The sequence below is a fragment of the Cetorhinus maximus genome, chromosome 14 (genome assembly GCF_964194155.1).
Source record: "Cetorhinus maximus chromosome 14, sCetMax3.hap1.1, whole genome shotgun sequence".
NCBI classification, from domain to species: Eukaryota; Metazoa; Chordata; class Chondrichthyes; order Lamniformes; family Cetorhinidae; genus Cetorhinus; species Cetorhinus maximus.
The window spans coordinates 44,593,756-44,882,113 of record NC_135892.1 but is presented as its reverse complement, the minus strand read 5'-3'; the positions used below and the strand labels follow the sequence as shown (position 1 = coordinate 44,882,113).

Here is a 288,358-nt window from a genome sequence, read left to right as displayed (position 1 = left end):
TTCTATCCAACTATTGATTGATTGTAGTCTGAAGGGACCTTTATTTTTAAAGAGTTTAAGATATCCTAAACTGTTGAGTAATTTGTGAATGCCAGTTGAATTCCATATGAATATATATATATGTATGGAGATATATATGTATATATATATTTTCAATATTTATTCAATATATATATTGACTTTATATTTCAATATATTCATATTGAAAATAAATATAATGTTCATATAATACAATAATTTTGTGATTCTGTCTTAAGTCTATCTATTTGACCAGCATATATTCTTGACTTAATATTTATTTTAAGATGATCAAGTACCTTGATTATTTTCTGTCTAGAAAAGAGAGCATAAGGGAAATGCAGCCACATGTTTCACTTTTCCCACAGAGAGCATGGTAACTGTGATAGGCTGAATTCGCTTATTTTTGCGCCTGTTGCACTGACATCAAGACTGGCAGGAAAGGCAGATGATCAATAATTTAACAAAGACTATTATATAAGCATATAAATTTATTTTGGTGTATGCTGTTTCATTTATTATAGAAAGGTTTTTTTTTGTAAATTGGGTGCACCTTCTATCCTGATCTGATTTTCCTTTTTTGCAGTTTTTTATTATCTATCTCCAGAGGGATTTGGTTTTATTCTGTAACTTAAATTTCTCAATTGCATTTTAGGTCACAGAGCTTTCAATGGGAGAGCTTTTACTGTACTCTTCAGTTACTTGGTTAAACCCTTTCCCGTCTCTAAGTCGAATGAGAAAGGATCCTGAACTCACCGTCTTTGGTAAGTGTTGAACATGGGGGATGATAGAGGGCTTTCTTTGATTTCATCCAGCTTTACTAGACGAAGGAATAAACAACAAGGTTCTTATTTAATGATGAGAAAAATACAGATTCCCATTCCAGCAGGGAATTTAGTCCATGGGGCGTGTTTCTCAGCTCTCTAAGCTGAGGATTTAGGAGTTGGCATTGCAGTGCAATTGAAGATTTCTTCGTTATCCCCGACCTCTCTTGTCTTAAGGTAATAAAAATTATAAGGTGTCAACAGCTGTTTGGCACAATAAGCTGCCATTCTTCATGTATAAACCTGGACAGAGGATACCAATGGGCTATTTGACTGTAGAAAGTCATCACAGCCAAGTCCAGCCATGTCCTCTCACAACATGCACACTTCCAGAATGAATCACTGGATAATGATAAGAGTGCAAACCTACATTTATTTGTCACTCCTTAGCCTGGAAAGATCAGGCCACTTGTAGTAGCATCTTCCCCTGATGCTGCTGTTCAATCAAGATCACCAAATTTACTACAGACCAGGGATTGGACCTTGAATCTTCCTTGTCTGGATGCCTGAGTTCCACAATACATTTATCCAAAGCATCAGGAGGGACCAAGCTGAGGATCTCTTCTATTTTTTTTTGAACTGTGTACTGGCAGCTTACCACCACCTTTTCAAAGGCAATTAGGGATGGGCAATAAATGCTGGCCTAGTTAGAGAAGCCCATTTCCTTTGAATGAATTTTTTTTAAAATGGAGATTTGAGGGAGAACGGTAAAAGAGTACTTTTGCTGCTGTACAGCATCAACCTTCAAAAAGAAACATAGAAAATAGGAGGAATAGGCCATTTGGCCCTTCAAGCCTGCTCTGCCATTCATTATGATCATGGCTGATCATCCAACTCAAGAGCCTGCTCCCGCATTCTCTCCATATCCTTTGATCACTTTCGCCCCCAAGAGTTATATCTAACTCCTTCTTGAAAACATACAATGTTTTGGCCTCAACTACTTTCTGTGGTAGCGAATTCCACAGGCTCACCATTCTCTGGGTGAAGAAATTTCTTATCTCAGTCCTAGATCTACCCCGTATGCTCAGAATGTGACCCCTGGTTCTGGACTCCCCCACCGTCGGGAACATCCTTCCTGCATCTACCATGTCTAGTCCTGTTAGAAATTTATAGGTTTCTATGAGATCCCCCCTCATTCTTCTGAACTCCAGCGAATATAATCCTAACCGACTCAATCTCTCCTCATATGTCAGTCCTGCCATCCCAGGAATCAGCCTGCTAAACCTTCGCTGCACCCCCTCTACAGCAAGAACATCCTTCCTCAGATAAGAAGACCAAAACTGCACACAATGTTCCAGGTGTGGTCTCACCAAGGCCCTGTATAATTGCAGCAAGACATCCCTGTTCCTGTACTTGAATCCTCTGGCTATGAAGGCCAACATACCATTTGCCTTCTTTACCGCCTGCTGCATGCTTACCATCAGCGACTGATGTATGAGGACACCCAGGTCTCGTTGCACATTCCCCTCTCTCAATTTATAGCCATTCAGATAATAACCTGCCTTCCTGTTTTTGCTACCAAAGTGGATAACCTCACATTTATCCACACTATACTGCAAGAGTCTATAGAATCTCGGAAGATGACCACCAATGCATCCACTATTTCTAAGGCCACTTCATTAAGTACTCTGGGATGTAGATTATCAGGCCCTGGGGATTTATCAGCCTTCAATCCCATCAATTTCCCCAACACCATTTCCCTACTAATACTGATTTCTTTCAGTTCCTCCCTCTCACTAAACCCTGTGTTCCCGAATATTTCTGGTATGTTATTTGTGTCCTCCTTTGTGAAGACAGAACCAAAGTATGTATTTAGTTGGTCAGCCATTTCTTTGTTCCCCATTATAAATTCCCCTGTTTCTGACTGTAAGGGACCTACATTTGTCTTCACCAATCTTTTTCTCTTCACATACCTATAGAAAGTTTTACAGTCAGTTTTTATGTTCCCCGCAAGCTTACTCTCATACTCTATTTTCCCCTTCTTAATCAATCCCTTGGTCCTCCTTTGTTGAATTCTAAACTGCTCCCAGTCCTCAGGTCTGTTGTTTTTTCTGGCCAATGTGTATGCCTCTTCCTTGGATCTAATACTATCTCTAATTTCCCTTGTAAGCCATGGTTTGGCCACCTTTCCTGTTTTACTTTTGCGCCAGACTGGAATAAACAATTGTTGCAGTTCACTCATGCGCTCTTTGAATGTTTGCCATTGCCTATCCATCATCATCCCTTTAAGTAACCTTTCCCAATCCATATAGTCTGTTACTTTTTAGAAAAAAGTGTGCCTATACACACACACCTCTGCACAGGTTGTATATTTACTTTTTTATTTTACTGATCCTTCTTGGACAAGAATAAAGCAATCTGGAAAAACTTCAGAAAATCTATTCCTCTATTCAAATTGCAGTTTAAGATTTTGCTTTGGGTCTTTTTTTTGGCTTTTAGTAAAGGGAACATTAGTCGCAATCTGTATTTACAACTAATTTCCTGATTTTCTTCTTTCTTCCCTATCTTTTGAAACAAATGACATTCAGCCTATTGATAGTTGAGTGTCACTTCACTTCAACTCCCATTAACCTTTAGTTTTTTAATATCAGCAGCTGTGGAGTTGTGATTGACAAATGTATCTCTATCATTCTCTAGTTTTTAAGCGAGCTGTCATACTGGTCTATAAGGAGATCTACAAGTTTAAAAAGAAAACTGTAAGTGACACATTTGCATTCGTACCGATGTACATGCAGAACCACTTTTTTGCCATTGACCTTGCCTTTGATTGTGTGTAAAAATATTTTCTAATTATGTTTGAATTTTGACTTTTGCAACCTGTCTTTTTCCCCAGGGAACAGTTCCACGTTCCGCATATAACCATGGCGATATTGATCAGTTTAAATTCAGGTGGCTGATTCCACTATCAGCTCTTCAGGTCAGGCTGGGAAATGCTGCAGGTAATTCAATTTTAATTTATTGGCCTAAATTAAATTACAGCCTTCAATAAAGTGCCCCATAATAGACTAATGAATAAGGCTAGAGAATGTGGAGAGTCAGGGGACAAGTGGCAGAATGAATTCCTAGCTGACTTCACAACAGGAAGCAGAGAGTGGGAGTAAAGGGTAGTTATTCATGATGGAAGAAGGTGGGAAGTGGTGTTCTGCAGTATCAGTGCTGGGATCACTGTTGTTCACAATTTACATCAGCAATTTGGACTTTGGACTTAAAAACACAATTTGCATATTACACTAAATTGGGGGATAGTAAATACTGAGGAGAGCTGCAACAAATTGCAGGAGGACATGAATAAACTTGCAGAATTGGCAAATAATTGGCAAATGAAGTCAACACAAATAAAAGTGAGATACAAATGTAGGTACATTTGGTAGGAAGAACAGGGAAGTCACTTATTACTTGGAAGGTGCAAATCTGGGTGAGGTAGAGGAACAAAGGGATCTTGGAGTACAAATACATCAATCACCAAATGTTGCACCACTGGTTAGCAATGTAAAAAAAAATGAAACAGTAGGCTTTATTTCTAGAGGGATAGAATTGAGAAGCATGGAAATTATGATAAACCTGTATCGAATCTTGGGTTAGACCACACTTTTGAGAAGATTTACACGGATGATAACAAAAATGTGTGGATATAGATATCAGGAAAGGACTGACAGGCTGGGACTCTTTTCTCTTGAAAAAAGGCTGAGGGGATTGAGGTCTTTAAAATTATGAAAATCTTTCATAGAGTGAATGCTGAGGAATGTTTCTTTTGTGGGGAAAAACATAACCAGAGGATAATCACCCCAAGAAATCTAATAGGGAATTCAGAAGAAACTTCTTTACCCAAAGAGAGATAAGAATGTGGAACTCGATTGAAATGAATATGCATTTAAGGGGAAGCTAGATGAGCATTTGATGGAGAAGATGGAAGATTTAGATGAGCAAAAATAGGAGGAGGCTTGAGTGGAGCATAACTGGTTGGGCCATATGGCCTGTTTATGTGCCACATACCTTTACCACATCTCCTACGTAAGACTTGTAATGTAATCCTAGCCTATTGCATCAATACAGTTCTGTGCAGCCATTCCATATTTGGTTCATTTTATAGATCTATTGTTTTTCCCCATTTACCAGAGGATATTAACATAGGACTTTATTTAAATAGGATCTAAAACCCTTCTTCCTTTAACGAGGTTTGATAATCTCTAATGGCATTGTATTATAGTTACAGTCAAATAAATGGAGCAAGACTGCTTTGTTTCTGATTATATCTGTGACAGTAGAAGAGCACAACAGGAAATTTCATCAATAATGAAAAGTGGGGAGAGAAGTGATGGAGCAGTATACGATGGCAATGCAATTCAGATTTTGAATACTCTTTGCATGTGTGGTGTTCGGTTTCTTACAGATAAAAAGTAATGGTACTAAAATACTGGCTATGATAGATGAAAGGATAAAGATACAGGGGGTGAAGTTGGTCTCCAGGGGTAGCACAAGCCAACAGAAAAGAACATCAGGCGCAGTGTAAAATGGGCTGCTGATTTGATATCACCTATTTTGCATTACCATTGAAAACCAATTTCATCACCATAGTGTTTGTAGCTGGGAAGTGCATAAATGTGTGTGTAACAATCAAAACTTATAAAAAGAATTTATCTTTAAGCTATTGTGCCCAGGTGTATTATAATACAAGCAAGCAATTTATTCTAACTTGTGAAAGTGCAGCACAGAGCTGTAACTATATTTGGAAAAACAGCGCTGAAATTGTTTTCACCAGCTGTACCCTTCAGGAACCATGGTTCAATTAATTCTTTCTATGAATCTTATTAGATTTTTTTCCATAAGGGCTAACTGTATTACAAATTCAGGAGACAAGTAGCAGGATGAATTGCTAGCTGACTTCAAGCAGGAAGTGGGAGTAAAGGGTAGTCATTCAGGATAGCAGATGGTGGGAAGTGGTGTTCTGCAGGATCAGTGCTGGGATCACTGTTATTCACAATTAACATTAATGATTTGGACTTTGGAATTAAAAACATGATTTCTAAATTTGCATATTACACTAATTTTGGGAATAGTAAATACTGAAGAGAACTACAACAAATTACAGGAGGACATTAATAAATTTGAAGAATGAGCAAATAATTGGCAAATGAAGTTCAACACGGATAAAAGTGAGGTACGAAGATAGGTACATTTGGTAGGAAGAACAGGGAAGTCACTAATTACTTGGAAGGTGCAAGTCTGGGTGAGATAGAGGAACAAAGGGGTCATCAAAAGTTGCGCCACAGGTTAGCAATGTGAAAAAAAACAAATGAAGCAGTAGGTTTTATTTCTAGGTTGCAACTTTTTTTATGTCTTGGTTTACAGCTCCTGATCTAGAAATTCCTCAGTGCAGGAAGTGACATAACTATACTGCAATTGTTTTCATTACTTGTTGCTTTCTTTGTTCAGGCACAGATACGAACTGCATCTGGGAGTTAATCCACACTAAATCTGAAATAGAAGGGCGGCCTGAAACAATTTTTCAGTTGTGTAGCAGGTAACTTAAATAATGCTTTTTGTTTGCTTTCAGTAGTATTTAAGACCACCTTCCAGAAGGATTTTAAAAAAAAACTTTTCCTGATGTACTACATTCTATTTAGATAACCCTTTAACTATGCAGCATAATGATACCTTCAAAGAGTTGCATGAGTCTGTTATAGCAATGTCTCCTGTGTTCCACTTGCCTATAATGCAAAATTTGGGGCTTAGCAATTTACTAATCTGTGAAGGTATTATGTTACTGTATGTGTCCCACAAAAAAGTTAAACTCAGCTGCAAATACATGTTTTTTTCAAATCAAAATGAAACCATGAATCCATTATCACTAATCAAAAACATTTTTAAGGAGCAAATAATTGAGGTAAGTGGTAAATCTTTGCTACTGTCTTTTGTTACCATGCCCTGGGGATCCATAAACCAAAAGAACCAATTTTACCAAATGACCACCCCCCCCCCTCCAAAATTAAGAAATGACCACGTAAGATTTAACTTTCTGTAACTTGAATCTAACAGGAATGGTCATCAGTGTAAATTAAACATCAATTAACAGCCAAATTACAGTTGTTGCGAACTGTAAATTACACATGGAATAGCAGATACAACAAAGACTATCTCATAACATTAGTAGGCAGACCATCTCGCCTGTATAGTCCTAGTTTCAGCCACATAATCCTCCCAAGCAGAATTCCGGTCCCTTTCCTTCAAGGACTTAGCAGATTTGCCACAGACAACAGCCAGCACTTCTATTTTGTCTTTGTGTCTGTGTTCTAATGTGTGTGCGCCATACAACCTCCATATTTTAACTTCCTTCCTGTTAGTATTGCTTCCAGGTCAAGGGTAACCAGTCACATGGTCGAGTATTTCTTATTACCCAAAAATTATAATTGATTCCTTTACAATTGATACAAGCTTTTAAAAAATCTTTTTCAAACATTTTTTTTAAAGAATTACAGATTCCTCAATTATTTTAAAGTTATTACAATTTTTACTTACTGCTTCCAGGACATAAGCTGTTACACTTTTCAAAGTATAATGTGGAAAGCTAGTTCTCCATTAAAAATCCCCAAATAAAGGGGGCAGTTAAGGATACCTGCATGGGTCCTAGTTTCGCCTATCTTTTTGTGGGGTCCTACTCAGGCCCCCTCCCCCAACTCTCTTTTTGGTACATTAATGGCTATATCGATGCCATTTCCTGCTCTTGCCCAGAACTGGAAGACTTTATCAACTTTGTTTCCAATTTCAGCCATTCTCTCGCCTTCACGTGGTCCCTCTCCAACACTTCCGTTCCCTTCCTCAAGTTCTCTTTCTCCTATTCCAGGGCTAGGCTGTCTACTAATATTCATATAAGCCCACTGATTCCCACAGCTACCTCGACTACACCTCCTCACACCCTACCTCCTATAAGGACCCCATTTTATTCTCCCAGTTTCTCCATCTCTGTCGCATCTATTCTGATGATGCGACCTTCCACAACAGTGCTTCTGATATATCTTCCTTTTTCCTCACCTGAGGATTCTCCCCACTGTGGTTGACAGAGCCCTCAACCGTGCCTGACCCGTTTCCTACACTTCTGCTCTCACCCTTTCCCCTCCTTCCCAGAACTTCAGTATGGCTTCCTTTGTCCTCATTTTCAATCCCACCAGCCTTCACCTTCAAAGGATCATCCTCTGCCATTTCTGCCACCTCCAGCATTATGCCACCACCAACCACATCTACCCCACCTTCCCCCCACCCCCGGTCAGGATTTTGAAGGGACCATTCCCTCCAGGACATCCCCGTCCACTCCTCCATCACCTCGTCCCCTTCCCATGGCATCTTTCCATGCATTTGCAGGAGGTGTACCATCTGCCTTTTTAACCACCTCTCTCCTCACCATACAAGGTCCGAAACATTCCTTCTAGGTAAAGCAACTATTTATTTCTATTTCTTTCAATTTAGTATACTGCATTTGCTGATCTCAATGCGGTCTTGCATAGATTGGTGACTGACTTACAGAACACCTCTGCTAAGTTCGCAAGCACGACTCTGAGTCATGACCCCAAGCAAGTGGTTGCTTGCGATTTTAATTCGCCATCTTGCTCTTTCACACACATTTCTGTCCTCGGCCTGCTGCAATGTTTCAGTGAAACTCAAGTGCAAAAGCTCAAGGAACAGCACCTCATCTTCTGATTAGACACTTTACAGCCTTCTGGGCTCATCACGGAGTTCAACAATTTCAGACCATGAACTCTGTTCCCCATTTTGATTCAGTTTTTTGCCATGTGCCAGTTTGAATCTTGGTTTTTCGTATTTTTGCTCAGAAAGAGCTGTTCATCCTGCCATTCACACTCACTCTAGACAAATGCTTTGTTTCCTTACAGCCATCATTACCACTCCCTTTGCCTTTTGTTTCATGACATTCTTGTCATTTAATCTCTACCTTCCTCTACACTATCGCAGACCTTCCCTTTTGTTCATCCTCCCCCACCACCCTTCCAGCAGCATAAAACCCTCATGTTTCTATTTTCCTTCAGTTCTGAAGAAATCATATTTGACTTGAAACGTTAACTCTGTTTCTCTCTCCACAGATGCTGCAAGATCTGCAGAGTATTTTTAGCATTTTTAAATTTATGAATCTCCAGAACTTGTTGGTCAATTTATGCTGCTCTACTTCCATTGCACAAGCGGCATCTTGCCCTTAGCATCCCCATTCCCCCATTATTTTTAAGATCTTGTTGGATTTGCACGTTAATTTCCTGTTAGGCTTCCCTTGGTACTTTTTTAATGGCATGGTAAGTGTTAATGCAATGCCAGTCCACAGCTCCCATCCAGAAAGACGACAATTTAAACTTCATGTATTAACTTTGATATTTGAAAAGTGTCATTTCACATTTTTTAATCATTTTGTTACTTTTCTTTTCTGTCTTGTTTCTCATAATCCAATCTTTCTTTCACTCTATTTCTCTTCCTGTATCTTATTTATGAGTTTAATTTATTCAACTTCTTAGACATTCTTCTTTCTTTTCTCTCAATCCTTTAATCTCTGGTCAAGGACATACACTGTTAGTCCCACTGTTCACTAAGGTCCTAGATGCCCTCTTGCCCTCACCATGCTGCTGTCAGCTCACAGTTCCAGCAAGGTAAGGTGCAAAAAAATCTCAATCTGAAAAGTGCAGAAAAGTCTAACATCACAAGCTTTGAGATGCCCCATTGCAGCAATATTCAGCTCACTTTAACCTTACAAACATGAAGTTTAAACATAGTAGAATTTAAATTAAATCAAAAATTGCTAATAATCTAAACTATTCTCAACCTGAAATCCTAGCAACTGCACACAAAAGTGTTCAGCTCCAAAGCTGGTTAATTGTCAGTACAGCTTCTTGTTGCCTTTATGTCATTTCTGCAAGTTGGTTTAAGAAATTGAACTGCTAATTTCAATCCCTTGTAAAATATACGATTATATATAAACTGAGTATCTCAAACATTTCTATTGGGAAGAATTTCCAAATGAATTTTGCGTTCATTATACTTGCACTTTCCCAAAGGTTTTCCATGGGTCTTGCTCTTCTCAGCCAACAATCAAAAAAGTGCACTGCCCTCAACAGAGCATTTGGGACCTGTGTGAACAGGGCAAGCAACTGTGTATCTCGTGACCAATCAGATTGAAGAATCATTAATGAACAACGCAAAGTCTAAACCAAGAACCATCAATTAGAATATTAAATTAAGTACCAAATTAAGCACAGAAAGTAAAATAGAGGGAACGTGATTGGATTAAGAAAGATGAGTTTCAAAAAATATTTCATTGTTTTAGTATTTTTACATCTCTAACAGAAATTAAAATCTGAACAAATGAGACTCTGCATTTGTTACATTTTAGCTGTTGTTTCACTAATTAAAACTTTGTTTATAGTTAAAAGGGTACTTGCATAGACAAGCCCTAATTTTGGCAAATTTAGTGCGTATATACATTAAGTCCTCACATAAAGTTGTAGTTGTGTTTCTTAAAATCACAATTTTAAGTGAAACAACTTTTAAGTGAATCCTAGGTTCCCATAGAAATCAATGTTAAAACCGGAGTTAGGTTCCTTCGGACATTTTTTGCCTAGGAAAACAAATGTACAAGTTGAAATACTGTACTGTACTTGTGCAGTGCTGTGCATTCCTAGCTGAATAACTTGTAAGATAAAATAGATCACTAAGTATAAGAAATACTGTATAAATTCAAATCCGATAACCAGTTTTTCTTCTTAAGCGGTCCCTCCAGTTCGGAGATGACTTGCTTCCACTCCGGTTCGATGGGTTCTGAGATGGCTGATAAGTCCACTGTGCAATCTGCAGCCTCAGCTACTAAACATGTGGGTCAGGTGTTGCTAGGAGGTTTATCTCTCTCTCTCTGTTGCCTTGACTTCGCCTCTCCATGTTCCCAAAGAAGTCCCTCTGTGTTTGGTGTCTTCCGAATGAACCTTCTCCAATTCTGGTCGGTCACCATGGGGTGATGGAAATGTTTGACCTCTTCAGGGGTGCTTTGAGAACATCTCTAAAGTATTTCAGTGAAGGTGGCTTTGAGCGATTAGCTCCTCAATACTGGGCATGTTACCTTGGGAGAAGCAAATGGCTCTCTCACTGGCTTTAAAATGACTTCTCTGCCTCAGCTGCAAAGTTCAACAAGGGCTAGATTTAGGGCTCCAAAATTAACCAGAAAATTGCGGAGTCAGATTCCTGAAGGGTAAGGACTGCACCCTGTATTTTTCACCAAGACAAGCCCTGAGACATGGAAAGCAATTTTACCTGTGTACAGCAGCAGATGCCTCTGTTTCAAAGACTTTAAAAAGGCCTCCCTGCATCACCCGATGTAAAGCTCCACAGCAGCCACACCCGGGGCTCCAAAGTTAAAATCAGCTTAGAGTCAAGCAAAGGGCCTTTTTTGCACAGAAATGTGCTGCCCAGGCTTCTACTTCTTCCTTGCAAATAAAATAATATCGTTTAGATATTTTTCTTGGAAAAGTTTGTTTCAAAGTTTCTGAAAAAAATCACAATGCCTTTGAGTGAGATTGAACACTCGATTCGGAACGGTGCTGATCAGGCCACAGAACTTGATGTCAAACCACTGTGAAAAGGTATCGCAAAACCACATCGACATCACAAAACGGCGATGTGAGATAACGTGAAATGCGCAGAATGATGGCGTGTGATAATGATGTATGGGCTGGGTGCAGGTCAATGGGACTAGCGGAATAATATTTTGGCACAGACTAGAAGGGCCGAATGGCCTGTTTTTCTGTGCTTTGGTGTTCTATGGTTCTATGAAGACATACATCGGGAATGCCAGCCCTAAAACTACACAACTTTAAATTTAAATGACTTAAAGGGGGTCTTACTATAAGTGCAGCAACTTCATATCCTTTCATAAGTTTTAGCGACGAGTCTCTCAGTGAGATACCATCATAGCGCAGCTTCTGGACGAGTTGCGTATCTTGGACAGAAACTTCTTGATATATGCATTTAACGAGTCTGGTCGTTACATGTTGTTGTCCAAATGACAAGTTAACTGTAAACCGTGTTAATCTCACTTATTTATACCGTAAAATCCACCCCAATATTCTTCTCTTTCTCAAGTAATAGGGTGATCAGGAGTTTTCACTGTAAGTTCTTTACTAGTTTTCTTTACAAGATTGTGTATTAAGTTGTCTAAAATGTTACTCAATTTAATTTCTCAAGATTTAATATCTAGACTTTTAATCCAACATTAAAATTACTTAATCATGAGGTAGTGTACTATAAAACACTGGTCATTGGCCTGAATTTTGCCCTTATCGGGCAGGCTCGACGGGAGCGGGCGGGGACGGGCGGGGACCCAACCACCGCCCGCGATCGGCTCTGCACTGTGATTTCACGTGGGCGGGCGGGCCAGTTAAGGCCTGCCCTGCATGGATTGCGAGTGGCAGTGCAGTGCAGGTGGAGGAGAGGAGGGAGAGCCGGGCGTCATGCACAGTTACGCGCGTGTGCACAAAAGAGCGCTTCAATCTCCCTGAGGCAAGGAGCTGCCTCGGAGATTGAAGCGCTTTTTAAAAAAATTAATAAAAACAGTAAAAATTGAATGAAACGTCCCCTCATGTGACAGTGTCATGAGATGGGACATGTTTTTAATGTCCAAATAAAGGTTTTTTTCATTGGTATTAGCTTTAGGAAATCTCATCCTGCTTGTGGGTAAGTTTTCCTAAAAAATGTAAGGGCCGCTCAGCCTTTTCACCTGCCCGCCAACCGTAGGGTTGGACGGGCAGCATAAATCTCGTTAGTTAAGTCGTTAATGGCCTTAATGGGCCTTTCAATTGTCGGCAGATGCGCAGCCGACTCTAGCGTGCGCCCGCTGAACATAATGTCACGTGAGTTCGCGATGACGTCGGGATGCACACCCAACGTCATCGTACGTCATGTTACGTTCCGGCGTGTAAGATAAAATTCTGGCCATTATGTTGTAGGATGCCCTCAGATTATATTTCAATAGCCGTGGCCAGCAATTTATCTTGTGGTTCTCCTGTTTTGCTAATCAAGCTATTGATAAATTAAAGGCATGAAGAAGTGAAATACTTCCTTGTGATAAATTAGGACTGCATTTGTAGGATATTTGAATGTCAGCACTTAGCATTGTTCCTAATTTGTGGATTTTTTTGATTTGTGTCTAACCTTTTCATCATTAAAGAGCAACATCTTGAATGGCTATGGGTTCCATTATGTGTAGCTGTCTATACCATGCAGCATTACTCTGGCCAAAGCAAACAGGTGTTCTGCTCACAGACATAGCCAGTCTTACTTTTTACTCAGCCACTAGATGGTGCCTGAAAGACTTTGCTTACACTTGTTGCCTTGATTGCCATTAAGCTTGCAGACGAACCCAACATCCTAACGCTTTGATAAAATGTACGAAAATACACCAAAGAGCAGTGTGCCACTAAGCTAACATCATATGTTTAATGTTCAATGGTTAGGATTTCTTTTGAAAGACTTTTTATGAACTTTATTGGCATAAAGCCTTTTGCGTTTAAAGATGATATTTTGTATGTATTTATGCAACAACAATTATTTTCCTTTATTTCCACTTTTCCAGTGATCCCGAGAGTAAAACAAATATCATAAAAGTGATACGTTCAATTCTGAGAGAGAATGTTCGCCGCCATATGACCAAGTCAGAAGGAGCACTTGAGAAACTGAATAAAGAATATATGATTCCTCTAAGAAACAGGGTGCCATCCTCTGCCAAAATTGGTAAGAAAACATACAAAATCTTTCTTGCATTAGCAAAGTTGCAACAGCGCCTAGCCAATGTTTTGACTGTCATGGAAATTAAATTAATTTAGAATTAAGTAACTCACTCATGTAGTCAATTTAATCTAATGCATTTTCTTGGATCAATACTTGGAATTAAAATAAAAGCAAAATACTGCGGATACTGGAAAATCTGAAATAAAAATGAAAAATGCTGAAAAATCTCAGCAGATTTGGCATCTGTGGAGAGAAAACAGAGTTAACGTTTCAAGCTTGTATAACTTCTTCAGAGCTGAAGAGAGGTAGAAATGTAATGTGTTTTATAGTGTTGAAGAGGGAGGTGGAGAAAAATAGGAGGTCAGAGATAAGTGGGAGCTCAAGAGAAATTTGACAAAGATATTATGGACACAAGACAAAGGGAATGGTAACTCCTCCTCACCATCCAAGGCCACAAACACTCCTTCCAGGTGAAGCAGCGATTCACTTGCACTTCTTTTAATTTAGTCTACTGCATTCACTGCTCACAATGTAGTCTCCTGTACATTGGGGAGACGAAACACAGACTGGATGACCACTTTGTGAAACACCTTCGCTTAATCCGCAAGCATGACCCTGACCTTCCTGTCACTTGCCGTTTCAATTCACTATCTTGTTCTCATGCCCACATTTCTGCCTTGGCCTGCTATAATGTGCCAATGAAACCCAATGCAAACTGGAGGAGCAGCACCTCATCTTCTGATTAGGCACTTTACAGCTTTCTGTAATTAACATTGAGTTCAACAACTTCAGACCATGAACTCTTTCCTCCATTTTGATATTTTTTTCTCCAACCCCCTCCCCCCACAAGGTCAGTCTGTAACTTGTTCTTAGGTTTTGCTTTCAGAGAGCACTGACCCTTGTTCTGCTATTAACAAATTCTTCTATCTGCCACTTTTTGCCACTATTAGCACCTGCATTAGTCTTTAACATGATTATTACCACTCCCTTTGTCTTGTCTTTGTCAAATCTCTCCTGAGCTCCCACTTATTCCTAACCACATGCTTTGCTCCACCCCTCTCTTCAACGCTATAAAACCCATCACATTTCTACCTCTCTTCAGAGCTCTGAAGAAGTCATACGGATTCAAAACGTTAACTGTTTCTCTCTCTGCAGATGCTGCAAGACTTTTCCAGCATTTTCTGTTTTTATCACGAATTAAAATTTCCCTTGTGTCTATTGCACAGAATAATTGATGGTCAGAGGAAACTGTGTGTGTGCTGGGAGGACATCTGTGTTTTTGGGCTGGTACATTCACTCAATTTATGTTCTTTAAAAATATTCTTTCCAGATTTTCTTCCGAGATTCTTCCTGTCCCATTCATTTGATCCTAGACACACCAAGGACAACTTGTCACACTGGCAGATCTCTGCTCTTTCAAACCAGAGATCATGCTTGGGACCTTCCTGGTTCATACTGTTCAGTAAAATATAGTGTATAACATGAGACACTGGAAGCATCTCACATGAGCTCTAAGTCACGTATACAGTCTTAAAACTAAATCTAGACCACAACCTTGGCTGTAGTATGTGTCTAATCAATACTTGCTGCTTCTAGTTTTTTTTTTTAAATAGCGACAACAGCTTAATTTGATATTTTGGTTTGTTCTTTACTTCAGCATCAACTAGAGCATCAAAATTGTTCAAGCATTCTCCATCTTATTGGAGTCAGGACTCTGGGAGACGTAATGCTGTTGATTCTGATGAATGTAGCCTGAGCAGTGGAACACAAAGCAGTGGCTGCCATACCTCAGAAAGTGGACTAGAGCCTAGTAGTCTTTCATATCCAAAGCAAGAACACAGCGGTGCAGAGGAACAACAGGAAGTTGAAGTAAAGGAATCAGACATTTTGAGTGACGATGAAGATTACTGCAAGTCCAAGAATAAGACTTTGACAGATGAAATTGAAGTACAATTTGAAAAAATGCAAATTGAAGTTGATAAAACTGATGTCGAGCAGGCACCAAATAAACAATTGGATACAGGAGAGGTGGAACAAATGGATGATCACCCCAGGCTTGTGCGAGGCCACTTCTGTCCAATCAAAAGAAAAAGTACCAATACAAAGAAGAAAAAAGGGAATCTGTTAGCCATGCATGAGCACAACCGATCTTTGGATAGTCAATCTGATGGGCCAAATGTTGACTTGAATTCTGTGTTGGAAAGAGAGTTTAGTGTCCAGAGCCTTACTTCCGTAGTTAATGAAGACTGTTTCTATGAAAACATTGAAAGTAATGGAGAGCCTTAGCTTCAAAGTCTCAAATGAGTGATACTCTTCACAAAATGATCAGGAATTGAAGTTATGTCTGTCTTTATTTTAAGTCTCTCAAGTTATCCAGTTCTGGCCAATTGTTTATGGTTTTGAAAGTGAAGATCACAGAAGCTTTATACAGAAAAGCAATGTTTAGTTTGCCTTACTGCTGTCTGCACTAAGACCACAGTTAGCCTCAAAAATGTAGATTTTTAATACTTGTTTTCGTTAAAGAAAATAATAAGCATATTTGTCAATTATTTATTGTCTGTTGTGGACAATAAAATTATTGTTTTGTTTCTATGATTCACTAGTTTTGTATTGGATTTGCAAATAAGGCAAGTATTGAACACCAAAAGTAAGTAATATTTTCAAGAAAGGTTAAATTGCTTATTTTAATAGGCTGTAAATCTTAATTTTATTTATAGATGGAAAATATTGGTTTACATTACAGCACGAAGATAATGATTAGATGGGAGTTTGTTGCATTGTGTCCGGTTTTTAAGTTTTTACAAAGCTAAGTATGGCACTGTTTCCTTTTTTCTGTTTGCCAAGGTAAACATCTGATGGCCTGACACACAGAGCTCTACTTATTTAACACTGTTTTCAGCACCACAGGCTTTGGTAGAGGCTGCAGCAATGCACATGCCTCTTAATGCTAACATTCTTATTTAGATGTCTTTTTTTCCTTTGTACATAAACATTGAAGGTTGTGTATATTGTAATTTTATGAAAACTGCATTGGTTTTAATTGGTTATATTTTGTATTTTGTTGAATGACTACTTGACATCAAATATGCTCAAAAGTGTTCTTATGTGGAATAAATATGCATATTGTATTCAAGAAATTCTGTGTTCTCCTATCGATGACATTGCAATGTAGAAACTTGTCATATCACAGTCAAAGTGTCTTGTACCACAGGTCTAAGTCCAATTAAACTTTTATGAAGGTTATAACTTCGGTTAACTACTGAACCAGTAACTTTTTTGAAACAAATTCCTACCTCAAACCGTACACTGCTACATCACTTTAAAGCTGTAATATAGAATGACCTGGAATAGTAGAACACAACTTTGTGTAGGTTTCCCAAATGTCCTTTCTAATTTTGCTTGAAATCCGGTGATTCCCTATTGGATAGAGGAAGATAAACCCCGAATTGCTCGTCTGCCCCCTTCAGCAGCAATGGCTGATGAAGCCTGGGAGGAAGATGTAAAAATGGATATTTTTATATATATATAAAAAAAATTGCAAAATATCTAACTTAGGTGATATGTACAATATATTATTGAACAACTTGCATTTATATAGCACCTTTAATGTAATAAAACATTCAAATGTTGCTTCATCGAGGTATAAAACAAAATATGACACTGAGCCACATAAGGAGGTATTAGGACAAATGACCAAAAACCTGGTCAAAAAGATAGGTTTTAAGAAACGTCTTAGAGGAGAAAAGTAAGGTGGAGAGGTCTAGGGAGGGAATTCTAGAGCCCAAGCAGCTGAAGGCACTGCCACCAAGGATGGAGTGATTAAATAAAATCGACGTTGCACAAGAGACTGAAATTAGAGGAGCACAGATGTCTGAAGATTGTAGGGCTGGCGATCACAGAGAAAATGAGGATTAAAATTAGCATTAGCCAGGAGCCAGTGTAGGTCAGCAAGGACAGGGATGATGGGCGAAAGGCATTGGGTCTGAGTTAGGACACTAGTGGCAGAGTTTTGGATGACCTCCAGTTTATAGAGGAAATGTAGAAGTCCAGCCAGGAGTAGTTTAGAAGAGTCAAGTCTAGAGATAATTTCAGCACAAAAGAGCTGAGGCATGGGAAGGGAGAAGTGGTGGTATGGAGATGGAAATAAACGGACTTAGCATCGTGTGGATATGCGGTACAAAGCTCATCTTGTGGTCAAGTATGATACAGAGATTGCAAACAGTCTGGTTCACAAATTACATCTTGTGTGACTGACAAAGGCAGACTATCGCCCCTCATCATTCCTTGTCTGCAGTCTATGACACAGGTGATCATACAACCTCCTCCAACACCTCTCCACTGTTGTCCAGCTGGATGAGACTGCACTTGCCTGGTTCCATTCTTATCTAGCTAATCATAGTGAGAGAATTACCATCATTGGCTTCTCTTCCATTTCCACACAATTACCTCTGGTGTCCCCCAAGAATCTATTCTTGGCTACCTCCTATTTTTCATCTTCCTGCTGCTCTGGATGACATCATCCGAAAACACAATGTTAGTTTCCACATGTACGCTGACGACACCCAGCTCTAACTCAACACTATTCCTGACTCCTCCTCTGTCTCTATATTGTCATTGTCAGACTGCTTATCTAACATCAGGTCCTGGATGACAAGAAATTTCTTCCAGTATTGGGAAGATTGAAACCATTGTCCTCAAACTCCACCAAAAACCCTGCGTTCTCGCCACCAATTCCATTCCTTTCCATGGTAACTCTGAGGTTGAATCAAACTGTATATTACAGATATCTATGATCAAAAATGGCTTCCTTCAACTTAGATGTCATTGAAGCATACTTTAATAAATATAATAACGGCTACATAGTAATTGATCTCTCCTCATTCGTTTATTCAACGTATTGTTCTTGATTAAACAACTGATTTGTATAAAATGGGTTAACAGCATCATTAAAATACTGCACGAACGTTTTATGGAAGTTAACCAACATAAGACCCCTGAAAATTGAGCACATTGTTGACTTGTCAGGGTGATGAACTGACATTGCATATCAGCTGCCTGTTATAAAACGGTTCAATTTACTTTAAAATCAACGGAAATCAAAATCATCATTCCTTACGTAGGCAACCAATCTGCAACGCCAGTTTTGCATCTGCACAACATGAAAATCAACATCATTATCTCCTGCTTTCCCATTATCAGTATGTGGTCATTGTGTTGCCCTGAGAAGGTGCTGAAGAGCCACTGCCTTGAACCACTATGTGGCAATTTCTGAAAGGCTTGAGAATATTCGTGAACCAGATGAGTTTGTATGACAATCCAACAGCTTCAAGTTCATTTTACTGATACAAGCTTTCTATTTCCAAATTTTTAAAAGCTGCCTTGTGAGATATGAAATGATGTTCTCTGCACTAGTAATCTAGGGCTCTGGACTACTCATCCAGCAACTACTGCATCTTTAACTATTTGGTACCACATTTTCCAGCCTAGCTATTTCTAGACCATTTTATTGGAAATGTGTTTTTAGCTTAATGTTGGAAGATGTAATCTGTTGTGTTCCATTACTTTTTGTGAACTTTTTAAAATGTCTCTATACAGATTAGCCAACTAATTAAAAAAAGTATTACATCAAAACTGGAGCATCAAGCAACTGTGCATTTAAAAGTAGATTTCAGTTCTCCTATGAAAATTAAGTGTGTTGGTCCAGCCAATGTTATCTCCACAGAAACATTATGAATAGGAATGCATAGTTTATAATGGATTAATTGACAGAATGTTTTTATTTGTTACAATTTTTACTTAACTAATTCAATGAATTATCACTTTAAGAATTAAGAGCATTATAGAGATCAATTGTGTCGTCTATCACATTGCCATTATGATGCCAATCGATGTGCAGAAGTGAGCTTGTGAGATAAGCTGCTGTAATTAAATTTGCTCTCTTCTAGATATTGGTCTAAGCATGGGAGTCTAGTTGATCATAGACATAATATCTGGTGTAACTCAAACTCTTGGAAAAGTGCTTAAAGTTAAGTGGCCACATTGTGGGTGGGATATGTTCAAAATGAATTCAGCCTCTTAAAAGGCAAAGAGGGGGGAAGGGGGTGCAGGGGGAAGAAATTCATGTAATCAGATGCTGCCTGGCATAATTACAGATCAATCTCTACACTAAAACACCTCAATCTGCTGTGGAGATTGTTGAGTCCCAACCCAAGCACACTATGTCATGCGATAGGAATTTATTATGCTCCCCTCTCTGGTAATATCCATTAATCTATGTCGCTGTCACCCTTTGGCTGCCTTGAATATTTCCCAGCTGTCCTACACTTTGATCTATACGAACATACAAATTAAGAGCATGAGTAGGCCATTCAGCCCCTCAAGCTTACTCTGTCATTTGAAAAGATCATGGCTGATCTGATTGTGGCCTCAACTCTCCTTTCCTGTCTATCCCTCTATAACCTTTGACTATCTTGTCAATTAAGAATCTTAACTCAGCCTTAAAAATATTCAATGATCCTGCTTTGACTGTTCTCTGGGGAAGATCATTTCACAGACCAACAACCCTCAGAGAGAAAAAAAATTCTCCTCAATTCAGTATTATACAAGGAACTCTTTATTTTTAAATTGTGTCCTCTAGTTTTGGTCTCTTCCATAGGGTGGATGCTGAGAGGATGTTTCCCTTGTCAATTCCCCTCAGGATCTTTTATGCTTCAATAAGATCACCTCTCATTCTTCTAAACTCCAATGGATACAGACCCAACCTGTCCAACCTTTCCTCCCCTTCATCCCAAGAATCAGTCAAGTGAGCCTGCTCTGAACTGCCTCTAATGCAATTATATCCTTTCTCAAGTAAGGAGACTAAAACTGTACACGGTATACCAGATATGGTCTCACCAACACCCTATACAATTGTAGCAAAACTTCCCTACTTTTATATTCCACTCCCCTTGCAATAAATGACAAAATTCTTTTTGCCTTCCTAACCATTTGCTGTACCTGCATACTAACTTTTTGTGACTCATGTACCAGATCCCTCTGTACCGCTGAGTTTTACAATCTTAAATAATAAACTGCTTTTCAATTCTTCCTGCCAAAGTGGAGTTCACCTTTTCCCATGTTATACTCCATCTCCTAATCTTTTGCCCACTGATTTAACCTACCCAAAACCCTTTGAAAATTTTATATGTCCTGCTCACAATTTACTTTCTAACCTATTTTTGTGTCATTAGCAAATACATTCCGTCGTTTCATCCAAATCACTTATATAAATTGTAAATCATTGAGGGCCCAGCACTCATCCCTGTGGTACTCCACTGGTTACAGCTTGCCAACCCAAAAATAACCCATTTATCTCCACTCTCTGCTTCCTGTTAGTTAACCAATCCTCTACCTGTGATAATATGTTACCCCCTACACCATCAGCTCTTATTTTCATAGTAACCTTTGATGTGGCACCTTATCAAGCATCTTCTGGTAATCCAAGTACACCACATGTACACCTTTATCCACGTTACTTGTTACTTCCTCAAAGCACTCTTAATAAATTAGTCAAACATTATTTCCCTTCCACAAAACTACTTAACTGCATTAAGATTTTCTAAGTGCCCTGCTATAACCATCTTAACAATAGATTCTAGCATTTTCCCTATGACAGATGATAGGCTAACTGACCTGTAGTTTCCTGCTTTGTTTGCCTCCTTTCCTGAATAGTTACATTCGCCTTTTTCCAATCCGCTGGGGCCTTTCCAGAATCAAGGGAATTTTGGAAAATTACAACCAATGCACCTACTCTCTCTGCAGCCACTTCTTTTAGGACCCTAGGATAGTCCTTGGTGACTTTATTGGTGAATTTTCCACCCACCCCTTTCATGGCAGGTTGATGACAGGTGGGGTATCCCACTGATCAGTGTCGGGAATCTATTTGCATGCATTACCATGTCACGAATACTCATTAGATATGCAACTCACCGGAATCATGTTCCACCTTCCAATATTACGTCATACCAGCAGGAATTCAGGCTGGTCTGAAACAGGTTTGGAAATGAGTGGCACGCATCGGTCAGCCCTCACTTCACTCATGGCTTTCACATGAGGGCAACATTCAAAGTCTACCTACAACAGCGCTGCTCCAGTTTCTTAGCAATGGCAGCGGAACGCCACACTGATGGGTGTGTAGGGTTGATCAGCTCACAGTGTGTGCCTCTGTACTCTGGAAGGACACCACTGTGTAGCGATTCTCAAGCAGGGCTGTACCCTTAAACACCAGCATTGCAACTGGGAGAAGGGGGGTGGGGGAGGATGGCGGATACATGGGGCCAATGGGGTATGGAGGAGTTGGAAGGAGAGGGGTGGGGGAGGATAGTGGGCACCTGGGGCCAATAGGGTATGGAGGAGTTGGAAGAGGGTGTAGGGGAGGATGGCGGACACATGGGGTATGGAGGGGTTGGAAGTCAGGGAAAGGGAATGATAGCAGACAGAGGGGAGACCTGGGGTGGGGAAGCTGAAGACCAATATGGAAGACTCGAACACAGACACAGAAGGGGATGGATGGGAATCGAACTGTATAAATGGGAGGGGATGTATGCAGACTCAGGAACAGGAAAGTGGAGCGGAGATAGGTCTGTTAGTGTAGCACAAGAGGGATGGGTTGCACAGAGATCCATGGAGTTTGGGGTGGGGGAAGGGAAACTCTGTAGTGATCAATCATGAGGGAATGGGGGAGCCTATTGAAAGACAGAGTCCCTGGTCTAGACCCAACAGGTTGGAGTGAGAGATTAAAGGCAGTCCTGGGGCTCTGTGGACCTCACAATCAGGGTAAGAGATTAAAGGCAGTCGTGGGGCTTTGCGGGCCATGCTTCAGGGCTAGGCATGGTACACATGTTGTAGTCCTGCTCCAGGGAGGGGCAAGGCCTGTGCTCAATTGGGATAAGGCACAGCTTGGTGTGCAGTGCGTGTTCATGATCTTAAAGGCGCTGGCTATAGGGTTGTCTGGCTTTGTACTGGCTGCAGATGAGATGCTCATGGCTAGGGAAGGCATCTGCAGCCCGTAAATTGGGAAAACCTAATACAGGGAGAATACTCAAAGGTTTCTTGGGTGGGCTCTCCTCTGGAGGTGACTGTGCACACAGCCTCAAAATGGGGAGGGGTGAGGTCAACATGGGGCATGGGGTTCAGCGGGGAGGGCTGGAATGTCCACCACAACAACAATGGGATCCAGGGTCACTGGAGGAGGCTGGAAAATAACCAGAGGGAGATCTACCTGCACATTGAGAGGTTCCAGGAAATTGGAGGGACCCAAACACTGACAGGGAGGGTCGAAGCTGGTTTCAAAATAAAAATGGGGCACCACTATCTTGAATCCACAAATGGCACAGGAGCACACGGCTGGACTTTGAGGGTGCACCCTTCAGCAGCACCCTCAAACTTCTTAGAATCGCAGCATTGAAATAGAAGTAGAACTGAGAGAAAAGTGGACTTCCTTGAGAAGGTGCCATTGGAGTCAATGCCTTTTTCTGCACATTAACAAGATACTGCAGGAGTCATTAGTTTTACAATACAGTTGCTCCACTTGAGCATTAACAAAGAGGAATATAATAATGGAGAATACAGGCACCCGTGAAGTAGGCACAGCTGCTGCATATTTGCCACATCATCAATGAAAGCCTCTAATGTGTTTTCTCCTGTTGACACAGATAATAGGCCAAAGGGCATCCAGACATTACTCATGCAAGTTTTGTAAGGTGGCGCATTTCATGAATGTTTCAAATCTCTTCCAACCTCTGTGGGATTGAGATGTCAAGTATCAGGGTTGGCATCTCGGTCACCTAGATCTGAGAGTTTGCGCCTCAGCTACAAGGCTGTATCAGCAACAAGCTGGTAGCGCAGACTCAGTTCTAGGACATCACAGTGGATTTCCGTTAGCGAGTGGGAGTTTTACTATATTTGCCCAGTATTAATTAATCTGTTGCATCTATCAGTCCACAGGGAGAAGGAGTATTGAATAATGGAGCCTGGGCTCAATGCTGCCTTTCTGATGATACTGATCGAATGGAGGAGCAAAGCGCAACTTCAAGACGAAGCCCCACTTGAGGTCCATGATCCAGGGGAGCCACAGCAGGAACCAGAGGATGAGGAGGTTACACCCATTCCACGGAGGCATCCACCAAAGAAGGCTTTCCTATCTGGAGATGAGCGAAAGACAATTCCGCGCATCTGTGCTTGTCCAGAGATGTGGTAGATCATATCTGCCACATTCTGCAGATGGATCCAGTTGAACGTTCCGGGCTGCTAGATATCTCAGGGTTCCTTAGACTACGGGATGCATCGATATTACACTTGTGGCTTTGAACATTCCAAGGCAGCAGACCCTGATGTTCATTAACAGGAAAAGGTTCCATTCCCAGAACGTTCAACTGGTGTGCGATCACCTGAAGCACATCATGCACCTTTGTACCAGGTACCCTGGGAGTTCCCATGAGTCATACATCTTGAGTTACTCCCAGGTGTGTCTCATATTCAAAGGGCCTCAGTAATTACAGGGCTGGCTGCTTGGGGATAAGGGATACCCAATCAAACGATGGCTCATGACGTTATCCTCAGACTGCCTTGGAGGAGCGATACCATATGGCACATAGCTCGACATGATCCATCATCGAGCAGACCATTGGCATGCTGAAGATGCGCTTCCGATGTTTGGACTGCTCAGGTGGAGCTCCGCCATACTGTCTACAGAGGGTATCCCGCATAGCCATGGTCTGTTGTGCCCTTCAGAGCCTGGTGCTTCAAAGGGGGGGATCCCTTGTCAGAGGGAGACATGGGGGAGGCTGAGAGTTCCTTGGACAATGAAGAGCAAGAAAGGAAAGAAATCAATTGCACCCTGTACTCTTGGGGAGTCTGAGATAGCTGCAATCCCCAGAAACCTAGCAGCCCGGATAGCTTCATCGAGTGTGAACTTCACGTAATGATGAGCCTTATTATTGAGGGCATCTGTGGCCTCCTTGATACAGTTGTGTTGAGGACTGAGAGATGTTGTACAGGTCCCCTGTGGATCCCTGGAATGAACCGCAAGCAAAAAAATTGAGTGCAGCGGTGGCCTTCAGGGTTGCTGGCAGGGGATACCCTCCCAGCCCAAGGGTCATTAGATCCTCCCACAGAATGTGGCAGGTATGATCCACCACATCTCTGGATAAGCGCAAACATGCACAGCACTGCCTTTCGCTCATCTCCAGATCGGAAAGTCTTCTTCCATAGACCTTTGTTCATGCGAGTCGTCTCCTTGGGATAGGTCTAACCTCCTCATCTTCTGGTTCCTGCTGGGGCTTCCCTGGACCATGGACCTCAAGCAAGGCCTCGTCTTGAAGCTGCGCTAGGCAGCCCTCAGCTCTTCTTCTCCATCCCCATTGGACCAGTACCATCAAGAAGGGAGATGAGGGTCAGCTTCCACTTGTCAATGCTATTGAAGAAGCACAATGTGGAAGACGTGCCCATGGCACATTGATAGCCACAAGATTCCAGGAGGAGTAAGGGCCACATTTCTTCTGTCCCTTAGTGCCATGCCAGTGCACTGAAAAGCCTTTACAACCAGTTACACTGAGAGTAAGTTCAGCATTTGTACTTGTGCCTTCAATCCTCAAGTTTCACCAGGCACTAATCTTTGGGTCAGCGGTGAACCCTGTATCCGTGTGCTGAGGGAAGAGAAAGTTGGCACAACAACACAAATGCTGTGTTCAAGGACTTGATGCAGTCGTCGCCACCTCAATGAGAAACTTCAGTGGACACTGAAATGCACACTTAGTTGAGAGATCATCACGGCCGCAGGTCTAGTGCTTTCACACTACCAATGAAGAGATACAATTGCAGCTACCCCTCCAAGGCTATTGAAGAGCTCTACCTCGATGTTGTCTTGTAAGGAGTAGAGGTTACTAATGCATTTTGCCCACACTTCCAATAAAGTGTTGAGACATCTCCCTGAGGTAACACAAGGGTAGAGTGACTATAATGAGTCAGGTAGACATCACATGAATGTGAGGCTCACAAAGGGAGGCAATCACGCAGTGGGAGCATAGCTCACCATGGGGACACATAGATGCATATGGACCACACGTTCGAATGACGAGACCTTCCTAAAGAACAGCTAATGTATTTGCAAAGGTGCATGAAGGTGATTGAACACCTGTGACCCGGAAATGATGTTAAAACTTCATAGTTTTTCTAACCCTACTGCTATGTCCAGGTGCAGCCCCGTCATCCGCAGCTGAGGTGGAGGCAGCCTGCTGACTGCTACACTCTGCTATCTGAGATAACCTTGGCGATATCCTCTGGAGGGCCAAGACCTTGAGGGTCCAGCCTGATTTGGGTCCCCTGCTCTTGGGCAGGTACACCTCTTCTGCCTGACCAGCTGGAGTTGATGGGATCACAGGCAGAGAGGATTCAGAGTGGCTGCACACCCTTGGTGTATCCCACATGGAGGACCACTGGGTGCCCGGTTGACACACATCCTCCCTGTGGGTGCCCGAGAACCCCACTATGTCTCCTTGAGGAGAAAGGGCATCTGGAAAGAGTTTGAGGTGCCCTGCAGCACCACCCCCACCCCACCCCACCTCCCCCAACCCAGCCTCACCACTGATGGATCTCACCAATGCCTACAGGGATATAGTGCAGGTCCGAGCAAAAATTGGCAGGATCTGCTGAAGCAGCATCTCCAAGGCAACCGCCGCCATCTTTCCCATGGTGACCTTGAGGTGCTCACCTGTTGGAGCTACGACATCTGTCAGGACGTGAACGGTCTCCTCCACCCTTCACTGCAGTCTGTTGACTGCCTCTCGCAACTCTGCCTGACGTTCCCCCACCTGTCAATGCATCTCCAGCTATTTTTTTGCAGCCACTTGCAGAGGCTTATCATCAGACTCAGACTCCGTTGGTGCCTGATCTTCAGCAGTCATCTGAGTACCAGGCACCTGGGCTGTCACTGTCTCCGATTATTGTGGAGACATGTCAGTGAGATGTTCTCCAGAATGTGACCCCGAGCCTCATCTTGAATTATGAGCCACCAAGGTGTGTGCCTCTGCGCTGGTGGAGGGTGCAGGTGAATTCAGTGACGGGTCTTCTTCTGATGGCTCCTCAGCATCCTCCTCTGAGGTGGGCTGGGGCTAACGTTGGCCCTGCTGGTGTGACCTGCTAGTGCCTTTAAGAGACAACAGATAGATTTAGTTGATGAACAGGCTGAATACAAGATTGTATGTCACTCACTGTGAACGTCAGGATGTGATCAACTTACAGAGTGCTCATCCGTACTGGGTTGCTGGGAGAGGCCAATCTCGCCTTCTCTCAGGACCAATCCCTGTTTTCCTCTGCCAGCTTGGCAGCATCCTCCTCGAAGGGAGTGAGCTCCTGATTATTTGCTGTCCCTCCTCCAGTCTGGGATCTTTCCCTTTTGTTGTGGGCAAGCTTGGCCTGCATGAAGATAATCTGTTGAGAAGGGGTGTGGAGGTTGGGAAGCATGCATGCCCCCTGTGTGTGTGTGGTGATCCCTCCCCAGTAAAGGCTGAGGATAGAGATAGTGTTGCATAATAATTGAAATGCTGGTGATGTGAAAGTGACCATTCCCTGCTAACATTGTGTGAGATCCCTGCTCAGTGTAGCCCCTTGAGTCCATGATGCCACGATGAGAGTGAGAGATTGTTGTGAGCTAAAGGTTGACTTACCCTAGCAGAGCAGATGAGATCATTCATCCTCTTAATGCACTGTATGGCGAATCTGGGGTTGGTGCCCAATGAGCTGACCTCCCTTGCAACCACCTCCCAGTCCAGTGAGGTGAGGTTGGTAGGCTTCATGGAGCCATCCCTGGGGTTGAAGACATCCCGGTGTTGGGCACTCCTCATATCAATGCCATTGTGGGAGTCGTGACGAACATTGGGTTAGCCTTCTTCCTGTGTGCAGCCTTTGCAAGATGTCTACTGAAGACAGTTGGACTGGAGGGAATGAATGCCTGTGCTTGGATGGCACTTAAAAATGGCGCTGGACCTCCGACCCCATTAGATAATGGCAGGGCGGTTTCCGAACCGCAATGTGATTCAGAGAGATACTTGCCTGTGCATAATTAATTAGCTTCCGAACACGAAATTGGGGGAGTGAATTCCCGCCACTCTAACCAGCGGGGAACATGCAGCAGAACCCGTCTGCCATGGCACTTAGGTCAGAATAATTTCTGTGCCTGCTGATGTTGGGAGTGTTTAGCAGCGTGAGCAGACAATATGGCAAGGCGGCCAAAAATTGTCTCACAATGCCATGAAACCAGTTTGCAATCATCCGCTCTGCCCATCAATAGCGGACCATGTTTTCCGCCATCAGATATCGGGAACCTCATTGTAATACATCCGCTTATAATTTTAAGCCTAGCTCACCGGAATCATTCCCCTACGATAGATCATCTGAGCACATCAGTGTGATTGCACGCCGACATAGTTCACATCTGTACATAAGCAACATGTACCTGCTGAGCTGCACTTCGCTCAGGATGTCAAGGTTTGTTTACCTGCCTTGCTTTGGGCAGCACTCGCAGTCATCAGCGCCAGGCATCGCAGACAGCACCACATCACTTTAAGGGGTCTCATGGACAGGCGTCTATCTACCAGACCAGCTAGGGGGTCTTTCAACAGCTGCAGGGCTAGGGCTTGCTTGGGGAAGGGGGAAGAAGTGGCCTCAGGCAAGGGAAGAGGCTGCAGGGTGCAGGCTGCAGTGGGGGAGGGGAGGGGGAGGAGTTATCCCAGGGTGTGTGTGTGTGGTGGCACAAGTTGATCTGTGAAAGTGGCTTCAATATGGTGAGGGCTGAGGAGGCAGTCTCCAGAGGAGATCAGACCAGATGGAGATGTGAGGGTGTGTGTGAGAGAGTGAGTAGTGATATCCCTTGAGTTGGCAGTGAGTGAGGTGCCCGTGAATGTGTGATGGCCTTGTGAGTGTGTGTGTTTAGAGTGATGATAGGTTGCCTTGCCCTGGTGGCACAGATGAGATCATTCATCCTCTATATGCATTGGATGCTGACCTCTTCTGTGCAGCATTGGCACTGATCACCACTGCCATCGCCTATCAAGCCAGAGTGGTAGCGTTGCTGCCCCTCCTGTGGCCAGAGCAGGGGTTAGAGGACATTACAGTGGGCCTCCATGGCATCCAAAAGGTGTTCGAGGGTCGGGTCACTAAACCAGGGGGGCTGCAGTCTTCTTGCCTTTTGGGGCCATGCCTTCTTTGCAGCAGCCATGAAGCACTGAGAGGTGTGCACGCGGTTGCACTTTAAATGAGACTCCCAGCGTGATGAAGCGGCCAGGTGACGGCGTGACGAGTGAACCGGAGCCTGTCCACCATCGAAACAGTGCGTATCCCGGGAATGCATGTTTAATGAGGTGGGATTGGGACGATAGTGTGAAAGCCTGCCGTTGCAGTCAGGGATTAAAATGTCATTTTTCCTGCTCGCCACTACACAGTGCAAATCTGGGACGATTCCGTGCTTAGTTTCAAAAATGGAAAATTACACCCAATAGTTTTCTCAAAACAATCACCAGGGAAGTGTACTAAGTTCCTCCCTCCCTTTCACCTCTTGATTTACATGTATTTCTGGAATATTATTTGTGTCTTCTACAGTAATACAAAATGCTTCTGCCATTTCCTTATTTCCCATTATTAATTCCCCAGACTCTCTCTCTAGAGGACCCACAGTCACTTTAGCTACTCTTTTCCTTTTTAATTATTTGTAGAAGCTCTTGCTATCTGTTTTTATATTTCTAGCTAGCTTTCTCTCATACTCTAATTTCTCCCTCATTTTTTAGTCAATATTTCCTGTTTTTTAAATTCTATCCAATCTTCTGACCTATCACTAATCTTCACAGAATTGTATGTTCTTTCTTTCAATTTGATACTATCTTTAACTTTCTTACTTAGCCATAGATGGTGCATGCATCTCCTGGAGTCTTTCCTCCTCACTGAAATGTATCGATGCTGAACATTATGAAGTATCTCCTTAAATGTCTGCCACTACATTTCTCATGACCTATCCTTAAACAAAGGCATGGATATGAAGACCAAGCTGTTTAAGGTGAACTGGGAAAATAGTTCAAGTTTAAAACACTAGTCTTAGAACCATGCTTTTCTTCCTGAAACTGAATGCGAAATTCAATCATGTTATGATCACTGCTACCTATAGGCTCCTTTACTATGAGGTCATTAATTAATCCCACCTCATTGCACACTAGCAGGTCTAGAATAACCTGCTCTCTGGTTGGCTCTAGAACATGCTACTCTAAGAAATTGTCCTGAAAACACTCTATAAACTCATCTTCCAGGCTACCTTCATCCAATCTATATGTAGATTAAAATCACCTATGATAATTGCAGTGCCTTTCTTAGGCGCCCCATTATTTCTTCCTTTTGTTCTCCCTCTTGAAAAAAAGAAAGCTTCATTACATTGAAAGTTTCTTTACAATGGCTTTACAATTTCTTTATAAGGAGTACTTAACATCATAAACTTCTAACGGATAGCTTACACACACTATACAGATAAAGTTTTAATTTTGTTTCACAATTACACACATCGAATTATAAAGTTACAAAGGTTTAACCAAAACAAAAATCAATACATGTAACAAGTAGGATTAGCAGGATTTAAATATCATAGAATTATCATAACTCGGAATTTGCCTTTTCTCCTACACCCCTTTCTTTAAACTCTGAATAGAACACCAACAATTATGTGGTTTTTTTGGCCGTAATATTTTCATGGTCAATCAAACATAGTGAAGATACATTAAAGATTTCTTTAGAAACATCTTGACCAGCTTGTTTCTATTTTGTGCTAGGGTTTTCAACCTTGCTGGTGTGACTGCAAACCAGGTCTCTGATGGTCTTCCCCTCTACAAATATAGATGCATATCAGTCATATCATGTGATACAAATGGCTTTTACCTAGGTTTCTCAAGAACATGGGATTTTTCTTACTCTCCTCCTCTGTTAAGGGAAACGTGCCTTCAATGGGTCCTTTATCTTTGTGAAAGACACCGTATAAGTCTGATCGGCAACCAACTTCAAAATTATCTTCCTCACTCATTTCTTCCATAACAGATTTTCTCTTTTCATTGTTTTGATCAACACCAGATGAATAAATTTGCACTGAGGGACTATTTCTCTCTTTACTCAAGTCATTTTCTAGTTTATTGAAGATATATGCTACAGTCTCTGGACACGTTCATATTTTCTCCCCCGATGTTTCAAAAATAGAACCTTCTTTTTCACTTCTTTCACAATTTTATCCAAGTAGTTGTTTACTCACTTCTTTTCCAAGCTTATTAATCTTTTCATTCAGTTTAGCAAATAACCTGGTGAATTTAGTTGTCTTTGTTTCAGAATTATCTGCGAAACCCTTATACAAGCTTAATAATTTCACATTTCCGTGAGAGAAAGTTGGTTCCCTACACTGATTAGATTTTCCTTCAATTGCTCGTTATTGGCAATAAACTTCTCATGTTTAGCCACAGTAATTTTTAGGAGTTTAGTAAGATCAACATGATCAAGTACCTGCTGCAATACAGTCGTTGACTGTCCACACTAGCCAAATCATTACGCAGAATAAAATCTATCCCTTCCATAGGTAAACTAGGAACAACTCCCACAGTAACAATACCGTTTACTAAGTCACTTTGTAAATTTACTTTACACAAAGGAACAGGTTCATAAATGCCATTATTACCCCCATTAATACTTTTTCCTTTATCAAACTATCTGGGACACAAATTGCATCATCAGCCACCATCAATGACTAATCTGCCCCAGTATCCCTCAAGATATTAATTTGTTTACTTCTTTTGTCCGAACAATAAAGGAACACGTCTCCCTCCAAGGCAAAACATTTAGAACTTCCAGTAGCTTGATTCCCTTTAGCAGTATTTAAGGGAGAATCACCTTGACTATCCTAAGCCATATCCCCCTTTCTAGGAGGTACTGAGGGAACACATTTCACCTGTACTATTGCTATGATTTTAACACCCATTTTCTTTTCTGGTACAGCCGTTCCACAGAATCCTTAAGTGTTCTTATTACTGCCACCAATTTGCTGTTCAGCTTCCAACAATGGGCTTTGAGATGTCCTGTCTTACAGCAATAAAAGCATAATGATTTCTTTACATCACTTTTATCCTCTAACCTATCATTTTTCTTGACTGGAACATCTTCTGCCTTCTCCACAAAGCTTTTCTGTTCCTCCAGCATCCCTGTGGGTTTCCAACTGGAGATCGATTTCCCCCACTGCCTATGTGATATATCATACCCATCTGCCAGAACAGCTGCTTCCTATACCATAGAAACCCTTTGGTCTTCCAAGTAAGATCCAATAGCTACTGGGATGCTATTTTGAAATTCTTCCATTATCATTAGCTCCCTTACATTCCAAACTTTTGTTCTAACTTCAGGGATCAAAACCACCAGTCTCACAACATTTCTTTCTCCCTAGCAAATTCTACAGACGTTTCATTCAGTCTTTTATTTATAGGCCAAAATTTCAACTGATATGCTTCAGAGACCACCTCGTAAGTATTAAGTGCTGCAATTTTAATGACCTCATAATTTGAAGATTGTTCTTCTGAAAGGCTGGAATACACATCCATAGCCTTCCCAACCAATACACTTCGCAAAATGAGAGTCCCTGTATCCTTAAGTTGGTTAGCCACCTTTTCAAATGAGATAAAATATCTCTCAACCCTGTCTTCAGTGAATTTAGTAAATGGACAAAGAATCTTTGTTCTATCAAAGGTCCGAATGGGACTTGATGCCTCATACGATCTACTGGACTCTCTTTTGCTCTGTAACCTAAGCTTTTCACGAGCCAGCTCATGCTGCTTGATTTCTTTCTCTTTGAAACTCTCTTTCCTTATCTCTTTCCTCCCTTGCTAACCTCTCTCTCTGGAGTTCAAGTCCAAGCTTTCACATTCCCATTTCTTTTGCTCTTTCTCTTCCTTTTTCCTCTTTTTCTGATTCGAGCTTCTTCATTTCCATTTCTTTTTCTATTTCAAGCTGCTTCATTTGCAACTGAATTCTATCTAATTCAACTGAATTGCTATCTGCATTAACTTTTTCTTCTTCCAATCCCAGATGATGGGTTGTTACCTCAATTATTTCTGCTTTCTTGGCCCCTGCTTTTAACTCCTAACTCTAACTTTTCTGCTAATGCAATTAACATAGCCTTGGTTAATTGTTACAGATCAATCAAGCATAAACATTCTTTTCCAGAAAATCTTAGCAATTCACAAAGCCATTTTGGTTTTCAATCAATGTAGTAAAATTCACCTTGGGAATCTTACAAGCTCCCAATGCAGAAGCTCCTCCCTGGTCCTATATATGTCGTTGGTACCCACGTGGACCATGACAACTGGATACCCTCCCTCCCACTGCAAGTTCCTCTCCAGCCATGAGCAGATGTCCCGAACCCTGGCACTGGACAGGTAATATGGCTGTCTGGGCTCCGGCTCTCAGCTCCATACAATTGTGTCTATCTGCCGACTATATTATCTCCTACTCCCACTACATTCTTAATGTTTGAACGCCTTCCAACGGTGCCATGGTCAGTTCACTCATCCACCCTGTAGTCCCTGCTCTCATCCATACAAACTGAAAGAGCCTCAAAACTGTTAAACAATTGCAACACTTGAGGCTCCTCCACTTCTACCTATTGCGTCCCCACACATGCCTCACTCGTAGTCAAACCCTCTTGTCCCTGACCATGAATCAAATCAGAAGACCCTACCCTTAGGGACTGCCCTTCTGGAACCAAGTCCTGCCATCTTTATTGCATTTTAATTAGCTAATTAATTAACTATTTCCTTAATTGAATTTTTAATTAATGCATCTCGTCTTGCTTGTGCTTATACACTTATTATTTCAATAAACGTCCTAATTACCACTATTTAAATTTCCTAGTTTAGACAAGATAAGTATGAAATGTTCACCAGCCAATCACTTACCTGATTCCTTGTGATCTCACGTCTCGATTTCTGCTTCGAAACGTGGCTTTGACTCTCCACAGGAGGCAGCAGCGGCAGCTAACCCCTCTCGTCAAACTCTCACCGTTTTCATGGCCCCTGTCGCTGAACTCTTGCTGCTTTGATGGCCCCTCTCGCTGAACTCTCGCTGCTTTGATGGCCCCTCTTGCTGAACTCTCCCTGCTATTATGGACCTTCTCACCGAACTCTCGCTGCTTTGATGGCCCCTCTCGCTGAACTCTCGCTGCTTTGATGGCCCCTCTTGCTGAAATTTCACCACTTTCATCCTGTACAAATTTCAGCAGTTTCTTTTCAGGTACCGATAGCTCACTGTGTGGGTAGCTACAGCCATGAACCCAAATTATCAAACAAAATTGATCATTTGGTATTTAATTAAAAATGATCAATGTGTTAAAATCAGTACATAATGCTGTGTCATTGGTTATGCAGTGTTTAAATTACTGCCCCATGCTCTTGTAATAATTTATCACAGTATTCACTTCCAGAGCTTTCCCATGCTGTTGCCTACCACACTACAAAACCAACGAAAGAACAAACTAAAAACTAAAAACTGCGGATGCTGGAAATCCAAAACAAAAACAGAATTACCTGGAAAAACTCAGCAGGTCTGGCAGCATCAGATGCTGCCAGACCTGCTGAGTTTTTCCAGGTAATTCTGTTTTTGAAAGAACAAACTAATTTGTTGCAGTCCCTAAAAGTTTCCAACCCCTTCCGTTTCAAATGCATATTGCTTTGCCCAAGGAAAATGTATACAGTCCCATCAGAAGCATCTTATTGGGATGATAATGAATCAGACTAGTCATAAAGCTGCTCTTAAACACATTTTTTAATGAATGTCAATTTTAAAGCAGTTAATGATGTAGCTTTCGCCCCTAACACAGATATCCAGCTTCTGGGCTTCTCAGCTTTCACTTATCTCGTACCCCTCAATGTGATTTTTTTTCTTTACGTAAAAGCTTCTTTTGTCGCAATTCTTCTCTGAAGTTGTAAGTGAAAAGATTTTGGTTTTCGTTGCACAGTTGGCTATACGCATCACAAAGGGCCCTGAACTGCGGTATAGAAAGTTCACCTGGGCGGAGTGTCGGGTCGACGTCTGCAGTACACAGCATTCGTTCTGTTAGTTGTAATCTCTGAGCTTCAGGAAATAAAATTCTAGGAAGGACAAAAACATTTGTATAAAATTGCATCTGTTCACAATATATTCCAGCATGTTTTGAACTTTTATACAACTAAAACATTAGAAATGACAATTAACAAAATAGCTGTGAATCAATTCTTTAACAGCTGGTTGTTATGAAGTGGATTATTGTCATATACAGTTCATATTTAGACTGGAAGAATGTTAAGGAAGTGTTTTATGTAATTCAAACATGATAAGAATTTGATTCTGTTTAAAAAATGCTATATTTAAAATACAATTGCAAAATACTGCAGGTGTCTGAAATCTGAAATAAAAATAGAAAATGCTGGAAACGCTCAGCAATTCTAGCAGGGTCTGTGGAGACAGAAACAGCATTAATATTTTAGATCGATGAACTTTCATCAAAATTAAAATTGAGTTCCTGAGATTTTTCCAGCATTCTTTGTCTTTATATTTCAAACAAAATCTTTTTAAAAAGACTTCACCAGAAACTGGATAACAGAGATTTAGACTCTCACCTCTCCCTATATGGAATGTGTTCAAATATTTTCTTATTTCCATTGTCTTTCCTGCAATGTTAACTTCTTCCAGAGTTCACTTTCATGTGTACTCTATATCTTGCATGTGCACATTCTTCATATGTGAACCTTGAGAATGTATGAGAGCAGAGCATTCCAACTGTGTGTGTATCACTGCCTGAGTACATTGTTGTTCTCAACTGAAGACCATGCATGCACTTACAGTAGGAAACTTGCAAACACGGTTCAACATAAAGGAGAAGTTGCTCCACTGTGCTTCACACTGGACATATAGTCTACAGATCCTGTGGAGCACCACCTTGACATGATGGAGGGGCTTGTGTGCTCAGACGGTTCCTTGAGTGATGCCGTCGGGAGCTCCTTGCTACTGGTAGGGCCACGCTTGCCAGCTAGATCAGGGGAGGTGCCAGACAAAGTGTGATGCAAAAAGCTCTCAGTGGTGGAACAGGTGAAGAAGAACTGTGTGTCTCACTGGCTGCGAAGGCAGGGGAAAGCTGCAGCAGCAAGGTGGCCCGGTTATCGTGGTTTGACACATCACCAAAATCTGACCGCTAACTTGTGAAGATGGCGTGGACAGGGAAGACGCATCAGGTCCCCATGTTAAACAAAGTCACGCCCAGGCTTCTACCAAGGGTCCATTTGCCAGGTCCTGTGGTGTTGGAGAACTGGCAATGGAGGCAGAACCTGGAAGTCCCCAGTGAAGAATTTGCACACAGGCAACAGATGCATGAAAGTCATTGGACACTTGCATTGGGATAGAGGTGTCTTTGGGCAGCAGCATTTGTGACTGAGCAGCCCTCTTTAAGATATCCACTGCTCACCCCAAATCAGGAGGGGGCTAGAAAAGATGCCCTAAAAATAGGCTGTCCCACTTTCTCATGGATGGAGAACCACACCCTGCGGGATCACCATTGTTGAGGTCAATGAAACTATGCATTAAATTTTTGCCACTTAGAATGTTAGAACACTCATGAATAATCTCAAAAGTGACTGTCCAGAAAGACGAATTGCAATCTTATGATGCAAGCTATCGGCTCTAAATTGAAATCTATGCCCTCAGTGAGTCCTGCCTTCATGGTGAGGGGCAGCTGAAGGAACAAGCAGAGGGATAGGCCTTCTACTGGAAAGGAAAGGCTGACAGTGACCCTTGTGTCCACGGAGTTGGTTTTGCCATCTGGAATAGGATCTTGGATGCACTGCCAGAACTCCCCAGTTGTATAAATTAAAGACTCATGACATTTCACCTACAGCTCAGCTGTAATCAATATGCCGCTCTTGTCAGTACTGTTAAGGAAAATTTCTATTCTGGACTTGATGAAGTTCTCGCTATCCCAAAAGAAGAAAAGATCAGGTTTCCGGGGAACTTTAATCCCAGTGTTGGCCATGACTCCAATGCCAACATTGGGATAAAACAGGGTGGGAAAAGCCAATGTAAATGGCATCCTCCTGCTGTCAAAATGTGCTCAGCATAGCCTGATTATAGCAAACATCCTCTTCCTCCAGAAGGATGAATACAAAGCCAAATGGAAGCATCCTAGATCAAAGTATTGGCATGTGGATTGTGTCATTGTTCGGATCAAAGATCTAAGTGATGTCTGTAACATTTGTTTCGTGCGGATGCCTGCTGGACAGATCTTCGACTTGTTCGATCAGTGATGAACATCCACTTAGCACCAAGATATTGCAAAGCCCAAATGTCCAAGAGGAAAGAGATCAATGTCTCAGCCCTAAAGCAGCCTGACCAATGAAAAGAATTCCACGTGCAGCTCATGACCAATCTGGAAAATCTTCACAAATCCAACTCAATTCCAGAACAGTGGGATCAAATAAAGTCAGCTGTACTAGGCTCCTGTACCCAGACCATTGGGTTCAAGCATTATCTTTACCAGGACTAGCTCAATTAAAATAATGCTGAAATATATGACCTCCTAGGGCAAGAACGAGCAACTTTCATTGCCTGGCAGAACCCAAGTTTGCAAGTCAAGAAGGCAGCATTCCAACAGCTCAAGACTGACACCCAAAGGCAAAACCAGAAGTTAAAGGGCATGTGTTGGGAAGAAAAAGCCCAAGAGGTCCAACAATATGCTGACCATCATGGCATGCAAAGCTTTTTCGAAGACACTAGGGTCATCTGGAGACCAAGGTCAAATGGACAAAATCCCCTTCACTCACATGATGGTGTTTCTCCTTTTAAGGATTGACAATGCTATCTGTTAAGGCTGGAAAGAACATCCTGAACAACTGCTTAACCATGAATCCACAGTGGCAGCTGATACTCTCCAGGCTATCCCCCAAGTACCCTGTGGTAGAATCCATGGGTGAACCACTATCAATGGGAGAGCTACACGAAGCAACCAAACGGATGAAAACCATCAAAACCTGCAGCCTTGATAGTATTCCAGCTGAGGTCTTCAAAGCTGATGGACCTTTGACCATACAAAGACTCCATGCACTCATCTTACGGATTTGGCACATAACCGCGCCCCTTGCCTCCATGCCAAAACTAAACCACCATAGATATAAATGATCAACAGTTTGCAGATGACTGTGGTGTCATGGCCCACTCTGAATCAGATTTGCAAGTCAATCTTGCTCTCTTTAATTCTGTGTACAAGAAACTCGGCCTGTCCTTAAATGTTGGCAAACTGATATCAACGCACACCTGGGTCAGCCAAATATTCCACCTCCCACAAACACTGAAGGAAACACTCTGGAATATGTTGAGCACAACAGCATTGACATTAATGACTCGGAGGGGCTTTCTACCAATCATTCAGAATGGTGACAACCTGTCCATCAAGCTGCATCACACTTTGAGTCTCAAGGATTTAATGATGAGGTGGAGCAGTGGCAGAGAAGAAAAGGAAAGGAAGCAAATCCTACACTTTGGATTCCACTATCTCGTGGGATGTCCTGCCCCATGTGTCCAAAGATATGCGGGTCGAGAATCGGCCTGTTCAGTCACATGAAGACCCCTGGCAGAAACTCGTAACCCTGAATTGAATTAAGGGGCAACTGCCGTCGCTGACAACAGTCCACAGGTTTCCTATCTCTGTAAAACCATAACTGCTTTGCACCTACACTAAATTGTAATGTGATTACATTGTTAGATCACTAAGGTTATCAGGGTACTAAAGTCAGTCTACAGCTGCCAATGGGAAAAAATTGATTTTAGAGTGGGAGGGGAAAAGACAATTAAAGTTTTCAATTTAAATGAAATAGCATGAATATGAGAGGTAGCCTGTGTGAATCAGTTAGAGCTGTTTAAAAATAAGGGATTGCTCATTTAAGACAGAGATGAGGAGGAATTTTTTCTCTCAGAGGGTTGAGTGTCTTTGGAACTCTCTTCCTCAAAAGGTGGTGAAAGAAGAGTCCTTGAATATTTTTAAGGCAGAGATAGATTCTTGATTAACAAGGGGGTGAAAGGTTATCGGGGGTAGGCAGGAATGTGGGGTTGAGGTTACATTCAGATCAGACATGATCTTACTGAATGGCAGAGCAGGCTCGAGGGGCCGAGTGGCCTACACCTGCTCCTAATTCGTATGTTCGTATGTAACCAGGAGCTAAAAGATTGCTTAAAAATCAACTTTTTCAACTTAAGAATGTTTATCTTATGGATCTGATTCTCAGGTAGCTGAAGCATACGAAACAACAAACTTATTTCTAATTCATCAGAGAGTACATACTGGCTTGACATCAAGGCAAGATGATGATGAAAATAGACTGGTGTCTTAAAATGAAGCTAAGCAACAGGACACACTAGGAGCATGCTTTCCTCATTATACTTTTGTGAGGTGTAAACAATTTGATCTGGCTGCATTTTGATGACTTACATTTGCTGCCATTACTCCTCTGAAACTGACAATTTCTGAAATCTGCACATGCACAGTTAAATGCGAAAATCCAGAAGTTGTTGCCAGTGACCATACACTTCTCCAGAGATGAGGATAATTTTTTTCTCAGAGGGTTGTGCGACTTTGGAATTCTCTGCCTCAGAAGGTAGTGGAGGTGGGGTCATTGAATATTTTTAAGGCAGAGGTAGATAGATTCTTGTTAGGCAAGGGAATCAAAGGTTATCGGGGTTAGATGGGAATATGGAAATCGAAACACAAGATGGTCAACCATGATCTTATTGAATGGCAGAGCAGGCTCGAGGGGCTGAATTGTCTATTCCTGTTCCTATTTCTTATGTTCTTATGTGTGCTGTTGAAGACCCTCAGAATGCAATCATTTAGAATTCAATAAACTCATAAATTGCCATTTTTCACTCTTAGGGCAGAATTTTCCCTTCCAGAGGCTCAGTCCGGTGGTGGGCGGGTTACACGGTTCGCTTCCCGCTGGGCAACGGGCCGGAAACTCACGCCCAAGTTCATGCTTGGAAGCTCATTAATTATGCATCAGTGAGTAGCTCTCTGAATCATGTGGCAGGGCAGGCACTGATTCATCTGCCCTGCTGCTACCTAATGCGGTTGAAGGTCTGGGTGCTGTATTTGAACGCCACCCGAACACACACATTACTCTCAGCAGGTCAGCAGGTTGTCAAGAAATGTCTTGGAATGCCTGCACTGAGGAAGAAAGCTGCACCGAGGTTCAGCAATGACTCCCTTGAAGCCCTCATCTCTGGAGTCCGCCAGCATCAGGATGTTCTCTATCCGAGGGATGGCTAAAGGAGGCCCACCAACTTCACCTTGCCGGCCAGGGAAGCGGTTGCAAGGGAGGTCAGCTCATCAGGCACCCGCCTGAGAAATGCAATCCAGTGTGAGAAGAGGATGAATGATCTTATCCGCTCCGCCAGGATAAGTCGACCTTCAGCACACTCCAATCTCACACTCCCATAATGACATTATACACTCAAAGGGTTACACTGCTCAGGGATCTCACACAATATTAGCCGGTGAGAGATCAGCACTGATTGTCTCACGGACACTTTAACATCACCAGCATCTCATCCACCATACTACACAAACTCTATCCTCATCACTTAATGGGGAAGGCTCAGCACATATAGCAGGCATGCATGCTTCCCAATCTCTCCTCCATCTCTTCTCATCACATTCAATTCTATTTATCTTCATGCAGGCCAAGCTCGCCCACAACCACAGGGTCATATCCCAGACAGGAGGAGAAACGGCAGACATCCAGGAGCTGACCCACTTTGAGGAAGATGCCGCCAAGTTGGCGGGAGAGGACAGAGATCGCTCCTGAGGGGAAGACGAGATCAGCCTCAGCAAACCAATATGGAAGAACCCTCCATTAGTTGATTACATCCTGATAATCAAAGTGAGTGACATGCAATGTTGCATTCTGCCTGCTTATGAACTAAATCTGTTTTCTCTCTCTTACGAGCACTAGCAGGCCCAGATAGGCCACCAGAGCTATCATAAGCCCCAGCCCCCAGACCACCTCAGAGGAGGATGCCATGGATGCATCAGAGGAAGAACCATTATTGCATTCACCTGCACCCTCCACCAGCGCAGAGTCACACATCTCAGTGAGTCATGGATCTAGACTAAGCTTGGGGTCACGTTCTAGGGAACACCTCAGTGACACGTCTCTGCAGCAGTCGGAGGCAATGACAGCCCAGGTCTCTGGCACTCAGAGGACTGCTGGAGATCAGGCACCTGCTGAGTCTGAGTCAGATGATGAACCTCTACAAACGACCGTCTCTAATATGCTGGAGATGCGACGACAGTTGGCGGAACATCAGATAGAGTTGTGAGAGGCAGTCAACAGACTAAAGCGAAGGTTGGAGGAGTCCATTCGTGTTCTGTCTGATGTTGTGGCTCCAACATGCCAGTGCCTCAAGGTTTCCAAGGGACCGGTGGCAGCCACCTTGGAGACCTTGGTCCAGCAGATCCTGCTGGAATTGTCCTCAGACCTGCACTCCATCGCTATAGGCATTGGTGGGATCCATCAGTGGCTGGGTGAGAAGCAAGCGGGGTACCTTGAACTCCCTCCAGGAGCCCCTTCTGCTCAGGGAATCAGGCAGGGGCCCTCAGCCACCCGTAGGGAGGAAGACCTGCAGCTGGGAACCCTGGGGCCATCCACCCAGGTGACTCCAAGAGTGCCCAGCGATCTCAATCCCCTCTGCCTATGACTCCATCACCTCCAGCTGTACAGGCCGAGGAGGGTGCACCTGCCCCACAGCAGGAGACCCAACGCAGGCTGGGGCCTTCCAGGTCTTGGTCCTCTGGAGGATACCAACCAAAATCATCAAAGACAACAGGGGTAGCAGTCAGCAGGCTGCCATCAGCTCTACTGTGGATGTCAGGGATGCGCCTAGACGTAGCGGTAGGCATAGAAAAATTAAGAAACTTTGACAGCACTTCTGAGTCATGGGTGTTCAATCACTGTATATATCATGCAGCTTTGTAAATACATTTGCCGCTCATGAGAATGGTCTTGAGCCTTGTGTTCTGTCAGGGAGATGTATCAAACTCCTTCCTGGAAGTGTCTGAAAATTGTGTTAGTAACATCTTATGAGACAACATGGAGTTAGGTGTGCCCACTAGCCTTGGAGGGGTAGCTGTAATTATTTCTCAAAATGAGATGGTTGTCTTCATTGGTGGTGCCAAAGCACAAGACCTGCAGCCATGATGGTCTCTCCAACCATGTGTGCATCTCAGGGTCCATCAGAAGTTTTCATTAAGGTGGCGATGACTGCATCAAGTCCTTTGACCCAGCGTTTGCACTGTTGTGCCGACTTTCACTTCCCAGGGCACACAGATACAGAGTTCGTCACTGACCTTCCAAAGATTAGGGCCTGGTGAATCATGAGGGTTGAAGATGTAAGTCCGGGTGCTGAACTTGCTCTTGAGGTATCTGGTTGTAAAGGCCTTTCAGTGCACTGGCATGGCACTAAGGGACAGAAGGAATGTGGCCGTGTCCCATGCCTGCACCTTACTCCTCCTGGAATCTTGTAGCTAAGTATGTGGCACAGGCATGTCTTCCACATCGTGCTTCTTCAATGGCATCCTCAGGTGGAATTTAAGCGTCATCTCCCTCTTCAGGTTCTTGCTCTTTCTGCTCATCATTGTCCGAGGAACTCTCAGACTCCTCCATGTCTCCCTCTGGCCAGGGATCCTCCTTTGAAGTGCCAGGTTCTGAAGGGCGCAACAGGCCATAATTATGCAGGACACCCTCTCTGGAGAGTACTGCAGAGCTCCACCTGAGCAGTCCAAAACATCGGAAACACATCTTCAGGATGCCAATGGTCTGCTCAATGGATCATGAAGGGCTATGCGCCACACTGTACCTCTCCTCTGAGGCACTCGGAGGACGATGCACGGGTGTCATGAGTCATCGGGTGGAATTTTCCGTGCCCGCTGGTGTCGGGTGTCATGGCAGGTGAGTGGACAATATCGTGGGAAGGCCAAAAATCGGTTTCACAACATCGTGAAACCAGTCTGCAGTCGTCTGCTCCACCAATCAATGGCGGGCCGCGTTTCCCACCGCCGCACGTTGGGAGCTTCATTGTAATACACCTGCATATCATTATAAGACCAGCTCTCCAGAATCATCCCCCCACGCTGGATCATCCGAGCACTCACGCCGACGTGTTTCACAACTGTACATAAGCGATGTGCGCCTGGCAAGCTGCATTTGGCTTGGGACTTCGAGGTTTGTTTGCCTACCTGGCTTCGGGCAGCACTCACGGTCATCAGTACAGACTTCATAGGCAGCACCATATCACTTTTAGGGGAGGGTCACATACAAGTCTCCACCTACCAAACCATCGTAAGGCGGGAGGGGGAGGGCAGGGCTAGGGCTTGCTTGGGGAAGGGAGGGAAGTGGCCTCAGGCAAAGGAAGAGGCTGCAAGGTGAGGGCTGTACTGGGGAAAGGAGGTGCCCAAGGGTGTGTGTGGGGGCACACACATGTTGATCTGTACAAGTGACCTCAAAATGATGAGGACTGAGGAGGCAGTCTCCAGAGGTGATGAGGCCAGATGGAGATGTGAGGGTGTGTGTGAGTGAGTGGTGAATGTGTGGTGGGCTTGTGAGTGTGAGAGTTTATCATGATGAGATGGTTGGCCTACCCTGGCGGTACGGATGAGATCATTCATCCTCTTTCTGCACTGGATGGCCAACTTCTTCCATGCAGCATTGGCATTGACCATCACTGCCACCGTCTCTCAAGGCAGAATGGTGGGATTGCTGGACCTCCTGTGGCCAGGACTGGGGTAGAGGACATCACATCGGGCCTCTAAAAGGCATTCCAGTGATGGGTCACTGAACTCTTCTTGGCTTTCAGGGCCATGTCTTCACTGGAGCAGTCCTGGGCTTCAAGCATTGAGAACTGTGTGGGCGGTTTCAGTTTAGATATGGCACCCGGAGTGAGGAAACGGTGAAGTAATAGCGTGACGGGCAATTCAGAGGCTGCCCATCAGCAAGACGGCGTGTTTCCTGTGGTGCATGGTTAATGAGGCTGGATTGGGACGATACAGCATGAAAAGCCGCCATTGCGGCCAGAAGGTAAAATGTCCTTTTTCCTGCTCACTACTGCACTTAGTTCAAATCTGGGACGATTCCACCCATCGTTTTTGTGGGTACCCCTTATCCCCAAACAGCTAGCCCTGTAATCGCTGAGGCCCTTTGAATACGTGAGGCGCCTGGGAGTGACTCAGGATGTATGAGTCACGGGATCCCCAGGGTACCTGGCACAAATGTGCATGATGTGCACGATGTGCTTCTGATGATCACACATCAGTTGAACGTTCAGGTAGTGGAACCGTTTTCTGTTAATGAACATCAGAGGCTGCTGCCATGTAGCTCTCAAAGCCACATGTGTGCAATCAATTGCACCTTGCGCTCTAGGGGAGCCTGAGGTAGGTGCAAACCCCAGAAATCTAGCAGCCTGGCTAACTTCATTGAGTGTGAACTTACTGACTCTTACTGTGTACTGTCACCTCCTTGATACATTTATGTGCTGAGGACTGTGAGATGCCACATAGGTCCTCTGTGGATCCATGGAACAATCCACAGGCAAAAAAATTGAGCGCGACAGTGTCCTCCAGAGCACTGGCAGGGGATATCCTCCCAGTCCATGGGGCATTAGATCCACCCACAGTATGTGGCAGATATGATCCACCAGATCTCTTGACAAGCACAGATGTGCGCGGCATTGTCTTTCACTCATCTCCAGATAGAAAGTCTTTTTGGTAGATTCTTGGTCATGCGAGTTACCTCCATGGGATGGGTCTAACCTCCTCATCTGCGGGTGCTGATGGGGCTCGCCTAGACCATGGGCCTCAGGCCAGGGCTCCTCTCAAAGCTACGCTAGGCGGTGCTGGGCTCTTCTCCTCCTCCTCAATTGGATCACTGCCATCAAGAAAGCAGCATTGAGGGCAGGCTCCATTATTCAATCCTCCTTCTCTGCGTGGATTGTAGATGCTACAGATTAATGAGTACTTGCCAAATATAGTAGGCCACCCACTCACAATCAGAAAGCCAATGTCATGCCCGAGAGCTGCCTCTGGGCTACTAGCTTCTCACTGATATAGCCTTGCAGCTGAGGCGCAAACTCACAGATCTCGGTGACTAAGATGCCAACTCTGATACTTGACTCCTCAATCTCACAGAGACTGGAAGAGGTTTGGATACATTCACGATATGTGCCACCTTACCAAAGGCACTCCTGCAATCTGGTGTGATCTGGTGTGCTGATCAAGCTCAACTTGCACTTCAGCAATGACTGATGCCCTTTACTCCATTATCCATGCCGACTTTAGAAAGCACATTAGAGGCTTTCACTGATGATCTGGCAGATATGTAGCAGCTGTGTTTCCTATACTGTTGCCTGCATTTTCCATTCTCACATGTTGCTCAAATGGAGCAACTGTATTGTGAGGCCAATGGCTCCTGCAGTCTTTCATAAAAGTGCACCAAAAGCAATGGCTCAAATTGCACCTTCTCAAGAAAGTTCTCCTCTTTTCTCTCTGCTCTGGCTCTATTTCAATGTTGTAACTCTAACTCCCTGAAAGGGCTCCTTAGTCCAGCCATGAGCTCCTCCCACACTGCCTCCTGCCTCTCCCATGCAGACTCTTTCCCAGTTTCAATTTCAAATTGTGTCACAAGTTTGGGCTTTCAAGATGGTGGTGCTGCATTTTTATTTTGAGACCAGCTTCGACCGTCCCCTTATAAGTGTTTGGGTCCCTCTAATCTTCCTGGAACCTCCATGATGTGAAGGTAGAGCTCCCTCCAGTTATTCTTCAGCCTCCCCTAGTAATGTTGGATCCCATTGTATTCGTGGTGGACATTCCAGCCGTACCCCCTGAACCATCACTGTTGATGTCCCGGTGCACCATGTGGACTCTCACTCCTCACCACCTCGAGGTTGTGTGCACGATCACATTCAGAGGAGAACCCCCCCAGGGGAGCTCTGACAACTATCCCCCCAATCCCCAACATTATTAGGTTTTCCCCATTTACAGGCTGCAAAGGCCTCTCCTAACCACGACCATCCCAGCTGCAGCCCAGTATCGAGCCAGGCAACCTTATCGCCACCAACTGTAAGACCATGAACATGCCCTGCACACTAAGCTGGGCCTTATCCCAATTGAACACAGAGGCCTTGCCCCTCCCTAGAGTGGGACTATGACGTGCGTGCCATGCATGGCCCTGTAGCATGGCTCGCAAAGTCGCAGGGCTGTCTTTAATCTCTCACCCCCGATCTCTTGGCCCCAGACCAGGAACTATGTTTGTCTTTCAATGAGCTCTCCCATTCCTGCTTTACTGATCACACCACAGTTTCCCTTCCCCGCCCCTCCATGAGTTTCCATGCAACCTGTTCCTCATGTGCAAGCCTTTCCCCTCTCCCACCTCTATGTCTGTGCAACCGATCCCTCTTGTGCCACTCTAACATAATCCCGCCCACTCCTATTCCTGAGCCTGCGTGCATCTCCTCCCAATCATATAGCTTGATTCCCATCCACTCTCTTCTGTGCCTGTATGCTAGTCTTCCATGTCAGGCTCCCATTTCCCCACCTTTGGCCTCCCCTCTGCCTCCCCTTGCAGCCGCTATCCCCCCTCCACCTCCAACCCCACCGTAACCCACAGTCCCCCATGACTCCGTTATCCATCCAACCTCCTGCACCCCTCCGGTCGTAATGCTGGTCTCTGTTTCAGAGTGCCGCCCTGCCTGAGGCTGCAGAACACCTCCTCCTCGAGTATAGAGGAATCCAGTAAGCAGCTCAGCCCTAAGCCCCCAACAGTGTGGTGTCTCACTGGCATTGGTGAGAAACTGCAGCAGCGCTGTTGCAGGTAGGCTTTGCATGTTGCACTCACCCCTAGTCACGAGCGAAGTAAGGGCCAACAGTTGCACGCCACTTCTATCTGAAAGCGATTCAGAACGATCGAATTTCCCGCTGGTGCACCACATAATTGGGAGGGGTAACATGATTCCGGCAAGCAGTGTTTTTAATGAGTATTCATAACATGGTAATGCATGCAAATGGCACTCCTGACATGTATCAGCGGAAAACCCGACACGCCATCAGCCAGTCATGAGAACGGTGAGGGGAAAATTCTGAACTGATTTCCCGCCAGCGGGATTCTGATTTTTGGCTTCTCTCAGAATTTTCCACTTCCGTCCGGCCACGAAACCCGTCGCCAGCAGGGCCGGAAAATTACTCTTAGTCTTGCTGTAAAAGCCCTTGGTAAAAGGTACACCTTGTTGAGTGAGATGTAATTGGATTTTAAATGGTGTAAGTTAATAATTACTGCTAAACAGTCTCACTGGATCTGAAAGAGTGATTTTATATTTGTTGAATATTAAATTCTTCCATTATGATACATACCACATTTTACCTTTTTTTAAAGCCTGTTTACTATATTTTAACTTGTACTTTAATCCCATGTATACGTCCCAATTAGTTGTTTCACTCTCTATAAAATTTAAATATTAAATGGTTTTTACTTCCTGGTTTATGAGAATACTTCAATGTGATTGGTTACGTGCCCTACTTGATGACGTAACTTGCTGGACGCCTGGCGATCCACTTGACTTGTTGCCAAGTTCAAACTGACTTTGGTAAAGGGAATCTCATGTCACAGAGATCGCTAGATCTATGTGGTCAGCTTTCTTCTAGGTCAACAGCGAGTGCCATTGCTTTACTGCTGACCACAAAATCCATTTTTACAAAGTAACTGCAGCACGTGAAAGATTTTTCATTACTTTTTTGTTTTGATTAACCAGCTACACTAAAATATATGTTGGCTCAAAACAATATTACAACTGTGATCAATTTTTCTTAATGTTACAAAAATTGATAATTGAGAGAGGCAGGACTAAAACTTACTCAACTCCTCTTCGGCAGTACTTTCTCCTAAAGCTGAAGATACATCTCACTACTTTTTCCACCAGTTTAAAGGGTTGGTTAATCTGTGGTCCCACCAAAGGAGTAAAGTGCACAACTCCTACATCCACCTAGACAAAAAAAATTAGATTATACAGATCACATCCAACACAGGAAAAAAATACACTTGCATTTAATGTTTTAAAACTTATCTATTGGAGGGTAAAATGGGTTTGATCTAGTAAACATTACGAAGATTCAAACCTTCTACATAACTGAAAATGATTAAATATGTCCTCAGCTCTTTGCTATGCAGCTGAACAATTTAAAACCCCTTTGCCACTGAACGAAGCAAATCAAGAAACTAACAAAAACTTTTATTTATATAGTGCTTTTGACTTAATAAAATGCCTCAGACCCTTCACAGGAGCATTATAAAACAATATGACACCAAGCCACATGAGGAGATACTAGGGAAGATGGCCAAAGCTTGGTCAAAGATGTAGGTTTTAAGGAGCGGCTTGAAAGAGAGATAGTGTGGTGGAAAGGTTTAGAATGGAAATTCCAGAGGTTAGGACCTAGGCAGCTGAAAGCATGGCTGCAATGATGGATCAATTAAAATCAGGGATGCTCATGAGGCTGAAATTAGATGGGCACACATATATGGGAAGATTGTGGGGCTGGGGGAGATTACAGAAAAGGGGAGGAGCAAGACCAGGGGCCAGCAGAGGGTTGGGGTGGGGGGCGGGGGGTGGTGGTGTTTGACCAGTGTAGGTCAGCAAGCACAGAAATGTTGGGTAAGTGGAACTTGGTGTAAAGAAGAACACAGGTTTTGGATGACCTCAAGGTTACAATTGATAGAATGTGGGGGACCAGCCAAGAGTGCGTTAGTATAGTCAACTCTAGAGTTAACAAAGGCATAGATGAGGGTATCATCAGCAGATGAGCTTAAGCAGGGGTGGAGGCTGGTGATGTTGCGAAGGTGGAACTAGGCAATCTTAATGATGGCAAGGATATGAAATCGCAAGTTCATTTCAGGGTTAAATATGACACTGGGAATGCAAACAGTCAGGTTCAACTATATAGTTGCCAGGAACCGTGATGGAGTTGGCAGCATGGACCAAAAAAAGGGTTTCAGTCTCTAAATTGGAGGAAATTTCTGCTTATTCAACACTGGATATCAGACAGGAGTCTGATAATTTTGCGATCGTTGAGGAGCTCAGAAAGGTGGTTTTAAGGTAGAGCTGAGTGTTGTCGCTGCACATGTTAAAACTGGTGTTTTCATGATATCGCAAAGAGGCAGCATGTAGATGAGAAACAGGAGGGGCCAAGGATAGATCTCTGGAAAACACTGGAAGTAACGGTGCAGGAGTAGGAAGAGAAGCCCTTGTAGGTAATACTCTGGTTGCAATAAGAATAGAACCAGGCGAGTGCAGTTACACCCAGTCTGACAACCGTGAAGAGACACTGGAGGAAGATGGAGGTGTGGTCAACCATGCCAAAGGCTGCAGATAGGTTGAGAGGATGAGGAGGGATAGTTTACCTTGGTCACAGAACATAGAATGTTGGTTGTAACTCTGCTAAGGGCTGTTTCAGTACTGTGGCAGAGCAGAAACCTCATCAGAGGGATTCAAAAATGGAGTTCCAGGGAAGATGGGCATGGATTTTGGAGGAAATAATGCATTCAAGTACTTGAGAGGAAGAAAGGTTCGTGAATGGGATGGCAGTTTACAAGGCCAGTGGAGCCAAGGGTTGTGGAGATGGTTGAACACAGCAGTTTTGAAGCAGGGAGGAACAGTGTTTGAAGAGAGAAAACTGTTAATATCAGCTAACATGGGGACCAGGAAGAGCCTGTACAATTTGTATCAGTCATTTGTTGAGTGAGGAATTCAATGCATTAGGAAGACTAATTGTCCATCTTCGTAGTCTAGGAATCCCCTTCAAGTTCAAATGCTTGTAGCCATATGGCTATTCTGGTCTGTCTTATTACATTTTCTAATCATTAACAAACTGACTCAATTCCGAATAGTTCTGAGTTGCATAGGAATATATTCAATTCTGACTAGTTCTTTAAAAAGTTGCACTTAATAATGAGTTCACTACATTTCCAAATCCACCCAATCTAACGTTTTAAAACCAGGTGTTTGAAACTTTAATGAGGTGAGAATTTATACACACTTTTGGCTGGAATTTTCCATGCCCACCAGTGTCAACAGTGTTCAGTGGTGTGAGCGGACAATATTGCGCGGTTGGTTTCATGATGGCGTGAAACCAGTTCATGATTGTCCACTCAGCCCACCTATGGCAGGCCACGTTCTCCGCCATCTTACGTTGGGAACCTCACTGTAATACATCAACATATTATTAGGTCAGCCCACCAGAATTGTTCCCCGCTCATGCTGGATTGTCCAGAGGAAAACACACCGTCGTGTTTCACAGTAGCACATAAGCGACGTGCATTTGGCGAGCTGCACTTCACTCGGGACTTCAAGGTTTGTTTGCCTACCTTGCTTTGGTCAGCACTCGCAGTCAGCAGTCCCAAGCTCCGCAGACAGCGCCACATCACTTTTAGTGGGGGCTCATGGAAGGTCTCTACCTACCAGGTCAGCCAAATATGGGTGGCTTTTCAATGACTGCAGGGCTAGGGCTTGCTTGGTGAAGGAGGAGAAGTGGCCTCAGGCAAAGGAAGAGGCTGCAGGTCGAGAGCTGTACTGTGGAAGGAGGGTAGCCCAGGTTGTGTGAGGCACATGTTGATCTGTGCAAGTGACCTCAAGATGGTGAAGCCTGAGGAGGCAGTCTCCAGAGGAGATGAGGCCAGGTGGAGATGTGAGGATATATGTGTGAGAATGGGTGGTGATGTCCCTTGAGCTGGCAGTGAGTGAGATGCCAGTGAATGTGTGAGTTTAGAGTGATAAGGTGCTTGCCATACCCTGGCTGCACAGATGAGATCATTCATCCTCTATCTGCATAGGATGGCCAACCTCTTCCATGCAATATTGTCACTGATCACCACTGCCAACGCTACCAAGCTGTAGTAGTAATGTTTCTGCCCCAGCTGTGGCCAGAGTGGGGATAGAGGACATCACAGCGGGCCTCCACGGTGTCCAAAAGGTGCTCGAGGGCTGCAGTGTTCTTGCCTTTTGGGGCCATGTCTTCTTTGCTGCAGTCTTGGGCTGGAAGCATTGAGTGTGGATGTACTTTAAATGTGGTGCCTGGCGTGATAAAGCGGCAAGGTGACGGCGTGGCAGGCGAATCAGAGCCCGCCCACCATGGAAATGGCATGTTTCCCAGGGATGCATAAATAATGTGGCAGGTTTGGGATGATACGGCGTGGAAACCCGCCATCGCAGCCGGCGGGTAAAACATCGTTCTTTTACGAATCACCTTAAATCAAAGCCCCCTAATTTTCAAACCTTTAGCTGCTGGAAGCAGTTTATCCTTATTCATTTTAAAGATCTCTATGAAATCGCCTCTTCCAGTTATTCCTCGTCCTTGGAACAATTCTAGTAAATTTCTTCTGTGCCCTCTCCAAAGTCTTCACCCCTTTCCTAAAATGTGATGCCTGGGATTGGACATAATAGTCCAAGCTGAAGCCGAATAGTGGTCCTACCTAACCAAGTTGCCAGGGTTAGTATGATTAAAGTGACGTGAACAAATTGCTCATTTACAGTCTGCATCCATTTCACAAACAGTGCATAGGTGGCGACAGATGAAACTGGCTCCTTATTTAACATTCATCCAACCCAGATACAGGGATAAAGGCAGGCTCTTTGGTTCTCTTTGTATTTAATCAATATAACAAAAAAAATCCATGTGGGGAGAAGTTTAAAAAATATAGCTCCGACATACTTGTTAGACTATACAAATAATCTCTCAATGCTGCTTTACAAATGGCCAATCACAGGCAGCATGTCAGACTTGAAAAAATATTCAGCTTATTAACTGAACAGTTTGTAGTACTGCATAGATTTATATTTTCAAAAACAAGCAGCACTGTTGCTAAGGAAGAACTGATGTCACATGAATTGATCTATTCACACTAATTTGTAAATTCTCTTTGTCCTGTTGGTAACTGGGCTCAGAGTGAGCTTTATCAGTCCAGTATTATTGAATTTAGTTCTCAACCATTCATTGCAGTTCTGGATACAATTTCTATAGGTAAGGGTTTTTTAAAAAAATTCCATAAATTGTGATTACTTCTTTCATTTCACTGAAGTTTTAAACCATGTTTTATAACAAGTATTATTCCCTTAAGCAGAGCTGAGAAAGAGCCTGATTAATTCTATTCCATTTACACAGAATTGAACCGGAGATTCCAAACACAAGGTGTCAGAAGATAATAATGGCTTCCGCAGGGCTGCAGATTTTTGCACTCTCTTTGTTTTTATTTGCTTTCCTAGGAGTAATTGCAACCACAGGGCTGCCAAACTGGAAGGTAAATACCTTTGCGGAATCAAATGTAATCTCTACAACGACACACATGAAAGGTCTCTGGATGGAGTGCACTTGGTATAGCACAGGGCTCTTCAGCTGCAGGTTTAACTTCTCAATCCTAGCCCAGCCTGTGTACATTCAAGTCTCCCAAGCTATGATGGTTCTGTCATGTCTTACATCAATGCTGGGAATCGGCATTTCCTTGCCTGGTATGAAGTGCATAAGATGGGGAGGAGATCGAAGGACAAAACGTTGTGCTGCCATCACAGGAGGGGTCTGTTTCATTACTGCTGGCATAATGTGTTTAGTTTCACTATTCTGGTTCACAACAGAGCTAGTAAGCCACTACTTCAAACAATCTGTCTCAGAAGATAACAGATATGAAATAGGAGGAGCAATATATCTTGGATGTATTTCTGCAGGGTTCTCATTTATCGCAGGTGCAATTTTCTGCACATCCTGCAACAGGGAATCACAGAGAGAAAATGTTCAATTCTCAAACAGACAGCACTACTCTATGCACCAGTCTTTGGGACATAAGGCAGACTATTCCCTTCAAGATTATGTGTAAAGACCAATAATACAGTGGTAGGTAAGCCAAGTGGTATAGTCTACAAAGTTTGCTGCTTGGAATCTGACAAAGATATTCTTAATTTCAGTTTATTTGGACAATTCTTCTGTTATCACAGAGAAACTGTTGTGCAGACACTGAGAACTCATTTGAAACGTCATCTGGGCTATTGTCAACTATTCTAATAAATGTTCAATTGTCTAAATCCAAAAGAGAAGCTCTTTCAGTAAGTTTCAAAAATGGGGGTACTCCTTTTAAAAGCATTGCTTTTTGATGTTGTAAGCCGATTTATTTTAGACAGTGTAACAAAAGACAAACATTACATAAGTGTGTTTTGCTAGCTGTAGGTTGTATTTGGATCAGTACAGAAGACAAGACATTTGTCTCCAATGATATGTAAAATTTCAATTTGTGAAGGTGATCATAACATAAAAATAATGCTGCTTAGTAAAAGAAAAATTGCAATACTAACTTCACTTTGTTAGAGTGAATTCAAAAACTTATGCCTGCCAATAGAATAAATTACAACACATGCAATACTTCTTTTTAAATCTAAGTGATGGCCCCTTGCATTGAACTATGGTTAGACTATATTTGCAGTACTGTGCACAGTGCCAGTCGCCACATTACAAAAAGGGTATACAGGCACTGGAGAAGGTCAAAAAAGATTTATAAGGGTGATACCACAGTTCAGGGTTTATAACTATTGGAAAAGGATGAACAAGCTTTCTCTCAGCCTCCTTCTTTCTCCTGAAAAGTGTAGGCTAAGAAGCAATCTAAAAGAGGTATTTAAAATGATAGGTTTTGATAGGGTAGACACAGAGTGTTTAGAGGCTATCAAGTTAAGAGTCACTGAATAATCAAATAAAGAATTTAGAAGAAATTTGAAAATGTAGGAACTCACTAACACACCAAGTAGTTGAGGTGAACAGTATAGATGCATTTAAGGAGAAGTTAGATAAAGCTATGAGAAAGAAGGGAATAAAGGGTGATACTGATAATGGATGGAAGGACGTTTGATGGAGCCTAACACTGGCATGGACTGGTTGGGCCAAATAGTCTGATTTTATGCTGTGCATTCTATATAATTCTATGTAAAAATGGTATACACACTAGTAAATTTTGGATGCTTCTCCCACGTATTTTAAAAATAGTGAATAATATTTATTCTTGTGTCCGATGATAACTAGTGAATAGAATGTTCAGGTTAAATAATTGCAACAGGTCATTTTATCTAAATAAACTTCCAAGCTAACTGTGAAAAAGGCTTAAATTATTTTTTTCCTAATTAGGTGACAGAAAACCTATAATAGGAAAAATTTCAAAACAAACCTGCACCATAGTATTTTAACACTTGATAATTCTCAATAAAACATCTGCACAGCTGGAGGGAAAATGGAGATGGATATAATAGTGCTCAAAGGCTGAGCGAAACAAGTAGCACAAATTATACATCACAGCCTGCCTTCCCTGTCAATGAAAATTCATTGTGCTTCCTTCCCTCGCTGTTCAACAACAAAGCAAACTCCCTCACTGCCCACTGTTTATTATTTATTCTCAACACAACTGCCTTTGCTCTTACGTCTCTGCTTTTAACTACCATGGTTACAGAATTTTTTTATCAGGATCCATCTTTGTCCATCAAACTGAAGAGCTTTCATCTATTTGCTGTCAGCGTTGCTGTTAGCATTTATGGCACGCAGCTGCAATTTTCCATTCAAGACCATTTAGGCTCATTTCAAGCTGCAAACATCCATATTGATCTGGATAACCTCATTTCAGCACTCGGTCCTGTTTTCCCACCCACGACCTGCACCCACCCCCACTACCACCCCCTAACATATTTTATGAACAGCTTCAACCTTACAGAAACTGTATCCAATGCACTGGCTTACTTAAGAGTTCTCTTTCAAAATATGACATACCGTATTTCATACCCTTCAAACATACTTTGGTTATACCTAAGATTTTACACAGCTGGGATGCTGCAAAGTAACTTCAGGTACTTATGCAGTCCTCATTTTTCATTTCTGAGAATTTATTTAAAACATCAGGTTTTAAAATATTAGTAAACAATGTAATTGGTTTAAATTGAGCTTTGCTCAGACTATTCAGCTGTAAAAGGTTCCTTTAAAATCACCAAATTTTCTGTATGAACATTTGAACGATAATGAATAGTCAGTTGATTACCAGACTCCCAAAAATAGAGAAATGTTTTCATGACTTCAGAAATAAGCATTACATATGAACATACAAAAAAGTAATATTGAGCAAGAGATCAAGTGGTCCAGCGAGCCTACTCCATCCAGTCATATTGGAACTAAGCATCATAAAGCCATGAGCCATGCACATCATCAGAGAAGCAAAGCTTTTGTTGACTGAGGTGAGGAATGTTGCATAGTTAAATTGAGGAGTTAAACTGAGGACTGCATAATCACAAATTTTTGAAGGTGGCAGAGCAAGTTTAGGGGAGGTAATGGCGTAGTGGTATTGTCACTGGACTAGTAATCCAGAGACCCAGGGTAACGCTCTGGAGACCACCACGGCAGATGGTGGAATTTGAATTCAATAAAAAAAACCTGGAATTAAAAGACTAATGAAAGCATTGTTAATTGTTGTAAAAACCCATCTGGTTCACTAATGTCCTTTAGGGAAGGTCTGGCCTACATGTGACTCTAGACGCAAAGAAATGTAGTTGACTCTTAAATGCCCTCTGAACAAGGGCAATTAGGGATGGGCAATAAATAAAAGCCAGCGACGCCCACATCCCATGAATGAATTTTTTTTAAAATAAGGCAGTTAAGTAAGTGTATGGGATACTCGGCTTTGTAAACAGGGCACTGAAAGCAAAAGCAAAGAAATCATGCTAAACCTTTAAAAAATCACTAGGCCTCAGCTGCAGAATTGTGTACAATTTTGGGCACCACACTTTAGAAGGATGTCCAAGACCTTGGAGAGAGTACAGAGGAGATTTACCAGGATAATGCCAGGGATGATGAATTTCAATATGCGCAGAGATTGGAGAAGCTATGATTGTTCTCCTCAGAACAGAGAAGGTTAAGGGAAGACCTAAAAAAGGTATTCAAAATTATGAGGGGTTTTGATGGAGCAAGTAGGTTAGTTAGTTAAAATAATTGTCAAAAGAGCTAGAGTAGGAATGAGGAAAAATTATTTACACAGGATTATTATGATCCAGAGTGCACCATCTGAAAGGGTGGCAGAGTCAGATTCCAGGGGACCTTTGAAAAGGCAAATGGACATGTAGGTGAAGAGAACTCATTTGCAGGGTTAAGGGGAAAAGGAAAAAGGAAGAGGTGTTGTGAGACTAAATGGACACCTCTTTCAAAGAGCTTGTACAGGCACAATGGGCTGAATGGCCACTTTCTGTGCTGTAAGATTCTATGAAATCTGCACCTGGCATAAAGATACCTTAAAAACAAAACAAGGAGTGCACTTCTAACAATCTCACAGCAGGGGCTCTTTAAACATTAGTCAGAAATATCTTACCTTAGGTTTTGGAACAAAGGCTCTGCCTGGAATTGTAAAGCAGCTCTTTACATTACACAAGTATTGAGCCATTACAGACAATCTGCTTCTTTGTCTACTGCCAGTACTTGCTGTGAGGCGCTGTAAAAGAAATATGTAGTTTCAAAATCTTATATGCATTTATTTAAAAACTGTCATTTTATACAGATTAGTTACATAAGCATAAAATGAGTTCATGAATAGAGAAAATAGTCACTGAATTATGTCCCACATAGTCACATAAGTGAAAGTATGTTTCATTTCATTTATATCAGATGCTGACTGCAGTTATTCCGTTCTTTCAAAAGCTAAAAACAAATCATCGAGCGTAAACAGCGTGACTGTTTGATACAATTGCAATTTTTTTACCTCCTTTTCAATTAGGAAAACTAATGGGCTGGATTTTGCAGGCGGTGATGGTGGGGCGATGGGAGGGTGGGGGGGTGAGTTGCCACCCTACTGAAACTGACCACAACTTCAATATGTCAAGCTTGTGTAGATTAGCGTGGATCTGAATTAAAGACCATCGGGTTGGGATGCCAGCAGTATAACTGGACTGTCTCATCAGTGCAGGATTTTAAAAGATTTTTCACTTTCAGTTACTCATTTTTAACTATAATACTATTAAAGCTGTACAAAAACAAAAAATGGAAAATGTTTGAATTCATTGAATTACTTAAGTTTATACATAAAACCTTGAAAGCTGTATCAACAGTGAACTTAACTTCTGGGGGAGAATTTTCTCCCCGTCAGGGGGCTTGTGCGGGGACAGAGCCGACTGGCGCCCCCGATCGACTGGACGTCGCCATTTTACGTGGGCAGACCAATTAAGGCCTACCCAGCCTGATGCGCACCCGGAAGTGCTGAGCGCTCCCTGTGCGGGTGGTGGTGGGGGGTGGGGGGGATGGTTGCCTGAGTCGGGACTGCACTCTTTCGTGCATGCGCACATGCGCAGAGGTGCCTCAGGGAGATTAGTTTTAAGTTTAAACAGTCTAATGAAGTGTTGTAAAAATTTTTATGACATGTCCCCTCATTTGAAACTGTCACATGAGCTGGGGCATGTGCACTAATTTTAATAAAAATTTTTCTTAAAATTTTAAATCATTCATGAAACCTCATCCGCCTGTGGATGAGGTTCCATGAAAAATGCAAAGGCCGCCTGGGCTCTTCGCCTGCCCGCCAACCTTAAGGTTGGATGGGCAGCTTTTTCAATAGGCTTAATTAGTTCATTAATGACCTTAACATGCCTTTGACAGTTCCCCTAAATGATGCGTGGTGACGTCAGGACGCACACCCGACGCACACCCTGCATCATTTTACGCCTTGGCGAACGGGCCCCACCCCCACTCGCCAAGTTGAAAATTTCGCCCCTGAAGTTTTTCTTTGATTACACTTTTGTTTGCTTATGAGCTAGTTAAGTGGTCTAATATGGATCATTGCAACTTAATCAGTGATAACACTGCTGCTGGTACACTGAAGAATGAAGAATAATGTTAAGGTATCAATATTATTTCTAGCGGGATCATTTGAATCAGTTTCCTTGACAATATGTCCAATATGTACTGAAATATATTAATCAATGGTCTAAGTGATGACATTATTAAATGGTAAAAGAGATTTCATATTAGCTGATCACAACTAGTGGATTAACTATTTTTTAAAAATTCCTTTCTGTCCACAAACCTCACTTCCTTTTGTAACAATCTTCCATCACATTTAACACTAAGCTTACCAAAGAAATCATTTATTACAAAATTTACAATTGTAAACAGCTATCATTGCTGGTTATGCAACCAATTAAATAACTCAGTGTGTTTAAAAACAAATTCCGCCTTACATTTTCTCATTAAAAGAAATTTATAAATGGCCAATATATGGTTTTGGACACATTTCAGAATGGCATGATTAAATCTGCAGAGTGAATTGCCTTTTGTGACTTTTTAAAAAGTTTTTTTTAACTTCAAGGATTCAGTCTTGCTCAAAAACCTGGGCTTTCATAGGATCCTTCAACTTAAAAGGAAGCCATTCCGAATATCATGTCTGTGAAAGAGTTATCCAATTAATCTCACTTCCCTATTTTCTCCTAGCCCTACAAATTTTTCTTCTTCAAGTGTATGTAAAACTTCCTTTGAAAGCTACTTTGAAAGTTATTTTATCTGCTTCCACCATTCTTTCTGGCATTGCAATAGAGATCATAAGAATTCACTAGGGTTAAAAAAAAACTCACCGCACCCTTGGTTCTTTTGCCAATTATCTTATATTTGTGTCCTCTGGTTATTGACCCTCCTGCCAGGTGGAAAAAGTTTCCCTCTATCTACTCTATCAAAATGTTTCTCTATTAAATATCCCCATAACCTTCCCTACTCTGAAGAAAACAATCCCAGCTTCTCTAGTGGAAGAGGCTCGAGGGATTAAATGGCCTACTCCTATTCATGTTCCTAGTCTTTCCACAACACTGAGTCGCACATCCCTGGTTTCAGTTTAGCAAATCTTCTCTACATATATACAATGCAGGTACCTCCAGAATGATACCTAAAATTAAGGGGACAGGTTGAATAGATTAAGCCTGTATTCTATTGAGTATAGAAGATTAAAGGGTAATCTAATTGAAGTGCTTATCTCAATTGTTTCCCTGCTTATATAACTGGTTGATTTGTTTTTCCTCCTCCAGTCTCTTAATTCCTTCCTCATACTATCCTTTTTGTAAAAATATTTTTATTTGCCTCATCTATTCTACTCCGTAGTTTCTGATTGCTTTTATCTTCCCTGCCTCCCCCTACACCCACTTCCTAGTTTAAATGACTACTTTCCTATATATCCATTTTGCCTGATCATTAGCTCCTCGCTGATCAGATATAGGTCAGTCTTGTGGAATATTTCCAATCATCTCCAGGACTAATACTAGTGCCCCATAAAATGGAAACACTCTGCAACTCTCTGCTAAAGGCTCTTTAGTGACATGCAAAGCACCCTAATTTTCGAGTATACATATGAGAATCAATTTCAATATTAAATAATGGCCAGAATTTTACACTCCCCTCAGGAGCTGGCAGGTGGGGGGAGCATAAAATCAGTTGGGCATGACAGGGAGACCACTTAAGGATCCCTTAAGTTAAACACTAGGGGCCTGGCTGTGGACTCGGTGGGGAAGGGTCCCTCCTGTCCAGGCACCCTGTACCCAATGGAGGGGTGCAGCCAACTGTGATCACTGCATCCAGCTTGTTCCCCACCCAACCCCAGCCTCACGATCATGGTACTGCTACCGCCCCCCACCTGACTGATCCCGGTGAAGCCACCCCAATTCACCTTTGAACCCTGGCTCCCCCGTGTGGTCTGTCAGCAATGGCCACTGCACCCAGTGGTGTTGCTGGGATTGGAGAGCTGTCGGCCATCTGATTGGTCACTAGCTTTGGGTGGTGGGGCATCCTCCCAACTAGGGGCAGAAGCCACGACCTTAGCCACTAAACAGGCTAGTGGCTGTAAAACCTAGTCATGACTTCCCAACCCTGTAGAGGTGGGCTTGTCCCTGACTTTTCAAATGGGGGAATCGGGGGCAGAACAGCCACTTATGTGAAAAATATAACTGAATTCAGCAGAAACTGAAATTGAAGCTATTGAATAACGTGGTCGTGACTTCCAATTTCTATGGTTCTTTAAATGCTTTAACTACGGTTCATGCAACCAATCCTTGGGCAGTTGATCCTCGCCTGTGTTGTTTTGCACATGACTGACAAAAATACGAGTTGGCCATTCTCCAATTTCACGATGGTTGACAGGGCCCTCAACTGTGTCCGGCCCATCTCCCGCGCATCCGTCCTCACACCTTCCTCTCCCTCCCAGAAACATGATAGGGTCCCCCTTGTCCTCACTTATCACCCCACCAGCCTCCGCATTCAAAGGATCATCCTCCGCCATTTCCGCCAACTCCAGCATGATGCCACCACCAAACAGATCTTCCCTTCACCCCCCCCGGTGGCATTCCGCAGGAATCATTCCCTCCGGGACACCCTGGTCCACTCCTCCATCACCCCCTACACCTCAACCCTCTCCCACAGCACCTTCCCATGCAACCGCAGAAGGTGCAACACCTGCCCCTTTACTTCTCCTCTCCTCACCATCCAAGGGCCCAAACACTCCTTTCAAGTGAAGCAGCACTTCACTTGCACTTCCCTCAATTTAGTCTACTACATTCACTGCTCCCAATGCGATCTCCTCTACATTGGAGAGACCAAATGCAGACTGGGTGACCGCTTTGCGGAACACCTTCGGTCTGTCCGCAAGCATGACCCAGACCTCCCTGTTGCTTGCCATTTCAACACTCCACCCTGCTCTCATGCCCACATGTCCATCCTTGGCCTGCTGCAATGTTCCAGTGAAGCTCAACGCAAACTGGAGGAACAGCACCTCATCTTCCGACTAGGCACTTTACGGCCTTCTGGACTGAATATTGAGTTCAACAATTTTAGATCATGACCTCTCTCCTCCATCCCCACCCCCTTTCTGATCCCCCCCCACTTTTCCAATAATTTATATAGATTTTTCTTTTCCCACCTATTTCCATTATTTTTAAATGTATTTCCATCCATCATTTTATCTCTGCCTTTTAGCCTATTTCGATCCCTTCCCCCCAACCCACTCCCACTAAGGCTATCTGTACCTTTATTATCACATTCCTTAGATAATATCACCAGCTTCAACACCTCTTTATCCTTTTGTCTATGACATTTCTTGGTTATCTCCACCTATCACTGGTCCTCTATCCAGCTCTACCAGTCCCACCTCCCCCTTAAACCAGCTTATATTTCACCTCTTTTCTACTTTTCCTTAGTTCTGTTGAAGAGTCATATGGACTCGAAACGTTAACTGTGTTCCTCTCCGCAGATGCTGTCAGACCTGCTGAGTTTTTCCAGGTATTTTTGTTTTTGTTTTGGATTTCCAGCATCCACAGTTTTTTGCTTTTATCCAATTTCTTTTTGCCTGGGTGCTAGAATCAATCAAAAATGGAATTTTTTCCCTTAGAGAAAAATCATCAGGACATTAAAAATGATTTTTTTGCTCATTTTCTTTGAACATTTCTCTTTACTAGATGTAAAAATATTGAAAATGGAAAAAAAAGACTGTTTGGCTGACAGTCAAGCATCACACAAGTGAGAAGTTAGTTTTTTTGTTTTCCAATTGGTTTCTGAAGACAGTACATCACAACGATGGATGTGTTGGCCGACTAATGGCTAGAGTGTGTGGTGAAACCTCCAGGAATACATTTAATCACAGTTGGCAACCCTACTAAAACTGCACTTATCACTACCACAAGTGGTAGCATTTGCCTCTCAATTTGAAGGTTGTGGCTTCAAGCCCTACTCCAAATATTTGAGTACATTATCTAGGTTAACACTGCAGGCTGAGGGAGTGCTACAGTGTTGGAGTTACCATCTTTCCAATAAGGTATTGGCCTCAATTTTGCACTCGGTGACGAAACAAGGCTGCTTGCTGCTGGCCGCAATGAAAGCTGCCCACAAATATCTAGCAATCTCTGTGGTGGCGTTTTCCCTTTCCTGATGCCTGTTTAAATCTGGCCCCCAAATCATGGGAATATTTTGACGTGCAGCAGCAGTGATGTCAACAAGCAGGTAAGAAGCCAATCAGATTGAAGAATTCATAAAGCAGCACACAAGCAAGTTAAAAGTACTTAATGTCTTCACTAATAATTTAAATTTTTAGTTAAATAAACTATTTCAATTGGGTTAAGGTAGAAGCTAAAATAAACAAACTTTTAAAGAGGGTGTTTTTAAAAATTGTAATTTTTATCATTATGGAGAAATCTGACATTCAACAAATATAAAATTAACTTCCCAAGGCCACTCTGGGTGGTTAGCAGTAATTGTGAAGTTAGTATATCATTAAAAGCCCAGGGCCGGATTTTCACAGTCCCAAACAGGATCAAATGGAGGTGGGACTAGAAAAAAATTGCCAAAGAGCCTGGAATTCCCGTCTCCATTTCCACTCTCAGCTATTTTCAGGAGGGTAGGGGAGCGATTGGGCCCTGGAACAGGTCTGCTCCTATTGAGGATGCAATTGACAGCATTGTGGGCCCATGAGTAGACTGTCTGTGGTAAGTTTTTTTTTAATTTTCAGGGAAGCAGCCGGATTTTAGTGGCTGGTAGGTTTTAGAGCAGCTGCATGGAGGTGTGAACCATGGATTGAGGACAATAAAAGTTTAAAAGGTACGTCAAATAATTTTGTCTCCTTTACAGTTCATCATGAAATGCTACAGCATGAGTTGTATCTGAGTTCATTAAGGTGAGTCAGGACAGTGCTGCGATTGGAAGATGTAGCTACCTAGCAATGTGTTTGCCAAAATTTTACTTCTGCTAACTGGCAAACTTCAAGTAAAAGATCAACACTGTGAATGTGGAAAAGTCTTCAGATAAATTTAAAAAGTTCATGAAATGGATAATAACGTGGAGAGCATTTTACAGCATTGAACTTGTAGCCTACTATGTTAACAATATCTAACTGTTTAAGCTTTTCCCATTGCTTTTATGTATTCCGTCTAGATTTCTGTTGAGATAGCAGTTCTGGAGTCAATTTGTTTACTTGGGGAGAGTTATGGGCTTTCGGTTGCAATCCAACTGCCTAATTGTCTTACAATCGCTGTTGTGCTTCACTGTTTATACAGCTGGTTTGAAGAGTCAGTTTGTTTACTTGGGGAGAATTATGGGCTACTCAACAGCTTCCAATTTTTATAATAGGGCTTGTGAATTCTGTTCATAACATGGATAATCGGTGATGGACTGAGGGGGTGAGGGGGATTTAAAGTGGTCAGAAGCTTCAACTGTATATACATAATTACTGATTGCAGAGGAAACACTGAGCCAAGAATATTTGGGAATGGAGACGGGCTTTTTAACCTGCACTCAGCCCGTCTCCATTTCTGCTTTGGGCTTGCCATCTCCAGGCTACTTAGAGCTTAGGCCCCCAGCCAAAAAATCCTGCTTTCCAGCAATCTCAAGATAGCGGTGGGAATGGCTCCCAAAAGGTGGCTGACCTTACAGAAAGCTCAAATGGAACCAGATATTTCGGTCCACGGGGGGAGGGGGAACAGCATGAGGACACCATTTGGCCCCTTCAGCTTGCTCCTCCGCATAGATTGATCAGAGAAGATTGTGTTCCTGCCACCCACCCCCCACCCCCCCCTCCCCCCCGCCGACTGCCACTCGCCAAAATAAACCCATATCCCTTGACATCTTTATCATACCGAAAAGTTTCAAGGTTACTTTGGAGTCCACTTACTGAGAGTGCCTCACCTGCACTATGGGTTGCTGAGTAGCAGCCATTCTGGACCCTCCAATCGCAGAGAGTCCAACAAATCTCAGTCCTAGATGGCTTTAGTATTGCTGTGAGACTGTAATCTGTCATTGGGGACATCATAGCCAAGGTAAGCATCTTGCCTGCATGGACCCTCCAGAGCCCTGTTAGAGCTGCTGACGCTTCACATGGATATCCTCAGTCCTCAGCACAGTCCAGGACAAAGGCCCATTCAACTCTCCTTCACCTCATGGACTAAGACCCTGGTCCTTCAACGATATCTGATGCACTTAGGTTGCAAACCCTTTACGCGGCTCTACTGCCACCCTTGATAAGGAGACAAACAGGCCAAATAAATCTCCACATGAGGTCTGACAAAGGCTTCCGTCAACTGCACACACACCTCTTTAATCCTACACTCAAATCTCTCTTGCAATCAAGGCTAACTTTCCCGTTGCCTCCTTACTTGCAGCCTTTACCCACATGTTAGCTCAAAATGAGGAGCAAGGAAGGTCATTAACATTTGGATGTGCCCACAACTTCCTCCAGAATTGCAGGGAAGCCTCTGGATTTCTACTGTTAAGACGACAGTATAGAGCTTCACTCTCTCAGCCCTGAAACTGCACCTACAGTGTTTCTTGCCACCCACAAAGCACTATTAACTTCCTTTGAATACTCGTAGCGTCCACCCACATCTCATATCAGGGCAACAGCAGCAGGAGCTGCAATTACCTCGCTGAACATATTTTCAGAGGTCATAACATGATGAGCTACAAGTAATGATTTGCATGATGGAAACCCAGGCGGCACATTCACAAATGATTGCCAGTGCTTAATCATGCACATTGTGGCATTATTGAGTAATTTGACTACATTCTTTATGTGGGAGTATTGAATCTATAGGAGTTCATTATCGGACTCTGATGGGGGCTCAAATTCCACACCCTTAAATGTCCATGACCACTGAAACAACCAGTAGCAAAACGGAATCCAGGAAACTTCCAAACATGTGCCAAAACTATATACAATGGTTATACATCCGTGTCACCTGTGTGCCTTCACAGCTTCATCATCTCTCTCTTGCTACCACTACATTTAGGCGTAGCCCCGACACCCACAGCTGAGGTGGAGGCAACCTGCTGACTGCTATCCCTGTTGACTGTGATGACTTTGGCAGGTGTCTTCTGGTGGCCCAAGGTCTAGAAGGCCCTGGCCTACTAAGGGTCTCCTGTTCAGGTACAGGTGCATCCTCCTCGGCCTGCCCTATTGGAGGCGATGGGGTCACTGGCAGAGGGGATGTTGAGTGCCATGGCAACCTTGGAGTATCCTGGGATGAAGCGCCCGAGGTGCCTGGCTGGCACTCCTCCATCCTTTGAATGCCCAGTGACACCTCCCTGACTCCTTGAAGAGAAGGAGCACCTGGAGGGAGCCTCAAGGTGTCCCGTCCCCCTCTTGCCTAGGCATTTCTGCACTGCACCCATGGCTAGAGTGATGGGGTGTAGGTACGAGTGGATATCTGGCAGCCACTGTGCTTTCTGCTGGACCTGGGTTTCCAAGGCAGCCGCCACCCTTTCCGTGGAAGCAGCCAAGTGCTCACATGCTGGAGCCATGATAGCAGACAGAATGTGGATGGACTTCTCCAGCCTTTGGTGCAGTGTGCGCATGGCCTTCGGCATCCCTGCCTGTCTCTGCATCTCCAACATGTCTCTTAGGGCCGAGTCCAGAAGCTCATCATCTGCATGGGGCTCAGCAGTGGCCTGGTCTCCAGTGGTCCTCCAAGAGACCTTGGCTGTCACTTCCTCCACGGAACCATTCTATAGCAGCTGTTGAGTCCACCCCAGTAAGTGATTAACAAGCAGGATGTCCTGCAACTGATAGAACACTGGGAACATGAAGTGGCTGCTACACATTCAGTGCATGAGTCCAATCTGCTGTTGAATCCTGCCACCCAAATCCCTGTCTGACATCCCTGTGTATTCGCACACTTACACTGCCTGATGCCCTTATGAGTGCCTCTTTGCATTGAGTAGACGGTGCCACTTAGCCTGGCGAAATGCAGCAGATCATTCATCCTCTCCCTGCAGTTCTGCGCGTTTCTCCTGTGGCCCCACGTACTCTAACCTCCATTGTAACCTCTGTCCAGGCCGCTGTGGTCAGACGGGACGGCCTCCTGCTGCTATTCCAATGAAACAGCACCTCCTGCCTTTCCTGGATGGCCTGGATGAGAAGCTGCAGGGAGGCTTTGCTGAACCGTGGGGCTGCACGTTGTCTTCTCTGTGACACCCTGGTTCATGCAGAGTCTTGAACGACAGACAGATTGAAGCTCCTGGCCTGCGGTGAATGAATGGCTGCCCGGGTGCCCTTTAAATATGGCGCCCGGACGTTTGACCCCATGAAGTAATGACAGGGGTGGCAGCTTCCTGCCTGACCCCGGCCCAAGATTTGCCAAGCTCCTCGCAGATGCATAAGTAACGAGCTAACCAGCGCAAGATCAACCGTCCTGTCCCCCAGCGGAAATCACTCCAACTTGCGCTCCCACCACCAAACTTAGACTCCAGAAGGTTCCGGCCAATGTCAGGCAGCTTTTGATGTCTGTGATATAAATAAAATTACCAATATTAGGCTAATATTTTGCTTATCTTGATGGTTTACCCATTACAGAAAATGAACCCCATCTCCTCTTCAATGCCTGGTAATCAATGTTAATTATTTCTGTCACTTAGGAATATTGGAAATAGGACAGCTGTATGAACAGGTTAGTTACCTAGTCAGACGCAAGTCAAAAACTACTGGAATTTATGTTTAGGCACTGGCAAAATACTGTTGATTTCACAGATGCCACAACCATTGCAGTACCTGAGTCCGCCAACAATTCACATATACAGCAAACAAGGGCCATAGAAATTCCAAAATACAAACACCAGAGCTTTCATTTTTAAAGTCTGGTGCTTTGGCTTTTCTATGAGCTCTTATAAAACATACAACATAAAAATTCTTATAACTTGAAAGTGGCTGCATCCCCTTCTACAGAAGGTACTTTATGTTGAAAATAACATTCTTCTTTGGAAATATCAAATCCAAAACATTCAAAATAGACAATGCAGGTAAATTATTAGAATTGTAGTATCCAATATCATATTTCTCCTCTGGCAGCACCTTCCAAACCCACGACCTCTACCACCAAGAAAGATATAGGCAGCAGATGCATGGGAACACCATCGCCTGCAAGTTCCCCTCCAAGTCACACACCATTGTGACTTGGAACTATATCGCCTTTCCTTCACTGTCACTGGATCAAAATCCTTTCCTAACAGTGCTGTGGGTGTACCTACACCACATAGACTGCAGTTGTTCAAGAAGACAGCTCACCGTCACCTTCTCAAGGGCAATTAGGGATGGGCAATAAATGCAGCGAAGCCCACATCCCATGTAAGGATAAAAAAAAATTAAGGAACTAAGCACAGAAAAAGTTAGAATTATCAACACTTACCTCTGCAACCTCCTTTTGAAATGTTAGTGTCATCTGTGTTCTCCCAAAGACAAAAGGTCCGTTGCGATTTGCAATATTCTCCAACCATTTGATAATGAGAGGTGTTGAAACACTAAAAGGCAGGTTACCAATGATGTGCACATTTGGTGGGCCTGTTCATAACATTTAAAAACCATAAATATATAGTAAGTGATTGAATAGGGCTAGGACCCAAATGATTAGTTTCATGCACCACATTTAGAAAAGGACATCACTCGGAAGTGGAAATCAATGTAAAGTACAGTCCATCAATAAAAATACACATTTATTTTCCTACTACTGGAAGATATAATAATTTTAACCAATTACTGAAAAGATTAATGAAAAACCCTCATATTGGATCTAAATAGTTCTTCGTGCAGGTTTGTAGATTGGAATCCTCTCCAGTCTTACTAATTGCAAATTCCCAAAATGATTTCTTAAAAATAGAGCAGTAGGGCTGTGTAATCACCACTCTCACAATGACAGCTACTGTTGATGGACCTCATTGATGGATTCTTAGAAGCCAGTCATGTCTGAAATTGAGAGCATCCAGCAACCTCCCAGTAATTAACTAAAAATAGCTTTATCCTAACCAGTGACTAACTATGTAACTTCTGTTGAATTCACATCCTGTCACTGTGAACTTCCATCTACAAATGTGCTGTGCTACTTATTCAAATACAATTAATTTCACTAAAATATCTGTCCATTCCTTAGGTAATTCAAAGGAAACCCTCTTCCTATGAGAAAAGTTTGCTGATTTCTGGAGTGTTTCTCGATAAGGAAAAACTGATCAGCATAGGGCCACAGATATTTTTCTGCAATGCTCAAGTGTACATATTGGAAAGTGAACTGAAAGAAAATAACATCAATACAAACTGGGTAGCCCTGTCTTCCCAAACAAATATAGCAGAGATGTGGGAATGGGGGTTAGAGGTGATGGGAACATTAAGCCCCCTCAAGAAGACTCAAAATTACATGAAATAAAGCTGCACAGCTTTCAAAACATTCACATCGAACAATATATATATTTTTAAAAACAATAACCCTTGCAAATGTCTACAGTGCATTTAAATATAGATTTTAATAATGGACTTCTCCACTTTCCTAGTTTTTAATTATTTTTCCCTAATTTTATAAATGGCATCTGGATCTGATCACCGTTCAACAGTCCAAATGGAATCCATTATGCGTTTAAATAAAGTCAGTCTAAGTGCATTCATTTGGTGCATGCAAATCCCCACTATCTTTATTTGACATCCATAAATAATTATATTTTCTTCTAAGGTTATTATGATTAACAAAATACTCCTTAGGTCCTTATAATAAATTATAGAACAAATTAGAAGTTTACAGAAAATTGCAGAAGCTGCACAGCAGAAACCTCTCTGCAACATGTTAATATTTTGCATATACTTTATTGCACAAAAATTATCTGTGATGTGCTGTGGTTGTGAAAGGTGCTTTTTAACTGCAACTACTGAAGATCGGCACAATTATAAAATACAATTGCCATCAGGTAATATAATGTAAAATGTTGAAATCATACAAATTGCCTGCTTACGCTGGAAGTCTAAAACACTTTCTTTTTATCTCCATTATTATAATTTCTGAAAATTTAATAAAACATCATCATTCATAGTCCACTACTGCCCTATCTTTGTCACTTTACACAGCCTGACTTAATACCATCACTTAATTTTCGAAGTTTCCTCAACAACTCAGCTTGGCCAAAAGATGACACCAAATCTCACAGTGGATCCACATTGCCATCATAGAGTTAAGCTTCAAGTAGACATGAATTTATAGCTGAATTACCAATCTCAGCCTCTCTGCTGTGATGCCAAGTAGAAGTAATTTCTCTGCTGTGATGCAAGTAATTTCCAAGAAGCATAGAAGAGCAGAAGGTAAAATGCTACTAAGTCACTCTCAGAATACTGGACTGTCAGTTTTGGCTCAGTGGTGGCACTGTCACCTCAGTGTCAGAAGCCTGAGGGTTTAAATCACATTCCAGAGACCTGAGCACATAATCCAGGCTGTTACTTTAGTGTAATGCTGGGCTGTTGGATGAAATGTTAAATGCAGGCCCCATCAGCCCTCTCAACCATACGTAAAACATCACATAGCACTATTTCGAAGAATTCGACTCCCCAATGCCCTGGACAATATTTATCCCTCAACTGACATTGCTAAAATGTTAGGTTTTGAAAAGCCATTTGGTAAAGTGCCAGGTAACAGATGTTTTAGCAAATTTGAAGCCCATGGGATTAAAGGACAGTGACAGTGTGGATACCAAATTGATTGTGAAACAGGGATTAGTAGCGGAGAACTATTTTTCTGGCTGGAGGGTAGTAAACAGTACTGTCCTCTAGGGGTCAGTATTAGGACAACTGCACTTTTTGATATATTACAACAGTGACACTTCATTGTTACGGTTGTGAAAGATACTATCTTAAGTACAATTCTTCTTTCTTACTAAAGGCTAGATCAACAACAGCATTACAGTCTGTCTGGAAGCAGTTCACCTGCTCACAATCACAGCTGTAACTGATGTATGCCCATGTGAGAATAGATTAACCAGAGGGATTCTCATTACATTCAAAGCCATAAAACTGACCCATTGACAAAAAACTATAGTTCTGACCTTAATAATGGCCCTCCTATGTAGTCACAAAGACTCTGTATACAAATCATCTTTTTTTCCCTTTAGCTTCAAGTAAAGATCCGATCTAATTACCATAAATGCAAACAGTTAAATGCTCCTCTCTCCCCAGTGAAACCTGTTGAGCAGCCTAGTAATGAAATCATACTTTAGTTTGGCTGGCTACTTGGAGGGTCAAAGTTCAGTGGGACTCAGGTTCATAACAGTTTGGGTAATTGTTAAGTGTTTTCCTTCTGCAACATTTTTCAATTCCAAAAGCAACATGGCTCATTATTCATTTTTTTTCTTCTGTTAGGTCTGTTACATAAACTGTTTAACATTGGTTTCAGTTTTACAGATACAGCGTAACATGCTCTTTTATATGTTTGAAAAGCTGTTCTGGTCAAGAATGTAGCTATTTGTTATGAGGCGAAACCATTCACTGGCTTAAAGCAATTGAGAAACTGAATGCATTCCTGTAACATCTGGCACATGGTCTCACTTAATACATGTCAACGGAAGTGATGTATTCTTTAAGAATTCATTTTCCTTTCACATTCCAAGACTCCTTGGCAGATGTTGCAAGAACAGTTTTCAGTATCATTTTTGTAAACATGTAAACTCTTTTGAATTACGGTGCGAGTACTATACTTACAAATCAATGACTGGTCTTAAGAAAAACTGAATAATTCAATAGCTTTTTAACTACAGTTAAGCATCAATTATAGAAAGTGGGACCAGCTAGCATTCAGAATCCATAGTTGACTTATTCTTTCATTAGGCAATAGAGTTAAAAGTACAAATTTTAGGGATTAAAAATTTCTCAAATTAACTAATGTCTGATAATACATTATTATATAAAACTTACCGTCTTCCCACTTGTTTTGAAATTGCTTTGGAAAAGCCCTTTCCAGTTTGCAGGTCAGAATATCTCCATGAACGATGTGCATTTTCCCAGGTGCTGCTTCAGCCAGCAACTATATGGGCACAAAGCGGCTATTGTATTACAAAACTCTAGTCTTTTATCCACATTTTCCAATGTAATTGCTGTTACATAGTAATAAAGAAGCCAGCATTATGACTTCAGAGTTCATAGATATAAAAAAAGATTACCCCGGGAGGGAGAGATGGAAGCAATTCTACTTTGAAATACTCTATATGTGAATACAATAAAACATAAAGAAGTAGGAGATGGCAAGGTTCGCATAAATATTAGAAGAACGTGGACACTTAGGTCTTTGCAGACCCAACATTTGCCAAGCTAGTGATTACTTTCAAATACTGACTTAGATACAAAACACTTCTGTTTATTTTAGCAACCTGCTCCTAGATCTCAGACAACTTGGGTTTTGTGTAACTGTATAAACAGAGTAAGCTTCAGGTAAACTATTTGAAACACAAACCAGATGGACTTAAAAAAGCTTAGAACACATTTGTACTGACAGTTTTACCCACTATCCCATCATATATATTTTCTCAGCAGCTGCTTTTGAGCTTGCAAAGTTTGCACGTAACAAGGCAAGTCACCATACAACACTGCTTCTTTACGTTCATTTGTTTGATTACCTGTAAACCAGGAATAAATCTGGTATCTTTTTCAACTACAAGTAATTCTGAAATGCCAGCGTTGAGAATTGATCGAGTGATGCCACCTGGACCTGGGCCCACTTCACAGACACAGGAATTCCTCAAATTCCCAGCATGTCGAACTATTTTATCTGAAATGAATGGTTTAATGTTAAAATAATATTTAATAGATTGGATCATCAAATTAGATCATATGGGTTGACTGAAGAACAGAAAAAAGAAGCAGGCAGTCGCATTCCTGGGAGTATACTATAGACCTCTATTGTATACTATAGTCAGAGGGGGACAGAAGAGCAAATATGTCGGCAAATTGTTGAGTAGTGCAGAAACAATAGGGAAGCGATAGTAACAGACTTCAACTGTCCTCATTGGCTAGGATAAGATTAGTGTAAAAGGTATAGAGAACACAGGATTCTTAAAATGTATTCAGGAGAACCTTTATAGCCAGTATGCAGTAAGCCCAACAAGAGAAGGAGCAGTTCTGAACTTTAGGACTTTATGAGATAAAGCTGGGCAGTGGGGGAGCATCAGTTAGATTTTGTGTAGCTATGAAAAAAGTTAAAGATAGACCAAGAGTAGAAGTTAAAATTGGGGAAAGGTCAATTTTTTTAAGATTAAACGTGTTTAGGCAAAAGTAAACTGGAAATAGCTATTTGAAGGTAAGCTGGTGTCGAGAGCAATGCGAGGCATTCAAGAAACAGAGAGGGTTCAGAACAAATGCAGTTCCATGAAGAAAAATGGTGAAGCTTGCAAATCTAGACCCACCCTCATCTTGATAACAGCATACAGAGTAGGATAAGGCAAAAAAAGGGAAGCTTAAGTCAGATACCAAGCGCTCAACACGGCAGAAAGTCTGGAGGAGTATAGAAAGTGTAGGGGTGATATTAAAAAGAAAATTAGGAAAGGCAAGTAAAATCGGGGAAAACACAAAGATGCTTTATAAATATTTTGAGAGCAAGAGGATAACCAAGGAAATAATAGGGCCTATTAGAAGTTAAAAAGATAAGCTGTGTTTGGAGACAGAAAATGTGAGCATGGTTCTTAATGAATAGTTTGAGTCCCTCTTCACAAAAGAAGGGGACAAAGTAGACATTGTAGTTAAGAACGAGGAGAGTGAAATATTGGATGAAATAAACAGAGTGACAGAAAAAACATTAAGGTGTTTAGCATCTTTGAAAATAGATAAATCACCGAGCCCAGATGAAATGTATCACAGACTGCTCAGAAAAGCAAGGGAGGAAATAATGGAAAATCTGACTATAATTTTCCAATCCTCTCTGGCTACAGGCGTGGAGGACTGCTAAAGTTGTACCGTTGTTTAAAAAGGAAGTGATAGATTGAGTAGTGACAAGCCAGTCAATCTAACATTGTCAAATATTTGCCAATAATTTGCCCATCCCAAACAGTATAAATCATCCTTTAGAAAGGCACTAATTAATCAAGCATGAATATGTTAAGGAAGACTGTATCTGATTAACTTGATTGAATTTTTTGAGGAGGTAGCAAGTAGGGTTGATGAAGGTAGCAAAGATTTTTAACAAAGTTCAGCATGGCAGTAGGAAATTAACAATAGATTGGTCAGGTGGGCAGAATTTAAGACAGATTTAAGGTAACTCCCACAAAAAACACACAAGGTTGGTATGATCTGGCATACAGTACCTCAAAGGAGGGGAGAAGCAAAGTTAATAGCCTGATTTTCATCTCAGGCTCTAGGAACCAGAGTCAGGCCTGTTCCTGGCTTCCGAAACCTGAGCCTACCTCTGAACCCCACTCCCACCATATTTTGGCTCTGAGAGACATGTCATATTATGAACTTTCAGCCAATACTTTTAAAAATTGGACACAAACAAGCTGTTAAGATGGCTGCCACAAATCGTGTGACTTTGGCATTTGGACTACAGACAGTATCAAGTCTCCAGCAAATACTTAATTAAATATGGACATAGGTGAGGCTACCTCACATCCACTTGTGGAATTCTCACATCGCATTAAGGATAGGCCAACACATAAAGAGTATGCAGTTTCCAGACTTCCTGTATCTATGTTTCATACTTGAACAAAAGGGAAGATCGAAGCTCAACAGCCACTAGAACTTCTCACTGTATCACGATGGCCTCCCCCATCCATTCTAGACTGGGTGGGCCTCAGAAGTGTTAACTCAGCTGTCGTATAATTGAAGCTGTTTTCAGGGACCGCATCCTTATTACCTCAGGTCCCAGCAGATCAATCAAAACCATAAGTCATCAGCCAGTCTGAGAACCAGACCTGGAAACTATCTGCAAATCATCAAGCAACCAAAGTACTTAACCTGTTCCAGTTTCAAAGTTCACCTGAGAATTAACCTCCTAAGATATTCAACTACAAAAAACCTTGCAGCCTGGTGACAACCTTTCCATTCACAAGATATGCACTTCATCTTTAAATCATCAAATCCATTCAAGAAACCACAGGCCTGCCACTTAGAAGACTGGAAATCTTATATCAGAGACTGAATTAACTTTTTAATCTATAACGGTGAACTATCTTTATCTGTATCCAATCTGTGTGTGTGTGTGTGTGTGTGTGTGTGTGAGTGTGTATACATGCTTGAGAACAAGTGTGCAACATTGCTTTAATTCAATGGAAGTGTGAGAGAATAAATAACCTTCTTTCTTTTAAAACTCACAAATATTTGTGGCTGAATTATTTAATTGGAATACATACTCAAGGGTAAGAAAAGTCACACCTCTTTCCATACAAAAGGTACTGATTTTAAGCAGTAAGAGAGCAAATACATTCTGTCCGTGAAAAATGCATAAGAGCAATTTACTCCAATGCATCTCAACACTTAAACAATGCTGGTCAATGTAATGGTCAACTTACCTTTTCAGGGCAGAACCCTATGATGAATCACTGCAGTTAAAAACACATCTATAGTACAATACAGCATCTGATAGTGAGATTTGACAATGTCAAAAACATGTAACACTTACCACCAGAATATTCCCAACTCCTCAGTAGGCTACCTCCAGTGATCACAAGCTCGCCAAAAATGCAGGTTTCTTTAGGGCTTCACAAACCCACACCAGCTCATGAAAATAGCAAGGGGGGAGGGTGGGGGAGGAATTTCAGATTTCCTATTGGACTCTCAGTGGCAACCCAGCCTCAGAAGAATCACGACCCAAGGCCTTCCTGACCCGCGAGAAAACTACGCAAAAATAGCGCGGGGTCCAGAAGGCACTGAAAATTTGAAATTAATGCAAATAATTCCAAGTTTTTGTCATCCTTAGCCCCATTCCTGCCTCCATCACCTGACGAAAATCTGGCCCAGTAGCTTTCAAATGGGTATTAGCTAAATAATAAGGGGGGAAATTTGTAAAGCAATTGAGAAAGAAGAGGATTTTTCAACATGCAGTTTCTATTAATTTTTAACAGTCCAAATTCAGTTGATGCTTCGTTCAAATAGCAGGAAATAAACCAGGAAATCATATCAACGAGACTACATTGGGTTGTCATGAGAACTGCAGAAATGAACGACTCATTCATATTTGTTGTTACTGAGAAAGTTTAAGGTCTGTGTTCATACAGAAATTAAATATAAATTTTGCATGTTAAATCTAAATTGACAATAATCAAAAATTGTTGCAATTTGTTATACACATCTCTCCCAAGTGGATAGTTCTGAGTACTAAGCCATTTTCTCAAGATTGTGTGAAGCACATTAATTTCCATTCTAATCATAGTATAGCACTATCTGTACATCATTGTGAGGAAATTCTCTTTCAAGATACAGGTACATTGAAATTTAACGCGAAATGTAATGTTTATTGCAATGTATAGTGTAAGTGTACAATGTAAGTGGAAATTTTGTCCTTAAATGTTTTCTCAATTTTATTTTTAAAGGCTTATCTACAGATTTATCATTAACTCTACAAACTATTTAATGCACAGGACAGCAGTAACATATTTATATAACTGAATTTATTGGCCTGAACATGTCAATTTGGTCAAACAACTTCCCAGTCATGGGCATAGAAGAATGGGAAGATGCATTGATGAGATGTGATCCCTAAAATATAAAAGCAAAGGGTAATCTTAAGTCTAATATTTAAAATTTGTAGTTACCTGTTAATCTTAAATCCAACAAAAAGTTCTGAGAGAGCTGCTTTTCAGCTCTTAGCTTATATAACTTGATAATTTCTCCAATGGTGGGAAGAGGAGGCAAGCGAGTGAAAACTACTTTTCCTGTTGCTGCCATGTCCAAACTCTTGATATTCCTGGAAGAATATAAGAAGTTACCAAACAATACACTATTACAGGAAAAACTTCTCAAATTCATAATGCCAATTAATTGGGAATTGCATTAGCGCTTGCTTGGCAGTGTTTAGCATCCATTGAGGGCCAGAGGTTACTGGCCTTGGTTTATGTAGCCTGGAAAACTCAGACCAATTTCACACAGTGTACCAATCTCAGACGCAGAAAACAGTCCAACATATGGATGTAATGATTATAACTTAGAAATGTATCATTCCACTGGGCCATCCAACATGGTTATTTATTACTCTTCACATTGTAATGCTGTTGCTGTACCTCATCCTGAGTAGAATGCAGTTGCAAAGCACTCCACTGTGCACTTTTACAAAGACTTATTTTACAAAGGCTTAAATTAATGTAAACTTGCCATTGATTTTGTCTGTTTCATTTACAGAGTTGCTGAAATTTCACATTTGCTAACATTCCAGCATCAGAGAAAGTGATTACTAGGCACAGGAACATTATTCATTCAAAGTAGGTATAGTGACTGTTTACTGTACACACAATCTATACAACTGAACTAAAATGTTTAAATCATGACAGAAACAATATGTGGTGGAAACTTACGGTGCCTGATTTTGCTGTGAGCAGCGTGTTAGGCTTGTACTTACCCAAGGACCTTCTATGGGGTTTTGTATAGCAAGTTGTTGTCAACAGGACATCCAAATGGCGAAATGGCCTCTCGAGGGCATCTGGGGCCTGTGTGAAGATAACAAAAAACTGTGTATCTCCTTAACCAATCAGAACAAAGAATAATTATTGAGCAGCACAGCGTCTGAACCAGGAAGTGTCAGTTAAAATATTGAATTCAATGTAAAATCAGGTACAGAAAGACAATTAGGGGGTGAAAGAAAGACTGGATTAAGAGAACTAAAAGAGATTGAAAAATTCTTCGGCCAGAATTTTCATGTCGGCGTGCGGGGGCCCGGCTCACTGATGCGTCAAATGACATGTGGTGAGGACGGGCGTGCATCCCAACGTCACCGCGCGTCATTCAGATCTTCTGTTCAGCAGCCGCGTGCCAGATGCAGCTGCACGCCCGCCAAACTGTCAAAGGCCTGTTAAGGCCAACAAAAAAACTATTCAGATAATTAACAGGGCTGCCCGCAGGCAATGAGGCCAAGTGGCCTTTGCGTTTTTCAGGAAACCTGATCCACGGGCGGGATGAGGTTTCCTGAAGGTTCTATTAAATTAATAAATAATTTTTTCACATTTCATAAACATGTCCCAGCTCATGTGACACTTCACTAAGTTCATGTTTCATTCTAAGATATAGCTTGTACACCTTCCATACATGAGGGGACATATGTAAATAATTTTTATGTTTCTTTATTGAAAAATCTGAATATGTACTTAATCTCCCTGAGGCAGCTCCATGCCTCAGAGAGATTTCTGCGCTCTTTCGTGTGCATGTGCGAAAGAACGCAGGCTCCGACTCTCCCTCTTCCCTTCGCCCGTACAGGTAGTGCTGAGCGCTACCGGCTGTGCATCATGCTGGGCGGGCCTTAATTGGCCCATCCATGTAAAATGGCGGCGCGGAGCTGATCGCGGGCGGTGATTGGCTCCGCGCCCATTCCCGACCGGCCCACCCGGGAGAAAATTCTCCCCTTAATGATTTTCAATCCCGAACAATAATTAAATGTTGAAAGATGGAGGCTCGACTGTGTAATAGTTCATTTTCAGTGCGAGGTAGATTGTTTGGCAATAATTAAGACTTACTATGATGTTAGAAGGATACTTAGACTTGAAAGGACAAGCCCTAACTTTTTGTAGTGAGTCTAGCCCATATCTGCGAGGTTAGTGCAGGAACTTCATGCCGTTGAATATATCTGAATGGGGAGCCAGGTGGCGAAATACTGTTTTCAAGCAGCTTATGGAGGAGCAGCATATCTTGGACACCAACTTCTGGAGTTTCACTTTTAAATGTGCATCTCTGCCAGCCAGATGTTGCTGTCCAATTTGTGCATGAATAATGGTGGGCGTTGTTATGTGCACTATTACTTTCCCAGCAAAATCCAGTCCATCATACCTGAATTAAGGCTGTGCTGAGGTCAGGAGCTGAGAGGTACTGGAAAAACCTGAGTTGAACACTGGCAGGCAGGTTATCTGTGGATTGGTGTCACTTAATTCCTTTCATTGCTATGCTGATGACTGAGGGGAAGCTGATAGGGCAGTAATCCAATGGTTAGATTTGACCTTTTTTGTGGAACACCCGCACAATCTTCCATAATATTATGGTAAATTCCAGCTATTCTGAAATAGCTTGATTTGAAGCACAGGGCTTCAACACCACAGCCAGGATGCTGTCAGGGTCCATAACTTTCCTTCTGTTTGGTGCTTGTTAATGTCACCTGGATGGAATCAAACTTGCTGGACACTGAATGAGATCATCCACTTGGCACTTTTGGCCTCTTGCACTCACATGCTGAGACCTGCCATAGTTGAGAATGGAAACGTTCATTGAACCTCATCTTCCCATTAGTTGCCAAATTTCCAAGTGGATGTGAAAAGGCAACATAGCTTTTCTTTAATTTGTTGGCTGTGGGGCAGCTTTCTACCTAGAGGCTACTGCTTTGGTGTTTAGTCTGGTATTGTAATTTCACTAAGTTCATGTTTCATTCTAAGATATAGCTTGTACATCTTCCATACTCCCAATCAAACCAGGTTTGGTGACCTAACATGACTGAAATCCAATGATCTGTGTGTGTGTGTGTCAAGCCATGATTTTACACAATGTGGTGGCATATAATTCGGTTGATGTTGATGGCCTACAGCAGCTTATGGATGCCCAACTATTTTTGGACTTTGGGTGTGTCTTTTGTCTGCTTCACACATGGTAATGCCACATTACACAAGAAAAGATGAGTTCACGAGCACTGTACACTGAGCTCTCCTGCCAAATCTATAGTGAACAAATATGTCTGCAGAGGGTAGGCTGGTAAAGAGAAGATAATTTTTTTGCAAATATATTTTTCTTTTCCCTCTTATTTTTAAATTTATTTCGATCTATTGTTTCATCTTCACCTTTTAGCCCACTTCGATCCCTTCCCCCCACCCCACCCCCACTAGGGCCATCTGCCACTAGCTTGTCCTGCTTGCTACCTTTAATGTCCCCATTAGCACATCCTTTAGATAATATCACCACTGTCAACACCCCGTTGTCCTTTTGTCTATGACATCTTTGGCAGTCTTTTCTTGGCCTCCACCTATCACTGGCCCCCTATCCAGCTCTACCTGTCCCACCCCCCTCTACCAGCTTATATTTCATCTCATTTCTATATGTCTTAGTTCTGATGAAGGGTCATACGGACCCGAAACGTCAACTGTATCCCTCTCCACAGATGCTGTCAGACCTGCTGAGTTTTTCCAGGTATTTTTGTTTTTGTATTAAATAGGTTACTCCTTGTGTCAGTTTCCTGAACATCTGGCCCAGGCCCAGTCTGGCAGCTATGTCCTGCAGGATTCAGCCAACTCAGTCAGAGGGCTACTTCTGAGCTACCCTTGGTGATGGACATTGAAGTCCCCCAAACAGAGTACATGCTGTGCTTGTTTCTCTCAGTCATTACTTCAAGTGTTATACAATGTGAAGGAGTAATTATTCATCAGCTGGGGATGGCCAAGAGATAATCAGTAGCTTTTCTTAGGCATGTAGTTGTCCAGCTTCATGGGGTCCAAAGTCAACCCTAATTATACACACAGTTGTATACTGCTGTGCACCCGCCCCTACTCCCTTCTCTCTACAACAGCGAACCGCCCAACAAGGTGGTCTTCCGCTGGTGTTTGAGGAAAAATCCTGGGTTACTCAGTTATCGGTATGATTCTTTGAGTACAAAGTGCTGCTTAACCCTTAATCCAGGGCTTCCCGAACTGTGAGCCGCAACCCCCAGCGGGGGTCAAGAAAAGAGATTCTGCAGTCACGAGCTCCAAGGCAACAATGGCTGCCATGGAGCTCAGACTGAATGCTAACAGCTGAAGGGCCCTTCAAATCCTCACTTTTTTTTAATGGTGGAAGTGGCCTAGCTGAACGATCTTTGAGGCCTGATTCCTGCTGCAAAAAAGCCTGTGAAAATCTAGGTACTTTAAAAGCTCCTGCAGTTTAAACACTTCCCATCATGCTCTATCTCACTCTCCTCCCCTTCGCTCTCACAAATTTCTCTGACTTTGCTCTCACAAAACCCTCCACCCTCACGGCTCTAAGCCCTCACCCAGCTCTCACTCTGGGGTCATGGCAATTTTCAATCTTAAAAATGGTGTCAAAAGTGTGAAAAAGTTTGGGAAGCACTGCGCTAATCTGTGGGATAGCTCTCCCAAATTGGCACTCGGTGTCAATGAGGACTTTGAGAATATCTGCGATGGGATTGCGATCTAAAATACATTATTGGTGATAGGTCCATCAGATATTTTCTTTATTTCTGTAATGATAGTTTACAATGAAGGGCAGGGTTTTATGGTCCCCTACAGACGGGCTTGCAGGGTGGGGGTCCCATACCATTCCATGGATGCCTTTCCCGCTGCCTAAACACCCACCCTGATTGTATTTTAATGGGTGGCAGGTGGGGCCTCAGGGAACCTGTTTGCCCTGAGCACCAATTGAGGCCCTTAAGTGGCCAATTAATGGCCGCTTTCTGCCCGGCCGGTGGGAGGAGGACAGCGATGAGCGGGAGACCTGACAGGTAAGCCTGTTCGAGTCTCAAGCAGGAAAGTAGGAAATACCTCCTTCAACGGCCCCCTTTTCTGATTGGAGGGTACCCTTGAAGGTTTGGCCTCCCCCTGCATCAGGTGCCCCTCTACCCCTGGTCTGTGTACCCCGGCCTCCACCCTCCTCAGGCCTCCTCTCCTGACCAGGGCGAGGATCACCCCACCACCGCCCCCCTCCCCAACTTACCTGCCATCTGGCTCCTGGCTCTTCTTTGTTGACTGGCTGTAGTTCCAGCAGCGACCACCTGTCCTGGCCAGGCTGGCAGTTCTCAGAGAAAGGACTTCCTTCTTAGATGGGGGTGGAAGTCTCACTTCAGAAGCACATAACGCTCCTCCAAATGTCAAATGGCTGGGGGGCAGATCACCAGAGCAGGGGGCGGGTTTCATGATGACTTTTTCGGCAATGGGGTGGTAAATCCTGCTACCCATGATGACATGCCCTTACAGGGTGTGACAGGGTGGATGTAGATAGGGTGAAATCCTGCTCTAAGTGACACATCGGGCCACTTTTGAGAGCATGAGGAGTTAACCACATATTCTAGTCAGACCAGGTTGGGTGGCAGAATTGCTTTTCATAAGACATTATTAAACTAGTTTCATTTTAATTTAATTTTTTTCTTGGTGCTAGCCCATAAATGACCAGATTTATTGAATTAATTTTCACAACTTGCCACAGCAGGATTTGAACTTACAATCCCTGGGTTGCTAGTCCACAGTAATATAACCACGACAGTACCAAACCCCTTCTGGTTACGCACCTCACCATTCTATCACATTTATGATCTCAGGACAAAAAATAAATAAAATCTGTGTGAGATTTTTGACAGACTTCAAAAGACCATGAACATCGCTCACAGCTGTTAGCCCACCACACTTCACATCTCAAATTGCAGCAACAAACAGGTAACTAAACTGTCCCCAAACTAAAATATTCCTTCTTTTACAAATTAACAAAATTAAAGCTGTAAATGTCATAGCCTATAGTTCTCTCAAATCATTGGTCAGGAGAAATTGAGGGATCTGGGCCTGTATTCTCTAGAGTTTCAAAGAACGGGAGGTGATCTCATTGAAACTTCTTACAGAGATTCCTACAGAGTGTGAAAGGATGGGTGTAGATAGGATGTTTCCCCTGTCTGGTGAGTCTAGAACCAGGGGTCAGAGTCTCAAAATAAGGAGCAGGCCAATTAAGATTGAGATGAGGAGGAATTTCTTCACTCAGAAGGTGATGAATCTTTGAAATTCTCTACCCCAGAGGGCTGTGGAAACTCAATCATTGAGCACGTCGGGGAGGTGGTGACGTAGTGGTATTGTCACTGGACTGGTAACCCAGGGAAGTATTCTGGGTTCGAATCCCACTACGGCAATAAAAATCTGGAATTAAAAGTCTAAAGGTGACCATGAAAACATAGTTGATTGTAAGGGGAGGAAACCTGCCATCCTCACGTGGTCTGGCTGACATGTGGCTCCAGATCTGCAGTAATGTAGTTGACTCTTAAATAGCCTAGCAAGCCACTCAGTTGGATAAAACCACTAAAAAGTCAGGAAAAAGGAATGAAACCCAATGGGCACTCGGCATCAACGTAGACACCAGAAACAACAAAGGCAAACCCAGTCCTGTCAACCCTGCAAAGCCCACCTGACTAACATCTGGGGGACAGCTGTCTCACAGACTAGTCAAGCAACAACCCGACATAGCCATACTCACAAGATCATACCTTACAGATCATGTCCCAGTCACATAAGTGATAGGGAGAATTGCTCTGGGAGTCCTCAACATCGACTCCGGCCCCCATAAAGTCTCATGGCACCAGGTCACGTATTGCACACACCACCACACCACACTGCCCACCCCACCCCCGACCCTCAGCTGATGAATTAGTTGAACATGTTGAACACCACTTCGAGGAAGCACTGACGATGGCAAGGGCGAGAACAGACTCTGGGTGGGGGACTTCAATATCCATTACCAAGAGTGGCTCAGTGGCACCATCACAGATGCAGCTGGTTGAGTCCTAAAGGGTGTAGCTACTAGACAGGGTCTGTGGCAGGTGGTGAAGGAACCAACAAGAGGGAAAAACATACCTGACCTCATCCTCACCAACAAGCCTGCCGCAGATGCATTTGTCCATGACAATATCAGTAAGACCAACCACCTCACAGTCCTTGTGGAGACAAAGCCCCATCTTCACACTGAGGATACACTCCATCGTGTTGTGTGGCACTACCACCGTGCTAAATGCAATAGATTTCCAACAGATCTAGCAACTCAAGACTGGGTGTCCATGAAGCACTGTGGGCCAGCAGCAGCAGCAGAATTGTACACAACCACAATCTGTAACCTTATGGCCCGGCATATCCCCCACTCTACCATTACCACTAAGCCAGGGGGTCAACCCTGGTTCAATGAAGAGTGCAGAAGGGGCATGCAGGTGTCATCCTGGTGAAGCTACACCACAGGACTACTTGCGTGCCAAACAACATAAGCAGCAAGTGATAGACGGAGCTAAGCAATTCCACATCCAATGGATCAGATCTAAACTCTGCAGCCCTGCCACATCCAATCGTGAATGGTGGTGGATAATTAAACAACTCACTGGAGGAGAAGGCTCCACAAATATTCCCATTCTCAATGATGGAGGAGCCCAGCACATCAGTGCAAAAGTTAAGGCTGAAGCATTCACAACAACCTTCAGCCAGAAATACCGAGTGGATGATCCATCTCGGCCTCTTCCAGAGATTCCCAGCATCACAGATGCCAGTTTTCAGCCAATTTGATTCACTCCACGTGATACCAAGAAACGGCTGAAGGCAGTGGATGCTGCAAAGGCTATGGGCCTGACAATATTCCAGCAATAGTACTGAAGGCTTGGGCTCCAGAACTTGCTATGCCCTTAGCTAAGCAGTTCCAGTACAGCTACAACACTGGCCAGCGCCATGATTGCCCTACTGCCTAAGAGGGGGGATCTCTGCCATCTTAAGAACTGGCACCTGGTCTCCCTCCTCAGCATGGATTACAAGATCTTTGCCAGGGCAATGTCTTCTCAACTTGGCAATGTGCTGGACCACATAAACTACCTTGATCAGTCCTAAACAGTCCCATGCCATACCATCTTTGATAATATCCATGTGGTCTGGGATATTATCCACTTTTCCCAGAGGACTGGTTTGTCAAGCGCCTTCCTGTCTTTCTTGACCAGGAGAAGGCGTCCGACAGGGTGGATCACGAATATTTATTCAGGACTCTACGAGCATTTGGTTTCGGGACATATTTTGTCGCCTGGATCCGACTTCTGTATGCTGCCGCAGAGTGCCTGGTTAAGGTTAACGGATCCCTGACGGCGCCCCTTCACTTTGGTAGAGGAATGCGTCAGGGCTGCCCCCTGTCTGGCCAATTGTATTCTGTGTGGAGCCTTTCCTGCACCTCTTGTGAGGAGGTTGTCGGGATTGGTTCTGTGTGAACCGGACATCGGGGTGGTCCTCTAGGCTTATGCCGATGACGTGCTCCTCATGTTCACCGACTCGGCTGACCTGCGGAGGATGCATGAGTGCCAGGAGGTCTACTCCGCCGCTTCCTCTGCCAGGATCAACTGGGACAAGTGTTATGGACTCCTGGTCTGCCAATGGCAGATGGATCCCCTACCCAAGGAGCTCAGGCCTTTCACCTGGAGCAGGACCAGCTTCCTCTACCTGGGGGTCCACCTCTGCCCTGCTGAGGAATTCTGGCCGGCGAACTGGCAGGAGCTGGAGGCCAAAGTCACTACTCACCTGCGGCGCTGGACAGGACTGCTCCGAGTGCTGTCTTACTGGGGTAGAGTGCTTGTCATAAAGCAGCTGATTGCCGCCATGTTGTGGTACCGGCTGGTCACTTTGACCTCTCCCCCAGATTTTGTCACGAAAATCCAGACAATGCTCATTGAATTCTTCTGGGACAAAGGGATGCACTAGATCACTGCTGAGGTTCTGAGTCTCCCGCTTAATGAGGGCAGTTAGGCGCTGCTGTGCCCATGCACCCAAGTGGCGACTTTCCGCCTTCAGCGATACCTTTACGTTAAACGTCCTCCTGGATAGCATGCCTTGGCAATATATTTCTTCCGCCAGGTGCTCGGCCTGAATTATGACATGCAGCTCCTGTTTGTAGACCTGAGAGGCCTTCGTGGCTCCTCGCAGGCGTTGTGCTTCTTTTACCAGGACCTGATCAAAGTCTGGAACATGGTCGCCTCACGACGCAGCTCTCCACCATCAGGAATAGCAGCTATTATCAGAGAGCCGCTGCTCAGGAATCCGCACCTCCGCCCTTTTCAGTGGCTGGCAGACCAGAATCTGGGACATGCTGGGTGGCGGAGGAGTGGGCTGGATGCTTCCACAGGAGTTGGTGCATTGCATGTCGTTGGACATCCGGCTCACGGCCAATGACATCCATAACCTTAGGATGGCCAAGCTCGGCCCCGACATCATTCTGGAGCTTGAGTTGGCGCAGGTCCATGGTCGTCTTCTGTCCGAGCATACCCCTGCTCGGATGGGATTCCACATTGGCCCCAAGTCCTCCCTCAGGAGCCAGAGCCCCGCAACCTGAGTCCACTCGCGGAAATGCCCTCCGTGCCCTTTAGCACGACGCGGAGGGAATTCCTGTATGGGCTGCTGCTGCTGCACACCCTTCACCTCTTTGCCCTCACCTGCCGCCCGGACATTCCTTGGCATGCTTTGTTGCTGTCCGGCAGCGGAGGTCCCTGGAGGAGGGCCTTCTACAGGGGTATCCTCCCCCTTTCCATCAGGGACCTGAGGTGGAGGGTTTTGCATGCAGCAGTCCCATACAACCATAGGATGTGTTGGTTCGCGGACTCCCAAGGCGCCTGTTTTTCTTGCAGCCTTGTGGAGTCTGTGGACCACGCATATGTAAGCTGTTGTAGGCTGCACCCACTTTTTAGTTATTTGAAAAACCTTTCACTTTTGTTTTGCTTGCACTTCAGTTCCACGCTCCTGATCTACGGGCACCCAGTGCGGAGGGGGCAGGGAGGGAAGAGGACCTCGTCGTGAACCTGCTCCTGGGCCTGATCAAGTTAGCTTTCAACAGGTCTAGGCAACGGACAGTCGAGGGGGTCACTTGGTCCGACTGTCTGCCCCTCTTCCGCAGCTACATTTGCGTCGGGTGTCCCTGGAGAGGGAGCACACGGTGTCTGCCGGCACCATCAAGGCCTTCCGTGCTCAGTGGGCACTGCGGGGACTGGGGCGCTTTATTGACCCCTTCAATCACATTCTGGTTTAGTGTTTGTAAGTATCCTTTAAATTTTGTCTTTTGTTTTTGCAGTTTCCCTTTAAGGGGCTGTCTTTTACTTTTTCCCTGATTTTGTTAATTTAGTTTAATTGTTTTGTAACAAAAGAGTTAAAACACTGACATCTACCCAGCAATGTGGAAAATTCCCCGGGTATGTCCTGTACACCAAAAACAGGACAAAGCCAACCCAGCCAATTACCACCCCATCAGTCTACTCTCGATCATCAGTAGTGATGGAAGGGGTCATCAACAGAGCTATCAAGCGGTATTTGTTTAGCAATAGCCTGCTCACTGATGCTCAGCTTGGGTTTCACCAGGGTCACTCAGTTCCTGACCTCATTACAGTCTTGGTTTATAAACATGAACAAAAGAGCTGAACTCCAGAGGTGAGGTGAGAGTAACTGCCCTTAACATCAAGGTAGAATTTGACCAATTGTGGCATGAAGGAGCCCTAGCAAAACTGGAGTCAATGGGAATCGGGAAGAACTCTCCACTGGTTGGAGTCATATATAGCACAAAGGAAGATGGTTGTGGTTGTTGGACGTCAATCATTACAGTTCCAGGACCTCACAGCAGGAGCTCCTCAGGGTAGTGTCCTAGGCCCAACCATCTTCAGCTGCTTCATCAATGACCTTCCTTCCATCATAAGGTCACAAGTGGGGATGTTTGGAGATGATTGCAGAATGTTCAGCACCATTTGCGACTCCTCGGATACTGAAGCAGTTCATGTCCAAATGCAGCAAGACCTGGACAATATCCACGCTTGGGCTGACAAGTGGCTAGTAATATTTGTGCCACACAAATGCTATGCAGTGACCATCTCCAACAAGATAGAATATAACCATCGCCCCTTGACGTTCAATGGCATTACCTTCACTGAATTTCCCCACTGTCAACATCTTGGGTGTTACCATTGGCCAGATATCGCATTAGACTGGCCATAGGGTCATAGAGGTCTACAGCACAGAAAAAGGCCCTTCGGCCCATCGAGTCTGCGCCGGTCAAACAAGTACCTAACTATTCTATTCCCATTTTCCAGCACTCGGCCCATAGCCTTGTATGCCATGGCATCGCAACTGCACATCCAAATACTTCTTAAATGTTATGAGGGTTTCTGCCTCTACCACCCTTTCAGGCAATGAGTTCCAGATTCCCACCACCCTCTGGATGAAAAAATTCTTCCTCACATCCCCTCTAAACCTCCTGCCCCTTACCTTAAATCTATGTCCCCTGGTTATTGATCCCTCCACCAAGGGGAAAAGTTCTTTCCTGTCTACCCTATCTCTGTCCCTCATAGTTTTATACACCCCAATTATGTCCCCCCTCAAACTCCTCTGCTCCGGGGAACATAACCCCAGTCTATCCAATCTCTCCTCATAACTAAAACTCTCTAGTCCAGGCAACATCCTGGTAAATCTCTTCTGCACTCTCTCTAGTGCAATCACATCCTTCCTATAATGTGGATTCCAGAACTGCACGCAATACTCTAGCTGTGGCCTAACCAGCGTTTTATACAGTTCCAGCATAACCTCCCTGCCTCGGCTAATAAAGGCAAGTATCCCATATGCTTTCTTAACCACCTTATCTACCTGTCCCGCTACCTTAAGGGACCAGTGGACATGCACACCAAGGTCCCTCTGATCCTCGGTACTTCCCAGTGTCTTACCATTCATCGTGTATTCCCGTGCCTTGTTTGTACTGCCCAAGTGCATCACCTCACACTTATCTGGATTAAATTCCATTTGCCACTGATCAGCCCATCTCACCAGCCCGTCTATATCCTCCTGTAATCTAACCATATAAATACAAGAGCAAGTCAGAGGCTAGGAAACTTGTGGAAAGTAACTCACCTCCTGACTCCCCAAAACGTGTCCACCATCTACAAAGCACAAGTCGGGAGTGTGATGGAATACTCTCCACTTGCCTGGGTGAGTGCAGCCCCAACAACACTCAAGAAGCTTGACACCATCTAGGACAAAGCAGCCCCTTTGATTGGCACCCCTTCCCCAAACATTCACTGCCTCCACCACCGACGAACAGCAGCAGCAGTGTGTACCATCTACAACATGCACTGCAGGAACTTGCCAATGCTCCTAAGAAAGCACCTTCCAAATCCATGACCGCTACCACGTAGAAGGAGAAGGGCAGCACACACATGGGAACACCATCACCTGGAAGCTCCCCTCTAAGCTACTCACCATCCTGATTTGGAAATATATCACCGTTCCTTCATTGTTGCTGGGTCAAAATCCTCGTCCTCATTACCTACCAGTGCCTATACCATGGGACTGCAGCGGTTCAGGGAGGCAGCTCGCCACCACCTTCTCATGATCAAATGGGATGGGCAATAAATGCTGGCCTAGCCGGCCACACCCGTAAATGAATTTTTAAAAGTTCAAGGCAAAAATCGACAGATTTCTGGAGACTAATGATATCAAGGAATACGGAGCTGCAATTTGAGATGTGAAAGGGAAAGCGGCGTTGAGGTGGATGATCAGCCATGATCTAATTGAATGATGGAGCAGGTTCGATAGGCTGAATGGCCTACTACTGTTCCTACGTTCCTTAAAAAAAGTTACAAGAAAATCACTGTGATGCATGGTAACAGGGATCAGGCAACGTTATTTGATCCACTGGACAACCAATTACTTCTACAAGGAACAGTCAAACAGAAATTATATATTACCAAAAATAGCAAAAGTGTGAAGTTGTGCTTTTATATTAAAGCCCTGATTTCTGCACAATCTCAAGGAACTGTCAATATTCCAAATCCTTAAATCCAGGCTATAGGAAAGAAAGTCTGCTGTCAGTTGTAGACTGTACTGTAAAATGCATTTCAGTAGTTTCCATATATTTCCAAGTGGATATAGCCTCACATTAGAAGGCTGGCCACTCCCAGGACAAACTGGCAGCCTGGGGATGCATTTACACTACAAGTTGTTCCTCTGGGAAAAGTGATTTCAATTTCTCACCAACTTCAAACTTCTGATGTAAACACAGAATCGGGGCCCAAAGTGGTGAGAATCTCACTTCAGGATCAAGTCTCTCATTGTTTGGGTATGACATCACATGGAGTGTTGTCACTAGAGTATCAAAATTTGATTTTTAAAATCCTCTTTACCTCAATGTAAATGTTTATACTGCAGGGGTCACTTACTTCCCTCCACACTTTCTAAGCATTTATGTTTGTTACTGCTGGATAAGGGTTCCACGCACACATGTATCCAAGCATTAGCAGATCTCACGCTTAAACAGGACATTTAATGTTCAGACAAGGGCCATGCAATGTAAGTAGAGTTCTGCCTGCCTGAAACCCTAAATACAGTTACTACTCTCAAGTGTACACATTGCAGTGTAAATAATGGAGACCAGAAAAAACTTGTGTGGAATTTATAATATGCAGGTGATCCTTTGAAGTTGAATAGAAACGCTGTTAGGACAGCCAGCATAGTTAAAGAGGGAGGTTTTATGGAGTGTCTCAGAGGAGAGATGAAGGCCTTTAAGGAGGGAATTGCAGAACTTAATGCCTGGCAGCTGAAGTCCCTCGAATGTGGGGAGAAGGAAGTAGAGAATACATAAGAGGTCAATCTGGATAAATGCAGAATTCTCAGAGCGTTGTAGGGCTGGAGGAGACTACTGAGATAAGGAGGTTCAAGGTCATGAAGGGATTTGAACATGTGGATGATAATTTTAAAAGAGACATAGATGCACTATTAGTCAGTGAGTACCAACAAGCATTGGGCTGATGCAGGATTTGGGCAGTAGGGCTTTCGTTGAGCTTAAGTTAATGGAGGATGGAAGGTTGGAAGCCGGCCAGGAAAGCACTGGAAATAACAAAAACAAAAAATCAACAAAAGTGAGATTGGGACTGATACGGGCAATATTACAGAGGTGATCCTTGTGGTGGAATAATTTGATTCAGAAGCTCAGCTGAGAGTCAAAGGTTGCAAACAACCTGGTTCAGCCTGAGACAGTGGTCAGGGAAAAGGGAATGAAACCATTGGCTAAAAAATAGGTGGGGCCAAAGAGAATGGCTTCCTAAAATTTAATTGTTGGAAATTTCAGCTCTCCAGGACTGGATGTCAGACAAGAAGTCTGACGATAGACAGGCAGTGGATGGGTCAAGTGAAGCAATGGTGAGGTAAAGCTGAATATTGTCAGTTTATATGAGAAGCCTGACATCGTATCTTCAAATGTTGACACCAAGATACAGCATGCGGATGCAAAATAGCAAGGGAGCATGTATAGGCCCTTGGCAGATCCCAGAAATAACGGTTGCTGGGACAGGAAAATAAGCTGGAAATAAGGACAATTTCTCCTTAAACTCGTCTCACTTCCTCCAAATAAAAGGTGTGGCTATGGGTACCCGCATGGGCCCCAGTTATGCCTGTCTCTTTATGGAGAATGTGGAACATTCCTTGTTCCAGTCCTACTCAGGCCTCCTCCCACAACTCTTTCTCTGGTACATCGATGATTACTTCGGTGCCGCTTCGTGCTCTCGTCTGGACCTGGAAAAATGTATTAATTTTGCTTCCAATTTCCACCCCTCCATCATTTTCACATGGTCCATCACTGACACTTCCCTTCCCTTCCTTGACCTCTCTGTCTCAATTTCTGGTGATAGACTCCACCAATATTCATTACAAGCCTACCAACTCCCACAGCTACCTCGGCTACAGCTCCTCACATCCTGCTTCCTGTAAGGACTCCATCCCATTCTCTCAATTCCTTCACCTCCGTCGCATCTGTTCGGATGATGCCACTTTCCAAAACAGTTCCTCTGACATGTCTTCCTTCTTCCTTAACTGAGGCTTTCCACCCATGGTGGATGACAGGGCCCTCAACCATGTGCGCCCCATCTCCCGCGCATCTGCCCTCACACCTTGCTCTCTCTCCCAGAACCATGATAGAGTCCCCCTTGTCCTCACTTATCACCCCACCAGTCTCTGCATTCAAAGGGTCATCCTCCGCCATTTCCAGCATGATGCCACCACCAAACACATCTTCCCTTCACACCCCATCCCCCACCCCGTCGGCATTCCATAGGGATCGTTCCCTCCGGGACACCCTGGTCCACTCCTCATCACCCCCTACACCTCAACCCCCTCCCACGGCACCTTCCCATGCAACCGCAGAAGGTGCAACACCTGCCCCTTTACTTCCCTCCTCCTTAGCGTCCAAGGGCCCAAACACTCCTTTCAAGTGAAGCGGCACTTCACTTGCACTTCCCTCAATTTAGTCTACTGCATTCGCTGGTCCCAATGCAGTTTCCTCTACATTGGAGACACCAAATGCAGACTGGGTGACCGCTTTGCAGAACACCTTCGGTCTGTCCGCAAGAAAGACCCAAACCTCCCTGTTGCTTGCCATTTCAACACTCCACCCTGCTCTCATGCCCACATGTCCGTCCTTGGCCTGCTGCAATGTTTCAGTGAAGCTCAACGCAAACTGGAGGAACAGCACCTCATCTTCCGATTCGGCAATTTACAGCCTTCTGGACTTAACATTAAGTTCAACAACTTCAGATCATGAACTCGCTCCTCCATCCCCACCCCCTTTCCGATCCCCCTTTTTCCAATAATTTATAATTTTTAAAATATATTTTTTAAATATATTTTTCTTTTCTCACCTATTTCTATTATTTTAAAATTTATTTCCATCCATTGTGTTATCTCCAACTTTTAGCCCATTTCGATCCCTTCCCCCCACCCCACCCCCACTAGGGCTATCTGTCACTTGCTCGTCCTGCTTTCTACCCTTAATGTCCCCATTAGCACATTTCTTAGCTAATATCACCACCGTCAACACTCCCTTGTCCTTTTGTCTGTGACATCTTTGGCAATCTCTTCTTTGCCTCCACCTATCACTGGCCCTCTATCCAGCTCTACCTGTCCCACCCCCCTCAGCCAGCTTATATTTCATCTCATTGCTATTTTTCCTTAGTTCTGATGAAGAGTCATACGGACTCGAAATATTAGCCATATTCCTCTCTGCAGATACTGTCAGACCTGCTGAGTTTTTCCAGCTATTTTTGTTTTTGTTTCAGGAAAATAAGCTGTTGTATGAGCAGTTTACCAGTTCAGTGATACAAATTTTTCAAATGTGCAGAAATAAAATCACTGATTACAGTGAAGCTCTGAGTATTAAATTCTCTAGATCAATTTCAGACTTCAATAGGGGCAGAGAGTACAAGACCAAGGGGGTTATGTTGAACTTGTATCAGATACTAGTTCGGCCTCAGCTGGAGTATTGCGTCCAATTCTGGGCAGCATACTTTGGGAAAGATGTGAAGGTTTTGGAGAGAGAGTGCAGAAGAGATTTGCAGGAATGGTTGCAGGGCTGAGGAATTTCAGTTGTGAAGATGGATTGGAGAAGTTGGGACTATTTTCCTTGGGAGGACAGAGGTAAAAGGAGACATAATAGAAGTATTCAAAATCGTGAAGAGTCTGGGCAGAGTAGATAGGGAGAAAATGTTCCCACTCATGAAAAGAGATTTAAATTGGCAAAAGAGCAAAGCGACAAGAGGAAAATCTTTTTCACACTGCAAGTGGTAAGGTCAGGAATACGCTGCCTGAGAATGTGGTGGAGGCAGGTTCAATCGAGGCATTCCAAAGGGATTTAGACTGTTATCTGAAAAGGAAGAATGTGCAGAGTTACAGGGAGAAGGCAGGGGGTGGGGGAGGGGGTAATGGCAACAGGGGAATTGCTCATTCGGAGAGCCGGCGGAGACACAACGGGCCGAATGGCCTCATTTGCTGCACTATTCCTGTGACTCTGTAATGATAATAATTAATAAATCCAGAATGTAGATTCACTAACCCCATGCTCCCATGGGCTAAACACTGTAAATGCAATCCTTCATCTTTGGGATAATCGAGTTTGCCGAATAACTGATAAGTAATGTTCCAGATTAGAGACAGGCCAGGGACCAGTCAGGGCCACTCACTCGGGCACAGGAGACAGGCCAGGGACCAGTCAGGGCCACTCACTCGGGCACAGGAGACAGGCCAGGGACCAGTCAGGGCCACTCACTCGGGCACAGGAGACAGGCCAGGGACCAGTCAGGGCCACTCACTCGGGCACAGGAGACAGGCCAGGGACCAGTCAGGGCCACTCACTCGGGCACAGGAGACAGGCCAGGGACCAGTCAGGGCCACTCACTCGGGCACAGGAGACAGGCCAGGGACCAGTCAGGGCCACTCACTCGGGCACAGGAGACAGGCCAGGGACCAGTCAGGGCCACTCACTCGGGCACAGGAGACAGGCCAGGGACCAGTCAGGGCCACTCACTCGGGCACAGGAGACAGGCCAGGGACCAGTCAGGGCCACTCACTCGGGCACAGGAAGCACCTCCGCCTGTTCCAAACTAAAACCTACAAAAGCCAAGTAGAAACTTCAGCGAGAGAGCCATGCCACTTCCACAAACTGAGCAGAAACGGAGATTAAACCAGCCCCCCGATCAATCACCAAGTCTGGTCTCAATAACCCACAGCACCTTACCCGCTAGCACTGCCGCTCGTCCGCTGATTGATAAGGCTACTGACCAATCATAACGGAGAGGTTGCGCGAGAACCCCACCGAAACAGACAAATCACAGCTGGGAAACTGTACTGGAAAAGACCAATCATAGTGGGGCTCTGTACCAGAACAGACCAATCATAGCGAGGAGGCCGCGCCAGAACAGACCAATCACAATGGCCACTCACGCTAATGGGCAAGTGCCCGGTCCGGGGATCTTGCAGCTGCGCAGTGGCTCCCCGCTGGGACCATCGAGCAGATGTTCAGGGATTTGAAGTGTTGGGTATTGCTGCCATTTGATGTTTTTTTGTTCCGCCGACTTCTTATTCGGAGCACATTGACATACGTTTCCTTCAACTTCCCTGTTTGTAGCCTTTATTCATATGTTAGTCTGATAGTGAGTGTGAAGATTATATTAAACCGTGGAATGTTAGTTAAATCTGCTGATGGTTGCTCTCCGCAACTGAGGGTAGTGAGTGAACGGAATAATATCTATGCCCTAGAAAGGGTGCAGAGAAACGTCGCAGTGATAGACTTCGGCCCATAACTTCCGTTCCGGGGGGCTGGGGTGAGCGTCGTACCCCGGAATCACCCCAGAAGATGCGCTGTCCCCCCACCCCCAAAGTCCCCACTCAAGAACTGCACAGGAATCACCCGGGAAGTTCAAACTTCCGATGGGTAATTACCTTGCACTGGGAATCATCCCAGACTCTGATTTTAATCAGAGGCCTCGAATGCTCCCTACTCTGTTAGCAGAATGGTTACCTGAGAAAAGTTAGAATTAAAACCAGTTCAAAATCCTGGGCATAGTACTGACAAGCAGCACTCCCACTCCCCACTGGACACCTGACTACAACCCATTCGCTGCCAGAGGAGGTGGTGGAAGCAGGTACGATAGTGGTGTTTAAGAGGTAGCTTGACAAATACATGAATAGGATGGGAATAGAGGGATATGGACCCCGGAAGTGCAAAATGTTTTAGTTGACGGGCAATATAATCGGTGCAGGTTTGGAGGGCCGAAGGGCCTGTTCCTGTGCTGCACTTTTCTTTGTTCTTTGTTCATTCTCCCATACCCTAATACGCCCTTGACCACACCCCGATTCCTCCCAAACCTTGATACTCTCGCAACCCCTCCACACGCCCACAAACTATCCTGCGCCCTTCCAATTACGCTCCCAACCCCCTGACTACTCTAGACCCCTTTGACTACCCTCCCAACACCCTGACAACTCCTCCACTCCCCAACTACCCTCCTAACCACCTCGACTACACCCCCATCACACCGACTACCCCCACCTCCCGACTACACACCCAACTAATCCCCACTGCTCTGACTACCCCCCCGACTACCCATACAACCCCCCCGCCCCGCAAACCTCCAACCCTCCCGACTACCACCCAACCCCACCGACTACCCTCCCAACTATACCCCACATCCCTGACTGCCCTCCTGACTTCCAACTGACCACTGGATCACCCCCTCTAATTGACCACCAGTTCCCCCCACCCCCCTGAGTGACCAACTGATCTCCCCGACTGACCATATGACACCCCCCGAGCTATCCTACACCCTGCTACTGACCACCTGACCCCGCCAATCTATTCTATCCCCTCCAACTGTCCAACTGACTCCCCTGACCCATCTACTGCCTTGACTAACCACCTTCCCCGACCCACCACCCCGCCCCCCCCCACAACCCCCTCCCCCACAACCCCCTCCCCCACCACCCACCATTCTACTAATTTACCTTACACAGTTATCTTCTCCCTGACTTCTCAAAGTGTCTGAGACCTTTAAACTTGTCTGCTTTATGGCAGCTAGTGCCATAAAAAAGGAGGCATTGTTCCTTTTGTCCGACTCTGCTGCCCTAAACCGAAGCTTTGAAAACCCATGGTACTGCATTATTCTCAAGAGGCCCGAGTCAGAAGATTGAGTGAGAAATGTGCAGCTCCATTCCAGTGTAAGCGAAAAGGAATGGAGTGGCAATCGACTGTGATTTTTTAAAATTCATCAGGATGTGAGCGTCGCTGGCTAGACCAGCCTTTATTGCTCATCCCTAATTGCCCTTGAGAAGGTGGTGGTGAGCTGCCTTCTTGAATCGCTGCAGTGCATGTGGTGTAGGTACACCCACAGTGCTGTTAGGGAGGAGTCCCAGGATTTTGAAGGAACGGCAATATATTTCCAAGCAAGGATGGTGAATGGCTTGGAGGGGTACTTCCAGGTTGTGGTGTTCCCATGTATCTGATGCCCTTGTCCTTCTAGATGGTAGCAGTTGTGGGTTCAGAAGGTGCTGCCTAAGGAGCCTTAGTGAGTTCCTGCAGTGCATGCTGTGGATGGTACAGAGTGCTGCCACTGTTCATCGGTGGGGAAGGAAGTGAATGTTTGTGGAAGGGGTGCAATCAAGTGGGTTGCTTTGTCCTGGATGGTGTCAAGCTTCTTGAGTGTTGTTGGAGCTGCACTCATCCAGGCAAGTGGAGAGTACTGCATCACACTCCTGACTTGTGCCTTGTAGATGGTGGACAGGCTTTGGGGAGTCAGAAGGCGAGTCACTTGCTGCAGGATTCCTAGGCTCTGATCTGCTCCTGTAGTCATAGTAGTTATATTCCTAGACCAATTCAGTTTCTGGTCAATGGTAAGCTCCCAGGATGTTGATAGAGAGGATTCAGTAATGGTAATGCCATTGAATGTCAAGAGGCGATGGTTAGATTCTCTCTTGTTGGAAATGTTCATAGCCTGGCACTTGTGTGGTGCGAATGTTATTTGCCACTTGTCAGCTCGAGCCTGGATATTGTCCAGGTCTTGCTGCATTTGGACATGGGCTGAATCAGTATCTGAGGAGTTGCGAATGGTGCTGAACATTGTGCAATCATCAGCGAACATCCCCACTTCTGAACTTATGGTGGAAGGAAGGTCATTGATGAAGCAGCTGAAGATGGTTGGGCCTAGGACATTACCCTGAGGAACTCCTGCAGTGATGTCCTGGAACTGAGATGATTGACCTCCAACAACCACAACCATCTTCCTTTGTGCTAGATATGACTCCAACCAGTGGAGAGTTTTCCCCCTGATTCCCATTGACTCCAGTTTTGCTCGGGCGCCTTCATGCACTCAGTCAAATGCTGCCTTGATGTCAAGGGCAGTCACTCTCACCTCACTCCTCGGAAGTTCTGGCCCTTAAACTCATGACCATCTGAGAAGGTACCTTATAAAAGCAGATAAATAACTAAGAGGAATTGGAAAAACATCATGAGCACCATCTCAGGCTAACAACAAGATAAGGATACAAAATAGTAAAAATGTTACACAACTATCTGGAAGGATCTGAGTTGTCAAGTAATGCGGGCAAAATCTATTGAGTCATTCCACAACAACTTGCATCCCTAAAGTACTTTACCGGGGAAGCAGTGGCATAATGGTAATTGACTGGACTAGCAATCCAGAGTCCCAGGTGGAATTTGAATTCAATTAATAGATCTAGAATTAAAAAGCTAGACTCAGTAATGATGACCAAGAAACCATTGTCAATTGTCGTAAAAACGCATCTGTTTCATGAATGCCCTTTAGGGGAGGAAATCTCCCATCCTTACCTGGACATATGACTCCAGATCTACAGCACTGTGTGATGGACTCTTAAATCCCCTCTGAAATGGCCCAGTAAGCCACTCAGTTGTATCAAACCACTACAGAAAAGTCAAAAAGGAAACCAGACATACCACCTGACATCAACATAGGCATCAGAAACAACAATGGCACACCCAGTCCTGTTGACCCCTTAACGGCCTCCTTACTAACTTCAAAAGCTTGTGCCAAATTTGGGAGAGCTATCCCAGAGATTAGTCAAGCAACAGCCTGACATAGTCATACGCATGGCACCACACCTTACAGACAATGTCCCAGACACCACCATCACTATCCCTGGATATATCCTGCCTCACCAATAGGACAGACTCACCAGAAGTGTGAGGAGGACCCTCAGAATCCTCAACATTGACTCTGGACCCGTCAAACATCGGCAAGGAAACCTTGTGCTCATTACCATCTACCACCACCCCCTTAGCTGATGAATCAGTGCTCCTCCATGATGAACACCACTTGGAAGAAGCAAGTCAATCACACTGAGGATGGCAAGAGCACAGAATGTACTCCAAGTGGGTGACTTCAATGTCCATCACCAAGAGTGGCTCGGTAGCACCACTACTGAGCTGGCCAAATCCTAAAAGGCATAGCTGCAAGACTGGGTCTGCAGCAGTTGGTGAGGGAATCAACAAAAGAGAAAACCTACTTGAACTCGTTCTCACCAATCTACCTGCTGCAGAAGCATCGGTCCCTGACAGTATTGATAGGAGTGACCACCTTGTGAGACAAAGTCCTGGGTCACATAGGGGATAGCCTCCATTGTGTTGTATGGCACTACCAAACATGCTAAATGAGATAGATTTCAAACGAATCTAGCAACTCAAAACTGGGCATCCATGAGGTGCTGTGGAGCATCAGCAACAGAATTATATCCAACCACAATCCTCATTGTAGTCAACCACAAAACCTAATGGCCTGGCATACTCCCTACTTTACCATTAGTATCAAGCCGGGGGGGATCCACCCTGGTTCATTGAACACTGCAGGATGGCATGCCAGGAGCAGCACCAGGCATAGCTAAAAATGAGGTGTCGACCTGGTGAAGCTCCAACACAGGATTATTTGCATGCCAAATAGTGGAAGCAGCATGCGATAGTCAAAGCTAAGCAACCAACAGATCAGATCTAAGCTCTCCAGTCCTGCCACACCCAGCCATGAAAGGTGGTGGACCATTAAATAACTGGAAGTGGAGGATCCACAAATATCCCCATCCTCCATAATGGGGGAACCCAGCACATCAGTGCTGCATTTGCATCCATCATCAGTGTCACAGATGTCAGTCTTTTGCCAATTGAATTCATACCATGTAATGTCAAGAAAAAGCTGAAGGCATCGGATACTGCAAAGGCTATGGGCCCTGACAACATTATGTCAAGAAAACTTGTGCTGCTGTACTAGCTGCACCCCTACTCGAGCTATTCCAGTACAGCTATGATAGTGGTATCTACCTGGCAATGAGGAAAATTGCTTGGTATGTCCTATCCACAAAATGCAGGACAAATCCAACCCAACCAATTATCGCCCCATCAGAGTACTCTTGATCACCAGCGAATTGATGGAAGGTGTCGTTGACAGTGTTATAAAAAGCACTTACTCAGCAATAACCTGCTCACTGGTGCTAAGTTTGGGTTCCGCCAGTGCCACTCAGCACCTGACCTCATTACAGCCTTGGTCAAAACATGGATAAAAGAGCTGAACTCAAGAGGTGAGGTGAAAGTGACTGCCATTGACATCAAAGTAGCATTTGACCGCATGTGGCATCAAGGAGCTCTAGCAAAACTGGAGTTAATGGGAATCAGAGAGAAAACTCTCCACTGGTTGGAGTCATGCCTAGCACAAAGGAAGATGGTTGTGGTTGTTGGAGATCAATCATGTCCATCATCACATGACATTGCTGCAAGAGTTCCTCAGGGTAGTGTCCTAGGCCCAACCATCTTCAGCTTCTTCATCACTGACCTTCCCCTCCATCATAAGGTCAGAAGTGGGGATGTTCACTGATGATTGCACAATGTTCAGCACCATTCAAGACTCCCCAGATATTGAAGCAGTCTTTGTCCATATGCAGCAAGGCTTAGACAACATTGAGACTTGGGCTGATAAGTGGCACGTGACATTCACGCCACACAAGTGCCAGGTAATGGCCACCTCCAACAAGTGAGAATCTAATAATCTCCCCTTGACATTCAGTGGCATCACTGAATCCCTCACTGTCAACATCCTGGAGGCTACCATTGACCAGAAGCATAACTGGACCAGTCATATAAATATTGTGACTACAGGCCGGGAATTTTGTGGCGAGTAACTCTCCAAAGCCTGTCCACCATTTACAAGGCACATGTCAGGAATATGATTAAATATTCTCCACTTGCCTGGATTAGCACAGCTTCAATAACACTCAATAAACTCATCATATTCAGGACAAAGCAGCCCATTTGATTGGCAGCCCATCCACCATCTTAAACATTCACTCTCTCACCACCGAAGCACAGTGGCAGCAGTATGTACCATCAACAAGATGCATTGCGGCAACTCACTAAGGCTCCTTCAAAAGCATCTTCCGGACCTGTGACCTCTACCACCTAGAAAGACAAGGGCAGCAGATGCATGGGAACACCAGCACCTACATCTTCGCCTCCAAGCCATGCACCATCCTGAATTGGCACTATTCTGCCATTCCTTCACTGTCCCTTCCTAACAACACTGTGGGTGTACCTGCACCACATGGACTACGGCAGTTCAAGAAGGTGGCTCACCACCAACTTTTCAAGGAAAATTTGGAATGGACAACAAATGCTGGCCTAGCAATTGATGCCCACAGTCTGTGAAAGAATTTTTCAAATTAACATAGTAAACTATCCCATGGCATTTCACAAAGGCATAAGGAAATATTGCAAATGATGATCAAAAGCTTGGTCAATATGTGAGTTTTGAAAAGGTCCTGAAAGGAGGAAAGGGAGGTGAACTGTTTAGAATTCCAGGGTGTGAGATATGGATGGGAGCTGAAGGAATGGCTCCCAATGGTGGGACATTTGGGATCTCCCATTGAAGCTGGTTCACAAAAGAAGAAAGGAGAGTTCCTGGGGATTGTAGGCTTGAGGATGTTACAGAGACAGGAAGGCGAGATCATGGAGTGAATCAAGCTGAAAAATTACTTTTTTCAATTTGAGGCGTAGGAGGACTAAGTCAAGGTCGATCAGCCAAAGACATGGTTGATGGTGAGTGCCGTGGTGCAGATAGGGTATAGGTGGCAAAGCTCAGGAGACATTGAAGTTTATAATGGGTGAAGGATTGGAATGGATGTCTGTAGGAGACAAAGACTTAGGTAGGTATTTTTGGGAGCAGGTGGGCTGAATGTGGACAGTGACAGATGATGTCACAATCAGCAATCTTGATGATAATGGGATAAGGATACAAACTCAGGTCAGGGTCATGTAATTCGCAAACAGTCTGGTTCAGTGCACCAGTGGCCAGGAAGGAGGAAAGAGCCGGTGGCAAAAGTACAGAGTTTGGCAGGGCTAAAGATGATGGTTTTAAGTCCAAATGTTTAACTGGAGGAAATTGGGATACTTAAGATTAAATGCCAGACTAGCATCTGATAGCACAGAAATAATGGAAGGATCAAGAAAGGTAGTGGAGGAGCAGAGCTTCACTGTACATGTAGAAGCTCATCCCATGTCTGTAGATGATGTCAGCAAGAGGCAGCATGTAGATGAGAGAGATGAGAGAGCAGAGGATGGATCTTGGAGAACTCCCAAGATAACTGCTGGGGTATGAAGAGAAGCCAAGAGATGCTCAAACTGTAATCAGTTAAGTTTTTATTCATTCATGGAATGTGACTTTGCTGGCTGGCCAGCATTTATTGCCTATCCCTAGTTGCCCTTGAGAAATTGGCGGTGAGCTGTCTTCTTGAACCACTGCAGTCCATGTGGTGTAAGTACACCTACAGCGCTGTTAGGAAGGGAGTTCCAGGATTTTTACCCAGATCGGGCTATTTTAGATTTAGTATTATGTAATGAGAAAGGGCTAATTAATAACCTTGCTTTAAAAGAGCCTTTAGGAAATAGTGACCACAGTATGATAGAATTTTACATTAAGTTGAAAGTGATATAGTTTATCCTGAAACTAGGGTTTTAAATCTAAACAAAGGAAACTATGAAGGTATGAGGGGTAAGTTGGCAATGATGGATTGGGAAAACACATTAAAAGATTTGATGGTAGACAGGCAATGGCTAGTAAAGAAGTATTACATGGTCTACAATAATTTCTCTAAGACACAAAAACCCAACAGGAAAGGTAAATCAACAATGGCTAACAAAAGAAGTTAAGGATTGCATTAGATCAAAGGAAGTGGTTTATAAGGTTGCCAAAAAAAGTGGTAAGCCCAAGGATTGGGAGCAATTTGGAATCCAACAAAGGAGGACCAAAAAACTGATAAAGAGAAAAGAGAATATGAATACCAGCCAGTGAGAAAGATAAAGGTGGATTGTAAAAACTTCTTTATGTATGTGAAAAGGAAAAGATTAGCAAGGACAAATGTGGGTCCATTACAGGTAGAGACAGGAGAATTCATAATGGAGAATATGGCGGAGAAACTAAACAATTACTTTGTTTGTCTTCACGGAAGAAGATACAGAAAATCTCCCAGAATTACTAGGGAACCAAGGGAATTGTGAAAATGATAAACTGAAAGAAATTAGTATTAATAAAGAGGTACTACTCAAAAAATTAATTGAATTGAAGATTGATAAATGCACTGTATCAGGTGAACTACATTCCAGAGCATTGAAGGAAATGGCAATAGAGAAAATGGATGCATCGGTGATTTCCTTTCAAAATTCTATAGATTCTGGGAAGATTCCTGAAGACTGGAAAGTAGCAAATGTCACCCCACTATTTAAGAAGGCAGGGAGGGAGAAAATGGAGAACTACAGACCTGTTAGTTTGACGTCAGTAGTGGGGAAGATGTAAGATACTATTATAAAGGATGCGATAATTAGACACTTAGTGCAAACCTGGGACGATTCCACCCTAAGTTCTGTAGTGGGTGTGAAGAAAGAAGTTTTACGTGCCGGCTGTATTGGTGAGTTTTCGCGCCTTATTGTCCCATTCCCAGTGCATCCCGCCTTATTAATAATACATTCATGGGGAAACACCACATCCGCCACGCCGTAGCTCAGCGTTTCCTCAATCCGGGCGCCATATTTAAAGCGCACCAGAGTGCAACCTACTTCATATCTACAGACCAGGACTGCTCCAGGTGACAGATGGCCACGAAAGCCAGGAAGACAGCAGCCCCCAAATTTAATGACGCCTCTCTGGGATGCCTGCTGGATGCAGTGGAAGGCTGCCACGATGTCTTCTACCCCCACTCTATCCGCAGGAGGTCCACCAGAGTCACCAATCCTGCCTGGGAGGTGCTGGCAGCGATGGTCAGCACAACCGGAGCACAGAGGTGGTCAGCCATCCAGTGCAAGAAGAGGATAAATGCTCTCATCCGTTCCGCCAGGGTAAGTTAACCACCTAAGCACTGTCAACTCACACTCACAAGCCCATCACACATCCACAGAGATCTCAAGGAAGAACACCACTAACTCTCACACACACCCTCACGTCTCCCCATCATGCTCATATCCTCTGGAGTTCACATCCTCATCCCATCCGTGGCTCCGCTCACCACACAAACATACCATGCATCCTGCTTATACTCGCTGCATCTGTTTTCATTCTGGAGAAGCTGACTCAACAGTAGGGAGAGGCCCCACACCGGGGGTAGACTGGCCCACGTTAGGCCCCTCACTCACTTTGAGGAGCGCGTCATCGTGCTGTCTAGTGAGGATGCGGACCGTGCCAGAGGTGGTGGTGAGGTCGGCCGCGAACACCCACGTGAGGATCCTGCACCACATCATTCCTCTCTCAGTGCAACTGTCAGTGCTCTCTATCCAGCTTTTGAATCTTTTGTCATGCACTAATTATCTCTACTTTGGTTCACAGGGATCTCTACCAAGCGACCAATGCCCTCAGCCAGCCAGTCCCTCATCTCCATCTATGTCCCCACCTCCAACCAAGACGACACCTCCTTCATTGAAGAGCTGGAAATAAGCAGCCTGGAAGACCTGTCACAGTGCTTATCCACCCCCCCACAAGCACAGAGACACACACTTTGATGAGGCCTAGATCTAGAGCAGGCTTAGGTTCACAATTGACACGCGTCTGCAATAGATGGAGGCAGGTACAGTCAAGCTCTCCAACACTCGGAGGACTGCTGGAGAAGAGGCATCTGTGAGGTCCGAGTCAGATGACAAGCCTCTGGATTCGGCCTTCCAACTCATCATGGAGAGTCAACAGAAGGCGGGGGAAACATCATGCGGAATTGTTGGAAGCCCTCAACAGAGTGACATGCAAGTCAGAGGAATGCGCCTGAATGCTCTCTGATAAAGTGGTGCCCATATAGTCGCGTATAGAGGTCTTCATGGGAAGGATGGCGGACGCCATGGAGACAGTGGTGGAGAGGTGCACAGACCGGCACTCCATTACGGTAGCCGTGGGTGAGTTCCTGAAGTGGCATCGCGAGGGGAAACAGAGCACATTGACATCCCTCCAGGTGCTCCTTCAGCTCAAGGAGTCAGGTTGGGGCCCTCGGGCACCCTGAAGGGAGGAGGAGCGGCAACTGGACACCCCTGTGTCATCCACTCAGGAATCTCAGAGGCTGTCCTCTACCTCCAAGTCCTCTTTGCCTGTGACCCCCTCAACCTTGTCCTCTGTCACCGCAGAGGGAGCTGCTGGCCCACAGGAGGGCAGATAAAGCAAGCTGGAGCCCCCATTGTTTTGGCTTTCCAGAGGATACATGCCAAAGTCATCAGAGGAAACAAGGCCAACCATTGCACAGGCTGTATCCACCCCTGCTGCGGATGTCAGGGCAGCACCTAGAAGATGTGGTAGACCTGGAAAAGATAAGAAATTCTGATCATAAGTGGCTGCATAGGTGAACACATTTTATCACTTTATAATCTGAAAATATATTCACTTTCACTGAATAATGTGTAATGCTGTCTTTCAGCTTCATTGACAGGCTTTGCGATTCCTCCCCTGCATCCGCCCCCGGCTACCACTTGCAGTTTGCAGCTGGACCACGAGTGATTCTGGAGGGAGAAGTGTATGTGTGGCAGGGATTTTCAGAACCTGATGCAAGCACTCTTCCATGCATGTGGATCCTTCATCCATCACATTCATCTACTGTCTCGAGCATTTTCAATGCTGCCTGCTAGTATTTTCTTCCAGTTGTCTGTTTGAGTTACTTGCATCTCCACCCACCCACTGATCACACTCCCATAAAGCACCTGTGCTCATCCAACACAAGGCTCCGCTCACTTTCAATTTCGACAACCATGGTCGAGGTCAAATACATTGTCAGCTCCCTCATCCTTTCCCCTACCCCAGTCACCCATGTCTTTTCCCCTATCACTGTTGATTCCCCTGGCTTCAGCTTTCACCTTCCCACCATCATCTACCAACCTGAACTCTTGCCTTTCCAGGACGTCCAGGTGCATGTGCATGTTCCCGACCTTCCTGAACATCCCACCCCCATCCACATTGCCCTCCCCGACCTCCTCCTTCCCACTCCCAGGGTCCGTGTCTGCCTCTGAGTCCCCACCAACCACCCTCGCCACCCCTTCTACTGTTACTGAAGCACCCTCGCCGTCCCACCCTACTGGCTTCCCCTGCCCCATCTCACACTTGCCATTCCACCTACCATGCCCACCCGCAGTTCTTTCCCCAGGAGGCAGTCATTGACTCCACAGACCCCTCCCTTGCACATTCACTGGACATTCTCCCCTTCTCCTTACTTCCTCTTCCACCCTTACAGCCTCCTCCACCCTTACACCCCCTCCCTCAGTACACCTTCCCCTCTCCAAACTCCCTCCGCACCCTGTGCACTATCATCCCTCCAAACTCCCTCCGGACACTTTCCTCCCCTTGCACTCCCTCCTCCCCGATATTCCCTCCTTCCTCCAGACACCATCCTTCCCCCTCCCAACCTCACCCCCTGCCCCCCAGTACACCTTCCTCTCCCACTTACACCTAGACCTTCTTCTCCCTCTCTCTGCCCCCTTCTCCCGATCCACCTTCCTTTCCCGCTTGCACCTAGACCTTCCTCTCCCCCCCTTCGCCGATCATCCGTCGCGGCTCATGGCCAAGGCCCTGATGTTCCAAAGCAGGCCCGAAGCATCAATGGAGACCTCCCACCTTGAAGAGCTGTTTCACGGAGCCATGAGCATGCAGAACCACCCATGATGTGATGCATGTGTTCCTCCAGCGTCTGGTAGCAGTAGGGCTCCAATACTTCTTCCCCTTGAATGTCCACGATCTGACAGAGTAGATGTGGGTAAGATGTTTCCCCTATCAGATGAGTTTAGAACCAGGGGACACAGTCTCAGAATAAGGAGCAGGCCATTTAAGACTGAGATGAGGAGGAATTTCTTCACTCAGAAGGTGGTGAATCTTTGGAATTCTCTGCCCCAGAGGGTTGTGGAAACTCAATCACTGAGCATGATAGATAGAATTGATAGATTTCTGGATACTAATGACATCAAGGGGTATCAGTATAGTGGGGGAAAATGGCATAGAGGTAGATGATCAGCCATGATCTGCTTGAATAGCAGAGCAGGCTCGATGGACTAAATGGCCTACTCCTGCTCCTATGAGCCTATGTTCCACTGGACAGTAGAAGAACGATGTTGGAGCAAGATGGTAATTATTGTGTCAAAGGCTGCAAAAAGTAAAGAAGACAAGGAGAGATATAATCACAGTGAATGTTGTTTGTCTCTTTGTTTAGGACTATTTCAATGTTGTGGAAGGGGTGACAAGTTGATTGGAGGGATCCAGATAAATGCAGAAAGGAGCGGACTTGGATCTATTGGGTGACAAAATGTTTAAATACATTGTAAAAAAATTGGAGTTTGGAGGTGAGGTGGTAGTTAGAAAGGAAAGAAGGATCAAGGATATTCTTTTTGAGAAAGGGATGATAGTACTTTTGAAAGGGATGGGAACAGTGGCCTATAAGTGGGAACCATTTACAGGGTCAGCTAATATGGAGGCCCAGATATTAGATGCTGTAATGGTTGGGATCATAGGTTTCTGTGGAAGGATCAGCTAGATGGGCTGAATGGTCCACCTCATCTGAGCTTATCTTTGTAATAAACTTAGAACTTTGTTGGTCCCCTAGCTGGGGTTACTCACTGGATAAGTTCAGAATTATTCAGAGTCTTCCATTTCTCATTGATAAATAAACATGGTTTCGTATGTGCATCTGCTATTTCATTTTAATTTTTCTCCTTCTTTCCTGTTAATTAAGCAGCTGAATCATGTTGGAGTACAGTTTCACAAGCACAAGCTAACAGTTGCTTCATTCATTCTGGTTAAGATAGGCTGGAATAGTGCAGTATGCCTATCCAATTGTTATGTCATTCGATACCTCCTTATAATAAACAGTGGGGCCAGGAGGCAAAATAGCTATTGACATCTACTACTAAACAATGGTGCATCTGGTCAGAAGGTAATTAGGCCAAGGAGGGCCAGCCCCTTGGAGTTAGTTTCTTAAAGCTTCAAATATGCAAGTGTGCACTTTAGGATCACATGTACAAGCACCAGGGATTTGATTATGTTTATAATTATTGGGCATTGGAGCATTCAGCCATATTATATGCTCTGGCCTCCAGGGGTCAGAGCTGATCAGGGCTAAAGTACCAAGTTCAGACAAAAGAATTGCAGAACCATATTAAAGAAAGAAATTGTATTTATTATATAGTATCTCATATTCTCAGGGCATCCCAAAATGCTTCACAGCCAATTCATTAAATTTGAAATTTAATCATTATTGTTTTGTAGGCATGTACAAAAGCCAATCTGCACATAAGTTCCTGTAAACAGCAGAGAGAGGAGTGACCAGTTGATCTGCTTTGATGGTCTTGATTGAGGGATGAATGTTGGCTATTACACTAGGAAAACTCCCTACTCTTTGCAAGAAAGAATCCCATGAGATTTTTACTTTGGCCTGAAAAGACAGAATTGGTTTAACATGTCATCCAACAGATTGCATCTCCAACAGTGCAGCACTCCTCAGTGCTTGCATTGAACCATCACCTTACGTTATGTACTCAAATCAAGGATTGGGATTTGAACCCATCTGATTCAGACATAAGAAAGTGTTATTACCAGTGACCTAACTTGTAGGTTCAAGCCCCAGTATTGCCCCACCTTAAAGGGCACTGGTGATTTTAAACTTACTGTGTGTCTATAAAATATTTCTTCTTTGGGCTATTAATAATTTTGAGACAGATCTGATCTGATTGAAAAAGATCACTGAGTCAATTTAGGATTTTTTGACCATTTTTCCAAGGGATTTGAGGGGAAAATGTTGCCTTCTAATTGTTAAAACAAAGTGCATTTGCATAGGTTTACAAAGGAAATCTGCAAGCATTAATGTGTTACAGCCTTGAACAGATTCAATGACAGCCTCCACTGCTCTCTGAGGAAGAGAATTCCACAGATGAACAACCCGCAGAAGGAAAAATATCCTCCTCATCTCAATCTTAAATTGGAGACCCCTTATTTTTAACTGTACACCCCCACTAGTGGAAATTACCAAAAACAGATGGTTTTTGGTCAGTAGGATATAAAATATTTATATCATATGAAACCCACATCCAACTTCCCTCAAACCTTCCATTTTAATGGAGGAGGAATGGGGACACGGGCAACCACCCGACTCCCAGAAAGTGGGTGGCTCATTTAAATATTTTAATAAGGCTGTGTGCCACAGACTTCATCTCTTGTAAGCTTAACTCTGGCCAGCAGGGAGGTGAGGACTGAAGTGTGGAAGAGGTAAGTCTATTTCCAGCACTATCTTCCTCTCAGCTCCCCAAGCTAGCCTGCTTCCCTCCCCATGATCAGATGCCCCATGTTATTACCAATCACCATCTTTGCCCTGATCAGTCTCCAGCTCCGCCCCACCACCCCGATTACCCCTGACCACACAAACTATGATATAGCTTCACACCCCTCACAAGCTCTACCCCAGAAGCAGGATACCTATCTACCTTCTCCTAAGCTGCAGCCTCTTCTGCAGCATTTCCTGACTGACAGGTAGCCAAGCCTGTCAATCAATAATATCAACAAATTGTATTTATATGCCTTCTTTAGTGTAATAAAACATGCCAAGGCACTTCACATGAACATTAAAAAACATAACACCGACCACATAAGGAGATATTAGGGCAGATGACCAATAGATTGGTCAAACAGGTAGGTTTTAAGCAGCGTCTTAAAGAAAATGAGGTGGAGAGGTTTAAGGATAGAATCCAGAGTATAAAGCTGAGACAGCTGAAGGTACGGCCACTAATGGTGGAGCGATTAAGGTCCAGGACGCTCACAAAACCAGAATTAGAAGAAGCAAAAGTATCTTGGAGCTGGAGAAAATTACAGAGGTAGGGAGGGAGTGAGGCCATGGAGGGATTTGAAAACAAATCTGAGAATTTTAAACTTGGCTTTACTGGAAGCCAGTGTAAATACGCAAGCACAGGGGTGATGGGTGCACAGGAATTGGTGCAAGTTAGGATGGGCAGCAGACCTCAAATTTACGGAGGATAGAACATGGGAGGCCAGGAGTGCATTCGGATAATCAAGTCCAGAGGTAACAAAAGCATGGATGAGGATTTCAGGAGCAGATAAGCTGAGGTAGAGGCGGACTCGGATGATGTTCCGAAGGTCAAAATAGGCAGTCCTAGTGATGTCACAGACATATGGTCAGAAAGTCATCTCATGGTCAAATACAATACCAAGGTTTCCAACTGTCTGGTTCAACTTGAGATTGTTGCCAGAGAGAACAATAAAGTCTAAGATAAAAGCAAAAAACTGCGGATGCTGGAAATCCAAAACAAAAACAAAAATACCTGGAAAAACTCAGCAGGTCTGGCAGCATCTGCGGAGAGGAGCACAGTTAACGTTTCGAGTCCGAATGACCCTTCAACAGAACTAAGTAAAAATAGAAGAGAGGTGAAATATAAGCTGGTTTAAGGGGAGGGTGGGACAATTAGAGCTGGATAGAGGGTCAGTGATAGGTGGAGATAACCAAAAGATGTCACAGATAAAAGGACAGAGACGTGGTGATATTATCTAAAGAATGTGCTAATTAAGGGTAGAAAGCAGGACAAGCAAGGTACAGATAGCCCTAGTGGGGGTGGGTGGTGAAGGAATCGAAAAAGGCTAAAAGGTAGAGATAAAACAATGGATGGAAATACATTTAAAAATAATGGAAATAGGTGGGAAAAGAAAAATCTGTAAATTATTGGAAAAAAAAGGGGGGGGATCGGAAAGGGGTCTGGGTAGCGGTTCCTCTACATTGGAGAGATCAAACGCAGACTGGGTGACCGCTTTGCAAAACACCTTCGGTCTGTCCGCAAGCATTACCCAGACCTCCCTGTTGCTTGCAATTTCAACACTCCACCCTGCTCTCATGCCCCCATGTCCGTCCTTGGCCTGCTGCATTGTTCCAGTGAAGCTCAACGCAAACTGGAGGAACAGCAACTCATCTTCCGACTAGGCACTTTACAGCCTTCCAGACTGAATATTGAGTTCATCAATTTTATATCATGAACTCTCTCCTCCATCCCCACCCCCTTTCCGATCCCCTCCTTTTTTTGCCAATAATTTATGTAGATTTTTCTTTTCCCACCTATTTCCATTATTTTTAAATGTATTTCCATCCATTGTTTTATCTCTACCTTTTGGCCTACTTCGATCCCTTCCCTTCACCCCACCCCACCTCCACTAGGGCTATCTGTACCTTGCTTGTCCTGCTTTCTACCCTTAATTAGCACATTCCTTATAACATCACCACCTTCAACACCTCTTTGTCCTTTTGTCTATGACATCTTTAGGTTACCTCCACCTATCACTGGCCCTCTATCCAGCTCTACCTGTGAGGACACTCCATAGATCTTCACACAGCCTCTGAGAATGTCTGACTCTTGTCTGGCTGAGGGCAGCTCACTTATGCTCTGTGATCAGGATCATACCATAGAGACACAGCCATGAAACTTTAAAAGCATCTGATCCTTTGTCTGCCTTCAGCACCTGAACCCTTCAGGAGCACAGTGTCACTGGTCATAGATGCTGAAGAGATGGGGACCAGCCCTGCCTTAAAGGTGCTGAGAGCACTCAGAGAGAATGATGGAACTCTGTGAAGCCTGCCCACTACATTCTGGCAGCAATGACAAGAATTGTTGAGGTGCAGGCATTAGTAATGTGTCTAGGTGGTGTGAGGCCGGACCATCACTTTGGTCTGAGAGCTGCACAGAGCACAGAGAAGAGGCCCTGGTCTGAGACACCTGTCTTTATCTTGTGCAGAAAGGTTTCACATCTGAGTGACACAAACACTGCTCATCAGAACAAGGAACCATAGGCAGGGAAACATTCTTGTGAGTTTATTGACATTAGTGAACAGTATGTACAAGTGATTAATGCCCATGCCCAGGCTGTGCAACTACATCTTCTTAACTTTCCTAACCCTGCTGCTACATCTTGGGGCTCCCTGGACATCCACAGCGGAGTTGGAAGCAGCCTGCTGACTGCTACGCCCTGTCTGTGATGACCTTGGCAGCCGTCCTCTGGAGCGCCGAGACCTGGAGGGCCCTGGCCTGGTACTGAGGTCCTGCTGTCTGGCAGTAGCGCCCTCCTTGGCCTGTGGAACTGAAGCTGCTGAGGTCGCAGGAAGAGAGGATTCGGATGGGCTGGACACTCCTGGCTTCACCTGGATGGATAGGCCTGGAGTGTGCACCTACCGATCCCCCTCCCTATGGGTGACCAAGGGCCCCAGGTTGTCTCCTTGAGGAGAAGGGGTAGCTTGAGTGAGATCGGGCTGCCCTGCACCCTCTCGCCTACACACTGTTGGAGGCCAACAATGGCATCAGCGATGGAGTTGACCTGCACAGCAGTGCAGGAGCGACATCCTGGACCAAGGTCTCCATCCTACCAGTGTTAATCTTGGTGAGTTGGCATGTCGGTGCTATCGCCTCAGCTTGAAGACGGACGCACTCCTCCATCATTGCTTGCAATCTGAGGAGTGCAGCGTACATCTCTTCCTCATGTTCCTGAGCTTGTCTTTAAAGCTGCGGCAACTGTGACAAGATCGAGCCTCCAGAGGCTCGTCATCTGACGCGGGACTCACCAAATTTCTGGCCTCCAGCAGTCCTCTGAGTGCCGGATACCTGGGAAGTCCCGGCAGCCACCTTCTGTGGATCAGACAGTGCGATGTGCTCACCAGATTGTCATCCCGAGGCTATGCTAAAGCTAGGTCTCACCAAGGTGTGTGTCTCTGCGCTGGTGGAGGGTGTGGGTGAGCGCTGTGATGGGACTCCAAGGAGAGTGCCTTCAGATTTCTCTTCAGAGGTTTCTTCGGGGCTTGATTGGAGGCCCTGGGTCATGGACTCTGTCAGCTGTTTGGTAGATGCGCCTGCGGAAGCAAGGAGGAATTAGTGCACGGCAGTGGCCTGTGAAACAGGACACATCACTCACAGAATGGTTGTCTGATGGATGTTGCACTGCTGGACCCTTACTTGGTAGAACACCGCCGATCTCACTGTCAGAGCAGGACTGGTCCTGATCCTCGATGACCAGCTGGATGGCTCTGTTTTCAAAGTCCGTGAGGACCTTGATTTCAGGCATTCCTCCACCAGTCTGCAACCTCTCCTTATTGATGTGTGCCAGCTTGTCCTGCATGGATAAAGATGGAGAGAGTGTAAGCAGCACGTCTGCCAGGCCAGATGATAAGTATGCCTGGCATGTGTGGCGTGTTACCCGCTCGCTACCGCACTTGGTGCAAGTCTGGGACGATTCTGCCCCAGGTCTCAGTAAGAAAGCAGAAGTCCAGATTAATACCTTTGTATCCTTATTTGGTGAACTGGCTGATGACGTTACCCTAATGCAGTACATTGATGAATCCTCAACGAGCTTCAATGAAATATTAACAGCCTTTGATGAATGCTTTAATCTTCAATTGGAGGAGCATGCAGAGCTTAAAAAGAGACACAGAAAACCCCCAGCAAATGACGAAAAGGCAAAAGACAACACCTGAACAAACTACATGAGGGCACCAGAGAGGCATGCCACATCTGGAAGCCCCAGTAATATATCTTTATGGGAAGCCCGAGACAGAAGGCGCAAATTATTTCTTTTGAAGACCTAGACACATTTCCAGAACTGCACCAGCAGCTGATAGTGAACAACAAGGAAAAAGCCCTGTGGCAGGCAGATCAAGAAAAAGCAAATATATAATCAAAGAATGTTCAACTCAAAGCTGAGTTGGAAGAACTGAACCTGAAGTACAGCCAGGCATGACAACAGGCAAGAAAGGCGTTCCTGGAAGTCATTGCCTTTAAAGACTTTTTGAAGAGCCTATACATGCCCCTGGAAAAACACGAGCAGTTGGAAAAGATGTTGAATGATACTTCAGAAAAAGCTGAGTTGGAGCTCTCAGTAATGACAAAACTATATGCTGATATGCAGAGTGAGAAAACAAGAGCTGAACAAGAAAATAAACTCTTGTAAGAACAGCCAATTGCCCTTCACGAACAGATTCAAAAACAATACATTACCCTTCAAAAACATGATGGAATAAAGAATATCTTGAACAGCAGAATGGCAGAACAGCAGAGAAACTCAATGAGACCCTGGTAAATTACAAGAAAACTCGAGATGAAGTACTTGAGGTTTGCAACAGAAAAGAAAATCTGGTGAAGGACCATCACACGCTACAAAGACCCCTCAGGTCTGAGTTTGTCCCTCGGGAACATTACAAAGTGAGACCAAATGAAATTAATGCCAATCTGAAAGAACTGATGAACCAGTTTTCAAAGAAGGAATGTTCACTATTCCGGGAGGAAGTAGAGAGGTGCAAGAAAGAGACAGCAGTGCTAAAGGAAACAGTTGCACATTTGGAAGGAACTTTGGAAAAACATCACATTCCAAAGAGGTACATGAAGAGATGAAAATCAAAAACATAAGATGGTAAGCAAAGGCAGAAGTTTTTGCTAAAGAGCGCGAGGTCTTTCAAAAACAATCGAAAGAAGCGCAAGTCGAGAATATGAGCTTGAAAGGTAGCACAGAGGAACGAAACAGTGCCAAAGAAAAATTAATCAGTGGAGAGAATACAACATGGGGCAGCAAAAAGATGTTTGAGCTGACGTACGTCATCCATAACCAGCCTTTTTCTCTCCTGAGTAGGGATGCCCGACTCACCCTGGATCTATTCCAGATGGCGGAGGATTTCAAGACATCAGCCAGCCAGAACAGCATGAACCTGAGTACTCAAACTCTAAAGACTATTCAGACTTGGATTTCACCTTCAATCTCGCTTCTCTCTTTACTGAGCAGGTTTGTGCATTATCATTCCAGGTCCTGGAAAGTCCCCAGTGTTCATGCCAACCTACCACCCATGAAACTACCATCGCACCTCCGATGGAAGTGGTACCAGAGAATGGTCAGCAGTCTGAGAAGCCTCTACCTCCAACTATGACAATGGTACAGCAGGTCAACACAGCAACCACTGTGTACACACTGCAACTTCCAGTCAGCAAGTCACAACCACAAGAGACACTGGAACCTGGTACCAGTCTCTCACCCTTGACAACAAAACGCAGAGGTGAGCATACCACGAAACATTCTTCTTGCCACAGGAACTGTCATTCTCAGCCTCAGAGGGCTTTGAGATGTCCCACACAGAGAAAGATGAAGCAAAAAACAGCACCAAGGAGATGAATACTATTTTCATTCATCCGCAAGAAACGATTGAGAGTAACAGCAACCATGGATCAAGCAACAGACAAACTGACCAGGCTTGTGTCAACATAATGCAATGGAAGAAGAGAATGAATGGATACCCAAATGCCAGTCCAACCTCCAAGCCAACAACAAGAACCAGAACCAACAGAACCTGCCACTCTTCTGACAGAATGGCAAATGAGAAGTAGAAAGGCTATGGCCTCCAGGCTGCCTGAACCTCTAACTTCAAGGACTTGGAGGGGGGAAATGGGGTAGTGAGAATGTTGGTAAAGCTAATACTGTAATAGCAATAATGTTGGAATACCATTAAGGTTGTAACAATAAGTTAAATGCATAAGACTTATAACAATGTAAGACTTGAAGTAAACTAATGTAACTCTATATCCATGGGAAAAAGACTTGTGGGGGGTTGGGGGGAAGACTTAGTATAAGGGTCTGGTATATACAAGGTTAACATGAGATTGAGTACAGCACCTCCCACACAGTGATATAGGAAGGCACATGACCCAGAGCTACAAATAGTTAATAAATATCTGCTGTTAACATGCTGAAGACTGTTAAGATTTCCTTAACAGACACATTCTGTGACCAACACCTTTATAACAAGCTCCACCTCTGAGGATAACGCCTCAGAGGATGCACTGTCATGACATTCACCTGCATCCGCCACCAGTGCAGATATATTCACGTCAGTGGGTGCATGTTCTGGAATAGAATTGGGGTTACGATCTGGTAGGAACAACACACACACACACACACGGGTCCACAGCTGGCAGAGGAAGTGACAGCCGAGGTCTCTGACATTCAGAGGATTGCTGGAGACCAGACCCCTATTCAATCCCATGCTGATGACGAGCTTCTGGACTCAGCCATAAGAGACCTGATGGAGATGCAGAGATAGGGAGGGGAACATCAAGCAGAGATGCTAGAGGTCAGGCGCAGATTGCACCAAAGGCTGGAGGAGTCCATCCACATTCAGTATGCTTTCTTGGTTCCGTGTTGCGAGCGCTTGGCTAGCTCCATGGAAAGGGCAGAGGCTGCCTTGGATCCCAGGTCCAGCAGAAAGCACAGTGGCTGCCAGACATGTGCACCCCATCACTCTAGCCATGAATGCACTGCAGCAGTGGCTAGGCGAGAGGGAGATGGGGCACCTCAGCCTCTCTCCAGGTTTCTGCTTAAGGAATCAGGGAGGTGCCTCTAGGCATCCACAGGGAGGAGGAGCACCAAGCAAGGAACCTGGGGGCTTCATCCCAGGACGCTCCAAGGGTGCCCTGTTGCTCAACATCCCCATCATCTATGCCAATGAGCCCATCACCTCCAGCAGGTCAGGCTGAGGAGGGTGCACTTGCACCGGAGCAGGAGACCCTTAGCAGGCTAGGGCCGTCAAGGCTTCAGGCCACCAGAGGATGCTCGCCAAAGTCATCACAGTCAATACGGCATAGCAGTCAGCAGGCTGCCTCCACCCTGCTGTGGATGTCAGTGCTGCACCTGGATGTAGTAATAGGAACAGAAAGATAAAGGAGTCTTGACGGCACACAGATGGTAGTGGTGTACAACCATTTTATATAGCTTTGGCACTTGTAAATACTTGCACTGTCTGGAAGTATCCTGAATTCTCATCTTGTTGCTAGTTGCTTAATGGTTGCGGGCACTTAAGGGTGTGGAATTTAGTCCCCCATAGGTTCTGATAATGATCTCCCAAAGATTCACTTCTCTCACATTATCAACATAGTGATTACTATATAATCCCATATGTGCATGCTTAAGCACTGCATTAGTCGTGAGTGTGCAGCCTGGACACACATCATGCAATCTATTACATGCAGCTCACCATGTTCTGAGCTCTAAAAATGATGTCTGCACAGTATTCAGCGAGGTCATTGCACCTCTTGCTGCGTTTGCCCTGATATGAGATGTGGATGGATACCCTTTCAGGGTTGAATCTCTACACTGTGTTCTTAACAATAGAAAACCAGAGGCTTTCCTACATGTTAGGAGAATGCTGTGGTGGGCACGTCCAAGCATTACTAAGCGTCCTTGATGATTCATAATTTTGAGCTAACATGCAGGTGAAGACTGCAAGTAAGAAGGCAACCAGCAAGTTAGCCTTGAAGGCAAGAGGAATTTGAATATAGGATTAAAGAGGTGTGTGTGCAGTTGACTGAAGCCTTACTCAGACTTCACATGGAGATTTATTTTGCCTGCTTGTCTCCTTATCAAGGGTTGCAATAGACCTTGCATAAAGGGATTGCAAAGTGCACCGGACCTCAGAGAAGGGCTGGGATATTATTCTATGAGGTGAGAGAGAGAGAGTAGAATGAGCCTGTGTGCTGGACCATGCTAGGGACTGTGAGGATATCCATGTGAAGCATCAACAGCTCTTATAGGACCCTGCAGGGTCCATGCAGGAAAGATCTTTAACTTGGCTGAAGTGTCCAGAATGACGGATCACAGTCTCACAGTAATATTGAGGCCATCTAGGACTGAGACTTGTTGGAGTTTCTGCGATTGGAGGTCCAGAGTGGTTGCTACTCAACAACCCATAGCGCAGATGAAGCATTTTCATTGAGTGGACTCCAAAGTAACTGCAAAACTTTTCGGGATGAGAAAGATGTCAAGGGACATGAATTTACTGTGGGTGCGTGGCGGGGGTAGGAACACAATTTTCCCTGATCAATCTGCATGGAGGAGTGATCTTTAGGTGTTCTCATGCTGCTCTTCCCTGTACACCCATACATCTGGTTCCACCTGAAAGCTTTCGGCAAGGCCTGCCCCCCACTGGCAGCAGGTGTGAGGGTGACGTGAGTGCATCCATCCCAAGGTAAGATTTCATGTTGCTTTCAAGGTGCCATGCATATGGATGTTGTGAGGGCATGGGAAATATCTCATTTCTACTTATAGGTGCCTGAAGTTGCGGGAGAACAGAATGCTGTGCAGTTTCTAATGTCCGCATTAGGCGCCAGGGCTCTTTATATTAGCAGAGTTTGGTGCACACAAGGAATCAAATTATCAGCAGGGCACATGTTAAGCAGTGCAATTTAATCCAGCTATCATAAATAAAAGTACATGAAAGCAAAATATAATGTCTGTTAACCAAAAAGGAGTTGCCACCTGCCAGCCAGCAGAGGATAGAAAACCAAATAGTAAAGGAAATGTATTGGCAGCTTACTCTACCTGAAATCTGTTAGCTATCAGATTGTCATGGGCCGTCTGCCATGCTGTACCCTCTGCATGTGCCTCTGTGACGTTCTGGCTCTCATCAGCACCATCCCCTTCATCATCCTCATCATCAGAGGAAGTATCTTGGTCCTCCTACCTCAGCCAAGACATCCCCTTTTGTAGTGTGAAGTTGTGTAGGGCGCTAGAGACAACGAAGACCTGGGGCACTATGGAGAGTATTGGGGTGTCCCGCATGAGTGGTCCAAACATCTGAACTTCATCTTTAGGAGGTCTATCATCTGCTCATCAATTGAGGCCCTTGTGGAGGCATGTGTGGCATTGTAGCTCTCCTGGTAGCTAATTGCAGACAAAGAAATGATGCCATCAGCCAGGTCTTCTGCGGGTATCCCTTGTCCACAGGAAGCCTGCCCTGCAATTGCCGAGGTCCTTCAAAACTTTTGGTACCTGGGAGTGAATCAGAATGTAGGCATTGTGTGAACTCCCTGGGAACTGTGCACAAACATACAGGATTTTTCTTGTATGATCGCATATCAACTGCACGTTCAAAGAGTGGAAACCTTTCCTATTGAGGAATGTGACTGGGAGGGCCAAGGAGCTCTCAAGGCCACAAGTCAATAGCCCTTGCACTTTTGGGAAACCAGCGATTGCTGCAAAACTCAATGCTCTGGCAACCTGACTTTTGGGATCCAGGCGGAATTTGACAAATTGGTGCACTCTCCTGAAGAGGGCATCTGTCACCCCCCGGATGCACTTGTGTGTCGCTGACTGGGAGATGGCGTACAGGTCCCCACTGGAGGCCTGGAAGGAACTACTGGCAAAGAAGTTTAGGGTGGTAGTGACATTTATTGGCACTGGCATGGGATTGCCTCCAGGTCCTTACAGCTGCAGATTGTCATGAAGAAGCTGGCAGATATGAGCAACCACATTCTGGGACATCCTAAGGTGCCTACGGCATTGCTTTTCGCTCATCTGTAGATAGCTGCCCACCTGCGGTATATCCATGATTGGGCCAGTGCTCACCATTGTACTCGACTCTGGTCATCAGCATCCTGACCTTCTTGAGGCCCTGCTGCCTCTTGCTGCTCAGGCCATTGCTCCTCCTGGCCCTGGGTTAACATGTGTCGGTTCCTCCTCATCCAGACGAGAGCCAGTAGAAAGACAGGGTTGCCTGTAGGCTGCATCATCTAGGCCTCAGTGAATCTGTGAATGAGTTGCAGTAATCCATCTAGTGAGTATATGGCCTCCATCTCTGAGTCACAAAGCCAGTGCTAGGCCCTGTACCTGGCTTCCATTTAGACATGGCACCTGACTCCACCCCTTCCAGGTGAAGCACATCCTTGAGGATCACACCCTTGAGATGAGTGTTACACCCATTCATACATAACCATGCATGGAGACATTGTGCATTGACCACGGTGATGTCAGCCATTTGTGAGAACCCTCCCTCAGACACTATTCAACTTACCTCCATTACCCTCGAGACTCTATAGAGAGACCATTGCCTTGGCATCATAGAAAGACTTACCACATGAGCCCTTGTCAGACATGACCATTTACCGGGGAGGATAGAGGGTTAGAGTCTGGGGTTTGCTGCCATCCCTGTGCCCCTTGGAGGCATTCACCCCCTCCCTCCCTTCATCCCTGCCTCTAACAGCAGCAGATGAGAAATCACACAGGATAAATGGCAGCTGGAATGTGACCCATCAGTTATGGCGCAATGCTGGTTTATTAGGCCATAGGAGAACTCAGCTGAGCCTGGTTTTCCATGGAGTGAGCTAATAGTTAATAGGGTGCCCCTTCACTCAGCCCAAAAAATGAGGCATTAACTCCTCCCACCCGTTATGAGACCCCTCCCATATTGAATGCTTGAGAGGTCATATGAACTGAGCCTTGAAAACTTCAGCATGGTCTGTATAAGGTTTACCAACACATCAAGCACCTTCTCCCCTTTCCCGTTACCCACCAAGTTCCCGCATCCTCTTCTACAATCAACGCCCATCTCATTCCTCTCCCTCCTGTAACCATTCAGGCTCCCCCGTTACCCTGAACCCAATTATCATTTATGTTGATATTCCTGCTCTCCCCCTGTGCCCATTCCCCTCCTGACCCTGACTCCTCCCATTCTTGAGGCCAGTTTTACCCTGACTTACTGCAAACCCACCCCCATGAGACCATCCACCACCCACCCAAGAATCTAGCGCTTCCACCCTACCTGATCAAACATCTTCCTCGGACTCTGACTGTACCCTCTGCTTCCCTGTACCCTCCTTCAAACCCCTAGACCAAATTCAAGAACTCATGGCCCATGTCCATTAGACGCTCTTTATGACACTCAAGAAAGGCCATCCACTGTCCTACAGTGAGACCAAGAGATGCGTGACATGCTTACTCTTCTAAACACACCCTGGACAGTCTGGCTTCCTTCCCCAGGCACCCTTATAATATGCCTGGGTCGAAATGTCTTCCTTCCCAGCACAGCCTCTCACCCTTCCCTGCTGGTCCTCCCTCGCCTGTGAGCCTCCACTCTCTCTTTCCCCACTTAGCCTCCCTCTCCGTCCAGCCTCCACTAAACCCTTCACCACTTAGCCTCCCTCGCCTGTCCAGCCTCCACTACACCCTTCCCCCCTTAGCCTCCCTCACTTGTCCAGCCTCCGCTCCACCCTTTCCCCTAGCCTGCCTCACCTATCTACCCTCCGCTCCACCCTTCCGCCCCTTAGCATCCCTCCCTGGCCAGCCTTCGCTCCACCCTTTCCATCTGGTCCTGCTTCCTGTGTCCAAAGTTCGCGTAGTTTGGCCAATCAGCACCCAATCTCAATGAAGAGGTTGGTATTTCTGAGCGATCCCCAAGAAGGCCAAAGCAGCGGCTATTCACTTCAAAGACATGGAACATGTCAACCTTGCCAGGTGCAAGCCACTTATATAAAGTCATAGATATGAACGTTCTAATTTCTGACTGGCAGGGAACTTAATTGGGAGGGGGAACTTAATTCTGACGAGCTGTTCTTTTAATGAGCACGCATGACATGCTAATGCATGCAAAAGGGCTTCCTGACATTGTTCGGTGGGAAGCTTGACCCACCTTTAAAGTCCTGAGAACATAATTGCAAAAGTTCATCCTGCCGTCGGGAAACTAATTTTTGGACTCATGCCAAATTAAGTTGCCGCACCCGTCAAGCTTCCAGGTGCAGCCGGGCCTGGAAGATTCCAGCCCTTGTCCCCAGATCATTAGCCTGGGCCTATGACATTATTACTAATCCACTGACGTTACCCACTATGCCACCGCCTGCTGCCCTTGTCCTTCTAGGGGGTAGAGGTCAGAGATATGGAAGGTGCTGTCGAAGGAGGTTTGGCAAGCTGCTGCGGTGCACCTTATAAATGAAACACATTGCTGCCCCTGTGTGCCGGTGGTGGAGGGAGTCAATGTCTAAAGTAGTGGTTGGGGTTCTGATCTATCATCCTAGATGGTGTTGAACGTCTTCAGTGTTGTTGGAACTACACTCATCCAGGCAAGTGGGGAGTATTCCATCACACTCCTGTGCCTGTGAACAGGCTATGCGGAGTCAGGTGGTGAGATATCATCTCCAGAATTCCCAGCCTCTGATCTGCTCTTCTAGCCACAGTATTTATTTGGTTGGTCCAATTAAGTTTCTGGTCAATGGTAACCCCCCTGGAGGTTAATAGTGGGGAACTCAGCGATTATAATGCTTGAAAGTCAAGAGGAGATGGTTAGATCCTCTCTTATATAAAATAAAAACAGAAAACGCTGGAAAACACAGCAGGTCTGGCAGCATCTGTAGAGAGAGAAGCAGAGGGCAGGATTTTCCCGTTGGTGAGCAGGGGGTGGGGCCCACTCGCCGATGTGTAGAATGACACGCGGTGACGTTGGGCGGAACCCCCGATGTCGCCGCGCCCAATTTAAATTTTCAGGTAGGCGGAGGCTCAGCAAAATCAGCTGTGCGCCCGCCGACCTATCAATGGCCAATTAAGGCCATTGACAGAGTCATTAAACTCTTGGCGGGCTTCAGAAAAAGCATGAAACCTCATCCATGAGCGGGATGAGATTTCATGTAGGTTTTAAAAAAGTTAATTAAAATTTTTAACAAAGTTATGGACATGTCCCAACTCATGTGACAGTGTCACATGAGGGGACATGTCAGGGAACTATTTTCTTCTATTTTTAATATTTTTGACAGTAGAGCCAATCTCCCTGAGGCAGCACTTAGCCTCAGGGAGATGAGTGTGCTCTTTCGTGCGCATGTGCGAAAGAGCGCACTCTCGGGTTTAGGGATTCCCCCCCGCTTGCACAGGGAGTGCATCGCGCTTCCGTGCGGATGTCATGCTGGCCGGGCCTTAATTGGCCCACCCACGTAAAATGGCGGTGCGCCCCTAATTGGGGGCGCCGATTGGAGGCGCGCCTTTGCGCACCTGCACTTCAACTTCCCCCCCAACGGTGGGGGGGGGGGGGGGGGGGGGGAAATCCTGCCCAGAGTTAACATTTCGAGTCCATATGACTCTTCTTCAGAGCTAAAGAGAAGTGGAGATCCTCTCTTGTTGGATATGGTCATTGCCTGGCACTTCTGGGGTGTGAATGTTACTTGCCACTTATAAACCTAAGCCTGAATGTTGTCCAGTACTTGATGCATGTGGGCACTGCTTCAGTATCTGAGGTGTCACAAATCGTATTGAGTGACTGTGCAATCATCAGAGAACATCCCCACTTATGATTGAGGGAAGGTTATTGATGAAGCAGCTGAACTTGGTTGGGCCTAGGACACTCCCTGAGGAACTCCCGCAGCGATGTCCTGGGGCTGAGAAGATTGACTTCCAAAAACCACAACCATCTTCCTTTGTGTTAGGTATAACTCCAATCAGTGGGGATTCTCCCCCTTGATTCCCATTGAATCCAGTTTTGCTAGGACTCCTTGATGCCATAATCGGTCAAATGCTGCCTTGATGTCAAGGGCAGTCACTCTCACCTTACCTCTGTAATTCAGCTCTTTTCTCCAAATTTGGAACTGGGCTGCTATTAAGTCTGGACCTGAGAGCCCCTGGTGGAACCCAACTGAACATTGGTGAGCAGGTTATTGCTGAGTAAGTGCTGCTTGATAGCACTTTCAATGACACCTTCCATCGCTTTGCTGATGATCAAGAGTAGACTGAAGGGGCATTATTTGGCCAGATGGGCAATTTTCCACATTATTGGGTAGATGCCAGTGTAATTGCACTGGAACAGCTTGGCTGCTGATGTACCCAGTTTTGGAGAACAAGTCTTCAGCATTGCAGCTGGGATGTTATCGGGTCTGTAGCCTTTGCTGTAGCCTTTACAATCTGATCAGCCATTTTTTGATATCATGTGGAATGAATCAAATTGGCTGAAGGTTTACTTCTATGATGCATGTGTCCTTAGGCAAAGGCTGAAATGAATCATCCACTCAGCCCTTCTGACTGACAATTATTTGAAATGTTTCAGCCTTGTCTTTTGCACTCACATCCTGGGCTTCTCGATTCATCGGGATGGGGATGTTTGTGGAGCTTCCTCCTTCTGTTAGTTGTTTAATTAATTAATCCACCACCATTCAAGGCTGGATGTGGCAAGATTTCAGAGCTTTGATCTAATCCATTGGTTGTAGGAATGCTTTGTTCTGCCTATAGCATATGCTGCTTCATTTGTCTAGCACGCATGTAGTGGGAGAGGGAGGCTGTCCAGGAGTGCATTAGAATAGTCAAGTTTGGAGATAACAAAGGCATGGATGAGGGCTTCAACAGCAGAAGAGCTGAGGCTAGGGTGGATACAGACGTTCCGGAGGTGGAAAGTCAGTCATAGCTTTGGAGCAGATATGTTGAACACTCATCTCGGAGTGACATATGATACTGAGGTTGCAAACAGTCTGGTTCAGCCTCAGATAATTATAAGGACACATTGTATAGACTAGGTTTGTATTTCCTAGAGTATAGAAGATGAAGAAGTGATGTTATTTGAGGTGTTTAAGGTGATTATAGGATAAGATAGGGTAGATAGAAATAAATTATTTCCCCTGCTGGAACAGTTCAGAACAAGGGACATACCCTTAAGATTAGAGTCAGGCCATTCAGGGATGATGTCAGGTCGCACATCTTCACAAAAAGGGGAATGGAAAGCTATAACCCTTTCCTCCAAAAAGCTGTTGAGCTTAGGTCAATTGAAAAACTCAAAACTAAAATTGATAACTTTTAGTTAGGCAAGATTGTTAAGGTTATGGAGCCAAGGTGAATAAATGGCATTAAGATTCAGATCAGCCTTGATCTAACTGAATGATGGAAGGTGGGGTTGAATGACCTACTCCTGTTCCTATGTTTCTGTCAGCCACAGGAATGTAAATAGTGGAAAGTTTGCCAAAATTAGCTCTGAGAGTTCGGATGATAGCTGAATCCTACATAAATGTCATCACCAATTCATTTTGGTTGTTCAAAAGAAAGTCATCAAAGACCCTATCTGGCAGAGATTTTGCATGGCAATATAACCTCTAATACGGTGTCAATTTACTTGACTGCCAAACAAAGTATGCTATTCACTGCTATGTCTTGTTCATGAATGCAGGAGAAATTGATACAGATAATTATTTCATATGTGCTTGCCAAAAGAGAAAATGTATTTGAGGAAATTCCTTCCTTTTCAAAACACAAGCCAAGTGTCACAGAACCATCCAGACAGCTGTTAGTCACACATGTGTTGAAACAAAAGGAATACAGATTATACCGCTGCATGCAAATTTAACATCAAGTTGTCTGGCAGTGATCTATCATGTTCGGTAATGTTTCACCTTCAGTGTCTTCAGCACACATTGAAGCCAGAATTTTATGCTCCCCCAGAGGTGGGATGGCAGGTGGGTGTGTTATGAAATTGAGCACCATACTAATGGCGCCATGCTCATCACCTGCCTGTCCACCCCACGCCTGTCAGTATTTTACCCATGGTGGAAGAGAATGGGTAGCCCATTCGTCCATGGGCCAATTGAGGACCTTAAGTAGCCAATTAATTCCCCCCTTGACCTATCGCACCCCGCTGACCCCAACACCTGCCGCCACCCCCCCCACTGCCCCCAAAGGGCCTGCTGATAAGCTGCAACATCCAGTGCGGAATCCTGGGTCTGCTATAGGCACCATATCAAACTTCCGGAATGCTTCCATAAAAGATACCTGAGGTCCATTAGGAGAATTTGATGGGACAAAATTACAGGCAAAGAGGTCCTTCATTGTGCTGGACTCAAAAGCATGGAGACCACCCTCCAGAAAATTCAATTGAGAAGGGCAAGCCATATCATCCATATAGATGACTACAGGATCCCCAAGAAGATCTCCAATGGGAACTGACTCGGGGTGAATGCCATCAAGTGGATCAGTACAACTAATACAAGGACACTTTAAAAAAGAGCCTTATAAACTTCTGCATTGCAGACCACCTCCCTTGGGAAAACGCTGTAGTTGGCTGGTCCAGGTGGAGGCAAGCACTGAAATTTGGTCAGCATGCTTTGAGGACCATTTACACAAAATTTGCAACATCCAACATGCCCAGAGACAGGCCACAGCTGCAGAACTTCCCCCAAGCACCAACAATGACAACGTGAACTGCCAGTTCCGTGGACGTCCATGACAATTTTGCATCGGGCTCCTCAGTCATGAGTGAACTCACAGAAGATGATGAAGTCACTTATAACTTGGACATACTCAAATAAAGAACAGTCTACCACCATCCTGAGGAACTCCTGAATTGAAGTCCTGTGGCTTAGATAATTGGCCTCCAACAACCACAACTATCTTTGTTTGTATTAGGATAACTCCAACTGGTGGAGAATGTTCCCCTTATTTCCCACTGGATTCAATTTTGCTAGCACACCTTGATGCCACATTCGGTCAAATTCTGCCTTGATGTCAAGGGCAACCACTCTCACCTCATGTCTGGAATTCAACTCTTTTGTCCATGTTTGGACCAATGCTGTAATTAGGTCTGGAGCTGAGTGCCCATGGCAGAACCCAACTGAGTAACTGTGAGCAGGTTATTGCTGAGTAGGCGCCTGATAGGGAGGTAGTTGGCTGGATTGGATTTGTTCTGCTTTTTGCGGACAGGACGTATGTGGGCAATTTTCTACTTTGATGGATAAATGCCAGTGTTTCGGCTGAACTACAATAACTAGGCTAGGGGCGTGGCTAGTTTTGGAGCACGTCTTCCCAATACTACAGCTGGGATGTTTTCAGGACCCACAGCCTTTGCTCTATCCAGTGCCTTCAGCCACTTTTTGATATCATGTGGAGTGATTCGAATTAAATGAAATGGAGCATAGAACCAGTGTTGCACCTGACATAATCAATTTTATGCGTAGTACAGGATAAGATTGGCCCCTTTATGAATAAAGTGTCACACATTTTATAGAAGTAAATTTGAGCTTTGCAGAATTTTATTTCTCACATTACTACAAACAACAATTTTCTTATCAGCATGGAGAGTCCAGATTGATATTTTGCTCTGACTAAACTGTTCTGGTAGACAGAAACTTTGCTGTGTTTCTGTGTGTGCTGGTGCGGTTCCTTAGGAAAACAGCATGGGCCGCAACTTCAAACCTATCCAAGGGCCACTTTGGAGGTGTGCTTTTTTGAAATTATTTTTATGAAGTTCCTCCTGGCCCCACATAAATCTTCCAGGCCACTGCCTGCCCATTTTAGTTCCACACCATGAAATCATGAAAACCAGTGCTACTTGCCAATTAGGCCTGTGCAGAAGTTGGATGATTTTTATGAGCACCCATTTAACCCCTATAGCTTATTTATAAAATTTAAATGAGCCCCAAACCTGAAAATGGTGCCTAATCCTGGCCTTGCTCAGTGTGGCTGATAACACACTCGTTTTGACCCTAAGTAACCAAGACCCTATCTTGCGGAGAAAAGCTGAAGATTTCCATTGTTATGGTACTTTATCATGACTCTTGGAAATTTCCCAAAGTGTTCCATACATCAAACATTATTTATGGATTGGCACAACTGTTGGTATGTGGGAAAGTATGGCAGCCAATGCATATCCAGCAAGATCCCACAAATAGGAATTGAATGAATGATTTAAGGGTTTTTTTGGTGGTGATGTTGATTGGGTCAGAAATATTGGCCTGGGCACTTGGACAATCCACCTGCTCTTACTTGAATTTGCCATGGGACCCTTACAACAGGAATCGTAGAAACAGAAAAACATCTCCAGTAGTTATATCACCGCTTTTTTGTTCCACAATTGATTCTGCATACTTCATTCCCACTGAAATATCTCCAGGAGTGTACCCTCTGATACTGTACTCTCAAATAGTTTCTGAACTTGCTTGCCCTCCACACCTGTCTTTGAACTTGGGCATCATTGCTCCAAGATGATTCCATCGTAATGGTGCTAATTTTATCCACTACTAGACTTCTAACTTTAATTATGAACTCTCTCATATTGTCTTCTCTCTATTCCCTGTTTAACACCAGGACATAGCTTGCTATGTAACCACGCCTATGTAGCTTGAGATTCCCCATGTATATTCACGTGCGCAATTTGACTGGGGGTCCTAAGCCCAGACTTCTGTTTCCCCTTTTTTCTTTCACTTATTTTATTTTCTCTTTACTCCATCTAGACCCCTCTCTTCAGTCATAATTTCTGCCTTCCTGGATGCTCTGCCCTCCCAGATTCTTACCCAAATCTCTCAGCAATCGTTGACCTTCCTAACTCTCCTGCCTTCCTTCCAGGTTTAACACTGTCTTACGTAAGCCTGCTGCATCTCTCTTTGCCTCTGTTTGCATCCTCTAAAGGGAACATTGATGAACTAATTTTCTGTCTCCTTAGTACAGAAACCCCAACTGCTCCATCCTACTCTCCTCTCCATGGCCTTCTCTTGTAGTATGCTCACTAGGGGCTAATCTTGCCAATCTCTTTTTCATTCCTGTCACCCCTTCCAGTAGTGATCTCATGGACAACCCAAGGTGGTTAAACAAACACCGCTCCTCCCTGCAGCTTCATCCAGAATGTCCATTCACTTGTGGACCAGGCCCACCCAGGAGTTTATTATGGAAGATTGCATCAACGTCATATGTTTGGTGGAAACTGTGGCTCATCAGTCCAGTGCCCTGCTGGAGAGCAAGTGTAACTCCTGGATGTCACTCACAAACTTGAGTTGGGGGCAAGATGTTATTATGAGCTCCATGGTTTGGTCAGTATTTCTGCACTCAGGGCCAGGTGAGGTTTTGAGGTACCACTTGTACAACAGATGGCCCCATCGGCCATATCCAGTCTGCATTCCACTGATTGAAGTCTGGTGGTTGAGATGTTGGGTAAGAGATAATTGCAGGAGTTCCTCCCTCCCACCATAAGTTCCGTGGTGGGAGCAGGAAGCCAAATAGCAGGGCGGGCCATTACGCACAATTGTGTGCTCCCCGCCTAATTAATTATGCATGTGCGCGGTTCGTGATGCATGCTGTGGCAGGCAGGCAGGAAGTCGCGCGCCCCACTGTCATGGCTGGGTGCCATATTTAAAAGGCACCTGGACAGCCAGTGATTCAGTGTGCTAGAAATTCAGGACACCGAGATGGCTTCAAGAAGGCAGCAAGCACCGGCCCCACCATTCAGCGATGCCTCCCTGGAGACTCTGGAGAATAGGAGAGACATCCTCCTACCCAGGGATGGGAGCAGGAGGCCCACCTGATTCACCACATTGGCCTGGGTGGAGGTTGCCAGGGTGGTCACTGCCAAAGAGGTGCAAAGGAGGAGCAGGAGAACCCTGCAGTGCGGGAAACACATTAATGATTTAATCTGTGCTGCCAGGGTGAGTGAACCTTCTATCCTCTAAACTCATCTCACCATTTTTCTGAATCTGGCGTGGGACATGGGCGTCAATGGCAAGGCCAGTGTCTGTTGCCCATCCCTAAGAGCCCTTGAGAAATCATTAGGTTGCTGCCTCATTGCCGCACTAAAATCCATGTGGTCTGCTGATAGGGAGGCAATTGTGGGTTGCTGACCCAGCCACACTGAAGGCACAGCCATTGTGGAGGAGGGGAGGAGGGCGGGGGGGGCGGGGGTGGTGAGGGGGTTGGGGCGGTTGTGGGGGTAGGGATTTCGGAGTAGAGGACAACTTGCAAATGTTTCTGATGCCTCTGCTACCCTTGTCTTTCTAGCTGTTTTAGCTCGTGGGTCTGGAGGGGGCTGCTGAAGTAGCCTTGGGGACTAGCTGTAGTGTATCTTTGACATAGCACACACAGCTGCCACTATGGGTCAGTGGTGGAGGGACTGAATGTTGAGGGTGCTGGATGGGGTGTCAATCAAGTGGCCTGCTCCATCCTGGACGGTGTCCAGCTTCCTGAGTGCTGTTGGAGCTACATTTATTCAAGCAAGTGAACAGCATTTGTTCAAACTCCTCACTTGTGCCTTGTGCATGGTGGACAGGCTTTGGGAGGTCAGGAGGTCACTTATAAGCTACTGAATTAGCAGCATGCAACCTACTCCTGCATCAGAGGTGCTCACAATCCATCCTCTATCTTTATGTAGAAGACAGCATACAACAGAAGAGAGAGGGAGAAGATGGGAGGGGACATGCCCGCGATCCAGCCCCTCACACAATTTGAATAGCAGGCTTCCAAGCTAGCAGTGGAGGTTCATGACCGTGTCTGTGCTGAGGGCAAGGTTGAGCTGCCCCAAGCATCTGGTGAGGAAGCATACTTAGGGCAGAATTTTACATCCCTCGGGCGAGCGCGTGCCCAACCCGATCGGGCGTAAAATTGCGTGAAAAGATGTCAGAAAAGTGTCCCGATGTCATCGTGCACTCGGGTGATATTTCGCTCCGCGGGCACACGCAAAAATCTGCAGCGCATCCGCCGATAATTAAGAGGGCAATTAAGCCCATTAACGGCGCAATTGTCTCCAATTTTCCGTGGCCCGTTCAACCTTACGGTTGGCAGACGGGCCAACTGGCCAGGCGGCCTTTACGTTTTTCATCAAACCTCATCCAAGGGCGGGATGCGATTTCCGTGATGCAATAAAATAAAAATCAATATCTGTGGGCAGCATTTTTATCAGTTATATTTTCAGGTGATTGATTATGATGCATAGACATTTTTTTCCGCTTTTAAAACCTTTAGTTTAGTTGTTTCAGATCTTCAGCTCCCTGAGGCAGCTCTCTACCTGCAGCGAGTTTTCTCACAGCTGTCGCCCGTGCCCATGGAAACGTCATCATCCACCGTCTTCCCGCCCCCACCCCGGCAGCACTGAGCTTTTCAACGCGCATTTCATGCTGGCTGGCCGTTAATTGGCAGGCCAGCATGAAATTGCGGTCGTTTACCGACCGCTCCTGGGCCTGCTGATCTGCTGTGCCCACCAAAGGTTAAATTCAGGCCTTGGAGACAGTTCACAGGAGGTTTACTAGATTGATACCTGGAATGAGTGAGTTGTCTTATGAGAAAAGGTTGGACAGATTGGGCTTGTTTCCACTGGAGTTTAGAAGAGTGAGGGGTGATTTGATTGAAGCATATAGATCCCAAACGGCCTTTACAAGGAAGACGTCGAAAGGATGTTTCCTCTTGTGGCTGAGACCGAACTAGGGGCACTGTTTTAAAATTAGGGGTCACCCTTTTAGGTCAGAGATGAGGAGAATTTTTTTCTCTCAGAGGGTTGTGCGACTTTGGAGCTCTGCCTTAGAAGGTAGTGGAGGTGGGGTCATTGAATATTTTTAAGGCAGAGGTAGTTAGATCCTTGTTAGGCAAGGGAATCAAAGGTTATTGAGGTTAGATGGGAATGTGGAAATCGAAACACAAGAGGATCAGCCATGATCTCATTGAATGGCGGAGAAGGCTTGAGGGGCCGAATGGTCTACTCCTATTCCTATTTCTTATGTTCTTATATTCTTAATCTCTGAAAATCAGAACCTGAGGGTGATGCTGTGTGCAATGTAGGAGCCAGCGTAGGCTGTCACTCATTCTCTATTCTCTCCATTCCAGATGCCAGTAGGAAGAGGAGGAGGCCAGCACTCACTCCAGAAGTAAGACCCAGCCCCCAGGACTCCTTCAATGATGACGAGCACTTCTTCACACCTGTAGAGCTGTCACAATGTTCACCTGTGCCCTCCACCAGACCAGAGACACACACCTTGGTGAGTGATAGATCTAGGTTAAGATTGGGCTCACACTCTGGTGGTCGCCTCACTGACACATGTCTACAGCAGGCGGAGGCAGTGAGAGCCTCTAGCACATGGAGGACTGCTGGAGAAGAGGCCCCTGCTAAGTCAGAGTCAGATAATGAGCCTCTGGAAGCGGCTATGGAAAAGATGCTGGAGTATCAAATAGACGCAGGGGAATATCAGGCAGAGGTGTCAGAGGCCCTCACGATAGACGGAGGAGTGCTTCTGCTTGCTCTCTGATGTTGTGACTCCAGCATGTGAGTGCATGGAGGTCTCCATGGGGAGAATAGCAGACACTTTGGAGACCCTGGTCCAGCAGAATGCAGAGTTTCTGCCGGATATGTGCACAGACCTGCACACCATGGGTAAGCTTGTTGAGTGGGTAGACAAGAGGGGCATGGGGCACCTTGACCTCCCTCCAGGTGCCTCTTCTCCTCAAAGGATCAGGGAAAGGCCTTCAGGCACCCAAAGGGAGGAGGAGCATCAGGTGGACACCCCTGGGGCTTCCACCCAGGACGCCGCAAGGGTATCTATGCGTTCCAAGTCTCACCTGGCTGTGACCCCATCAGTTCCAGCCTCTGAAAATGCTGAGGGTGCACCAGCCCCAGAGCAGAAGATTGAGAGAAGACAGGGGCCCTCCAGGTGTCAGCCCTCCTGAGAACGCCCACCAAAATCATCACAGACAAGAGGGCATAGTAGTCAGCAGGCGGTCTCCATCTCTGCTGTGGATGGCAGGGAAGCATCTAGATGTAGTAGTAGGGTAAGAAAAATTAAGAAGTATTAAGTTAACACTGGTGGCACGGGTGTGCAATCATTGTGTATACTGATTACACCTTTGTAAATATATGAATCATTTCGCTTCATGGAGTCGCCTGGGTTTTTTTCCTGCTGCTTGTATTGTTGGTTGTGCAGACTCCCCCACCCCTGCTCCCCACCCCCCAGTTCTGGGCGGGACCAAGGCCATGTCCCCTTGAATGATGCCTGCACATGGAGCCATCACTTTTTGCCAAGGATCATGCGAGCCATGTGCGAGAAGCTTCCCACTCACACCATCCCCTTCCCTTCACTGCCCTCTAGACCCTATAGGGAGATCTTTGCCTTCAGGATAGATTATCAGGATTCTCCTTCAGTTACAGTCACAGTCCCCTCCTACCACCAGTACCCTCGGTTTGCCCGCAAAGATTCCAGCATTGACAGCACTAATCCTTCCCTCTGAACAATTCCCCGTGCCACCCCCCATCATACCCTGCACACGCCCCTCACCCCTTCAATCCTTCCTGGTCACCATCGCTCCCCCCCACCTGCACCATGGCATACACATGGCGAGAGAGTTGAGCACTTACCAGAGAAGCCATGGCCTGGGGTACCGGAGGACCTCACGACACCAGGTATGCTGTGTGCTGAGGAGATGACGGGGGGGGGTGTGGCGGGGAGGTGGGAGACACGGTTGTAGGGTGTGTGTTGGTGGGAGGGTGTTTTCTGCGCTAGCTTTCCTCCAGGTTTCATCAGTGTTGTGGAGTTGGAGATGTTTGAGTCTTGTCCAGAGGGGTTTCGTACAGCCATGTGGCAAGTTGGAGGGTCTTGAAGGTCTTTGTGAGTGGGGAGGTCTAAGTTGCTGGTGATATGAGTTATTTCTCCGTGTGTTACTGCGTCTTGTCAAAATGGAGGAAGGGGTGATATTTGAGGAACTAATGAACTGGAGTTGATCTCAGGGTTCCAGGGATTATTCTCATTACTGAGGACCACTGTATCTCTTACAATCTTCTGAGATCTCTGTGCTACTCCAATATTGGTCTCTTGCACATGCCGATTTTAATATACCCCACCACTGGCAGCCATGTCAGCTACCTAGACCCTATGCTCAGGAATTTGCTCCATAAACCCCTCTGCCTCCCCCTTCCTTGAAGACTCTTTAAAACCTACCTCTTTATCAAGCTTTTGGTCATCCACCCAACTAGAGCTGGGTATCAAATTCTCTGTGATAACAATCCTGCGAGGCACCTTGGGATATTTCACTATGTAATAGGTACCATATAAATGCAAGCTGTTGTTGTTTTGTTGTACACTAAGACAGCTTTCCATGTTCTTCTCATCTCCGGCCCTCCCTTCCCTTCTCCCCATTCCACCCAACAAGTAGTTTGATTGAATAAAATCACAAGTTATGTTGCCTGGTTACCATCATCATTTTTATATTTAATTTTACAAAAAAATGTTTACTTTACATATCCTTAATTATGAGTTACTTTTATTATTAAAGAAAAACTTGCATTTACATAGTCCTGTTGTGACCACAAGACATCTCCAAAGCACTTTACAGCTAACAAAGTACTTTTGAAGTGCAGTCACTGTTGTAGTGTAGGAAATTCAATGTTGATTCATGGGATGTAAGTATCACTGTCAAGGCAAGTACTTATTACCCATCTCTAATTCCCCTTGAGAAAGTGGTGCTGAGCCACCTTCTTGAACTGCTGCAGTCTGTGCAGTACTCCCACTGTGCTTTTTGGGAGGGAGTTCCAGGGTTTTAATCCAGCAATGATTAAGGAACAGCAATATATTTCCTAGTCAATGTGGTGAGTAACTTGGAGGGGAATTTGCAGGGACACTGTTTCCGTGACCTGCTCTCCTTGACCTTTAAGGGAGTAGAGGTTGTGGGTTTGGGAGGTGTTGTCAAAGAAACCTATCTGGATTGCTGCAGTGCATCTTGTGGATGGTACACACAGTTGACACCGTGTATTGGTGGTAAAAGGATTAAATGTTTAAGATGGTGAATGAGATGCCAATCAAGTGGGTTGTGTTGTCCTGAATGTTGCTGAGCTTCTTGAATATTGTTGGAGTTGCACTCATTCAGGCAGGTGGGGAGTATTACAACATGCTATGCCTTGTGCCTCAACAACCCAACCTCTAACCTGCTCTTGTAGCCACAGTATTTATGTGGCTGGTTCGGTTAAGTTTCTGGTTAATGGTGCCCCTAGGATGTTGATAATGGTGGGTCCAATGCAATTGAATGTCAAGGGAAGGTGGTTAAATTTTAAATAAATGGTCAGTGTCTTGTGTGGCATGAATGTTACTTGCCACTTATCAACCCATACCTGGATATCATCCAGGTCTTGCTGGGCATGGACTGCTTCATTATCTGAGGAGTCACAAACAGAATTGAAAATTGTGCAATCATCAGCGAACATCCCCACTTCTGACCTTATGATGGAGAGAAGATCATTCATGAAGCAATTGAAGGTGGTTGGGTCTCGTGCACTACCATGAGAAACTCCTGTGCTGATATCCTAGGACTGAGACGATTGGCCTCCAACAAGCACAACCATCTTCCTTTGTGTTAAGTATAACCCAAGCTATATATGCTCTTGCTACAATAATTTGATTCTTTTAATATACCCGTATGTATTAAAATGCATATTCTGATATTTTAGCAGGTAAATTAAAATCTAGTTGATACATCTCAGGCATTTGGAGAGGTTTGAGTTAATTAAGGAGAGCTTGGATAGATTTATAACAGGTATATAGGCAGGAATTTTCCATCCCCGTTGGCATCATGGAGGGTGTGTGCGGACAATATGGCGAGAAGGCCAAAAATCAGTTTTACGCCGTCATGAAACCAGTTTCTGATCGTCTACTCCCCCTGTCAATAGCGGGTCGCCATTCCCGCTGCCGCACACCGGGAACCTAATTTCAATACTTTAGCATCTCATTATAAGCCTTGCTCACCGTAATTGTCCCCCCATGCTGGATCATCTGGGCACGCTGACATGTTTCACAACTGTACATAAGCGACGTGCACCTGGCGAGCTGCACTTCACTCAGGACTTCGAGGTTTGTTTACTTTGGGCATGACTTGTGGTCATTAGCACCAGGCTTCACGGGCAGTACCACATCATTATTAGGGGGGCTCACAGGCAGGTCTCTATCTAACAGATCAGCCGTAAGGCGGGGGTGGCTTTTCAATGACTGCAGGGTTAGGGCTTGCTTGGGGAAGGGAGAGAAGTGGCCTCAGGCAAAGAAAGACGCTGCAGGGTGAGGGCTGTACTTGGGAAGAGGAGTATCCCAGGGTGTGTGTAGGGGCACATGTTGATCTATGCAAGTGGCCTCAATATGGTGAGGGCTGAGGAGGCAGTCTCCAGAGGAGATGAGGCCAGATGGTGATGATGAGGGTGTGTTTGAGAGAGTAAGTAGTGATGTCCCTTGAGCTGCAGTGAGTGAGATGCCAGTGAATGTATGATGGCCTTGTGAGTGTGTGAGTTTAGAGCGATGAGATGGTTGCCTTACCCTGGCAGCACAGATGAGATCATTCATCTGCTTTCTATGCTGGATGGCCGACCTCTTCCGTGCAGCATTGGCACTGACCACCTTTGCACTGCTTCCTAAGCTGGAGTGGTGAGACTGATGGGCCTTATGCAGCCAAAATGGGGGTAGAGGACATCGCAGTGGGCCTTCACGGTGTCCAAATGACGTCCCAGGGATGCATTACTGAATTGGAGGGCTGCACTTTACTTGGCTTTTGGGGCCAAGACTTCACTGGTGCCCTCCTGGGCTGCAACTATTGAGAAGTGTGCACACAGCTACAATTTAAATATGGTGCCCTGCATGAGGAAGCAGCGAGGTAATGGCATGGTGGGAAAATCAGAAGCCGCCCGCCAGCGAGACGGCATGTTTCTTGTGGCTGCATAATTAATGAGGCATGAATGGGATGATACGGCATGAAAAGCCACCATTGCTGCCGGTGGGTAAAACATCCTTTATCCTGCCTGCCACCGCACTTAGTGCAAATCTGGGACAATTCCGTCCATAGTGTTCGAGTAATCTTATTGAATTTTTTTGAAGTAACAGAGAAGATTGAAGGGAATACAGTGAATGTTGTCTATGCGGATTTTGAGGAAGTGCTTGACAAAGTACTACATCAAAGGCTGGTGAATAAATTGAGGCTCATGGAATGGGAGGGTCAATGTCAGTGTGGGAAATGGCTGTTTTTCAGACTGGATGAAGGTAGTGGTGTTAGCCAAGGGTCAGTGCTAGGACCACTGCTTTTTTGATCCATATAAATGATTTGGATATTGGAATAGAGAGTAAAATTTCAAAATTTGCCAATGATACCAAACTTGGAGGTGTGGTAAACAGTGAGGATGATATGGATCGCCTGCAACAGGACATAGTTAGGCTAGCAGAATGGACAGATGAGTGGTAGATTGCATTTGATAGAGAGATTCTGAGGTGGTACATTTTTGCAGAAGGGATAGGGAGAGGCAATATAGACTTTATGGCATAATCCTAAAGAGTATGCATGGACAGAAGGATCTGAAGGTCCATGTACATTGACCTTTGAAGGTGGCAGGACATGTTGAGAGAGTAGTCAGCAAAGCATATGTGTTCTTGGGCTTAAATAGCAGTATTGAGTACAAAAGGAGGCAAGTTATGGTGAAACTTTATAAAGCTTTGGTTAGGCCACAACTAGAATACTGCATCCAGTTCTGGTCACCACACTTTAGGAAGGCTGTGAAGGTCCTTGAGCAGATGCAGAGGACATTGGTTTCATAATGGTTGGGATGAGGGAATTTAGCTACAAGGCTAGGTTGGAGAAGCTAGGTTGCAAGGAGACCTGGTTGCGCTGTACAAGATTATGATTGGCTTAGATTAGACAGAAAGAAACTGCTCCCATTAGCTGCTGGAACAAGGGCTAAGGGACACAGATTTAAGGTTTTGGGCAAGGAATACGGGGGAGGGGGGTTCATGAGGAATAACTATTTTTGCACAGCAAGTGGTAATGAACTGGAACTTACTGTCTATGAGAGTGGTGGAAGCAGAGATGGTTGATGATTTCAAAAGGAAATTGGATGGGCACTTGTGGGAAATAAACTTGCAGAGCTATGGGAAATGAGCAGGGGAATGAAACTAACTAGATTGTTCTACAAACGGCATAGACTCAATGGGCCTCATGGTCTCCTTCTATTGCCGTAATGACTCTATGACTTAATGTAGAGGACATCCACTATTGTGTCATTGGAGTGTTGAAGCAGAGCTTGCAGACTAGAACATCCACTATATCTCATATGTATCAATGATTTTTGACATTATTAGAATTAAGAAGTCAGGCATGAACTTTAGAAGTCTATGGATTCAGCAAAACATTTTTAAATAAAGAACTGTATTACCATTTCAGTAAAAGAGAATAATACCCTATGGATAACTGATTTAGTGTAATCAGACGTGAGATATAATTATTGCATGCTCATTTGTATACAGGCATATGATTCATTTTAACAACAACATAATTTTCATTCATTTTAATGTTTTTTTTATAAGCTGACTTGAAATAATGTAAAGGACACATATTACATTCCTAAATAACAATTACATATTGTTAATTTTGTTTCAAACTATATAACTGTAGGAGTAAAATTATCAAACTGTTTACGTTACATTCCACCACCCACCACCTGAAAACTCCCCCCACTCCCACCTTGAGAATAATCAAAGTTGCATAGAGCTTAGATATTCTCTTTGTTGTAGTGAAACTGAACGCCTTGGGGATCAGCAGATGAGTAAATATTACACATTGTATGAAGAGCACTCGAAAGGTCCTTGGGTCCACAAAAGAACACACCAATGTTGGCCCTGTAGAAAATGCAAAGTTAGTGACAATTTAGAACAAGGCATCTTGTACTTGCCAGACTCATGGCTAATTCTTATGTTCAAACCATTGAAGGTCGGCTGTTGAAACATTGGCACAAAATTGCAAAAAGCAGCCAAGTAGATAATTGCACCCAGCTGCCATCAGAATGCAGTCATTTGTTTGATACAAAATGGCACCACTTATCATTCAGGTTTCTATAGTCGAGAAAATGAACATTATCTGGTCTTTTCTTTGCTACATTAAACCTGGGAACATAGTTCCTGCTGAGTGAAATTCAGTTGCACCACAGGAAACACACTGTGAATGAATGATGTGACTGAATGCATCATATTCTATTAATGTTTCTGATGACTCGCGTTAGCACTTCTGATGATATGTATCAGTTGCAGATGGAGTGTATGACTGTTAATACTAGGTCATTGTTACCAGAGAAGGAAAAAAGTGTATCATATTACATAAGCTACTTATTGTGCAATTAGCAATAAATTTGGATTTTTTTGGACAAAAGTTTGATGTAACAATCATTTCTTTTTTGCTATACCTGAATTGGCTGAGTTACAGCGAGTGTACAGCAGAGAAAACAGGCTATTTGACCTGATGTATGGTGGTGTTATGCCCCACACAAGCCTCCTCCCACCCTACTTCATCCAACGCTATCCTTTCACCCTCAAGTGCTTATCTAGCTTCCCCTTAAATGCATCTAAATGCCTCAACTACTCCATGCGGTAGCATAAAGTAGAATACTGTGGATTTTGGCAATCCAAAAGAAAAGCAGAAATACCCAGCAGGCCAGGCAACATCCGTGGAGAGAGATACAGAATTAATGTTTCAGGTCAATGACCTTTCATCAGAACCCATGTGGTGACATGTTCTACATACTTACCACTTGTTTGGGTAAAGATGTTTCTCCTGAATATTGGATTTATTAGTGATTATCCCATAATTATGACCTCTGGTTTTGAGTGGAAACATCGTATCTTATCAACCCGATCAAACACTTTGACTATCTTAAAGTTTTGCCCACTGCTTAATACAAACTAGTGTGTAGAAAAAGAAACACAACTTACAACAGATTAACAACTAGATACAAATAATATAGGGGGAGATGGTGGCGTAGTGGTAATGTCACTGGACTAGTAATCCAGAGACAAGGCCTAATGCTCTGGGAATATTAGGAATGGCGACCATGAAACTATCATTGATTGTTATAAAAACCCATCTGGTTTGCTAATGTCCTTTAGGGAAGGAAATCTGTTGCCCTTACCCAGTCTGGCCCACTTGTGACTCCAGACCCACAGCAATGTGGTTGACTTTTAACTGCTTGGAAAGGGCAATTAGGAATGGGCAATAAATGCTGGCTTGCCAGCGACACCCACGTCCCATGAAAGAATAAAGAAAAAAATATTAATAATTTACATTTATATATATAATAAAATAATAATATATAGCAGAGCAGGTTATGTTCTAGACTGCAGTATGTGGAATTTTATGAGATCTGCGAAATCAGCATTAGATGTCTCTGTCTTGAACTTCACCAGTTCAAAGTCATTGAGCTGGAGTGTGAGTTGGAGACAGCCTAACAAGTTAAGGAGTGGGAGTAGCATCTGAACAGTTTATTCTATACGTCAGTCATACCTCATAGAGAGGTACAGGTTCCAAATGGGATTGGTGTGACCAATTGTGCACAGTTATGAAAACCCAGGTGAGATATAGAACGAGGAACTACAGGAACTGATCCTATCCAACAGGTACTTGCCATCCATGGGGGTAAGGGGAAAGATTGTCAGAAGGACAAGCAGAATGCAGACCATGGCATCTTGCAGCAGGAAACAGTCCAAAGGGAGGAGGCAGAGGAGGAGGGGAAGCTTAATGTGGTAGTTGTATGGGATTCAATCATTTGCGTGAGACAGCATTCTTTGTAAGCAGAATCAAGAGTCCTAGATGATTTGTTACTTATCCGGTGTCAGGGTGAGGGATATTTTAAACTGGCTTAGAAGGACATTGGAAAGGAGGGTCAACTCATTGTGGTCCATAATGGAACCAGCTACATAGGAAAGAGTAGACAAGAGGTCCTTTTGGAGATTACCAGGAACTACGAACTAAAATAATGAACAGAACCTCAAGGGTTATTATCTCTGCATTATTAACTGTGCCATGTGCAAATTTGTACGGGCATGACAGGAGGTGAACATGTGGCTGAAGGAGTGGTATGGCAGAGAGGAGTTCCATTCCATGGGACACCGGCACCAGGACTGGGACAGGAATGAATTGTGTGTAGCTCAAATAAGCTTTCATATACAAATGCACAAAGTAAAAATCACTTCAATGATGAGAAGCTTTAATGAGGGGTAAACAGGCAGTGAAGACTCTTAGTAGAATTAAAGAATAGAAAAGGAACTAAGACAGTAGTGTGAATTTTATATAGGCTGCCTGGTAATAGCCTTGAAATGGTAGCTTGTATAAATTCTGAAATTAGACAAGCATGTAATGAAGGCAGGCTGGTTACTGGGCAAATCTGTTAATGGGTAAAATGATCGAAGACCTGCTGGAGTTATTCAAAAAATAATTTATCATGATACAGAACCAGTTTATACCCTTAAAGGCCAAGAATTCTACTTACCAAAAAAGACAGCCACAGACAACTAAAGGAATAAGAGACAACCCAAAACTAAAAGAAAAAGATTATAAAAATGAGAAGAATAGCACAGATCCTGGCAAATGAGAAAATTACAAAGGGCAGCAAAGGAAGACAAAACAGATTGTAAGCTACAATAGCTAAAAGAGAGTAATGAAAAGAAAGTTGCAAGGGATATCAAAATCAACAACAAAAGTGTTTACAATTACAATAGGAAAAAGAAGGCAATCAGAAGCCCCTTGAAAATTGATAATGGTAATGTTGTCAATGAAAGTAAGGAATGGGCAAACCTCTGAATAATTATCTTGTGTCAGTATTTACAGAAGAAGAGGTCAGTGTGCCAGACATCGCAAGGAAACTATTATTGAATCAGGGACAAGGTTTCAACAAAACTACTGTAAGCAAGTTAACAGTAATGGAGAAATTAATGGAACTAAAGTTACAAGTTCCCAAAACTAGATAGTTTCAATTGCAGGCGTTAAAACAAAATGGATGAGAACATTGCAGATGCTCTAATTATAAGATATTTAAGATAATAATTCCAAAGTTCTCTCAATTTGGGAACAGTTCCTTTAGATTGGGAAATTATGCATGTCACTCCAATACAAGGGGATTATAGACCAGTTAGCCAAACATCTGTTGTCAGGAAATTGCTACAGTCTATAATTAAGGGTAGGGTGACTGAACACTTTAAAAACTTTCAACTGATCAGACAGAGTCAGCAAGGATTTGTAAAGGGTGGATCATGCCTGATGAATCTGAACTTTTTGAAGAGGTGACTGATGTATGAATATCATTTATATGGACCTCCAGAGACATTTGATAAGGTTCCTCAGAAGAGCTAAAGTTGAAACTCATGGAATTGAAGGCAAATTCTAGACTTGTTTAGGAATTTGGATGACTGGGAGGAGACAGAGACTAGGGATAATGGACAGGTAAATTAATTGGCAGAATGTGTCAAGTTGTTGGGGCCTCTACCTTTCCCTGTATTCATTAGCAACATAGATAGTGAGATAGAAAGCCACATATCCAAATTTGCCGACACACATGGGGCTAAACGCGGGGAGCGGGGGGTTCGGAGTGGGAGCGGGCATGGGCCTGATCGCTGCTCGCGATTGGGTCTGCACCGCCATTTTACGTGGGTGGGCCAATTAAGGCCTGCCCAGCGTGATTCACGACTCCCGTGCATAGCAGGAATGGGCGGGCAGCGGCGGGCACGCTCAGGCCGCCGGGTCCAATGGCGACCCGGTGGCCTGTATAAAGGAAGGCCCTGGCAGCCTCGGAAAGGCTGCTCGCAATGGCTGGGTGAAGGGCTATGCAGAGGGGGCAATGAAGTTCATGCAAGACCGGAGGGTAGGCCATCGGGGCAGGCCAGGCCAGAGGGTAGCCCTTCGGGGCAGGCCAGGCTGGAGAGTAGGATGGGGGGCCAGTGTGCCCCTCGTTTTTTGGATGACTGCCTTGCTGCTCTCCTAGAGGAGGTGGCAGCACGGTGGGAGGTTCTGGGTCCCCAGGATGGGAGGAGGAGGCCCCCCCACATAACAAAACGTGCCTGGGAGGAGGTGGTGAGCTCCCATGAGTAGTGCGGCGCATCTGGATCCAGTGTCGCAAGCGCTTCAACGACTTGTTGCACTCTGGCAGGATGAATACCATGTTGGCATTGGTCATTTAACCCAGCAGGTCAGCTTACCACCCCTGCTGTCCACCCCCCTCACAAGTCTGAGTGTAGTGACTGCATTGAATCATTGACGGCATGTGTCCTTTGCTGGGTGGGCCAGCAGATACTGTCCGTGCTGAGGTTAGCCTGAGAGGGTGATGAAGAGATGTGTTTTGCCTCTGCAGCATGTGTTACACTGAGTCCCACATGACTGGTTTGGGGACAACCTGGAGGAGCTGCACCTAGGTGCTGTGCTTGAACTGCAGGACATGTCCAAGTCAGGGTGATGACATGCTGGGAGGGGAGCTTCAAGGTGGCATGGCAACGAACCATCTCCTGCGCTCTGTGCTCCACATGCTTGTGCCTCCTTGCTATGGAAGGATATACCATGTGGTGCCTAATGTGATGTAGGCAGCATGTGTCCAAGGGGGTGGGGTGGGGGAGTGGAGAACAGGCCTAGCATCTTTGTGTGAGTATTCGGCAACAGCGGGGTGAGGAGACACTGGAGCCCTGATATGTCCCACTCTGGGTGGGGTGGGCTGTGCGCAAAGCAAGTCCATGTGCAATTAACACTAATCAATGCTCGTCTCTCATTTTCAGAAGAATGCTCATAACGCGGCAGATCACCATTCTTAGCCGGTTCGAGTAGAAGGCCCTGGATTTGGAGAGGCTGGGGTGCCACAGGCAGGTATATATGCCCAGCAGTGAGATCACCATCGTTCTTCCAACAGCCATGGCAGTGCTGAATGTTCAGTGATTGAAGTTTGCAACATGGCTTGACCGTTGCTTATGGAAGGATGAGTGCATAATGATCCGGGGGGTAGGGATGCACATTGACATTGTCTCCACATTAACTGATCTAACGTCCTTGTTCTTCCTTTCAGCATCAATGGAGCAGGGCCGGGAGGAGGAGCAGCAGAGGACCCCTCTCACACCTGAGGGCCCTGAAGTCTCACTAGCGTCACATCATCCCTGCGAGGCAGGCACCAGCGCGGATACTAGCACCTAGAACATCAGCTAGTGTCCCAGGGCACAGTGGTAAGGGCACTTCACAGTCGCTGGAGGAGCTGGCAGAGACAGAGAGTGCCCATGACTCCAGCAGTTGGAGGACTGCAGGGGACCAGTCGGTGCCTGATGATGTGCCCCTGGAGTCGTCCGCAACGCAGCAGAGGCAAGAAATGCGGCTGGGTGTGTGGGAGCATCTGGGGGAGATACAAGAGGCTATGCTTGGCTTGGTCTCCGTGGTGGAGGAGTCTACGTGGACGATCGCCGAAGCAATGAGCCACATGTCCGGGCGCCATGCGTCCTCCATGGAGAGAGTGGCGACTCTCGTGGAGAGGCTCCTCCAGGAGACCTGTCAGGGCTTCCTGAGGATGAGCTCTGACCAGCAAGCCCTCACATTGGCATTGACCTCAGCTGGTCATTGCTAGTGTGAGAGAAGTTTCCCAGCTTGGGGCCCATCCATCCACGGTGAGCAGTGAGGTCCAAAGCGACCTCACGTCGGCGCAGAAGCTGCCTGTCATCTCTGCGGGCACCTCTCAGGGCGCTCCGGATGAGGATGGCAGCTCCTCTGCCCGGGACCCAGTGACTGTAGCATCCGGTGAGGCTGCGACAACTGGGGAGATGCCAGCTGTGGAACTGGAAGCTCCCTGCCAGGCGGGGGGGGGGCAGCACAGGCTCCACGGGCCAGAGGACAACCGTTAAGGTCACCGAGGCCAACAGGACAGCAGAGTCAGCAGACTGTCTCAGATGCCACTCCGAGCAATGGGGCAGCACCAAGATGCAGCACCTGGAAACGAAAACATAAGTCATCTTAGGCACACCGCAGGTTTTTCACTGGTGCTTTTGTGTTGGCCTGAGATGAGGATCTTATGATTTGTTCTGATTTATAACACTATTGTCTTTTTTTTTGCATAAGTTTGTTTGCTTAACATATTAAATTCAGATATATCGTCTTGGCTGAGGGTGCCTCTTTTGTTCTGCATGTGGATGGTTCCCAAAAATGTAAAGAGTGCTTAGTTAGACATTCAGCTTTATTAACATGGCCCTTAGTTACAATTCCTAACCTGGAAGATATGGCACTTAGGTGTCAAGGATGGAACCTACAGCCTAGGCTTGTCCTGGAGGTCCATCTGTGGTGTCCTAGCTGAAGGTTCGTTGGATTAAAGCCTCCCAGTTGTCCCTGCCTCCCTGCAGTATGACTGGGTCAGTGTCTACACCCTCAGCATTTCCCTGTGCATGCTTATCCTCGGACTCACTGCTGGACTCATTGTGTGCAGCCACAGCCACTGCGTCAACGTCTTCATCGTCCACAGAGTCCCCACTTTCCAGCGCAAGATTGTGGAGAGTGCAGCATGCAACCACTATCAGCAACACACGATCTGGGGGGTACTAGAGTGCACCCCCTGAGCGGTCCAGGCATCAGAAGCGCATCTTGAGAAGATGGATGTCTCTCTCCACCACAGCCCTTGTGGAGGCGTGGCTCCTATTGTACTGCTGCTCAGCTTCTGTTCTTGGATGGCGGAGAGGCGTCATGAGCCACCTTCTGAGGGGATAGCCCTTGTCACCCAGTAGCCATCCATCCAGTCGGGCTGGAGCACTGAAGAGCCCCGGCACCTGGGAGTGTCTGAGGATGTAGGTGTTGTGGGAGTTGCCTGGGTCCCGTGCACAGACTTGTAGAATCGGCATTCTATGATCACACACTATCTGCACGTTCATGGAGTGGAAGCCCTTCCTGTTGACGAAGGCACCGGGCTCACCTGCTGCGCCTTGATGGCCACATGTGTACAGTCTATTGCACCCTGGACGCTTGGTAGCCAGCAATCGCTGCAAAGCCTCTGGCTCGCTGTGTCTGGCTTGCCTGGTCCCAATGGAATTGGATGAAGGTCAATACACAGCTGAACAGAGCGTTTGTAACCTGCTTGACGCAAGTGTGGACAGCTGATTGGGAGACACCGCAAAGACCACCCACTGAACCCTGGAAGGAGCCAGAGGCATAGAAGTTGAGGGCAGCTGTGACCTTCAGAACCACTGGCATGAGGTGTCCACCCACACATTTGTGGAAATCTCAGGCCCAATCATCTGACAGATATAGTTGCCTGTCTCCCTTGAGTGATGGGGCCTCCTTCGGGACTGCACCTCAGACATATTGAGGTAGCTGCTTCACCGCCTGTATACCTTGGCAACAGGATAGTGGTGTCTTCTGCAGCCCCTTCCGCCTTTGTCCACCTCTTGGCCCTGCACCCCTTGTGCCTGTGCCTGTTCTCCCAAAGGTGGCTCCCTTGGAGGCTGAATGTGCACTCCTGGCCTCCTCCCCCTTCTAGCCCTACCTTCCTTCTCAGAGGAGCTGCCTCCAGTGGACAGTTCAGGTCCCATTCCCAGGCTAAGGGAAGGCTTCCTGAAACCTGCTGGCCTGAAGGTTAAGAGTCCAGACAAAGCAGATGGTATGCGTTTTGAAGTACTGCAGATCACACAGGCAAGTTTCAATAACTTTGAAAAATAAATACTTGACAGTGCACACTCGTGACCCCAGTGAGCCTTATTCCGCCCCTGCATGAGGTTTATACAAATGTGTCCTACCTGCCTGCCCGTTGCGCCCATGCGCTGACACGAAGATTGCACGGGCGCCAACATTGGCATCGATTGGTGAGTCAAGGGCCTTAAGTGGCCCGTTAAATAGGACATCATCGCACACCCATCCAATGAAATATCACGATGACCCGATGTCACCGCGCAGACATGCGGGGCCCGCAACTGGAAAATTCTGCCCATAGATAGGCAGCATTAAACTGTGTAAATGGAAGTGTAAAATTACAGCGATATTGATAGATTGAGTGAATGGGCAAAACTGTGGCAATAGATTTCAATGTGGCAAATGTGGACTCATCCCACTTTTGACATAAACAGGGTACTTTCTAAACTAAAATCAGTGGAGTTTGGGGGGTCCAGGTGCACATTAAAATAATATGTACAGGTACAGAAAATAATCAAAAAGGCTGATGGAATGCTGACCTTTATATCTAGAGGACTAGAATACAAGGGAGTAGAAATCATGCTTCAGCTATAAAAAGCCCCGTTCAGGCCACAATTGAAATATTGTGAGCAGTTCTGAGCACGACACCTTAGGAAGGATATATTGGCCTTGAAGGGAGTGCAACGTAGATTTATCAGAATGGACTCTAAGGTTTCAGTTACGAGGTTGAATTGCACGAAGTTGAGTTGTATTTGCTGCAATTTAGAAAGTTAAAAGGTGATTTGATCAAAGTTTTCAAGATATTAAAGGGAACAGATAGGGTTGATAGAGAGAAACTAATTTCACTGGTTGGGGAGACTTGGACATGGGGACGCAGTCTAAAAATTAGAGCCAAACCTTTCAGGAGTGAAAATAGGAAACACTTATACACAAAGGATGATGGAAGCTTGAAACTCTCTTCCACAAACAGCAATTGATGCTAGATCAATTGTTAATTTTAAAATTGAGGTTGATAGATTTTTGTTAGCCAAAGGTATTAAAGGTATGGGGCAAAGGTGGGTATATGGAGTTAGGTTGCAGATCAGCCATGTCCTTATTGAATGGCGTAAAACAGGTTCGAGGGGTTACATGGCCTACTCCTGTTTCTATCTTCCTATGTTCTGGTTTTCTGAAGAGAATATTTCACAATTGTAAATATTGTTTAGCAGTAAACAGATGATTCACTCTGGGAAACAGATCGCATTCTATAACATGATTTTCACCCTCTCCCAATACTAAAACAATCTCTCTGGGCAACCCTGTGTCATGTGCCATGCCTTAATGAAGAGGGGAGATGGTTGAGCAAATCTTGGAGTGACTCATCTCCCATTTACCCCACCAGGTTTCCTTGTTTGGCAATGAAACACACTATTCAGGGGCTCAAATTTGCGCTGAGCGAGCAGGCGTGTGCCTGGCGGGCTCAAGCATAAAATGATGTGCAATATTTCAGTCGGCAGGCGTGCGCAGGAGTCGGCAGCATGCCCGCTGACAATTAACAGGCCCATAAAGGCCATTAAAGTATTAATTGAATGAAATTTTTCATTGCCCATCCAACCTTACAGTTGGCGGACAGGCGAAAAGGCTGGCCCCGGCAGTGACTCTCTCTCTTCTCCACAGGCCCCGGCAATGACTCTCTCTCCCCCCCACTGGCTTTGGCAGCGACTCTCTCCTCCATGGGCCCCGACGATGACTCTCTCTCCCAAGGGCATCGGCAGCGACTCTCTCTCTCTTCCTCCCATGGGCCCCAACACTGACTCTCTCCCCACGGGCCCCAACAGCATCTTTCTCTCCCTACAGGCCCCAATAGAGACTCTTTTTTCCCAACGGGCCCCGGCAGTGACTGTCTCCCTCCACAGGCCCCTCAATCTCTGTGTCCCAGTCCCACGTGCCCCGCAGACTCTCTAAATCTCTCCCCCTTCTGAAATCCTCTCCTTTTCCCTCCACATACTCACAGGCACTGATGTTCGCTGCTCCTCCAATCACAGGCCATTCCTCTCCTGTGTTTTTTGCTGGCAAGTGAGCCTATCAGCAGCAAATGCAGAAAAGGAACAGCCTGTGATTGGAGGAGCAGCCTCTTGCAGGATCTTCAACTTCACTTACCTGTCTTACCGGCATTTTGTACAGTGACTCCGGGGGCCACATGGAACGGCTTTGGGGGCTACAATCCGGCCGCCAGTTGGGCAAGCCTGATCTACTCTATCCCAATGTCATGACTTAATTACCTAACTCAGAAAAGCACACCTTAATGCACGAGTACCCCAAAGACCCATGGTCTTTGTCACTGAGATTATCAATTTATGGGGTTATCTTTTGCCAAATGACCTGCACCCACGAGGAACAGGTTTCAGAACGCTGTGCTAGTTTCTCAGGACCCTCACAATGAGTAGAGGGAAGATTATCATCCCATCAATAAGACCAGTGCACCGGCATTTTTTATCTGAAATCTGCTTGAGTACTTTTTGTAATTCAAAAATTAGTTGTTGCTTGAACTGAGGAATGGTGCACTTCAGTTGCAATCCCTTTGCATGAGGTCTATTCCAACCCTTGATAAGGAGATGGGCGTGCCAAACAATTCTTCATGTGAGGTCTCACAAAGGTATCAGTAAACTGAACTCACAACTCTTTAATCCTACACTCAATCCCTCTTGCAGTCAAGGCTAACTTTCCAATTTCCTCCATACTTGCAGCCTTCATCTGCAATGTTAGCTCAAAATTGCAATGCACCAAAGATGGCCAGTAATGATTGGACGTACCCACCACAATATTCTCGTAACATGTAGGGAAGCCTCTGATTTTCTATTGTTAAGAACACAGTGTAGACATTCACTCTTTCAACCCTGAAATTGCATCTACAGTGTTCCTTGCCACTCACATCGCCTGTTTAACCCCACTTGAGTACTCTTTGCATCCATCCACATCTCAGGCAACAGCAGCAGGAGATGCAATGACCTCACTGCATGCTCTGTGCAGGCATAATTTTCAGAGCTCAGAACAAGGTGAGCTGCAAGTAATGGATTGTATGATGCGAGCCCAGGCCACACACTCACAAATGATGGCCAGTGCTTAGGCATGCACATGTGGGGTTATTGAGTAATCACTATGTTGATAGTGTGAGTGAAGTGACTCTATAGGTGGACATTATCGGATTCTGATGGGGGACCAAATTCCACACCCTTAAATGCTCGTGACCATTGAAGCAACTAGCAGCAAGATGAAAATCCAGGTCACTTACGAACAGTGCAAGTGAACATATATTTACAAATGCAAAGAGTATATACAATGGTTGCACACCCATGCCATCTGTATGCCTTCAAAACATCCTTATTTTTTTCCTATATGCAGCCCCAACATCCACAGCTGAGGTGGAGGCAGCCTGCTGACTGCTATGCACTGTTAACTGTGAAAACTTTGGCAGGTGTCATCTGGTGGCCTGAGGCCTTGAGCACCATGACCTGCTAAGGGTCTCCTGTTCAGTTGCAGGTGCACCCTCCTTGGCCTGACCTTCTGGAGGTGATGGGGTCACTGGCAGATGGGAGGTTGAGTGGCAGGACTCCCTTGGATTGTACTGGGATGAGGCCGTTGGGGTACCTGGCTGGTGCTCCTCCTCCCTGTGGGTGCCTAATGGTACCTTCCTGACTTCTTAAGGTGAAGGGGTATCTGGAAGGAGGTCGAGGGGCCCTGGACTCTCTCACTTAGTCACTGTTGCCATGCACCCACGGCTAGAGCAACAAAGTGCAGGTTCAAGTGCATATCCGGCAGCCCCTGTGCTTTCTGCTGGACTTTGGTCTCCAAGGTGGCCACCACCCTTTCCATGGAGGTAGCCAAGTGCTCGCATGCCGAGGCCACGACAGCAGACAGAACGTGGACGAATTACTCCAGCCTTTGGTGCAGTCTGCGCATGGGCTCTGGCATTTCTGCCTGATGTTCCCCTGCCTGTCTCTGCATCTCCATCAGGTCCTTTATGGCCGAGTCCAGAGGCTCATCATCAGCATGGGGCTGAGCAGGGGCCTGGTCTCCAGCAGTCCTCCGAATGTCAGAGACCTCGGCTGTCACTTCCTCTGCCAGCTGCGGACCCGTGTCTATGATGTGCTCACCAGATTGTGACACCAAACCTACTCTAGAACGTGCACCCATCGTGGTGTATGTCTCTGCGCTGATGAAGTGTGCAGGTGAATACCATGACAGTGTATCATCTGAGGCTTCTGAGGCATCCTCCTCAGAGGTGAAGTTGGGGCTGGTTCTGGGGCTGGTCTCCCTTCTTTCCCTCGCCCTTTTCTGCTGGTACTGAAATGGAGAAAAGAAAGATTTAGTTGATGCCTAAGCAGGGTCCCTTATTGAAACAATGTCTCAGTCAGTGGGCACATCTGACAACTGAAGACTGGAGGCATCCTCACTGACTTCCTGGGAAAGTCCTAACTCACCTTCTGTGCATGCACGGTCCTGTTCTTCCCTGGCTAGTCGGTGGCCTCCTCCTTGAAGCTGCTTAGCAGTCTAATATCAGGCATGCCGTCACTGGTCTTGGCCTGCTCCCTCTGGTTGTGCATGTTCTTGTCCTGCAGAAAGACAGAAGGATTGACTGTCATCCCAATGGGTGCATGAGCAGTTTAGGAGCATGTGTGCCTATGCCAGTTCTTGAGCCATCCCCAGTAAGTGATTAACAAGCAGGATATTCTGCAACCGATAGAACATTGAGAGCATGAAGTGGCTGCCACACCTTCAGTACACATGTCCCAGCCCTGCAACCCAAACTCCTGTCTGACATCCCTGTGCACTCACACGCTTACACTGTCTGATACCCTGATGAGTGTCAGTTTGCAGTGAGTAGACGGTGTCACCTACCCTGGAAGAGCACAGCAGATCGTTCATTCTTTATATTCTCCCGTGGGCCCCATGGGCTTTAACTTCCACTGCGACCTCTGCCCAGGCTGCTGTGGTCAGATAGGAGGGCCTCCTGCTGCCATCCCTGGGAAACAGCACCTCCTGCCTTCCCTGAACGGCCTGGAGGAGAACCTGCAGGGAGGCTTCGCTAAGCCGTGGGGCCTCATATTGTCTGCTCTGTCACATTCTGGTTGATGCAGAATCTGGAGCTCCTGGCCTGCAGTGAGTGAATGGCTGCCCTCGTGCACTTTAAATATGGCGCCAGGACCTTTGATAACCCCATGAGGTAATGACGGAAATGGTGACTTACTGCCCGCCCTGCCACAAGTTTTGCTGTGCTCCTCGCGGATGCATATGTAATGAGCTGAACAGCGCGAGATCAGTGAGGCCCCACAGAGGTAATCTCTCTCACTTCCGCTCCTGCCACTAAACTTATCCTCCAGAACGGAAGATTCCGCCGATGGCCAACCTGATCCCAGTCAACAATCAAGCCTACCTTCAGTTGCAAGGTGTTGCAGCATTATAGCTCAAACATGGTACACTTTCTAGTTCATCCTTCGCCTTGTGGATATGCAGTCTCCACTTAGCACTGCTTCAGACAGTTTGGCTAACACTGGGATCTCAGGAGTTAGCAGGGGTATATGTTTCATATCACTTTACTAGTGACAGTGCAGATTAGTTTATAATTTACACCAATTTGTTTGAGACCCAAACTCTCTGAAATGTTGTTTGTTTATTATAAGGAGGATTGTGGACTGTAGTCCAAACCTTTTATAAAAATACATCAATGACTGATGACTCAATCACTAATTAAAGCATCAAAGGCCTTACCCAGGGTGATCATCAGCTATGCGTTTGAACTCCTTGTTCCAATTTGGCCTGCCATAGAAAGTCTTCTGTTTCAGTCCAGTGATAACATCTTTGTTTTCTTCATCATGCAAGGCAATGTGAGCAGCCTGCAGAAAAACAAGTGCCAGTCTATCGTCAGAGCAATTGGCTACAGGTCTTTAGTGTTGCAAATTATGTTTAAAACTTTTTCTTAACTCTTTCATTGGCAAAAATAATCTTAGATAGCACAAAGCAATACAATCCACTGTTATGTAATAGGTAGTGAATTAATATACACTCAGTTTTGACAGTAATATTTTTATATATTCGTTCCTGGGCTGCGAATGTTGCTGGCAAGGCTAGCATTTGTTGCCCACCCTAATTACTCTTGAGAAGGTGATGGTGAGTCACCCTCTTGAATTGCTGCGGTCCATCTGGTGTAGGTATCATCAGGGTGTTTGGAAGGAAGCTCCAATGTCAATCTTCTTGAGTGTTGTTGGAGCTGCACTCAACCAGGCAAGTGGAGAGTATTCCAGCACACTCCTGATTTGTGTCTTGTACATGGTGGATAGGCTTTGGGGAGTCAGAAGATAAGTTACTTGCTGCAGATTTCCCAGCCTCTGACTTTCTGACATAGCCATGGTATTTATATGGCTGGTGCAGTTCAGTTTCTAGTCAATGATAACCCCCAGGATGTTGATGGTGGGGGATCCAGTGATGGTAATGCCATTGAATGTCAAGGGAAAATGTTTAGATTCTCTCTTGTTGGAGATAGTCATTGCCTGGCACTTGTGTGGTGTGAATTTTACTTGCCAGTTATCAGCCCAAGCCTGAATGTTGTCCAGGATTTGCTGGATGCTGGCCAGCCTCTTCTATAGCTGAGGAATCACAAATTGTAATGAACACTATGCAATCATCAGTGAAAATCCCCAAATCTGACTTTATGGTTATTGATGAAGCAGCTGAAGATGGTTGGGCTAGGACACTGGGGCTGAAATTATTGGCTTCCAACAACCACAACCATCTTTCTTTGTGCTAGGTATGACTCCAATCAGTGGAGAGTTTTCGCCATGATTCCATTTGACCCAATTTTTCCAGGGCTCCTTGATGCCACACTTGGTCCAATGTTGCCTTGTTGCAAAGGACTGTCATTCTTACCTCACCTCTGGATTTCAGCTCTTTTGTCCATCTTTGGATCATAGCTGTAATGAGGTCAGGTGCTGGCAGAGTCCAACTGGCATCAATGAGCAAGCTGTTGCTGGGCAAATGATGCTTGATAGCACTGTTAATGACACCTTCTATCATTGAGAATAGACTGGATTAGCTAGATTGGATTTGTCCTGCTTTTTAAAAATTTGTTTGGCTAGACCAGTGATGCCCACACCCCTAACTTCCCTTGTTTAGAAGGCATTTAAGAGTCAACCACATTGCTGTGGGTCTGGAGTCACATGTAGGCCAGACCAGGTAAGGACTTCCCTAAAGGACATTAGTGAACCAGATGGGTTTTTACAACAATCAGTAATGGTTTCATGGTCATTCCAGATTTTTTAAATTGCTGGCAACCTGCCATGGTGGGATTTGAACCTAGGTCCCCAGAGCCTTACCCTGGAATACTAGTCAGTGACAATACCACTATGCCACCTCCTCCCCTCTTGCTAGTTGGACTGGGACAGCATAGTCAAGGATGTGGCTGGTTCTGGAGCACAAGCCTTCAGTACTGCAACTCTGATATTGTCAGGGCTATTAGACTTTGTTGTATCCAATTCCTTCAGCTATTATGTGATGTCATGTGGAGTGAATCAAATTGGCTGATGACTAGCAGCTGTGATGGTGGGGTCCTCAGGAGGAGGTCGAGATGGATCACCCATCTGGCACTTCTGGCTGAAGATGGTTGCAAATGTCTCCACCATCATTGTGGATGGGGATGTTTGTAGAGCTTCCTCCCCTGCTTAGTTTAATTGTTCACCACTGTTCACAACTGGGTGTGGGAGGACTGCAGAGCTTTGATCTGATCTGTTGGTTGTGGGATCATTTGGCTCTGTCTATTACATGCTGCTTCCACTGTCAAGCATGCATCTAGTCATGTGTTGTAGCTTCACCATGTTGGCACCTCATTTTTAAATATGCCTGGTGCTGCTCCTGACATGCTCCCCTGCACTCCTCATTGAACTATGGTGACATTATATTCAGTTAAGTGGTAGCACTAGACCACTGTAAAATTCAGATTCAGGCTGGTGACCTGCTGCACATTCCATTTCCAATCGCAGCCACACTACCATGAGAAAGTTCCAATGGAAGCCAAATAATTCTTCATATGGAGAGAAAATTGGTGGCATATTCATCTTAATCTGCTCTAATGGACTGAGGACTAGTTGCGCATGCAATAGAGGTCTGGGTTAAATTCACTCATTGGCATCCTGAGTTGGGGATATAATAAAATTCACAGAGCCAAGTATAGGGATGGGAGAAATATATCTTAAAAAGAGGGTATATCATCCTTATAAAAACAGTGTGGACCAAGCATATTAAACTGAACTGTGTAAGTGATCCAGCACCATCTATAAAATATTAAAAATAGTATGTACATGCAGATTCATACTGCAGTTAACACACTTTGTTAAAGGTGCAGAACAATCTTCATAGGAAGTGTGCTTCCAAGATGAAAATAAGAAGCATATTCTAATCTGCAAAGTTCGCCAACCAAACAATTAAACTCTAAGGGCGGAATTTTCTGTGCACACTGGCGGCAGGCATCATGGCAAGCAGGCCAAAAATTGGTTTCACGCTTTCGTGAAACCAGTTTGCAATAATCCGCTCTGCCCGTCAATGGTGGGCCATGTTTCCCGCCGCCACACGTCGGGAACTTCGTTGTAATACATCCGCATATCATTATAAGCACAGCTCACCAAAATCATCCCTCCATGTCACATCTACCATCCACGTCAGCAGGAAAACACGCCGGTGCAGGACACATCTTGATAAGTGTGACGTGCAAAAGTCAGGATTTAACATCAGGGCCTTGCTCAAATCGCGGACATGCGAGGAGCAGAAGGTGCTGGTGCCCGATAGCAATGGGACCCTGGAAGAACGTGCATTATGTGCTGGATGGATTCTCATGGCATGGCTCCACCGCGAAGCAGCTCATGGAAGTGGAAGGTCACCCTTGTGTGTCTACTTTGGGACTTCAGTGTCTTGGCCGTGGTCTGCAACGGCTGATCGTCAAGGGAGTGTAGAGGGAGGTGTAGGTTTGACTGGGAGAGGAAGGTGTACCGGAGAGAGGTGAGGTTGGGAAGGGGGGAACAAAGGTGTCGGGGGGGACGAGGTTAGGAGGGGAGAGGGAATACAGGGGAGGAGGGTGTAATGGGGGAGAAGGGCAACTGGGGAGGTAGGTGTATGTGAGGAAGAAGGTGTAAGGGAAGGTGTTTGGGGGGGGAGGAATTTGGGTGGAGGAAGGAGTTTGGAAAGGGGTAGGACTTCAGGGGGAGGAAGGAGTCCGGAGGGAGGAAGGAGTCCAGGAGGAGGAAGGAGTCCAGGGGAGGAAGGAGTCTGGAAGGGGGGCAGGAGTCCAGGGTCAGGAAGGAGTCCGGGGGTGGTGGGAGGGAGGAAGTGTAAGGAGTGGGGAAGGAGTAAAGGTGGAGGATAGTGTATGGATAGGTAATGAGTAAGGGTGGAAGAAGGAGTAAGGGAGGAAAAAGGAGTTAGGAGTAAAGAAAGTGGAAGGAGTAAGGGGGGGGAGGAAGGAATCCAGAAGGGCTGAGGAGTCCGGAGTGGGGAAGGAGTCCGGAGAGGGGGAAGGAGTCCGAGGGAGGAAGGTGTAAAGGAGGGGGGATGTCCAGGTGAACATGCCAGGGAGAGGCTTGCGGAGTTGATGAGTGCCTCTTGGGAAGTGAAATGAGGGTGGGCATGGTAGGAGGGAATGGTGAGAATGAGAGAGGGCAGAGTGAGCCGGTGGGGTGGGAGGGTGAGGGTGCGATGGTATCAGTAGAAGGGATGGTGAGGGTGATTGTTGGGAACTTGGAAGCAGACATGGACCCTGGGGGTGGGAAGGAAGAGGACAGGAAGGTCAATGTGAATGGGGGTGGGATTTTCAGGAAGGTAGGGAATGTGTACTGCAGAGGGAACAGCTGGCCCACAGGAGGACAGCTAAAGCAAGCTGGGGCCCTCGAGGCCTCGGCTCTCCAGAGGACCCACACCAAAGTCATCAGAGACAACAGAGCCAACTATTGCATAGGCTGTCTCCACTCCTGCTGCGGATGTCAGGGCAGCACCTAAAAGTGTTAGGTCTAGAAAAGTTAAGAAATTCTGATCACAAGTGGTTGCATGAATGAACACATTTTGGCATCTTATAATCTGAAAATATATTCGCTTTCACTGAATAATGTGTAATGGTGTCTTTCAGCTTCACTGACAGGCTTCGCGAGTCCTCCTACTGCATCGCCCCCCGACTAGCAGTTCAGCCTCATGCAGCCGGCCCACGAATGCTTTTGGAGGGCCAAGTGTGTGTGTGGCAGGGCCTTTCGGAGCCTTGTGCACTCGGATGCTTCCTCCATCACACTCACCTGGACATGTTCACCTGGACGTCCCCAAAAGAAAAGGGTTGTGGCTGGTAGGTGATGGTGGGGTGGTGGAAGGTGATACCGGGGGTTAACAATGATGGGTGAAAGGACATGGGTGACTAGGGGAGGGGAAAAGATGGGGGGAGCTGAAGACAAATGTTGCACATACCATGCTTCTAAAACCACAAGTGAAAGGTGACTCATGTTGGGCAGGAACAGGTGCTGCATGGGAGTGGACAGAGATGCAGGTCAGCTCAGATGGACAACTGAAAGAGAAGCCCAGCAGGCAGCATTGAAAATGCTCAGGACATTGAGATGAGTGTGATGGAGGAAGCATCCGAGTATGTGGGAGGGTGCTTGCACGAGGCTCCGAAAGGCCCTGCCACACACACACTTCGCCCTTCAGAATCATTTGTAGGCCAGCTGAATGAGTCTGAACTGCTAGTCGGTTGTGGGGGGTGATGCAGCAGGAGGACTCGCGAAGCCTGTCAATAAAGCTGAAAGACACCAGTACACATTGTTCAATGAAAGAGAATACTTTTTCAGATTATAAAGTGACAAACTGTGTTCACCCATGCAACCACTTGTAATCAGAATGTCTTAACTTTTCTAGGCTTAACACTTTTAGGTGCTGCCCTGACATCCGCAGCAGGGGTGAAGGCAGCCTGTGCAATGGTTGGCCCTGTTTTCTCTGATGACTTCGGTGTGGGTCCTCTGGAGAGCCAAAGCCTTGGGGGCCCCGGCTTGCTTTAGCTGTCCTCCTGTGGACCCTTTGTAGTGATAGAGGACAAAGTTGAGGGGTCACAGGTAAAGGGGACTTGAAGGGAGAGAACATTTCTGAGATTCCTCAGTGGGTGACCCAGTGGTGTCCAGCTGCTACTCCTCCTCCCTTCGGGTGCCCGAGGACCCCGGCCTGACTTCTTGAGGGGAAGAAGCACCTGGAGGGATGTCGAGGTGCCCCGTTTTCCTCTCATGTTGCCACTGCAGGAACTCACCCATGGCTACCGCGTTGGAGTGCAGGTCTGCATGATCTCCACAGTCTGCTGGCCCAGGGTTTCCATGGCATCCGCCATCCTTCCCATGGAGATCTTTATACACACACATGTGGGCACCACTTCATCAGAGAGCAGGCGGATGCACTCCTCTGACTCGCGTGTCACTCTGTTGAGGGCTTCCAACAGCTCTGCATGATATTCCCCCGCCTTCTGCTGACTCTCCAGGATGAGTTGGATGGCTGAATCCAGAGGCTCGTCATCTGGCTTGGATCTCACAGCTGCCTCTTCCCCAGCAGCCCACCATGTGCCGGGGGTCTTGGCTGAGCCTGCCTCCTCCTTCTGCGGACACGCGTTCATGTGGTGACCACCAGATTGTGAACTCAAGCCTTCTCTAGATCTAAGTCCCAACAAGGTGTGTGTCTCTGCATTGGTGGAGGGTGTGGGTAAGTGCTGTGATGGATCTTCCAGGCTGCTTATTTCCAGCTCTTCAATGCAGGAGGTGTTCTCTTGGCTGGAGGTGAAGACCTGGGTGGAGCTGAGGGACTGGTTGGCTGAGGGTGTCAGTCACTTGGCAGAGCTCCCTGTGAACAAAAGTAGAGATAATTAGTGCATGGCAGCAGAGTCAAAAGCAGGAGAGAGAACACTCATATTTGCGTTGAGAGAGGGATGATGTGGTGTAGGATCCTCACGTGGGTATTCGTCGCCGACCTCACCATTGCCGCAGGCATGGTCCATGTCTTTACCAGTCAGCGTGAAGATGAAATCTTGGGAGAAGATGATGGTGATGAAGCCAATGAAGAAACAGAAGTAACTCATCAAATTACAATGAAGAAATTAAGCAAGTTATGCAGTCTATCATTAACAATATGGATCCCATGGTAAATTGCAGCTCCAATTCAATGTTACAGAGTGACCTACAGGGAAAGCAGGGAGGGAGGTGGAAAGTTGAATATAACTGGATATTCTGACATCCTATGTAAAGCTAAAGGGAAATTATTGAAATTATTTGCATAACTATGGTCAGTTTAATTTTTAGCATAAGCAAACTTTAATCTTTAAAGGGGAACACAAGAGCCAAAGTGCAGCAATAAATTCTCACTCACCTGGTATTCATCCCAGCCAGTGAGGAAGATGTGATAGCTCAGAAAGTGGCTCTTTCCTTTCTCCATCAATTGTACTTCCAGGGAATGCAAGAGATTAGCAAACCACTCAAAAGAATGGGTGTCCCGGCAGATCCAATAGAAATAAACCTTTATTTGCAAAAGAAAATGTGTTAGAAATTTCACCATATTCAGGAAAATCTAGAAAACGGAGAGAAATTAAAATGGGAATGGAACAAAATAAAGTAAGCCAATAATATATTTCTGGCAATTAAAGGAACCCAAAAAGCTCACATTAATTGTTTAATACATGAGAAACAAATATCATCATGATTTTTCAAACTTAATTTGTCTTCTGCAGTTTGCCATTTTTTTCTTCCACAGGTCCACCACCCCCACCCCAAGCCATGCATCATCTCCTAATCAAAAGGTAGTGTAAATGCACTAAGTTTCCCTTTTTTGATTTATGCATCTAATCCATTCTCTTCCTCATGGCACCTGGTCTAACACTGCAACATGTTTTACAACAGGTGAAGCCCACACAAAAACACTCACTGTGCTTACAAAACATTTATCTGTGTACTATGCTTACACAGGAATTAACCCAATTAATTTTTAAGAAAAAAATTGTTCATGGGATGTGAGCATCTGTGACAAAACCAGCATTTATTGCCCACCCCTGACTGCTTTTGAGAAGGTGGTGCTGTACGTACACCCACAGTGCTGTTAGTTAGAGAATTTCAGGATTTTGATCCTGCAATGACTAAGGAACAATTGTATACTTACAATTCAGGATTGTGTGTGACTTGGAGGAGAAGCTAGAGGTGGTGGTATTCCCATGCAACTACTCCCCTTGTCCTTCATGATGATTGAGGTTTCAGATTTGGGAGGTGCTGCTTTGGAAGAAGCGAGTTCCTGCAGTGCATCTTGTAGATAGTTTGCACTGTAGCCATGGTGCACTGATGATGAAGGGAGTGATTGTTTAAGGTGGTGGTTGGGGTGTGAAACAAATGGACTACTTTGTACTGGATGGGGCTGAGATTCTTGAGCATTGTTGGATCTGCACTGACCCAGGCAAATGGAGAATACTCCATCACATTCCTGACTTGTGCCTTGTGGATGACAGAAAGCTTTTGGGGAGTCATGAGGTGAGTCACTTGCTGCAGAAAACTCAACCTTTGACATGCTATTGTAGCCGCTGGTCCAGTTATGTTTCTGTCAATGGTGACCACCAGGATGTTGACAGTAGGAGAGTCATTGATGGTAATGCCATTGAATGCCAAGGGCAAGTGGTTAGATGGTCAATGCTTGCCAGTTCTATGGCACGACTGTTGCTTGTCACCTAACATACTGAGCCTGAATGTTGTCAAGGTCTTGTTACATGCAGGCATGGACTAGTTCATTATCTGAAGAGCTACAGACTTGCTGTGTAATCATTTTCGAACATCCTCAATTCTGACCTTATGATGGTTGGAAGGTCATTGATGAAGCAGCTTAAGATAGTTGAGCTGAGGACAATGCCTTGACGAACTCTTGCAGCAATGTCCTGTGCCTGAAGCGATTGGCTTCCAACAACCACAACCATCTTAGTTTGTGCTCAGTATGGCTCCAGAAAGTCAAAATATTTCCTCCTAATTCCCATTGACTTTAATTTTACTAGGGCTTCTTTATGCCACACTCTGTCAAATGCTGCCTTTATGTCAAGAACCGTCACATTCATTTCATCTCTGACATTCAGTTCTTTTGCCCATGACTGGACCAAGACTGTAATGAGGTCTGGAGCTGCGTGGTCCTAGCAGTATCCAGAGTGAGCATTAGTAAACACAGTGAGTAAGTGTTACTTGATAGAATTGTTTGAAAACAACTTTCATTACCTTACTGATGATTGAGAGTGAACTGATATGATGGTAATAGGCCAGATTAAAAGGAGAGACTCGACGCTACCAGACAGAGTGGGGAAGCACAAAGTTATTCAGAGAACAGGGTGCTTCAGGAACTGAGGGCTATGTTGGGATTTAGGTGAAAGTGGGATCTCTGGTAAGTATTCTCAAGCTGTAATTTAAATTAACAGTCAGGTTCTGACTTAGAATATTAAAACTGCATAAGAAACTGCAAGCTGCAAAGAAACTACCATTGCCATTAGGTCAGGGGATTAGCCCTGGTTCAATGAAGAGTGCAGGAAGGCATTCCAGGAGCAGCACCAAGCATGCCTAAAAATGAGGCATCAAACTGATGAAGCTACAACACAGGACTATTTGCATGCCAAACAGCGGAAGCAGCATGCGATAGGCGGAGATAAGCAATCCCACAAACAATGGATCAGATCTAAACACTGCAGTCCTTCCACGTCCAGTTGTGAATGTTGGTGGACAATTAAACAACTGAAAGGAGGAGGAGGTTCCACAAGTATCCTCATTCTCAATAATGGGGGAGCCCAGCACATCAGTGCAAAAGACAAGGCTAGAAGCATTTGCAACCATCTTCAGGTAGAAGTGCCGAGTGGATGATCAATCTCGGACTCCTCCTGAGGTCCCCAGCATCACAGACGTAATTCTCCAGCCAATTTGATTCACTTAATATGATATCAAGAAACAGCTGAAGGTACTGGATACTACAATGGCCATGAGCCATGACAACATTCCAGAAATAGTACTGAAGACATGCTCCAGAACCAGCTGTGCCACTAGCCAAGCTTCTCCAGTACAGCTACATCATTGGCATCTACCCAGCAGTGTGGAAAATTGCCCAGGTATATCCAGTCCACAAGAAAAAGCAGAACAAATCCAATTCACTAATTACCATCCCATCAGTCTACTTTCAATCATCATCAAAGTGATGGAAGGGGTCGTTGACAGTGCTATCAAACGGCACTTACTCAGCCATAAACTGCTAACTGATGCTCAGTTTGGGTTCCATGAGGTCCACTCAGCTCCTGACCTCATTACAGCCTTGGTCCAAACACGGACAAAAGAGCTAAACTCCAGAGGTGAGGTGAGAGTGACTGCCCTTGAAATTAAGGCAGCATTTCACTGAGTATGTTATCAAGGAGCCCTGGAAAAACTGAAGTCAATGGGAATCAGGGGGAAAAGTCTCCACTGGTTGGTGCCATACATAGCACAAAGCAAGATGGTTGTGATAGTTGGAGGTCAATCATCCCAATCCCAGGACACTGCTGCAGGAGTTCCTCAGGGTATTGTCCTACGCCCAACCATTTTCAGCTGCTTCAGCAATGACCTTCCCTCCATTATAAAGCCAGAAGTGAGGATGTTCGCTGATGATTGCACAATGTTCAGCATTGTTCAAGACTCCTCAGATACTGAAGCAATCCATGCCCATATACAGCAAAACCTGGACAACATTCAGGCTCAGGGTGATAAGTGGCAAGTAACATTCGCACCACACTATATCCAGGCAATGACCATTTCCAACAAGAGAGAATCTTAGTATCTCCCTTTGAGATTCAATGGCATTACCATTGCTGAATGCCCAACTATCAACATCCTGGGAATTACCATTGACCAGAAACTGAACTGGACTAGCCATGTAAATACTATTTGGAAGCAAGAATAGAAAAGCATTATACTATTTAAATGGAGAGAGATTGCAGATCCCAGTGGTACAGAGGGATCTGGGTGTCCTGGTTCATGAATCATTAAAAGTTGGTCTGCAGGTACAACAAGTGATTAGGAAAACAAATGGAATGTTGGTGTTTATTGTAAGGGGAATGAAATATAAAAGTAGGGAAGTTTTACTGCAGCTGTATAGGGCCTTGGCGAGACCACATCTGGAGCACTGTGTAGAGTTTTGGTCTCCTTATTTAAAAAAGGATATAATTATGTTAGAAGCAGTACAGAGAAGGTTCACTTGACTTATTCCTGGAATGAAAGGTTTATCTTATGAAGAAAGTTTGAAATGTATTTCAAAAAGATCGATAAGATAGGAAGCTAGGAAAAGGTAGTGGGGTAGTTCTGTTAATTAAGGATGTCATTAGTATCGTAGTGAGAGATGACCTAGCTCGAAAAAGCAAGATGCAGAATCAGTTTGGTTACAGATAAGAAATAGGAAAGGTAAGAGGTCACTTGTGGGAGTAGTTTATAGGCCCCCTAACAGTAGTCATACTGTAGGACAGAGTATACAGGGAGAAATAAATGGGGCATGTAAGAAAGGTACTGCAATAATCATCGGTGACTTTAATATACATGTAGATTGGACCAATCAGATTGTCAATAGTAGCATGGACCATGAGTTCATAGAATGTCTGCAAGACGGTTTCCTGGAGTAGTATATTTTAGAGTCAACCAGGGAGCAGGCTATTCTAGATCTGGTAATGAACAATGAAACAGGATTAATCAGTAGCCTCATGGTAAAGGAGACTTTAGGTGACAGCAATCATTACATGATAGAATTTCATGTTCAGTTTGAAGGGGCGAAGTGTGAGTCTAAGACTAGTGTTTTAAACCTGAATAAAGGTAATTATAAGAGCATGAAAGCAGAGATAACTAAAGTGAACTGAGAAATTAGGTTAAAAGGTAGGATAGTAGAGATGCAGTGGCAGACTTTTAAGGAGATATTTAATAACTCTCAGCAAAGATTTATTCCAGTCAGAAAGAAAGATTCTTTGAGAAGGATGCATCATCCATGGCTAAATAAAGAAATTAAGGATTGTATCAAATTTAAACAAACATTATACAAATCTGTATATATCAGTGGCAGGTCAGAAGATTGGTCAGATTTGAAGAACCAGCAAAGAATTACTAAAAAATAATGAAGAGGGAGAAAGTTGAGTTTGAGAGAAAATTAACTAGTCATATAAAAACAGGTAGTAAGAGTTCCTACAAGTATGTAAATAGGAAAAGAGTAACTAAACCTAATATTGGCTTCTAGAGAGTGAGTCTCATGAATTGACAATGGAAAACAAGGAAACAGCAGAGACGTTGAACAGCAATTTTGTGTCTGTCTTTACTGTAGAAGACTTGTAAAACTTCCCAAAAATACTTGAAAATCAAAAGGTGAACAGGAGGGAGGAACTTAAAACAATCACCATCACTCGGGAAAAGGCATTGGGAAAATTATTTGACCTGAAAGCTGACAAGTCCCCAGCACCAGATGGCCTGCATCCTATGATTTTAAAAGAAGTGGCTGCAGAGATAGTAGATGCATTAATTATAATTTTCCAAAATTCCTTAGATTGTGGAAGGGCCACAAAGATTGGAAAAAATGTAACACCTTTATTCATGAAAGGAGGGACTTAGAAAGCAAGAAACTACAGAACAATTGTCATAGGGAAATTGCTAGAATCCATTATTAATGAGGTTATAGCAGGATGCTCAGAAAATCGAAATGTGATCAGGCAGAGCAACATAGCTTTGTGAAAGGGAATCATGTTTAACTAATTTATTGGAGTTTTTTGAGGAAGTAACAAGCAAGGAGGATAAAGGGGAACCTGTGGATGTGGTGTACTTGGATTTCTAAAAGGCATTTCATAAGCTGCCATATAAAACGTTACAAGACAAGATAAGAGAACACGGTGTAAACGGGTGACATATTCGCATGTATAAAGGATTGGTTAGCTAACAGGAAACATAGAGTAAGGATAAATAGGTCTTTTTCAGGTTGGCAAGTTGTAACTAATGGAGGGCCACAGGGATCAGTGCTGGGGCCTCAACTATTTACAATATTATATTATATAACAGCATATTATTTAAATGGAGAGAGATTGCAGAATTCTGAAGTACAGAGGGATCTGGGTGTCCTGGTATATGAATCAGGAAAAGTTTGTATGCAGGTGCAGCAAGTGATTGGAAAGGCAAATGGAATGTTGTTGTTTATTGCAAGGGGAATGGAATATAAAAGTAGGGATGTTTTGCTACAGTTGTACAGGGTGTTGGTTAGAGCACATCTATAGTACTGTGTACAGTTTTGGTCTCCTTCTTTAAGAAAGGATATAAATGCATTAGAAGCAGTTCAGAGAAGGTTCACGCGACCAATACCTGGAATTGGGGGGGGTTATCTTATGAGGAAAGGTTGGACTGCTTGAGTCTATGTCCATTGGAGTTTAGAAGAATGAGAGGTAACCTTATTGAAACATGTAAGATCCTGAGGAGACTTGATAAGTAGATACCGGGAGGATGTCTCTACTTGTTGGGGAGACTAGAACTAGGGAACATAGTTCAATAAGAGGTCTCCCTTTGAAGACTGAGATGAGTTTTTTTTTCTCTCAGAGGGTCGTTAGTATGTGGAATTCTCTTCCCCAGAATGCAGTGGAGGCTGGGTCATTAAATTTATTCAAGGCTGAGTTTGATAGATTTTTGATAGACAAGTGACTCAAGGGTTATGATGGGCAGACAGGAAGGTGGAGTTCAGACCACAACCAGATCAGCCATGATCTTATTGAATGGCGGAGCAGGCTCAATGGGCCAAATGGCCTAGTCCTGCTCCTAAGTCTTATGTTCCTAAAAAGTCAGAGGCTGAGAATTCTGTGATGACTAACTTACTTCCTGACTCCCCAAAACTGTCCATCATCTACAAGGCACAAGTCAGAAGTGTGATGGAATACTCCCCACTTACCTGGATGAGTGCAGTTCCAACAATAATCAAGAAGCTCACACCATCTAAGACAAAGCAGCCTGCTTGATTGGCATCCCATCCATAAATATTCACTCCCTCCACCACTGACGCACAGTGGCAGCAGTGTGTCCCATCTACAATATGCACTGCAGGAACTCACCAAGGTTCCTTAGACAGCACCTTCCAAACCCACGACCACTACCATCTAGAAGGACAAGAGCAGCAGGTGCATGGGAACACCACAATCTGGAAGATCCCCTCCAAGTCACACAATATCCTGACATGGAAATATATCGTCATTCCTTCACTGTCACTGGGTCAAAATCCTGGAACTCCCTCCCTAACAGCACTGTGGATGTACCTACACAACATGGACACAGCGGTTCAAGAAGGCAGCTCACCAATACATTCTCAAGTGAAATTAGGGATGGGCCATAAATGCTGGCCTAGCCAGCAACTCCCACATCTCATGAATGAATTTTATAAAGCTAGTTAAGATACCCAACCGCTACGTTTTAACATAAACTGCGGGCTTAATATTGCCAATTGTGCAGATCACCCAACATTGGCCAGAAAAATTGGTTTTCAGAATGCATTTTATGGACAGCGGCCAATTAAATGGCTGCGAATGGGGTTTCCATCCCCACCCCAAGAAATGCTGGCTCAATCAGAGGGCCAGCAGCTCCGAGACCTCAGCTGCAAGGCCAGCGACGGTGGCCAATGCTAAGATAGGCTGGAGACCTGCTGAATTCAGCAAGATAAAAAAGAAAAATGCAAAGGTAAAATACTGCAGATGCTGGAAATCTGAAACAAAAACAAAAAATGCTGGAAAAATTCAGCAGGTCTGGCAGCATCTGTGGAGAGAAAGACAGAGTTAACGTTTCGAGTCCGTATGACTCTTCTTCAGAAAAATGTAAAACTTTTCAGAGGCCCACTATTGAAGGAGAATCCAGGGAAATCGCTAGATTCACATTTGGCTGCCTTCCCTGCCTTTGGCCCTGTAGGTAGTTTGGGGGTGGTTAAAATTAGTTTCACTTTATTTAGCTAAAGGAGTCAGCTTGATTTTATATCAATACCTTAAGTGATCAGTCATATTACTCTATTAATTAATCCTAAATCTTTGAGCAATGCATGTTTTGACCATGTAGTGTTAAAGATGTAAAATTTTAAAGAATCAGTTTTTGCAATTCATTGTAATAACTTCTGTAGCAAGTTTAAGCTGCACATTTCAGAACAAAGGAGATGCAAACTCTGGTAACTTTACAGACCATGGAACCAGAGAGCTGGGTGAAGCTAATTCAAAACAGTTTTACCAGTTAAATGAATAGGGGTCTTCCCACTTCTCCATAAGTCACTTCAAAGTCCCAATTCAACTGGAACAGACCTTCACCATGCAGTGTCTATGCCAGCCATCAGGCCGGATTGGCTCTGAACGTGAGGTGGTATGACCTTCTGAAAGGGTTAAAAAGCCAGAGTTCACAGAGCCTGGTAGTGCAGAAAGGAAAAAAAAGAGTCCCAGAGATGGGAACCGCAGGCTAAGTAAACAGTAAAGCTTCAGTGTGTGGCATAGCAAAACAAAGAAACCATCAAAGCTGAGAAAGAATCCTGAGAGGGGCCAAGTGCATCAAATTGCACCAAAAGTTCAGACAGTGAGTAAAGGCCAGATGAGTGATTAATTTACTGCCTTGATTTGTTAAGTATAACACTTGTTTCCTAATAAATGGTCCTGATTTGCTAGATCAAAATTTTTCCTTTTGTCCGATTGATTTTAGTCTTGTTGAACTAAATCTTAAGTGAGTCAAAAAACTCATTGCTCCCTCTATGATTAGAAAAACAATCCCCCCACCCCGGCTGCTGCTGGGGAGGGCAGCCTCCATTTAGCTGGCGAGCTCCCTAAGTGGCGGGAGTTTGATCCGCTATTGGTAAAATACCGACAGCCTGGTAAAATCGCCCTTATTAGGGCCATTGCATATCCAAATTGGCTGCCCGCCTGCCTGAACCCATTCATGCATTGGTAATATTCCCCAATGATGGGACATGGTCGGAGAGCCAATCCAACATGGCTTCACCACCCCCACTTCCCTTTCTGCCTCCTGGGGGCCAGTAAAATTCTCCCTTGCATGGCAGTAGCAGTTAATTGTCAATCAACTGAAAATTATTTCCTGAATAAGTGTTGATTATTATAGCAGGAAGCTGACTTAGTAGTTTTACCTTTGGTGTGAGTCATAAGCTCTCTTTAAAGTAAATACACAGAGTAGAGAAACGCAGAGTGATCCAAGACCAGGGTGCTTCATGAATTGAGTGTTATATCTGGAGTTTGGTGCAAGTAGGAATTTGGTGCAGAAGAGGAAGGAGGTGCTGCCTTTCATTCTTTTTGTTTTACCTCCAGTAGCTGGTAAGTATTCTTCTTTTGACTCCAAACTAAGAGAGTGTGTCTTGCTACTCCTTGAACTAACTGAATTAGTAACTAATTAACTAATGAAATAAATAAATAAGGTTGGACACACAAGACAGGGCTGGTGGTATGCTATAAGTGCAACATGTGGGATTTTGTAGAATGCATTGCAGTTCTGGATAACCATAAAAGTGGAAAGTGTCTGCAGTTTGAGCAACTTCGGCTCAGAGTGGCTGAGTTGGAATCTGAGTTGTAGGCATTATGGGGCATCGTGTAGCGGGATAGTTAACCGGACACCTTGTTCCGGGAGGCAATCACGCTCCTTAGGTTAAGTAGAACTTTACTGTTGATCAATGGTCGGGGCCAGGAGGGTGTTACTGTGAGTCAGGCAGGTATGGGAATCCATCATGTAGTGATGGAGGAGCCTCAGCCCTTGACTTTGACTAACAGGTACAAGGTGCTTACTACCTAAGTAGATGAGAACAAAGACTGCAGGGTGGATGAGCAAACTGACCATGGCACCAAGATGCAGGATACCATTCCAGTGGGAATGAAAAGGAATGTGGTAGTGATAGGGGACAGTACAGTACAATCAGGTGGACAGCTACTGTTCTCTGCAGCTGCGTCTGGGAGTTCCAAAGCTTGTGTTGCCTGCCTGGTGCCAGGGTTAAGGACATCTCCTTGCAGCTGTCGGCGAACTTGGAGTTGGCATGGGGAGGATCCATTGGTAATATTCCACATAGGAATCAAGGTCATAGGTAGAAGCAGGAATGATGTTCTGCTAAGAGAGTTTGAGGAGTTAGGATTCAAATTAAAATGCAGAACCTCGCTTAAACCAGGCTGGGACCTATGTCTTAGCTAATCATATAACTAGGGCCGTGGATAGGGCTTTAAACAAACAGGTGCGTGGGTTTTCAGGTGCAGGGAGATTTAGAAATCCAAAGAGAATAGCTGACACAATAAAATAGTATAGTGATGTGTGTGAAGACAAGTTAAGTGGGACAGTAAGGGACAGAGAGTTTAATGGTAATACTACATCGGTGAATAAGGTGCATGCAAAGAATAGCAGTAAAAAAAAACAAAAGGCTTTATATCTGAATGAGTGAAGCATCCACATTAAGATACATGAACTAGTGGCACAAATGGAGATAAATGATTTAGATTTATTCGCCATTACTGAGATATGGGGCAGAATTTTGCCCTTGGCATGTGTGGAATCAGTGGGGGCATGTGGGAGCGGTCGAGAAGCCGATTGCCACCCGCGATCGGCAGTAATTTTACATGAGCAGGCCAATTAAGGCCCGCCCAGCATGATACATGAGTGGCAGCACTGAGCACTGCCTGTGCGGGCGGGGGGAGAAGGGCAAGCAGGCCTAGCACACACTTCGTGCATGCGCGTGAAAGAGCGCTGAAAAATCTCTCTGAGGCACGGAGCTGCCTCAGGGAGATGAAAAATATATTGAAAACATTATTAAACAACAGAAAAAAAGAATAAAACATGTCCCTGCTCATGTGACTCTGTCACTCTGTCACATGAGCAGGGATATGTTTTTAATTAAAAATTAATTAAAGTTTTTATTTCATTTTTATTTGCTTTTGGAAACCTTACCCGCCCGTGGATGAGGTTTCCAAAAAAATGGAAAGGCCTCCTGGCTGTTTCACCTGACCAACTGTTAGGTTGAACGGGCAGTGAAAAATTCAGGACAATTGATTATTTAATGGCCTTAATAGGCTTTTTCATTTTTGGCGGGTGCGCTGCCAGCTCCGGTGCGCGGTCACCGACCGAACTATTGCGCTACTATGCGTTGCCGTCGGTACGCTCAGCCAACATCAACGCGCATCATTTCATGCTCATTTGGGTTGGGCGCTTGCCTCCCCGCCTAACTAAAGATTCTGCCCATGGTTACAAGGTGAATAAGATTGGGAAATAAATAATCTCAGATACACAACATTTTGAAAGGACAGATGAATGGAAAAGGAGGAGGAGTAGCCCTACTAGTAAAAGATGACATAAGGACAATTATTAGAAAGGATCTTGGCTCATATTGTTAGGAAGTAGAATTAGTATGGGTGCAAATTAGGAATAGCAAGGAAAGAAATCACAGGCGAGAGTAGTTTACAGGCCCCCTAGCTATAAGTATATCATTGGACAGAACATCAGACAAGAAATTATTGGAGCTTGTAACAAAGACAATGTAATAATTGTGGGGGACATTCATCTTCATATAGAGTGGATCAATCAAATTGGCAAAGGTCTTCTGGAAGATGAGTTTGTAGAATGCTTTTGTGACAGTTTTTGGGAGAAGTATGTTGTGGAACCAACTAGGGATAAAATTATTTTAGGTCTAGTATTGTGCAATGAGGCAGGGTTAATTTGTAATCACATAGTAAAAGACTGCTGAGAAATAGTGATCATAACAGAACTGAATTCCATATTAAATTTAAAAGTGATATATTCCAATCATAAGCAAGAATCTCAAATTTAAACAAAGCCAATCACACAGGTTTGAAGGAGAGCTGGCTAAGGTTGATTGGGTTAATAGACAAAGGGTATGGCAGTAAATAAATAGTGGGAAACATTTAAAGAAACAATTCAGGGCGTTCAATGAAAATACATTCCATTAAAAACAAAACCTCAGCAAAAAAAAAATCCATCCTTTGCTTACTAAGGAATTTGAGGATAGTATTAGATTAAAAGAAGAGGCTTATAATGTTGCAAAGAACAGTAGCGAGCCTGAAGATTGAGAGTGTTTTAGAAATCAGCAAAGGACCACCAAAGAGTTTATAAAAATAAAAATAAAATAATATATTCCAGGCTAGAGAAAACTAGCCAGGAATATAAAAACAGATTGTAAGAGCTTTTATAAGTACATAAAATGGAGGAGAGTGGCTAAAGTAAACTTTAATCCCTTAGATCCAGAGGTGTGAGAAATTATCATGGGGAATGAGGAAATGGAAGAAATATTGAGCAAATATTTTGTGTCTGTCTTCACAGTAGAAGACACAAGCTCCATACCAGAAATAGGGGGTAACCTAAGGGCTAAAAAGAGTGAGGAAATTAAGATAATTGATATCAGCAGAAAGAAGTATTGGGAGAAAATTAAGAGACTAAAATCTGACAAATCCACAGGACCTGATGGCCTACATCCTGGGGTTCTAAAAGCAATAGCTGTAGAATAGTGGATGCACTGGTTATGACTAACCCTATTCTACCATCCCATCCGATCATCTGACTATCCCACTGACCACCTGCCTACCACCTCCCCAGATCAGACCCGACTACCTCCCAATCACTTGACTACCCCCGACCAGCCGACTAGCCCCCGGCAAGATCCAATTACCTCCCCGACATCCCAACTACCCACTGACCTGAACCAACTAACCCCCCAACCCCTAATTACACCCTGATCACCCAACCATGCTCCTGACCCACTTATCCACCTACCCATGACCTCTACTCACCCACTCACCTATCTACCCACCTCGCCCACCTATCTACCTTGCCCACCCACCCATTCACTCACTCACCCACTTGCCCATTCACTCATTCATCCAAGCAATGAGGGAAGGCAGTGGCATGATGACTTGTTACTGGACTAGTAACCTCATCTTTAGGAGGCTGATTGTCTGCTCAATGGTGGCCCTTGTGGAGGTATGTGTGGCCTGTGGGGAGATAGTGGCATAATGGTAAAATTCATTGGACTAGTAATCCAGAGGGCCAGGCTAATCCTCTGGGGACACGGGTTCGGATTCTACCATGGCAGCTGGTGGAATAAAAATTCAATTAATAAATCTGGAATTAAAAGCTAGTCTCAGTTATAGTGACCATAATACCATTTCTGATTGTTGTAACAACCCATCTGGTTCACTAATGACCTTTAGGGAAGGAAATTAGCTGTCCTTACCTGGTCTGGCTTACATGTGACTCCAGACCACAGCAATGTGGTTGATTCTGAAATGGTCGAACAAACCACTATGAAGCTTTAAAAAAATAAGCAATGAAACCGTACAGATCGACCTAGGCACCAGAAATGCCAACAGCACAACCAGCCCTGCCAACACTGTGAAGTCCTGCTCTGGGGGGCTTTTGCTAAAATTGGGAGAGCAGTCCCACAGGCTAGTCAAGAAACAGCCTGACATAGTCATACTCTTGAGGCAGAATTTTCCCCCCATCTGGGGGGTTGTGCGGGAGCAGGCACGAACCGATTGGGTCTGTGCTGCCATTTTACGTGGGCGGGCCAATTAAGGCCCGCCCAGCGTGACGCACACCGGGAAGCACTGAGCACTCCCTGTGCAGGTGGGGGCAGGGTGGTGGGGGGGGCGGCGGATTCCCTGAGTCATGGCCTGCACTCTTTCGTACGTGTGCGCAAAAGAGCACAGAAATCTCCCTGAGGCACAGAGGTGCCTCAGGGTGATTAGTTTAAGTTTTAAACATCTAAATAAAGAAATCAAAAACTTTTAAAACATGTCCCCTCATGTCAGTGTCACATGAGTTGGGACATGTCAATGAATTTAAAAAACATTTTTTATTGAATTTTTAAACACTTCATGAGACCTCATCCCACCCGTGGATGAGATTCCATGAAAAATGTGAAGGCCGCTTGGGCTCTTCGCCTGCCCACCCACCTTAAGGTTGGACGTGCAGCTCATTTTAATAATTTAATTAGTTTTTAACAGGCCTTAATAGGCCTTTGACAGTTCTGCAGGCACACAGCCAAGTTGGCTGCACGCCCGCCAAACTGAAAATCTAAATGACGCGCGGTGACATCGGGACGCCCGCCCGCCCGACGTCACTGCGCGTCATTTTACGCATCAGTGAGTGGGCCCTGCCCCCGCTCGTTAACCTGAAAATTCTTCCCATGGAATTATACCTTACAGACAATGGCTTGGATTTTGCTCTCATCAGGCGGGCTCGATGGGGGCAGACCGCTACCTGTGATCGGTGCCGGACGCTATTTCATGCTGGCGGGCCAATTAAGGCCCGGCCAGCATGAAATGTGTGCTGCAGCACTCAGTGCTGCCTGTGTTGGGGGGGGGGGTTGGCTGGGGAACAGGGAACTTCGCGCATGCGTGCAAGTGCGCACAGGAAAAGTTCTGAGGCACAGAGCTGCCTCAGGGAGCTGCCTCAGGGAGCTGAAGATATAAAAAATCAAAAATAAAGATTTTAAGAATGTTACAAAACATGTCCCCTCATATGACCGAGTCAGGGCCATGTTATTAATGAAATGTTAAAATTTTTACTTTATTTTTAATTGCTGTTAGAAACCTCATCCAGCCCATCGACGAGGTTTCCTAACAAATGCAAAGGCGCTTGGCCTTTTTGCCTGCCCACCAACCATAAGGTTGGACGGCAGTGAAAAATTACATTTAATTGGTACTTTAATGGCCTTAATAGGCCTGTTAATTGTTGGCAGGTGCGATGCCGACTCCCGCGCAGGCCCACCGACTGAAATATCGCGTGAGTGCGTGATGATGTCGGGACGCTCACCTGACATCATCACATGTCATTTTATGTTCAATCGGGTCGGGTGTGCACTCATCCAATGAGGTAAAAATTCTGGCCAACATTTCAGACACCACCATCATCATCCCTGGATATGTCCTGACCCACTGATAGGACATACCTACCAGAGGTGGCTGCACAGTAGTATACAGTCAAGTGGCAGTTTCCCTGGGAGTTGTCAACATTGACTCTGAGCCTCAAGAAGTCTCATGACATCAGGTCAAACATGGGCAAGGATATCTCCCACCACCTCCCTCAGCTGATGAATCAATGCTCCTCCATGTTGAACATCACTTGGAAGACGCACTGAGGGTGGCTTGGCAGAGATGTATTCTGAGTGGGGGATTTCATTGTCCATCACCAAGATTGGCTCGGTAGCACTATTATTGACCGAGTTGGTCGAGTCCTAAAGGACGCAGCTGCTATACTGGGTCTGCAGCAGATGGTGTGGGAACCAACAAGAGAGAAAAACCTACTTGACCTCATCTTCACCAATCTACCTGTCACAAATCCATCTGTCCGCGACAGAATTGGCAGGTGTAACGACCACACAGTCCTTGTGGAGGTGAGGTCCTGTCTTCACATTGAGGATACCCTCCGTCGCATTGTCTGGCACTACCACCATGCTCAATGGGATAGATTTCGAACAGAGGAACATATGAATAGGAGAAGGCCATTCAGCCCGTTGAGCCTGCTCCGCCATTCAGTATGAGCATTGGTGATTGAACACTTCAATGCCTTTTGTCCGCACTATCCCCATGACCCTTTACATTATTGTTAATCAGAAATCTATCAATCTCTACCTTAAACGTACTCAATGACTGAGCTTCCACGGCCCTCTGGGGTATGAATTCCGAAGATTCACAACTCTCTGAGTAAACAAATTTCTCCTCATCTCAGTCCTAAGTGGCTTCCCCCTTATTTTGATATTGTGTTCCCTGGGGCAGGATTTTTAGTTAGCAATCAGCGGGCCCAGGAGCAGCCGGGGAACGGACCCCCAACCATGATTGGCCTCCAACTGTGATTTCACGCTGGCTGGCCAATTAACGGCCAGCCAGCGTGAAAGGCGCGCTGAAAAGCTCAGCGCTTCTGGGGTGGGGGCAGGAGGAGGGCGAGTGCTGAAGTCAGCGTGGGCGCGGGGGAGCACGGAATGAATGTTCCCTGAGGGCAGAGAGCTGCCTCAGGGAGCTAAAGAATTTAAATGCAAAAAATAAAGATTTTAAAAACTGGGAAAAAATGCCCATGCATCAGAATCAGTCATCGGAACATATGGATGATGAAAATTCTGTCCAAATGTTTTTATTTTAAAAAAATTAATATCAGAAACCACATCCTGCCATGGATGAGGTTTCCTGAAAAATGCAAAGGCCGCCTGGCCGATTTGCCCAGCCGTCAGACGTAACGTTGGATGGGCAACAAAAAATTTCAGTTAATTACTACTTTAATGGCCTGAATAAGCCTCTTAATTGTCGGCATGTGCACTTCTGACTTTTGCGCGCGCCCGCCAACCGAAATATTGCGCGAGTGCGTGATGACATTGGGACGCTTGCCTGATGTCATCATGTGCTTTTTCACGCTCGAGAGGGTTGGGCACGCGCCCGCACGCTGAGTGAAAAATTCTGCCCTTGGTTCTAGACTCCCCAACCAGGGGAAGCATCTTACCTGCGCCTACCCTGTCTATTCCTTTCAGTATTTTGCAGGTTTCAATGAGAACACCTCTCATTCTTCAAAACTCAAGAGAATACAGGCCCAGTTTCCCCAATCTCTCTTCATAAGACAGCCCTGCCATCCCCGGAACAAGTCTGACGAACCTTCATTGCACTCAGTCTATGGCAATAATATATTTTCTGAGGTAAGGGGACCAAAACTGCACACACTGCTCCAGGTGCGGTCTAACCAAGCTTCTATACAATTGAAGCAAGACTTCACTACTCCTGTACTCAAATCCTCTTGTGATAAAGGCTAACATTCCATCAGCCTTCCTAATTGCCTGCAGCACCTGCATGTTAACTTTCAGTGGCTTATGGACAAGGACACCCAGGTCCCTTTGTGCATCTACACTTTCTAATCTCTTACCGTTTAGGAAATACTCTGCACAGCTGTCTCTTCTACCAAAGTGGATAACCTCACATTTTTCCACATTACATTCCATCTGCCATGTTCTTGCCCACTCACTAAGTCTGTCCAAATCCTCCTGTAGCCGCTTTACATCTTCTTCGCAACACACGTTCCCGCCAAGCTTTGTACCATCTGCGAACTTGGAAATATTACATTTGGTCTCCACATCCAAATTATTGATATATATTGTGAATAGCTGGGGCTGTTCACAATTGTACCACAAGTACTGATCCTTGTGGTACCCCACTAGTCACAGCCTACCAACACGAGAATGACCTGTTTATTCCTACTCTGTTTTCTGCCTGTTAGCCAATCCTTAATCCATGACAATATATTGCCCCCTACCCGATGCGGTTTTAATTTGCTAATCAACCTCCTGTGGGGGACTTTATCAAAAGCCTTCTGAAAATCCAAGTATACTACGTCTATCGACTCTCCTTTATCAATTTTGTTAGTAACATCCTCAAAAAACTCCAAAAAGTTTGTCAAACATGGGGCAGGATTTTACGCAGGGGGCGGGGCCCACACGCTGACGCGAAAAATGATGTGTGGTGTCGTCGGGCGGAACTCCTGGCGTCACCATGCCCCATTTCAATTTTCAGGTAGGCAGGAACGCAGCAAAATCAGATGCGTGCCCGCCGACCTGTCAATGGCCAATTGAGGTCATTGACAGAGTCAATTAAGTAATTAAAGGACCTGCCCGTCCAACCTTTAGGTTGGCGGGCAGGCTAGGGGCTCCGGCACAAATTAGAAAAAGCATGAAACCTCATCCACGGGTGGGATGAGGTTTCATGTAGGTTTTTTAAAATTTTAATAAAGTTTTTGTAAAAATTATGGACATATCCCAACTCATGTGACAGTGTCACATGAGGGGACACGTTAGGGAAATTTTATTTTTCTATTTTTAGCTTTTTCACATTTAGAGCCAATCTCCCTGAGGCTGCACTTAGCTTCAGGGAGATGAGTGCGCTCTTTCGCGCACGTGCACGAAAGAGCACACTCTCGATTTTGGGATTTCCCCCCCACCTGCACAAGGAGCGCATAGCGCTTCTGTGCAGACGTTACGCTGGGTGGGCCTTAATTGGCCCGCCCATGTAAAATGGCACTACACCCCTGATTGGGGGCGCCGATCGGAAGTGTGCCTGTGTGCACCTGCCCTTCAACTTCGCCTCCGACGTTGGTGGGGGGGGGGGGGGGGGGGAATCGTGCCCATGGTTTCCCATTTGCAAATAGATGATAACTATGCCCAATCAGATCATGATTATCCAACTATCCATTTATCACATCCTTTATAATAGATTCTAGCATTTTCCCTACTACTAATGTAAGGCTAACAGGTCTGTAGTTCCCTGTTTTCTCTCTCCCTCCCTTCTTAAATAGTGGGGTGACATTTGCTACTTTCCAATCTTCAGGAACCATTCCAGAATCTGTAGAATTTTGGAAAATGATCACCAGTGCATCCACTATCCCTATAATAGCCTCTTTCAACACTCTGGGATGCAGAATATCAGGTCCCAGGGGCTTTTCAACTTTCCAGTCCCATTAATTTCTCCAATACAATCTTCCTACTTATACTAAATTCCTTCAACTCCTTATTCTCCATAGTCCCATGGACCTCTAAATCTGGGAGATTTCCTGTATCTTTCTCAGTGAAAACAGACACAATAATCATTTAGCTTCTCTGCCATTTCTCTATTCCCCATAATGAATTCTCCTGACACTACCTGTAATGGACCCACATTTGTCTTAGCCAAACATATCTTAGCCTTTGTACATACCTATTGAAGCTTTTACAGTACATTTTTATGTTTTTTGCTAGATTGCATTCATATTCTATTCTCTTTTCTTTACCAGTTTCTTGGCCTTCCTTTGCTGTATTCTAAAAACCTCCCAATCCTCAGGTTTACTACTACTTCTGCCAACATTATAAGCTTTTTCTTTTAATCTTATACAATCCTTAACTTCCTTTGTCAGCCACGGTTGGCTGACTTTTTTGGGGTTTTTGCACCTTGAAGGAATGTATAGATGCTGTAAGCAATGTAATAGTTCTTTGAAGACTATCCATTGCCTATGTGCAGTCATACCTTTTAATGTATTTTTCCAATCCACTTCAGCCAATTTGTCCCTCATGCCTTCATAATTTTCTTTATTCAACACCCTTGCTTCAGTGAACTACCTCACTTTCAAACATAAAGTAAAATTCTATCATATTGTGGTCACTCATCCCGAAAGGTTCTTTTATGACAAGTTTATTAATTAGCCCTTTTTCATTACATAATACTAGATCTAAAATAGCCTGTACTCTAGACGGCTCCTCAACATAGTGCTCTAGAAAACCATCCCTAACACACTCCAGAAACTCGTCTTCCACAGCTTTAGTGCTCAATTGGTTTACCCAGTCTAAATGCAGATTGAAGTTACCCATGATTACTATATTGCCCATGATATATGCTTCTCTGATTAATACCATGCCCCACATTACCACTACTGTTTGCTGTCCTTTGCTGTTTTTTAGCTCCGTCCAAACAGATTCTACACATTGTTCTTCCAATCTGAGATCCTCCCTTACTGATGCACTGATCCCATCCCTTTTTATCAGCGCAACTCCACCTCCTTTCCCTTCCTGTCTGGCCATCCTAAACATTGAATACTCAGTTCCCAGACTTGGTCAGCATGCAGCCATGTTTCCATATTGGCAATTATATCCTACCCATTTACCTCTATTTGTGCCTTTAGATCATCTACATATTTGCGAATGCTGCGCACATTCAGGTAGAGTGTCCTTAACTTTGTCTTTTTGACATAATTCCTCATTCAAAGCACACTCAATACTCTGCTTTGTTTCTCCTGCCTTCTAGTCTCACTACGTCTTCCAGTTACCAACTTTACTTCCTTCCACAACAAAAACAAAAATACCTGGAAAAACTCAGCAGGTCTGACAGCATCTGTGGAGAGGAACACAGTTAATGTTTCAAGTCCGTATGACTCATCATCAGAACTAAGGAAAAATAGAAGAGGTGAAATATAAGCTGGTTTAAGTGGGGGGTTGGGGGGTGTGTGTGTAGAGCTGGATAGAGGGCCAGTGATAGGTGGAGATAACCAAAAGATGCATTAGACAAAAGGTCAAAGAGGTGTTGAAGGTGGTGATATTATCTAAGGAATGTGATAATAGGTGACATTAAGGGTAGAAAGCAGGACGTGCAAGGAACAGATAGCCCTAGTGGGGGTGGGGTGGGGTGAAGGGATCGAAATAGGCTAAAAGGTAGAGATAAAACAATGGATGGAAATACATTTAAAAATAATGGAAATAGGTGGGAAAAGAAAAATCTATATAAATTATTGGAAAAAAGGGGGATCAGAAAGGGGGTGGGGATGGAGGAAAGGGTTCATGATCTAAAATTGTTGAACTCAATATTCAGTCCGGAAGGCTGTAAAGTGCCTAGTCGGAAGATGAGGTACTGTTCCTCCAGTTTGTGTTGAGCTTCACTGGAACAATGCAGCAGCCCAAGGACGGACATGTGGGCATGAGAGCAGGGTGGAGTGTTGAAATGGCAAGCGACAGGAAGGTGTATAGACTCCATCCCATTCTCTCAGTTCCTTCGCCTCTGTCGCATCTGTTCTGATGATGCCACTTTCAAAACCAGTTCCGCTGACATGTCTTCCTTCTTCCTTAACCGAGGTTTTCCACCCACAGTGGTTGACAGGTCCCTCAACCGTGTGCGGCCCATCTCCCACACATTCGCCCTCACACCTTCCTCTCCCTCCCAGAACCATGATAGGGTCCCCCTTGTCCTCACTTATCACCCCACCATCCTCCACATTCAAAGGATCATCCTCCGCCATTTCCGCCAAATCCAGCATGATGCCACCACTAAACACATCTTCCCTTCACCTCCCCCTGACAGCATTCTGCAGAGATCGTTCCCTCCGGGACACCCTGGTCCACTCCTCCATCACCCCCTACACCTCAACCCCCTCCCACGGCACCTTCCCATGCAACCACAGAAGGTGCAACACCTGCCCCTTTACTTCCCCTCTCCTCACCGTCCAAGGATCCAAACACTCCTTTCAAGTGAAGCAGCATTTCACTTGCACTCCCCTCAATTTACTCTACTGCATTCGCTGCTCCCAATGCGGTTTCCTCTACATTGGAGAGACCAAACGCAGACTGGGTGACCGCTTTGCGGAACGCCTTTGGTCTGTCCGCAAGCATGACCCAGACCTCCCTGTCGCTTGCCATTTCAACACTCCACCCTGCTCTCATGCCCACATGTCCGTCCTTGGCCTGCTGCAATGTTCCAGTGAAGCTCAATGCAAACTGGAGGAACAGCACCTCATCTTACGAGTAGGCACTTTACAGCCTTCTGGACTGAATATTGAGTTCAACAATTTTAGATCATGAACTCTTTCCTCCATCCCCACCCCCTTTCCGATCCCCCTTTTTCCCAATAATTTATATAGATTTTTCTTTTCCCACCTATATCCATTATTTTTAAATGTATTTCCATCCATTGTTTTATCTCTACCTTTTAGCCTATTTCGATCCCTTCCCCCCACCCCACCCCCACTAGGGCTATCTGTACCTTGCTCGTCCTGCTTTCTACCCTTAATGTCACCTATTATCACATTCCTTAGATAATATCATCACCTTCAACACCTCTTTGACCTTTTGTCTAATGCATCTTTTGGTTATCTCCACCTATCACTGGCCCTCTATCCAGCTCTACCTGTCCCACCCCTCCTTAAACCAGCTTATATTTCACCTCTTTTCTATTTTTCCTTAGTTCTGTTGAAGAGTCATATGGACTCGAAACGTTAACTGTGTTCCTCTCCGCAGATGCTGTCAGACCTGCTGAGTTTTTCCAGGTGTTTTTGTTTTTGTTTTGGATTTCCAGCATCCGCAGTTTTTTGCTTTTATCTTACTTGCTTCCAATTTGGGCCACTCCTCAGGGTCCCACCCCACTGACAAGCTAGTTTAAACCCACCCCAACAGCACTAGCAAATCTCCCTGCTAGTATATCAGTCCCAGTCCTGTTAAGTTGTAACCTATTCAGCTTGTACAGGTCCCAGTTGCCCGATAACTGGTCCGAATGCCTCAGAAATCTGATGCCCTCCCTCCTACACCAGTTCTCCAGCCACGTATTTAAACGATCAATCCTCTTATTCCTATGCTCACTGGCGCATGTCACTGGAAGTAATCCTGAGATTACTGCTCTTGAGGTCATGCTTTTTAATTTTCTTCAGAGCTCCCTGAAATCTACTTTCAGGACCTCATCGCTCTTCCTACCTATGTTGTTGGTGCCAATGTGGACCATAACTTCTGGCTGATCTCCCTGCCCCCAAAAGATGTCCTGTAACCGCTCTGTGACATCCTTGACCATGGCACCAGGGAGGCAACACACCATCCTGGTGTCATGCTTACTGCCGCAGAAATGCCTGCCTGAGCCTCTGACTATGGAATCCCTTATCACTATTGCTCTTCCATTCTTCTTTCTCCCTCCCCCTGACCCCGTACAGCTGAGCCACCCGTGGAGCCACAGGCTTGGCTCTGGCTGCACTCCCCTGAGGAACCATCAGCATCCAAAATGGAAAACCGATTAGCAAGCAAGATAGACTCAGGGGACTCCTGCACTACCTGCCTGGTTCTCTTGGGCTGCCTGGCGGTTACCTATTCCCTCTCTGGCTGTATGCTTCTGACCTGTGGTGTGACCACCTCCATAAACGTGCTATCCATGTAGTCCTCTGCCTCGCGGATGCACAACAGTGACTCCAGCAGCCGTGCAAGTTCCAAAACCCGGAGCTTGTGCAGCTGGTGACTTCACACATACCGCAGGATATACACTCCACTTGGCTGAGCTGGCCAGTAACTCCAAAAACTATTTATTACGCTTAGAGTAAGTAGAATGAGTAGAATAAATTATTTGTAACTTAACTTTACTACACTTACGCTAACTTTATCTTACTTTGGTTTACTTTATTACTTTATTTCACTTAAACTTGATTTAGCTTTACTTCCCTATTGCTAGTGTCCTTTACTGAAATGCAAGTAGCTACTTCTTTTTAAATGATACATTTCTCTAGTTTTAAGCTATTTAAACACACTCCCTAACAGCAGCTTCTCACCAACCAATAAACTTACAGTTTTCCTGTGATGCCACTCCTGGATTTTTTTTCAAACACGGCCCGCTGCCTGGGTAGAGGTGTCCCTTGCAGGTCCGGCTGTGTATGCTCCCGGAAGGTGAGTGACAATAGATCTAGCAACTTAAAACTAGGCAACCATGAGGTGCTGTGGGCCATCAGCAGCAGCAGCAGAATTGTACTCGACCACAATTTGTAACCTCATGACCCAGCATATCCCCCACGCTACCATTACCACCAAGCTGGGAGATCAACCCTGGTTCAACGAAGAGTGCAGGAGGGCATGCCAGGAGCAGCACCAGGCATACCTGAAAATGAGGTGTCAACCTGGTGAAGCAACAATGCAGGACTACTTGTGTGCCAAGCAGCATAAGCAGAAAGTGATAGACAGAGCTAAGCGATTCCTCAACCAACCAGATTTAAACTCTGCAGTCCTGCCACATCCAGCTGTGAATGGTGGTGGGCAATTAAACAACAAACTGGAGGAGGAGGCTCCACAAATATCCCCATCCTCAATAATGGGGGAGCCCAGCGCATCAGTGCAAAAAATAAGGCTGAATCATTTGCAACCATCTTCAGCCAAAAGTACCATCTTGGCCTCCTCTGGAGGTCCCCAGCATCACAGAAGCCAGTCTTCAGCTAACTCGATTCACACCACGTGGTATCAAAAATGGCTGAAGGCACTGGATACTGCAAATACTATGAGTTCTGACAACATTCCGCCAATAATACTTGTGCTCTGGAACTAGCTGTGCCCTTAGCCAAGGGTTCCAGTACAGCTACAAAACTGGCATCAACCTGGCAATGTGGAAAGTTGCCCAGGTATGTCCTGTCCACAAAAAGCAGGGCAAATTCAACTCAGCGAATTACTGCCCTATCAATCTACTCTCAACCATCAGCAAAGTATTGCAAAGTGTCACTTACTCAGTAATAATTTGCTCACTGATGCTCAGTTTGGGTTCTGCCAGGACCAATCAGCTCATGGCCTCATTTCAGCCTTGGTCCAAACATGGACAAAAGAGCTGAACTCCAGAGTTGAGGTGAGAATGACTGCCCTTGACATCAAGGCAGCATCTGACCGAGTGTGGCATTAAGAAGCCCTAGCAAAACTGCAGTCAATGGGAATCAGGGGGAAAACTCTTCACTGGTTGGAGTCATATCCAGCACAAAGGATGGTGGTTGTGGTTCCTGGAGGTCAATCATGACCCATGAACTAATATAAAAAAAAAACCATTCAGTTACCCACATACTAATCCACACTCATTCTTTAAATGAATTGAGACCTTTAAAAACTTTCCTCAAAATGGCATCTTCTGTTATTAAAAGGGACATGCCCTCTCCTTCACCCCAACTCTCCTACACTTGCTGGACTTACCCTGGAGTACCTGTGGTGGCCCATTTCTGCTTTAGCCATGGTCGGAATGTATGGCTGAAAATGGGCAGTTCCTTCGAGTCAGAAAAAACTTTGCAGGCAGCAGCAATGCGCCCAGCATTACTGCTGACTGGAAGATCTAGGCCAAGGCCATGTAGTTGGGAATAATATATTAGCATGGACGAGGATTGGTTAACAGACAGGAAGCAAAGAGTAGGGAGCAAAGACCCTTCCCAATCACTCCAACTGACTACCCCCAACACAACTACCCACCTCGACAACCAAACCTGACTACCCCCCTTGACAACCAGACCTGACTACACCCCTGACCAGTGACCATCCCACCAACCATACCCAACTAACCCCAACCTGACTATCCCCAACACCCTGACTACTCCAACCCCCTACCAGATGCGACTACACCCCTGATCAGGTGACTACCTCCCACCTGACTACCCCAGACTACCTGACTACACCTGACCACCCCATTACCCCCAACCAGACCCGACTATCCTCTGACCACCCAACTAACCCCTGCCCAACTACTGCCCCAACTGCCTGCTACCCCCCCAACCTGACTAACCTCTCAACTACCTCACTGACCAATCGATTTCCACCCCCCGACCCTCCAACCAGATCTGACTATATTCCCGACAACATGACTACACCCAACCACCTGACCACGCCCCTGATCACCCAATTCGACTACTCACTCACCTATCTATCAACCTACCCACCTCATTCACCCACCCACGCACCTACCCCCTATTCAATCATCTACATACTAACCCACGTTCATTCTTTAAAACATTTAAGGCCTTTATAAACTTACCGGAATATGGCAGCTTCTGTTGTTAAAAGGGACATGTCCACTCCCTCACCCCAACTCTCCTACACTTGCTGGACTTACCCTGGAGTACCTGCGCTGGCTCATTTCTGCTTCAGCTGGGATTTGGAGATATGGCTGAAAATGGGCAGTTTCTTCGAGTCAGAGAAAACTTCACAGGCAGCAGCGATGTGCCCAGCATTGCTGCTGACTGGAAGATCTAGGCCAAGGTCATGGAATTTGGAGTAATGTATTAATGTGCATAATGGACATGAAGCAAAGAGTAGGGATAAATAGAGCAGTTTCAAGTTTTCAGGCTGTAACTAGTGGAGTGCTGCAAGGATCAGTGCAGGGCCTCAGCTATTTACAATCTAAATTAATAACTTAGATGAAGAGTCTGAGAGTAATGTATCAAAGTTTTCTGACAATACAAAGTGAGTTGGGAATTTGAGCTGTGAGAAGGATATGAAGAGGCTGCAAACAGGTACAGACAGTGGGCAGCAAGGTGGCAGATGAGAGCATAATGTGAAGAACTGTGAGGTAATTCACTTTGGTATTAAGAATAATGTTGGAGGCTGGCCGAGTTGTACTATTAATGATAGAGTTGATCTGCAGTACTTCTTAGGTGGAAACATTAAGTTTTGGTACAATATACTCAGCAGCAACTACATGTGTGCTTTCAACTCCAACACTAATTCCACAGACTGCTGAGGTAGTCCGCGCTACTCTCCTATTAGTTACTACAGATCATGGTGATCTTCCTTAACAAGTATTATTCTTAAAGGTACATTACACACTATATAAAATCATAATCAATACATTCTTCCCCCTTTAACTCGGCTATACATATTATACTTACAAGTACATATTTTTCAAGAAAACTTAATATTTACACTGGGTAAGGAATTTACAAGTTCAGTCTTTCAGGTGGTTTCCTAGTACATGTGGAACGTCGCAGCTCCACAACTTCAGGTTCTTTGTCAGGATCCTCCTTTTCCAGAGTTGGCTGAACATCAAGGGCTTCAGTGGGTACTGGCAGTTCTGTATCCTCACCTCTTTTTGGAACATCAGACATGTCAGTCCTGGGTTGAGTATCCTCAACAGGAAACACAGACCCAGTTATGGTCATTGGTGGAACCATATCTTGATGATTTGTCTCTCTCTTCCTTAAATGGTCCACATATTTATGGATGATCCGGCCTTCCGCCTCTACATGGTAAGATAGAGGTCCAGTCACCCACTTATTTCACCCGGTAACCACTTTAGACTTTTTCACGTATATCATATCTCCCATTGTAAATTTCCTCTCACAACTATGCCAGTCATGTCTAGTTTTCTGGCTTCCCTGACTCCTTTCCACCTGCCCCTCTAATTTTTTTTTCATTCATTCTTGGGATGTGGGCTTCGCCGGCTGGGCCAGCATTTATTGCCCATCCCTAATTGCCCTTGAGAAGGTGGTGGTGAGCTGCCTTCTTGAACCGCTGCAGTCCATTTGGTGTAGATACAGTGATGTTAGGAAGGGAGTTCCATGATTTTGACCCAGTGACAGTGAAGGAACGGCGATATATTTCCAAGTCAGGATGGTGAGTGACTTGGAGGGGAACTTCCTTAAATGGTGGTGTTCCCAACTATCTGCTGTCCTTGTCCTTCTAGATTGTAGTGGTCGTGGGTTTGAAATGTGCTGTCAAAGAAGCCTTGGTGAATTCCTGCAGTGCATCTTGTAGATGGTACACACTGCTGCTACTGTGCGACGGTGGTGGAGGGAGTGAATGGTTGTGGATATGGTGCCAATCAAGTGAGCTGCTTTGTCCTGGATGGTGTAAAGCTTCTTGAGCGTTGTGGGAGCTGCACTCGTCCAGGCAAGTGGGGAGTATTCCATCACACTCTTGACTTGATGGTGGACTGGCTTTGGGGAGTCAGGAGGTGAGGTTAATTGTCGCATGATTCCTAACCTCTGACCTGCTCTTGTAGCCATAGTATTTATATGGCTAGTCCAGTTCAGTTCTGGTCAATGGTAACTCCCCGGATGTTGATAGTGGGGGATTCAGTGATGGTAATGCCATTGAACATCAAGGGGCGATGGTTGGATTCTTTCTTGTTGGAGATGGTCATTGCCTGATACTTGTATGGCGCAAATGTTACTTGCCACTTGTCAGCCCAAGCCTAGATATTGTCCAGGGCTTGCTGCATTTGGACATGGACTGCTTCAGTGCCTGAGGAGTCGCGAATGGTGCCGAACACCGTGCAATCATCAACGAACATCCCCATTTCTGACATTATGATGGAAGGAATGTCATAGATGAAGCAGCTAAAGATGGTTGGGCCGAGGACACTACCCTGAGGAACTGCTGTAGTGATGTCCTGGAGCTGAGATGACTGACCTCCAACAACCACAACCATCTTCCTTTGTGCTAGGTATGACTCTAACCAGCGGAAAATTTTTACCTCTGGTTCCCATTGACTCAAGTTTTGCTAGGGCTCCTTGATGCCACAGTCTGTCAAATGCTGCCTTGATGTCAAGGGCAGTCACTCTCACCTCACCTTGGAAGTTCAGCTCTTTTGTCCATGTTTGAACCAAGGCTGCAATGAGGTCAGGAGCTGAGCGGCTCTGACGGGATCCAAACTGGGCGTCAGCGAGCAGGTTATTGCTAAGCAAGTACCGCTTGATAGCACAGTTGATAACCCCTTCCATTCCTTTACTGATGATGGAGAGTAGACTGATGGGGCGGTAATTGGCCAGGTTGGATTTGTCCTGCTTTTTGTGTATAGGACATGCCTGAGCAATGTTCCACATAGACGGGTAGATGCCAATGTTGTTGCTGTACTGGAACAGCTTGGCTAGGGGTCAGCAAGTTCTGGAGCACATGTTTTCAGTATTATTGCTGGAATATTGTCAGGCCCAAAGCCTTTGCAGTATCCAGTGTCTTCAGCTATTTCTTGATATTACGTGGGGTGAATCGAATTGGTTGAACACTGGCATCTGTGATGCTGGAGACCTCTGGAGGAGGCCAAGCTGGAACACCCAGTCGGCACTTTTGGCTGAAGATTGTAGCAAATGCTTCAGCCTTATTTTTTCACTGATGTGCTGGGCTTCTCCATCATTGAGGATGGAGATATTTGTGGAGCCTCCTCCTCCAGTGAGTTGTTTAATTTTCCACCATCATTCACGACTGGATGTGGCAGGACTGCAGAGTTTAGATCTGATCCATTGGTATGGGATCACTTAGCCCTGTCTATCACTTGCTGCCTATGCTGTTTGGCACGCAAGTAGTCCTGTGTTATAGCTTCATCAGGTTGACATCTCATTTTTAGGTAAGCCTGGTGCTGCTCCTGGCATGCCCTCTTCATTGAACCAGGGTTGATCCCCTGGCTTGATGGTAATGGTAGAGGGGGGGATAAGCCGGGCCATGAGGTTACAGATTGTGTTTGAGTACAATTCTGCTGCTGCTGATGGCCCACAGTGCTTCATGGACGCCCAGTCTTGAGTTGCGAGATCTGTTCGAAATCTATGCCATTTAGCACGGTGGTAGTGCCATACAACAGAATGGAGGGTATCCTCAATGTGAAGGCGGGACTTCGTCTCCACAACGACTGTGCAGTGGTCACTCCTACTGAAACTGTCATGGACAGGTGCATCTGCAACAGGCAGGTTGGTGAGGATGAGGTCAAGTATGTTTTTCCCTCACCACCTGTCACAGACCTAGTCTAGCAGCTATGTCATTTGGGACTCGGCCAGCAGTTGGTGTTACCGGGCCATTCTTAGTGATGGACATTGAAGTCTCCCACCCAGACTACATTCTGCACCTTTGCCACCCTCAGTGCTTCCTCCAAGTGGTGTTCAACATGGAGGACCACTGATTCATCAGCTGTGGGAGGGCAGTATGGGGTGATCAGCAGGTTTCCTTGCCCACGATTGACCTGATGCCATGAGACTTCATGGGGTCCGGAGTCAATGTTGAGGACTCCCAGGGCAACTCCCTACCGACTATATACCACTGTGCCACCACCTCCTGCTGGTCAGACAGGGCATACCCAGGGATGGTGATGGTAGTGTCTGGGACATTATCTGTAAGGTATGATTCCATGAGGATGACTATGTCAGGCTATTGCTTGACTAGTCTGTGAGACAGCTCTCCCTATTTTGGCACCAGATGTTAGTAAGGAGGACTTTGCAGGGTCGACAGGGATGACTTTGCCATTCTCGTTTCCAGTGCCTTGTTCGATGCCAGGTCATTCCTTTTTTGTGAGTTTGTAGCAGCTTGTTACAATGGCTAGGCCATTTCAGATGGCATTTTAGGAGTCAACCACATTGCTGTGGGTCGGAGGTCACGTGTAGGCCAGACCAGGTAAGGGCAACAGACTTGCTTCCCTACAGGATGGGTTTTTACAACAATCATTTCATCATCATCAGACTTTTAATTCCAGATTTTTATTGAATGCAAATTACACCATCTGCTGCGGTGGGATTCAAACCTGGGTCCCCAGAGCATCACCCTGGGTCTCTGGATTACTAGTCCAGCGACAATACCACTATGCCATCACCTCCCCATAAATTCGGCATTATTAAGCTCAATGTCGTCCTGAGACGGCATTTCAACAATAACTCCGCAGGTGTGACAGCTGTTGTTGTGTGAGGGGTAGTCCTGTAATGAAAAAGAAAGTGTGCTAGCTTGGTTGTCAAGGAATCACCAGTTAGCTTTTTCATGCCTGTCTTGAACGTTTGAACCGCTCATTCAGCCAGTCCGTTTGAGGAAGGGTGGTATGGTGCAGTTTTCACATAAGTGACATTGTTGATGCTGATAAATCGTTGAAGCTCAGCATTCGTAAATGCTGTGCCGTTATCGGAAATTACTACTTCTGGTGGTCCGTGAATGGCAAAACTTTGACCTAGTTTCTCAATTGTAGAACCCGACGTTGGTGACTTCACCTCATATACACCCAACCATTTTGGGTGGGCATCGACAATGAGCAGAGACATTGTTTCCAGGAAAGGTCCATTGTAGTCAATGTGTAACCGTGCCCAGGGTCTATCTGGCCACTCCCATGGGTGTAATGGAGCTGTCACTGGCAACTTTTGCAATTGCTGACATTGCACACAGTGCTTTCCTAAACTCTCTATTTCACCATCAATCCCTGGCCACCATAGATAGCTGTGTGCTATGGTCTTCATTTGGGAAATTCCTGGATGATCACTGTAGTTCAATTAAAAGTGGTTCCCTTCCCTTTGGAGGAACTATCACTCGTGCACCCCACAATAGGATGCCGTCCTGGCTGGTTATTTCATGTTAGATAAAAGCAAAAAACTGCAGATGCTGGAAATCCAAAACAAAAACAAAAATACCTGGAAAAACTCAGCAGGTCTGACAGCATCTGCAGAGAAGAACACAGTTAACTGTTGAAGAGTCATATGGACTCGAAATGTTAACTGTCTTCCTCTCCGCAGATGCTGTCAGACCTGCTGAGTTTTTCCAGGTATTTTTGTTTTTGTTTTGGTTATTTCTTGTCTTCTGTTGAAGTATGGTTTCATTTCGTCAGATGCAGGCTCCTGAGACCAACCATGTAGTTCTTGTTCTCGTACTTGAAGTAGGACTGGGTCCCAACTTGTCCAGTCTCTGATCTATTGAGCACATACGGTGAGGAATCTAAGAAATTTAACAGTAAAACAAGTTCCTGTGGAACCGGGACATGCTCATCATTTTCTTGTAAAGGCAAATGACTAAAGGTGTCAGTGTTTGTGATTTAATTGCCAGGCCTATGTACAAAAGTGTATTCGTTTGTTGCCAGAATCAAGGCCTATCATTGTATTCTTGCTGAGGCTATGTGTGCTATAGCCCTTTCCTCACTCAATAAACCTAACAGTGGTTTGTGGTCTGAAACTATTGTAAAATGGCGGCTGCGTACATACTGGTGAAATTTCTTGACACCAAAGATGATGGACAGGCCTTCTTTTTCTATCTCTGTGTATCCCTTTTCCGTTGTGGTGAGTGTCCTTGATACATGACCTATTGGCCGTTCCGTGCCGTCATCCATCCGATGAGATAGCGCTGCCCCCACTCCATAGGGAGATGTGTCACATGTCAGCACCAATTCTTTCATCTGGTTGTATTACACCAATAAATTGAACGAGTGCAACAATTGCTTCACCTTTATGAAAGCTTCTTTCTGGGATGCCTCCTAAGACCAATCCTAGGAATGATTTGAGCTTTGAGGCGTTCTTCGGCACAGGTGTCTTTCTTATGGCTCTCAGTTTCTCCTCAAGTGGCTCGAGGCCCTGTGAATCTAACAATGACCTAAATAGATTACATCCCTTGCTTGGAACGTGCACTTTTCCTTTTTTAGAAGCACACCAGCTTGCAAGAAAAGTTTTAAGACTTCTAAGTTTTCCAAATTCTCTTTTTCAGTGAATCCTGTCACCAATACATCATGTAAATAGACTACAACCTGGGGCAGACCCTGCAGTAAGCTTTCCATTGTTCTCTGAAAGATGGCACAAGCTGAGGAAATATCAAAAGGCAGTCGTGTATATTGGTACAACCCTTTGTGGGTATTAATTGTGACAAATTCCCAGGAGGCATTATCCAATTCTAGTTGTTGATAAGCCTGACTCATGTCAAGCTTTGTGTACGTTGTCCCTCCTGCCAGCTTGGCATACAGGTCTTCAATTTCTGGAATGGGGTATCTGTCCAGTTTGGTTACTTTGTTAACCGTCAGTTTGTAGTTCCCACAAATTCGGATGCTTTGGTCAGGTTTAAGGACGGGGGCTATGGTGCTGCCCATTCTGAGAACTGAACAGCTTATATGACACCCAGTTTCTTTAGCCTGTTCAGCTCAGCATCGACTTTTTCTCTCAGGGCAAATGGCACCGGTCTCGCCTTCATGAAGCGAGGGGTTGCTTCCGGATCCATATAAATCTTGGCCTGCAGGCCCTGGACTTTTCCCAGTTTGTCCTGGAAGATGGTGACATACTTTTTAAGTAGTTCTGGTAGCCCACTTGCTCTCAGTTGAAAGATTTCAGACCTTTCTAACTTAGACCAATTTTGCCACAGGAGGATTGGCCCTTCACCTGCTACCACCAGCACAGGTAGCTGTGCCAATTGGCTTCCATAATGGACAGTTACTCTGCTTATGCCTTTTACTTGAATGTCTTAACCCGTATATGTTTTTAGTTTGGCAGATGTTTGTTCCAAACTTAATTGATGTTCGCCATTATTCAAACATCTGAAAGCATTCCCCAATTACTGTAGTGGAAGCTCCTGTGTCTACTTCCATTTTAACAGGTTTGCCATTTACTTTCATTGTGACATATATTGGTTCTGTCTTTCTGATTTTCAGATTAAACAACGAGTAAATGTCAGAATTTGTTGTTTCAGGCTCTTCTACGTTGTAGATTTCATTGGCTTCTTCTTTTGTTTACAAGCCTGCTTGAATCTTTCCTTGCACTGCCTCATCATATGTCCATTTCTGTGACAATAGCAGCATTCAATTTCTTTAAACTGCCAATCGCTAAAAGTCAGATTGTTTCCACCTCTGTTAAAATTATTCTTCGATTTCGCTGCTAAGTTATTTTTCTTTATTCTTTGGCTAGCGGTGGCTGTCTCCTGCTTCTCGGCAGAGTCTTGCTTTCTCGCGCCATTTTTGGCTGAGGTTTCCCACCCGATGTGGAGGATGGCGCCATTTTGCGCACCCTGTATTGCTTTTGAGTTTTTTACAGTGCTTTCCATGGCCAGCGCTATCTCTAGCGCCTTCTTGAAATCCAGATTCGCTTTGGACAATAATCTTTTCTAAATAGTGTCATCTTTCACACCACACACTAAACCATCTCTGAGCATGTCGTTCAGACTTGTACCGAACCCACAGCATTCCGTTAGCTGCTTCAAATTTGCCAAGTAGCTGCAATTGTCTCACCCGGGGCTCTATTTCATGAATTAAACCTGAACCTCTGCATTGTGACTGAGGGCTTGGGTTGAAAGTGACCCTTCACAAGGTCAACCAATTCATCAAAATTTTTGAATCTGGGGCACTGGGTGCCATCAAACTTCAAATCAGACTGTAGGTTTTGCTCCCACAAGTACTCAAGAGGATTGCTTGCCTCTTCTCTTCCCCCATAATCTCACTCACTTGAAAAAAGAATGTGAGGCACTCTATGTATTGAGACTATTCATCTGTGGCTGGTTCAAAAGGATCAATTCTCCCAAATTGTAGAATTTTGAGAGAGGATAACTTCTTCAATTCTTGCAGAGCTTGCTATTTACAATCACTGGGCAAGGTAAAGTGCCGAAGTCTTTCTAACTTAATTTCTTCTGTTCAATCCTGTTTTATCCTCATTGCTAGTTTGTTGTAGGGTAGCCAAGATATTCTATTAGTGATAGAGTTGATCTGCAGATACTTCTTGGGTGGAAACATTAAGTGTTTTTTTACAATATACTCAGGAGCAACTACATGTCTGCTTTCAACTCCAACTCTAACTCTACACTGACCGCTGAGGTAGCCCACGCTACTCTCGTATTGGTTACTACAGATCATGTGATCTTTCTTAACAAGTATTATTCTTAAAGGTACATTACACACTAAATAAAACCATAATTATTACAAATAGAAAAGTATATTATCTTTAACGAGGCATGAAACTTGTAAATGTTGCTGTTCAAAGGGACTTGGGTATACTCATATAAGGAACACAGAAAGATGGCATGCAGGTACAACAAGGAAGGCAAATGGCATATTGGCCTTTATTGCAAGGGTATTGGAGTACCAGAATAAGGAAGTCTTGCTACAGATGAATAGCGCGTTGGTGAGACCATGCCTGGAATACTGCGCACAGTTTTGGCCTCCATATTTAAGGAAGAATACAACTGCAGTGGAGGCAGTATGGCAAAGTTTCACTAGGTGGTTGCTCCCTGGGATGAGAGGGCTGTCCTATGATAAGAGGCTGAGTAAATTGGGTCTATATTCTCTGGAATTTAGAAGAATGAGAGGTGATCTTACTGAAATATACAAGATTCTGAAGGGGCTTGACAGGGTAGACACTGAGAGGCTGTTTTCCCAGGCTGGGGAATCTGGAACACGTGGGCACAGTCTAAGTTTAAGGAACTTATCATTTAGGACTGACATGAGGAGAAATTTCTTCAAAGGGTTGTGAATCTTTGAAATTTTCTGCCTCAGAAAGTTGTACATGCTCCATTGTTGAATATATTTAAGACTGGGATAGATTTTTTGTCTCTAGGGAATCAAGGGATGTGGAAAATGAGTGAGGAAAGTGGAGATGGATCCGAACATTAGCCATGATTATATTGAATGGCAGAGCGGCCTCACGGGGCCGTATAGTCTACTTGTGCTCCTATTTCTTATGTTCTTATTTGATTGGTCCTGCATTTTGTACATAGGACATATGTGGGCAATTTTCCATATTATCGGGTAGATACTAGTATTATAACTTTAATGGAAGAGCTTGGCTAGAGGCATGGGTAGTTCTGGACCACAGTCCTCAGCACTACAGCCTTGCTGTACTCAGTGCTCTCAGCAATTTCTTGATATAACATGGAGTGAATCGAAATGACTGAAGACTGGCGTCTTCAATGCTTGGGACCTCAGGAGCAGGCCAAGATGGATCATCACTTCTGGTTGAAGATTAGTGTGACTCAAAATGGCACAGAAAGTTTTGTAGTACAAGCACATTAAGCATTTGAGAGTACTGAGCATTGAAATGTAAGTCTCATGTGTAATATGATGCATAACTTGTGACTGACTGCTATCCAGTTCACTCATGTAAGTTGTGTTCAATCAGATGACTCCCTGTTTAAAGTCTTATCACGGGGCCTTGTGTAATATCCTTTGCATGCTTTCAGGATAAAACAATACAAGAACATAAATTACTTACCCGTTCTACTTTCATTGTCATTGTTGGTTGACTGCACTTGTACCAAATGGATTTCAATACAGAAGCAAAGGGAGTCACTCCAATTCCTGTAGCAATCAACACACTAACTTTGTAATAGAATACATCTATACAGGCAGTTCCAAAAGGACCATCGACTGCAACTCTGCAACACAAAGAAAAATATACACAGCAATTTGATACATAAGTACATAAGGTACCCATTATTCATCATTACTATCAGCATCACTTTTCAGTTACTTGCAGTTTTCAGTTACTTCAAAGTAACTGAAGTTTATAGGATATATCATTAACTATTCCAAAAATTTTCAATGTATTATTTTATGTTATATTTATATTAATAGAGGCAGACTTGATATTCCAACATGGAATAATTCTGAACCTCAATCTTTCCTTTAGTCTAACTATATTGAAATATGATTGTGTACCTCTAAGTGGTAATGTATAACACAAGACATGTTTGCAGGGAAGGGTGTTTAGTTTTTGCCAGTTTTTGTCTTTCTTCGGGTAGCATTGACATGGTTTCACCTTTGCTCAAAATTTCATCCTTTGGCTGGGATTTTCCAATCCCGTCGTGGCGGAACCTGCTGTGGGAGATTCAGTGACCCAGCCAGAAATCCATTAACTTTCGGCGTGACTGGGCGATCCTGGCAGTGGGTGGAGTCGGAAAATCCCGTGCTTAATGTTTTGGGTTACACAATGAGTGTCAGCAAGCTATTTCTCCATGAAGAGCAACACAGTTCAACCTAAATCTTTATACACCTGACATCAAGTCACATGCACTTTCAGTAAAAATTACCAGAAATCAATTTGGAGGAGGAATTCTCCTCTCTAGTCCAGGCGCATTGAGACCAATTGTAACCTCCAACTGTTGTCACATCTGAGATTGGCAAACTCAGCATAGATCAGCAACCACATCAGGTACTTCATGACAAGTCATGGTGCTACACTAGGTAGTAGGGAAGCTGAGGGAGTGTTTTATATGGGTTATTTATCAAGGACCAACAGGCAACATGTACCATATCATCGAGTGATATAAAATCTTGCTGGACTGGGCCACAAATTGGAGTATTGGACACAGAGGTAGGCCATCCAATTCATGACACGGCTAATTTTCCAGTGATTAAAATTAAAATGAATCACTGGAAATTTGGAAGCAATGTGAATTGGGCATGCTACGTTCTACTACACAGTATGTTCAGAGGAAGGGGAAAAAGAAGTTCTTTCAGTTATATTTTGTACACCTGTCATGTTTGCATATTTAAATACTCTATTGTTATATATCTATAATATGTTAAATTAACAGAAACAGCCAAAGTACTTATACTTTCACTATTTACCATTTAATTTCACAAAACTAGCAAGATAGGTAGACAGAAATGTCAAATAGTAAACCTTGGCATCTTCCATGCTTCCTGAAATCCTCTTAAATTAGCTCCACAGGCCTCATACAGAGCACTTGTCCAGTCTCCCAGTGCTCTCATGTGGATACTAAAGTGGTCTTCTTCAGAGGCAGAGGTTAATGTGAATGGATGCCATTCAAAGCGTGATATTGAAGGACAATGCAGGAAGATATACTGACCGGGTTTCATTTTAAAGCCATGCTTTTTCATCTGAAGCTCAAGAACTCTGGAAGGATGTACTATCACCTGTCCATCAAAAGAATGAGTAATAGGAGTAATGTTCTTAACATGAATAGTCATGGAAGATATTGTGTATATTTCTTATGTTTACAGCAAAGTCAAAGGATTCATCAGTTCTTAGAGATGTTACTGCTGAATCCCAGTTTAGGAAAACTATAACAATAAATGTCACTTTTAATATGGTTATAAATTTATAACATACGAATATTCAAACGTACAAATTAGAAGCAGGAGTAAGCCACTCGGTCCTTCGAGCCTGCTCCGCAATTCAATAAGATCACGGCTGGTCTGATTTCAATCTCAACTCCACATTCCCACCTATCTCTGAAAACTTTTCACCTCCTTGCTTATCAAGAATCTATCTACCTCTGCTCTCGGCCTTTTGAGGAAGAGAGTTTCAAAGACCCATGACCCTCTGAGAGAAAAAAATTTCTCTTCACCTCTGTCCTAAATGGCTGACCCCTTATTTCTAAACAGTGGCCCCTAGTACTAGGTTCTCCCACAAGAGGAAACATCCTCTCCACATCAACCCTGTCAAGACTCCTCAGGATCTTAGATGTTTCAAACAAGTCACCTCTTACTCTTCTAAACTCCAGCTGCTACAAGCCTAGCCTGCCAACCTTTCCTCATAAGACAGCCTGCCCATTCCAGGTATTATTTTAGTAATAATATGTCTTTAAAACCCAAGCTTGGTATCAGCTAATCACTACTTCCTGATTTAGCAAATCTTCATTTTTAGTCTTCAGTCTTCATAGTGACTTGCACTATGGAGTCTGCCTTACCATCTATATTACTGATATAAAACTATTTTGTTTATTGTGCTAACTATACTATAGCCTTGGTTTATTCATCAGGGTAAAGGGAAAGCCAATTAACCAAACATGTCAATATCAATGACTTCTTTGTAAAACTTGGTACAGCAGCAGCAAGTTCAGTGATTAGAGAATCCAGAGGTCACACATATCAGTTATGGGGCTACCTGATACCCCAAATGTCAGCATCAGTTGCAAAGTGGTTTATCACTTCTTAGTCTGGCTGTCGGGTCAAGTAAATTAAAAAAATATTGGTCCACCACAAAGGAGGGGAAATACTAATCTGTCAGATGAGATGATTTCTGAGTACACAACACAAATGTAGGTATGTAAACAAGTGCTCCAGAAAATAGTGTAAGATGTTACCAAGCAGTTTTTACCTTCGTAATCACAACTTTCTGCAGAGATCTGCAAAACCGAATGAATCTTTCACAAATGTACAGAAAGATAGGGCCCAAAACCCATTTCCAGGTCTGAAAAGAAAGTACAGAAGAATTTCTCAAACAAGCTCAATAAAAAGCTTTTGCATTATCACTAGAGAGAATGCCTCACTTTTGGGCAATTCACTAAGGTCCCTTCTGAGCTATATTAATTTTTGTAATTTTAATGAAATGGAATATAATGAATATTAAATGGCAGCAACACTATGCAATTTACAATAGAAATATTTGGCCAGAAATTGCTGCAAAGGCAGGTTTGGGGGCTAGTAATGCTAATGGAACTTCTTAGCTCAACATTGACATCGCACTATACTTGAGCCACAAAATACTGGAATGTTGAGATGATAATATCGTAGTGATGTCAATGTCACGTCTGGGATCTCATGAGCAACATGCCCTTTTGTCCATCTTCATAACCAATGAAAAAAGAAGGAAAGAGTAAGAAACAGGGTGAGCGTTAGAGAAGAAAATAGGTTGAATTAGAGTCCAAGTTTGAAACAGAAAGAGAAATTAAGAAAGGGAAAGAAATAGTAAGTTAGGGAGAAAAAAGAAACAGAAGGGATAATTAAAAAAATTAAAGACCAAACAGAAGAAGAGAACAAATTGTGTTTGGAAATTGTTGTATTTGTCCTTGAGAATTTATTGAGTGAATGGCAGGGCAAGTGTTGAAATATACAAACATTCTTCACTCATGAAGTATAGAACCAACGGCCCAATCAATTATGGTCAAGAATAGTGCAACACCTAGTGGATATGCCATTGTGCTGCTTTCATAGGAATATATGAATTGTTAGATGAAAAAAGACCTCAATCAATCTAGTTAGTTTTCAAACATCCTGGTAATCAGATGATAAAATTATAATGGATTTGTTGACTAATCATTGCAATTAGTCTCGATCAATTAATCTACATCAGACCCAGGCATGAGGCAAGGAAAGTCCCAGTGGTGGACAGCTTTGGAAACCATAGAACCATAGGTCCAAAGTCAACCTCGTTTACTATGTGATAATCAAATTTTTCAGATGCTGTATCACAAAATGTTATCTTCTGAAATAAATCTATTTTAATTTACATTTCCGAGTGTTGAAATGACTTTACATCCTTAAAATTATTGCCTTCTGACACCAACAGGAGTGTTAATGGCAAGACTGGCACAAAGACACTGCCAAAACAGATCAAAAGGACTTTAAAAATTTCTAGAAATAATTTGCTATCTGCTGGAATAAGACTCTACAGCTTCCTGGGCCTCCCAGGTTGCATCTGAACCATAAATTAAATAGTTACTAGGTTGATCTATGACATTAATTACCAGCCCTAAATGGCTGCAGCAGGAAAGTTTCTTATTACAGCGTGAACCCAACAATTTCAAGCTCAGCATTAAGTTCAATGGAAAACTCACCACGAGAAAGAACTTGAATCAGCTTTGGGAATGCTAAAGGAGGTGAATTCGCAGAGAATTAGAAACCATGGACCAGAATTTTCCCATTGGTGTGCGGGGGCAGGCCCTGCATGCCTGCATGTTAAATGACACGTGGTGATGTCGGGCAAGCGTCCTGACGTCACCATGCGCCATCGCGATATTTGGGAAGGCGGGCGCGCTATAAGTTCAGATGCACGCCCGCCCTCAATTAACAGGCTTGTTAAGGTCCTTGAGGCAGCAATTGATCTCAATTTTCTGCAGCCCATGCGATCTTCAGGACGTCGCATGGGTGCAATGGGCAGGCGGGTAGGAGACATTTGTATAAACCTCATCCACGGGTGGGATAAGAGGGGTGAGTGGAGTTGTGAATGTGATGTTTGAGGTATTTAAGGGTGAAAGTAACTTATACTTGCCTGAGTGAGCAGGAAGACTTCAAAACTCATACTCTAAAGGTCACAGCTGTCCTCAACTTCTATGCCTCCGGCTCTTTTCAGGGGTCAGTGGGTGATCTCTGTGGAGTCTCCCAATCAGCTGTCAACACTTGTGTCAAGCAGGTGACAGACACTCTATTCAGGTGTGCATTGACTTTCATTCACTACCGCTGGGACGATGCCAATTAAACAAAGCAAGCCAGAGGTTTCACAGCGATTGGTGGCTTCCCCCGCGTCCAGGGTACAATAGACTGCACACATGTGGCCATCAAGGCGCCAGCAGGTGAGCCCGGTACCTTCAACAACAGGAAGGGCTTCCACTCCATGAACGTACAGATAGTGTATGATCACAGGATGCTGATTCTACAAGTCTGTGCAAGGTACCCAGGCAGCTCCCATGGCGCCTACATCCTCAGACACTCCCAGGTGCCGGGGCTCTTCAATGCTCCAGCCCGGCTGGATGGATGGCTGCTGGGTAACAAGGGCTATCCCCTCAAAAGGTGGCTCATGAAGCCTCTCCACCATCTAAGAACAGAGGCTGAGCAGTGGTACAACAGGAGCCATGCCTCCACAAGGGCTGTAGTGGAGAGAACCATGGAACTTCTCAAGATGCGCTTCCGAAGCCTGGACCGCTCAGGAGGCGCACTACAATACCCCCCAGATCGTGTGTCGCTGATAGTGGTTACATGCTGTGCCCTCCACAATCTGGCGCTGGAAAGGGGCGACGCAGTAGATGAGGAAGATGCGGATGCACTTGCTCCGGATGCACACGATGAGTCCAGCAGTGAGTCCGAGGATGAGCATGCACAAGAGAATGCACAGAGGCTAGACGCTGACCCGGGCATACTCTAGGGAGGCAGGGACACCCAGGAGGAGGCTTTAATCCAAATAACCTTCAGCTAGCCCACCACAGATGAACCTTCGACACACACCAGGGCTGCAGGCTCCACACTCGATACCTGAGTGCTAAATCAGCCGGATAATAACATTAACTAAGGCCCTTGTCAATAAAGCTCAATGTCAAACAACTCACTCATAACATCATGGCTTCCCGTACACATGCAGAAGTAAGGAATCACTCTGAGGCATAGCAACACGTCAAAATTTATTGAGTAAACAAAAGTAAATTCATAAAGCAAAACAAAAACGGTGTTGGTCATCACACCAAATCTTCGACAAAGTATTATGGACCGACATAAAAGCACCAGTGAGAAACCCATGGTGTGCCTAAGTGCCTTAAATTTACGCTTAAGGGTGCTATGTCTAGGTGCTGTCCCCTCGCTGGCATTGGCATCTAAGACAGCCTGCTCACTGTGCTGTCCTGTTGGCCTTGGTAACCTTGGTGGACGTTTTTTGGCCCACGGAGCATTTGATGGCCCCGCCTGGGAGGGAGTGGCCAGTTCCACAGCTGGCTTCTCCCCAGTCGCTGCAGCCTCATTGGATGCCATGATTATTGGCAGAGGGGCGAAGGAGCTGCTGCCCTCATCCGGAGCGCCCTGAGAGGAGCCTGCAGAGATGACAGGCAGCTGCTGCGCTGATGTGAGGTCACTTCGGACCTCCCTGCTCACTGTAGATGGATGGGCACCGAGCTGGGATACTTGGTGCCCAGACCATCTCCCACACTGGCACTGAGCAGCTGTGGCCAATGCCGCTGTGAGGGCTTGCAGGTTCAAGTGCAACTCCAGGAGGACCTAATTGTTCTCCTGGAGGTGCCTTTCCATGAGAGTTGCCACTCTCTTATGCTCGAACCGTATAAAACGCTGGTTAGGCTACAGCTAGAGTATTGCAGGCAGTTCTGGAATCTGCATTATAGGAAGGATGTGATTGCACTAGAGACAGTGCAGAGGATATTTACCAGGACGTTGCCTGGGCTGAAGAGTTTTAGTTATGAGGAGTGGAGAGATTGGATGGACTGGGGTTATTTTCCCTGGAGCAGAGGGGATTGAGGCAGGACATGATTGAGGTGTATAAAATTGAGGAGCATAGATAGGTTATACAGGAAGGAACTTTTCCCCTTGGTGGAGGGATCAATAACCAGGGGGCATAGATTTAAGGTAAGGGGCAGGAGGTTTAGAGGGGATGTGAGGAAGAATTTTTTCACCCAGAGGGTGGTGGGAATCTGGAACTCACTGCCTGAAAGGGTGGTAGAGGCAGATACCCTCATAACATTTAAGTATTTGGATGTGCACTTGCGATACCATGGCATACAAGGCTATGGGCCTAGTGCTGGAAATGGGATTAGAATAGTTAAGTACTTATTTGACTGGTGCAGACACGATGGGCCGAAGGGCCTTTTTCTGTGCTGTAGACCTCTATGACTCTAAAAGTAAGGCACGTTCTAAAGATTTTTAAATAGATATCACTTGTAGTTTCATAATTAATCAATTCCAAACATTATTCAACAGCTGAAAAGGAAACCAAACAAGCAATGGGGAGTTCCAAAACATTAAATCTGCCATAAGATTCTCGGGGTAATCTTAACCAAAACAAATGGGCAGGTTTGTGTTGGGAGAGTGTGGGTTGGGTGGGGTTTAAGTGTAAAAAAAAAGTTCCTGACCTAAACCCATGTCCAACTCATGTTAGGCTTTAACTGAGCTAATATGGTGGACAGGAGACCAATTTGCTTTGAGGAGGAATGTTGGTACTTTAAATATGGTAATTAACCTGCGAGACTCATCATCATTAGGCTTTTTGAATTTTCTTGTTGTCATTTGGGCTCCCCCCCGCCTGATCGACCCGCTCCCATTATAGAATCAAAACCTCTCCATCTGGATTGTTCTCCCTCTCCCCCGTTTTGAAAGCACCCCCTTATTCCTAGCATGGATCTACTTGGTCCGAGAACCTTCATTGACTGGCCTCTCTTCAGTTGTGAAGAAAAGTTGTATTGCACTAGAAACGTTAACTCTGTTTCTCTCTCCACAGATGCTGCCAGACCTGCTGAGTTTTTCCAGTACTTTTTTTTTATTCCACCAACTGGCTCTCTGCCCAAATGAAAGCCCAGCCTGGCTTCTGGGCATGGAACAGATTGGAACTGAGTTAAAACTCCACAACATACAAGGAAATGCTGACTTCAAGGTTCCCCACGCCTTCCTGACCCACCTGTTCCATGTGAGGGGTAAAATAGCTATTTCTCAACAGTCTTTATTTATATATCATGGCATCAGAGGTCACATGAATATGGGCAAGCCACAGTGAACAAAGGTATTTATTTAAACATCTCCCTTCACATGAAAAAGAAAAAAAAAATGCTAGTTACTCCACATACATAGTCCGTAAAGAAAATTATCACAATTAAAAAAAAGCTGTTTGTTCTGTCTAGTCTATTCCAATTTTGTCTAACCCTACACATGTATTGCTCAAATAATATTTAAAGCATTCCAACGTTTTTATGGTATGCGTGTGAGTTGTGGGTGTCTGTTCATCTGGTGTCTGCTGGTTCCTGAGGTAATGTTGCTTCTCTGGGGAAACTTTGTTGCCATGGTAAATGTTGCTGCTGTGGTAATTGTTGCTGCTGATTTGTTGCATTTGTTGGGGAACAGTTGACCTCTGGGACTAACAGTTGTTCAGTTCCATGCTCAGTTGGTGAAGTCACATCTGCCTCATCAGCTGTCTGCTTTCAAGGTGCAGCTTCTCCAACTGCATGTAGATGTCTGCGTTGCAATGATAGGTCTAGTTGTTCACTTTCACTTTGTACGATTGAGGTGGCAACTTCTCTACATAAGTCCCAAATTGCAAATTGGGTTGACTTTTGTTGATTGCATTGAATGTTTGCACTCTGACCAGCTCTCCAACTTTCAACTCTGGCTTCGATTTGGCAGCTTTATCAAAGTGAAATTTGGCTTTTTGTCATTTCACATTGATCTTGCCACTCACTCCTGTTACTACTGGCCCCAGTAGCTTTTTATAGCTGTTGGAAGAGTAGCCTGGGTACATAATGAAATTCACTGCTGGCCTGGACTACTTTCCAAGGCGTGTTTCTCCATTCTATGTTTGTCCAGTACACATCTGTGCTGGATCGAGTTGATTTTTTGATGATTCCTTTGCCAATTTTTACTGCTGCTTCAGCCTTTCCATCTGATTGGGGATAGCGTGGAGATGATGTGCAGTGCTCAATTTCTCAATCGTTCATGGAGTGTCTGGATTTTCCTCTCATGAATTAAGAACCATTGTTATTCATCAGAGTCAGGAATGCCATGATGACTGAAGTACGCTTTCAGGCATTCTCCGATCTCACTTGTAGTCATTGGTGTCAGCTGGTCTAACTGCCCAGTAGTTGAATAGTAATGTTTGTGACAAGGTAATCATTTCCAATGAGAGTGAAGAGGTCTACTCCAAGCTTCAGCCATGGTCTGTCTGGGATGTCATGGGTCATGAGGGGCTCTTTAGCTTGCTTAGCTTGATGATCATTACAAGCACTGCACTGCTGATGTGATCCTTAATCTTATTACTCATGTTAGCCAGTAGAGCACTTCTCTTGTATCCCTCAAACTTGACTCGATTCCTTGATAACTTGCATAGATGCACTTTAGCATTGTTTTTCTCATTCTTCAGGGATAATGACCCTAGTCACTTTGTACAAGATGCCATCCTGGGCAATCACTTTACCTTTATATGCCCAATACTTTCTTACAGCAACGGATATGTCCTTAGTGGTTTCAGCTCATCCTTTCATTGCTACTTCCTGTAGCACTGGGAAGGTTCGTTTACTTGATCTGAACAAGATGCTTGTTTGTCAGATTCAATGGGTGAAATCGACCCAGATTTGCTCTAAGTGTGGTAGTGGGCAGGTAAAAAGACATTTTACCTGCCGGCTGTGATGGCAGCTTTTCATGTTGCATCGTCCCAAACTCGCCACATTAATTATGCATTCCCAGGAAACACACTGTTTCCAAGGAGGGCAGGCTCTGATTCACCTGTCACACCGTCACTTCATTATGCCAGGCACCACACTTGAAGTACAGCTGTGCTCAGTGCTTCCAGCCCAGGACTGCAGCAAAGAAGGACATGGCCCCAAAAGACAAGAAGACTGCAGCCCTTGAGCTACTTTTGGATGCCCTGGAGACCCGCTGTGATGTCCTTTACCCCCACTCTGGCCGCAGGAGGGGCAGCAACATTACCACTATGGCTTGGTAGGCAATGGCAGTGGTGATCAGTGCCAATGCTGCACAGAAGAGCTTGGCCATCCAATGCAGATAGAGGATGAATGATCTCATCTGTGCAGCCAGGATATGGCAACCATTTCAGCACTCTAAACTCACACACTGAAGCCTTTCACACATTCACTGGCATCTCACTCACTGCCAGCTCAAGGGACATCACCACCCATTCTCACACACATACCCTCACATGTCCATCTGGACTCATCTCTTCTGGAGACTGCCTCCTCAGGCATCACCATCTTGAGGCTACTTGCACAGGTCTGTGAGTGCTGATCGAAGTAAGGTAGGCAAACAAACCTTGAAGTCCCAAGTGAAGTGCAGCTCGCCAAGTGCACATCGCTTATGTGCTGTTGTGAAACATGTCGGCATGTTTTCCCACCGACATGGGAGGATGATCCAGTTGTGGGTGGGGGGTTGGGGGGGGTGGGGGGCGTGGCGGTGGGAGTGAAGGCAGAGGAACGATTCAGCAGGCTGGCCTAATAATGATATGCTGATGTATCACAATGAGGTTCCTAACATCCAATGGCTGAGCGGACAATCACAAAATGGTTTTACGCCATCATGAAACTGATCATGCCATATTGTCCGCTCATGCCACCAAACGTGCCTGACACTAACGGGCATGGAAAATCCCGGCCAATGTCTCTGCTGGATTGGTGACTTCCAGAGCATATCGGGCTGTTGTTTCTTGTTGAATCTGGAAGATTTCACACTCAGTACTAGCATAATCAACTTCCTTCAAAGGGATTGCCGTTCTCAACAGCATGTTGGTGATGTACATATTCCTCCCTTGCTTGCATTTCACTTCTAAGTGATATCCCTGCAAATTAAGTAACATCCTTTGCAAACACTTTGGAGCAGATAGAAATGGCTTGAGAAAGATGCTTCGCCTTGTGAAGTGTCTTGTGTTCTGACGCTACCATTACTTTCTCTCTCCCAAACAGGTACTGGTTGAAATTCTCACAAGCAAAGACAATAGATAGGCACTTGTCAATTTGTGTTAATGATCCAGATGCGAAGGCAACTGGTTATCTTTGCTGCATGAGGTATGCTCCAAGTTCTGTTTTGCTGGCAGCTCACTGTACAATGACTTAGTCATTGACACCATTGTACCTTTGTACTGGTATTGGCATCACTAGTTGTTTGATGTGAATGAAAACTGCTTTTGTTCTAAGCCCCAATACCACTGAACATCCCTGGCAGTGGGCTTGTGTAGAGGTTCACACTCTGAGACAAAATGGGCAAGAACTTGGTTAGATGGTTCACAAATCCTACAGATCAGTGAACTGTCTTGACATTTGTTGGTTGCTGCGTCCTTTCTACAGCTTGCACCTCATTAGAGGCAGGGCAAAGTCCCTTAGTTGTCCGTACATGACCTATGCACTTGACTTCAGTCATCCTAAATTGCAGTTTTTCTTGTTCAGTTTCAGGTTCATCTAGCAAGCTCTCTCTAGCAGTCTCATTAGATTCTGATCATTGTCCGTGATGGTTTCATCCAGCGTATTTCACATCTATTTAGACGAGCAGATCTTCTACGATCACTTCCATTCCTGGTAGAGCATTGACTATCTCATATTGTCTGTGTTGGCACTCTTCTGGGACAGTAGAAATGCCAAGCGGCATGTGTACCTCTGTACCTCATCTGCACCTCGCAAATGGGGTCCAGAATGTAATCATAAAATGGCTGTTTTCATCCAACTTCACTTGCCAGTATCCATCCTCAGCATCTTAAAGTAGTAAAGACCTTTGCCTTGGCAAGTTGAGGCAGAATTTCTTCAATGGTTGACATAGGGCAGTGAGATGTCCTTTGGATCTATACATACTCTCAGCTTTCCATGTTTTCTCATTGCTACCATGCTGCTAATCTAGTCTGTAGGAATTGTTATAGTCTGAGTTGTTACCAGCCAAGATGAGGGGATTTTGCTTAGTGTCCACTATGTGGAACTGACGATCTTCTTTCTTCCTGTTGTATTGGACTATCCACTTCAATTGCTCTCTTGGGACGAGCATCTTTCCTTCACAAAACCTTTGATTACTTCATTTTCGGGTTACCATCTTGAGAAACTTACGCATGTCTGCCAGGCTCGTGATCTTGTTTATTTGACACTTCACATTAACCTGATGCTCATCTCCTGCAGTCATTATTCCAATGGTCACAAACCACTTTCTACCTTGAGATTTCATGGCATCAGCCTGTTCTAGAGGGTAGAGTGATTCACCAGAATCATTGTCTGACATCTCTCCATGTTTATAAGATTGCTTTATTTCTTTCTAGCAAAACACTTGCATGCAATGTGTTTCAGCTTCTTGCAGTTAGAGCACTGGGTTTCCCACGGTAGACTTTCTTCCTGTTCCTTCTTGTGATGTCCTCCACAGTATTTACATCCAGTGCTCTGGCCTTGATCTTTCAGCTGGCTCTTTTGCATGTTGTCCTTTATCTTCATCATTGACTTGTGCTTGGAATGCTTGGACTGCCTCTCAACATAGCGCAAAGTCTTGTTGATTCTTCCATCAATACTCTTCAGCTGATGATTAGTTACCTCCAAACTTCTGCACATGTCAATGGCTTTCTTGTGAAGAAGTTTCTCTTCTCTCAGCAAACATGCTCTCACAGCAGGATCTCTTGTATCTAAGACAATCCTATCTCAGATGAAATCATCCTTCAGTTGCCCAAACTCCCAAGATTCGGTAGGCATCTCAGTACAGTCCCACATGAATCAATATTCTCCCTCTCTTCCTGAGCCCTAGTGATTGACACATAGGCCCAGATTTTCACCACAACAGAGAGCTCCCAAACATGGTACTTCCCATTTTTGCAGGTTCGGGAATGGGGCCAGGGTGCGTTAGGCACATGCGCATTATATGGAGGTAGCTGGTCATTTAAATCATCAGCTGCTTCCACTCTAGTCTGATTTTGGTGGCCTAGGGGTGTGCATCCTGAAGTGTACGCAGTAGACCTGGTAAGAGCAGATCTGAGCTTGGCATATTTCTTTGGCTAGCCAGGGACCCCACCCCTTTGAAGGGTACCCCTGTGGAATTTGCCTTAAAATTTTATTCACAGCCCCAGAAGCGGCACAAAATAAATTCCAAGGGAATAGGAGGGCAGGGCACCTGGTCTCACAGAGCAATTATTTTTGCCCCAAAAGACTTATGCACCCAGATGTCAGGAGGACCTTTGTGCCGGAGAAGGGCTCATAAGCACTTCGTGCGAAGGAACATAGAAAATGGGCATGGTACCCTTGTACACAGAGGACATAGAAGCCAGTCACTATGCGCATCCAGAGTCCAGAGGGAGGGCAGAAGGTCAGGAAGAATAGGTTGCTACCCACGCACCAGGAAAGAGGAGGAAGAGAGGGGACAGAACCAGGTACTACCCTGTGAGTAGGGTGTACATACTTAGGACATCCTAACTCAACGTGATGGAGAACCAGTGCTGAAGGTGACTGAGGCTAAACCATGAGGTGGTGACAGCAGGGGTGTAGTGCTGCCAGAGTGCACCGGAGCATCACTCCAGCATTTTCTATTTAAAGCCTTTAATATTCACCACTGAATGGTAAACTCTCCTTTTCTAATTGGCCATCCGCTATCCGTCCCGTTTAATTTTTCTTTCCACTGATCTCAGTGGAATCTACTCCATTAATTGTCTGACTGGATTTTAATCCTCACTGCCTCCAATATTGAAGCTACTTGTTTCAAGGAGTAACACATGCAGGGGGATTTGGCTCATTGATGGCGACAAAAAGAACTGGAGGGAAATTCTCTCGCAACCACGTGGGACTACATGATGTGTGATGCAGAGACAGTGTTATGTGGGTCACAAGGGCAAGTTTGGCCATGAGTTCCTGGAGTTTGAGTTCAGGCCGGAGGGTAAGAGTTGGCTGGAATATCTGGAGCTCACGGTATGGCTGTGAATCTGGAGTCTGGGGAGGTTAAGAGGTGGCAGAGGGGAGGCTGGGATCAGGGTCCTAGGCCTCACACTGCTGTTGCTAAGTTAATGTGCAGCAGCATCAACAGCAGTAACCTCTCTATACAGCCCCCTGACTGTAAAAAAAATATAGTCCTTACAACTCTCTGCACACAGCTTTCTCATAAACAGGTATTTCAGGGTCTTTGAAGCTCAAGGTTCCTGGGATCTAAAGCAGCATCATATCCCCAAATGCCCTGCTGTGTTTGCCTACTGAACATTAATCCCTTGGCTGTGATGGCCTGAGGAAATGCAGTATAGTGTATTCCCTGCTGGCAGCTTTGCATGGAATTTAAGCACAGAAACAGGCAATTTGGCCCACCTCATCTATGTTGGTGTTTATGTTCCACACAAGCCTCCTCCCACCTTTCTTGGTCACATTATCAGGGTAACCTTCAGTTTCTTTCTTCTTCATATGTTTATCAAGTTCCTTGAATGTATCTATACTGGAATTATATAATGGTTACAGAACAGAAGGAGGCCATTCAGCACATTGTCTCTGTGCCAGTCCTCTGCAACAGCAACTCAGCTAGTCTCACTCCCCCAGCTCTTCCCTGCAGCCCTGTAAAATCTTTTCTCTTCAGATAATTATCCAGTTCCCTTTTGAAAACCGCAGTTGAATCCACCTCCACTACATGCCCAGGCAATGCATTCCTGATCCAAACCACGTGTTGCACTAAGAAGTTTTTCCTCATGTCGCCTCTGGTTCTTTTATTAATCCTCTTAGGGTTCTCGACCTTCTGCCGATGAGAACAGTTTCTCCCCATTTATTCTATCTAGGTCCCTCATGATTTTGAACAGGTCTAATGAATCTCCTCTCAACCATCTCTTCTCCAAGGAGAACAGCCCCAGCTTCGCCAATCTATCCACATAACTGAAGTCTCTCATCCTCGGAACCATTTTTGTAAATCTTTTCTGCACACTTTCTAAAACCTTCACATCCTTCCTGTTGAGGCTGAACCCATGTTTTATGAAGGTTCATAACTTACTTGCTTTTTTACTCTGCGCCCCTACTTATAAAACCCAGGATTCAGTATAATTAATTGCTTTCTCAAACTGACACCTTCAATGATTTATGCACACATTCACACAAGTCCCTCTGCTCCTGCATTTCCTCTAGAATTGTATGCTTTATTTTATGTCACCTCTCCTCTTTCTTCCTGCCAAAATGTGTAACTTCACATTTCATTTGTCATGTGTCTGCCCATTCCACTAGCCTAACTATATCCTCTTGAAGTTTATCACTATCCTCCTCACAGTTTGCAATACTTCGAAGTCTTGCATCATCTTCAAATTTTGAAATTGTGTCCTATACACCCAGGTCTAGGCTATAAATATAAATCAAGAAAAGAAGTGGCCTCTCTATATACCATCCCCCCCATCAGAAGTAAGTAAAGTTTTCTGTAATTCATATTTTTAATAGGCTTGCATTAAATAATTAAACTGTTGCATAATGAAATTCTAGCTATGCTAAAGACTAATGATTCAAAATACCACATGATTCAAAATAAAATGTCAACTGGCACTAACATTATTCACTAAAAAGCATGGTTTTACTGATGATTGGTGACTCAAATGTTCAATATATAGGAAAACAATGTAATAGTAGACTTAGAAATGATATGGCCTACACATTTTCTTAGAGCTCTGGCATCTAAAAATTTGGCACTGCATCCCTGGGTGACAGACATTTATATTGCATGGTCCAGCAGCAACTTGAGCCACAATCCATCAATCCTCATGCCCTGCCAGTAGCTGTGAAGGTAACTGTCGCTATCAACTTTTATGCCTCAAGATCTTTCCAGGGGTCATCAAGAGACCTGTCTGGTATATCCCAATCAGCAGCACACCATTGCATTAAGGCTGTAAATAATTTCCTGTTTGCTTGTGTGGGGGATCACTTTAATTTCCCTTTCGATTTGGCATCTCAGATCCAGAGGGCCATGGGCTTTTGCTCAATTCGCAGGCTTCCCTCAGGTACCTGGTGTTATTGATTGCACCCATGTTGCCTTAAAGGGCCCAATGCAACACGGGGCCACCGTTGTTAACCGGAAGTTCTTCCATTCAATCAATGTGCAGGTGGTTTGTCTGATATTATCATTGTGGGTCTTAGGTGTGGTAGTTGTGAGTCCGGACAGATAATGTTGGAGGCTAGGCTGTTGGTAAACTCTAGGCTGTTGGTAAACTCTACCTTTTATTGAACATTATACTAACAATGTACAATACAAACTTAGCATGAGGATCTACAGAGAACTATCTCTCTCCATGCTCTGTTGTGGTGTCACTGATAATGTAGACTATATATTTTCATATTTAACATTAAACATTAAACTACAGATTGCGACCACCACAAGGTCTTCCTTCCAGTGTGTGTAAGGTTCCCTGGCACCTGCCACGACTCCTTCATACTCAGTAGTTCCCAACTCTCTCAGATATTTCAGCCACCAATGTAGATCAGTGGTTGGCTTCTAGTGGACAAGGGCTACTCCTTAAGAACTTTGAACCCTTTAAGGAGCTCACAAATGGAGGCAGAGCACAACTACAACAGCAACGTCGTCACTAAGAGTACCATCAAGCAGGCAATTGACATTTTAAAGATGTACTCAGGTGCGTTGGTCACTCAGGTCGATCTCTGCAATATGGTCCAGCAAGGGTATTAGGAATAGTTGTGCTGTGCTGCATTCTGCACAGCATTGTACAGTGGAGGAGCATATAAATCGATGATGATGACGCCATGGGCAGAGCTCCAACCTCTGAGACGGAGGATGATGAGGAGTAGGAAGAAGCATCTGTTCGTTTAGAAGATTCCGAAATGGATGAGGATGAGAAGCCGCCAACGGCAGAGCAGCTGGGAGGCATGGCCAAGTAGCCAGAGCTGAATCTGTGCAGGAGGCGATCCCTGGCAGATGGGTCCCTATGCAAAATAGATTTTCATAAGGTTCCTCTGATAACACAATTGCCGTCAGCCAGTCCCTGGAGACATACTTCCACTTAAAGAACATTGTACATTGACTCCACAATTACTCAAGCGACTTCCAATCCCCCACAAGGGAGATAATAAACATCAATGAGTTGGATTCAGTCACATTCATTTAGCTGAAACCCCACCATCATAACCATAGGCCTCATCATATTGCAAACAAACATAGTAATAAGTCAATCTGACAGCATCTGCGGAGAGGGATACAGTTGACGTTTCGAGTCCATGTGACCCTTCATCAGAACTAAGACATATAGAAATGAGATGAAATATAAGCTGGTAGAAGTGGGTGGGACAGGAGAGCGTGATAGGGTAGGAGTGAAAGGGGCCCAAACACTCCTTTCAAGTGAAGCAGCACTTCACTTGCACTTCCCTCAATTTAGTCTACTGCATTTGCTGCTCCCAATGCGGTCTCCTCTACATTGGAGAGACCAAATGCAGACTGGGTGACTGCTTTGCGGAACACCGCTGGTCTGTCCGCAAACATAACCCAAACCTCCCTGTTGCTTGCCATTTCAACACACCACCCTGCTGTCATGCCCACATGTCCGTCCTTGGCCTGCTGCAATGTTCCAGTGAAGCTCAACGCAAACTGCGGGAACAGCACCTCATCTTCTGATTAGGCACTTTACAGTCTTCCGGATTGAATATTGAGTCCAACAGTTTCAGATCATGAACTCTCTCCTCCATCCCCACCCCCTTTCCGATCCTCCTTTTTCCAATAATTTATAATTTTTTTACACTATATTTTTTCTTTTCCCTCATATTTTTAAATTTATTTCGAACTATGGTTTCATCTCCACCTTTTAGCCCATTTCGATCCCTTCCCCCCACCCCACCCGCACTAGGGCCATTGGCCACTAGCTTGCTTCCTTTAATGTCCCCATTAGCACATCCTTTAGATAATATCACCATCATCAACATCCCTTTGTCCTTTTGTCTAAGACATCTTTGGCAGTCTCTTCTCGGCCTTCACCTATCATTGGCCCCCTATCGAGCTCTCCTGTCCCACCCACTTCTACCAGCTTATATTTCATCTCATTTCTATATGTCTTAGTTCTGATGAAGGGTCATACGGACTCGAAACGTCAACTGTATCCCTCTCCACAGATGCTGTCAGACCTGCTGAGTTTTTCCAGGTATTTTTATTTTTGTTCTAGATTTCCAGCATCCACAGTATTTTGCTTTTATATTATGGTAATAAGTCATTCGCAACCTGGCCCCCTCACACGAACGCCAGTGATTGTAAATGAGGTGACCATGCTGCAAAAATGTCCATGATCAAACAATACCCACAATGCTGAGAGTGACATGATATCAGAATTCAAACCCTATACATGCTGACAGGATTTTATGTTGCCGCATACATGCAGATGAGGAATCTCGTACATGAGGATCCCACAACTGTGCAACAATAGCTTTTTGAAAGAACTTGCGTACCATTCATTCTGGCCAATAGCCCAGTTTCTGACATGTTCGCCACATGCAACATTCCTAGCTTCCATATAACTTTGCTTACTGCACAAAGCAAATCCTGTGACATCTGGAATGCAAATGCAGTCAGTGTAGTGGGCACAGCGGATGACCAATATTACCTCCACAATACATGGCTTCTTGAGCTGTGATGCCTACACCAATGTGTAACACTGCAGTGCAGATTAGTGCCTTGCACGCTCATGCTTGAGATGCACCTGCTGCCCAGCATCTGTTCATGGAGTCTGATCATTGAGCCTCCCTTAAAGTCAAACTTAAATGGGCAAGGAAAGATCCAAGGAGCATCTCAGTGCTTGAGTCTTTGAACTCTGGAATCTTACGTGATACAGCAGAGAAGAAAGAAGCCCTTCAAATCATTACAGGTCCAGCTGACAGCCTTGATCTTGTTGACGGTATGTAGAGATGGACCTCAGCATGCCACCCTCATTATTATTGGTAAGAACCGCCTTCATAATTTACCATTCTTTATGAGTTCTCTAGTGTACAAACACTCACCAAATTATGTACAAGTGTATGCAAAGAGATTAAAGAAGTGCTCAAGTGTGCTACATACAATGTGAAATGTGTAACTACGGTGAACCCATTAGTGCTCTCGGTGAGATGGCACCCTTCGCTCTCGCACAGTCCTACAATGCGCCCCAATGTTGCCTTGGAGGAGGTGGAGGCAGGCTGCTCACTTCTCTGTCAAAGCGACAATGAGAAGCGTGGTGGCCAGCCTTGTCGTGCAGGCACCCTTCGGGGACCTCCTTCAGACTGCGGTCTCTGCATCTCTTCATGGGCAGCCATGGTCACTGGCACATGCACAGCAGATGAGGGCTGATGAGGGGCTTGGGAGGTGGAGGAAAATGAGGGTGCTGAAGAGATCTTGGTACCTTCACCCTCCTCAGTGACCTGCACAGCCCTGGGTTGGCCTTCAGGTGGGGTTGATGGGGCTGGCTGCCAATGCAAAGTAGCCGTTCATTCCTGAAACTGCTGTGCCAACAGTGCAACCACCCTGTTAAGGGTACACAGCTCCTCATGTATCCCATGGATGTCGGCGCTCATACTCTGAGTAGACTGATCCAGGCTACTGAGGGAGCCTTGCACCCTTTCCTGGCAGTGACGCTGCTCTTGCAGCCACTGCTACTGCATGTGTCTCTCCATGGGACTGGCCAATCTCTCACGGTCAGAGATCATGCAGTTGACCCCCTGGGACAATGTGGAGCTCATGACTGTGGTAGACTTGTCCATTCACAGTCCTAGAGCTCCCACTGCCTCAGGGAACTCTGCCAGATGTCCATATACCTGATTACCTAAACACTGTTCCCCAAAACGTAACTCCTCAGGCTCCATGTTCCTGCCCACTGCAGCACCATGGTGACTTTCCTCTCTCCTCCGATAGGGACTGTGCACAGATGCCTCTAGCACCTCCTCCTGCACTCTGGTGCAGTGAATTTCACCCTCTGCTCTCGACTCTACATATGTACTACGTCCATCCGAAGTGTTTGAATTTGTTGACTGAGTGTGGGCTAGTGTGATGTGACCATGCCCCCTCGGACATCTCTTCCTCTCCTTGATGACTGAGTGATGATCTGTCCCGTAGGGGTGAGGGAGCAGAACTGGGACCTGTATGAGACACAAAAGGGGTTATTTAGCCCATCTCATTGTAAAAGCACACTCTGATGCACGCTATTGCCTTAACGATGCTTGTGTTGCCCTTATGACGTAACCCCATCCTTACACTCCGTCTCATACGAATGTCTCATTGTGCTGAGCGAAATTACATCATTTCGTCCACCATTACCACCATGTGCCAAGATGATTTCAACGCTGCCTTTTTCACCTGGTCAGCTGTTCAGGCACCCTAGCAATCTCCATGGCCATTTGTTACATTGGGCAGATGCATCTCAGCCAGGCTGCCCCACCTCCCCAGTCCGGGCCAGCTTCATGTTCTTCATTCTTTTTGACTGCAATGGTAACATGATTTTATTTTAGTCTGATATATAGTGCATGGAAGGATATTGCTCTTTGCTGCGCCTGTGCATCATAATGCTCATTCACATGTGTTCTGTGTGCACTTACATGAGCTGCGTGCCATGTCTCACACCTTAGCTGCAGCATGCAGATATGACCCTTCACTTGGACCACTGTGTGGATGAGACAAGGTACTCACCTTGCCAGAACGCATCAAGTCATTGAATGTTTCCCTGCATGAGCGCTGATGGTTTCCTGCTGTGCTTACTGTAGCTGCTATTTGAATCTAGGCCTTCTTGGTTGCTGCAGGGGCATTATGGCGACCAGCTGGGTAGAGGACTTCTGGACCTCTTCTGGACCTCTTCCAGCAACGTGAAAACGTGAAAGTACTGGTCAGAAAAACATGGGGCAGCTGGACCCATCCCTTCCCCTTTGTCTCCTTTATGTGACATTCTATGAATAAAAATGTAAGGCAAAAAAGGCAGTGAGCCATTTAGATTACAATGCTCTCATTCACTTTTGTGTGCTTACACGCACGAACCTTTTTCACCACATCATCACTGATTACTGTTTAGGTGTGATGGAGAAACTGCCACTGCATTAATGCTAGGTGCCATGTAAGTTGTAGCAGTGACTCCAAGACGATACTTATACATTAACTCGGAGCAGAAAGCCAGCGAGTATTTGGGCAGTTCACAGAAGGTACATCTACGTTTGATGTGGTGGTAAGTGCTCTCAAAAATACTTCTGGCCAAAGAAAAGTGTAATGATTGAATGGTAAATGTTTCCCCAGCGATTCCAGAGAGCCCATTATGGTCAGATACCCTGAAAGATGTGCCCAAATTGTGGAGATACCCATCGGTTCCCAAAACCATGTCCAGCTCGAGGGAAAAAGTATAACTCAGTCTTATAGCGGAATCACTTTGTAAAGATGTGCAGGTTGACGGAGAAGTGGACCTCATCAGTTCAACACTTGGGCGAGTCTCTTCCTGAAGGTGAGGTACGGCATGTGTATACCATCATGGATGGTAAAGCACCACGTCATTTTAAGGATTGCTCAGTCAAGATTGTGGGCATCTCAGTGTTGCTCCTCATCAATGTTGGCGTGAAAGTGTCTTTATAGAGTGACAAACTCTACGATCAGTATTTTTTGCAACTTTCTCTCAATCCTGCGACAGGCACTCTTCAAGCTTACAATGACTTAATTATTTCAGTTTTGGGAATGATCACAGATCCAGTGTACTACAAAAACATCAACCTTGACAAGTGCATGCTCTATGTATCCAAAGGCAGAAGCCTTAAGGGGATAAAATTGTTCATTAAGCTTGGCTTCAAACTTGAAGAGTCCACTAGAGCACACATTAACATGATCAAAGCACCGACTATACCTAACAGTGTCCTCCCTTATTTACTGGATTTGGGGAGGTTAAGGGATACTGTCATGCTCCTTGCGTCGACACATCAAATCTGCCAGTTTCACAAAATTTTCGCAATCGATGCCAAAGTGTCACAGGAGTCGAAACAACTTGAAGCAGACTTTATCTCTGAGTGAATTGACTCATTGCCATGGATATCGAACCTAGTCATTGCATGATCCAAAAATGGAGAACTTAGACCATGCGTCGACTTCAAAGCATCCAACAAAGCAATCATTCCAGACAAGTATACATTCCCTGTGATCCAAGAACTATCGGCATGATTTCATGACTCCACAGTGTTCATGAAGCTCAACATGTGATGGAGTTATCTTCAGATACCACTAATGAACAAAGGTGATATCTTACTGATTTTGTTACTCATGAAGTTGTGTTTCAGTACCACAGAATGTCCACTGGACTAAGATCAACACCTAGCACATTCTAGAAGATAATTTCTTCAGTCTTGTCAGATGTTGAAGGGACACTTAACCTACTTGATGTCATTGTCTATGGAAGGGACAAATCAGAACATGATCAGTGGTGTTTACTAGACTCACACAACACAATTTGATGCTCAACAAGGTCAAATGCATACTTGTGGAATTCAAGATTGACTTTCTTGCATACAGAGTGATAGCAGTTGGATTAAAGCCTGTGCTCAACAATGTCAAAGCCATTTATGTGTTTCTGACACCTTTTAACGTGAAAGAGTTGGCATTGTTTCTCAGTATTACTAACTTTTATCACAAATTCATTCCTAAGTACACAGAGATCGTGCAGCCTCTTCAGAAGCTACAGTGCAAAAATGCATAATGGAAATGGACATTTGCAAGACTAAGTGTTTGACACCTTAAAGTTGAAGGTAGCATCTCCTTCAGTCCTTGCACATTTCAATCACATGTGAAAACATATGTCACAACAGATGAGTCAGTAATGCAATTGGAACTGTACTCTCACTGTACATTGAAGGAAGCGAATGACTAATTGCATATGTGTCATGCCTGTTGTTGGAAACTGAATGCAAATACTGTACTGGAGAGCGGGAATCACTAGCCTGCATCTATGCTTGTGAACATTGGCACATGTATCTCTACGGTACAAGTTCTCTCTCTGCACTGATCAGCAAGTGATGACTACATTGTTAGCCACGTCAGGATCTGGTTATCGAGCCCTAGGCATCTACAGATAGTCCAATTGCCTTCATCAGTACAACTTCAAGGTTGAGTATCTCGCAGGTTCATACGACCAAGTAGCTGACATGCTTAGCTGTACTACTATTGAAGACAGTGGGCTGGATTTTATGTGCCCTGCTGGGCATGTAAAATAGGGTGGGTGCCTAACCCACCCCCTTCCCACCCACGCTCGAGCTCACCCCCATGACACGGTACGTGGGCAGGCGCCAAAATCGGCTGCCCACCCACCATATGTAAATAAATAATTAAGGATCAATTGAGCTTGTTAACAAGCTAATTGGCCCCGATATTATGCTGCTTATGCCATAATATGGTTGGCATGGGCAGGCAGATGGAAGTGGGCAGCCCATTTTAAGAAAAGTTTGTAAAGGGGTGGGAAAGAAGACAGGGCACTCTCTTTGCGGGTGTCACTTACGCATCAGTGGCAGCCCCCAAAGATAGTATCCCCGCCTTCCTTCCTACCTGCCTGCTCTCCACAAACCCTCCACCCCCCGCCCCTGACCCCGAAGCCTCCTCCCTAAGCTGACCAAACCCCCTCTTCCCAATACATGGACTTATCTCACTCCAGGATCCATTGGGTTTTCTTCCTGGGACTGATTGCAGTCCCAGCAGCTCCCACTATTGAGCTCTTGGCACTGCCTGAGCTCCTGTGTGTGGGGAAGAAATCCTACTATTAGACAATTTAGTCCACCCACAGAGTATTATGGCTGCAGGGTGGGCTTGCACACAGTGAGTTGGCTTCCAGCCCAGTGCTGATGATAGCAAAGTGACTTGTAACACTGACGACTATGTGATCGCTTTGATTTCATATGTGACTCCAAATCTTGTTATGTAAGAGGAGTTGAAGGCAGAATCGGTGACAGTGTACTGCAGAAAGTAAACCAGTACCTAAAAATCAAGTGGCCTCATGAAATAGTGGTAGGACTGGTCCCATACTACAGAGTACACAAAGAGCTCGCATTGTTTGATAACTGTCGCATGCAGAACTTGAGCGGTTATCCCAAAAGAGTTTCGGCAGCGTGTATTGCATCTTGCCTATGAAGGACGTTTGGGTTGTTGGAGGCCAATCATCTCAGCCCTAGAAAGTCACTACAGGAGTTCTTCAGGGTAGGGATCCAGACCCAACCATCTTCAGCTGGTTTATCAATGACCTTCCCTCCCTCATAAGTTCAGAAGTGGGGATGTTTGCTGTTGATTGTACAGTGTTCAGTACCATTCACAACTCCTCAGATACTGAAGCATATGCAGCAAGGACTGGACAACATTTAGGCCTGGGATGATAAGTGGTAAATTATATTAATGCCACACAAGTGCGAGGCAATAATCATCTCCAACAAGAGGGAATCTAATCAACTCACCCTGATATTCAACTGCATTACCATTGTTGAATCCCCCACCATCAACATTCTGGGGGTTACCATTGGCCAGAAATTTAACTGGACCAGCCATATAAATACTGTGGCTACTAAAGCAGGTCAGAGGCTGGGAATTCTGTGGTGAATAGCTCATTTCATGACTCCACAAAACCTGTCCACCATCTATAAGGCACAAATCAGGACTGTGATGGATTACTCTCCACTTGCCTGGATGTGTGCAGCTTCAACAACACTCAAGAAGTTTGACACTATCGAGGACAATGCAGTCTGCTTGAATGGCACCCCATCTACCACCTTAAACATTCACTCCCTCCACCATGAGGCATAGTATGTACCATATACAAAATGCACTGCAGCAACTCGTTAGGACTCCTTTGACAGCATCTTCCAAACCCATGACCTCTGCAACAGATTCCTTGGGATCTGCCATGAGGAACCCCACCAATGAGGCACAAAAACACTAAATTGAGAGTGATGTGGTCATCAGGTGTGTCATGGAACAAACCATCATAATGTTGAAGATAAGCTTCAAGTGGTCTTGAGGTGCCCTTCAGTGTTCACCAGCATGGGTCTCCAGAATAATAGTAGTGTGCAATGTCCTACACAACATTGCTCAGCAGCGAGAATTGCAGGCAAAGTAGGATGAAAGGACTTATGAAGGACATAAAGGAAGAGGAGGCGGTGGAGGATGAAAAGGAGGAAGATAGGGCATCCATTGCCAGACTAACTGCTTACATTGCTTTTGGGATGCGAGGGATGGCCTAACATTACAAAGGTTCAACTAGTGTAAAACATAAGAATTGAAATCCTGTGACCTTCTCCCATCACCCAGAGCTCTCTCGCTCACCACTCCTCTGCTTCCTTTGCATTAAATAGTGCTTCAACCACACATCCATCCATTGTAAATCCCCACAATTGGTCCTTTCTTGTATTGCCGTTTATCATGCAACAAAGGGCTAGGTGGTACTCAGGGCACAATAATGTGAAAGACATGGAAATGTTGCTAATTAATAAAATAAGGAAACTTAACAACTTAACATTTTGTAAAATATTCATGTGCCCACTCTTGGCAAAGTACAATTTCTTCAACTTATGCTTCCTAATGCTCCTACATGGCAGAAGTAGAAGCAGGCTGCTCAGATCCCTGCTCTGACTGCTGAGACGTTTTTAGCCCATGCTATCTGAATTTTGGAGTCTGTGAGGGCCAGTCCAAAGATTGCTCCACTTGTACCTGCACAGGGAAAGACGGAAGACAAGACAGGTTGTTGGGTATTGGCTGAGGTGGATGCACCAAAGGAGACATGGAAGTGGTTTGAGTGGAATTCCCACTTACATGTCATCATAGCCGGCATAGAATCATTTGAGAGACAGACTTGAAGATTCATAAAGGCTGCCACTCTATACCTGGCAGACAATTTTATAATTCACCATGCTACCAATCCACTAGTGATTGAGTTGAACCATGAGCTGACCATGTGCAGGACACATCTCCGAAAACTAGTGAAATTGCTGATGTACATCTAGCTTTCTCCTTCTCAATGATAGTCCCTGGAGTTTAGTATTTGTGTCCAGCTGAGCAGAGTTTGGAAAGAATTGCATCCCTTGGAGTCAAATTTCCAAAGGTGTCCCTGCCAAGAGCATCTTCTTGTCCTCACTTGTGAATTGTGGATCACCAGGTGATAACTAAACTGTTTAAGTGAACCGACTGCAGTGCAAATATTTGCACTGGTGTCCATTTGTAAACGTGTGAAGGGGCAGAAGGAATGGCCAGCGCTGAGGAATCATCCTCATGCATGTCTTGTGACATTTGTTGTATGCATCAAGACCTAGAAGGCAAAGGGAAAGAGTACGATTTAGTTATGGCAAAGTCACAATCTTGTCAACCAATGTACTCTGTTTCCTCAATTTTCAGATATTGATGAAATAAACTCAGCATAAGTGTGTCGAAAATATTTATAATTCTACACCTTTTTCTATAATGTAAAAGGAAGAGATTAGTGAATGCAAACATGGGCTCCTTTTAGGTAAAGATGAGAAATCATAATGGGGAATAAGGAAATGGCAGAGGTACTTCACAAGTATTACAGGCAGAAATTTATCAAAAAGGTTGGAGCCCTGACAGAGGTCGGAAATGCATGTTGGCTTGATTTTACGGGTGGCAACTCATGAATAAGGTGCCGCCTGGTTTTCTGTCCTGTGCAGGGTGGCTGTCTGCCCCTAGAGCAGCTGCCCCAATCAGGGGAGCCCCACAGCCCTGATTTTACTGCCTTTCTCCTCCACTCTCCAGAAAGTAGGAATAAACAGGTCATCTTTAGGTTGGCAGGTCGTAATTAGTCAAGTGCTGCATGGATCAGGAATTTGCAATCTACACCAATGATTTAGATGAGGGAACTGAGTGTAATCCATCCATGTTTGCTAAAGGCACAAATTTAGATGGTAAGTAAGCTGTGTGCAGTATACAAAGAGGCTAAAAGGGGATATAGACCGGTTAAGTGTTTGGGCAAGAAGATGGCAGATGAAATAAAGGGCGGCAATTAATGGAGCGAAGGGGGTTCTGCCCACTGGCTGGAGAGCTGGCAAGAGCCCCATGTTGCTTTCTTTCGGGAAGGCCCATCAAATTAAGTGCCACTCAGGGGATCAAGGATCCTGGGGGGACAAAATCCTGCCCCTGAGAGCTGCCAGTCAATTAGAAACTGGGCAGCCATGCATTGCTTGGCAGCGCCACAGGGGGAGTGGTGGCTGCTGCCGGCAATGCACCCACACGTGGTGCAGGATCAGCAAGCACCCCAGACCACAGGTCAGTGGGATGGGGGTCATAGGGTGGGGGTTGCAGGGGAGGGAGGGAAAGGAATTGGCAGTAAGGGCAGGGGGTTGGCTCTCAGCAGGCCCCTCCTTCCAGATGCTGACTACTTCGATCAGGCACTGAATACCTTTGAACAAGAGACCCCACAAGAAGTCTGCAAACAACACCAACGGGTTTGCATTTCGGTTACCAGCATGGCGAGTTTCTCACCTGCTAGTTGGAAAGCTTCAATAGCATCTCTCTTTTTTCATCAATATTTGGGTTGGAATAAGGAGGTTTTGCTGCAGCTATATGTGGTTTTGGTGAGACCACAGCTGGAGTACTGTTTACAGCTTTGGTCTTCTTACTTAAGTAAGAATATACTTGCCTTAGAGGAGGTGCAACAGATGTTCACAAGATTGATTTCTGCTGAGGGATTGACTTCTGAGTAGACATTGGGCGGAATCATCCCAGGTTTGCACTTTGTGATAGCGGGTGGGAAAAAGGACATTTTACTTGCCAGCCGCAATGGTGGCTTTTCACGCCGTATCGTCCCAGGCTCGCTTCTTTAATTATGTATTCCGGGGAAACATGCCATTTCGATGGCGGGCACACTCTCATTCACCCGCCACGCTATAACCTCACTGCTTCGAGCCCCATATTTAAAGTGCAGCCGCGCGTACATTTCTCAGTGCTTTCAGCCGGTGACTGCTGTAAAGAAGACATGGCCCCGGAAGACAAGAAGACTGCAATGCCCCAGTTTAACGATGCATCCCTCGAGGTGATCTTGTGGATGCCATGGAGGCCCGCTGTGATGTCCTCCACCCTGGCTCTGGCCACAAGATGGGCAGCAACATCGCTAATCCAGCAGGGGAAGTGGTGGTAGCAGTGGCCAAAGCCCAACAAAAGAGGACTTTTGATGAATGATCTCCTCCATTCCGCCAGGGTAAGTCACTCTTCGCATTGCTCTCAACTCACACACTCACAAGCCCATCACACATCTACAGGGATCTCACTCGCTGCCAGTTCAAGGGACATCACAATTCACTCTCTCATACACACCTTCATTGTCCTCATCCCAGCTGTGGGACCACTCGCCACCACACATGCCAGGCAAACTAATCATCTGGCCTGGCAGGCATCCTGCTTACACTCTCTACATCCGTATTTATGCAGGACAAGCTGGCACACAACAAGATGGAGAGGTCGCAGACTGATGGGGGAATGCCTGAAATCAAGGTCCTCACAGATTTTGAAAATAGAGCCATCCAGCTGGCTGGCAAGGATCTGGACCTTAACTGATGGTGAGGTCGGCAGTGCTCTACCAAGTGAGGACCCAGCAGTGCCAGATCCATCAGATAACCATGCTGTGAGTGCAGTCCCTTGCCATGCACTAATTATCTCTCCTTGTTTTTGCAGGCACATCTGGGAAACAGCCAAGGGAGTCCACAGCTCAGGGCCTCCAATCAAGCCCCAAAGAAACCTCTGAAAAGGAATCTGAAGGCACCTTCATTGAAGACCCATCACAGCATTCACCCACATTCTCCACCAGGTCAGAAACACATACCTCGGTGGGGCCTAGCTTCAAAGTAGCTTCGGGATCACAATCTGGTGAGCACATCGCACTGTCGGATCCACATCAGGCGGCAGCAGGGACTTCCCAGGTCTCCAGCACTCAGAGGACTGCTGGAGGCTAGAAATCTGCTGATTCTGAGTCATATGACGAGCCTCTGGACTTGGTTGTGCCTCAGTTGCTGGAGCTGCAAAGGCAAGCCTGGGAACTCCTCAGATTGTAAGGCATGATGGAGGAGTCCATCTGCCTTCAGGCTGAAGTGGTAGTGCCAGCATGCCAACGCACCGAGGTCAACACTAGTAGGATAACGGTTGCCATGGAGACCTTGGTCCAGGACATTGTTCCTGCACTGCTGAACAGCTGAACTCCATCGATGGTGCCAGAGTTGGCCTCCAGCAGTATGTATGCGAGACAGGTATGGGACAGCTCAATTTCACCCCAGCTACCCCTTATCCTCAAGAAGTCAGCCAGGGGCCCTCGGGCGCCCATAGGAAGGAGAATCAGCAGGTGCACACCCCGGGGCCATCCACCCAGGTGACTCCGGGAGTGTCTGTCACATCCGAATCCCCTCTTGCTGCGACCCCAGCAGCTCCAGCTCCACAGTCTGAGGAGGGTGCCACTGTCACACAGTAGGACCCCGAAAGCAGGCCAGGTCCCTCCAGGTCTCGGCCCTCCAGAGGACGCCTACCAAGGTCATCACAGACAGGGCATAGCAGTCAGCAGGCTGCCTCCACCTCCGGTGTGGATGTCTGAGGAGCACCAAGACGTAGCAGCAGGGTTAGGAAGGTTAAGAAGATGTAGTTGCACAGCCTGGGCATGGGTTAATCACTTGTACATAATCTTCACTATTGTAAATAAACTCCCAAGAATGTATATAAAAACAAAAAACTGCAGATGCTGGAAATCCAAAACAAAAACAGAAATACCTGGAAAAACTCAGCAGGTCTGGCAGCATCGGCAGAGAAGAACAAAGTTGACGTTTCGAGTCCTCATGACCCTTCAACAGAACTAAGTAGAAATAGGAAAGGGGTGAAATATAAGCTGGTTTAAGGGTGGGGGGGGGAAGAAGTGGGGGGGGTTTGTTGGGACAAGCAAGCAGTGATAGGAGCAGATAACCAAAAGATGTCAGACAAAAGAACAAAGAGGTGTTGAAGGTGGTGATATTATCTAAAAGAACATGCTAATTAAGATTGGAGAGCAGGACGAGCAAGGTAGCTCTAGTGGGGTTGGGGTGAAATAAACCATGGGTGGAATACATTTAAAAATAATGGAAATAGTGGGAAAAGAAAAATCTATATAAATTATTGGAAAAAACAAAAGGGATGGGGAAGAAACGGAAAGGGTGGGGGGGGGCCTCCATCCCCACCCCCTTTCCGTTTCTTCCCCCTCCCGTTTGTTTTTTCCAATAATTTATATAGATTTTTCTTTTCCCACCTATTTCCATTATTTTTAAATATATTCCACCCATGGTTTATTTCACCGCACCCCCACTAGAGCTACCCCCACTAGAGCTACCTTGCTCGTCCTGCTCTCCAATCTTAATTAGCACATTCTTTTAGATAATATCACCACCTTCAACACCTCTTTGTTCTTTTGTCTCTGACATCTTTTGGTTATCTGCTCCTATCACTGCTTGCTTGTCCCAACAACTACCCCACCCCGCATTCTTCACACTCCCCCCCCCTTAAACCAGCTTATATTTTACCCCTTTCCTATTTCTACTTAGTTCTGTTGAAGGGTCATGAGGACTCGAAACATCAACTTTGTTCTTCTCCGCCGATGCTGCCAGACCTGCTGAGTTTTTCCAGGTATTTCTGTTTTTGTTCTAAGAATGTCTCCCTGCCGATGGTTCCTTGTTCTGATGAGCAGTGTTCATGTCACTAAGATGTGAAAACTTGGTTCCTGCACAAGTTAAAGGAAAGTGTCTCAGTTTAGGGCATCTTCCCTGTGCAGTGTGTGACTTTCAGACCAAAGTGATGGTCCGGCCTCACACTCCCTGGACATATTATGGCGAGAAACGCGGCCTGCTATTGATGGGTGGAGCTGACAATTGCAAACTGGTTTCATGACGTTGTGAAACCGATTTTCCGCCTTCCAGCCATATTGTCCGCTCATGCCCGCCATGATGCCTGACGCCAGAGGCACGGAAAATTCCACCCTATGAGACACGTCACATTGCATAAGGATTGGGGTGGAAGGCAACAGTGGATGAATAAATGCAGAGGTGACCAAGTGCACAGAAAATGAAGGCTGAGTGCTGCTGAATGTTGAGTGGGTGTGAGGAATGATGTGATGGTGTACGCTTGGCAAGAGTATGTGGCGGGGCAGGGCTTAATATACAATTGTACTCACTTTCTCTAACCCTTTAGGTCATTAAACCATGGCTTACATTGCAGCCAAAAACCTGGGCACAATGGTCCTGCTGCTCACATATTCAACTACTTCCAAACACGCCATCTTAATAAGAGTTGTGGGTTTCATCCTCTCATTGCTAGGGAAAAGCATGTCTTTCCTATTCTTGACTGCATGTAGGAGTAAATCCATTGATGCATTGAATCTGGGTGCTGGCCTTGCTCAATGTGCACTGTCCGTCATGAACATCTCTAATTTAAACTTGCGTACTGTCCCTTTAAAAAGAACTGAAACTGCATCATCGGGGCACGCATCACGCTCACAGCTCAGGAGTCTGCAAGTCAAAATGAATTTCTTCAATTCAGCACCAATCACAGATTATGACCCCCTGAGTTAACTTCCAGTTTCGTCCATGAAATTCCACTCACGTACTCGGAGACCGTCTTCAGATTAACATTAGTGCTCAAGTGTCCATTGGCACCTTACCAAAGGGGTCATGCGTATGCTTTGATAGGAATTTGCAGCAGGCTTTTTATATATGGGTGTAGCAAGGTGGGGAGGTGGTGTCATGGTGTGGGGGCTATTTATTTGCTTTCATGGGATGTGGGCATCACTGGCTAGGCCAGCATTTGTTTTCCATTCCTAATTGTCCTTGAGAAGTTTGCAATGAGCCGCCTTCTTGAACCAATGCACTCCATCTGGTTTGGGTACACCATATTGTTGTTAGGAAAGGAGTTCCCAAACTTAACCCAGCAACAGTGAAGACATGACGATATTGTTCCAAGTCAGGATGGTGTGTGGCTAATGTGCTGTTGAAGAGACCTTGGTGAGTTGCTGCAGTCCATTTTGTGGTGGAGGGAGTCAATGTTTCAGTTGATGGACGGGGGGGGGGGGGGGGGTGGGCAATCGAGTGAACTGCTTTGTCCTGGATGGTGTCGAGCTTCTGGAGTGTTGTTGAAGCTGCACTCATCCAGGCAAATGGAGAGTATTCCATCACAATCCTGACTTATGCCTTGTAGATGGCAGACAGACTTTGAGAAGTCATGAGGTCAGTTACTTGCCTCAGAATTCCCAGAATCTGACCTGCTGTTGTAGCCATAGTATTTGTATGGCTGGTCCAGTTCAGTTTCTGGTCAATGATAACCCCTAGGATGTTGATAATGCCATTGAATGTCAATCGGAGTTGGTTAGATTCTCTCATGTTGGAAATGGTCATCTCTGGCACTTGTGTATGACTGTTACTTACCAATTAACAGCCCAGGCCTGTATGTTGCCCAGGTCTTGCTGCATATGGACGCAGACTGCTTCAGTATCCGAGGAGTTGGGAATGGTGCTGAACATTGTGCAATCATCATTGTGGTGACATCATAGTTGTCTCTGATCCTATTCTCATCCAGAAAATTTCCAGAAGACGTGATAAGCCTTGCTGAGATTCCTGTCCCTCCATATTCCTGTAACCCTTTGTGTGAAGAAAGGTTTCTTCGACTCTGACACCAGTTTTAGTGTCACAATTGTTGCCCTGGTAGCAGTTATCTAACTTAGAACAGACAATGGATCAAATCTGCAATCATCCTGACTTGTGTAGCTCAGTAAGGTAAGTTATGGTAGTATACCAGTTCTGATAGTGAACTAGTAATCTGGAGATTATGAATTGAAGTACTGCAATGTTGTGAAATTGAATTCAGTAATAATCTTGTAACTTGTGGCTACTACCAGCTAAAAGTGATTGTGAAATCTTTTGGATTGTTGTAAAAATCCAACTGTTTCACAAATGCCCTTCTGGGGAAAGGAAAACTACCTGATCCATATTCAATCCTGGTCCATGCGACATATGGTTGATTTTTAATGCCCTTTGAAGTGATCTAGCAAGCCATTCACAGGTTTCTCAGGCAAATAATTCAGCTTGACTAATATCATACAAATTTATGGTGTCATTACCAACAAGACCTCAATAGAGTTCCATAAAAAAAGGCAGTTGATATATATGTAAAGATGTTTGAGTTAGCTTGAAGACTGACTTACTACTGGTTCATTTCCAGCAAATTGTGGTAAAGGGCATTCTGGGATGTCTCCCCATTCTTCATAATGATCTTTGCAATATGTAACATTGTGGTCCTGAAGACTCTGAGGTGTTTGTCCTCGAACAATGCGCCTGCAATACAGGAAGGATCACTTAATTAATTGTTTACTGCCTGCATTTCATGAAGGATTTTGGAATTCAGAAAAGAATAATGCAAGTTTTTAAAATGCTGTTAATGGTTCTATAATTTTAAAAGCAATGCTTTTGAAAATAAATCTGTTGCATTATTTCTACCACAGAAAACTTCATAATTTTTCTTTAAAACTCTTTGTCATTATTGATTTTAATTAAAAATATATAAAAATTATTTCAACAGTTTTTAATATAGCTTATATATCAGGTGAAAGTGTTTGGAAAGAAAACACATTGATTACAACCTTGTTAATATCACCAATATTACAGAAGTGCAATTCCCTGTTGGCTAATGAAGGGGCAGCCAAAAAGATGTCCATTGTACAGCTCACTTTTTTATAACTTTGCTCTCCCCTCCCTCAAAGGAAAAAAAAAGTGAACTCATTCAATTATACTTTCATCATTCATATTAAAACATTAATTCATATTAAACTCACCCAAGCAGGATATTGCTGTTTTGGGTGGCCCAATAATTTTAATATCACTTACAATGGAAAGCCCTTCATATCAAAATTGTTCCCATGTACAGATTGTTTTACTGGTAAAAATACTTTAACTAGAATTAGTTAAGCCAAAATATTTTCAATTAAAAACCAACTGACTTGATTAAGGTCACTCTAGTGCCCGGCTGCTTTTATGTACCAGTGAGTAACCATAGAATTAAAGAAGGCCCACAGTGACTGTGCCAGCTCTTTGAGATAGCCATTCAATTAATCATATTCCCCTTCTCTTTGCTCATAGCCCTGAACCCAACCTTTCTCAAATCCGCCCTTTTTGGTGACAGTGAAGGTGAGTAATCAACCCATTTCCAGGAGTTGGGTAATTCATTTAAATATTTTACTGAGGCTGCATGCCTCAGATTTTATCTGTCTTCTCAGTTTAACCCTTGCTGGCACTGTTTCCTCGATCCCCAGTAGCTCAGCAGTTAAAGGGAGATGAGGACTGCAGTGTGGCAGAATTAAGTAACTTAAGTAAAAAGCTCATCGACTGAGGAGCAGGAATATTATTCCCAGCCATGCAAATTAACTTGCTGCACCGCCCCACACCACCTCCCCCCCGCAACAATGATTGGACACCTTGCTCCACTGCGATCAGATCCCCCATAGGATATCACCACTCCCTCCCCTCCTCTCCAGGAGCACCAGCTTTCCTTGATCTCTGACCCGACCACCTCTACCCTTGATCTGTCCTTGTACCTTCCTCGTGATCTCTACCCCAGGCACAGGGTGCCTATTTACTCCTGGGTTGTGGCCTCTTCTGCTGTGTTGCCCACCCCACAGGGAACCAAACCTATCAGTCAGGCTGGCTTGCAGGCAGGGATCCTGTTGAACAAAAATACATACACTGTGGAGAGCATTCTCAGAACTCCTCCCTCCTCTAAGTTGGAAATGTCACTCATTAAAGATCAGGGGCAGGATTCTTCACTGAGCGGGCGGGCATGTGCCCGACCTGCTCGAGTGTGAAATGGTATGCAATGATGTCGGGTGAGCATCCTGACATCATCACACACTTGCGCGATATTTCGGTCGGCGGGCGCGCGCTAAACTCGGAAGCATGCCCGTCGATGATTAAGAGGGCAATTAAGCCCATTAACAGCACAATTAACAGAGATTTTCCATTGCCCGTCCAACGTTATGGGATTAGGTTTCTGTGATCAATTTAAATAAAAATAAATTTCTGTGGACAGCATTTTCACTACTTACATTTTCAGGTGACTGATTATGAAGCTTGGACACTTTTTTCCGGTTTCTGTGACCTTTACTTTAAGTTGTTCAGGTCTTCAGTTCCCTGAGGCAGCTCTCTGCCTTCAGGGAGCTTTCTTTGAGCACTCACCCACGCCTGCGCTGACTTCAGCGCTCGCCCTCCAGCCACCCCGGCAGCGCTGAGCCTTTCAGCACGTGCTTCACACTGATTAGCCATTGACTGGTTAACAGCTAGTGTTGCTGAAGACTGCACTTGTCTCGGGAACTGATTGGTCACATTTGTCAGCTACTGCAGGATTTGGTGCCACGGAGACATGGAGGGCATCCACTACTAGTGGCCGTGAAAGTGACAGCGGCACCCAATTTCTATGTCAATGGCTCCTTTCAGGGCTCCACAGGTGATCTCTGTGGGATATCACAAGCCTCCACTCACAAATGCATCCGTGAGGTCATGGGTGCCATCTTTGCGAGGGCACACAACTTTGTGCATTTCGCCTGGGACCAGGAGAGCCAGGATGCAAGAGCGCTGGGATTTGCCCAGATCTCAGATTTCCCACAGGTGCAGGGTGCGGTCGACTCCATTCACATAGCGCTCAGATCTCTGTCCCAACACATGGTCAACTATGTCAACCGCATGGGATTCCATTCGCTGAATGTGCAGCTGGTGTGCGACCACCACAAATGCATCCTGCAGGTCTGTTCACGGTTTCCAGGGAGTGTGCACAACTCCTGCATTCTTAGTTGGTCACAGATCCCTGAAGACTTCCAGGGTCTACAGACACTGCAGGGACAACTCTTTGGGGACAAGGGCGACTTGCAGAAGACATGGCTGATGACACCCTTGTGGCAGCCTCAGACTGCAGCAGAGCGAAGGTATGATGAGGTTCATGCTGCAGTTCGCAGCTCTATAAAAATTATTCATTCACAGGATGTGGGCTTCGCTGGTTGCGCCAGCATTTATTGCCCATCCCTAGTTGCCCTTGAGAAGGCGGTGGTGAGCTGCCTTCTTGAACCACTGCAGTCCATGTGGTGTAGGCACACCTACAGTGCTGTTAGGGAGGGAGTTCCAGGATTTTGACCCAGCGACAGTGAAGGAACAGCCATGTATTTCCAAGTCAGGATGGTGAGTGACTTGGAGGGGAACTTCCAGGTGGTGGGGTTCCCATCTATCTGCTGCCCTTGTCCATCTAGATGGTAGTGGTCGTGGGTTTGGAAGGTGCTGTCGAAGGAGCCTTGGTGAATTCCTGCTGCTGCTACTGTGCATCGGTGGTGGAGGGAGCGAATGTTTGTGGATGTGGTGCCAATCAAGCGGACTGCTTTGTCCTGGACAGTGTCAAGCTTCTTGAGTATTGTGGGAGCTGCACTCATCCAGGCAAGTGGGGATTATTCCATCATACTCCTGACTTGTGCCTTGTAGATAGTGGACAGGCTTTGGGGAGTCAGGAGGTGAGTTACTTGCCACAGGATTCCTAGTCTCTGACCTGCTCTTGTAGCCACAGTATTTATATGGCTAGCCCAGTTCAGTTTATGGTCAATGGTAACCCCGAGGATGTTGATAGTGGGGGATTCAGTGATGGTAATGCCACTGAACATCAAGGTGTGATGGTTGGAATCTGTTTTGTTGGAGATGGTCATTGCCTGACACTTGATGAAGCAGCTGAAGATGGTTGGTCCGAAGACATTTGGTAGAGCAGACCATCGCTGTTCCAGTGCCTGGACCGGTCTGGTGGAGCCCTACAATATAGTCCACAGTGGATGTCATGCATTGTTGTCCTTTGCTGTGCCCTTTACAACCTGGTGCCGCAACGGGGAGAGGAGCTGGCGGAGGAGGAGTTGGAGGACCAGTACACCTCCATCTCCTTGATGCCCTGGAGGAGATGTGAATAGAATTATTTCGATCAATGTCATAAAGCCAGTGGCAACTGGTGCTTCCGAGGACATCATGGAGGAGGGTAAGTTGCTGCCTTATGCTCCTTCTTCATTCACTCATCACTCTCATCCTGAAAGGTTCCATGATTTAAAAGCTGCAGATGGACCTCCAAGCCCTCCCCTTAATCTTTTGTGCTTACAGAAAGTCAAGAATTGCTATCTGTCAGCCACTGCAACCTCATGAGGAAGGTCAATAGCAGCAACAGACCTCTGAGGAAAAAGCACCATCATTTGACCTTACGCTCTCAGCCACCAATTTAGATACTAGCACAACTTAGAAGCTACTATAGATTCAGGAATTTCATGTGGTGAGTCACCGGCACGAGTGGGCTGCAGTCAGATTGGTGGGAAAAGGTCAGCGCTTATGCCAGTGGGCGCTGCGAGGAGAGTGGGCATTCACCAAGTAGAATTTCCTGCTGTGGTCAGGCACCAACAGCACATTGACTGAGTGGTAGCAGTTGCAGTTGTCGTATCAGTTCCCATTGATGTGAGGTCTTGCAGAATCACAGGCAAGTGGTGTCCTGCACCATCAGGAAGCCTGCTATCCTGGCGAGTCCACACGTCTTTTCATCTCTCTGTCCCCTCTTCGGGGACAAGAGGATGAAATCCCCTTTCTTTCTGTACAGTGCTTCTGTGACCTCACTAATGCTTATACACATGATGAACTGAGATACATTCCTCGTGCCACCTGTTCCCACCTGTGGCATAGGTTGTAAGGGCAACAGTAACCTTCACAGTTACTGTTAGGTCTGTCCTCGCCCTGGTTTGAGGCTCCAGGTCGCCATGAAGGAGGCCACACAACTTTGTGAAGTTTAGCCTCCTCAGGCACTGCTCCTGGTTTATCCCAAAAAGGACTGTTTTGCTCAGAAGACCCTTTGTGGGCATTGTTCTCTCTAAGCTGCATGGATGATGCCTGTGCAGCAATCTGAAATGTATCACGCACAAAACAATAGGCCACGTGCAAGCAGTGTTCCCTTTAAGATGTGCACTCATGTGACCACGCGATAGTCCTAATGGGACTGCACTGTGCAGCAAACAGGCCACACGCAGTAAAGAGAAATTCGAGTGAACAGTGTTTGTGGATAGAACCTTCTATGGAGAGCCTCCTTTTCCTCCCTCCTCACAGAGTTTCCTCTCTTTGCCTGCTCCTCTGAATATCTTGCTCATGTTGCAGAGCAAGTGGCACTGCACCTCCTGCCTCCACTTAAAAAGGCAGTTACTTTCTGCCTTCCTGGGGGTCAGAAAACCTCCAAATTCCTTCAGCAACTCACCACAATGCTCCCACAAACTTTGCCTCAGAACAGATAAGTTTAAGTGCCTCATCTGTAACTTGTTGAATGACTCTTTAAATAGCCCCAAAACAGGGCTTATTTTGCTTCATAATTTTTTTTTGTTTCAGGAGTGAATAACAAAGTCTCTGCCTGCGCATTGTTGACAAATTTTGATATCCTGGCATTCGGCCTTTTTGCGTCATTGATGCCATAATCTCGCACTTTCAATGTCTTTGGGTGCATGCAGGGGATACACCTGCATTTGCACTTCACTAATGCAATGTGGGCAGTGGCCAAAGGTGCTTTGCACGCAAGAATACCTCAGGTATATTTTAATAGTGTCACCAAATTAATTTACAGTCAATGTTTATGATGTAACTCCACATAACAACCAAAGCAATTTTTCACCTGCTGTCCGTTGCAGCCATGGCTTGGACCCATTTGCAAATATTGCAAAACATTTATCTCTGTCAAATTAGGAATCTGTCCATTTATGTTTTATATATTTTTTAACTACTATAAAATGTGATGTTTAAGTTGACCTGGTATATTTCAGGCCCCTAAATTTATATTTTTGCATATATTCGGCTTATAGGTCATCCCACCCTTTCAGCCACGAAATGCTATACTTGCATTAGTACTCAGCCTCAATTTTGCACCTCGCAGATGCACATTTTACAAACCAGTACCTTAGAACTGAGGTCTTGTGACGTAATGGGTAGCATCCCTGCCTCTAAGCCAGAAGCTCTGGGTTCGAGTCCCAACCCAAGAATTGATGGTCAGGGAAGGTGTGTTTGTAATGCAGCCAAACAGGCTGAGTATCGACCTGAAATCCTTCCAACGCATGCCAATGGCAGTGGTAAAGTGGGAGAGCTTCCTGGTCAGCCATGTGATGGAAAGAATGTTGGTGCGTCTACCAACATTGCTGTGCATAGCTCCAGGCTGCAACATGCATGTAAGAAGTACAAGCTGTCACAGCAACTTTGACTTCCTGAGTGAATTATAACACACCACCACCTTATAACTGTGCACAAGGCATCAAGCAGGCAATAAGGGCTGTGTTGCGAAGATGTATAGGAGTTTAAGACTCATCCACTCTTTGCATTGGATGCACATGACATTTCAAAATAGCATCCACCCATGCCAGTGGTTCAGTCATACTTGGAATATAAGTCAAGCCCTGTTTTTGGAGGGGATTTTTTTGAGGCTTCAAAGGTCGACTTATATGCCAACATCATGGGAAGTCTGACATTCAGATACTGAATGCAATACTACATACTTAGCTTCTCTCCAAGTTAACTACTCTGAAGGAGAAGATCATCTTTGTGCACTATTAATAGCAAAATTATAATTATGTTTGTAAAAGAATGTGTTTAGAATTTAGAATGTGGTGAACAGATTAAGTTTTTTTATTTTACATTCAGAATGAAATTTCGTTAATATTAAACTCAGACCTCTGGTCCCACACAAAGAATTTTCACATAATACCTCTCTTCACCCTACTACTTCACAACTTAAAAAACTTTGATCAGATTTTTGCTTTGTTCTCTTATATCGTATAATATCCCTTAGATATTTTTCAAATGTCAGAAATAAGGATTTGGAACTTAAATTTACAGCATGTATTTTGTTGTTAAAGATTAATTCATCAAAATGAGATTCCAAGCAAAATAAATACACTTTCAATTTTTTCTAAATATAAACTTTTCATTCGAATTGCTTAATTGTATAATTAGAATACTTCATGACTATATTATCCTTCGTATTTTCTCTTTTAGAATTGTAAATAGGACTCACACTTTTCTTATTTTCTTATTTATAAATATGTTAGTAATGCTGATGGCACCTGTTTTGACTGTTAGACAAGGTGAAAACTCATTGCCAGGAATGCTTTCATTCGTCATTTCAATATTGCATTAATGTTATACTCTAACAGACAAAAACATGCTTACCCTGAACCATGAATGATGAGACCAATAAAGAATATAATGAAAAGATGGTGAGTGAACCAAAACACCTCATAAAATGACTTCATAATAACCCGTGTCGATGAAGTCACCATCAGAACGAAAGCTATGGTAATAATGATGCCAGTCACTCCTGCTGTGCTACTTAATAGCTCTTTCATTGGGTTCTAGAAATACAGATAACATCACATAAGTAAAGACAGAATCACCTGTTATAAATAAGTCTTTTACCTAATTCAGAAACAAATCACGATAAACATCTCATGTGCAAATATATATTTTAAATCCCATAAATATCGCTTCATGGATGTTAATTTAGAAGGAACGCTTCTTTAAAACATAACTGAACAGACTATATATCCACCTCATAAATCTTGCGTTTATTCCATACTTAATTCAAAAAAGAAACAAGGAACAAATAAGATATTGCTCTACATTTTAATTAAAGGTCACATTTTAAAGGTCAGCATTAATGCTGCTTTAATTATAGAACATGTCAAACTTTGAATCACTTTGATTTCAATATTGATAAACATGTGCAGCCTCCACACAGTGAAAGTAATTCCCAGTGTCCTTGCCACTCACACAGATAGGATCTTTGCTTCTGGTTGAACTCTTAACATTGGGAAAAAATATTTAAAAATTGAGATAGCAGCTGCTAAAACCATGAGTTTTGTAATATCCCTTTCTAAAGCTAAAAAATTGATAATTTATAGACATGTTATTGAAATAGTTCAAATGACATTCAGTATACTAATCTGAAGCAGATAACAATTCCGCTCATTAACTGATTGGGGAGAATTTTGCCGGTTGGGAGTGGGCGCGGGAGGGCACAGAGCCGATCGTCACCCGCGATCGGCTGCGCGCCACCATTTTACGCGGGTGGGCCAATTAAGACCCGCCCAGAGTGACGTGCACCTGGTAGCGCTCAGTGCTACCTGTGCAGGTGGGGGGAGGAGGGAGAGAGGGGGCCTGCGTTCCTTCACGCATGCGCGCAAAAGAACGCACAAATCTCCTTGAGGAACAGAGCTGCCTCAGGGAGATTAAGTTCAGATTGAAAGTTTGAAAGAAAGAAAAATTAAAATTATTCAGACATGTCCCCTCATGTGACAGTGTCACATGAGCTGGGACATGTTTATAAATTGGCATAAAATTTTTTATTTCATTAATAAAACCTTCATGAAACCTCATCCCGCCCATGGATGACGTTTCATGCAAAATGCAAAAGCTGCTTGGGCTCTTTGTCTGCCCACCAATCTTAAGGTTGGATGGGCAGCCCTGTCAAATTGTTTAATTGGCTTGTTAATGGCCTTAACAGGCCTTTGACAGTTCGGGGGGCATGCAGCCGACTCCGGTGAGCGCCCGCCAAACGAAAGATTGGAATGACGCGCGGTGACGTCGGGACGCACGCCCAACGTCACCACGTGTCATTTTATGCGTCACCGTGCGGGGCCCAACCCCTGCGCGCTGAACAGAAAATTCTGCCCATTATCTTCATTCCTCAGTTTAATCAGTGGAGAATCCAGTGTTTGTTAAGAAAACCAAACAGTAGTAACTCTAACTAAAGCTAATAATACAAAACAGAAAATCATAATCATAAGTCATTTAAAACATTTGGAAGATTTGATTTAACAATTGTGTGCATTTAAATATTGCATTGAAAGCTTCAATTCTACAATCTGCATCTTATGAGTAATACCTAATGCTCAAAACTGTAAAGTGAAATCAATGAATCTGTCAGCAACTTTAGTGAGTTTTAAAGCTGCAGCAATTTGTCATTTCTCTCCTCTGTTACAGTTGGATTCAAAGTCAACATACCGTATCATATGTTCTGATGGGGTTGAGGTAACTTTCACTAGAGTTCTCCCCAATGCTGGAAAGTCTGATCAGTAAGTCTTTGGCAGCAGGTGAATAACTTGCGTGGTATCGCTCAATGTTGAATAAATGTGCAGTTACATGGATAACTAAATGTTAACAAACAAATATTTTATTTTCTATATTTTTGGTAATTTTATGTAATAAAATGAACATTTACAATGAATTGCAAACAAGAGCCTTGGGGACATGCTGGGAGGCAGGAAGGCTGGCAAAATGGCATGCGGAGGCAGCAGATGGCGTGTCTGTTGTCTTCCTACCGCTATGCCATCTTCCCAGCGGTAGGAATGCTTGCAGATGGGCTGCACACCTGGAGCCCAACTGAGCCACATAAGTGGCCAATTAAAGATCGTTTCCCACCTCCACTGCCATTTTACTAGCACTTGCGGGACCCTCCACCTTATGAGAGATCAGAAAGTAAATCCTGGCGGCCTCCCGGTGGACTCCTGGGGCACCCTCCTTTTCAGCTAATCCTTGGAACATGGCGGCTCCCCAGGCAGCAATGGGTGCCGTAATGGCAATGGTGTCACTTGCCCTCAGTGACCACCTCCCACTTTGCCTTAGCCTGCCTGCCTGGCCCCAGCACTGGAAAAAATACATAGATTGAGATCAGGTGATGTCACTAATGGTGATGTCTACCATGAAAAAAAATATTCTACCAAAGTTCACAGTCAAAGGACAGACACCTAGGTGAATGCATCAGGTATGTACACAACGTAGAACCTTAGCATGAGTCAGCACTTACAGAAGAGGGGAGAAATTGGAGAAAATGAATAAACAAACTGAACCTACAGCATTTCCAAAACTTACCCCAGACCTTGTCAAACCTAGCAGCTGAAAAGAAGTGAGAACAAATGGAGTCAACAGATAAATGCCTTGTCAGCATTGCTTGTGGGTCAGGAGAAACATGAATATCATTGTCGGTTCAGAGAAATTCAAAATCATGAGGGGTCTGGACAGAATAGAGGGAGAAACACATCAGAGGTAAAGAAGATGTTGGGGTTTCTATCACAGTGGGGCTTGGAGCAAAGGGCAGGCATGTGATTGTGTGGGGGAGGGGTGTTGTGTCAGTCACTCGCGAGGTTTGTCATGGGAACATTAACAGATTTGCTTTGATGGGTCTTCAGCCCCTCCAATGTCTCCAACTCACTGATGTTTTTCCTGCCTCCATGTCTCCGGCCATCCATCCAATCTGTCTCCAGCCTCCTGATATATTCAGCCTCCCCACACTGTGTCTGCGACCACCTGCCTGATGTGTATCTGGCTCCTACAATGTGTCTCCCTTGCTTCTTAAGTTACTCCAGCCCCCTTGATGTGTCTCAGGTCCCTCTGAAGTGTCCCCCACTGCCCACGATGTGTCTCCAAACCCCGATGTGTTTACTGCCCCCCTCAATGTGTCTCTGGCTGCTCTAAAGTGTCTCCGGTCTCCCCGATATCTTTGGCCATTCCAACTGACTCATGACTCCCAACTGATGCATCCCTTCTCTTCACTTCCTGGCTATGGCCTAGGATTGCAGGCCTTCCCATCCCCACGCTGTAGTCGGAAAACAGAGTTCAAAAGCTTAAATTGCATTCTGCTGTGAAGTTCGGCAGGTCCTCCATATTTCCAGGTTTCTTGGCTGCTACACCTTCCCCACTATCCTCACTCCCTATGCACACCTGTACAGGGCCATTAAGTCAATGCCATTGTTACTTTTACAACATATAATTGACTAGATTCAGAAACATATGGCAGCTATTGCATTAAGAAATAAATAGTTGCCTACAAGAGCAATTTGATGTGAAGAGGAAAATTGTGAAAGTGTGGGGAGAGAAGGATACAGATAAACAGGTAAATGCAATTAGACAAACCTGTGCAGAAGTAAGTTTAAGAAAACAAAGGAATCAATACTGGAAACTCTTTATAATGTATATTTTTAATAATTAAATTAAACTTTGCACACTTACAAATTAATTATTTGGAAATTCATCTGCAAATATCTCACCTGTGTGTAGGATTATCATGTAGCCGATCATCTGATGAAATCTGATGTTTTTATCCAGCTGCCTTCTGATATTGCTTCGGCAACACTGATTAAAAAAGTATGCAAACACACTTCAGAGATTAACTAATTAACTTAGTGGAAGATATGTCTTACATCTATTAGACAAAGGAGAAAGCAAAATTATCAGTCATTTATGGTTGAAGTGAGATGATGAATCAAGTGATAGAAGTTCAATTTGTTCTTGACGTTAGAAGTTTCTCTAATAGTCTAACTCCGCTAATCCTGTCTAAATAAGTGCATTGAATTTCTGCATCTAGTGGACAGAATTCTATAAAAGTGTGAAATGGGATAAGTGGGTGAAGTTGTGTCTAAAGCTTCATCATTGATACTCTGTTCAGATGTTTTGGGTTTGAACAGAATCCCGCAATGGAGTTGCACTGACGCTTTTAACAAAAGAATGAAATTATTACTGCACATCTCATTTCTGATAACCTGATAGTACAGGCCCATATTGCTGATGTTGTAGTGTGTACATATGTTTTTGGTTCACTGGAGCAAGGGATGGGGACTCTTTGTCTACTAATTATTACTAATAAAATCGGTACTATGAAAGGGGTTTTATTGTTGGAGAGGAGGAGTTCAAAGAAGCTGGTGATACAATGAGAATTTACATTCAATGAACTGTGCTAGGTATAACAGACAGCAGTTTTGTGTGTGCAGGGCAGAGGCAATGTAAGATCAAAGCAGCTGTAAGGCTACAACTGTCTCCACAGGAGCCAAAGTGAAAGTAACCTCATTTTGAATTTGTAAGGTGAAAATGCTTTGCCTGGTGTCTGGTTAAGTCCATGGGTGTTGTTGCCTTAATGGAGATTAGTTTGGGAATTTGTTAACAATTATGATAGTAGTAATTTGTAGCCATGTGTATATATTTAACTTGTGTAAATTAATAAAATGTTTCAGTTAGTTTTATATAAACCCTCTCGAGAACTGGTGGTCTGATTCCTAAATTGAGAGTTGCATTTCAAACATACCACTTAAAAATATAGGATATGACAGTTGTTTCAAGTTTCTCTCTGGGATTTTTAAGTAACTCAGCTTTACCAACTGCATTATCATAACAATTGGGGGCTCCTGTCTGGAAAAAAAATCCCAACTCCTTGATTGGTTTGGAATTGATGAAATTTAAGATTATGAGTACAAAAAGCACTTTCAATTCAGGAGTTGGTGAGGTATTTTAGAAGTGGTGAGACTGCAAGGTGGCTTTGGCAATTGCTAAGACCTCTCTGGGAGTAGAAGAGATAACTCTGAATGGGTTGGAGAAAATAACCAAAAGTAACAACAGAGTTGGCAGATAAGTTAAATTTGGGGTTACCTGTAGGAGCTAGGAAATCAGATGTAATTAAAAGTATAGCACAGCATTTACAGTTGGAAGTGAAACCTGACTTTAGTGAGTCACAGCTGGAGGTAGTGAGAATTCAGTTGCAAATGAGAAAGCTTGAATTAGAAGTAAAGGACAGAGAAATAACTTTTAAAAGGGAATTAGAAATTGTGAGGATAGAGAAGGAGGAAAGAGAAAGAGAGAGAGAGAGAGAGAATTCCAACTGCAAATGTTGATAGTTAAAAAATAGATGCCAGAAGGTGAGGCAGGATTTATCTCTAGTGTAGAACCCAGTGGGGAGATGTTTAAATCTGTACAAGCTCTTCCAAAGTTTGAGGAAAAAGATATTGAAACATTCTTTATTTCATTTGAGAAGCTATCTAAACAGATGAAATGGCTACAGGAAAACTGGGCGTTATTAATACAGTCTAAGTAGTTAAGTAGGGGGCATGAGGTATATGCTTTGCTATCAGAAGAAATGTCGGTGAATTATGATGTGGTGAAAAAAGCTATTTTGAGTGCATATGAGTTGGTTCCTGAAGCATACAGGCAGAAGTTTAGGAATATGAGAAAACAGCCTGGGCAAACCTATATTGAATTTGAAAGAGTAAAACAAAGTAATTTTGACCGGTGGATACGGGCATTAAAAAGAGAAACAACCTATGCAGCTCTTAGGGAAGTAATTATTTTGGAAGAATTTAAAGATTCAATCCCTTCAGTAGTGAGAACTCATGTGGAGGAACAGAGGGTTGACTCTGTAAGACAAGTGGCAGAGACAGTTGATGATTATGAGTCAGCTCATAGAGCTAAACCTTTTTTTGTCACCCTTTCAAATTGGAAAAGGATAAAAAGTGGGAAGGCGAAAGGAAGGCAGGTAGTCAGGGAAAAGTAGTAGTTGGAAGTTCCCAGGAAAATTTTTCTTATTATAAAAAGGAAGGTGCTGAAGGTAGAAGTGACATTTGAAAATTGAGGTGTTTTCATTGTAATAAAGTGGGGCACACAAAGTCAGCGTGTTGGAGATTGCAGGAAAAATCTGTTGGAATTGTTGGGGTACAGAAAAGATCTGGAAGAAAGTACTGTGGGTTCTGAGGTTCAGGCATAGGAGAAACCAGTGGTTTGTGTACAGGTGAACCAGGGAAAATCAATGAAAGGTAAAGAAGTGGAAATGTATTCATAGTTTACTCAAGAGAATTCTGTGGAGCAGGTTGCATAAATGTTTAAAGATTTTGTATGTGAAGGGAAAGTCTTTCCATGTGTACAGGGTGGAGTAGGTAAAGATGTTAAAATTTTAAGACACACAGGGGCTAGTCAATCCTTAATGTTGTGGGATAATGATGTTTGTTGTTCAAAAGGAATATTGCAGGAGCAAGTAGTAATACTTGCAAGTAGCAAGTGGGATTCATGGAGATGCTAAATCTATTCCACTGTGGAAGATAAATTTAAAGAGCAAATGGAAGGCAGGTGAATTTATAGTTGGAGTGGTGGAAAAATTGCCCATTGCAGGGGTTCAATTTATTCTGGGTAATGATATAGCTGGACTGCAAATGTGGATGATGCCTATGGTAGTTGAGCAGCCTGTAGAAGTGTTTTCAACAGAGGTGTTACAGAAGAAACATCCTGGATTGTTTCCTGATTGTGTTGTAACAAGATCAAAGGCTCACAGGGAAGAACAAGACAAACAAGATAAGCAGGCAGTTCAAAGGCAAGAAGAAGGTGTCGAAATCCAATTAGCTGGCACTGTATTTGATAACATTGTTCAGGAGGAAGGAATATAAGGGACAGTTGAGCTGAAATGTTTAACTCAAAGAGGTTAGTGGAGCTACAGAAAAATGATTTGCAATTAAAACAGTTGTATTAGAAAGCTTATTCAGAAGAAGAAGCAAAATGTATTCCAGTTTGTTATTATCTTTGGGAAGGTATTTTAATGAGAAAGCGGTGGTTGGATTATGTCTCAGCGAATGAAAGCTGGAGGGAGGTGCATCAGACTGTTATCCCATTAGGGTATAGAAATGAGATTCTGAGGATTGCTCATGAAATTCCAATGGGGTAACATTTATGAAATAGGAAAACACAGGAAAAGATACAGAGGCCAACACTTTCCTCTCGTTGGGGGGCAAGAGCGGGAGCGGGCGCCGGTGGGAGGGCCTCCGATCAATGCCCCCGGTCGGGAGCGCATAGCCATTTTAAGTGGGTGGACCAATTAAGGCCCGCCCAGCGTGACGTGCACCAGAAAGTGCTATGCGCTCCCTGTGCGGGCGGGGGGAGGGGATTCCTTAGCCTGGAGTGTGCTCTTTCGTGCATGCGCGCAAAAGAGTGCACAAATCTCCCTGAGGCAAAGTGCTGCCTCAGGGAGATTGTCTCCGATGTAAAACTTGAAATAAAGAGGTTTGAAAAATTTCCCTGCCATGTCCCCTCATGTGACACTGTTATCCATGTCAAATAACAGGAAACCCACAAGCAGTAATTGAGCCAGCACCTTTAATCCCAATACCAGCATTTGAAGAACCTTTTACCAGGGTCATGATTGATTATGTAGGACCCACCCTCCCCCCCACCCCCCCCCCCCCCCCCGCCCCCCAACCTCCACCCCCCAAGACTAAAAGTGGAATTCAGTATTTATTGATAACAATAGATGTGTCTACCAGGTTTCCTGAAGCAATACCTTTAACAAATATTATAACTAAGAAGATTGTGGAGGAGTGAATTAAATTTTTACAAGATATGGTTTACCTAAGGAAATACAATCAGATCAGGGATCAAATTTCATGTCACAGATGTTTAAGAAAGTAATGAACAGTTTGGGGATAAAACAGTTTAAGTCAACAGCTTATCATCCGGAGTCACAAGGAGCATTGGAAAGATGGCATCAAACTTTAAAATCTATGATAAGAGCACACTGTCAGGATTATGCACAGGGTTGGAATACAGGAATTCCATTTTTGTTATTTGCCATTAGAGACGTTCCTAATGCATCAACTGGTTTTAGTCCTTTTGAACTAGTTTATGGTCATGAGGTAAAGGGACCACTGAAATTGATTCATGAGAAATTGGTGGGTCAAAATTCAGAAAGTATTCTCCTGGATTACATATCAAATTTCAGGGAAAGATTGATCAGGGCATGTGAGTTGGCTAGGGAACATTTAAAGACATCACAGCGAATGATGAAAGCGAAAGCAGATAAGAAAGCTAAAACAGTTTTGCTTCTGGGGAAAAAGTACTAGTTTTGTTACCAGCATTAGGTGATTCATTAAATGCAAGATTTAGTGGACTTTACAGGATTGAAAAGAAGTGAGTGAAGTAAATTATTTAATAAATACCCCAGATAGAAGAAAGAAGCAGAGGGTGTGTCATGTAAATATGCTTATAAAGTACTTTGACAGGGAAGAGCAACAAAAAGAGGCATTATTTGTGGAGATAAGCTGGGAAAGACACATTTAGCTATATATGATGTATGTATAGAAATATAATCTTCAATAGGGCAACAATTTAATAGATTAAATCCAGCAAAGTTATCACAAGTACAAAAAGAAATTGATTTCATGCTTCAAAATGACATAATTGAGTCTAGTTGCAGTAACTGGAGTTTGCCTAATGTGCTGGTACCGAAACTTGATGGGATACAAAGACTGCGTGTGGACTTTTGAAAGGTGAAAGCAGTGACAAAAGTGGATTCATATCCAATACCACGGTTGGAAGATTGCATTGAGAAAGTGGGACAATCGAAATTTATCACAAAGATTGACCTGCTAAAAGTACTGTTGTCGGAGAGAGCAAAGGAGATATCAGCTTTTGCAACACCAAGTGGGCTATATGAGTTTAAGGTCATGCCATTTGATATGAAGAATGCACCTGCGACATTTCAAAGACTGATATACAAAGTAATTGCAGATCTAAGCAATTGTATTTATATTAATGATCTAATCATTTGCAGTCAGACATGGGAGGAGCATTTGCTGCATCTGGAAGAATTATTGATTCGACTACAAGAAGCTAATTTGGTGATGAACTTGGCTAAAAGCGAATTTTCAAAAGCGCAAGTTACGTATTTAGGCCGTACCATTGGGCATGGTAAGGTGGCTCCAAGAGATGCAAAAGTCAAGAGTATTGTGGATTTTCCAGTGCCTACAATAATGCAGGAAGTTTTGAGATTTCTGGGCATGAGTGGGTTTTACTGGAAATTTGTACCAAATTTTAGCCAAGTGGTTGCTCCACTGAGAGAACTAGAAGTTTCAATGGACACTGGAGTGTCAGAAGCCATTTGATAGTATGGAAACTGTATTAATGACACCCGTTTTGGCAGTACCCAATTATGTCAAGCAATTCAAGTTGGCCATTGGCGTAAATGATGTAGACATTTAGGCTGTACTGTTACAAGATGATGACACTGGAATTGAAAAATCGATAGGGTATTTTTCACGGAAGCTGAATGTACAACAGAGAAGATATTCAATGATCGAAAAAGAGACTTTGGGTTTGGTGTTAGCATTGCAGCATTTTGAAATTTATGTTGCAAACAATTCATCAGAAAGAATTGTTTGTACAGACCATAATCCTTTGAAGCTTTTAGACAAATTTCTAGACAAAAGTGAAAGGCTTTTCAGATGGAGCCTATTATTACAACCATTTAATCTACAGGTTATACATATTACTGGAAGGGAAAATTTGTTCGCAGATGCGTTATCAAGAGTTTGAAGCTTAAAGAAAAATGGGACATTTTTATTAAAAAAAACCTAGACGATGAACTGGAGTGATATCTGTTGATAACAAGGATTTGTATTATGTTAATGCATGAATCTGGTTATGTAATAGTGTAATAAGTATAGAAGATAGTGTGAGATGGGTTATTAAAATGAAGCCGTGTTTTAGAGTTTTGACGGTTCATTTTTCAATAGGGAGGGGAATGTAATGAAGCTATTAATTAATTAATATTATTGGAAAATATTTTTCTTTTAAACCAGAGGTTTAGTCTGTGGGTGTGTCTTAATTGGATTAAAGCCAGCTAGTGCTTTGATGTGTACGAGTTTTGAGATGTAAGAAAGGTAGAGTGCGTTTGCATTTTTTGAATGGAGCATTCAAGAAGTGGGGTGAAATCTGGCACCTAGCTAGCACAGACCAAACAATATGTTTATATTACTAATAAAATTGGTACTATGAAAGGGGTTTTATTTTTATAGGAGGTGGAGTTCAAAGAGGCTGGTGATACAATGGAGATTAGTTTGGGAATTTGTTAAAAATTATGATAGTAGTAATTTGTAGCCAGTATATATATTTAACTTGTGTAAATTAATAAAATGTTTCATTTAGTTTAATATAAAACCTCTTGAGAACTGGTGGTCTGATTCCTGAATTGAGAGTTGCATCTCAAACATACCACTTAAAAATATAGGTTATGACAGTTGTTTAATATTTCCCTCTGGGATTTTTAAATAACTCAGCTTTATCAACTGCATTGTCATAACGCCTTCTTAAATGGTGGAGTGATATCAGCAGTTTTCTAATCCAAGGAGATAATTTCTGAATTGAGAGAGCTTTGGGAAATCATGAGTATAGCATCTACAATTTCCTCACTTACTTCTTGTAATAGCTTGTTGTGGAAGTCATCAGTTCCTTGAGATCTTATGTCAATATTTAGTCTCATTCTTTTCTCTCTTTCCATTTTTAACTTGTATTAAACTTAGTAAATGCCTTTACTTAAGTTTTGCTTTTCTTCATATCTCTCGTACTTTATCCTCACTCTCTATTCTGGAAACTAATACAAAATAAGTATTTTTCTGCCTTTTTCTGATATTCAATAACATATTGGCCCATATTACTCTCAGTCAACCTTATTCTCTTAAAATATTAAAATATCCTTGATATTGCTTGCAAGGTTTTTGTGTGTTCCTTTTTTTAGCTTTATTGTTTTCTTGACAGTCTTGTGGCACATTAGTGTCCCTGCCTCAAAGCCAGAAACTCTGAGTTCGAGACCCACTCCGGGGGGCGGGGTCTTCCTCTGTGGAGTATAACTTGGATGGCTGGAGTGAAAATGAGAATGACTTTCGTTTGGAGGCAGGACAGCTGGCCATGTGCTGTTCAGCTCATTACTTATGCATGCGCGAAGAGCACGGCGAATCTCGTGGCGGGGATGGGAAGGAAGTCGCTGTCCCCGCCCTTACTTCAGTAGGGTTGAAGGTCCTGGCACCATACTTAAATGGCACTCAGATAGCTATTCACTCACTGCAATCCAGGAGATCTGGATTGTGAACCCCCTGTGATGTTCCAGAGCAGACAATGTGTGGCCTCACAGTTCAGTGATGCCTTCCTGCAGATTCCTCTCCAGGCTATCCAAGAAAGTTGGGAGGTCCTGGTTCCCAGGGATGGCAGCAGGAGGCCCTCCTATCTGACCATGGAAGCCTAGACAGAAGTCGCAGCAGAGGTTAGCGCCCGTGGGGTTCACAAGAGAAACGCCCAGCAGTGTTGAAAAAGGAAGAACAATCTGCTGTGCTCCGCCAGGGTAAGTGGCAGTTTATTCACTGCAAATTGACACACATAAGGGCATCAGACCGTGTAAGTGTGCAGTGGCACATTGATGTCAGACAGAAGTTTGGGTTGCAGGACTCAGCAGCAAAGGGGACATGTGTACTGAGGGTGTGGCAGCCATTTCATGTTTCCAGTGTTCTATCAATTGCAGGACATCACTTACTGGGGAGGATTTAGGAGCTGGCATAGCTCATGTTATGCTAAACTGCTCGTGCACCCATTGGGATGACACTCAATCCTTCTGTCTGCTTGCACACAAGAATGCACATAACTGAAGGGAGCAGGCCAAGACCGGCAGTGGCATTTCGGATATTTGAGTCCCAACCACCTTTGAAGAGGAGGCCGCAGAAATATCTGAGGACGAGCAGGACCATGCCTGCACTGAATGCAAGACAGAACTCCCCCAACAAGCCAGTGAGAATGCTTTCAGTCTTGGGGCAGAATTTTCCCGTTGGCTTGCGGGGCCAGGCTCTGCACGTCCGTGCGTAAAATGACACGCGGTGATGTCGGGCGAGCGTCCCGATGTCATTGCATGCCATCGTGATATTTCGTTGGGTGGGCGCGCGATGATATCTGCTGCGCGCCTGCCATTAATTAATGGGCCGCTTAAGGCTCTTGACTCACCAATCAATGCCTATTTTTCAGCGGCCGTACAATCTTTGGGTTGGTGCATGGGCGCAATGGGCAGGCAGGTAGGAGACATTTGTATAAGCTCCATCCACGGGTGGGATAAGAGGACTCACTGGGGTCACGAGTGCGCTCTCTCAAGTATTGATTTTTCAAAGTCTTTGAAACTTGCCTGTGTGATCTGCAATACTTCAAAACACATGCCAGCTGCTTTGCCTGGACTCTTAACCCTCAGGTCAGCACCCTGCAGTGAGGAATCTTTTTTGGGCCTGCAAGTTTCTGGAAGCCTTCCCATAGCCTGGGAATGGGAGCTGAACTCTCCACTGGAGGCACCTCTTCTGAGGAAGAAGGGAGGGCTAGAAGGGGCAGGAGGCCAGGAGTGCACACTCAGCCTTTAGGGGAGCCACCTTTGGGAGGACAGGTGGAGGCACGAGGGGCGCAGGGCCAAGAGGTAGACCAAGGCGGAAGGGGCCGCAGAAGACATCACTATCCTGTTACCAGGATATACTGGCAGCGAAGCAGCTACCTCAATATGTCTGAGGTGCAGTGCTGAAGGAGGCTCCATCTCTCAAGGGAGACAGTCAACTATATCTGCCAGATGATTGGGCCTGAGATCTCCGCTAACTGTGTGGATGGACACCCCATGCCAGTGGCTCTAAAGGTCACAGCTGCCCTCAACTTCCATGCCTCTGGCTCCTTCCAGGGGTCGGTAGGTGATCTTTGCGGTGTCTCCCAATCAGCTGTGCACACTTGTGTCAAGCAGGTTACAGACGCTCTGTTTAGATGTGTATTGACCTTCATCCACTTCCATTGGAACCAAGCAAGCCAGACACAGCGAGCCAGAGGCTTCACGGCCATTGCTGCTTCCCCCGCGTCCAGGATGCAATAGACTGCACACATGTGGCCATCAAGGCTCCAGCAGGTAAGCCCGGTGCCTTAGTCAACAGGAACGGCTTCCACTCCATGAATGTGCAGATAGTGTGTGATCACAGGATTCTGATTTACAAGTCTGTGCAAGGTACCCAGGCAGCTCCCATGCCTACATCCTCAGACACTCCCAGGTGCCGGGGCTCTTCAGTGCTCCAGCCCGGCTTGATGGATGGCTGCAGGGTGACAACGGCTATCCCTTCAGAAGGTGGCTCATGACGCCTCTCAGCCATCTAAGAACAGAAGCTGAGCAGCAGTACAATAGGAGACACGCCTCCAAAAGGGTTGTGGTGGAGAGAACCATCGGTCTTCTCAAGATGCGCTTCTGATGCCTGGACCGTCAGGGGGCGCACTCCAGTACCCCCCAGATTGTGTGTCAGTGATAGTGGTTGCATGCTGTGCTCTCCACAATCTCGCACTGGAAAGGCAGGATGCAGTGGACGATGAAGATGTCAACGCAGTGGCTGCGGCTGCACACGATGAGTCCAGCAGTGAGTCCAAGGATGAGCATGCACAGGGAAATGCTGAGGGGGTAGACGCTGACCCGGGCATACTGCAGGGAGGCAGGGACAACCGGGAGGCTTTAATCCAACGAACCTTCAGCTAGCAAACCACAGATGGACCTCCAGGACAAGCCTGGGCTGTAGGCTTCATACGCGATACCTAAGTGACAAATCTTCCAGGTTAGGAACAGTAACTAAGGGCCTTGTTAATGAAGCTGAATGTCCCACAAAGCACTCCTAACATTTTTGGAAACCATACACATGCAGAGGAAAAGAGGCACCCTCAGCCATGGTCACATGTCTGAATTTATTATCACAGGCAAAGAAACTTAATGAAACAAAATGACAAGAGTGTTCCAATTCAAAGCAAATCATAAAGACCTCATCTCAGGCCAACACAAAAGCACAAAAGACCCGTTGTGTGCCACGGTCACTGGGAGAGGGGCAGAGGAGCTGCCGCCCTCATCTGGAGTGCCCTGAAAGGTGCCCGCAGAGACGACAAGCAGCTGCTGTGCTGACGTGAGGTCGCTTCGGACCTCCCTGCTCACCATGGATGGATGGGCACCGAGCTGGGAAACTTGGTGCCCACACCATCTCCCACACTGGCACTGACCAGCTGAGGTTAATGCCGATGTGAAGGCTTGCTGGTCAGAGTGCATCCCCAGGAAGCCCTGATGGGTCTCCTGGAGGAGGCTCTCCACAAGGCTCACCACTCTTCCCATGGAGGATGCACGGCGCTCGGACATGTGGCTCATTGCTTCGGCGATCGTTAGCGTAGACTCCTCCACCAGTGAGCCAAGCCAAGCATAGCCTCATGTATCTCCCTCAGATGCTCCCGCACACCCAGCCACATTTCATGCCCCTGCTGCATTGCAGACGACTCCAGAGGCACATCATCAGGCACTGACTGAGTATTTGCCTAGTCCCCTGCAGTCCTCTGACTGCTGGCGCCATGGGCACTGTCTGTCTCTGCCAGCTCCTCCAGCGACTGTGAAGTGCCCTCACCGCTGTGCCCCAGGACACAAGCCGATGTTCTAACTCCCGCTGAAGTGCTAGTATCTGCGCTGGTGCCTGCCTGGCGGAGATGGTGTGATGCTGGTGAGATTTCAGGGCCCTCAGGTGTGAGAGGGGGCCTCTGCTGCTCCTCCTCCCGGCCTTACTCCGCTGATGCTGAAAGGAAGAACAAGGACATTGGATCAATTAACATGGAGGCAATGACAAAGTGCATCCCTGTCCCCCAGATCATTATGCGCTCATCCTTCCATAAGCAATGGTCAAGCCATGTTGCAAAATTAAATCACTTAACATTCAGCATTGCTATGGCTGTTGGGAGAACAATGCTGACCTCACTGCTGGGCATAAATACCTGGCTGTGGCACCCCAGCCTCACCGACACCAATTGACCTGGGCGCATGGCACCTCTCCAAATCCAGGGCCTCCTGCTCAAACCGGCTGAGAATGGCTAACTGCGTCTGGCTGCCGCCAGTCCTCACCCGCTCTGTTGCATTATGAGCATTCTTCTCCTGAAAATGAGAGAAGAGCACTGATTTGTGCAAATTGTACATGGACTCTCTTCGTGCATGGCCCACCCCGACCAGCATGGGACATATCAGGGCTCCAGTGCCTCCTCACTCCGCATCTGTCGAACACTCACACAATGGTGCTAGGCCTGTTCCGCACCCACCCAGCCTCCCCTTGGCCACAAGCTGCCTACATCACATTAGGCACCATACAGTATATCTTTCCATAGCAAGGATGGTGGAGAGGGGGCAGCAGGGGGGAAAGCCAACCTTTTGGGTTAAGTGCTAACATTGTCCTCACCCTTCCAGAGTGCAACAAGTCGTTGAAGCGCTTGCAACAATGGATCCCGGTGCGCTGCAACACGTCGCGGGAGCTCACCTCCTCCTCCCAGGCACGTTTCATCATGTAGGGGGACCTCCTCCTCCCGTCCTGGGGAACCAGCACCTCCCACCATGCTGACACCTCCTTGAGGAGGGCAGCAAAGCAGTCAGCAGAAAAACGAGAGGCACACTGGCCCCCTGCCCTACCCTCTGGTCTGGCCTGCCCCGATGGCCTATCCTTCGGACTGGCCTGCCCTGATGGACTTCCCTCTGGGCTTGCATAACCTCTATTATCCCTCTGCAGAGCCCTTTGCCCAGCCATTGCGAGCAGCTTTTCCAAGGCTGCCAAGCCTTCCTTTATACAGGCCACCAGATCGCCATTGGACCCGGCAGGCTAAGCGCGCCCGCCACCGCCCGCCCACTCTCACTATGCACAGGGGTCGTGAAGTACACTGGGTGGGCCTTAACTGGCCTGCCCGCGTAAAATGGCGGCGCGGACCCGATCTCAAGCAGTGATCGGGTTCACGCCTGCCTGCACCTGCTCTTGCTCTGCCCCCCCGCCATCCAGAAAATTCTGCCCTTGCGGTTGTCAGATGCACCGACAGAGAGAGACATTGTTTAGATAAGGTAGCCTGTTTAGGCATCCACTAAATCTTACTCTTCTCTATTCCAGATCGCAGAAAGAAAAGGGAAGGAAAAGGAGACCACCCACAGCTCCATTTCCAACCCTTCCTCTGAGGATGCCGTAGGCTCAGGGTCAGAATCTGGTTGGCAGATCACAGACATGGGTCCACAGCTGACAGAGGTAGTGACAGCCGCATTCTCTTACACTCAGAGGACTGCTGGGGACCAGGCCCTTGCTGAGCCCCATGCTGATGATGAGACTTGGCTATAAGAGACTTGATAGAGATGCAGAGACAGGTAGGGGAACATCAGGCAGAGTTGCCAGAGGCCATGCGCAGACTGCACCAAAGGCTGGAGGGATCCGTCCATGTTGTCTATTATGGCTCCGGCATGCCAGTGCTTAGCTGCCTCCATGGAAAGGGTGGCAGCTGCCTTGGAGATCCAGATCCAGCAGAAGGCAAAGTGGCTGCCGGATATGCACTTGGACCTACAATCTGTCGCTCTAGCCATGGTGCAGTACAACAGTGACTAGGCAAGAGGGGGACAGGGCACCTCAACCTCCCTCAAGGTGCCACATCTCCCCAAGGAGTCAGGGAGGTGCCATCGCGCACCAACAGGGAGGAGGAGTGCCAGCCTGGCACCCCATGGGCTTCAGCCCAGCACACTCTGAGGAAGCCCTGCCGCTTAACCTCTCCTTTGCCAGTGACTCCATCACCTGTAGCAGGTCAGGCTCAGGAGGATACACCTGCACCTGTGCAAGAGACCCTTAGCAGGTCGGGGCTCATTAGGCCTTGGGCCAACAGAGGACACCCGCCAAAGTTATCACAGTCCATAGGCCATAGCAGTCAGCAGGCTTCTCCACCTCAGCTGTGGATGCTGGGGCTGCACCTAGGCGTAGGTGTAGGAAAAGAAACATTAAAAAAAAACATTTGGAAGGCTCGTAAGTGGCACGGGTGTATAACCATTGTATATACTTTTGGCACTCGTAAATATATGTTCACTTGCACTGTTTGGGAGTGTCCTGGATTCTCATCCTGCTGCTAGTTGCTTCAATGGTTGCGGGCATTTAAGGGCATTGAACTTGGTCCCCCAGCAGAGTCTGATAATGTCCACCTATAGAGTCACTTCTTTCAAATCATCAACTTTGCGAATACTAGAATATTCTGATACGAGGATGCTTAAGCGCTGGCCATCATTTGTCAGTGTGCAGCCTGGGCACGCATACAGCTCACTAGGTTTTGAGCTCCGAGAATGATGTCTGAGCAGAGTGTGCAGTGAAGTCATTAAATCTCCTGCTGCTGTTTCCCAAGATGTGAGATATGGATGGATGCAAAGAGTCCTCAAGGGGAGTTAAATAGGCAATGTGAGTGGCAAGGAACACTGTAGATGCAGGTTGAGGGTTAAAAGAGTAAAGCTGTGCTTCTGAACAATGGAAAACCAGAGGCTTCCCTAGGTGTTAGGAGAATGATGGGGTTTGAATGTCTCATCGTTTGTAGCTGTCCTTGTTCAATTGTAATATTGAACTAACATGCAGCTGAAGGCTGCAAGTAAAGAGTGTTGCCAAGTAAGGAGGCACCAGGCAAGTTGGCCTCGACTGCAAGAGGGATTGAGTGTGGGATTAAAGAAGTGTTGTGTAGTTGACTGCAGCCTTTGTGAAGCCTCACATGAAGAACTGTTTGGCCTGCTCGGCTTCTTATCAAGGGTAGGGGTAGGCTTCACAACCAAAGTGCACTGGACCCTCATTAAAGGACCGGGGTGTTATTCCATTAGGTGAGAGTGAGCAGAATGGGTTGTATGCTGGACCATGCAGAGAGCCGAGAAGCTATCTAGGTGAAACTTCAAGAACTCCTCAGGGCTCTGCAGGGTCCATGCAGGTAAGATGTTTAACTTGGCTAGGGTGTCTAGAACGATGAATCACAGTCTTGCAGTAAAACAAAGGGTATCTGGACTGAGATTTGTAGGGCGGTGGTGAGTGGTTGGTCCTCAACACTCCAAAGTGCAGTTGAGGCACTGTCATTGAGTGGACTCCAAAGTTACTTTTATACTTCATGTAATGATAAAGATGTCAAGGGATATGGGTTTACTGTGGGCGAGTGGTGATCAGGGACCAGTTACAAGAAATTCCCTGATCATGGTGCATGAGTGAGCAATCTCGAGGGGCCAAATGGTCCACTCATGCCGTTCTTCCATGTGCATCCATGTTTCTGAATCTGCCTGAATGTGTTCTCTGTATTGGGAGCAAGTGTGAAGGTGGCATGAGTACATCCCTGGTGAGGTAAGATTTCATGTTGCTTTCAATTTGCCATGCATACGAACTTTGTGAGGGTATGGGAAACATTTCATTTCTACTTTCAAGTGCCCGAAGTTGCAGGGGAATGGAGTGCTGTGCAGGTTCTGATGCACGCATTTGGCACAAGGGGTCTGTATATCAGCACAGTTTGGCTCATGCAAAGGATCACACCTTTGGCAGGGCAGATGTTAAATACTGCAATTTAACTCAGCTATCATAAATCAAAGCATATGAGAGAAAAGTATAATGTGGGTTACAAAAAAGGAGCCGCGGACTGCCAGCAAATAGGGGATAGAAAACCAAATAGATAAGTATCGGCAGCTTACTCTTCCTGGAGTCTGTTAGTTATTAGATTGTCATGGGCCTGTCTGTCGCATCGTACCCTTGCAAGGGCCTGTGCATGTGCCTCTGTGACATCTCTGGCCCTCGTCATCACCATCCCCTTTCCTGTGCTCATCGTTGAAGGAGACATCTTGGTCCTCCATGTCTCTCTCAGCCAAGACATTCCCTCTTTGATGCGCGAGGTTGCACAGGTGCAGCAGACAATGATGATCTGGGTCACTCTCTGTGGGGAGTATTGGAGTGCCCTGCCTGAGTGGTCCAAACATCTATTTAGGAGGCTTATCATCTGCTCAATGGTGGCCCTTGTGGAGGCATGTGTGGCCTGTGGGGAGATAGTGACATTGTGATAATGTCACTGGACTAGTATTCCAGAGGCCCAGGCTAATGCTCTTGGACATGGGTTCAAATCCCATGATGGCAGCTGGTGGAATTAAGATTCAATGAATAAGTTTGAAATATAAAGCTTGTCTCAGTAATGGTAAGCATGAAACTATAGTTGATAGTTGTAAAAACCCATCTGGTTCACTAATGCTTTTTCGAGCCTACATGTGACTCGACATCCGAAGATTTGTGGTTGACTCTTAATTGCTTTCTGAAATGGTCTAGCAAGGCACTTAGTTCAAGGGCAATTAGGGATGGACAATAAATTATGGCCTTGGCAGTGGCGCCTGCACCCATGAAAGAATAAAAAAAAGCACCTTCTCCCCTCCCCCTGTTACCCGCCAAGGTCCTGCCCCCGATCCATCCTCCTACACAATCGCTGCCTTGTAATTCCTCTCCCTCCTGTAACCATTCAACTGTTCCCCCACCCCAGCCACACTGTTACTCTGGATGCAATTATCATTCATGTGGGCATTCCTGCTCTCCCCCATTCCCATAACCGTGGATTTGCCCATGCCACTCCTGACCCTGATTTCTCCCATTCTCAAGGCCAGCTGTACCTTGATTTTCTGCAACCCCAACTCCACCATGAGACCATCCACTATACCCCCTCACCCCCCAAGGGCCTAGCATTTACACCCTCCTTGATCCAACTCCCTCCTCTAACTGTGACTATACCCTCTGCCTCCCTGCACCCTCATTCAAGCCCTTAGGACCAAATTCTTTAGCTCACGTATCACGCCCTTTAGACACATCTCTCTATGACACTCACTGCCCTGAGAGGCCACCCACTGTCCTACAACACAACCAAGGAATGTGTGATATGCTTACCCTCCTAAACAAGACCTGTTGGCTTTCATCCCCAGACACCCTCCTAGCATGTCCTGGTACAATCACAAAATCACAGAATTTTAATGGCACAGAAGGAGGCCATTCGGCACATTGTGTCCACACCAGCTCTCCAAATGAGCATTATAAAGCTAGTGCCATTGCCTGCATTTTCCCCGTACTCCTGCACATTGTTTCTATTTAAATAATCATCTAATGGCCTCTTGAACGCCTCGATTGTACCTGCCTCCACCACATTTCTAGGCAATGCATTCCAGACCTGAACCACTTGTTGTGTGAAAAAGTATTTTCTCAAGTCACATTTGCTTCTTTTGCAAATCACTTTAAATCTGTGCCCTCTTGTTCTTGATCCTTTTACAAGCGGGAACAGCTTCTCCCCATCTACTCTGTTCAGCTACCTCATGACTTTGAACATCTCTATCAAATCTCCTCTTCACCTTCTTCTCTCCAAGGAGAAGAGTCTCAATGTCTCCAATTTTTCTTCATAACTGAAGTTTCTCATCCCTGGAACAATTCTTGTAAACCTCTTCTGCACTCTCTCCAATGTGTTCACGTCCTTCCCATAATGTGACACCGAGAAGTGTACGCAATACTCCAGCTGAGGTCTAAGGAGTGTCTCATATGAATTCATCATAACCTCCTTGCTCTTGTACTCCATGCCCCTATTAATAAAGCCCAGGATACTATATGCTTTATTAACTGCTGTCTCTACCTGTCCTGCCACCTTCAATGATCTATGCACATATACACCCAGGTCTTTCTGCTCCTGCACCCGCTTCAAAATTTCACCCTTTATTTTGTACTGTCTGCCCATGTTCTTCCTAACAAAATGCATCGCCTCACACATTTCTGCATTGAACTTCATCTGCTACCTATCTGCCCACTCCACCAACTTGTCCATGTCCTTTTGAAGTTCTACACTGCCCTCCTTGCAGTTTACGACATTTCCAAGCTTCGTATCATCCACAAATTTTGAAATTATCCCCTGCACACCAAGATCTAGATCATTAATGTATATCAGGAAAAGCAAGGGTCCCAATATCGACCCCTGGGGAACTCTACTACAAGCCTTCCTCCAGCCTGAAAAGTGTCCATTGACCATTATTCTCTGCTTCCTATTTTTCAGCCAATTTTGTTTCCATGTTGCTACTGTCCCTTTTATTTCACGAGCAATAACCTTTCTCACAAGTCTGTTGTGTGGCACTGTATCAAATGCCTTTTGAAAGTCCATGCACACCACATCAGCAGCATTACCCTCATTGACCTTTTCTGTTACCGCTTCAAAAAACTTCAGCAAGTTAGTTAAACACGATTTCTGCTTTTGGAATCCATGCTGGCTCTTCCTTATCAACCCATATTTTTCCATGTGACTACTAATTCCATTCCAAATAATTGTTTCTAGAATCTTGCCCACCACTGAAGTTGAACTGACTGGTCTGTAATTGCTGGTCTTATCCTTACAACCTTTTTTGAACAAGGGCATAATGTTTGCAATTCTCCAGTCCTCTGAGTCTAAGACAGAAAAATTATGGCCAGTGCCTCTGCAATTTCTACTCTCACTTCCTTCAATATCCTTGGGTGCACCTCGTCCAGTCCCGATGCCTTGTCAACTTTAAGTACCGACAGTCTATTCAATACTTCCTCCTTATCAATTTTGAACCCATCCAGAGACAAAGTTTCCTCGTCTGGCCAGGGTAGCATCTAGCTCCTTGGTAAAGACAGATGCGAAGTATTCACTTAATACCTCAGCCATGGCTCCTTTGTCCATGTGTAAATTCCCTTTTAGGTCCCTAATTGGCCCTACTCCTTTTACCACGGGTTTACTATTTGTATGCCTATGGAAGACTTTGGGATTCCCCTTTATGTTGACTGCCAGCCTTTTCTCATAGCCCCTCTTCGCTTCTCTAATATGCTTTTTCACCTCCCCTCTGAACCTTCTGTATTCTTCTTGGTTCTCAATTATACTTTCTACCTGATACATGTCATAAGTGCCCTTTTTCTTCTTTATCTCAATTTCTATCTCCTTTTTCTTCCAGGGAGCTCTGGATTTGTTTGCCCTACCTTTCCCTTTTGATGGAATATACTCTGATTGTGCCCAAACCAATTCCTTTTTGAAGGTAGCCCATTGTTCAGCTACAGTTTTTGCCACCAATCTTTCATTCCAGTCTATCTGGCCCAGTTCCGTTCTTGTCCCCTCGAAGTCAGCTCTTTTTCAGTTAATTATTCTTACTCTGGATTGCCTATCTTCCTTTTCTATCATCATCCTAAAACATACAATACAATGATCACTGTCTCCTAAATGTTCCCCCACTGACACTTGATTAACTTGGCCCACCTCATTTCCAAGAACCAGGTCCAACAGTGCGTCTTTTCTTGTTGAACTGTACACATACTGCTGTAGAAAATTCTCCTGAACACAATCTAGGAAATTTTGTCCCTCTCCACCCTTTACACTACCACTGTCCCAGTTTACATTTGGATAATTAAAGTCACCCATTATAACTACTCTATAATGCTTGCATCTCTCTGCACTTTCCCTGCAAATTTGTTCTTCTACGTCCTTCTCACTCGTTGGCGGTGTATGGATTACACCGAGCAATGTAATTGCACCCTTTTTGTTCTTTAGCACTAGCCAAATTGATTCCGTCCTTGAACCCTCTGGGACATCATCTTTCTCCAGCACTGCAATGCTCTTCTTAACCAATACCGTCACCCCTCCTCCTTCCCTTCCTTTCCTATCTTTTCTGAATACCTCATACCCAGTAATATTTAGCACCCAGTTCGGCCCTTCCTTGAGCCAGGTCTCTGTTATCGCCACAACATAATATTTCCACATGGCAATCTGCGCCTGTAACTCCCCAATCTTATTTACTATATCTCATGCATTCATGTACATGCATAGTAACCCTGATTTAGATTTTGTTACTTTCTCCCTCACCTCAACTTCACCTATGAACTTAACTATTCTCTATGCTAGTGCTATCTGTCCCTCCCAGTGATTTGTGCACACTGGTATTCTTTAATATTTTCTCTTGGTTCTCACATCCCTGACAAGTTAGTGTAAATCCCTCCCAACAGCGCTAGCACCACTATTCAGGTGCAACCTGTCTGGCTTGTACAGGTGCCATCTCCCCCAGAGCCAGTCCCAGTCCCCAGGAATCTAAAGCCCTCCCTCCTGCACCATCTTTCCAGCCAAGCATTCACATGCCTTATCCTCCTATTTCTGTACTCATTGGCACATGGCACTGGGAGTAATCTGGAGATTACTATATTTGAGGTCCTGCTTACTAATTTTCTACCTAGCTCCCTAAATTCTGATTGCAGGACCACATCCCCCTTCCTACCTAAGTCATTGGTACCAAAGTGGACCACGATCTCTAGGTGTTCACCCTCCCTCAGAAAAATGTCCTGCAGCCGCTCTGTGTCATCCTTGACCCTGGCACCAGGGAGGCAACAAACCATCCTGGACTCACATCTACAGCCACAGAAATGTCTGTCTGTTCCCCTAACCAATGAATCCCCTATCACACTCTCCTCTAGGTGCTGCTGACTGCTTGGCTCGGGGTCCTCCTTTCACACTCTCCTTTAGATTCTGGCTTTGGATCTGGCTTCCTTTCCCACCCTCCTAACATGCCCCGGTACAGTCTGGCTTCCTTCCCACACACCCTCCTAACATGCTCCAGACAGTCTGGCCTGGACAACCCTCCCACCCTTGCCTGTTGATCCTGCCTTGCCTATCCACCCTTCCCCGCTTAGCCTGCCTCCCCCGTCCAGCCTTCACACAGCTTGGCCCGCTGGCATCGGATCTCAATCAAAAGGCTGATATTTCTAAGTGGTCCCAAGAAAGCCAAAGCAGTGGCTACTCACTTCAAAGTCCAGGAGGAAGTCTGCCTCATCAGGTGCATGTCACTTATATGCAATTGGAGAACTTAATTTGGAGGAAGCTTTTCATTCTGGTGAGTTAGCATTTTGATTAGCATGCATGGCATGCAAATGCATGCAATAGGGCTTCCTGACACTGTTCATGGGGAAGCTCGACCACCTTTAAAGTCCCAAGAACTTAGGCTGGAATTATCTGTCCCCATTGGCGTTGGCGTCATGGCGGGCGTGAGAGGACAATATGGCAAGAATACCAAAAATCAGTTTTACGCCATTGTTGAAACCAGTTTGTGATCGTCTACTCCATCCTTCAATGGCAGGCCACCTTTCCCACCATTCAACATCAGGAACCTAATTCCAATGCATTTGCATCTCATCATCTTGCTTGCTTGTCGTGTGAAATTTACCACCCATGTTAGCGTGAAAACATGCCAGCCGAGAACATGTCTGAATGAGTGTGACGCGCAGAAATCAGAACTTACTATTTGGGTCTCGCTCACACCGCGGACATTGGAGGAGCAGGAGATGCTGGGGCACTACAGCTACCGGACCCTGGAGGAACATGTGCATCGCATGCTGGGTGGATTCTCATGGGCATGGCTCTGCCATGAAGCAGCTTACGGAAGGTGGGAGGTCTCTGTTGATGTCTGGGGTCTGCTTTGGGACATCATGGTCTTGGCCATGGGCTGCTATGGATGATCGGCGATGTGGGGGGTACAAAGATCCAGCTCTGAGTGGGAGAGGAAAGTATACTGGGGGAGGGGTGGGGGGGCGGAGTGGGAGGGCAGGGGGTTGGAGGGAGAGGAAAATCTAGGTTTGACTGGGAGAAGGTGGTGTACTGGGGGAGTAAGGTTTGGATGGTGGGAACAAAGATGTGGGGGATGAGGTTGGAAGGGGGGGTAATCGAAGGTATGGGGGGGTAAGCTGTGGGGGGAGGGAGTATGGGGGTAGGAGCGTGTAATGGGGGAGAATGTGGCAACCAGGGAGATAGGTGTAAGGCAGGGAGGAAGGTGAAAGGGGAAGACTTCGGAAGGGGGATGAGTCCAGGGGGAGGAAGGAGTCTGGGGGGTGGGGGAGAAGGTGTTTGGAGGGGGGAAGGAGCCCAGGGGGAGGAAGGAGTCCGGGGTGAGGAAGGAATTCGGAGGTGGAAAGGAGTTCGGAGGGGGGAAGGAGTCTACGGGGAGGGAGTCTGGGGGAGGGGGGGCAGAGGAGGGAGTAAGGGTGGAGGAGGGAGTAAGGTTGGAGGAGGGGGTAAGGGTGGGGCAAGTCCAGGTGACTATGCAAGGGAGGGGTCTGTGGAATCAACAACTGCCTCCTGGAGAGCGAACTGATGGTGTGCATGGTCGGAGGGAATGGTGAGTAAGAAAGGGGCCAGGCTGAGCGGGAAGGGTGGGGGGCTTAAGGCGCAACGGTAGCAGTAGAAGGGACAGTGAGGGTGTTTGGTGGGGACTCGGAGGCAGACATAGACCCTGAGGGTGGGAAGGAGGAGGTCAATGTGGACGGGGGTGGGATTCTCAGGAAGGTAGGGAATGTGCATGTTCAACTGGATGTTCTGGAAAGAAAAGGGTTCTGGTTGGTAGGTGACAGTGGGGAGGTCAAACCAGGGGGTTCAACAGTGAAGGGAGAAAGGACATGGGTGACTGGGGAAGCGGAAAGGACGGGGAGCTGAGAAGAAATTTAACAACTACCGTGGCTGTCGAAATCGAAAGTGAGCAGAGCCTCATGCTAGACGGGCACAGGTGCTGCATGGGAGTGTGATCAGTGGGTGGGTGGAGATGCAGGTCAGCTCAGATGGACAACTGAAAGAGAACCCCAGCAGGCAGCATTGAAAATAGTTGGGACCTTGAGTTGAGTGTGACGGAGAAAGGATCTGCATGCATGGGAGAGTGCTTGCACAAGGCTCCTAAAGGCCCTGCCACACACACACGTCTCCCTCCAGAATCATTCATGGTCCGGCTGTGTGCAGCTGAGCTGCTAGTGGGCAGGGTGGGGGGAGGAATGCAGGGGCAGGAGTTGCGAAGCCTGTAAATGAAACTGAAAGACATCATTATGCATTATTCAGTGAAAGTGAATATATTTTCAGATTATAAAGTGACAAAATATGTTCACCCATGCAACCACTTATGATCAGAAATTCTTAACTTTTCTAGGCCTACCACTTCTTCTCAGTGCTGCCCTGACATCCGCAGGAGGGATGGAGATAGCCTATGCAATGTTTGGCCCTGTTGCCTTGATGACTTCAGCGTATGTCCTCTGGAGAGCCAAGACCTTGAGGGTCCTGGCTTGCTTTGGCTGTCCTCCTATGGACCAGCTGCTCCCTCTGCCGAGACAAGGGATGAGGTCGAGGGGGTCACAGGCAAAGAGGATTTGGAGGGAGGCGACAGCCTCTGAGATTCATGGATGGATGACCCATGGATGTCAAGCTGCTGCTCCTCCTCCCTGCGGGTGCCTGAGGGCCCCGGCCTGATTCCTTGAGGGGAAGGAGCACCTGAAGGGACGTTGAGGTGCCCTGTTTCTCTCCTGCGTTGCCACTGCAGGAACTCACCCATGGCTACAGTGATGGAGTGCAGGCCCGTGTGTATCTCCAAATTCTGCTGGACCAGGGTCTCCATGGTGTCCACCATCCTTCCCATGGAGATCTCCATATGCGCACATGCGTGACCCACTTCATCAGAGAGCAGGCGGGCGCACTCCTCTGACTCACGTGCCACTCTGTTAAGGACTTCTGACAACTATGCGTGATGTTCCCCCGCCTTCTGCTGACTCTCCAGGATGAGTTGGAAGGCCGAATCCAGAGGCTTATCATCTGACTTGGACCTCACAATTGCCTCATCCCCAGCAGTCCTCTGAGTGCCAGGGAACACAGCTGAACCTGCCTCCTCCTGCTGCGGTAACATGTCCGTGCGGTGACCACCAGATTGTGAACCCAAGCCTGCTCTAGATCTATGTCCCACCGAGGTGTTTGTCTCTGTGCTGGAGGGTGCGGGTAAGCACTGTGATGGGTTTTCCAGGCTGTTTATTTCCAGCTCTTCAATGGAGAAGGTGTCCTCTTGGCTGGAGGTGAGGACGTGGATGGAGCTGAGGGGATTGGCTGGATGAGGGTGTCAGTCGCTTGGCAGAGTTCTCTGTGAACCAAAGTAGAGATAATTAGTGCTTGGCAGCAGAGCCAAAAGCAGGAGAGAGAGAGCACTCATAGATAAGTTGAGAGAGGGATGATGTGGTGCAGGACCCTTATGTGGGTGTTCACTGCTGACCTCACCATTGCACAGGCACGGTACACGTCCTCACCAGTCAGTGCGATGGCACGCTCCTCAAAGTGAGTGAGGGGTCTAATCTGAGCCACTCCAACCCTGGTCTGGGACCTCTCCTGCTGTTGTGAGCCAGCTTCTCCTGCATGAATACAGATGGGGAGAATGTGAGCAGGACACATGGCATTGCGCGGAACGTTTGTGTGGTGGGCGGAGCCATGGACGGATGAGGATGCGAGCTTTAAAGTATATGAGTCTGATGGAGATGTGAGGGTGTGTGAGAGTTAGTGGTGTTGTCCTTTGAGATGTGAGATCCCCGTGGATGTGCAATAGATTTGAGATTGAGTTTGAGTCGAGATTGATAAGGTGGTTGACTTACCCTGGGGGAATGGATGAGAGCATTCATCATCTTCCTGCATTGGATGGCTGACCTCCTCTGTGCTCCCGTCTCACTGCATACTGCTGCCACCGCCTCCCAGGCTGGATTGGTGACTCTGGTGGACCCCCTGCGGCCAGAGCAGGGGTAGAGGACATCGCGCAGCCTTCCACTGCATCTATCAGGCGTCCCAGAGAGGCGTCACTAAATTTGGAGGCTGCCAGCTTCTTTGCTTTTAGGGTCATCTGTTGTCTGGAGCAGTCCTGGCCTATAGACAAGAAGTAGGCTGTGCTCTGGTGCACTTTAAATATGGCACCTGGAGCGAGGAAGTGTTAAGGTCACGCCGTGGCAGGTAAATCCGAACCTGCCCACCCACCAGCGAGCTGGCGTGTTCCCTGTGAATGCATAATTAATGAGGTAGGATGTCCCGGGAATGGGATAATACAGCACGAAAAGCCGCAATGCGGCCGGCGGGAAAAACATCCTATTTCCTGCCCGCTAATACACTTTGTGCAAATCTGGGACAATTCCTCCAAAAGTTCATCCTGCTGTTGGGAAACTGATTTTTGGCCTGCTGCCAAATTACGTTCCCCCACCCACTAGGCTTCCCACTGTAGCCGGGCCTGGAAGATTCCATCCTAGGACTTGATGGCCAAGGAATGTGTCAATAATTCGACCCAACAGGTTGAGTACCAACCTGCAAATCCTTCCAACGCATGCCAATGGCAGATGGGGAGGCAGTGGCATAGTAGTCTCTTGCCCACATGTCTGTCCTTGGCTTGCTGCATTGTTCCAGTGAAACCCAACGCAAACTGGAGGAACAGCGCCTCATCTTCCAACTAGGCACTTTACAGCCTTCCGGACTGAATATTGAATTCAACAACTTTAGATCTTGAACTCCCTCCTCCATCCACACCCCCTTTCCGTTTCTTCCCCCTCCCTTTTGTTTTTTCCAATAATTTATATAGATTTTTCTTTTCCCACCTATTTCCATTATTTTTAAATCTATACTTTTAATGCCCTGTTAGTCTTTCCACCCCACCCCCACTAGAGCTGTACCTTGAGTGTCCTGCCATCCATTCTTAATTAGCACATTCGTTTAGATAATATCACCACCTTCAACACCTCTTTGTTCCTTTGTCTGTGACATCTTTTGATTATCTGCGCCTATCACTGCTTGCTTGTCCCTACAACCACCCCCCCACCCCCAACTTCTCTCCCCCCACCCCCCCACCTTAAACCAGCTTATATTTCACCTCTCTCCTAATATTACTCAGTTCTGTTTAAGGGTCATGAGGACTCGAAACGTCAACTCTTTTCTTCTCCGCCGATGCTGCCAGACCTACTGAGTTTTTCCACGTAATTCAGTTTTTGTTTTAGTAGTATTGTCACTGGACTAGTATTACAGAGACCCAGGTCAATGCTCTGGGAACCTGGGTTTGAATCCCACCACAGCAGGTAGTGCAATTTGAATCAATAAAAATCTGGAATTAACAGTCTGCTGAAGACCACAAAACCATTGCCCGTTGTCATAAAAACTCATCTGGTTCACTAATGTCCTTAAGGGAAGGAAATCTGCCATCCTTACCTGGTCTGGCCTACATGTGACTCTAGACCCACAGCAATGTGGTTGACTCTTAAATGCCCTCTGAACAAGAGCAATTACAGATGGGCAATAAATGCTGGTCTAGCCAGTGACATCTAGACACGAGTAAAAAAAACATTAAGTGGGGGGGGAGATCCCTGGTCAGCCATGTGATGGAAAAATGTTGGAGCCTCTACCATCACTACTGACTACAAATGTAGTCAGACTACAACATGTATCTAAAAAGTGCATGTTGCCATAGCAACTCGGACTCTCTGAGTGAACTGTAATACACCACCAGTGCACTTTTCTTTGTATTGCTTTGCTGTTCTTTATGTCTATCCAAGTCCATGGGATACCTACTCTTCTTTGCATTCATATAACATTTTTTTTTTGGTTTTATTCTATCTCTCATTTCTCTTAAAAGATCAAAGTTGTTCAATTACACAAGTAGAGCTCTTGCCCTTTAGGAGTACATAATACCTTCTGGAGGTTTTGTGGTGCAATGGGTAGCGTTCATGCCTCGAAGCCAGAAGATCAGGTTTCAAACCCCACTCCAATGATGTCTTGATGGCCAAGGAAGGTGTGTTCATAACATGACAAAACAGATTGAGTATCAACCTGCAAATCTTTCCAACACATACCAATGGCAAGCAGTAAGAGCGGGAGAGATTCCTAGTCAGCCATGTGATGGAAAGAATGTTGGAGCCTTTACCATTACTATCCATAGCTCCAGACTACAACATGCCTGTGTGAACTGCAACACACAACTGCCACCACAGACCAAATACTTCTTTGAACCCCTCCCACTTTTATCTGTTGTTTTATCCATTAATGGTCCCACTGGATCTACTAGGGGCATAGGAACATAAGATTAGGAATAGGTCATTTAGCCCCTCAAGCTGTTCCAATATTCAATGAGATAGTGGTTGATCTCAATCCTAAATCCATATGTCCACCTTTGCCCTATATTTCTTAATACTTTTGGTTAACAAAAATCTATCAATCTTAGTTTTAAAATTAACAATTTTAAAATTAACAATCTTGCATCAATTGCCAGTTGTGGAAGAGAGTTCCAAACCTCTACTATCCTTTGTGTGTAGAAGTGTTTCTTAATTTCACTTCTGAAAGGTCTAGCTGTAATTTTCAGACTAAGTCCCTAGTCCTCAGCCAGCAAAAATAGTTTCTCCCAATCTACTCCATCTGTTCTGCTTAATATCTTGAAAACTTTGATCATATCCCTCTTCACCTTCCAAATTTCAAAAAAACACCCTGGTTTGTTTACCGTCTCCTTGTAGCTTATCCCTTGGGGTCCAGGGTTCTAGGATTCTAGTAAATCTATGCTGCAGTCTCTATGAGACCAATTCATCCTTCCTAAGGTGTGGTGTTCAGATTTTCTTACAGTTCTCCAGGTGCAGTCCAACCAGGGCTTTTTAGTTGACTTCTACCTCCTTGTAATCTAGATATAAAGGCCAGTATTCCATTGGCCATTTTTATTATTTTCTGTACCTGTTCACAATATTTTAATGATCTGTACACTCACCAAGTCTCTTTGGACCTCCACTGCTTCCAGCTTTTCACCATTTATAAAGTACCCAGTTCTTTCCTTTTTATGTCCAAAGTGGATGATCTCACATTTAACATTGAACTTCATTCACCACAGTTTTTCCCTTTCACTTAATCTATCAATATCTCTTTGTAATTTTACACTTCCATCTACATTGCCTATCTTTGTGTCAAGGACAAATTTGGATGTGTGGCTTTCCATCCCATCTTCTAAGTCATGAATGAATACAATGAATAATTGAGGTCCCAACATAGATCCTTGTGGGACACCATCAGTCACATTTTGCCAATTTGAGTATCTGGCCAATATCCCTACTCCTACTCTCTGTCTTCCTTTCAGCCAATTTTCTAACCAGGTCAATGATTTTCTTTCATTCTATGAGCTTCAACGTTAACAAAAACTCTCTTATGATGGACTTCATCAAATGCCTTATGGAAGTCCATAAAAATAACATCCATAGACATTCCCCTGTACACCACTTTAGTTACCTCTTCAAAAAATACAATCAAATTTGTCAGGCATAACCTGCCTTTTACAAATCTACTCAAATAAAAGCAAAATACTATGGATGCTGGAGATCTGAAATAAAAACAGAAGGTGTTGGAAAAATTCAGCAGGTCTGGCAGCATCTGTGGAGAGGGAAACAAAGTGAACGTTTCAAGTTCAATAGGACTTCTTCAGAACTGTTCTTCTTGAACTTCAGTTCTGCAGAAGAGTCATACTGGACTCAAAACATTAACTCTGTTTCTCTCTCCACAAATGCTGCCAGCCCTGCTGAGTTTTTCCAGCACTTTCACAGAATCACAGAATCACACAGTTCAGAAGAGGCCCTTCGGCCCATCGAGTCTGCACCGACACATGAGAAACACCTGACCTACCTACCTAATCCCATTTACCAGCACTTGGCCCATAGCCTTGTATGTTATGACGTGCCAAGTGCACATCCAGGTACTTTTTAAAGGATGTGAGGCATCCCGCCTCCACCACCCTCACAAGCAGTGCATTCCAGACCGTCACCACCCTCTGGGTAAAAAAGTTTTTCCTCACATCCCCCCTAAACCTCCTGCCCCTCACCTTGAACTTATGTCCCCTCGTGACTGACCCTTCAACTAAGGGGAACAGCTGCTCCCTATCCACCCTGTCCATGCCCCTCATAATCTTGTACACCTTGATCAGGTCGCCCCTCAGTCTTTTCTGCTTTAACGAAAACAACCCAAGTCTATCCAACCTCTCTTCATAACTTAAATGTTTCATCCCAGGCAACATCCTGGTGAATCTCCTCTGCACCCACTCCAGTGCAATCACATCCTTCCTATAATGTGGTGACCAGAACTGCACACAGTACTCCAGCTGTGGCCTCACTAAGGTTCTATACAACTCCAACATGACCTTCCTACTTTTGTAATCTATGCCTCGATTGATAAAGGCAAGTGTCCCATATGCCTTTTTCACCACCCCACTAAAGTGCCCCTCTGCCTTCAGAGATCTATGGACACACATGCCAAGGTCCCTTTGTTCCTCAGCACTTCCTAGTGTCATGCCGTTCATTGAATACTTCCTTGACAAATTACTCCTTCCAAAGTGTATCACCTCACACTTTTCAGGGTTAAATTCCATCTGCCACTTATCTTCCCTTTTGACCATCCCGTCTATATCTTCCTGTAGCCCTAGACACTCAACCTCACTATTAATCACCCGGCCAATCTTTGTGTCATCCGCAAACTTACTAATCCTACCCCCCACATAGTCATCTATGTCGTTTATATAAATGACAAATAATAGGGGATCGAGCACAGATCTCTGTGGTATGCCACTGGACACTGGCTTCCAGTCACTAAAGCATCCTTCTGTCATCACCCTCTGTCTCCTACAACGAAACCAATTTTGAATCCACCTTATCAAATTATCCTGTATCCCATGTGCATTTGCCTTCTTTATAAGTCTCCCATGTGGGACCTTGTCAAAGGCTTTGCTGAAATCCATATAGACTACATCAACTACACTACCCTCATCTACACACCTGGTCACCACCTCAAAAAATTCAATCAAATTTGTTAGGCATGACCTCCCTTTGACAAAGCCATGCTGACTATCCCTGATCAAACCTTGCCTCTCCAAGTGGAGATAGATTCTCTCCTTTAGAATTTTCTCCAATAGTTTCCCTACCACTGACATGAGACTCACCGGCCTGTAGTTCCCTGACTTACCTCTACAACCTTTCTTAAATAGCGGAATCACATTAGCTGTTCTCCAGTCCTCAGGCACCTCTCCCGTGGCCAGAGAGGAATTAAAAATTTGGGTCAGAGCCCCTGCGATCTCCTCCCTTGCCTCCCTCAGCAGTCTGGGACACAAATCATCCGGACCTGGAGATTTGTCTACTTTTAAGCCTGCCAACACCTCCAATACCTTGTCACTCCCTATATTAATTTGCTTAAGAACCTCACAGTCTATCTCCCCGAGTTCGATACCTTCATCCTCTGTCCTGTTCTACTACTACATCTACTTTCTGCTTTTATTTCACAAATCCATGCTGGCTCTCTATGATCAGCTGTGAATTTTTAGGGTATTCAGTCACCCAATCCTTAACAATAAACTCTAATATTTTACTGACAACAGATGTTAGGCTAACTGGTCTATAATTCCCTGCTTTCCCTTTCTCACCTTTATTAATTGCTGGAGTGGCATGCACAATTTTCCAATCCACGGGAATGGTTCCTGAATCAAAAGAACTTTGGATGGTTATAGTGAGGGCATCTACAGTACAATGTTCTTACCTATTTCAATTTCTGCCTCACCCCTTCAAAGTCTGCCTGACTGTACACAATGTCCTATACAGTTGTAGCAAGACTTCCCTACTTTTATACTCTATTCCCCTTGCAATAAAGGCCAACATTCCATTTGCCTTCTGAATTACTTGTTGTATCTGATGCTGACTTTTTGTGATTATGCAGTCTCCACTTAAATAATATTCTGCTTTTCCATTCTTCCTGCCAAAGTGGAAACCTGACATTTTCCTACATTATACTCCATCTGCCAATTTTTTCCCACTCACTTAATCCATCTTCCTTTGCAAATGTTTTGTTTCCTCCTCACAACTTGCTTTCCTGTCTATCTTTGTGTCATCAGCAAATTTGATTACAATACGCGTTGTCCCTTCATTCAAGTCATTAATATAGATAGTAAATAGTTGAGGCCACAGCACTGATCCCTGTGGCACTCCACCAGTTACAGTTTGCTAACCAGAAAATAGGTCATTTATCCTGAATCTCTGGGCTGGATTTTATAGCTCCCTTGCTGGTGTATTTGATGGCCGAGTGCTCATAAAATAAAGTGGGTGGCCTTCCCATTGCCTTCCCACCAACCCCCACTCATATTACAGTGGGTGGAAAGGTGTCAGACAGTCCATCTGCCCTTAGGCCTATTGAGGCCCTTAAGTGGCCAATTAATGTCCATTTGAGGGCCTCATGCCACCTCTGCTGCTATTATATATGCAGCTGGAGAAGGCGGAGGAAAGGCAGGTAGCGTGGGCTGCTGTCAGGCCGCAAGGAGGGTACCTGAACACTGAAGAAGAGTCATACGGACTCGAACCATTAACTCTGTTTCTCTCTCCATAGATGCTGCCAGAACTGCTGAGATTTTCCAGTCTTTTATATTTTTATTATAGAAGGGTACCTGTGTCTCCTATGCCATCAAAGGCAACCCCCCCACTAGATCATACTTCCTCTTTAACCCTTCCATCCGGCTTCGCAAACCTTACCCCCCCACAACCTCCTCCCCTTGCTTGGGCCTGCTAGTGAGGCCCATCCAAAATCCCATACTTACCTTTAAGTCTGGGCTCCATCAGTCTTCTTCCTCAGGGACTGGCTGTAGTCCCAGCAGTGGCCAGAACTCTCCCAGGCTACCTTTGCCAATTTGATTTGTCCAATCTTTATGAAGATTAAAATTCCCCCTGATTATTACAATATCTGTCTTAAAAGCTCCCATTATTTCTTGTTATTATTTCTTGACCATTGTTTCTTGTCTTACAGTGTAGCTACTGTCAGGGGGCCTATAAACTCCTCCCACCAATAACTTCTTCCCTTTAGCATTTCTTATCTCCACCCTAACAGATTCTACATCTTGGTTCTCTGAACCAAGATCATTTCTCACTACTGTATTGATCTCATCCTTTATTGACAGAGCTATCCACCTCCTTTCCCTTTCTTCCTGTCCTCCTGAAATGGCTAATGCCCTGGAATATTCAGATCCTAGTGGTGTTCACTTTGCAATCATGTCTCTACATAATGGCTATAATATCACTCTCATTTATTTCTATTTGTGCTAGCAATTCATCCATTTTTTTATGAATGCTGAGCCTTTAATTCTTTTTACCATTTTCCCCCACTCTGTCCTTATTTGCTGTGCACTCTTATGTTCGTGCGCTCCATCCCTTCCTGTCACACTCTGGTTATCATTTCCCATGTTGTTACCCTGTGGTATTACTTTGTCCTTCCTCTTCAACTTTTCAGATCTCCTCTCATATGAACCCTCCCTCCCTGCCAATATTTAGTTTAAAGCCCTACTTATTCGATTTGCCAATACATTGATCCCAGCACAGTTCACATGAAGGCCATCCCAAGGGTACAGCTCCCTCTTTCCCCGGTACTGGTGGCTCATAAATCAAAATCCATTTCTTCCACATCAATCTTTGAGCCACGCATTCAACTCTCTGGTCTTATTTTCCCTGTGCCAATTTGCTCATGACTCAGGTAGTTACCTGGACATTATTACCTTTGTGGTTCTGCTCTTTAAGTTAGCCCTTAGCCCTAGGTCATCGGTACCCGCACAGATTACAACAACTGGGTCCTTCCTCTCCCACTCCAAATTCCTCTCCAGCCCCAAGGAGATGTCCTTAACCCTGGCACTGGGCAGGCAACACAGCCTGGTCAGTTTTCTCATCTTCCCTCTATTCCCTTCTCTCATCTACATAAGCTACAAGAACCTCGAATCTGTTGGACAATTGCAAGGGCCTCCATTGCTACCTTCTGTGTGCCCATACCTGCCTCACTTGCAGTGACACTCTCCTGTCCCTGACTACAGACCAAATCTGAAGAAATGTGACTGTCTCCTGGAATAAAATGTCCAGGTAACTTTCCTGATGCTCAGATTCCAGCTGATCAACTCTGAGCTGAAGTTCCTGAAGTTGCAGACGCTTACTGCAGATGTGGTTGCCGTGGATCACACTGTTGTCCACCAGCTCCCATACACTACAGCTGCAACACATCACATCAAATCATGCTGATTGATGTCAGGGTCTGTATACTCTGCATACATCGGGTGGATGCCTCCTGTATACGTGTTAGCGCCCTCATCGAATTGATACCTGGTACAGCCTTTTCCAGAAATTTATGCTTGTACTCTAGATGCTATTTGAAGGCAAAACAACACTCATTGCACAAAACAATACTGCCACTATGGTGCTGAATTTCATGACCTATGGGTGGAATCATCTGGTCGCGTTGGTGGCAGGCATCCTGGCGGGCGTGAGCGGACAATATGGCAAGAAGGCCAAAAAGCGGAATTACACCATCATGAAACTGCTCCACCCGTCAATGGCGGGCCGTGTTTCCCGCCACCGCACATGGGGAACCTACTTTAGTATCTCATTATAAGCCTTGCTTGCCGGAATCATCTCCCCACGCTGGATCATCTGAGCACGTTGGCGTGATTGCATGCCGATGTGTTTCACAAGTGATGTGCACCTGGTGAGTTGCACTTTGCTTGGATCTTCGAAGTTTGTTTGCCTAGCTTGATTCAGACAGCACTCACAGTCATCAGCACCAGGCTTCGCAGGCAGCATCACATCATTTTTAGGCGGGCACACAGGCAGGTCTTTACCTACAGACCCGCCGTAAGGCAGGGATGGCTTTTCAATGGCTGCAGGGCTAGGGTTTGTTTGGGGAAGTTGGAAAAGTGGCCTTAGGCAAGAGAAGATGCTGCAGGACGAGGGCTGTACTGAGGAAGGGGGCTATCCCAGGGCATCCTCTCATAAGCTTACCGCCAGGGATCCCGGTCCCTCCTAAACCAAGAACCCCGAGCTTAATCCGACTGCCATGGATCTTCTTCTCAGGACTGCTTGTAGTCCCAGTAATGGCTACTATTGAGCTCTGGCGCTGTGGGACATTTGTTGGTCAATTAGAATAGCCGGCAGCTCTTGAGGGCGGCATTTCCTTTCTCACAATTACATCATTAATGTGGGGCATCCTTTTTTAAAGTGGGTCAGTTTGTGACTGACGTTTCTACCAAGAGGGTGGGAATAAGGGAAGCAATATGGCCCCTGTAAAATCCAGCCCTTGGTTTATCAAAATCTAATAGAATTATGAACATTTGTATAATCACGGTCAGCTTGACTCACTCTTGTTTCTCAAGACTGAAGGTTGTTAATTCAAGCACTACCCTGGGTATTTGAGCACATAATCTATAATCTAACATGATCCTTCAGTGTAGTACTGGGTTGGTGGCAGGGGTGGGGGGGGAGGCGGGTGGAGGGGGCATCCTGTATTGTGGAAGCGATCACTTGTAAATGAGATGTTACATAAAAACTCTGCTTGTTCAGGTACAAAAACACAAGAGAACGTGAGAGATAGGTGCAGGAGTAGATCATACAGCCTGCTGAGCCTGCTCCACCATTCAATACAATCATGGCTGATTCTGGAGTTCAACTCCACTTTCCTACTTGTTCCTCATACTTCTTGATTCCCTGAGAGACCAAAAATTTGTCTACCTCAGCCTTAAATATAGTTAACAATGGAGCATCCATAACCCTCTGGGATAGAGAATTCCAAAGATTCAAGTTAGATATAAAAAATCGCTAATCAGAAAAAGCAGCAGGGTTCTCCTGGAGTCCTGGCCAGCATTTATCCCTCAGCCAAAGAACATGGGGAAAGTTTTGACTTTGGGTGATAGTTGCCACGCTTCCCCACATAAAGCAGGAACTGTTTGGATTTCACATTACTATCATTACAATTAAACCTAAATCTCAATTTAACATTTGAACGTAACATTTTCTGACCTTTCTTTCATGTGGAAAATCATATATAAATGTACCAAGTAGTGTAAACCTTAGGGTACCTTGAAGAAATAGTACATACACTGCATGATCCTCTCAAAAGTGAAATCAGATTCCGACTGATGGGCAGCAGGATCAGGAGACAGTTTAAGTTGAGACACATCGCAGATGCTCTTGACCATGCCAGCGCTGACTGATAGGAAAAATCAGACACACGTCTCTAGCTTATACCAAGAGCAGATTAATAGTGTAAAAATATACTTAAATAACAATAATAAAGCACTTACTCCAAGCAGTGCACGAGTATAAACATACGCTTCCTCTTGTTCATATAGGAAGAAAGTATGGCCGAAAAGAGAAGTATTTATTCCCAACCACAACAACTGTAACATAAAAAGCTATTATTTCACAAACTAGAAAATAATGACATTTCATTGTTTTAAATGGTTTACTGGGGGTAGCAAATGTTTAGAATAAAATAAACTTTTAAAATCAATTATGCATAACATTTCAGCTTCAAATTGAACTGAGTAAACTGATACAAATTAAAAATTAACTGTATGTCTAATGTACATGATGTGGAACCTGTAGCTTTTATTTTTCAATAATTTATCAAATATCTCAACAAATGCAGTTAGTTCTGTTTCTTTGTAAACTGTAAAAAATATATTTTCCTAAACAGGTCTGAACCTGGAAAAATAATTAACATTCAAAGTTGTGCACAATAATTAAAGCTTATTATTAATAGCGATTTAAACATTGAATGACATAACATTAACTTTGTACTAAGAGAACATTTGACAAATTAACAATTTAAATATAAGACTTACTATTATGATGAGCTTTGGAACGTCATTCACAAACCAGTTTGCCATTGATCATGTAGAGCTGTAGCTTTAATCTGTTTTCTGCTCCTTTACAGCTGGTGTTCTGTTTTCTACCAACCCAGCACTGTCGACTGTTGCTGAGGTGTAGCATTACTGAGGGTGTACTCTGGAAATCGTAGTTCAGTCTTTGCCTGTTTAGCATTCAAATATTTGTTAAGCTGTAGTTCTAAAATTTCCAACAATCCCATAGGGTAGGCAGTTTAAAAAGGAACATATCTGGGCACTAGGTCCCAGTGAGTTAGCTGATTTTTTTTTTCTCTTGAAAGGTAAGAATCCTACATAAAATGAGATTAAACATTCTCAACGTAGTTCCTATTGGGTGCAGCCCCATAAAAAACTGTTAAATATCATTCAGACAGCCCATATGAATGGATGAATACACTGGAGCAGTATGGTATACTTCTCTGAAGTTGGAGTCAAGATATGTGTCAGGAATACTGTGCTACCCTTACTAAGTCGATTTGTTCTCATCTTTGAGTTCGAAGATTATTGGTCTGAGCCCCTCAACATCAACTTGTATTTATATAGCACCTGTAATGTAGTAAAACATCCCAAGATGCATTACAGGAGCATTATAAAGTAAAATTTCACATCATGTTGCATAAGGCAGTATTAGAGTAGATAGCCAAAACCTTGGTCAAAGAGGTAGATTTTAAGGAGCTTCTTCATGGAGGAATGAGAGGTAGGGAGGCAGAGAAGTGTAGGGAGGAAATCCCAGAGCTTAGGGCCTTAGCAGTTGAAGACACAGTCAACAGAGATGGAACAGTTAAAACAAGGGACACTTAAGAGTCCAGAATTAGAAGAGCGTTGCTGTTTTGGAGGGTTTTACAGCTAGAAGAGATTACAGAGAGGGAAGGGGGGAGAGGTCATAGAGTGATTTGAAAACAAGGATGAGAATTTTAAAACAGAGACATTGTTTGGTTGTAGGACAATGTAGGTCATCTAGAACAGGGGTACTAGGATAATGGGACTTGATGCAAGCAAGGGCACGAGCAGTAGAATTTTGAATGGCCTTATACCAGGGAATGAATAGATATTCTAGGCTGATACTCCAGTTCAGTACTGAGACAGTGATGCATTTTTGCAAACTGGTTTGTGAACAATGTTCATCATAACAAGGCCTTGTTTGCTGCATGGTTGATTGTTAAATGTGAGATAAAATTAATCCCTTTGAGCTGTTCCAATGCTATTATGATTGTGCAGCCCTTTCTAGTAGGCATACGGAGACCAACACGGAAGGAGCAGGAAGAGGATGCAGGAGGAAGTGACCCTTTTTCACTGAATGGGCTGACCATGGATGCCTGTTTAGTCTTCAATTCCCTTAGGATGTTATCCCAACAGCACAATGCTTCACAATACCCTACCTCATAATCCATCTGCTACATCCTCTTGGATAAAACCCTGCAATAAATGCCATCAACAAAAAAACCTTTCCATGATAGCTTCAACCAACAACACATCCAGTGAAGACGAGATAACTTACATATTCACCCTTGTACATCCTTAGTGCCTGTCTTACAGGTGCCTATGCTTGTCCTAGTGCTCCTAAACAGTGCTATTCAGTTGCTGCAGTAGGGATGGTGGAAGGCTGCTAACCTTTGCTTGGGGAGAATGCAAATGACTTTGCAGGGATGACCTTAAGCAACTCTGAGCCTTGAGGGTCCTGCATCGGACTGCACCATCTCGGCATGAGCAGTGGCAGGACTGATTGAGAGGCAACAACAAGGGCACTGACAGAGCAGCAATGGTGGGAGCAGGAATTCTGTCCTCTTGAGAAAGGACAGCAAGTTCGTGCTCCACGGAGCCAGTGACACCCCTTACCAAATCTAGTATGTGTTGGAGGACAGATTGCTGGACTGCCACGAGAGCCTGCATGCACCTTTGAACATTGAGATCTACAGCCATGATGACAGCAGTCTGAGTCTGTAACGCAACACACATGGACCTCAATGCAGCATTGATATTCTGAATAGCTTCTGCCTGTGCTGCAACGGAAGCTGAGGCAGTGTCCACCAGACACTGCATCGCACTGGGTCTGCAAGTGCAATCATGGAGCTGGTCGCCATTTCCATGCAGGAAAGGGTGGGTTCTAAGCCCTGTGTAAAATCCTGGGCCACACTGGAGCTGAACTCCTCCATGCTTCTTGACAGTGACAGGAGGCTGTCTGGCAGGCATACTAGAGCACTAAGCATATTGGTGCGCGTGTTCATCTGCATTCTCCTGTAGGCTGCTTCATCAAAATCCTCATCCAAGTCCCCTGCAGTGAACTTATTTGTGATCTCACATTCCAAGGAGCTGGTGCATGAATTGACTTATTCTCCTGAACAGGCTGCCAACTAATGCCTGGTGATTCACCGCCTACAGATCCCGACTATACAACCATCTAAGATACTCACTGTGTCAGTATCTGAACTGGTGGCTGTGAGTGTTGGATCAAGTGACAGTACTTTTTCCTCAGAGATCTGTAGCAACTCTCATCCTTCCTCATGAGTCTGCCATGGTTGGTCAGGTGTGTAGGTAGGTAAACTCACACCTCCCCTCTTATATTCCTAACTCTATTGTTGGCTTGAATCTGTCCATGTGGAGAAAATCGTCAATGCTCACAACATTTCTTTTTAATAGTTTTTTTGTAACATCTCTAACCTTACAAACTTCAGTATCCTGCTCCTCTTATAAGTTAAATCAGTGTCATACTGATAAACACTGCTCCCGTAACTTCTGAGCTGCACTCACACTGTCAACCCTTGAACTGCTGCTTCTGAAAAATTGCTGCTTCAATTCTTGCTGTTCCTTAGCTTAGATGTCCTGTTTTAGTTCATCTAATTCCCTTATTAAACTTATTTTCTGAGCTCTATACTGTGCAGTGCTGCCAATGCTGTCTGCTGCTTTTACTGTTGTCTACTTTGGCTATTACTGCTACCTGCTACTACTGGTACTCTTACTGCTAAATACAAGTTTCTTAAAACTACCAGAAAGATCACACCCATGATAATGATTGCCCCAAACTCCTCACTAAATGTGTGTCTTCTTACATATTGGAACAATCTCATATCCTGGCTCATGAATAGTCCATTAACATATGGAAATGTTTTTGATGGGCAAGATCTTGGTTATCATATCCTGCAGGTTTCGCTCCAATTAAAGGGCTGAATTTTGCCGTCGGCAAGCAGGGGACGGGGCCCGCTCGCCAACGCGTAAAACGATGCAGGATGACGTCGGGGGGAACCCCTGACGTCATCCTGCCCCATTTAAATCTTCAGGAAGGCGGGGGCACAGCAAAATCAGCTGCAGGCCTGCCGACCTGTCTGTGGCCAATTGAGGCCATTGACAGGGTCATTAAAACAATTAAAGGACCTGCCCGTCCACCCTTAAGGTTGGTGGGCAGGCCAGGAGACCTGGCGGGGAATAGAAAAAACATGAAACCTCATCCATCAGCGGGATGAGGTTTCACGTAGGGATTTAAAAAGTTTAATAAAGTTTTAGTGTAAATTATGAACATGTCCCATCTCATGTGACATTGTCACATGAGGGAGACATGTTAAGGGTTTTTTTTTCTATTTTTAATGTTTTTAGAACTGCCAGCGATCTCCCTGAGGCAGCACTTAGCCTCAGGGAGATGTGCGTTCTTTCATGCGCATGCGGGAAAGAGCACACTCTCGCTTTTGGGGAATCCCCCCCCTCCGCCCGCACAGGAAGCGCATAGCGCTTCCCGGCGGATGTCACGCTGGGCGGGCCTTAATTGGCCCGCACACGTAAAAAGGCGACGGGGCCCGCTTCTCCAGTGGGGATCGGCTCCTCGCCCGCCGGAGATTGGATCGGGCCTGCCTGCCTGGAAGGCAGAAAATTCTGCCCAAAGAGTTCTTTGTATTAGCATATCCAAGGAATGTGGGGGCACATTCAAACACAGTGGTCTGGATTTTCAACCTCGAGGTGGGTTGGGGAAGTCAGGAAAATTCCCGACTTGGCCTGCCTGCCTCGGAAGAAAGTGCCTGCCAAGGCAGGATCTTCATTGCTGGGGGCTAGGTGTGAGTTGGAGTCGGGCCAGCCAATGCGGGAGCAAGTGTGGAGACAGCCATAGGGTCTGCCAGGTGCCGAGGTGGCTGGAACTTTGTCACAGTGGAAAAAATAACACAAAGGCCCTCCAGCCCTCATCCCTCACACTCCCATCACCCTCCAAACACTCCCCATGCCCCATTCATGCCACAACATGCCCCCCACCCACCCCCTCATTATGGATGCTTGGCTGAGAGCCCAGACATCTATTAAAATAACAGAACACCTGCTCCCTAGTGTAACATTGTTTGATTGACAGCTCAGGCTCTCTGATCTCTGTGGTCAATTTCACAAAGTTTACTGACACAAGTTAAGTGGATTCAAGTCTATTGGTTTGTTGGTTTTTGAAACTTCAAAGGGCCTGGATGATTCATACTTTTATTAGATTTCAGTCCAGGCCTTCTTTTTCATTGGAGAAATTTATCAATGGAGTGCATTTTTTCAAAGCTTTGTTTTACACATCCCACTTTACACTGTAATGTTCAAGGTGTACAGTGGGTCAATGGGAATGGAAATGCCATAGCTTGGCATAGAGGGGACATAGGGGGTGGGTGGAAGGGCAGAGCCTGGCATAGGAGGCATGAGGGGACATAAGTGGTCGGTCGAAGGGCAAAGCCTGGCATAGGGGCCTGTGGGGACATAGGGAGTGGGTGGAAGGGCAGAGCCTGTCATAGGGGCCATAGGAGTTGGGTGGGGTGTGTAACTTGGCATAGGTGGCATGAGGGGACCTTTTGAAGTTACCTTTTAAAAAGTCCCTTCATGCATACTAGGGTTCATGACTCCTCTAAGGGGCTGTGAATCATGACTCTTTAAAAACCTGGCCTGGAAACTCTCGTAACATTTAAGAAGTATTTAGATATTCATTTGCGTTGCCATAGCCTCCAGGGCGATGGGCCAAGTGCTGGAAAATGGAATTAATGTAGTCAGATCTTTGTTGACTGGCGTGGACACAATGGGCCGAATGGCCTCCTTCTGTGCTGTAAACGTCTATGAGGCTTCATAAAAATTGAAGGGAATTGGAGATACCTATCTCTGGAATGGAGCCAGCCAGGTTGGGAATGCCATATGCGGACTTCTGACAGGAAGCTGCCTGCACCCTTTAAAGGCAGTCCCTAAAATTGGACAGCCCAGGAATGGGATTGGGAATCCCAGAATCAGGATCTGCCTGCCGTTTTAAAAGGGCTCCTGAGTCAATCCAACTTGATGAGAATCCAGACCAGTGGCTCTATAAAGCTTGTTCGCCTGTTGCTATTATTTAGTTTTATAGTTTTGGCCACAGGAATTCAGTGATTGAGACAAATCATTTAACTGGATAGACGCATACCCATGTGTGTCCGAAAGCTTTGTTAGCTGCTTCTCTAGACTAGTATATTGAAAAAGACAACCACTGTGTCTATGTCAGGTTGTCAATGAACTGTAGAATGCTGGGAGGAAGAGTTTGGCCAATTTATGAAAATTGTCCATCTCAAACAGCCTTTTTGCAGTCCCTTTTTTGGGCTTTTAAATGTTGCCCTCTTTTAAATTGAATGTGTTCTTGCTGAAGGACCGGCTACAGGACTTGACCCCAGAGTTCAACTCCTCACATCATCTGTCACTTTTAAACCACTTCTTCTGTTTCTTGCTGAGCCAAGGCCTCGTCATTAATTTGTCAGCTTTAAAAGTAGAATGCGTTCTTGCTGAAAGCCTGGCTACAGGTGGCAGCTCTTTGGTATCTGAAAACAGAAAATCAAAAGTGGAGAATTGGGGTTTGGGAAAGTGGGTGTGGTGGAAAGCATGAATCCCAAGGTCACACCATCTGTAGCTTGCGCTTTGTGCCAGATAGCAGGATGAGGGTGAGGTGGGATTTAAGAATAAGACATGATAATATCCTTATCCTGGGGGGTGGCATGGTGTGATTACATATTATCATCACATGGAGTAGGCATGGATGTAATGGTAATATCACTGGACTAGTAATCCAGGGGCCCAGGCTAATGCCCTGGGGGCATGGGTTCAAATCCCACTATGGCAGCTGGTGAAATTTAAATACAATTAATTTTTTAAAATTAGAATTGAAAGCTAGTCTCAGTAATGCTAACCATGAAACTATCATCATTTGTCATGTAAACCCATCTGATTCACTAAAAGAAGCAAAAGTGATATGAGGAAAAAACCATCTCATGCAGTGAGTGCACTGCCTGAGAGTGTGGTGGAGGCAGGTTCAATTGAAACCTTCAAAAAGGAATTGGACAGTTATCTGAAAAGGAATATTGTGCAGGGTGATGAGGAGAAGGTGGGAGAATGGCACTAAGAGAATTGATCATTTGGAGGGCCAGTGCAGACCCAATGGTCGAATGGCCTCCTGCCCTGGAACAATTCTGTGATCCTGAATGTCCTTGGCAGTGCCAGATGTAATAATCTCTGTGAGCAACGTAAGACGTTAATGCAGTGGGTAGATGCCACGTGAAGATGCATTTATTGCTGTTGACTGCCTGTGTGAGGTAATTGAACTTCTTCTGCAACTGTTGCCAGACTCTGGGACTTAACGTCAACATCCACCTTGTCTCATTCCCTTCTGAGGATGTTCCTTGAGGACCCTAGCAGAAACATGGCCTACCTCCTCCTGACTGGCTGCGCGGTATTTATGGGTTGCAATCCCCATGTCCAAAAACAGGAGCAATACAAATTTTAGTTCTTGTTTAAATCCTTCATTGCCCTGTTCCTTCCTACCTCTGTAACTTGCGCCAATCTTATAACCTTCCACACCCCAGAATTCTCTTTTTTTGACCCTGTTCTCTTAGCATACCTCCCTCCCTTCGCTCCAAAATTGTGGCTGTGCCTTCAGCCATCTAGGTCCCACTACTCTTCTCTGCTCTTCCTTCCATTAAGATCCTTCTTAGAGCACAATTTTTTGATATAGATTTTTGTCATCTCTCCTTCTTTGGCTTGACATTGGTTTTCTTTGTTAATGACAGTTCTGTGAAATGCCTTGGGAATTTTTAAAGGTGACATCTAAAGGCAATTGTTGTTCTTTTATACATTAGCAGTACAGATCATGGAGGATTTGATGCAGTTTAATGTAACAAAGTCATTTTTCAAAATTATGTGCATAATTTTTCAAAGATTTGGAATTGTTGCAAGAACTCATTGTAGGGATGAAGGAGGATTAATTGATAATACATGACATTGTAGTTGTGAAATGTATTGGTGCCCTCTCCTGGTATAATGTTGTATGGAGACATCATATTAGTCTAAGTGATTTAGATACATGGCCGACCTGCTATGTTGGGAATGGTAGCTTATTTGTTGTGTTACTAAACTAGTAACCTGCCTTCTTCAACTGCTGCAGTCCATATGGTGAAGGTACACCCACTTACCCAATTCCCTTGATTCCCTAAAAGACCAGAAATCTGTCTATTCCAGCCTTAAGTGCATTCAATGATGGAACATCCACAGCATTTTGTGTTAGGTAACAAAGAAGCCCACATTATTGGCACCCCAAACACCACCTGAAACATTTACTCTCTCCACCACTGATGCACAGGGTGGAATTTTCCGGTCCCACCAGCAGCATGCATCATGGCAGGCATGCCTGGAAAATTGGGAGAGCGGCCAAAAGTCCGTTTCCCGCTGGCATAAAAATGGATTGTAATTTTCTGCTCCCACCTCTCATGCAGGGGACTGGGTTACTTGCCGTGCCGTATTGGGAACCGCATTTACATGCCTTTGCAACTCATGAATGCTGATTAAAAACCCAGCTAGCCGGAATCACACCCCCACTCCAAATCAGATGGCCACGCCGATGGCTAATTAGACCGGCGTGAATCACGCCAGATATAACTGACATGCACCTGTCATTCGCAACTTCCAGGTTTGTGCGTGCAGCACTCACCTACCTTTCACTGCACTGTTCTGTCTCCGTGCCAAAGCTGCTCTGGCAAGACCAGCGGGAAGGCAAGGGTGGGGAGTTTTGTAAGGCACATGCTTGACTCTGCGGAGAGGGGCGGGGAGGGGGGAGCTGCGGGTGAGACAAGGAAAGGGGCTGGAAAGCACACACTTGATTGTGGGGGATCGGGGCTGGGGGTTTGATTGCAGCCTGGGGAAGAGAGGTGGACAGAGACATATGACTGGAGGGATGGGGTGACTGGCTTGAAACACATAAGGTAAAGGGTGGACAGACTGATATGACTGGGAGGGGTAGGTGAATAGAGCACAGAAGGGAAGGGTGGACTGAGGCACATGACTGGGAGCGGGAGGAAAGCAGAAACAGACCTGGGGCTGTGCACACTATTTCTTGGGTCCAGAAAGCAGAGACATTTCTGGGGCTGTGCACACCATGTTACAAGGCTGTCCCTGGCATGTGTGTGCTGGTCGTAGTCCAGCGAGAGGGTAGGCCTGTCCGTCAAGTGTTAGTCGTGCGCACCATGGTGTGCAGGGTGTGGTCAGTCCCTCATGCATCTCAGTCCTGGGGGTTGGTTGCTTGGTATTGGGCTGCAGATGGCACAGTTACAGTCAGGGGAGGCATCTGCAGTCTGCAGCTGGGGAACTCTAACTAAGATGGGGGCGCATGATGTCTCATGGTGGGGTGGGTGGAGGGATCCTCAGTAGGTCACTGTGCATAGGGCCTCAGGATGGGGAGGGGTCAGGTCGACATGCAGCATTGGGATATCAACAGAAAATGATTTGGTGGGAGGTCGGATATCCACAAGAGTCACGATGGGCTCCAGGATTCGAGGGGGAGGCAGGAGAGTGATCAGAGGGAGGGAAACTTCCACATGATGCTCTTCAGGATGATAGGAGGAACTTGGATGGTCACGGGGGCATTGGAAGCTGGCCTCATAATAGAACCAGAGCAGCACCATTTTGACAGCTGATGGAATGATGCAATTGAAAAATAACCTTGGTTAAAAAAAAAAATCACCAGGGGATGGGTCTGAGGGCTTGTTGGAGGAGTCAAATACTGCACTTTTGAGCCAATTGATGGGGCACCCTAATAATTTCCACTTCAGGATATGGAGACCAATGCTCAGCTGAGACATGTTAGTAAGACTCAAATGCCAATTGAAGGATTTGGGCACCTTAACTCATGGTACGCATTATTGCAAGAATTAAAAGTGGCTTGGGGCCAAATGTTGATTGGGTTTGAATGACCATTCGTCCATCTCAAAGAAAAGTGCAAATGTCACAAGGATCCAACTGCAAAGGGACAATGGCTAAAGTGCATTTGCAAAAAGCATCGCAGCTGAGAGGTTCAGGCTTTACACACCTAACCAATTATAGTCATTACATTAGTGCAAGCTTGGGCTCTAGCCTACTCCAAAGGAGCCAGCCTGACAGAACCCTGACCGAGTCTCATAGTGACTGGTGTAATTCATCCAGATTCAACTATGTCAAGCCAGTGGCATTTGGCGGTCGTGGGGGAGGGGGGGTGCTTTCAGCTTCCACTGATCCTTAAGGCTGTGCGACAGCTGCAAGGGATGATCTGGAAATGGAATGCCTGGAATGAGGGCAGCCCAAGGGCTTCAAAATGACTCGCTAGCTTGACGATGGAGGATGATCATTGCAGGGTTATGTTCAATCGTGTCTCTGTTCACTTTTCTCACAGAGACAAGGAGGAATGCACAATGGAGGCAGCAGGCAAGGCTGCCTTTTTCATGGCCCTCATAGAATTAAGGAGAAGAAGCTGTCAGGCAGGGCAAAGGGAAGAGCCTTGTCCTGAGGAACATGAGCTAGCGAAGCCTCATGAAGACCCAGAAGCTGAGACAGACAGACCAATTCCACGGAGGAATTTGGCACAACCCAGAGTGTACCAAAGATGCCTGTCATGCTTGCAGATCAGTGAGAGACAGTACAGTAGATGCCTTCGCTTGTCAAGGGATGTGGTGGCTCACATCTGCTACATTCTTTGGGACGATCTGATGCCGAATGGCCTGTGAGGCCATCCATTGCCAGTGGCTTTAAAGCTGACTGCCACACTCAACTTTTTTGCAAGTGGCTTATTCCAAGGCTCCAGTGGGGGCCTCTGCAGAATATCATAATCCTCCGTTCACAAATACATCCGAGGGGTTACCGATGTGCTATTCAGTAAGGCATACAATTAAGTCCATTCTTTCTGGATGAAGTCAGGATGAAGCTGCCAGAGTGGGATTTGCAGCGATCTTTGCATCCCACAGGTGCAGGATGTCATTGATTGCACACATGTCGTCTTAAGAGCTTCCTGGCATCAATAGGAAAAGCTTCCACTCTCAATGTCCAGTTGATCTATGACCACCAAAAGCAGATTATGCAGGTCTACGCAAGATACCCTGGGAGCTCACACAACTCTTACATCTTGTGTCACTTGCAGGTGCCACAGATCTTTGAGGGCCCTCAGTGCATTCAGGGTTGGCTCATTGGTGACAAAGGCTACCCCCCAAAAGATGTGGCTAATGATGCCCATTCAGCAGCACAGAGTGCTTCAGAGGAGAGATACCATGTGGCTCATTCTGCAACACATTCCTTGATTAAACAGACCATTGGCATCCTGAAGATATGTTTCAGACGTCTGGACCGGTTGGGCAGTGCTCTCCAGTACTCTGCCCAGAGAGTGTCATGCCTCATGGTTTGTTGCACTCTACACAACCTGGCATTCCAAGATGGGGGCATGATGCTAGAAGGGAGACATGGAGGAGCTGCATGTCTACTCCAATGATGAGGACATCGAGAGGGATGAGTTTGATGAGGGTGAGAATGTTGAGGCCTCAGAGGAAGAGGCCATAGCACGGGCCAGACGCATCAGACATGCCCGTGATATCCTTATAATCACAAGCTTTCAGGATGATGAAAATGATTAGCTCATATGAGCTTCTTTCACCTGTGTCCTTCCTTCAGGCTTGACATTAACACCTTCTTTGCTATCCTCAGCATCTCAATAAAGGACAGCAATTTCAGAATGATGAGTCACAATCATGCGTGATGAAGAACTCCTCCTTGGAAGGCTAGGCAGCCTCTGGAGTTATGGCCATTCTGTTACGGGATAAGAACTCCATCAGTGCGCACTATGAAGATATGGTTCAGTCTTTTCAAGTATTCTGCCAAGATTTCACTGCTTATGGCACCCTTCAAGTGGCCGAAACAGCACTGTACTGAGTGCACTCATGGCAGTATGCCTGGAGCGTTGTAAGGCACCTCAAAGAGGACAATCATCTATCACTGTTTCTGGCCTGAACGGCTGAGGTCTGATCTGAATCCAGACTGCGATTTCCCTCCACAGGCCATCCCTCATGCAATAGTAATGTTCTGGCCTCATCATCATCCTGAATCCCCAGTATGGGATCGTTCTTTAGGACGCAATGATCTGTCACTCTCAGTCATGGATGCGAGCCTGTGAGTCAGGTCACCTTTGTGTGCATAGAGAGAGCTTCAGCAGCACCACCGTCTGCTCATTGACAAGCACTCTTGAACCAGTCTTCGTATAGAGCATCCCAGGTTCCTAACAGCGTTGCAGTGGCATCTGTGGCCCATAAAATGTCAACAATGCATTTAGGCGTTACTTAGTAACTTCATTGATAATAAAAAGCACACATCAGGTTTAGTGGAACTTCACTCTGATCCTATTTGAGGCCTCCACACTTTCATCCCAGCAGTTTCAAATAAATACAAGGAAATCTGGCACACTGATGGCATTATGATGATCAGATAACCATGCCAATTGCCCATTGGAGAGCTGGCTCAGTGACTATGTCAAGCAATGCTAGGCAGACCTTCAGGTCCAGAGCAGCATACTGCCATTTAATAGTTCAGCCTCAAGAGCCAAGACACACGTCTCTGATCTTACATAATCATGGACATCTGTCAGACATCACAGGAGTCACCAAGGACTAGCCTAGGTCCATTGCTCTGCATCATGCAGGTGGAGAATGGGAACTACTAGAGGGTTGATGTCTAGCTGTACAAGCGGTCACAATGCAATGCTACAGGCTGCCATGTTGCGCCTAAGAACCCTGACTATTGTTTGAAATGTAACCCACGCTCAAGCCTGACAGAGTTACGTGGAGGCCTTTGAAAGATACACCGAATTAGATTGACTCCAATGTGGGTCGCCATTAAAACTTATGAGATCAACATTGAACAGTTATCAGTGCAGCAGCATCAGGAGATGTTACCAAACTGCAAAATCTAAACTCATGAGGCTACACGATATGATCCTCTGACATAAGTCTAACATACTCATTGTCTAACCACCATGGTGATAGAGCAGGATGCTTTGCCCATGTTGCTGCTGTGGAGAGGAAAGCGACTCACTGTACTAAGATTGTGCGAGAAACCATAGGCATGAGGCACAGGATGGGAGATTAGTTAGGAGGGGGAAGCACCTGTTACACTTGTATGACCTCAAAGTGTTGCATCAGGCAGAAGAACCATTTACTAGATGAGAATTTCAGAGAAGCAAAATATATTTATAGATATACAAAGTATATACAGTGAGTGAACACCTGTGCCACCTTTGTGCTCTCAAAATGTCTTAATTTTTCTTACCTTACCACTGCATTTAGGTGCTTCTCTGACATCTGCAGCAGAGGTGGAAGCAGCCTGCTCACTGCTTTGCTCTGTAGTCTGTGAAGACCTTGGCAGGCATCCTCTGGAGTAGCGAGGCCTGGAGGACATCGGCCTGCTTTGGATTTCCAGCAGTGGGGCAGGTACACCCTCCTCGGCCTGAGCAGCTGGATTTGCTGGGGTCACAGGCAGAGGGGAATTGGAGTGGATGGACAGCCCAGGAGACTCCTGGGTGGATTGGCCTGGGGTGTCTGGTTGACGCTCCTCCTCCCTGTGGGTGCCTGGGGTCCTCCTTGAGGAGAAGGGGCTCCTGGGGGTATATCGAGGTGCCCTGACCCCTCTCGTATAACCACTGATACATCCCACTCATGGCTATAGCAATGGTGTGCAAATCTGCGCAGAAAGTGAGTGCTCTGCCAGACCAAGATCTCCATGGCAGACGCCACCATTCCAATGGTGATCTCGATACGCTGACATGTTGGTGTCACAACATCAGACAGAATGTGGATGGACTCCCCCATCCTCCATTCTAATCTGGTGGCGGTCTCTGACAGCCCGGCCTGCTTTGCCCCTGCCTGTCTTTGGAGCACCAACATCTGAGGGATGATTCCAGAGGCTCGTCATCAGACTCAGACTCAGCAGAGGCTTGGCCTCCATCAGTCCTCTGAGTGTCACTGACCTTGGCTGTCACTGCCTCCCCCTGCTGTGGATCCAAATCTGTGTTGTGCTGATCAGATGCTGCTCTAAAACTAGGTCCTACTGAGGTGTGTGTAGGTGGGTGAATTGACGGCTCGACATCTAGTGGATCCTCAAGTCCTCTTCCAAGGTGGTTTGTGGGCTGGGGCTGATGGGTTGGCTGGTGGTGTGTCTCATCCTTTTCTTGCTAGTGGCTGTAATAGAAAAGAGATAATTAGTAACTGGCTGGATAGTCACCTATATTAAAGAACACTCTCAGAATCGGAGGGTGGGTGAAGACTAGTGAGTGGGGCCTCAGTGGCTTGTTGGGAGATGCTGATCTCGCCTTCAGTGCAGGAATGGTCCCTGTCCTCATCAGCCAGCTCTGCTGTCTGCTCCTCAAAGGAGGTGAGTGACCTGAACCCTGACATCCCCCCATCCTGTCTGGGGTTTCTCCCTATTGTTGTGAGTGATCTTTTCCTGCATAAAGACAGATGGACAGACTGTGAGCAGGACGGATGCAAAAATAGACAATAAGCATACCTGCCTTCTATGTATGCTGAGTGGACCTATGCAAGGGCTGAAGATGCCACTTGTGCAGGATGTGACAAGAGATGAGGATGTAAAAGTGTGTGTGAGAGAATCAGTGATGATGTCCCTTGTGCTGGTAGTGTTTGAGATCTCTGTGGACTGTAACCCTGCAAATGCCTGATAGCTTTATGAGAATGTGAGTTGAGATTGAGGAGAAGGCTAACTTACTGTGGAGGGTGGATGAGATCATTCTTCCTCTTTCCGTATTGGAGAACAGTCCTCTTCTGAGGAGCACTGACCACCCTGATGACCTGCTCCCAAATCTTAGTTGTGAGGTTGGTGGACCTCTGGCTCCCATCATGGTGGTAAAGGATCTCCTATCAGCCCTCAGTTGTCTGGAGGAGTGCCACCAATGAAGGAAAAGCAATAAAGTTCCAAGTCAATGTGAGGTGTGGCTTGGAGGGGTTCTTACAATTGGTGGCATTCCTATGCGTCTGCTTCCCTTCTCCATCTAGTTGGTAGAGTTCACAGAGCTGAACTTGGGAGCACAACACTTGTCTCTTCTTGGGGCCATCACTCACCACAACAAGTCCTGGCTGCAGAGAGCAGAATGTGTGTGAGTCCCGTTTCAATATCGCACCTGGAAATAGGAGCCAACGATTTAACGGCAAAGCGGACGAATCCCAGCCCACCCTGCCATGAGATATGACATGCTTCTCATTTATTCATACATAGTGAGGTGAAAAGCAGATGATTTGGCATGGAAACCCGCCATGCCTGCCAGCGGGTTACGTGGACCCTTTCCATTCACCACCACACTTAGTCTCCGGAGGTGAAAAATCCACCCACTGTGGCAGCAGTGTTTACCATCCAAATCTGTGACCTCTAGCAACTAGATAGACAAGGGCAGCAGATGCATGGGAACACCACCACTGTAAATACCCCTCCAAGCCACATCTCATGTTGGCTTGGAACTATATCACTGTTCCTTCACTGTTGCTGGGTCAAAAGCCTGGAACTCCTTTCAAAACAGCACTCTGAGTGTACCTAAAGCACATGAACTGCTGTGTTCAAGAAGGCAAATCACCTCTACCTTCTCAAAGGCACTTAGGGATGGCACCAGATGCTGACCTTTCCAGTGATAATTACATCCCATGAAGGAACAAAAAAAAACATGCCGTCAATGGCATCCTGTAACATGGGGAAACCAGCAATGTGTGCAAAACCTCATGCTCTCTACTGCTTGTTTCTGGCAAGGGAGAAGAAGATGTAAGTGTTTCTCATGATACAAGGAGTCTTGGTGGCTTCCTTTAAACAGTAGTGAACTGCAAATTGTGAGATATTACTTCTACCTCATGTTGCAGCCTGAAGTGAGCCAGTGCCATAAAAATTTAAAGCAAGTGACAGCCACAGGTAGTGCTGTCCTTGCCCTGCTCTGAGGCTGCAGTTGCAGCTGCAGCAGTTGACTTTTTTTTCTTATTCTTTCATGGAATGGGAACGTTGCTGGCTACACCAGTTGATTTCCCTTAAGAAGGTGCTGGTGAGCCACCATCTTGAACTGCTGCAGTCCATGTGGTGCAGGCACACACACAGTACTGTTAGGAAGGGAGGAATGGTGATTTAGTTCCAAATCAGGATGGGTGTACTTGGAGGAACTTTCAGGGGGCTGTGTTCCCATGCATCTGCTGCCCTTATCCTTGTAAGTGGTAGAGGCCACAAATTGGAAGGTGTTGTGGAAGGACCCTTGGTGAAATGCTGCAATGCGTCTTGTGGATGGTACACACTGCCAGTATAACTGCTTTGCCTTTATTACATGCTTCTCTGTTCTCTGTAGCTATGTATCCAGATACTGCATCAGTGCTATCAGGCAGTCTGTAGATAACTTCCACGAGTCTTGCATCCTTTGCAATGAGTCTTACAACATTATGACATCCTGTGCTGACACTTCCAGCCAGCCAAACAGAAAACATCTAGCCAGAATTGGCAACTCTATAGATGTATGACAGAAAATAGTTTAAAACATTAAGTCACATTAGGAGGACAAAGGAGTTAAAATTAGCAAATGCAAACTTCAGGCTGATATCTGAAGTGTTTCACACATAGAATGCTCAGAATTAATTTCCAGTCAGGGTCCTGATGGCAAAATGTCTGGAATTGTTTAAGTAACAGCTGGGTGCTGTTGTGGAGGTTTTTTTTCTGGTTGGGTGAGCTTAATTGGCCCAAATGGCCTTTCCTTTCCTGATCCTTCTGCCAAACATATACAACTGCACAGATTTCAAAGATAAGCTGTGAATTATTGGACTCGAAATCAATAGAGACTTTTACTAGGGTATTCTACCTACAGATGTTCATTTAAAATCATATTTGTTGGATTTTACGTTCCACAATATTTCTTGCCCCACTCCCCCCTACCCGCTCCCATTGAAAAGTTGATTGTCAGCCCACCCACCCAAAAGCTGGCTGCTCTGCAGCCATTTTATGCCTTTCTATGTCCTCTTAAAGTCTGCTACTATCATCCTCACAGTTTACTACACTTCCAAGTTTTGTGTCATCTGCAAATTTCACATTGTGTCCTGTATCCCAGGTCCAGGTCACTACTGACTATGAAAAACAGCAGTACTCCTAGTACAGAACCTTGGGGACCTCCTCTGTATACCTCTCCCTAGTCTCAAAAGCAGCCATTCACCACAACTGCCTGATTTCTATACATTAGCCAATTTTATATCCCTGCTGTTGCTGCCTCTTTTTATCCCAGGGCTTCAATTTTCCTAATGCGCCTAATATGTGATATTTTATTAATCATCAACGACACTGCCCTCATCCACTGTCTCTGATACCTCACCAAAAAACTCAGCCAAACTGGTCAATCACAATTTTCATTTAACTGTGCTAGCTCTCCTTTATTAGTTTATGCTTGTCCCAGTGGCGGATTAGTGTTCCTAAAAATTCTCCAAACAGCAACAGGCCTGTAATTTCCAGATTTATCTTTTTCGCCTTGTACGAGAATATGACATTTGCAACCCTCCAGCCCTGTGGCACAACCTGCATCGTAAGAAAATTGGAAGATTGTGCCAGTATCTTCATAATTTCTACCCATACCTCCCTTAGCAATCTAGGATTTCTGCCATCCTGATCAGGTGACTTCTCCACCTGAATAGAGCCAGCCTTTCTAGCACCTCCTCTTCATCTATTTTTAACTCATCCAGTATCCCAGCAATCCCCTTATCACAGAATCACAGAATGGTTACAGTGCAGAAGGAAGCCATTAAGCCCATCATGTCTGCACAAGCTCTTTGAATGAGCAATTGACTTAGTGCCACTCTCCTGCCTTCTCCTTGTAATCTTGAACATGTGTTCTTCTCTACTACCATCTTAAAGTATATTATGTTATCGTCACTATTGTGTTTCCCTACTTTTACTTGTCTTATCTGCATGGTTCATTCTCCATTACTAGATCCAACAATGAATCTTCCTGTGTTGTGCTTTGTACATGCTGGGTTAAAAAGGAATCCTGTACATATTGTAGGAAATCTATTTCTGTATCTTCTTTACCAACCTCTTCTGTCCAATTAATATCAGGGTTGTTGAAATTCCCCATGATTAGTATTCTATTTTTTACTTAATTCCCTAATTTGTCTGTATGTTCCTTCCTCCACCTCCCTTCCAATATTAGGTGATCTATAGGCTACACCTATTAGTGTGCTTGATCCTTTGGGGAGAATTTTCTCCCTGTTGGGCAGCCGGTCGGGAGCGAGCGCGGAGCCGATCGCCGCCCGGAATCGGCTGTGCGCCGCCATTTTACGTGGGCGGGCCAATTAAGGCCCGCCCAGCGTGACGCGCATCCAGAAGCGCTCAGTGCTACCTGTGCGGGCGGGGGGAGGAGGGAGAGTTGGGTCCTGCGCAGAAATCTCCCTGAGGCACAGAGCTGCCTCAGGGAGATTACTTTCAGCATGATAAATGGAATAAAGGAATGAAAAAAATTATTCAGACACATCCCCTCATGTGACAGTGTCACATGAGCTGGGACATGTTTATGAATTTCAATAAATATTTGTATTTAAGTTATAAACCCTTCATGAAAACTCATCCCGCCGTGGATGAGGTTCCATGAAAAATGTGAAGGCTGCCTGGGCTCTTCACCTGCACGCCAACCTTAAGGTTGGATGGGCAGCCCTGACAACTACTTTAATTGGATTATTAATGGCCTTAACAGGCCTTTGACAGTTCGGTGTGTGCACGCCAAACGGAAGATCAGAATGATGCGTGGTGACGTCAGGATGCACGCCTGACGTCACTGTGCATCATTTTATGTGTTGGCGTGCGGGGGCGGGCCCCGCACGCCAAGCAGAAGATTCTGGCCTTTATTATCTTTTATCTCTCTCTAGCA

At 45.0% G+C, this 288,358-nt stretch overlaps 4 protein-coding genes across 12 annotated transcripts in view; 2 read left to right on the top strand and 2 right to left on the bottom strand.

Annotated features, from left to right (window-relative positions):
- Window positions 1-16,856, top strand: part of tiam2a (TIAM Rac1 associated GEF 2a) — a 384,705-nt gene extending 367,849 nt beyond the window's left edge. For all 7 annotated transcript variants that reach the window (XM_078556860.1, XM_078556862.1, XM_078556861.1 and 4 more), the window contains 6 exons: window positions 674-782; window positions 3,480-3,538; window positions 3,676-3,781; window positions 6,276-6,363; window positions 13,453-13,610; window positions 15,265-16,856. In XM_078556860.1, coding sequence (XP_078412986.1) covers window positions 674-782; window positions 3,480-3,538; window positions 3,676-3,781; window positions 6,276-6,363; window positions 13,453-13,610; window positions 15,265-15,893 — 1,149 coding nt within the window. In that variant the 3' untranslated portion in view covers window positions 15,894-16,856. The remainder of the gene's footprint in view (window positions 1-673; window positions 783-3,479; window positions 3,539-3,675; window positions 3,782-6,275; window positions 6,364-13,452; window positions 13,611-15,264) is intronic.
- Window positions 16,857-34,451: 17,595 nt separating this feature from the next.
- On the bottom strand, window positions 34,452-92,999 carry tfb1m (transcription factor B1, mitochondrial). Of its 3 annotated transcripts, none has more exons than XM_078556857.1 (9): window positions 92,954-92,999; window positions 76,095-76,182; window positions 75,295-75,446; window positions 71,170-71,321; window positions 70,472-70,580; window positions 66,942-67,093; window positions 56,129-56,248; window positions 47,620-47,747; window positions 34,452-34,795 (listed from the first exon to the last, which is right to left on the bottom strand). In XM_078556857.1, the coding sequence occupies exons 3-9, from the start codon at window positions 75,425-75,427 to the stop codon at window positions 34,570-34,572; spliced, it is 1,020 nt and encodes a 339-aa protein (XP_078412983.1). In that variant the 5' UTR covers window positions 75,428-75,446; window positions 76,095-76,182; window positions 92,954-92,999; the 3' UTR covers window positions 34,452-34,569. The 3 variants fall into 3 exon arrangements, with proteins under 3 accessions (XP_078412983.1, XP_078412984.1, XP_078412985.1); XM_078556858.1 differs by lacking the exon at window positions 92,954-92,999 and adding an exon at window positions 92,787-92,901; XM_078556859.1 differs by lacking the exon at window positions 92,954-92,999 and adding an exon at window positions 92,273-92,380.
- Window positions 51,959-52,621, top strand: LOC144690001 (claudin-20). Its single transcript, XM_078557535.1, has one exon. The coding sequence runs from the start codon at window positions 51,959-51,961 to the stop codon at window positions 52,619-52,621; it is 663 nt and encodes a 220-aa protein (XP_078413661.1).
- A 43,089-nt stretch (window positions 93,000-136,088) lies between the features above and the next one.
- Window positions 136,089-272,373, bottom strand: LOC144690057 (NADPH oxidase 3-like). The gene is made up of 13 exons (XM_078557564.1): window positions 272,020-272,373; window positions 269,599-269,709; window positions 269,394-269,504; window positions 235,328-235,412; window positions 233,286-233,431; window positions 231,453-231,634; window positions 224,408-224,537; window positions 194,231-194,323; window positions 192,791-193,044; window positions 191,378-191,540; window positions 156,585-156,731; window positions 149,934-150,058; window positions 136,089-136,405 (listed from the first exon to the last, which is right to left on the bottom strand). The coding sequence occupies exons 1-13, from the start codon at window positions 272,371-272,373 to the stop codon at window positions 136,279-136,281; spliced, it is 2,028 nt and encodes a 675-aa protein (XP_078413690.1). The 3' UTR covers window positions 136,089-136,278.
- Between the last annotated feature and the right edge of the window lie 15,985 nt (window positions 272,374-288,358).

Bases quoted from the DNA above. Each gene is read 5' to 3' on its own strand.
- tfb1m (XM_078556857.1), bottom strand. From the start codon at position 75,427: ATGGCAGCAACAGGAAAAGTAGTTTTCACTCGCTTGCCTCCTCTTCCC. The intron at 70,581-71,169 runs GTAATCAAACAA...GTGCCCATATAG, and splicing joins GATTTATTCCTGGTTTACAG to TTGCTGGCTGAAGCAGCACC. The intron at 34,796-47,619 runs GTAAGTTTTAGT...TGTCCTTCCTAG, and splicing joins TACTGCCGAAGAGGAGTTGA to AATTTTATTTCCTGAAGCTC.
- LOC144690057 (XM_078557564.1), bottom strand. From the start codon at position 272,373: ATGCCTGCCAGACAGCCTCCTGTCACTGTCAAGAAGCATGGAGGAGTT. The intron at 269,505-269,598 runs GTAAGTGCTTTA...TTTTCCTATCAG, and splicing joins ATACTCGTGCACTGCTTGGA to TCAGCGCTGGCATGGTCAAG. The intron at 235,413-269,393 runs GTATGTACTATT...TTTTTTAATCAG, and splicing joins TTTTGAGAGGATCATGCAGT to TGTTGCCGAAGCAATATCAG.
- LOC144690001 (XM_078557535.1), top strand. From the start codon at position 51,959: ATGGCTTCCGCAGGGCTGCAGATTTTTGCACTCTCTTTGTTTTTATTT.